At 45.9% G+C, this 286,154-nt stretch overlaps 2 protein-coding genes and 2 long non-coding RNA genes across 16 annotated transcripts, besides 25 other annotated features; 2 read left to right on the top strand and 2 right to left on the bottom strand.

Moving 5' to 3' along the window:
• Positions 85,625–86,824: an enhancer, noted in NCBI's record as "BRD4-independent group 4 enhancer chr20:4306716-4307915 (GRCh37/hg19 assembly coordinates)". NCBI's record gives its function as "activates an origin of replication core promoter dependent on BRD2, P300/CBP, MED14 and CDK7 cofactors, and independent of BRD4, by STARR-seq in HCT116 cells {active_cell/tissue: HCT116}" and the evidence as "EXISTENCE:reporter gene assay evidence [ECO:0000049][PMID:35650434]".
• Positions 148,180–148,695: an enhancer, noted in NCBI's record as "OCT4-NANOG hESC enhancer chr20:4244845-4245360 (GRCh37/hg19 assembly coordinates)". NCBI's record gives its function as "activates a minimal SCP1, AML or CMV promoter by ChIP-STARR-seq in naive H9 embryonic stem cells {active_cell/tissue: H9 hESC(naive)}" and the evidence as "EXISTENCE:reporter gene assay evidence [ECO:0000049][PMID:30033119]".
• ADRA1D (adrenoceptor alpha 1D) lies at positions 163,606–192,263 on the top strand. Its single transcript, NM_000678.4, has 2 exons — positions 163,606–165,046; positions 190,763–192,263. The coding sequence occupies exons 1-2, from the start codon at positions 163,936–163,938 to the stop codon at positions 191,368–191,370; spliced, it is 1,719 nt and encodes a 572-aa protein (NP_000669.1). The 5' UTR covers positions 163,606–163,935; the 3' UTR covers positions 191,371–192,263.
• Positions 170,237–170,531: a silencer, noted in NCBI's record as "tiled region #5115; HepG2 Repressive non-DNase unmatched - State 10:DNaseD". NCBI's record gives its function as "represses a minimal TATA promoter and a strong SV40 promoter by Sharpr-MPRA in HepG2 cells {active_cell/tissue: HepG2}" and the evidence as "EXISTENCE:reporter gene assay evidence [ECO:0000049][PMID:27701403]".
• Positions 180,083–180,583: an enhancer, noted in NCBI's record as "H3K4me1 hESC enhancer chr20:4212957-4213457 (GRCh37/hg19 assembly coordinates)". NCBI's record gives its function as "activates a minimal SCP1, AML or CMV promoter by ChIP-STARR-seq in naive H9 embryonic stem cells {active_cell/tissue: H9 hESC(naive)}" and the evidence as "EXISTENCE:reporter gene assay evidence [ECO:0000049][PMID:30033119]".
• Positions 190,573–191,073: an enhancer, noted in NCBI's record as "H3K27ac hESC enhancer chr20:4202467-4202967 (GRCh37/hg19 assembly coordinates)". NCBI's record gives its function as "activates a minimal SCP1, AML or CMV promoter by ChIP-STARR-seq in naive H9 embryonic stem cells {active_cell/tissue: H9 hESC(naive)}" and the evidence as "EXISTENCE:reporter gene assay evidence [ECO:0000049][PMID:30033119]".
• Positions 191,372–191,481: an enhancer, noted in NCBI's record as "active region_17493". NCBI's record gives its function as "activates an Ori minimal core promoter by ATAC-STARR-seq in GM12878 lymphoblastoid cells {active_cell/tissue: GM12878}" and the evidence as "EXISTENCE:reporter gene assay evidence [ECO:0000049][PMID:35858748]".
• Positions 195,362–196,099: an enhancer, noted in NCBI's record as "H3K27ac-H3K4me1 hESC enhancer chr20:4197441-4198178 (GRCh37/hg19 assembly coordinates)". NCBI's record gives its function as "activates a minimal SCP1, AML or CMV promoter by ChIP-STARR-seq in primed H9 embryonic stem cells {active_cell/tissue: H9 hESC(primed)}" and the evidence as "EXISTENCE:reporter gene assay evidence [ECO:0000049][PMID:30033119]".
• Positions 210,614–210,814: a silencer, noted in NCBI's record as "peak4129 fragment used in MPRA reporter construct". NCBI's record gives its function as "represses an SCP1 promoter by STARR-seq MPRAs in K562 erythroleukemia cells {active_cell/tissue: K562}" and the evidence as "EXISTENCE:reporter gene assay evidence [ECO:0000049][PMID:32103011]".
• On the bottom strand, positions 216,940–219,803 carry LINC01433 (long intergenic non-protein coding RNA 1433). The gene is made up of 3 exons (NR_033917.1): positions 219,647–219,803; positions 217,515–217,611; positions 216,940–217,367 (listed from the first exon to the last, which is right to left on the bottom strand). It is a non-coding gene; the product is annotated as a long intergenic non-protein coding RNA 1433 (long non-coding RNA).
• Positions 217,476–217,657: a silencer, noted in NCBI's record as "fragment chr20:4175883-4176064 (GRCh37/hg19 assembly coordinates)". NCBI's record gives its function as "represses an EF-1alpha promoter that drives an FKBP-Casp9 reporter gene in an ReSE screen in HepG2 liver carcinoma cells {active_cell/tissue: HepG2}" and the evidence as "EXISTENCE:reporter gene assay evidence [ECO:0000049][PMID:32094911]".
• Positions 219,804–225,165: 5,362 nt separating the features above from the next.
• SMOX (spermine oxidase) lies at positions 225,166–264,065 on the bottom strand. Of its 13 annotated transcripts, NM_175842.3 has the most exons (9): positions 263,916–264,065; positions 237,630–237,863; positions 235,316–235,542; positions 230,917–231,090; positions 230,570–230,804; positions 230,045–230,410; positions 229,239–229,399; positions 226,061–226,150; positions 225,166–225,623 (listed from the first exon to the last, which is right to left on the bottom strand). In NM_175842.3, exons 2-9 carry the CDS (start codon positions 237,835–237,837, stop codon positions 225,486–225,488), a joined length of 1,599 nt encoding a protein of 532 aa, NP_787036.1. In that variant the 5' UTR covers positions 237,838–237,863; positions 263,916–264,065; the 3' UTR covers positions 225,166–225,485. The 13 variants fall into 13 exon arrangements, with proteins under 13 accessions (NP_787036.1, NP_001257620.1, NP_787034.1 ...); NM_001270691.2 differs by having other exon boundaries at positions 230,045–230,804; NM_175840.3 differs by lacking the exon at positions 226,061–226,150.
• Positions 240,153–240,222: a silencer, noted in NCBI's record as "silent region_12641". NCBI's record gives its function as "represses an Ori minimal core promoter by ATAC-STARR-seq in GM12878 lymphoblastoid cells {active_cell/tissue: GM12878}" and the evidence as "EXISTENCE:reporter gene assay evidence [ECO:0000049][PMID:35858748]".
• Positions 240,353–240,472: a silencer, noted in NCBI's record as "silent region_12640". NCBI's record gives its function as "represses an Ori minimal core promoter by ATAC-STARR-seq in GM12878 lymphoblastoid cells {active_cell/tissue: GM12878}" and the evidence as "EXISTENCE:reporter gene assay evidence [ECO:0000049][PMID:35858748]".
• LOC124904861 (uncharacterized) lies at positions 240,373–254,330 on the top strand. The gene is made up of 2 exons (XR_007067504.1): positions 240,373–241,256; positions 249,695–254,330. It is a non-coding gene; the product is annotated as an uncharacterized LOC124904861 (long non-coding RNA).
• Positions 240,503–240,662: a silencer, noted in NCBI's record as "silent region_12639". NCBI's record gives its function as "represses an Ori minimal core promoter by ATAC-STARR-seq in GM12878 lymphoblastoid cells {active_cell/tissue: GM12878}" and the evidence as "EXISTENCE:reporter gene assay evidence [ECO:0000049][PMID:35858748]".
• Positions 244,670–245,371: an enhancer, noted in NCBI's record as "H3K27ac-H3K4me1 hESC enhancer chr20:4148169-4148870 (GRCh37/hg19 assembly coordinates)". NCBI's record gives its function as "activates a minimal SCP1, AML or CMV promoter by ChIP-STARR-seq in naive H9 embryonic stem cells {active_cell/tissue: H9 hESC(naive)}" and the evidence as "EXISTENCE:reporter gene assay evidence [ECO:0000049][PMID:30033119]".
• Positions 251,196–252,129: an enhancer, noted in NCBI's record as "H3K27ac-H3K4me1 hESC enhancer chr20:4141411-4142344 (GRCh37/hg19 assembly coordinates)". NCBI's record gives its function as "activates a minimal SCP1, AML or CMV promoter by ChIP-STARR-seq in naive H9 embryonic stem cells {active_cell/tissue: H9 hESC(naive)}" and the evidence as "EXISTENCE:reporter gene assay evidence [ECO:0000049][PMID:30033119]".
• Positions 254,756–255,256: an enhancer, noted in NCBI's record as "H3K4me1 hESC enhancer chr20:4138284-4138784 (GRCh37/hg19 assembly coordinates)". NCBI's record gives its function as "activates a minimal SCP1, AML or CMV promoter by ChIP-STARR-seq in primed H9 embryonic stem cells {active_cell/tissue: H9 hESC(primed)}" and the evidence as "EXISTENCE:reporter gene assay evidence [ECO:0000049][PMID:30033119]".
• Positions 256,785–256,954: an enhancer, noted in NCBI's record as "experimental_60212 CRE fragment used in MPRA reporter constructs". NCBI's record gives its function as "activates a minimal promoter by MPRAs in K562 erythroleukemia cells, with activity observed for both the introgressed and non-introgressed 20:4136671 or rs6076623 variant alleles {active_cell/tissue: K562}" and the evidence as "EXISTENCE:reporter gene assay evidence [ECO:0000049][PMID:34662402]".
• Position 256,869: a transcriptional cis regulatory region, noted in NCBI's record as "Neanderthal adaptively introgressed variant 20:4136671 (GRCh37/hg19 assembly coordinates) or rs6076623 in the experimental_60212 CRE". NCBI's record gives its function as "modulates activity of the experimental_60212 enhancer by MPRAs in K562 erythroleukemia cells {active_cell/tissue: K562}" and the evidence as "EXISTENCE:reporter gene assay evidence [ECO:0000049][PMID:34662402]".
• Positions 260,729–260,818: a silencer, noted in NCBI's record as "silent region_12638". NCBI's record gives its function as "represses an Ori minimal core promoter by ATAC-STARR-seq in GM12878 lymphoblastoid cells {active_cell/tissue: GM12878}" and the evidence as "EXISTENCE:reporter gene assay evidence [ECO:0000049][PMID:35858748]".
• Positions 262,450–263,391: an enhancer, noted in NCBI's record as "H3K27ac-H3K4me1 hESC enhancer chr20:4130149-4131090 (GRCh37/hg19 assembly coordinates)". NCBI's record gives its function as "activates a minimal SCP1, AML or CMV promoter by ChIP-STARR-seq in naive H9 embryonic stem cells {active_cell/tissue: H9 hESC(naive)}" and the evidence as "EXISTENCE:reporter gene assay evidence [ECO:0000049][PMID:30033119]".
• Positions 263,392–264,333: an enhancer, noted in NCBI's record as "H3K27ac-H3K4me1 hESC enhancer chr20:4129207-4130148 (GRCh37/hg19 assembly coordinates)". NCBI's record gives its function as "activates a minimal SCP1, AML or CMV promoter by ChIP-STARR-seq in naive H9 embryonic stem cells {active_cell/tissue: H9 hESC(naive)}" and the evidence as "EXISTENCE:reporter gene assay evidence [ECO:0000049][PMID:30033119]".
• Positions 263,392–264,344: a biological region, named in NCBI's record as "H3K27ac-H3K4me1 hESC enhancer GRCh37_chr20:4129207-4130148".
• Positions 263,925–264,344: a silencer, noted in NCBI's record as "silent region_12637". NCBI's record gives its function as "represses an Ori minimal core promoter by ATAC-STARR-seq in GM12878 lymphoblastoid cells {active_cell/tissue: GM12878}" and the evidence as "EXISTENCE:reporter gene assay evidence [ECO:0000049][PMID:35858748]".
• Positions 276,672–277,871: an enhancer, noted in NCBI's record as "P300/CBP strongly-dependent group 1 enhancer chr20:4115669-4116868 (GRCh37/hg19 assembly coordinates)". NCBI's record gives its function as "activates an origin of replication core promoter dependent on BRD2, BRD4, P300/CBP, MED14 and CDK7 cofactors, with strong dependence on P300/CBP, by STARR-seq in HCT116 cells {active_cell/tissue: HCT116}" and the evidence as "EXISTENCE:reporter gene assay evidence [ECO:0000049][PMID:35650434]".
• Positions 276,672–277,979: a biological region, named in NCBI's record as "P300/CBP strongly-dependent group 1 enhancer GRCh37_chr20:4115669-4116868".
• Positions 277,180–277,979: an enhancer, noted in NCBI's record as "H3K27ac-H3K4me1 hESC enhancer chr20:4115561-4116360 (GRCh37/hg19 assembly coordinates)". NCBI's record gives its function as "activates a minimal SCP1, AML or CMV promoter by ChIP-STARR-seq in naive H9 embryonic stem cells {active_cell/tissue: H9 hESC(naive)}" and the evidence as "EXISTENCE:reporter gene assay evidence [ECO:0000049][PMID:30033119]".

The raw sequence follows: 286,154 nt of genomic DNA, 5'->3' as shown, positions 1-286,154 counted from the left end.
TGAAACCTTGAGAAATGGGTACAAGGACAAGTATTTGGGGCCAAAGAGACAGGCTTTGGGCTCAGCCCAAGACCAAACCTAACAATCCTTTAGACTTTGGCAGGTGCAGGAGCAGCCTATATTGTGGCTGCGTGCTCCAGTTGTACACCTGCTCTTAGCTCACTGTGGCCTCTTGAAGAGGAAACTATCTTTTTTTTCTTCCTATATCAGGAAGGTTGAGACCCCAAGAAATCTAACAGAGGAAAAACATAGTTTCAGGGAGTTCAGTGGTATAACTTTCCCAGAGGGGGCCCAGATTCAAGAAACAATTGAGGAGCCTCAGCTTTTTAAAGTAGCAGATAGAGAATCTTTACTAAACTACATGGGAAGTAGCCCTTTCTCAGTGCTTAGAGATGGTATGGACAGATTTGGAAGGTCCCTAGCAAGAATGCATGGAACACATCACTAGGTGAGCCTCAGGGCATGTGCCCTTGGAAATATGCCTGGAATATTTAGGGAATCAGGACACAAAGGAAGGCAAAGGGGAGGCGAGACATGCCCAGGGGAGCCAGGCTGAGCAATAGTAGTAAAATGTTGATCATATAGATGGGCTTATCTAATTCATGGGGGAGAATATAGACAAGACTTACTTGAACAATTTACTTTATATCTCTGTGGTAGTTTGTACTGGGTCAACTTGGTTAAACGGGGAGCTTTGTCTCCCATAATACCCTCCCTTTACGGTTCTAGTTGAGAGGATGCCAGAAAAAACTCTGCATACAATTAGACAGTGGCAGTTAGCAATGGCCATTGCTCTCTGAAGGTCCTGGTCACATGGTGGCAACTAGACATAGAGGTGCCAGAGGATCCAGATTGTTCTCACCCTCCCCACTCAGCTTCCAGCTATTTGGTCTAATTACTGGTTCTGCTGACCAACAGCCCCCTCGGGCTCACCCCAGATGCTTGTGTACCACAGAGGTGGGGGCTTCCCAGAGACCTCCCACGAGCTTCCTCTTCACAGTTCTGCTTCACAAGCTAGACGTGCTTGGCTTCTCAAATTGGCTGGCTAGGGACTCCCTCTCTGATTCTTCAACTTCCCTCTGGATCTTTGATTCTCATAATTATTTAAGATTTAATTCTTACACATACACGCACACACATATACACACACACACAACTATATTCCCTAACCATAACCGCCATTAATGACTCTGCTCCTCTCTCTCATGATGGGAGACTCTGCCAGACAGAATCCTGAGGTGTACTTAGGTAAATCTGGGTCTCAGAGAAACAGGCTGGGAGGAAATAAGAGGAAAAAGGCATTTATGCCCATCGAACATTGGTGACCCTATATGTAGAGTAAAAGGACAGGGGATCCACTTAAGAAACAGGTCAAAATGCTAAAAACATACCCAAAACTCCCTGATAAAAGACAGGGAAATGAACACTGGAGGTTCACATGACACAGAGAGTGCTGCAGAGAACCAAGTGGCAGCAGAAAGATTCGTAGCTGCCACCCAAGTGGCACACATTCCAGGCTCTGGGGAAAAGGCAAATGATAGAGTGATGGTCCTCACCAGGTCCCTGGCACCTCAGGATTTAATGAGCTTCATGAGCTTGAGAAAATCAATATGAATACTCACGAGAGGTGTTGGAGGCTCTGCTTAAACTCAGTTTATCTCTGGGTTCAAGGAGCATAAAATTCAGACCGGAAGCGGTGGCTCATGCCTGTAATCCCAGCACATTGAGAGGCCAAGGCAGGCGGATCACTTGAGGTCAGGAGTTCGAGACCAGCCTGACCAACATGGTGAAACCCCATCTCCACTAAAAATACAAAAATTACCCAGGTGCAGCAGTGTGCGCCTGTAGTCCCAGCTACTCAGAAGGCTGAGGCACAAGAATCACTTGAACCCAGATGGCAGAGGTTGCAGTGAACTGAGGTCCTGCCACTGCACTCCAGACTGGGCAACAGAGTGAGACTCAGTCTCAGGGAAAAAAAAAAAATCGAGAGGGAATTTGGAAAAGAAGTTTTATACCCACAAGGTATTAAAGAGGAACACCTCAGTCAACACTTGGTAACTGGCTATGTCAATACTATATATTTAAAACTTCAGCTGAAAAATCAAAGTATCTAAAAAGCCACTCTATGAGAGAGAAAAGAGGGTGTAGCATGGATTTTTTCCCACAGGTATGGGGTTTCAAGTCAGAGTCCTCCAGATGTTGAACCTGAGACAAAGATTTTGGTGGAGGAAGATTATTTGGGAGATAGTCCAAAGAAGCACTAACAGTAGAGTGAGGAAGTGGGGCAGGAAAGGAAGGAAAGTCAACAAAGGGCATTGCATGGGCAACTGAGACCCAGTCCTGTTGGAGACCCTCTGAGAGACTGTGGTGCAATGCACCTTGGATTTGTGCCACTTAAGCAGCGAGGAAGCTGGGGTGCTTATCCAGCACTCCTCCTGTCCATCATTTCATAGAGGGGGCTGCTCCTGGGTCCTTAACTCATGAGCACTTCTGGCCAGTCCTACACCTCTTCCCACACTCAGGGAAAGCCTTCAGCTGGAGAGTCTCGAGTGTTCGCAGGAGGAAGCCATCAACGTCACAGGCAGAGTGAGGGCCGAGAGCATGCCGAGAGGGTGCCAACAGCATCAACCACATTTGGAAAACAAGTCCTCTAGTTAGCCTCTTGATGGGAAATTTCTCCTACTTGAGTTTTGTTCTCATGACACTGGACAACTAGCATAGCTTGAGGCTGGCATCACAATGAAGCTGAAACCAATATGAGCTTTTTACCCTCTCTCAGACCATGCTACATCTCAGCAATGGTCATATACGTTTGGTTTAATGCAAATAACAACTTTTTCTTGGAATAGTTGCTTTGCAGCCTTTTTCTTTTTCTTGTATTTCTGAATTCCATGGGTGTGCATCAGAGCTGTGAAAGTCTTATGTGTCCTCTTAACTCTCTTCTCTGTAAAACATGAGGCACTAGACTTTGGGTTAGATGAATTCAGCTTGGATGTTCTGAAGTAACAACACCCTAACTGTGGCTGCCGAAGGGATGTAGACTCTCTCCTTATATTCTTAGGCATATGAATGACATCTCTTTGTTGTGACAGTAGAGTTAACATTGACAAGAGTGATTTGGAGATTTTAATTTTCATGGAGTTCTTAACAATTTTTATTTTCTGTATCTTGGACTAGATTTACAAGCAGGTATTTGAATATTTGATAGTGGGAGGCTAAATGCTATTTTTCAAGTTTGGGACAGTTTTATATCACCACTATTATGATAATAGAGTTATTAAAATCTATCACTGGAGCTCATTACATGCCCTAAGCTGAGCCATTTTGTGCAACAGGCCATCATTGGAGATGGGAACAGAACAGAGTGAATTGTCAGCACAGGATGTAAGTCTCAGAGTTGGTTTAGTTAATGTACAGTGCTGATCTATTTCAGAGCTTTCAGGGAAAGAGCTAGATGGCCCACCCTGTGTTTTATAAGATTTGAGGGTTCTTCTGCTGACGAGACACAATACAACGAAACTTGCCCAGATGAATGGCAAAACTCTGGTAACGCACAGCTCCAAATAAGAGAACGCTGCCAGTCACAGCCACACACAGGGGGTTGTGCCCGGGGAGCAAGGTAACAGCAATCTAAAGATGTAGGGGCTGCCTGTATATAAGTGAGGGTGAGGTTAGCTAGAGTTTGCAGGCTCTCTGTGGGTTGGCTTATTTGAACAATTTTGTGGGCTCTGGGGCATACAGGTTCTCCCTAGTTGTCTGGTACCTGGCCCTGACTTGGTCAAGACAGCTTTATAAAAAGAATTTTTTAAAAGAAAACTAGATTATACCCTTGATCTCAGAATGATGAAATAGTTGATTGGTCTTGGGGTGAGGCTACATTACTATGCCAGTGAGTGCCCCCTAAGAATTACAGATCTCTTCCCCTTAGGAGGTGATTACACCCTTGGCTGACCATAGTTGAGACCTGGTATGTAAGTGGACAGACTCCAGTGTATTCGAGAGCACCATCTTCCCCTGCTGTTCTGCCTTCACACCAAGTCAGGTTCTTAAGATGTGGAAAGACCAGCACATTCTTGGGAAGCAGTCTTCTGCTCTCCTCTTCATCCCTACTCCTTTCTTCCATGGGATCAGGAAGGACTGAGTGGGTTGTGAGGCTAGAAGGATGAATGAACTCAGGTGGCTCGCACCTACCCTCTGCCCCTAGTGTCTGCCCTGCTCCATCCTCCTTTGTTGGGTGAACTCTCCCAGGAAGGCTCTGCCCCTAAGGCTAGGAAGGTCTGAGGTTGTACATTTAAACAAGTGAGTAAATCCAACTCAGGGTCAAAGAAGAAGGACGCTCGCTGTTGCCTAAAACAAGTTTATGTTAAGCCCATTGTTGCCTAAACCAATTTAGCTTTACTTCCAACAAAACTTGTTCTGTACCTCGATCTTCATTTGTCTGACTCCTGCAATACTCCCCCCTTACACAGAACTCTGATATGGAGAGTCAAGGTAGTATCAATGTGCATGCAAGGCCACCAAACATTTTCCCACGGACATGAGTGCTACTCCTCCTATCCAGAGGTGGACCTTTCCCTTTGAATCTGGACTGCTCTTGTGACTTGCTCTGACCAGAAGACACATTTGTCATAAATGAAAATTTGAGATTCCTAAGTCCAGCCCTGAAGGTGTCTTGTAACTCCTGATTTTGCTCAGAGGAAAATTCACCATGTGCAGAGTCCACACTGTACTGTTGGAGAGAGAGGTCAAGTGGAGAGAGGTCTTGATAGATGAGACAACACATGGAAACAGAGGACATGTGGAGGAGAACTAGGGCCCAGATACAGGAGGGAGCCCATGAGAAGAAAAGAAGCCCAACAACCCCAGCCAAGCCCCAGGTGATGGAGCCTCCCCAGCTGAGGTGCCAGACATGTGAATGACACCATCTTGGACTCTCCAGCCCCAGTTGAATAGTGCCAGTCAATATCATGAGTAGCAGACACAAGCCATCCCTACTGAGCTGTTCACATTGTTGAGCAACAAAATGGTTGTTGTTTAAGTCATTAAATTTTGGAGTGGTGTGTCACCCAGGTACGGATAGCCACAGCAGCCTGTACCCTCGACAGTGAGATATTAGGGTTGCCTGGGTGCAAATGAGAATATCATAATTAAAAAGAGGGCTAAAGATGCAGAATAGAGTGGGTGTGGAGTCTAGAGTACATGAAGGGGCATGGCCTGAGACGGTGCAAGCACTGAGAAGATGGTTAGAGATTCTGGTAAGATTGTAGATTTGGTGGTGTGAAGACTAGGCAGTTTCATGCTAACGGTGTGGGTTTTCTTGGTGACATTTGAGATGAGATTATAAGCCGAATGGGAATTGGTGGATGTATTTTGAGGACTGAGAAGGAGCTAGAAAGTGGTCATCTTGTATCATGGGAAGGTAGCCCTTGGAGTAACATGGTTCGACTCCCGAGCAGTGTTGAATGTTCATTTGTGGTAGGTAAGCATGAAATTGACTTGAAGCTGGCCTGTTAAGCAATGCTTAGCTGCTAGGATGCAGGACTGAGATGATGGAGAGAGGGCAGGACACTGTGGTTCTCCACCCTGTCTTAACATGGGAATCACCTGGGAAGCTTTTAAGTATCCCCTAAGTGACTCCTTTCAAACAAACAAACAAAAACAAAACTGATACCTACATTTTATCTTCCCATTCCTGGAATTCTTGATTTAATTGGTATAAGGTAAAGTCTGGACATCAAATCCAGTGGTGTCTTCCAACCAGCCTTGTGGCCAGGTCTGACATTTACAGCCATATTGGCCACATGCTGCACAATTCCAGAAGGCTTCATTCACATAATCTATATTGGAAATAGTTTGTTCTAAATTTGTGCTGTACACAACCTTCAAAACTGTATACGGTTGGCTGATCTATCCAGCCTTATTCTGTTTGCAAAATTCCTTTTTAGCTTTCTCAACACCACTCTCTCCCTCTTCCCTTGCTACCACTTTGACTACTCTTTCTCATGTTCTTTCAACTTGCACTCTCTCCTTGAGGAAATTAATCAGCTCCCAATCTCCAGCCACCTCTTTCCGCACTCATGAGTCACAGCTCCAAAGCTCGTAAGCCTTGCCACCCACGCAACCTTCAGGCATTTCAAACCCATATTAACCTTGCCCCTCTTCTTTCCACATTCTCTTTCCTAGTTAAAGACAGTGCTTCCTATTAAGGCACCCAACTTAGAAAACTAAGTCTCCTCTGGCTGTGTCCTCCCCATGCTGTACTGTTGTCCACCCCTCAGAGCCTTGCTGTCTCTGTCTTAGACACTTTACAGCTGTCCCCAAACCGATGTCATTTTCTCTAATGCATACTCCACATTACATGAAGGGTGTCTTCAAAAACAAACATTGAATGCTCTTTCTCCCCCAGTTAAAACTCTTCAGTGATTCCAAATGTTCACTGGATAAAGTCCTAAGTCCTTACATTGGCATGTCAGGTCCTAGAACACCAGACCCAAACCTACCCTGCTAGAATTGCATGCCACCTACTCACTCCTCATCCACCTTATGCGCAAACACACATCATATCCATGCTCCTTTCTTCCTGCCTTTTCCCGAGTGCTAGGGACTGAATGTTTGTGTCCCCCCAAAATTCATATGTTGAAACCCTAATCCCCAGTGTGACAGTGTTTGGAGGTGGGACCTTTGACAGGTAATTAGGTCATAAAAGTGGAGCCCTCATGATGAGATTAGTGCCATTATAAAAAAGAGACAGGAGAGAGCTTACTTTCTCTCTCTTTCTCTCCTTTCATTCTCTCTCATTCTCTCCCCCTCTCTCTCTGCATGTGTGTGTGCACGCCATGGGAGGATACAAGAGGGCAGCCTTCTGCAAACCAAAAAGCAGGTGCTCACCAGACACCAGATTTTCCAGTGCCTTGGTCTTGGACTTCCCAGCCTCCAGAACTATGAGAAATAACTTGTTGTTTAGCCACCAGTCTATGATATTTTTGTTACAGCAGCACAAACTAAGCCACCATGAAATTCCCTTTGTCTGAATGCTCATTCTGTCTCTATCACACCCATTTCTATGCAACTTCAAAGCTTAGTTTGTTATCCAACCCTCCCTTTATGCCCCCTCTGCAGTACTAGAAAGTCTTTTCTCTCTGTGCCCTTACTCTTAACCACACCATACATTTCTACCCAACTGTAGACCTCATAGATCTTTAAGAGAAGAATGTTGTTCGTATTTTCCTTGTGTCTCCAGGGCCTGGTATAGTGTACGATCCCTATTAGGTACTCAATAAATAAGGAATGGATACTCTGCCGGTAAGAAGTGGCAAAGGGTGAACTTGGACTCACAGGTGCTAGCTAGATGCATTTACTCGTACACCCAATGCAATTACAGGTCTTGGGTGATTTAAAAGCTGTTTCTGCAGGGGCCGATAAATCTTTTACAAAGGCTTTGCCATCCAACATACTTATTCAGCTTGTCTTTGGCTGTTTATATGCACTGGATAATACCACCTGGGACTCTGAGAGTCCTACCAACAAGCCTGCACGGCAGGAGACAATCAGACTTGTTTCTGTTTGTTCTCTGGTACCTTTGCCACCACCAGGAGAATGAGATTCCTGGGTTGGGCCACTGCTCCCAGGAAGATGATGAAAGAGAGCTCGAATATTAAGCACTTATTGTGGAATACCAGTGAGGTTTTAGGGTTCTTGTTATATAGTGTTATTTTGGCTCTATATGGCTTATTTGATGGCCATTGCCCAGATTAATCAGAAACGCAAAGAGGACAAAGGGCAAAGGCAGAATGATGTCAAATAGGATTGACAAATGCCATCATCAGAGAAGCAACATGCACACTCAGGACAGGTGGACTGGGGGTTGAGAGATCAAGCGCAAATGAGTGGACTACCCTCCAAGCTGGAGGCAGGTGAGGCAGAGGGAGAACTCTAAGGAATTTTCCCATAAGTGGCTTGGGCTGTCTGTCTGGAGCTTGTTCTCATTGGTGCCTGCATGTAGATGGCTCAGCATCACTGCATCACTCTCCCAGCAGGTAGAACATTCAAGGTTGAGGTGGCTGCTTGCTGGGAAACAGGAGAGCTGGGTCCTAGTTGAAGATTTTCTGCACAGTCTCTCAGTGAGCCAAGGCTGGCCACTGCTCCTAAGTCTCAGGTTCCTCCTTAATAAAGGAAGGTTTTGCACAAATTCCTGTATCATTCAGGATGGGCTTAGGATGGGCTTAGGTTATATAGCAATAGCAATCCCCCATCCCCAAATTTCCGTTGCTTTAAAAACAAACCAAAAAAAAACTTTTATTTAAGGCTTATTGATGTTGTCCTCAATGAGGACTCAGGGTGACAAAGCAGTCACTTTCTAAGCCATTGCCAGTCACCAAGGCAGAGGGTAAAGAGAGAGGCTCAAGGCCTGTACTGACTCAGCTCCTGCCTGGAAGGAACCCTCCACTCACTTTCACAGGCCAAGGCTTATCAATGACCACATCAAACTTCAGACATATAGGGAAATGCAATTTTGCCCTGTGCTTGGAAGGAGAAAGACATGGAACATTTGCAAACAGCCCCAATGAATACTATACTCCCTCATACTCTAGATATTTTTAATATTAAAAAATTAAATGTTTCCTCTTTCCAGCTGCAATCACCAATTCTGCCTCTCTGTCTATTTCTTCCATGATGTGATTTCTCAACCGCGTGTATGGAACTCAGATATTGACTGAAGTCATTCTGTCTTTGAGATTTAAGTAAAACTGGCTTGAATCAGCATCTCTCCTCCTGCAGAAAGTCCAATGCCCTTCTTCTATGAGCATTCTGCAATTCCCTGGCATTGCTTCCCGGGTCACCTCCACCAAGTCCTGACCTCACTTGTGTGCCACTTGCAATGGCTTTTTTCTTCTCTCCACTCCAGTCTGACATGAAATCCAGCCTCTTTTTCTTGATTTCCCCTAATTTGCCCACACAAAACATCAATGTCAAGAGCACACTTTGCTGAAGGTTTGGATGGGGCTATTTATGTCACGGCAACACAAACGACTTAAAAATGAATATCAGACATTCTTGTTCTCCTGAGTGTTTGGGTCACCCTGCCACTGAGAATTTCTCTCTGTGCTTTTCTCTGCAGGTGAAACCCCTCATCATTGGCTATTTCCTCTCTTGCCAGCTCTTACCCATTCTTCATTATGAACAGTAACAACTCCCCACCTTCTACTTGGCTCCAAACATATGTTTTCACATACAGATGTTCAAAGTGTCCTCTAAACAAAGAGCCATCCGCTGCAGGTCCTGAGCCACTCAGAAGACCTGACAGAGACTTGAAATTCCAGCTGTTCCTCCCCCACCCACATCCCTGGACCCTCCATGAGTACAAGAGAGCAGTGTAGAAATTTATGTGTCCACCAGTGCAGGTATTTCTGCCTTCCCCTGCCTCTTCCCTTAAAAGGCTAAAGCTAGTTTTAGCTTTAAATAACTCTTTCCCTCTGTTAAATACAGACGTTTCATGAAGCAGTCATACAAATGCCAAGCACTGTGCCCCACCACAAACCCATGGGGATGGTACTATGTTTATCCACATTTTACTAATGAGAAAACAGGCTTGGGGAGGAAAGTAGTTTGCCCAGGGTCTCCTGCACAGCTCTGAAACCCAGGTCTGTAGGACAGCCAGCTCCTCTTCTCTCTGTTTCAAAAGTGCATCACTCTGACCTCGTGCACTTTACAGGTAAGGCCTTCTGCCCAAAATGGTTCAAGAAAAGCTAGCAAGATTACATGAAAGTGGCTTTACAGCCATTCCTTGACCTTTACCTTGATTTTGAAATCCAGTTGTAAGTCAGCAAAGGGGATGGTCCCCTCCACGTGCCAGGCTATGCTGACTGCACTGAGGAGGAGAAAAGAGGAGATGGAGAAGGACTTGCATTCAAACCCGCTGAGCTTACAGCTAAGTCAGAAGAAGCAGGACTTTCTGGCATGAAGGGGCTAGTGGAGGTCCCCACCCCCCTCTGAAGTGTCGAGGGAGAGAGCTCCAGGAGGATTGGGTGGGCTGTGGAGGGAGCTGTTCAGGACTGCTTCAAGAAGATCTTGCCAAGCCTTGTCTATATGGGGCAGTTAATAAACATTCTCTTATACTTTCCCCTCTTCTGAAAAAGAAACTTCTGTCCCATCCTGCTCCAAAGCTCAATGGCTTTTGAGTCCAGGCATGCTAAGGGTGATCACAGTTTTTCTGTCTCCCAGGCTTTGCACAGAACCCTAGAGTATATCTCTGGCAAACCCTCTTCCCTCTTTGACTTCCTGGCTACAGCCATTACCATTTTGCAGTGCAATGGGAAAAGCTCTAACAATCTGGGTTCAAATCCCACCTCTACTACTAATTGCTGAGGGATCTGGGACTCTGCTCACCCTCTTTGAGGCTCAGCTTCCTATCTATACAATCAAGACAATGGAACCAGGGCCAGGAGCAGAGGAGAAAATGTGGGTTCATTGTAATACTGGGGACATTTAATCATATATCTACTATTTCTGAGCACTGGTCTCTAGAGTGGGCAGCTGTCATTTCCACTGCACAGAGTTCATCCGAACTCCTTTTCCACTACAGGTTCATCCAAGGAAGAGTGGGAGGTAGCCCAACTTTTGGCTATGGAAATTGGGGAGATATTTCTTTTTCCATGCCTCCTGGCAACTAAATATGGGTTCACAACATAAACATGGCCAATCAGACATTCACACCCAGGATTTTGAACATAAAAGGAATGACACAAAGGACTATGATCTGTTGAAGGTTTCTCAGTGTGACTGGAGTGGAATAGAGGATGCCAGGCAGGGTATGGTGGAGATGCCTGCTGTGGAAGGAACAGAGTGTTTCAGGTGACTGGGTCCTCATGGTCAGACAGTGCCTGTGGCTGCACCTTTCACTCTCTGGATCCCCCATGTCTTCTGTAAACTGCCCAAAACCCTTCTGATAAATCCCACTCAGACTTAAGTTAATCAGAAGCAGTTTTTGTTGCTTCCAGCCAACAGTTCTTACTCATACAGTCTCTCAAATGCTATCGTCTGTAGATGAAGCAAACCTAATACTTAAAATATGAACTGTTTCTTAAGTGTAGGCCAATAAGAGATGGGCAGTTTGGTTCTTCACAGGCTGACCTGGCCGTGATTCCTAGGTCTATTTTTCCAAGGCTATCACTCAGGATGTGAGTTACTCATGGCTACTTCCTACCAAGTGGTCCGCATTCATCCATAATCAACACACATTTGTTGAGCTCCTAAGGTATGCAAGAGATTCAAGTCAAAGGGCACACAGGTAAAACAGGGTTTTCTTTCATTAAGGAGCTTTCCAGTCACCCTAAAATTCAGTTCCTAAAGGAAAGACAGTATAACTGTTTGATTCTTCCCCTTTAATTACCATTTTCCAAATAGCTGTTTCAAATGGTGATGAATTAGGTTTATTTTTTCCTGTTCTCTCTGTCTCTCTCTCTGTGTGTCTTTTCTCTTTCTCTTTCGTGTTCTCTCTCTCTCTTTTTGGAAGATAAACCAAGTGACATTGTTGGATCATTTGGGAAAGCTTGCATATGGTCTGAATATTGGTCGGATGATATAAAAGTATACTATAGCAGAAAGATGCAGATTGTGAATTGAAAAAAAGCACATTAAAATCACCACGATCTCATTTACTACATATATGTATAAAAGTATACACACAGAGAAAGATCTGGAAGGATATGCACCAATGTGTTGCGAAATGGGGTCCCCTGGGAAGTGGGAACATCTTAATAATGTAAATGCTTGATTATACATATTTATAATTTTGTACAATTTACATGTCCTGCTTTGGTACTAATAAAAAGCTTTCCTTTTTAAAAAGAGAAGTGAAATAAACCACTTAGTACAATACCTGGCATATACTAAGAACTCCAGAAATAGAAGTTATTTTTAAAAGTCTCCTTACTAAAACAACTACATATAAATATTTGGTAGTTACTAATTACTTTGAAAAAGATGATACACCATTTAGAGCAATTTTGGAGACAGTTAATATTTGGATACAATCAGATACCTTAACTGTTTCAACCACTGCTTAGTCTAGCTTTGTTTTGCTACTTCTGATTTATAACCAGCAACATTTTTTCATAATTTTCATGGCCATATTTATATTTCAATAAATGGAAATATACAGGCTCATCTTGAATACACAAAAAGCTTCCCACTCTATGAAGGTACCAACAGTTCTTTCAAGGTTTTTCAACCTCGGAACTGTTGACATTTAGGACTGGATAATTTTTTGTTGAAGGAGGCTGTCCTGTGTATTGTAGGATGTTTCACAGCATCCCTGACCTTTACCCATAAGATGCCTGTAGCACTCCCTTCACCCCAGTTGTGGCAACCAAAAATGTCTCCAGACACTGCTGAATGCCTCCTGAGGGGAAAAATCACACACACACTCACATCTGACAACCACTGCTTTGTCATTTCCCTACAGATGGATACTTAAGTTGCTATGCATTCTCCCTATCACAAACAATTCCATGATATAAACTACCTTATGTGTGTATATATATATGTGTGTGCTTGTATGTGTGTGTGTGTGTGTGTATACACACACACATACATACACATCTTTGTCCATTTGTCTGATCATTTTCTTAGAATATATTCCTAGCATTAGAACATCTGGATCAAATATTCTGGACACATTTTTAAGGATTTTGATACATCACGTCAAATTTCCCTCCCTCTAGGTTATCCTTACGTTCCTTTCCCATCTACAGATATGTAGTAGGTACCACACCCAAGTCACCTCTGGGTGTTTTCATTCTGGTTAATATTTGCTAATCCAACTGTATAAAAATGGTATATATACACATTATTTTCCATATAAAAGATGGTATATTGGTGAGTATACTAGTTATTTTTCTTCTTTTTTGGAATCTGAGTATTTATATATTAATGATGTTAATCCTTTGTTTACCACCCATATTGAAAGTATTTCTAGTTGCTAATTGTCTCTTGAGCTTATGATTGCTGTTGCTGTACTGAAAATGTTATTTTTAACTCATAAAATCTTATCACTTTTTGGTTTCTGGACTTGGTGTCTGCTTAGAAAAGTTTTTTCCTACCCCAAGATTATCAAATGGTCAGCCATTTGTGCAAACACAATATTTTGTCTATTGATTCAAAATGCCAACTTTATTATATACTACATTCTGTGTCTGGATTTCCTAATCTTTTCCACTGATCTGTCCATTTTGTTCTATGCCAACATCATATTCTTATTAACTTGGCTTTAAAATATCTTTTAATATCTGGTGGTAAAATCTCTTTATATTACTTTTGTTTTTAAAATTGTCTTGGATAGTCTCACATAGTAGCCATCATTACATTCTTTCAGAATAACATTTCTCTAGTGTTTTGCATTTTTCTAGAAAAAGTGGTACATGTTTTTAAGAGTTCAAATAATAACAGAAATATTCAGGAGATGGCAGATTGAGAAGCTGTGCTAGCCTCACTTTCCTTTGCAAGATCCTTAGAAATGACAGAAAAGATACTTTTGAAAGAACAAATGTGGTCAGGCACGGTGGCTCATGCCTATAATCCCAGCACTTTGGGAGACCAAGGTGAGAGGGTCACTTGAGTCCCGCCTGGGCAACATGAGGAGACCCTGTCTCCACAAAAATAAAACAATTAGCCAAGCACAGTGGGGCATGCCTGTAGTCTCAGCTACTCAGGAGGCTCAGGTGGGAGAACTGCTTGAGCCTGGGAGGTTGAGGTTGCAGTAAGCCATGATCGCATGCGACTGTATTCCAGCCTGGACAACAGAGCAAGACCCTGTCTAAAAAAAAATACAAAAACAAAGAATAACTCCATGGAAATATCAGCAAACAAGGAGTGCACTGGTGGTCCTAGGTGGACCATAAATTATAAGACATACCTGAATTAAGAAAAGTAGATGGAATTGGATTGAAGGAGGAAACCACAACCCAAAAGATGTTCAGAGAAACTTGCTGCAAAAGTTAGGAGAGACTCTAGAAATGCTCCAAGCTCAGAGTCAATGAATATATGAAGTGAGTGGCATCCGAGACATACCAATAGGAAAATTAGTTAGGGATAAACTCTGTCTCCTCCCTGTCCCTATCCCTCTCCCTATGGTAGCACTGGGTGCCAGTGCTTTATCATAAAGGCTAGTGGTTTCCAAAAGGGGCAGGCAGCCATCAAGCCCAGATAATATCTTACACAATTGGCATCATATCCATCCCTGCTCCTACTGGAGATAGGCTGCAGGTAACAAATGCAGGCTTCAAATAGAGAAATACACACACACACACACACACACACACACACACACACACGGCTAATCAAAGTCTTGAGGGAAACTAACACCATTCACAAACAGAATCCCAACTCAACAAAGAAGAAAAACCAACACCTGGGACAAGGAGAAACATAAATATCTATCAAATAAGAACATGCTGTCTGACAAAAGAGCCAACTAGGAATCTTGGAAATAAAAAATGTGATGTAATTTGTATGTCTTATTTTGAGAAATGTCTGTTCATGTCGTTTGCCCACTTTTTAATCAGGTTTTGTTGTTGTTGTTGTTGTTGTTTGTTTGTTTTGCTGTTGAGTTGTTTGAGTTCCTTATAGATTTTGGATATTAGCCCTTTATCAGATGTATGGTTTGCAAATATGTTCTACCAATCCATAAGTTGTCTCCTCACTGTTGTTTCCTTTGCAGTGCAGAAGCTTTTTAGTTTGATGTTATCCCATTTGTCTATTTTTGCTTCTGTTGTCTGTGTTTATGGAGTTCTATCCAAAAAATTATTGCCCAGACCAATGTTGTAGAGATTTTCCCCTATGTTTTCTTCTAGATATTTTAAAACTTCAGTTCTTACATTTAACTATTTTATCTGTTTTGAGTTTATTTTTGTATATGGTGTGAGATAAGAGTCCAATTTCATTCTTCCGCATGTGGCTATCCAGTTTTCCCAACACCGTTTATTGAAGAGACTGTTCTTTCCCCATTGCATCTTCTTGGCAACTTTGTTAAAGATCAATTGACTGCAAATACTTGGGTTTATTTCTTGGCTTCCTAAACTGTTCCATCAGTCAATGTGTCTGTTTTAATGCCGATACCATGCTGTTTTGATTACAATAGCTTTATAATGCATTTTGAAATCAGGGAGTATGATGCCTCCAGCTGTGTTCTTTTGCTCATGATTTCTTGGTTATTTAGAGTCTCTTGTGGTTCTATACAATTTTAGGATTTTTTTTTCTATTTCTGTGAAAAATGACATTGGAATTTTGATAGGAATTGCATTGAATCTGTAGATCACTTTGGATAGTATCAACATTTTAACAATATTAATTATTTCAATACATGAACATGGTATATCTTTTCATTTGTGCTTCTTCAATTCTTCCATCAATGTTTTATAGTTTTTAGAGTGCAGATCTTTCAACTCCTTAAGTTTACCCTAAATATTTTATGCTACTATAAATGCAATTGCTTTCTTAATTTCTTTTTCAGATAGTTCACTGTTGATGTACAGAAACACTACTGATTTTGTAACCTGTAACTTCAATGAATTTATCAGTTCTAACACCTTTTTTTTTTTGGTGGAGTCTTCAGCGTTTTCTATATATAAAATTATGGCATCAGTAAACAGAGACAATTTCACCTTTTCCTTTTCTCTGTGGATACCTTTAATTTCTTTTTCTTGTCTAATTGATCTGGTTAGGACTTCCAGTATTATACTGAATAGAAGTGGAGAGTGGAAATTCTTATCTTGTTGAATATGCAAGATACATCATTGAGTATGATGTTAGCTGTAGGCTTGTCATAAATGGCCTTTATTGTGGTGAGGTACATTCCTCCATACCTTCTTTGTTGAGAGTTTTTATCATAAAGAGATGTTGAATTTTGTCAAATGTTTTTTCTGCAACTACTGAAATGATCATGTGGTTTTCAATCTTCATTTTGTTAATATGGTGTATTGCATTTATTGATTTATGTATGTTAAACCATCCTTGCATCCCTGGAATAAATCCTATTTGATCATAGTTAATAATCTTTTTAATGAGCTATTGAATTTGCTTTGCTAGTATTTTGTTGAGATTTTTTTTGTACCTATGCTTATCAGGGGTATTAGCCTGTAGTTTTCTTCTTTTGTAGTGTACTTCTCTGACTTTGGGTATCATACAAGTGGCCAACAGATATATTTTTAAAATGTTCATCAGGGAAATACAAATTAAAGCCACAATGAAATATGGCCTCACACCTGCTAGAATGACTATTATCAAAAGGCAAATGATAACAAGTTGGCAAGGATATGGAGAAAAGACAATTAATGCAGGCATTTTGGAAAATAGTTTGGCAGTTCTTCAATATAAATATAGAACTACCATATGATCCAGTAATCCCACTTCTGGTTATATATATAAAGGAATTGAAATTGGTACATCAAGGAGATATCTGCACTCCCATGTTCATTTCAGCATTATTCACAATAGCCAAGATATGGAAGCAACCTAAGTGCCCATCAGTGAATGAATGGATAAAGCAAATGTATATATACACAATGGAACACTATACAGCCTTTAAAAAGAAAGACATTATGTCACTTAAGACAACATGGAGGCCAGGAGCAGTGGCTCACGCCTGTAATCCCAGCACTTTGGGAGGCCGAGGTGGGTGGATCACAAGGTCAGGAGATCGAGACCATCCTGGCTAACATGGTGAAACCCCGTCTCTACTAAAAATACAAAAAAATTAGGTAGGCATGGTGGCAGGCGCCTGTAGTCCCAGCTACTTGAGAGGCTGAGGCAGGAGAATGGCGTGAACCAAGGAGGTGGAGCTTGCAGTGAGCCAAGGTCGTGCCACTGCACTCCAGCCTGGGCAACAGAGCGAGACTCCGTCTCAAAAAACAAAAAAGAAAAAAATTGATAAAACTGAAGAACATCATGCTTAGTGAAATAAGCCAGGCACAGAAAGACAAAAAGAAAAAAAAAACCGTATTATCTCACTTACATGTAGAATCTAAAAAATTTGATCTCATAGAAACAGAGAGTAAAGGGGTGGTCACTAGAGGCTGGGGGCAGGAAAAAGGAAGGGATGAGGAAAAGGAAGATGTTGAACAAAGATTACAAACTTTCAGTTAGACTGGAGAAGTATGTTTCAGTAATCTATTTCACTGCATAGTGACCACAGTTAATAATAATGTATTGTATATTTCAAAATTGCTACAATGTTTTTAGTGTTTTTACCATAAAAAAATAAGTTGGTGAGGTGATACATATGTTAATTAGCTTGATTTAATTTTTCTCAATGAATACATAGATCAAAACATCACATCGTGCCCCATAAACATACATAATTATTATCAATTTAAATAAGTGGGAAAAAAGAAAAGAAAAAGTTGATGAAATAAAAACTCAAGACATTGGATAATACGAAGGTCATAGCTAAAGAGCACATTGGTGAACTGGGAGAAAGAGCCAACGTACCTTCTGGTAAAGATGTCAAACTGACTATAGGCAAGAGTCACCTGTGCTACTGCAATAAGCAGACATACATGGATAAAATGTGATGTTTACACATACATTGTTAAGCTGAAAGGTAAAAATAGAAAAACATTCCGGGTGTCAAAAATGAAAAGGAAACCTACGTTTAAAGCAATGAGCACATCTGATCCACGAAGTCCCTGGGTGAACTGAGGATGGGGAGGGAGAAATGTAGACCAAATACATGTACGAGGGAATGGGGACTTATGATCACACAGGCCTGGGATGTAAGGTCTCAAGTTTTGTGCATCACAGGGAACCAGAAAATAATGTTCTATCTATGAATGAGGGTAGAAAAATCTCTACTTGTTGATCCCTTCTAAGCCATATGAGAAAATAGAAATAGAGTCACTTATGAGTGATTGGAACATGAATTCGTGCCAAGCTTGGGCATAAGGCAGGGATTCCCATGTCTCTGGCAGTACAGAAAAAAAGAAGAGGAAGAAAAGCAAAACAAATGATTGATATTTACTCATTCAAAGACACAATTCTAAATAACATTTCTTAGCAAAAAAGTCAGCATGAAAAATTATAAAACATTTAAGAGTGAATGACAAGGAAAGAAAGGAAAACTTGTGGTGTACAGAAAACATGCTTGAAGGGAAATGTATCTGTTAGATGCTGGAACTCCTAAATTGATTCTCTGTTATGATTATCTGTTCTCTTTATCAAAGGGTAAAAAGATATGTCTTTCTCCTCTTCCATTTTGGGAAATTTATTTGACATCAACTTCTAGGTCATCCATTGTGGGCGGCAAGCCACCCAGGCGCCGAGGCAAGAGACAGAGGACACGAGCTGTTCCAGTAAAATCAAACATAAAACAAGAATAGTTATACCAGATAAAGATCTTAGATATGATTATATATGAATATCATTAATCATTAGTTTGTAGCAATTACTTTTTATTCCAATATTATAATAATCTTCGCTCTACAATCATAACCTAGAAAAAGCCAGGCCATACAAAGATAGGAGCTGAGGGGACATAGTGAGGTGTGACCAGAAGAAAAGAGTGCGAGCCTTCTGTTATGCCCAGACAGGGCCACCAGAAGGGCTCCTTGGTCTAGCGGTAATGCCAGCGTCTGGGAAGACGCCCGTTGCCGAGCGGACAGTGGTCTAGCGGTAGCCTCAGTGTCAAGGAAAAACACCGGCTACTTAGCAGACCGGGAAAGGGAGTTTAGAGAAGACTCTGCTCCTCCACCTCTTGTGGAGGGCCTGACATCAGTCAGACTGGCCCGCAGTTATCTGGAGGCCTAACCGTCTCCCTGTGATGCTGTGCTTCAGTGGTCACGCTCCTAGTCCACCTTCTTGTTCCATCCTGTACACCTGGTTCTGCCTTCTAGATAGCAGTAGTAAATTAGTAAAAGTACTAATAGTCCCTGATATGCAGAAATAATGGTGTAAGCTGTCTTTCTCTCTGTCTCCTCTCCCTCAGCTGCCAGGCAGGGAAGGGCCCCCTGTCCAGTGGACACGTGACCCACGTGACCTTACCTATCAATGGAGATGACTAACACTCTCTACCCTGCCCCTTTCGCCTTGTATCCAATAAATAACAGTGCAGCCAGACATTCGGGGCCACTACCGGTCTCCGCACATTGGTGGTAGTGGTCCCCCGGGCCCAGCTGCCTTTTCTTTTATCTCTTTGTCTTGTGTCTTTATTTCTACACTCTCTGGTCGTCGCACACAGGGAGAGACCCACTGACCCTGTGGGGCTGGTCCCTACAATCCATTGAATTTTTTATTTTGCCAATTACATATTTAATTTCCAAGAAACTCTTTCTTATTCTCTGTTCCATTTTATCACAAGCTATACTTACCTTATGGATGTCATATCTTGTCAATTATATTTGTTAATTTTAGGGATGCTTTATAGATCATTTTGTTCACTTACTTATTTGTGTCCTCAGGAGTCCATTGGCAATGAAATCTATTGCTCAGTGATCTGCTATTTGCCAGTCACTCTCCTGGGCACTCCAGGGAACAAAATAGAGTCCTTGCCCCTATGGAGCTTATGTTCTACTTGGGAAAGAAAGAAAATAAACCCACAAACAAACACATGAAATAACATTAGATATTGAGAACTGCTATGAGAGCTGAGAAATAAAGGTAGAAACTCACCGAGATGGGTACCATATGTGTGGGGGACAGTCTGTGCCATTTTATTACATGTGTAGATTTGTGAAACCACCACTACATTCAAGATTCAGAACTATTTTTTGTCTCTGATCCAGGAGTCTTAAGGGAAAAAAAGATTCAGAACTATTCTATCCCCAGAAATACCTCTCTTACGCTATACCCAAAGATTTCATGCTATAACTATAGAGCTTCAAACATCAAAAAAGAATTTAAGCTCCTAGAAATTCAAAAGACAGGTCACATACAAAGAAGCTGACTTCTCACTATCAGCTATAGATGCCAGAGAAGAAAGGAACAATATGTTTAAGGTGCAAAGAGAAAAGAATGCTATACCCAGCTAAGCCTTCCATTCAAGAGCGAGGGCAAGTTAAATATACTTTCAGACATACAAAGGTTGAAAAGAGTTACTAAAAACATACTTCATCAAGAATAAACATAAGCCCCAAGAGAAGAAATGAGATCCAAGAAATGTTAAATAAAAGGGAGTAAACTGGTTTTTTAAAGTTCATAAATCTAAAAAGAAAATTTAATGTATATAAATAATAATTGTCATGTTTAAAAACCAAGTGAAACCAAATTATACCCCAGAAATAACATACAGGATGTAGAGGGGATAGGAGAATTCTAAGATAATTGCCTTATTTAAAGGGAGAAGAGAGACTGACTTGGCTTTAGATTGTGTGAGAACCATGTAAAGTTAAGTAAATGCGGTAAAGTTTTTAGTTTAACCACCAAAAGAATGTAATTAAAAATGGTCTTCCAAACAGTGGAGAGGCCAAAGGGCATAGCAAACACTATCAAGATTATAAAATGCAAGAAAGAAGGTCACAGAAAGATGAAGAAAAAGGGCACAGTAAGTGGAAAAAATAACAATAAATACAAATACAAATGTATCAGGAATCATGATAAATGTAAATGATTAAACTCACTTAGTGAGGGACTGAAAAATCTCAGGTTGGATTTTTTTCTAATCCTTATTTTGAAATAACTATAGATTCACAAGAAGTTACAAAGACAGTACAGAAAGGCCCTATGTAAACTTCATTTAGTTTTTTTCAATGATTACATCTTACATAATTATAGTACAACATCAAAACCAGACAATTGACATGGGTACAACTTGTTACAGTTCTATGTTATCACATGTGTACATTTGTGTGGATACAACCATCATCACAAAGATATCTATTCTATCACCACAAAGATCTCACTCATGCCATACCCATTCTCCCTACTATACCTACTATACCTACTATCCCTAGCAACCACTAATCAGTTCTCCATCTCTACAGTTGGGTCATTTTGAGAATGTTATATAAATGGAATCATACAGTCTGTGACCTTTTGAGATTGGTTTTTTCCCATTCACATAATGCCCTTGAGATCCATCCAAGTTGTTGTTTGTATCAATAGTCCCTTCTTTTCACTGCTGCATGGTACTCCATGGAATACATTTACTATACCTTGCTTATTCATTTGCCCATTAAAGGACTTTTGCATTGTTTCCAGTTTTGCACTACTTCAAATTAAGCTGCTATGAGCAATCCCATATGCGTTTTTTTTTTTTTGTTTGTTTGTCTGTTTTTTGAGACAGAGTTTTGCTCTGTTGCCCAGGCTAGAGTGCATTGGCGCGATCTCGGCTCACTGCAAGCTCCACCTCCCAGGTTCACGCCATTCTCCTGCCTCAGCCTCCCGAGTAGCTGGGACTACAGGCGCCCGCCACCACGCGCTGCTAATTTTTTGCATTTTTAGTAGAGACGGGGTTTCACAGTGTTAGCCAGGATGGTCTTCATCTCCTGACCTTGTGATCCACCCACCTCGGCCTCCCAAAGTGCTGGGATTACAGGCGTAAGCCACCGCACCTGGCCCCATACGCGTTTTTATGCACACATAAGTTTGCATTTTTTCTGGGATAAATGTCCAAGAGTATAACTGCTGATTTATATGATAAGTGTAACTTTAATTTCTTAAGAAACTGCCAAACCATTTTTCAGAATGGCTATACATTTTACATTCCCACCAGCAACGTATGAGAGATCCAGCTTCTATGCATCCTTGCCAGAATTTGGTGGTGTTACTGTTTTTTTATTGGGCCTGTGTTAATAGGTGTGAGTGATATCTTATTATGGTCTTAGTTTGCATTTCCCTAATGGTTAGTGACATTGAACATCTTCTTGTGTGCTTATGACATGCAATGTCACCTTTGGTGAAATGTGTGTTCATGTCTCTTATACATTTTCTAATAGGATTTTTTGGTTTTTGTACTGTTGAGTTTTGAAAGTTCTTTATGTATTCTAGATAAGAGTTTTTTGTCAGCTACGTGGTTCATAAATATTTTCTCTGTCTATAATTTGTATTACATTCTCCAAACGCAATCTTTTGCAGAGCAGAAGATTTTAATTTTAATTTTAATTAAGTCCACTTTATAGATTTTTTTCTTTTATGGATTATGCTTTTGGTGCAATGTCTAAGAACTCTTCGCCAAGCTCTAGGTCCTGAAGATTTTTATTCTAAAAGTTTATAAATGTATGCTTTACACTTAAATCTATGATCCATTTGAGTTCATTTTTATACAGTTTGAGGTTTAGGTCAAGGCTCATTTTTATACCTATGGATATAGAGTTGCTCCAGCATCATTTGTTGAAAAAATGGTCTTTCCTCCCTTGAATTGTTTTTGCTTCTTTGTCAAAAATCAGTTGGACATACTTATGTGGGGTTATTTCTGGGTTCTGTATAAAATCTTATTGACTTTTGTGCCTATCTCTGCCAATTCCAAACAGTTTTGATTGCTGTAGCTATATGCTATAATAAGTCTTGAAATCAAGTAAAGTGATTCCTCCTGACTTACTTCCTATTTAAGAATTAGGTATTTTCTTCTTTTGCTTTTCTATATAAGTTTTAGAATAAGCTTATCTATATATACAAAAAAATTACTAGGATTTTGATAGAAATTGCTTAAAACTTGTTTATCAATTTGAGAAGAATTTACATCTTTACTATGTTGATTCTTCTAATCCAAGACCACAAAATATCTCTCTACTTATCTCTCTACTTATTTAGATCTACTTATTTAGATCTTTGGTTTAGATTTTTTTAAAATAAAAGAGCTAAATAAGTAGATCATGAAAACGTTAGTGTTTTATAGTTTTTAGCATAAACATCCTATATATGTTTTGTCTGATTTACTAATTATTTCATTTTTGAGCAACTATAAATATTAACATATTTGTAATTTTATCTTCCACATATTCATTGCTAGTATACAAACATAAAATTGACTTTTGTATGTTGATCTTGTACCTTGTGATCTTGTTGAATTCACTTATTAGGAGGTTTTATAAATTCCTTGGGATTGTCTACATAGACTGTGATGTCATCTGCAAAGAAAGACAGTTGTGTTTCTTGCTTTCTTATTTGTATGCCTTTTACTTATTTTTCTGGCTTTACTGCAGTGGCTAGAACTTCCAGTACTATGTAGAATAACAATGGCTTTTCCTAATTGAATACCTTTTATTTCCTTCTCCTGCCTGATTGCCCTGGCCAGAGCTTCCAACACTATGTTGAATAGGAGTGGTGAGAGAGGGCATCCCTGTCTTGTGCCAGTTTTCAAAGGGAATGCTTCCAGTTTTTGCCCATTCAGTATGATATTGGCTGTGGGTTTGTCATAGATAGCTCTTATTATTTTGAAATACGTCCCATCAATACCTAATTTATTGAGAGTTTTTAGCATGAAGAGTTGTTGAATTTTGTCAAAGGCTTTTTCTGCATCTATTGAGATAATCATGTGGTTTTTGTCTTTGGCTCTGTTTATATGCTGGATTACATTTATTGATTTGCGTATATTGAACCAGCCTTGCATCCCAGGGATGAAGCCCACTTGATCATGGTGGATAAGCTTTTTGATGTGCTGCTGGATTCGTTTTGCCAGAGGATTTTTGCATCAATGTTCATCAAGGATATTGGTCTAAAATTCTCTTTTTTGGTTGTGTCTCTGCCAGGCTTTGGTATCAGAATGATGCTGGCCTCATAAAATGAGTTAGGGAGGATTCCCTCTTTTTCTATTGATTGGAATAGTTTCAGAAGGAATGGTACCAGTTCCTCCTTGTACCTCTGGTAGAATTCGGCTGTGAATCCATCTGGTCCTGGACTCTTTTTGGTTGGTAAACTATTGATTATTGCCACAATTTCAGCTCCTGTTATTGGTCTATTCAGAGATTCAACTTCTTCCTGGTTTAGTCTTGGGAGAGTGTATGTGTCGAGGAATGTATCCATTTCTTCTAGATTTTCTAGTTTATTTGTGTAGAGGTGTTTGTAGTATTCTCTGATGGTAGTTTGTATTTCTGTGGGATCGGTGGTGATATCCCCTTTATCATTTTTTATTGTGTCTATTTGATTCTTCTCTCTTTTTTTCTTTATTAGTCTTGCTAGCGGTCTATCAATTTTGTTGATCCTTTCAAAAAACCAGCTCCTGGATTCATTGATTTTTTGAAGGGTTTTTTGTGTCTCTATTTCCTTCAGTTCTGCTCTGATTTTAGTTATTTCTTGCCTTCTGCTAGCTTTTGAATGTGTTTGCTCTTGCTTTTCTAGTTCTTTTACTTGTGATGTTAGGGTGTCAATTTTGGATCTTTCCTGCTTTCTGTTGTGGGCATTTAGTGCTATAAATTTCCCTCTACACACTGCTTTGAATGCGTCCCAGAGATTCTGGTATGTTGTGTCTCTGTTGTAATTGTCCCTGTTTGCAGACGACATGATTGTTTATCTAGAAAACCCCATCGTCTCAGCCCAAAATCTCCTTAAGCTGATAAGCAACTTCAGCAAAGTCTCAGGATACAAAATCAATGTACAAAAATCACAAGCATTCTTATACACCAACAACAGACAAACAGAGAGCCAAATCATGAGTGAACTCCCATTCACAATTGCTTCAAAGAGAATAAAATACCTAGGAATCCAACTTACAAGGGATGTGAAGGACCTCTTCGAGGAGGACTACAAACCACTGCTCAAGGAAATAAAAGAGGATACAAACAAATGGAAGAACATTCCATGCTCATGGGTAGGAAGAATCAATATCGTGAAAATGGCCATACTGCCCAAGGTAATTTACAGATTCAATGCCATCCCCATCAAGCTACCAATGACTTTCTTCACAGAATTGGAAAAAACTACTTTAAAGTTCATATGGAACCAAAAAAGAGCCCGCATCGCCAAGTCAATCCTAAGCCAAAAGAACAAAGCTGGAGGCATCACACTACCTGACTTCAAACTATACTACAAGGCTACAGTCACCAAAACAGCATGGTACTGGTACCAAAACAGAGATATAGATCAATGGAACAGAACAGAGCCCTCACAAATAACGCCGCATACCTACAACTATCTGATCTTTGACAAACCTGAGAAAAACAAGCAATGGGGAAAGGATTCCCTATTTAATAAATGGTGCTGGGAAAACTGGCTAGCCATATGGAGAAAGCTGAAACTGGATCCCTTCCTTACACCTTACACAAAAATCAATTCAAGATGGATTAAAGATTTAAACGTTAGACCTAAAACCATAAAAACCCTAGAAGAAAACCTAGGCATTACCATTCAGGACATAGGCGTGGGCAAGGACTTCATGTCCAAAACACCAAAAGCAATGGCAACAAAAGCCAAAATTGACAAATGGGATCTAATTAAACTAAAGAGCTTCTGCACAGCAAAAGAAACTACCATCAGAGTGAACAGGCAACCTACAACATGGGAGAAAATTTTCGCAACCTACTCATCTGACAAAGGGCTAATATCCAGAATCTACAATGAACTCAAACAAATTCACAAGAAAAAAACAAACAACCCCATCAAAAAGTGGGCGAAGGACATGAACAGACACTTCTCAAAAGAAGACATTTATGCAGCCAAAAAACACATGAAAAAATGCTCATCATCACTGGCCATCAGAGAAATGAAATCAAAACCACTATGAGATATCATCTCACACCAGTTAGAATGGCTATCATTAAAAAGTCAGGAAACAACAGGTGCTGGAGAGGATGTGGAGAAATAGGAACACTTTTACACTGTTGGTGGGACTGTAAACTAGTTCAACCATTGTGGAAGTCAGTGCGGCGATTCCTCAGGGATCTAGAACTAGAAATACCATTTGACCCAGCCATCCCATTACTGGGTATATACCCAAAGGACTATAAATCATGCTGCTATAAAGACACATGCACACGTATGTTTATTGCGGCATTATTCACAATAGCAAAGACTTGGAACCAACCCAAATGTCCAACAATGATAGACTGGATTAAGAAAATGTGGCACATATACACCATGGAATACTATGCAGCCATAAAAAATGATGAGTTCATGTCCTTTGTAGGGACATGGATGAAACTGGAAACCATCATTCTCAGTAAACTATCGCAAGAACAAAAAACCAAACACCGCATATTCTCACTCATAGGTGGGAATTGAACAATGAGATCACATGGACACAGGAAGGGGAGTATCACACTCTGGGGACTGTGGTGGGGTGGGGGGAGGGGGGAGGGATAGCATTGGGAGATATACCTAATGCTAGATGATGAGTTAGTGGGTGCAGCACACCAGCATGGCACATGTATACATATGTAACTAACCTGCACAATGTGCACATGTACCCTAAAACTTAAAGTATAATAATAAAAAAAAAAGAATAACAATGGCTTATATCTTTTGCAAAATTTAGAATTTTTCAGCTATTACTTCTTTGAATACTTTTCCAGTCCTACTCTATTTCTCTTCTCTGCACAAATTTATAAACTTTTTTATGTTCCTGCATATTCCTGAAGCGCTGTTCATTTTCTATTTGCTCTCTGTTGTTCATAACGAGTAATTTCTATGGTTCTAGCTTCAGTTTCACCAATTCTTTGCACTGCCCTCTTCATTCTGCTGTTGAGCCCATCCTTGAGTTTTTTTATTTCAGTTATTGTAAATTTTAGTGCTGAAATTTTCATTTTGTTCTTCTTTATGTTTTCTATTTCTTCGCTGACATGTACTTTTTCTTTGCTGAAACTTTTTTTATTTGTTTCAAGCATGTTCATAATTGCTCACTGAAGTATTTTATGACGTCAAATACCACATAATTCTAACATCTGTGTCACTTCAGTGTTGGGATATGTTGATTGACTTTTCTCATTCAGTTTGAGATATTTGTGGTTCCTAATACAATGAGCGTTTGTTTGTTTGTTTGTTTTGTTTTGTTTTTGAGACAGAGTTTTGCTCTTGTTGCCCAGGCTGGAGTGCAGCGGCTTGATCTCGGCTCACTGCAACCTCTGCCTCCCAGGTTCAAGCGATTCTCCTGCCTCAGCCTCCCAAATAGCTGGGATTACAGGTACCCACCACCACGCTTATGCCCAGCTATTTTTTTGTATTTTAGTAGAGACGGGTCTTTGCCATGTTGGCCAGGCTGGTCTCAAACTCCTGACCTCAGGTGATCCACCCACCTCGGCCTCCCGAAGTGTTGGGATTACCGGCATGAGCCACCGCACCTGGCGGTGAGTGATTTTTTAAAATTGATCCTAGACATTTGTGGTACTTTCTTTTGAGGCTCTAGATCTTATTTAAATCTTGTGTTTTAGCCGATCTCTGCTGACACCACTCTGGTAGATGAACACAATGCCACCTCCGTACTCCCAGACGGGGTTGGAAGGCCAGGCTCTTCACTCAGCCTCCAATGACACCTGGGTGGAGAGGCAGGCCCCATTAACATCAGGTTGAGGTGGTGTTAGGCTCTCCACATGGTCTCCACTGACACTGTGGGAGTGGGCAGTATCATTACTACTAAGCAGAGGTAAAAGTCCTGAATTCCTAAGAGGTGTCTTCTGATACCATATTAGTGGGGAGGGACAGAGATGCTTTGATATTGCCAGGTACAAGTGGCTTTCCGCATGATATCCACTGACAACGTAGAGGAGAGGAGCTGTTAACATCCATATGGTATCTCGTGAAACATGATAACACCAAAATGGCTGGAGCATCTCACAACAGCCCTGGGAGGGTGGAAGTGTAGGCTCCCCACTGGAACCTTTCTGGCAGTGGTAGGAACGGGATGCAGATTTTTTGTTAGTTTGTTTTTCCTGTGGTTTGGGCAGGAGTAGGACTGCTGCTGCCTAAAAGTTTTCTGTCTTTCTAGGCTGCCTCTTTCCTGGGCTTTGGCTGGGTAGAGTAAGCCTTCCTGGAGGCTTTATTTATCTGTTTGTTGGTATTTCCAGGTGTTAGCTTCTTCAGTGTGTAGCCCGGGATATACAGGGCAAAATGAAAACAAAGGAAACTCATTACCATGTTTTTCCCCAGGTCCTGAGCTCCCTAGCCAATCTGCCTCCTTCTCACTACTTTTCAAAGCCTCATGTTTGTTTTATATATAATGTTCAGAGATTTTAGTTAGTGGGAATTACAGAAAAAAAACATATATTCTCCATCTTCCCAGAAGTACAAGTCCCAGACTGAATTTTAACAAGCAAAATCATGCTATTAATATATGCTATTTAAAGGATATACCTAAAAAGTATAATAGTCATACAAATGCAAACACCAAATGACACTGACTTGAAAAATAAAGAAAAAAATTGGCAAAATTTCAATGCAAAAATTGACAAATCCACATCCAGAGATGGTACTTATAAACACCTTGCTCTCAAAAACTAATTGATCAAGCAGACAAAAATATTGTAGGGATTTAGAAAAGTGATCCACACAATTATAGCACTTGGTAAGTGGGTATACAGAATGCAGCATCCAACCTTAGTGCATATACCTTCCATTTAATCATGCTAAGAACAGGCACTCAAGAAGCATTCATTGTCCACAGGCTCAGAAATCTCAACCAATTCTAAAGAGTGAGTAGCAGATACATAAATTTATCTGATCAAAATACAATTAAAATAATGATAAACAAAAACAAATCATTCAAAACAAGAAAGAAGCTCGTTATGTTTAGACACTAAGAGGCACGGTTCTAAAGGATTTGTTGCTTAAGAGGAAAGAACCACAAAAATCATGACAACAGAAGAAAGCAAATGTGAATAATGCAACAAAACTCCGGAACTGATTGATTCTCTCTGGGGCTTAGCCATTCTTTTTATCAGAGGGTGAGTCAATATGTCTTTTTTGTCTTTATTCTGGGAAACTTCCCGATCTTATCTTCAAGTTCAACTATTAAATATTTGTTTTTATTTTGCAAATCACAAATTTAACTTCCAGAAATTATTTTGTTGTTGTCGTTGTTCCTTGATTGTTCCATTCAAGTAGCAACTTGCTGTTATGTACATTAAAGCTACAACATCTTGTTAAATCTATCTGTTAATTTTAATTTGAGTGTTGTAGAGATGTGGTATTTTGCAGATCATTTTGTAAACTGAATTGTTTGTTTTCTCAGACATCTGTTACATCTGCTTTCCTGAGTTTTAATTTTCCTCTTGCTAGTTTTCTTCACATTGTCTTAGTTTAGGTACCCCTAGAAGAAGCATTTAAGACAAAGATGTGAGTGCAAAACTAGGTCATTTGTTAACTATTCACCTGTTGAAAAACATCTGGGCTGATTGCTGTGTAAACATAAGTTTTCATTCTCTGGGATACATTCCCAAGAATACAATTGCTGGGTTGTATGGTAATGGCATGTTTAATTCTTTAAGAAATTGCCACACAGTTTTCCTATGTGGCTAAACATTCTACATTCCCACCAGCAATATATGAGTGCTCTACTTTCCCTGCCTCCTTTCCAGAATTTGGTAGTGTTGGTATTTTTAATTTTAGCCATTCTGAGAGGTTTGTAATCATACCTTATTGTGATTTTAATTTGCTTTTCCCTTGTAGCTAATGTTAAACATCTTTTCATATGCTTATTTGCCATCTGTATATACTCTTTGGTGAATTTCTTTACTTCTGTTGCCCACCTAATTGAATTTTTTTTACTGTTAAGTTTTGAAAAATTTTTAAAATTCTTAATGCTGTACTAGTTCTTTGTTGGACAGGTGATTTGCAAGTATTTTTCTCCCAGTCTCTAACTTCTTTTTTTATCCTCTTTACATGGGTTTTCACGGAGCAAAGGTTCTTGACAACTATATATTTAGTACTTTTATCTTTCTAAACTCTGTGTAATCTTTTGAGAGTTAACTTTTTTCACTTAATATTTCCAAGATTCATCAAATTGTAGCCATACTACCTTTATGTTGACAGCTGTATATTTCATTGTGTGAATATGCTCCAGTTTATTCATCTAATTCCCAATTGTGGGCATTTGTGTTGTTTCTAGGCTCTTGTTTCTATGAACAATGTTACATTCTTATTTGTACTTTCTTCTGTACAGACATAATGTTTCCTATTGGCAGTGACTAGGAGTAGAATAGCTCATTCAAAGGGTGTGTGAATTTTAAACTTTTGAAGGTAATGCCAAAGTATATTCCAAATTGGTTACATTAATTTACACTCTCACCATCTGTGGAGCTATATCCATTCTGATATTTTATACCATCAGACTTTGTAATTATTACCAATTAAATAATGCCTCATTTTGGCCTTGTGGCTCTCGTAGAGTCATCACAAGGCTAAGCAACTCGTCATATACTTGTTGGGTTCATTTGAGTCCTCTCCATGCATGCCTGTTCCTATCTCTTTAATACCTTTCTGTTGAATTTATGCTCTTCTTCCTGATCTGCAGAAGTTCTTTATATATTTTTGATAACGGTCCTTCACCATATAATGTGCATTGCAAATATCCGCTTCCAGTTTGTGTCTTGGCTTTCAGTTTCTTGAAAACATCTTTTAGTGAGCAAACATTCTTATTTTTAGTATTATAGAATTTATCAATTTTATAATAGATTCTTTTTGTATCTTATTTAAGAATCTTTCCTTACCAAGGACTTAAATATATTTACTAGATTTTCTACTAAGACTTAAACATTTTTGGGTTTGACAGTTAAGTTCTTTATTCACCTGGAGTTGAATTTTGCATATGATATGAGGTAAAGATCCAATTTCACATTTTTCCAAGTGAATAAAAATGTTCTACCATACTTCACAGCACAGGACAATTTCCTCCAGCCCGAGTAGCTGGGGAGACTGGATCCTTCCCCCAAACCAACGGTGGAATTGCCACAAATGAGAGGAAATTGGGGGTAGTGAGAAATTATTAACTGGGGAGACACAGGTATTAGAAGAAAGCCAAAAAGGGCCTGGCACCATAGATGGGAAAACAGGCTGAGAATGGAGTTTTTAAAGCTATGTTCTTGCCTTTTCCCACAACGTTCTAGATAAACCATTATCTGCTCCATTTTCCGTAAGGAAGAAAAATGTCAGAAACAGCCCAGTGTGGGTACCAGGAAGTATTATTATAGCACCATTCAAGCCTGGCTGAAGGAGAGAACAGACTACAACCAGCATAAACATAGAAGGGGTCATTTTTTCGGGAAGATACCCTTTACCAGCCCTGTTCACCCTCGTTTCCAAACTCCACCATGCCCCAAAGGTAGAATGACTGTGATCTACACATAACATTCTTGGAAAAGGTAAGTTCTTGTGAATGACATGGAGGGAGGTAGCTGAGTTGGTGGCAAACAGAAAAATCTCATTTCAGATAGATAGTAGCCCCAGTGGCTCTCTACTCTGAAGGAGGTTCCCACTTCTAACTCCCTCTCACTTCACTCCCAGGGCTTGGACTTTAGCCCCTTTCTCCATGAACACTTTAGTAGCCAAACCAGCTGATACTGGAAGCTGAAGTGTTTCTTAATCTTAGCTGCAGAAAAGAATCACCTGGAGAGATTTTTTTTAAAAAAAACCTGGATGTCCAAGTCACACTCAGAACAATTAAATCAAATGTATGAGGATGGGATCCAGGTATCAGTATTTTTTTAAAACTCCCATGTGATTTCGATGTACAGACAAGGTTAGGAACCCTCAGTGAGGATTATATGCCCACAAAGAAAAATACCATGCTAGCTGAGGACTGCTACTACCTCTATAAGAGAATACACACTAAACAACCCATAAAAAGCAAAGCAAACCAAAGTACTGCAACTATAAATCTAAAAGAAGAATCAGTAGAAATGCCAAGTATGAAAAAAATGTAATAACTGAAATAAAGAACTCAATAATGGGTTGAACAGCAGAATGAAAACAATGGTGTAATGGATTAATGTGCTCCAAGGTCAGGATGAAGAACAAGTCAAAACACATGGAGAGTCGGGAGCAATGTAAAAATACACATAAAAAGGTAAGAAATATAGCACATAGAGGTGTAGAATGAGTTCTAGAAAGAGAGAGAAAAATAAAGAAATGTGATTGTTAAAAAATAATGATCAAGAAGTTCCCAGAATTAAAGATCCCTTTCAGGTTGAAAGGGATCATAGAGTGCAAAATAGAAGATATAATAATAATAATAAACACTTAGAAGCATTATTGTCAAATTTAAAAACCCCAGAGACAAAGGGAGTAACATAAAACCTTCTAGAGAGCAATGGCAGCCCATCCACGTAAGAAAAATTATCAGATTGATATCACTAGCAATGCTAGGTGCAAGAAAACAACAGAGTAATCATTTCTTCCAATTTGGGATGTGTTAACTTTGTTCAGTTTATAAAGAACATCTTCCAAAAAGCCACATCACAATTAGTGGAGAAAATTTACATGCACTCCCTTTAGAGTGAGAAAAAGACAGGGATGGCTACTATTACTACTGCTTTCAACACAGTACTGGAGCTGCAGGCTTCCACAATAACAAAGGAAAAGGAATCAAAGTGTAAGGATTGGAAGATACAAGACAAAATTTTCATTGTTTACAGATGATATGGAAACCTAAAATATTCAACAAACTAGAGCTCAGGAAAGTTACTGGACACAACTTTCTAAGTTTCAGCTTACAAATACCAGTGAGTTCCTCTACACCAGCAAAATCCAACGAGGTCCTACAATCACGTTTCAGAAGCACAATACCATTGAAACTACCAAGAGACACTGTACTATACCTAAGATTTAACCTAATGAAAAGAGCGCATGAGATCTTTGTGCACAAATTATTGTAACTGTATTAAAAATATAAAAGAATATTTCATAAACTGAGAAGGTAATATTCACTATTTGGAAGCCATAATATTAAAGAGATAATTAATTTATAAGTTTGGTCGCTTTTTTTTTAATTCCTGCAGAGATTTTTTGAAGATCTTGATAAAATCATTCTTGAATTTATATAGAAAAATAAACGCTCACGAAAAGCTAAGTCAATTTTAAAGAAGAAAAGCGAAAGGACTTATTTTACCAATATTAAGACAGGTTAAAGTTTAGTATTAAGAACAACAACAATAACTGCAAAGTACTGGTCTAAGACCAGACAAAATAATCAACAGATCAGAAATGAAGTTCAAAACCAAATGCATCTATATATGGAAACTTAAAACGTGATAAAGATAGCATCAGAAATCAGTGGAGAAAAATGAATTCTTTAGTGCAGTGGTTCTCAAACTGCAGGTGAACCAGTCTTTCCTAGTGGGGTGGGGGCAGGGGCGGGGTCGTGGGGTGTTAAATGCAGTTGCTGGGCCCCATCCTGAGAATTTATAATTTGGCAGGAATGGGGTGGAATGCAAGAATTTGCAAGTTCCCAAGTGATGGCCCATGCTGTTGATCCAGTTAACACTTGAGTAGACAATATCAGGAAATCTGTCTCACTATATAAAGAAAGTAAATCCCATGCCTTACACAAGGGTGAAATTTAGTTGGATGACAGATGTAAAAATGAAAGGAAAAAGGACAAAACTAATAGAAGAAAATGCAGGTGGTGTTGACTGAATTCTGCCTGCTAAAATGATAGGTTGAATTCCTAAGCCTTGGTTCTTGTGAATGTGACTTTATTTGGAAATAAGATCTTTGCAGATATAATTAAGCCAAAACGAGGTCTAACTTGATTAGAATGAGCCCTACCCCAATAGAACAGGTGTCCTTATAAGAGTAAAAACAGAGAGAAAGACACAGACACATGAGGAGGGCACACCATGGCACCGGAGGCAAAGACTGAAGTGATGCGTCTACAACAAAAAACACTCAGATTGCTCACAACATCGGAACCCAAGAGGAGGGCTTGGAACTGAGTCTCCCCTAAAATCTTCAGAGAGAGCAAGTCCCCACCAACACCTTGACTTCTAGCTTCTAGAACTATGAAAGAATGAAATTCTATTGTTTAAGCCACCCAGTTTATTATAGCAGCCCTAGAAAAACTAATACGGTGGGAGAATATTTTTGTGGGCACGGTGGTGTGCACCTGTGGTCCCAGCTATTCAAGAAACCAAGGCGGGAGGATAAAAATCTCAGAAACCACTACTAAAGAACTTATTCATGTAACCAAATGCCACCTGTTCCCCAAAAACCTATTGAAATAAATAAATGGAAAGAGGGTAAGGTGGAAAGATAACCTGAGCCTGGGTAGCTGAGGCTGCAGTGAGCCATGATCTTGCCATTGCTCTCCAGTCTGGGTGACAGAACAAAACCCTGTCTCAAAAAAAAAAGAAAAAAAAATGTAAGGGCTTTTGCACACACAAAAAAGCTATGATAAGAAAAGTTAAATGATGAGTGACATTCTGAGTGTTTATAAATGTGCAAAGTCTAAATCTAGTTGAGGATCACTGCCTAGGCTGTATACTGAACACCTGAAAAACATCGAAGGGTCTGGAAATATAAGAAGCTAAAAGTAAGGAAAAAGTACTGGAGACAGAATATGCATTCCCACAGGTTTCAAAAATAATCAATGAATTTTCTTTATATTCATCATCCCTTTATTGCTTTATGCAGAGATTCAGAACTTGTGAGTTTCTCGTCCTATAGAAATAGTTCCCTAAAGCAGTGGTTCCCAAAGTGTGGCTCCCAGGCAGGGCAAGAGTATCAGATCATCTGCAAATTTGTTAGAAAAGCAGTTTCTGGGGCCCACCTCGGACCCAGCAATCTGAATCAGCAAACTGCGAGGCCCCGGAATCTGTGCTTTGACAAGCCTTCCAGGGATTCTGTTGGATGCTCCAGTTGGAAGACCACATAATGCTATCAAGTACAATTAATTCAAGTATTCTGAGGGTCCCCTGCAACATACACCTTTTATCTAGATACCAAAGTGATCACTTCTCAGCTTAGTATCTGTCACAGTAAGTACTCTTTAAATGGGTACCTTTAGAAATATTTCAAAATAGGACATGTATAAACAACAACATTTTAAAGAAAACCAAAAGTAAGGTAAAATTTTTCATTTGGTCATAATGACAAAATTTCTAATTGTTTATCCTCTTTTCTCTTTAGATCTTCCAGAACAAAACCCCATCACTCTTGGCACTGAAACTCTTCAGCTCACAAGTGGTGGTGTAGGCCTTTTTTCTGGCTTTTTCCAAAGCCTTTCTATTCTTTTGTACCCCTCTGCTACTGCCACTTTTATCTCCTCTATTTTTCCATTATTTATTTATTTTTCAAATTGAGTCAGGGTCTCGTTCTTCACCCAGGCTGGAGTGCAGTGGCACAATCTCGGCTCACTGCAACCTCCTCCTGCCTCAGCCTCCCAAGTAGCTGGGACTATAGGCACACACCACCATGCCCAGCTAATTTTCGTATTTTTAGTAGAGATGGGGTTTCCATGTTGGTCAGGCTGGTCTCAAACTCCTGCCCTCAAGTGATCCGCCCACCTCGGCCTCCCAAAGTGCTGGGATTACAGGCGTGAGCCACCATGCCTGGCTATTTTTCCATTGTTTTTTAATTCCATACTTGTAAAAGTTTAAAAGACATTTGGGAGATTAGGTGATAAAAGATGATAAAATGCCTGTTATCTCCTGTTGCTATCATTTAATAAAAGAAACAAAAAATTAGGAAGGCTCTAACCTTAGCATGAACAGTCCTTCACAAGGAAAGACAACTGGCACCTACACTCACATTTAAAAATGAAAATATTTCAGTTATTTGAAAAAGAAGTTATACAACATTTTCTCATTTTGTACTATTTGGATATAATTGTTTCTTTAATACAAGTCAGTTACAGTAATATACTGGGTAGTGAATTACACAGTAGTTCTTTAAGAATTGCTTTAAGAAGTAATGTCCTACTTCTTTAGGTCAATTGTTTAGTTTTGACCTAAAGAAGTAGGAAATTCACCCGGGCATGGTGGCTCACGCCTATAATCCTAGCACTTTGGGAGGCCAAGATGGGTGGATCACGAGGTCAGGAGTTCGAGACCAGCCTAACCAACATGGCGAAACCCCGTCTCTACTAAAAATACAAAAATTAGCCAGGCATGGTGGCATGCACCTGGAGTCCCACCTACTCAGGAGGCTGAGGCAGGAGAATCTCTTGAACCCAGGAGGCGGAGGTTGCAGTGAGCCGAGATTGTGCCACTGCACTCCAGCCTGGGCGACAGAGTGAGAATCTATCTAAAAAATAAAAAAAGAAGTAGGAAATTCTTTTAGCCATTGTCAAAACTGAGTTTCAAATAGAAATAAATGTTGATGATGGTCTGGGCGTGGCTCATGCCTGTAATCCCAACACTCAGGGAGGCCGAGGCAGGAAGATCGCTTGAGCCCAGGAGTTTGAGACCAGCTTGGGCAACAAAGTAAGACCCTATCTCTACAAAAAGAAAAAAAATTTAAGTTAGCCAGGTGTGGTGGTGCATGCCTGTAGTCCCAGCTACTTGGGAGGCTGAGGTGGGAGGATCACTTGAGCCCAGGAGGTTGATGAAAAAGATGGAATCAGTGCTTGAAAGCCATCTTAAAGGCATCTCACACAATTTGGAATATTTTGGATGTCCCCAGAGAACTGGGAACAATAGCCCAGTGGTCCTTCTGCCTTTTCCGAATATGACTGAGAACAGAGAGTGCAGGGGCAAGCCTGATAACCCATTTGAGCAGCTTCTGAAACAGATCTTCAGGGTTCTCCTACCCTCCTACTGCCCAAGGCAGCTGTGTGTCTTGGGGGCTTCTTTGCAGGAGGCAGAGTGCTCAGTATTGCCTCTGGGAGGGAAGCTGCAGGTCTCCAGCAAGCCTAAGGACATTTGGAAACCACTCTTCCATTCAATGAAGGCTGCTTTATGTGGCTGCCTCCAAATAAATCAGGGGTTAGAACATAAGCTTCCTCCTGTCATGACTTGACTTAAATACACATCCGTAAGTAGACACATACTTCTGTCTTCCTCCTCTTCCCACCCACCCACAGCTGAGACAGCCCTGGGCAAAACTCCAGCACGCCTGCCTTTCACATACCGCTTCCTATGCTATATTTCCAGAAACTATTTTCTCAAAGAACCTGAAGCATTTCACCCCAGAACAGTCTAAGCACGGTTTAGACTGCAAGTTTCTGAACGAAGCTTTAAAGTGGGTTTGTAGCAACATTACAGAATGATCTCCCAAACTGCCTTATAATTGTCATTTTGATCAAAGGGAAACCAGAGAGACATTAGCCAGGAACACAGAGAGTGGGCGAAACGAAGAGAATCTTTAAGGCCTAATTTCCATTGCCCAGTTTTGAGTTTGAAACACCTGACCCAGCTGTATTATTTTAGACCAGCTCAGTTCACACCTTTTTAAACAGTTTGTACTTCCCTCAGTGTAACAAACAACCCAATCTTCTTCACAGAGAGCCCTTGAAACACAAAGCTTCTCAGTTCTCCCTCGGAGGACAGTCATTTTCTATTCAGTTTTTGCCATGTAGGGAAAAATGATCACAACCCTAGAAATTACCATTGTTGAGTGCCAGTGTCATGCTGGGTGTTAATTGGGGCCTGGGGACAATGGCTACACCTGGACCATGGCAGGTGGGCAAGGAGAGCTGATCTCAGAGCCCAGCTCACAGGTCCCACCCTGCTGCAAAGAGCAGCTCCAAGGAGCTTGGCTCCAGGAGGCTGTGGGGAGTGCGTTCCCAATCTCCAGGGTAGTTTTAGTTTTATTTATTTAATTTTTTTTATTTATTTACTTTGAGACGGAGTCTCACTCTGTCACCCAGGCTGGAGCACAGTGGTGCGATCTCAACTCACTGCAACCTCCACCTCCTGGGTTCAAGCAATTCTCCTGCCTCAGCCTCCTGAGTAAATGGGATTACAGGTGCCCGCCACCATGTCAGGCTAATTTTTTTTATTTTTAGTAGAGACGGGGTTTCACCATCTTGGCCAGGCTGATCTCGAACTCCTGACCTCATGATCCACCCACTTCGGCTTCCCAAAGTGCTGGGATTACAGGCATGAGGCAGCATGCCCGGCCATGATAGTTTTATTTTTAAATCATTAGGCACACAAGACACTTGTGTGTTTCCCGGCATACTCCTAAAACACTTAGGGCAACCTAAGTATAAAGGAGTAAGTTTCTCCTTACTTACAAGAAGACACAATGAGCTGTTAAAAGCTAATTTTATGACTATTAAAAAATACATGACTTTAACAATGAATGCAGAGTCACAGATTCCAGCACCTCTGTGGTCCAGACAGATGCTGGAACTATGTGGCAGAGCCAGGTGTAAGACAATGGGTCAGTCCCACACCCTGATATGTGACCAGTAAGCCAACATCAGTTGTCACTTAGGGCTAGTACTTTGGGATTTGAGCATTTCAAGTCCTAAAATAGCCCCCACCTCCACCATGGTTACACCCACCCCCATTTCTGGAACCTCTGCTGCTTTCATTATATCTTTTGAGCACTCTCTTCAAAAGGAAAGAGGGAAAGGAGTAAGAAAAGGTTGGAGGTAGACGGCATACTGAGATAGTTATAATGGTTGCATTTTATCAGAGACAGAATGGCAACTGTAAGGGCAGAAAGGGCATGATCCCTTTCCTCCCCATCGTAAGGGTCACAGCCAACACCCCTATCACAAAGATGGGATAACAAGAGAAAATCATAACAAATTTATTTGATCATAATTTTACATGACACAAGAACCTTCAGAATAAAGACCCAGAGATACAGGGGAAGCTATTCATTTTTATGCTTAGGTTCAATGAAGAATGGACAGGCCAGCTGTGTAGATTGAACAAAAAGGGTGTGGTCTAATGCTTCCAGACTGAGTGGGAAAAACCAGCAAGGCCTGCCTGTTCAGATTCTTCTTGGCCTCTCTGCATAGCATTCTTTCCTCCTGGGGATGGGGCAGGACCCTCTCTGGAATGAGGGTCTTATGACCTACAATCAAACAAGGCAAATCAGAGAATTTCTTTATGGCCAGTTCTTACACAGAAAGGTGTGGAAAGGTTAAAGTGACATTTTCAGGTTTTATGGCTGGCTTTGGGGAAAAGGGATTCTGGGTTGTTGTGGTTTTTTTTTTTCTGCACTTTAAAAATGTATTTTTAATTGACAAATAATTATATATATTTATGGGATATGAGGTAATGTTTTGATATATATACATGGTGGAATGAGTATATCAAGCTAATTAACATATCCATCACCTCAGATACTTATCATTTTATCTAGTGAGAATGTTTAACATCTATTCCTTTAGCAACTCTGAAATGTACAATACATTATTGTTAATACAGTCACCATGCTATGCAACAGATCTTGAAACTTCTCCTGTCTAACTGAAACTTTGTACCTTTGACTAATGTCTTCCATTTCCCCATACACCTCCACACACACACTTCAGCCTCTGCTAATCACCATTCTTCTCTTTACTTCTGTAAGTCCAACTTTGTATAAGGTCCACATATAAGTAAGATCATGTGGTATTTGTCTTCTGTGCCTGGCTTCTTTCACTTAGCATAATGTCCTTCACGTTCATCTGTGTTGTTGCAAATGACAGAATTTCCTTCTTTATAAAGGCTGAATAGTATTCCACTGTGAATATATACCATATTTTTATCCACTTATACACTGCTGGACACTTAGGATGATTCCATATCCTGGCTACTAGAAAATGTGTCCCATATTTAAGAACTTGGGAAGGGAAGGCTTGGGAGAGCCAGCGCTCTAAAACATGAAAGGATTTCCTTATGGACTGAAGAGAACGCTTATTCTAATTCTTACACAGGTGGACATGGGCTTTCGGGCTGCAGTGAACATAGCAGTTCAGAGATCCCTTTGACATACTGATTTCATTTCTTTTGGATCTATATCCAGATGTGGGATTACTGGATTCTATGGTAATTCTATTTTTAGGTTTTTTTTTTTTTTTGAGGAATCACCATACTGTTCTTCATAACGGCCATAATAATTTTTATTCCCACCAAGAGTGTGCAAGTGTTCCCTTTTCTCCACATCATTACCAATACTTTTATCTTTCATCTTGTTGATAATAAACCTCACATTCTAACAAGTATGAGGTGATATCTCATTGTGATTTTAATTTGTATTACTCTGGTCATTAATGATGTAAATTAATAATCACAAACCTGTTGATCTTTTGTATGTCTTCTTTTAAGAAATATCTATTCAAGTCCTATGACCTGCCATGGGGAAGAGAGGGTCTGGTTTCTGTGGCTTTCCTTGAGGGCTGAGGGGGCTGGAGAATGAGGGGTGAGAGACAGGAGGGCAGAAGATCAGAAAGAAACTTTGCTTTTGAGGCTGCATTTGAAGCCTTCACTTTGGGATATCATTTGCTGAACCCAATACAACCCAAAGCTTTGCTCTAATGGAGGGATTTTAGGCATAGATAGCAGATGCCAGGGGAGTGGGTGACTTCTCTTGGGAGGGGAGGGCATATTTATTTGCTCCCCTAAATTCTCTGTATAATCACCAGCCACCTATTCTGCTTAAAATACTTAACTTCCAAAGTGTGGTTTTCCAGTGCTTCTCAACTTTAAGCATGCACAAAAATCACCTGGAGGGCTTTTGAACACAAAAATTACAGATCTCCTGTGATTCTGCAGGAATGGGGTAGGGCCTATGATTTGCATCTCTAACAGATTTGTCAAGGAGGATTGCTGGTCCATGGACCACATTTTGAAGAGCCCCTGATTAGGGGAGTTGGAAATTGCTTACAACTAGATGATTGGGACCATCTCTTTAATGGACTCATCTTGCACTCTCTCTCTCTCTCTACTCCTCCTTCTGCCCTTCCTTGGCTAGAATCTCACATGTTTGATTCCAGACAATTGAAAAAGGGGGCAGGCGGAAGCAGACAGCATCACATTCTGTTCTGGAATGCTGCAGCTCATCAGCAACTTTCACTGGACAGGGAGATGGTGGCCCAGCTGAGACCTATCAACAAAACAACTAAGGTCAGGGAGCATTTCTTGTGGGAAGCTTGCTACTACCAGTGGCTTCTTCCAGAAAGACTGGGCTCTATATATATCTTCAAAAATATTTTAAGCCTTCTTTCAAAAAATCAAAACTGTGGGCAGGCCAGAGAAAAGGCATAATGTCTTCTTGTTTCTAAGAAGTCATCATGTTCTCATATTGACCAGAGAGCTGGGAAAGAGGAAGTATGTTTCTAGGAAACTCCTTCAAACAACAAAATAATGAACTGAATAAAGGACTATAGTGTCCCAGGCCTGAGCAGTGGGGAGGCACCGTTCCTGCCCTGGAAAGTGGCTGTCAGTCAGGACAGAAAACTCTTGTCAAATAAAAAGGGGGTATATGTGTTCCCCTCATTGACTTCCCAAGGCACAGGAACCTTGTTTTCCATATCTTCAGGATACTTCACAATGCCTATGCAGTCTGGGCCATTTGCCATTAGCTGACATATTCAGGGCTGAATGACCTCCTAAGAAAGATGTATATCTGAGGCCACCTGATACGAGCCCCTCCAAGGGCATTCCTGAGGGGGGGTCACTGAGCCTTTGTTTGAAAGCCCCCAGAGATGAAGATCTTACAACTTCACAATCAGGGCCACCTCTTAGAACATTCTTGGATATGTTAAACTGAAAGCCCATGTCCACTTGTGCAAGAATTAGAATAAGTGTTCTCTTTAGTCCATAGGAAATCCTTTCATGTTTTAGAGGGTTGGCCCTCCCCAAGCCCTCCCTGCCCCAGTTCCTAAATATGGGACACATTTTCTAGTTCTCTCTCCTTACTGTTTCCCTGTTTTGATTCCCCTTCTCAACCATGCGGCCCTAAAGGTGAACACCAAGGGCTCACAGAATCACAGAACATCAGAGCAATACAGGTCCAGCCAGTTGTTTTGCAGTCAAGAAACACACAAGCGTACTGGAATATCCAGCCCATGGTCCTAGGCCTATGGCAAGGCTGGCTCCTAGCTCCAGGCCCAACAGAAACCCAAATCCTGCCCTTCTGCAAGGGGCCCTGCCTGACTCATGCACTGCAAGGGAGTTGCCTACAGTCTGGTTCTGGATACCAGCTTTTCATAACAGGGCTCTGAAAGGCATTAAACTTCTAAAGGCCTCATTCTCCTGTTGACTCAATTGACCCTCCCAACACCAAACCTCCTAAGATATTTTCCATGTGAACTATTTTGCACAGTTGATTTCTGTAGCATATAATTACCTCCATTCAATTTTGTCCATTTGTCCAGCCTATCAAAATCATTTTAATTCCTCAATCTGCCATCCAGGCCGGGTGTGGTGGCTCACGCCTGTAATCCCAGCACTTTGAGAGGCCAAGGCGGACAGATCACCTGAGGTCAGGAGTTTGAGACCAGCCTGGCCAACACAGCAAAACCCTGTCTCTACTAAAATACAAAAATTAGCCAGGCATGGTGGTGCATGCCTGTAATCCCAGCTACTTGGGAGGCTGAGGCAGAAGAATCATTTGAACCCAGGAGGCAGAGGTTGCAGTGAGCTGAGATTGCACCATTGCACTCTAGCCTGGGTGACAGAGCAAGAGTCTGTTTCAAAAAAAAAAAAAATCTGCCATCCAGTGATACACTATGACTTTGGCTTCAGAAGAAGGGGAGAGAAATCGTAAGTGTCTACATTGCAGGAGCTGAATTATAAGAAATCTGGAAATGCCAATGAGTTTTCTCTCTCTGAAACAATGGTGGAAAGAGCTAAGAATGGACTCCATCTCTTTTGATCCAGCAAGCATATATTCTTTGAGGGAGCCCCTCTCCCTCTCCCAGATAGTTCCAGTGGGCTGCAAATCACAGAACTCTACTCTGAACAAAAGAGTTGGTTCTGCTCAGGCTAGATTGACTGCAGCCACCCTCCCAGGAACATGGAATTTGAACGTGGAATCTGACACACATGACAGAAAGTGGCTGGAACTGAATCATGCCTGGAGCTAACCCCAAGTTCCTGCTACTGAGACCCATCTGTCATGGGCTTGGCCACATCGTTTTTCCTCTGATTCTGCAACCTTCCCTATATGTTTTCAGGTTAAAATGGATTAAAAAGAATTTGTACTAGATCTGAAAAGCGGAAGTGACTCAGCATCCGTTATTTTCCGCAGTTCCTTTCGGGTAACAGCAGCAAGAGATACGTGCTGAACTGCCAGCAGGTTCAGGCTCATCTCTCTACTCTGCTTAGGTTAGGTTTCCCCTGACTGCCAGGTCTGTAGACCAACAGCAAGTCCACCTCCAGACAAAGTCACTGACTTTGTGACTAGTTAGTGGCAGTAATCCTCCTTAGACTTCTTCCCCAGCTCCTCTTCATGGTTCCCATCTAGCACTAGCTGTAACTGGCTCCCTGATGATCCTGTAAGCTTCAACGTGTCCACCCACATCAGTGCTTCAAGAGGCCTGGTTAATGACTTTTCTCTGAACCTCTTACTCCTCTTGCTGAACCTCTCTTCCTTAGCTCCTCCTACAACTTTGTGAGGTCAAATTCCTACTACATCTCTTATTCCATAATAATCATTACAACTTTCTCCCTTCATTGAACCCTAACTGACACACTACCCAATGTCTTCCCAACATATTTCTTTTTCTTGCTAACTTTTGTCACAATTGTTTTCTGTTGCTTGCAACCAGATAACCCTGGTTGAGGACTGTTAACACTATAATTCAGGTAACCATGGCTAACATGAGCCATAGTGGACTGGCCTGGGCTGGGCATGTTGCCAACAATGATTTAGTAGAGAAATGGATTCCAAGTTCTAGAGAACAAATAAGACTGTGGACTGCCTGTGTAAGCCCCAAGGAACCTGAGTATGGAGTTTATAATTAAAGTTCAGAAGCAGTATTTCTAATTCTTTCTCACAGTGTTTTAATTATGGTCTCATTGCACGGGAGAAGTGTAGAATGAAAAAGAACTGTAGGCGAAGGATTTGCTCCTGGGGAGGTAGAGAGGGTCTTTTGTGACATTCCTCCAGAAAGTTATTCCCTGCTTCTAAATGGTGTACTTTCCCACATAGTATAGTCTCTTAATAGTCAAGACTCAGTCAGGAACAATCTGCAGGTTCAATTGGACCCCAACAGAAGATTTCACTCAAGTAAAAGTCACACGCTCGCCCTTGAGGGAGAGAGGAAGGGTGTTCCTCAATTAGCAGCTCTGATCTGGATGGTTACACCTGGAATGACCATCAACAGGCGAGGACCAGCCCTTGGTGTAAGTGGAGTAGATGCCACAAATGCAATATTACTTAAGGGGCACCCACAAGACACCCCAATAACCTGCCAATACCCTGGAAATGCCTTCAAAAGACTCACTCATTCAGACTGAATGTTGGGATCATGATGTCAAGAGTATTTTTCCCAGGAGTTAGAATGATGCCATAGGAGCCACAGTCTGCTAGGAGTTACTTCATGCTAACCTGGTGAAAGAAAACCATTTTCCTTCACCATGGTAACATTTTTTCTCAAGGATGCCTCTCCTTCACTTTTGCACTACCTCTTCCAGAGGCTTTGATAGTTTAACAAAAAATGATGCTGCCTCCAAGGCCAAGCTCTTCTGACAGAGACTTCAGGCACTGAGAGCAGCCGAAGCGAGCATTTTAGTAGTACCCTTTGCTGGCTCCCATAGCTATTCCTGCAAAACTTATTTTCCTACAGGGCCCTGATGGTTGGGGAGTTCTGGCCTTTCTTCACAAAGATACCAAAGGTCTTGGCTTTTCTCTGTCCTCTATGCACAGTCATTTATAAGGGAGGGGAACCCAACTAAAGCCACATCAAGGAAAATGCAACTTATGAATTAATGGAACTCAAAAGTCCAGAGGTACGTCTGAATTCCAGTCTAGCTAGATCCAGGTTTCAAGGAGATTCCAGTATCTGCTCCTTTCTCCCCATCTTTCTGCCCTGTTTCTCTTTGGGGTGAATTTCTTTTCATGCACTCTTTCTGGCAAAGATGAGTCTAGGAGCTCCTTTGGAGGTCGTAATTTACAGAGCATCTCAGAGAAGTGAGAGGCCCTTTGTCTCCCACAAACTACATCAACCCCAGAAAAGGTCTGATTGGCTGGGTTACACGGTCAATGTTCTGATTAGCCAGCTTGAAATTATGTTTCAGGGTGACAAGCCCCTCCAGCAGCACAGGGCACAGGGGAGAAGCAGGAACCAAAAGGAAGGACCTGAACTGTCAGAGTAAGAATAGATGAGCCCTTGTGACCAGAGAGACTGGCCTGATTTAGAACAACAGTGTCATTATCTTTTTTTCCTAATTAGCTGTGGAGTTTGGGATTAGTCAATCAATGTACCCTAGAGGCTCCAGACATTTGTTTTGTGTCAAAGCTATGGGCATTTGAAGATTTCCAGTGAAACAGCTTGGCTTTCAGCCTTCCTGGCTTTGACCATAATTGAAAACTGACAAGCAGAAGCCTTTTTAAACAACTTGCATTCATTATGGAATTACTCTACATAAGAGGATTACACAGTACAAAATTGTGTAATCTATCTAGGCTAAACATGCTTATCAATATCCATCCCATCCCCGCCCCCAACCGTACCTCCCTCGCCAAAACATTTCTTTGGGGTAGGGATAGGAGACCACTGTACTTCAGCCTCTGTGATGATCCAATAGTTACCTTGAGAGTGTGGACACTCGATCACTTCCTGGCAGCAACCTAGGCATCATAGACTGAATTCTTCCCAGGACTCTCACTGGAGTGAAGTCCAGAATCTGCAGCCCACAACTCGACTTTCACATGTTCAGAGAGCAGAGGGACAGCAGTCACCACTGAAGTGGAAGCAAATGCCACGAAACTATGAAACCTCCAGGTTTATACTAATCTAGTGGGAAGCTTTCTCTCTGGGATTGGTTCCCCTAGGGATGTTTCTGTCCCCACCCTTGCTCTATGAAAATCAGTGAACCCAAAGTTGTTGGTTCTAGAACTGATTCATGTATATGCTGGCCCTGCTACCTCAACCATTTGCCTATAGGTTGTATGGATTAGGCAGCCCTATGCTGCTGATTCTTATCAGATGTGGTGGTCCTCATATGGACAGTGGTAACTTTGAGTGCTGATGTTGATAAGATGCCGTGGCCAGAATTGGAGCTAAGATCATTGTCCATATACTCTCAAACTATGACTTGCTTTCTGTGATGTTAAGCTCTGGGTAAATTCAGCTTCCAAACTGACAAACTCAGGATATAGAGGACACTGAAAATACTCTGCATGATACTATAATGATGAATGCATCTCATTATACATTTGTCCAAACCCAGAGTGTACAACACCAAGAGTGAACCCGAACGTGAACCATGGACTTTGGGTGATCATGATGTATTGATGTAGGTTTATCTATTGTAACAAATGTACCACTCTGGTAGGGGATGTGGATAATGGAGGAAGCTATGTGGATAATGGGGGAGGGGCAGGAGACATAGGGGAAATCTCTGTACCTTCTGCTTAATTTTGCTTTGAACCTAAAACTGCTCTAAAAAAATAGAGTCTTCAAAACAAAATCTTAGTAGCTTAAAACAACCATTTATTACTGCTTACCACTCTCTGGGCTAGCTAGGTGGTTCTGCTGATCGGAGCTAGGTCAGCTGATCATGCATTTGCCATCCACTGTGGGCTGGGAATGGCTTTGCTGATCTTGGCTGGGCTTTCTCACCTGCCTGGGGCCTGGCCCCATTCTCTGTTCTCTCATTCTCCAGCTATCTGTCCTGGCTTGTTCATAGGGTGGTGGCAAGCTTCCAAAAGTGAGACTGCAGGCTCATAAGGCTTCTTGAGGCTTAGGCTGGGCCTGGCATGCCATCCCTTTCACTGCATTCAATTAGCCAAAGCAATCCAGGCCAGCCCAGATTCAAGGGCAGGGAAAAGAGATTCTATGTCTTGAAGGATGAAGTGCCAAGTTACATTGCAAATGGTGTAGCAGAGAACCATTTCTACAAGCAACATCCAATAAAAGTTTAGGATGTTTAGAATGTTATTGAAGACACACTTTGTTAAAAGAGGGCAGAGTCATTGTAAGGAACAGGCCTGTCTTTCACAGTCTTTCTCTCTCCAGTTTGTTGGCCACAGGCCTGAGGCTGGCTGGGTAACAGTACTTGTTTCTTTGTTTTTCTCTTTCTAGGTAAGTTCCAAGGTCTAGATTTGGGAAGAGAGAAGGCTCTACTTTGACCTCAAATTTCATCCAACTTCTTTAATTTGCCTGATACCAGAGAGTTCTGAATTTGGTGGCCTATTGGGTCTTTCCTAGCCATTGATAATGCGAATACTTTGGATTTCATTTGTTTCATTGCCCCCCATCTTGAGAGTCCAAATGAGAGAATGGATGATTCTTGGGCCCTTACCCCCAAATGTTATTAAAATTGTTTATCATCTGTCTTATCTCATCTGTAAGGACAGGAACCACATCTGCCTTTATTACCGCTATATCCCCAGCACCTAGCATACAGTGATTGCTCAATAAATATATGCTAACTAATAAACAAACTTGGCCAAAAATGCATGCTCCGATTTTGTTTTCCCTCTCAACGGTGACACGTTGACAAACATTAGAGGCAAAGTGGAAATCAAAGCCATACCTTGCTTCTGCCAAAAATATTTTGCAAAGCTTCCCTTGCCAGAGAACCCCATGTGGGAGTTTTCTCACAAAGCAATAAATAACAATTTACACCCAGCCTCCGCAGGCACATTTCATTTTACTGGCTAAATATAAATGGGTAACCACAGACTTCTTCAAGGAGAACCATGCTGTGCCTTTCCATCTTCCCTGAGCTGGGCTCTGCCCCCTGCTCTTCCTGCCTCCTCCTTCCCCAGAAACAGCCACCACGGGACCAACCACCCAGAGTCCTGGGGCTGAGGAAGGAGTAGTTCTGTCAACTGTTAATATGCTGTTGCTTTATCGCATCTTGAGGATAACATCATTTCTTAAGAGAAGGGTTATGTCTCAGAGGATCCCTCCGGGATGCCTGAAATTCTGAGTCCCCAGAAATTATGCAGAGCAGAAGATTAGCATTGCCCATGAGACACCATTGCTACATAGTGAAGAGAAAACTTCTGTTGCAGCTTTGGTGACTACTCCTCTCCTGTCACCTCCTGAAAGCATCTCCTTTGTCTTTCAAATTTTAGCTTTGGAGATTTCTCTTTAGGGAAGTTCCCCATGACCACCCCTTTCCCCATGTGGGGAAGCATCATGTGCACCCCTTTGCCCACGACCTTGACACATGACTCTTAGAATTTGTGGTGGGGTGGGCCGGGCGCAGTGGCTCACGCCTGTAATCCCACCACTTTGGGAGGCCGAGGAGGGCAGATCACGAGGTCAGGAGATCAAGACCATCCTGGCTGAGACAGTGAAACCCCGTCTCCACTAAAAATACAAAAAATTAGCCGGGCGTGGTGGCAGGCACCTGTAGTCCCAGCTACTCGGGAGGCTGAGGCAGGAGAATGGGGTGAATCCGGGTGGCGGAGATTGCAGTGAGCCGAGATCATGCCACTGCACTCCAGCCTGGGCGACAGAGTGAGACTCCATCTCAAAAAAAAAAAAGAAAGGAATTTGTGGTGGGGTGTTTGTGTCCCCCACCAGGCTTTGAGAACATCATGGGAAGTCATGTGTTATTTACCTTTGGACTCCCAGAGCCTAACACATAGCAGACCCTCTGCAAACTGTTCTGAATTAATGAATGAATGCACAAATGAATGAATACCCTACCTCATGTTCTTTGTCCCCATCATGTTGTTTAGTTATCACTGCAAGTCTACAAATAGGAATGGTTACCCCCATGTATAGAAAACAACTGGGATCAAAGATAGCAGTTCAAGTTCACCCAGCAAGTCATTGGCAAGGCTGGAATTTGAGCCCTGAGTAGTCTCACTTTGAAACCCATCCTTCTTCCCATCCCTCAAGAGATCTTCAAGCCAATTAAAAGTGTTATGGCCCCAAATCACACCCAGTAGACAGTTTTATGGCCCCAAATCCCACCCAGTAGACAGTATTGGTCTGCTATGGTGTTGCCTGAAAATCTGTTGGAAAAACTGGAAAGAAGAGAAGTGAAGAAGATGGGGAGGGATTATAGATAGGTGAGGACTAAGTTCTCTCGCTACTTGTAAGTTTATGTTAAAATGCAAATCTTGATTGGGCCTAAAAGGAAAGCTAATTATTAAAGCACAGCCAGCCACAGTGACTGATCTTATTCCCACAGACTCCTTCCACATAGTCTGCAAGCACCATGACGTCTCAAGAGCATGAGCCAAAATTCTGAGGAATAATAGCAAAACCTAGTGTAGACCAAGTAGACCCCTGCCACTTCTCCCTCCCTTGCCTGTGGCAGACATCTGTAATTGATGACAGCACTGACCGTGGATGAGGCCTCAGAACCCTTCTCAGTACAGTGCTTTAAGCAGACTCTGCTCATCTGCTAGAATATCATGCCAGACAAAATCTTCCTGCCACTCCTGCTGTGAAACACACATTGTCTTAAGAATTCAGGTGTCTGACCTAAGTGTCTATCAATGGATGATTGAATAAAGATAATGTGGTATATATACACAATGCAATACTATTCAGCCATAAAAAGAGACTGAAATTGACCAGGCAGAGTGGCTCACACTGTAATCCCAGCACTCTGGGAGGCCAAGGTGGGAGGATCACTTGAACCCAGGAGTTCAAGACCAGCCTGGGAAACATAGTGAGACCTAATCTCTACAAAATTACCCAGATATGATGGTATGCACCTGTAGTCCCAGCTACTTGAGAGGCTGACGTGGGAGGATCAATTGAGCCCAGGGGGTTGAGGCTGCAGTGAGTCAAAGTCACAACACTGCATTCCATCCTGGGTGACAGAACAAGACCCTGTCTCAAAAATTTTAAAAAAAAATGAAATTATATATTTTCCAGCAACATGGATGAAAACTGGATGTCATTATCTTAAGTAAAATAAGCCAGAACCAGAAAGTCACATATCACATGTTCTGACTCATAAGTGAGTACTAAAAAACAAATGTGTATGCATGGACAGACAGAGTGGAATGATAGCAAATGGAGACTTGGAAGGGTGAGGGGTTAAGGGAAGAGATATTGAGAAATTACCTAACGGGTGTTTTTCAGGTGATGGATACCCTAAGCGCCCTGACTTGACCACTATGCAATCTATGCCTGCAACAAAATTGCACTGTATCCTCATAAATTTATACAAAATTTTTAAGAATTGAGGTGTCTCCTGTCCCATGACTGCATAATCAGAGACAAGTAACTTACCCTATCTGGCATCATTGTTTTCATACATAAAATGGAGTTTATAATGTCTGTGCCAAAATTGATTCAGGGAAGTAGATGGCCTCAAACTGCAAAAAATGACCATGTATGCAAGGTTGAATGAGTCTATAGTATTCTGGAAAATGAGACTGACATCATTTGCATAAAACATTGACTAGAAAGTTGATAATGGTATCAAATCTACAAAGAAAAAAGATGGGAAGAAATATCAAAAACACAAGCAGGGGAAAAACTGCTAGAGAAGTAGAAGTTCTAGGGACCGCCAGGCTGAGATTAACAGACAAAAGGAGTGAGTGAGGGTTCTGAGGGTCCGGAAGAATTTGCCAGTTATTGGGGGGCAGGTCATATTTGGGGGACAGGTCGTATTTGGGGGACAGGTCGTATTTGGGGGACAGGTCGTATTTGGGGGATGGGTCATATTTGGCAGGGAAGGCGAATTTGCTTGCTAGTGCTGCTGTAACAATGTAGCATAACCTGGGGGGGCTTAAACCACAGAAATTTTTCATCTCTCAGTTCTGGAAGCTAGAGGTTCAAGATCAAAGTATCAGCAGGGTTGGTTCCATCTGAGGGCTGTGAGGAAGAATCTGTTCCATGTTTCTCCCCTGGCTTCTGGTGTTTTGCCAGCAACCTTTGGCCCTCCTTGGCTTGTAAAAGCATTGCCCACATCTTTATCTTCACTTGGTATTCTCCATGTGTGTATCTATATCCAAATTTCCCCTTTCTATAAGGACATCAGACATATTGCATTAGGGCCAACCCTAATGACCTCGTCATAATTTGATTGTATCTGCAAAGACCCTATTTCCAAATCAGGTGATATTCCAAGGTACCGAAGGTTAGGATTTCAACATATGAATTAGGGAGTGTATTAATCAGGGTTCTCTGTGGAATAGGACTGCTAGGATAGAGGTATATATGAAGGGGAGTTTATTAAGAGAATTGACTCACACGATCACAAGGTAAAGTCCCACAATAGGCCATCTGCAAGCTGAGGTGCAAGGAAGCCAGTTTGAGTCCTAAAACCTCAAAAGTAGGGAAGCCAACAGTGCAGCCTTCAGTCTGTGGCCGAAGGCCCAAGAGCCCCTGGCAAACCACTGGCATAAGTCCCAGAGTCCAAAAGCTGAAGAAGTTGGAGTCTGATGTTTGAGGGCAGGAAGCATCCAGCACAGGAGAGGGATGAAGGCTGGAAGACTCAGTAAGTCCGTTTTTCCCACCTCTTCTGCTTGCTTTATTCTAGCCATGCTGGTGGTTGATTAGACGGTGCCCACCTACACTGAGTGAGAGTGGGTCTGCCTCTTCCAGTCCACTGACTCAAACGTTAATCTCCTCTGGAAACACCCTCAGACACACCCAGAAACAATACTTTGCATCCTTCAATCCAATCAAGTTGACAGTCAATATTAACCATCATGGGGGGAACACAGTTCAACCCATATCAGGGGACTGTAGACAGAACCACTTAGCATTTGGACCCTCCTTTTCCCCTGTCTGTGCCAAGTACCAGGAAAAGGCAACTACACCTGAACCAAAGCAGGAAATTGCACACGAGAGCCAGAGAAACACAAAGGCCCAGGTGGCTACTGACTCCTCAGAGGAAGGGGAGAGGCCCACTCTCATGAAACAAACTTTGGCAGATTCCACACAGAAATGAGTCCAATCTGCCTTAACCCACAATCACCAGTGGAAGCCTATTAATCACAGGAACCATTTTAGAAAATTAAAACCAGCCATTTAATGTTAATAATTGATTCAGATAAGCAGGGATTACTCCAGGCATGCAATGATGTTTCAACGGTTGGAAATCTATTAATGTAATTATATAATATACTAAGAGTAGGAGAGAATATCTATAGATATCTCAGTAGATGCACGTGATCAATTGCTTTCTTCCCAGTTTTTCATTCTCACCCCTTCCACCCTTTTTGCTACATCCTTTGAGTTTCTTCCAACAGAAGCAGAGTAACCTCCCCCAATTTCACTGCTGTTGGGCTTAGCCATGGAACTTGCTTTAGCCTGTGGAAATTGGAACTAAGAGTGTCAGTGTGCCAGTTCCAAGCCTTGGCTTCGTGGGATATCGTTTGCTTCCACTTGTTCCCTCTTGTACTTCTGCTATCACACCCCATCTCGACCACTGGTCCAAGGAAGATGAGACATTTGAAACAGCCCTAGATTCAACCTAAACTTAGAATCAAGCTAGATTAGCCAAACCTAGCCACACTACAAAAGTATGAGTGAGAAAAATAATTATTGTATCAAACCTGAATGTAGGCGATATGGTTTGCATCTGTGTCCCTGCCCAAATATCATGTCGAATTGTAATCCCCAGTGTTGAAGGTGGGGCCTGGTGGGAGGTGATTGGATCATGGGCTTGGTTTCTAATGCTGTTCCCCATAATGCTGTTCTCCTGATAGAGTTCTCATGAGTTCTGGTTGTTTTCAAGTGTGTGGTACCTCCCCATCGCTCTCCCTCCTGGTCTGGCCATGTGAAGTGACTCACTCCCACTTCACCTTCCACCATGATTGTAAGTTCTCTGAGGCCTCCACAGAAGCCTAGTAGACCCTGCCATGCTTTCTGTACCCAATTAAGCCTCTTTTCTTGATAAATTACCCAGTCTCCACTATTTTATAGTAATGTGAGAATGGACAAGTACAGAAGTGGTCATTACACAATATTACAGTGGCAATAGTTGATGCAATGAAAACACATTTGGTAAAATTCAACGCCTGCATGGCTTAAAACACTGTCATATAACTACTGGCAAACTGTGGTAAGCTAATAGTAGGAAAATGCTTCCTTAATTTAAAAAAGAAAAAAGTTTCTACAAGAAACCTGAAGCAAGCATCATACTGAAAGGTAAAACATTAGAATTAGTCACATAAAAGTCAGGAACAAGACCAAGATGCCAACTTCCAGGGATATATTTTTCAAAAATTAGTCCTAGGCAATGAATAAAATAAGAAAAAATAAGACGTATGAATATTGGAAGAAAAGAGACAAAAACGTTCTGATTTACAGGCATAGAGTTGTCCATCTAAAAAATACAACTCAACCAAAAAAGCAGAGCCTGAACAAGCTTGGGTGCAGGTGGTTTATTTTGGAGGGGATCCCAGGAAGCAGGACTTGGGAAGAAGGAGGATGGGTTTGGGAAGAAAGAAAAGCCACATAAATTTGTGTCCTAGTGTTGAGGTTGATCTTGAGGGAATGAGACTCCCTCCCACCAGGACCCTGACACACATGCAGAAATCTCCCAGACTGTCCGCCCAAAGGACAGGAGGTAGGAGCACTACGCTTTCAGTTTCTGATCCCTGCTGGTCAAGGGTTACTCTGGGGAACCCTGACTCCCCTGAACATCCGGGTTGCTGTTGCCCATGGGATAAGGGGTTTCCAAGGTTCTGTCAAAAGTCAGCATGGATGAATGTTTTAGGAAATGTTCCTGAGGGGCTGCAACACAGCCCGGAGAAGTTTGCACAGGGCCTGGGAACAGGAATTAAGGCAGTGAGAGCATGCACAGGAGCCTAGGCCACAGGGAGACCCTGGGGAGCAGGGCTCAGGCAGCTGGGGAAACAGTGAAGAAAGAGGATGTTTGGGAGAATGGAGCAGGGAGAAGGGCAAGCCCCCAGAAACAAGAAAGGCCACAAAGACTGCCTCTGGCATCTTCTTCTTCTGTCCACTCTGGTCCTCCGGCCCTCCCGCCCCACCCCCACCGCCTGCTGAGGCTCAGGCATTTGGCCAAAATTCCCACCCTCTCCCCTTCTGGCTCCCACTTCACCTCACATTCCAACAAGAGCTCGGTCTGGTACAGAAATGCAATCCTCACTTTTGGGCACAGGTATCGCAAAATCAGAGGCCTCCTCTAAAATCCTCAAATTTGTGTTTTGATTTGTTGACAAAGATAACTGGAGTTCCTTGCAGCCAACATAAACTAACGGCAAGCCCTCCTGGAGGGAAGTCCTTCCCTAATCCCCTAAGCCCAGTCTCAGCGGTTCTCATGCAGCCTTCCCGGAGAAAGGTCTTGGGCGGAGAGTCTTGGGTTCTAGCCCCAGCTGCAAACGGCCACTTGGCTTGGTGACCCAGGGATAGTTACTTATCCTCCCTTGGCCACCATTTCCCAGCTGTGAAGTGAGAATAAGAATAAGACAAAGCAGGCCAGCTCCTTCCTGTACCACAGGGCTTGTGCAAAAGTACACAGTCCTGGAGTTTGAAAGCAAAGTACTCAATGGGAAACCACAGCTTATTTCAAATCACCTTTTTCAATTCAAAAACATTGACTGGTGCCTACCTTATGTTAGGTTATGTGCTAAGCATTGTGGGAGATTCTCACCCAGCCAGGAGTCTGTCAACTCCCCTCTTTTCACCTGAACAGTTACCTTCATCCTCACTCAACCTCCACCTACCCCCATCCTTGCTACTAGCTCTAACCTGCATCCTTGACTGCATTCTGCCCCACCCGCCACCAGAAACTCACCCTGCCTTTCTTTCCATCAGCGTCTCCCTCTGTACCAGCTCTTACCTTTTACCCCTCAATACTCTCATATTTTTCTCATTCTGGAGAAAAAGACACCTTTTTCTTTCTCAAGTGTCTCCCCAGCATTGTCAACCAAGCCACACTTTCAGCTCTCAACTTGACATGAACAATGAGACTTTTTCTGTAAGGGGTCAGATAGTAAATACTTGAGGCTTTGCAGGCCATATGTTCTCTGCCACAACTACTCAACTCTGTCATTGCAGTGTGTATTAGTAAGGGTTCTCTAGAGGGACAGAACTAACAGGATAGATGTATATATAAAGGGGAGTTTATTAAGGAGTATTGACTCACATGATCACAAGGCGTGAGGTTCCACAGTAGGCCGTCTGCAAGCTGAGGAGCAAGGAAGCCAATATGAGTCCCAACACCTCAAAAGTAGGGAAGCCGACAGTGCGGCCTTCAGTCTGTGGTCAAAGGTCCCAGAGTCCCAAAGCCGAAGAACTTGGAGCCCGATGTTCGAGGGCAGTAAGCAACCAGCACGGGAGAAAGACGGAGGCCAGAAGACTCAGCCAGTCTAGTCTTTCCACGTTCTTCTGTCTGCTTTTTATTCTGGTCACTCCAGCAGCTGATTAGATGGTGCCCACCCAAAATTGAGGGTGGGTCTGCCTCTCCCAGTCCACTGACTCAAATGTTAATCTTCTTTGGCAACATCCTCACAGACACACCCAGGAACAATACTTCGCATCCTTCAGTCCAATCAAATTCACACTCAATATTAACCACTACATAGTGCAAACACAGCCACTGACAATTCATAAACACATAAACATGCTGTGTTCCAACAAAGCTTTACAAACACAGCCTGGATTTGGCCCACAGGCTGTAGTTTGCAGATCTCTGATCTAGGAAGTGCCTCTGAAACATTAATGTACACACAACTCACCTGGGGATCTTGTTAAACAGCAGTCTCTGATTCAATAGGTCTGGAGTAGCACCTATAATCTGCATTTCTAAAAAGCTCCAGGTGATGCTTGTGCCAGTGGTTTAAGGAGCAAGAAATCTTGATGACTTCTGTGATAGGCACATCTAACTCAGCTGCCAACCCAAACCTCTCCTCCCCTGCTGTCTTCCAATATAGAGGGTGTAAATGCCAAATAAGGGCTCTCTCATCTTCCATTGCAGCCAAGTGGCCAGGTAAACCCGTTCTCATCAATATAATGAAAGCAAAATACTAAAGGTCTCTCAAGAGGTTCACCATTGCACGCTTCTCCCCTTCCTGACTTCTCAATGATTTGGGAATTAAGAAAAAGGAGTGGCATTTGGGGGCCTAAATTTCACCCTTCTTATTATAAAGGCTAAATTAATGGAGAGCATAGTTTATTATGAAATAGGCCTGTTAATTGAATCACAAGAGAAGGCAGATTTACCCATTCCAGGTTGACTGGGACAGTTCTCCCCATCTGGATAGAGAGATGGGGTAAGACTTATGGCCCAAAATGGCAGAGGAGAACTGACACCTGCAAGTAGGCTATCTCCTAGAGGAAAACTCAAGTTGCTGAGCTTGGCAGGTTCAGTTTATTCTTCCCAAATTTAGCAGCCAGCTACATCATTCCACCTCACCTGAGACAGAGTAAATAAAGGAGCAGAACAAAACTGGAGGTGAAGCAGAAGGAAGGGACCCATCATAAGTGGGACAGCCATATCACTACCCCACAAAGACCTCTAGCTTTTAGTTTCTTAACATATTGACTTAAATTATCAAACTTCTGGTCAAGAGGAGGTTTGTAGTCTGATAAAGAAGTCTCACACTCATGTTCATGAGACTGCAATACTACATTTTTGCCTTTTGTATCTTCCTGGGAACACAAGTGAGCAATTTTCATTTTCCCCAACAAGAGTCTGAAAGGTGTCAGAAGAGTACATTAATTAAGCCTCAAGATTATTCTGAACCCAAGGCCTGAAATTCATTCATCTATATTATTTATTTCCCAAATTACATCCAGCATGCTGTCCACATAACTAATCAGAGGATGTGAATGAATGATTAATTTGTTCAACAAATATTTAATGAGCATCTACTTTGTTCCAGGTATTGTTCTGAATGCTAAAGATGCAACAGTGAACCAAAAACACGAACATTTCTGCCCTCATGCAGCTCATATTCCAATGGGGACAGGTAGACAAGAAACAATCATCATAATAAACAAGTCGTAGTTTTGAAGGTGATAAGCATCATGGAAAAGAGAAAAAGTAGAGCAGGAAGGTGGGATAAGGAGCACTGGGAGGAAGGGGGCATGTTGCACTTATAAAGGGGGGTGAGGATAGATCTCTTCAGGAAGGGTGCCTTAAGCAATGACTTGGAGTGAAGAGTTATCAGCGTAGATAATTGGAGAAATGTATCCCATGCACAGGGCACAATCATTGCAAAAGCCCTGAGTTACAGGTGGGCTTGGTCTGTTTAATGAAGAATAGATTGGCTGGAGTGGAGTGAAAAAAAACGGTAGGGAGCTCAGGTAGGTAATGCAGGGCCAGTTAAAAAGGGGACTGTAACAGGCTACTCTTGCATTGCTATAAAGAAATACCTGAGACTGGGTAATTTATAAGAAAAGAGGTTTAATTGGCTCCCATCTCCGTAGGCTGTACAGGAAGCATAGGACCAGCATCTGCTTTTGGGGAAGCCTCAGGAAGCTTTTACTCATGGCAGAATATGAAGTGGGAGCAGGCACATCACATGGCTAGAGCAGGAGCAAGGGGTTGGGGAGGTGCCACACACTTTTAAATGATCAGATCTCATGAGAACTCACTCACTATTGCAAAGACAACACCACGCCATGAAAGATCTGACCATATGACCCAAACACCTCCCACCAGACCCCACCTCCAGCACTGGGGATTACAATTCAATTTGGGCAGGGACAAATATCCAAACTACATCAGGGACCGTCTAGAGGAATGGATTTACGACTTGTGCTTTTATAGGATCACTGTGTGGCTGCTGTGTCAAGAACAGAAAGCAGGAGAGAAAGGGTGGAAACAAGAATACCAAGGAAGAGGCTCTTGCAAGTGAGAGGAGATAGTGGCTCTGACCAGGTGACAGCAGTGGAGCAGGTGAGAAGGGGTTGAATACTAGACAAATTTCCAACGTAGCACTAACAGGATTTCTTGGACAGTTGGATACAAAAAAGAAAAAGAGTCAAGTATTTCATGGTCGTTCTTGCATTGAGATTAAATGATAATAAGACACTTGATCTTGGGGACCTCAAGAATATGAAAGTGAATAGGTTGGCATATTCTTTCCACAGAAAAACAAGAATTTAAGTGGCAAAAATGATGTTTTGAAAACATCACTTATAGTCTCTAGAATTGTTCTAAGGGCATACACAAGATGGAGAAATACTCATTCAAGAAAGTCTACTAAATTTCAGCAAGGATGGCAAGAGTCTGTGGTATTTCGGCCATGAAGACAGAGGCTTCGTTTTCCCCCAGTTTCCAGCCTAGGGCTACACTTTCACCCTTGAGAGGGGCAGGGCTCCAGTGTTTCTCATGCCCTTCCAGCCCTATGTTGCAGAAGCTCTATTCTGAGTAGGTATGGATAAAAGGTCTGAGGACCCCTGCGCCTACTGAACCCCTATCATATGGTGGAAGCCCTAGCCTAGATGTAGCAGGCTGAGCATACTGAGGCTCCAATCATCTCGGCCCCAGCTCATTCATCAAATAGAGGTTTCATGCTTGTAGAGAAAGGCTGAGAAGAGGTTACCACTCCTTCCAATACTTGCTTGCAGAGGAAGGGAGAAACAGTCCACTGCCCCAACTCCAGGTCCTGTGCAGTTGTGCAGATATTCTTCCCAGGGGAAGTGATAGGTCATAAGGATGAAGAACTCTACAACATTGTCTGACGAAACTGACTCTTTTTGGAACTGAATGTGGAAAAGTCCATGCCTAAGGGTGTTATTGAAAACAAGGAGATGTTGGTGAAGGGTAATCGAGAGGGTGCTGGTATCTCTATGATTATGGTAGCAACAGTATCAGTGAAATGGCAGAATGTCCAGAAGTTTGACAGAAACAAACAGCATGAAAGATAGCCCAGAAGAACCCTCTTGGGATCATAGCAATCCCTGAGGATCAAGAAGATTGTGCACATGCACTATGCACGCTTAGGAGCAATCAAACTGGAGATGGGCCAGACTTGTAAGCATTCCCCACGCAAAACACAGATTTATCAACAAAGAACATAGGCCTCATACACACAAGGAGTTTAAACACAACCTCTGATAAAACACTGGCTAAACAATAAGCTACTATAACCCAGGGGAACTCTTAGAAAACTGGGCTTAAAAATAAATCCACACAGGTCCCTGGAAAAATGCATGTAAGTCTGGAAAAATGCATGTAAGCCCAGGACTACGCCCTTTCAGGAGTGATTGGAAAAGGAACCTCCAAGCTAGTCCCTGGCTGAATGTGGGGCCAAAACATAAACTCCCGGGACTGTAATAGCAACCTCTAAGCCCCCAACACACAGCCCCCACAAAAGGGAGAGGAGGTAAGCATCTATCAGGCTAAAGTAACGTAAACACAACATCTGACCAATAAGTACCACCTGTGGATTCAAGGGTGATTCCTAGGTAGCCAGACTAAAAAATAAAAACAAGAAATGCAAATCAGAACAGAAACATGAGAGGCTGCACAATGCAAGGAAAATAGACTTAACAAAGTTAGCTTAGCAAAGTTACCAAACAAAGAAACAAATTGCCAAGCAAGCAACAACGGTAACATCAACCCCAGGGCAAGGAGAAAAGGAAATCAGTATCCAGAGCTGCTACAACATATTTTCTAAAATGTTCATTTTTCAACAAAAAATTATGAGCTATGCCAAGAAACAGGAAAGCATGACCTTAACCTTATACCTAGGGAAGAAAGCAGCAAAAAATAGAAATTACCTTTTAAAAAACCCAGATGATGAACATAGCAAACAAAGACTTCAAAGTAGCTATTATAAACATGTTCAAACAACTAAAGAAAGCTATATTTAAAGAACTAAGGAAATTATGATTGAAAAAATTCTCATTAAATAGAAAACATCAATTAAAATCAGAATTTTTTTTTTTTAACAGAGTCTGGCTCTGTCACCAGGCTGGAGTGCAATGGCGTGATCTCAGCTCACTGCAACCTCCACCTCCTGGGTTCAAGCAATTCTCCTGCCTCAGCCTCCCAAGTAGCTGGGATTACAGGTGCCCATCACCATGCCCGGCTAATTTTTGTATTTTTAGTAGAGACGGGGTTTCACCATGTTGGCCAGGAGAGTCTCGATCTCCTGACCTTGTGATCTACCCACCTCCACCTCCCAAGGTGCTGGGGTTACAGGCATGAGCCACCGTGCCTGGCCCAGAAATTTTTAAAGAACCAAATGGAAATTCTAGAGGTGAAAATGGCCAAAATGAAAAATTCACTAGAGGGACTCAACAGTAGATTTGAGCTGACAAAATAAAGAATCAGTGAACTTGAAGGTAGATCAATAGACACTATGCAATCTGGAGAAGAGAGGAAAAAGAATGAAAAGTGAACAGAGACTCAGAAAAATGTAGTACACCATTAAGTACCCCCACATATGTGTAACAGGAGTAATGAAGTACCAGAAGGGGAGTAATGGAGTACCAGACGGAGAGTAAAAAGAAAAGAGAAGAAAAAAATGTTCAGAGAAATAATGGCTGAATACTTCCCAAATTTGGTGAAAGACATTAATCTACACATCCAAAATGAACTACATGTAGGATAAACAGAGAGAGATCCATACTCAGATACATCATAGTCAAAATATTGAAAACCAAATACAAAAGAAAAACTCAAAAACACTAAAAGAAAACCAATTCATCACATACAAAGGACTTTCAATGAGATTAACAGCTTATTTCTCATTAGAAACAATGAAGGCAAGAAGGCAGTAAGATGACATATTGAAACTCCTGGAAAAAAAAAAAACCTGTCAACTAATAATTTTATATCTAGCAAAAATATGTTTCAAAAACAAAAGTAAAAGAAAGACATTCCCAGATAAACAAAAGCTGAAAGAGTTCATGGATAGCAGACCTGCATTATTAGAAATAATAGGCCAGGCACGGTGGCTCAAGCCTGTAATCCCAGCACTTTGGGAGGCCGAGGTGGGCAGATCACGAGGTCAGGAAATCGAGACCATCCTGGCTAACATGGTGAAACCTCATCTCTACTAAAAATACAAAAAAAAATTAGCCAGGCATGATGGTGGGCACCTGTAGTCCCAGCAACTCAGGAGGCTGAGGCAGGAGAATGGCATGAACCCAGGAGGCAGAGCTTGCAGTGAGCCGAGATCGTGCCACTGCACTCCAGCCTGGGTGACAGAGCGAGACTCTATCTCAAAAAAAAAAAAATTTTTTTTCAATAAAGTTAAAAAGATTAAAATCATCCAAAATATGTTCTCTAACTATAATGAAATAATATTAGAAAGCCATAACAGAAGAACATTTGGGAAATTTGCTAATGTGAAAATTAAACAGCACACTCTTAAATAAACAATGGGTCAAAGAAGAAATCACAAAGAAAATCAGAAAATACTTCAAGATGAACAAAAATGAAACTATGACATACCAAAACTTATAAGATGCAGGTAAAGTAGTGCTCAGAGAAAAATTTGTAGCAATAAATGCCACTACTAAAACTCATCTCAAATAAATATCCTAGTCTTTCATTATAAGAAACACAAAATTAAGAGAAAATAAAACCCAAAGCAAGCAGAAGGAAAAAATAATGAAGTTTATAGTGAAAATAAGTGGGAGAGATTACAGAAAAACAGAGAAAATCAAAGCAACAAAAAGGTGGTTCCTTGAAAGAGAACAAAATTGGCAAATCTCTAGCTAAATCGACCAAAAAAAAACAAAAAAACAAAAAGAAAGAAACTCAAATTACAAAAATCAGAATGAAAGAGGACACATTGTAACCGACCTCACAGAAATGAAAAAGATTATAAGAGAAAATTAGGAACAACTGTTTATATCCAAAAATTCCACAACCTTGATGAAATAGCTATTTCCTAGAAAGATACAAACTGCTAAAAAACAACTTAAGAAATAAAAAATCTGATAATTCAGGTGATTAAATTAATAATTTAAAACATTCCACAAAGTAAATCTCAAAGCACATGACTTCAGTGATGAATTCTACCAAATATTTAGGAAATAATTAATATAAAAATTGGAAAGGATTCAAGGTTGGGGAAGATCAGTTGAGGTCAGGAGTTCAAGACCAGCCTGGGCAACATAGCAAGACCCTGCCTCTACAAAAATAATTTTTTTGTAATTAGCCAGGCATAGCATTGCATGCCTGTGATCCTAGCTATTTGGGTGGCTGAGCAGGAGGATCTCTTGAGCCCCAGAGTTTGAGGTTACAGTGATCTATGATCACACCACTGTACTCCAGCCTGGGTGACAGAGAAAGACCCATCTCTATAAAATAATAAAATAAAGTACATTTTAAAAATAAAAACTAAAGCAGAGGAAATATTTTCAAATTCATCCTACAAGGCCAGTTTTACTCTGATACCAAAATCATCACAAGAAAACTATAGACCAATATCCATTATGAATATTGATGCAAAAATCCTCAACAAAATGCAAACAAATCACATCCAGCAACATATAAAAAGAATTATAAGCCATAGCAGAGTGAAATGTATCTCAGGAAGACAAGGTTGGCTTGACATCTAAAAATCAATTAATGCAACATTGTATTAATAGGATGAAGAACAAAACCACATGATTATCCTTATAGACAGAGACAAAGCATTGAGAAAGCCCAACACTTTTCATAATAAAAAGAAAACACTCAACAAACTAGAAATAGAAAGGAAACTTCCTCAACCTACTAAGTCACATCTACAAGAAACTCACAGCTAACATCATATTTAAAGATGAAAGACTGAATGCTTTCTCCCTAAGGGAAGATCAGGAACAGAATACGAACAGCTACTTTCATAACTTCTGTTCAACATTGTTGTATAAATTCTAGCCAGGACAATTTGGCAAGAAAAAGAAATAAAGACATCCAGATTGAACAGGGAAAAGTAAAACTATACAGATGGTCTTGTATATTGAAAATGCTAAGTAACACACAGACACACACACACACAGACACACACACACACACACACACACACACACACCCCATGAATTAGAACTAATAAATGAGTTCAGCAAAGTGAAAAAATGTAAGACCAATATACCAAAATCAATGGTATGGGCTTCCAATTTCTGGTCTGGCCTGTAAGAAACTTGGAAGTAACCACTCTCCCCTAACAATAAGTTAAAAACTAAACAAACTAAAAAAATCAACAACTTTTCTTAGACTTCTTTAACAGAAGTGAGGTCACAGGGCAAATTGCTTCCCCCAAAATTGAAAAGACAGACAGGGAAAAACAAAGAATCACAACTTACCAGAGCAGAAAACCATAAGCAAAAACCACCAAAGGAACCAGTGCCAAGATAAAAATGCCTGAACTGGTTGCTTAATGTGGACAAGTCTGAGAGTTTAAAATCCCAGGGGGCACCAAGCAGTGGGGTGGCGGGGGGGGGCACACTTTTGCGACCAATAGCTTGACCTGATTCTCAAAGTGAATATTAGAGAAAATTTCTCTCCCACTTTCAGAAAGGTGAGGGGAAAATGAACCATTTTTAAACATGCCAGAATATTCTCTTCTTAGATGTGTTCTCAGGAGAAACTATTAACCAGAGTCTAATCTTTTGGGGTTTGATTAGACCCTAACTGACTTATGGGAAGAGAAATACTCAACTCCAGCAACTCTAACCTTTGATATGGAAGATGAAAAATGCCCAGCTCAAGCCTACTCTAGCAATTCTGTGCCATTTAAGAGGGAGAGAGAGGAATTGAGAGGTATTTGTCAAGTCCAGAGGCCCAGGCAATAAAGATTGAGACCTATTATAGGACTATAGAATGCTTCCCTTCTCCACAACTTACCATATTAACAAAGGCCTATATACAGAAGTTCCCTATATATACCACACCACATCTAGCTATCAAGAGAAAATTACAAGGCATATTAAAAGACAACACAGTTTGAAGAGACAGAACCACACTCGAGTATGGCAAGGATGTTGAAATGATCAGACTGGGAATCTAAAACAAATACAGTTAATATTCTAAGGGCTCTAATTAGTGAAGTAGACAGCATACAAGAACAGATGGGCAATGTGAACAGACTGATGAAAATTCTAAGAAAAAGCAATAAAGAAATGCTAGATATCAAAAACACTGTGACAGATATAGAGCGCCTTTGATGGGCTTATTAGTAGACAGGATACAGATGAGGAAAGATGCTCTGAGCCTGAGAATAGCACAATAAAAATCTCCCAAACTGAAAAGCATGGAGAAAAAATACAAAAAAAAAAAAAAATAGAATGGAACGATGTGACAACTACAAAAGGTGTAAATACACATAGTGGGAATATAGGAAGGAGGAGTAAGAAAGGAACAGAAGAAATATTTAAAACAAGAATAATTGATAACTTTCCCCAAAATTAAAGTCAGATAACAAACCACAGATCCAGAAAACTCAAAGAATACCAAGCAGGATAAATGCCAAAAAAAAAAAAAAAAAAAAAAAACACCTAGGCATATCATATTCAAACTACAGACAATCAAAGACAAAGAATAAATTCTAAAAGAAGCCAAAGTGGGGTGGGGGGCAGGAGGCACCTTTATTAGGTGGCGTTGAGAGAAAGAACCTAGAATTCTGTACCTGATGAAATTATCTTTCAAAAGTGAAAGAAAAATAAAGACTTTATCCAGGCCAGGTATGGTGGCTCATGCCTATAATCCCAGCACTTTGGGAGGCCAAGGCAGGCAGATCATTTGAGGCCAGGAGTTCAAGACCAGCCTGGGCCATATGGCAAAACCCCCTCTTTACTGAAAGTACAAAAATTAGCCAGGCATGGTGACGCATGCCTGTAATCCCAGCTACTCGAGTGACTGAGGCATGAGAATCGCTTGAACCCAGGAGGCAGAGGTTGCAGTGAGCTGAGATTGTGCCACTGCATTCCAGCCTGGGTGACACAGCAAGACTTTGTCTCAAAAAAAAAAAAAAATTTCATGATTTTATGATGGAGATACAAAACCTGAAAAGCAATTTAAAAATGGAGGGACTCTATTGTCAGTAGACCTGCCTTACAAGAAATGTTTAAAGAAGTTCTTTAAAGAGAAGGACAATAATATAATTCGGAAATTTGGATCTACATAAAGAAAGGAAGAATATTAGAGAGGAAATAAGTAAAAGCAAAACAAAACTTTTATTTTTCTTAGTCTTAATTGATCGAACAGATAACAGTTTGCTCTAAATAATAACAGTAATAATGGATTTGATTATGTATAAGTGAAACAAATGACAGCAATGTCACAAGGAATGGGAGGAAGGAATTGGGATAATTTTGTTATAAAGTATTTGTAATTCTCATAAAGTGGTATCATGACATTTGAAAGAGAATTGGATTAGTTGTAAATGTATATGGAAAACTCTAGGATAACAACTTAAAAATGTAAAAGAAGAAATAAGTTTAAAAAAAGAAGTATAACATATTCTTTTTTTTTCCATAGGTTATTCGTGTTTGGTTACATGAGTAAGTCCTTTAGTGGTGATTTGTGAGATTTTGGTGCACCCGTCACCCAAGCACTATACACTGCACCCTATTTGTAGACTTTTATCCCTCACCCCCCTCCCACTCTTTCCCCCAAGTCCACAAAGTCAATTGTCTGACATTGTTTTAAAAAGAAAGAAAACAGAATTATAAAATGTTCAATTAAAACCACAAAAAGAAGGAAAAGAGTGGAAGACAAATATAGGAACAAAGAATAATGGCAATAAACGGAAAACAGTAACAAATATGGTAGATATTAACCCAACTATATCAATAATCACATCAAACATTAATGGTCTGAATATATCAATTAAAAGACAGAGATTATCAGAGTGAGAAAAACAAGACTCAACTATAAGTTATGTACAAGAAACTCTTTTTAAGTATAAAGACACATATAGATTAAAACTAAAGGGATGGAAAAACATACACCATGCTAACATCAATCAAAAGAAGGTGGGAGTAGCTAAATTAATTTCAGACAGAGCAGACTCCAGAGCAAGGAAAGTTATCAGAGATGAAGAAGAGACATTACAAAATGATAAAGGAGTCAACTCTCTAAGAAATTATAACAATCCTTAACGTCACTGCACCTAACAAAAGGGCATCAAAGGCCAGGCGCGGTGGCTCACACCCGTAATCCCAGCACTTTGGGAGGCTGAGGCAGGCAGGTCACAAGTTCAGAAGATCGAGACCATCCTGGCTAACGTGGTGAAACCCGATCTCTACTAAAAATACAAAAAACTAGCCGGACGTGGTGGCAGGTGCCTGTAGTCCCAGCTACCAGGGAGGCTGAGGCAGGAGAATGGTGTGAACCTGGGAGGCGGAGCTTGCAGTGAGCCGAGATCATGCCACTGTACTCCAGCCTGGGCGACAGAGTGAGACTCTGTCAAAAAAAAAAAAAGAGCATCAAAATACGTGAGGCAAAAACTGATAGAGCTGCAAGGAGAAATAGATAAATTTACTTTTATAGTTGAAGACTTCAACACCTCTCTAGTAGAAATGGACATATCCAGCAGGCAAAAAAATCAGTAAGGACATTGTTTAATTCACACTACCACCAATCAATTAGACATAATGTACATCTATAGACTACTTCAGACAACAACAACAAAACACTAATTCTTCTCAAATTCATAGGGAACATTCACCAAGATAGACCACATTCTGGGCCACAAAACACCCCTTAACGAATTTAAGAGAATAAAAATCATACCATGTCTGCTTTCATTCCATACCAAATGGAATTAAAGTAGAAATCAATAAAAGAAGGATAGCTAGGAAATCTCAAAACAATTAAAGATTAAACAACACACTTCCAAATAACACATAGGTCAAAAAAGAAGTCTCAAGAGAAATTTAAAAGTACTTTGAACAAAATGAAAATGAAAACACCACTTATCAAAATTTGTAAGATGTGGTAAAAGAAGTGCTTAGTTAGTAATTTATAGCACTGAATACATACATTAGAAAAGAATAAAAATCTGAAATCCATAATCTAAGCTTCCACCTTAGAAAAAAGAAAAACACAGCAAATTAAACCCAAAGTAGGCAAAAGAAAAGAAATAATAAAATCAAAGCAGAAATCAATGAAACTGAGAACAGAACATCAATAAGGAAAATCAATGAAACCAAAAGCTGTTTATTTTTAAATATCAATAAAATTCTTTAGCCCTTAGAATAAGAACAAACAAAGAGGACACAAATTTATAATATCAGAAATGAAAGATGAAACATCACTGCAGATCCCTTAGACATTAAAATAAGAAAATCTGACTGAAACTAATCCTTGACAAAAGAGTAAAGGCAACACAATGAAGAAAAGAGTGTTTTCAACAAATGGTGCTAACACAACTGGCCATTCATTTAAAAAAAAAAAAACAAACATGAAGCTAGAGACAGACCTTATACCTGTCACAAAAATTAACTCAGAATTGATCACAGACCTAAATGTAAAATGCAAAACTATAAAACTCCTAGAAGATAACACAGGAGAAAATCTAGATGATGTCTGATGATGACTTTTTGATAAACACCAAAGGCACAATCTGTTGAAAAAAAGAATTGATATGCTAAATTTTATTAAAATTAAAAATTTGTACACTGTGAAAGACACTTCCCAGTTGAAAGATTGGTAAGAGATTTGAAAGACATTTCTCCAAAGAAGATATGCAAATGAACAATACGTATATACAAAAGATGCTCAACATCATTAGTCATTAGAGAAATGAAAAATTAAAACTATAATGAGATACCATTCATGCCCACTAGGCTAGCTATAATCAAAGAGATTGGTAATAACAAGTGTTGGCAAAGATGTGGAGAAATTGGAACGCTTTTGTACTGTTGGGGGGAATGTAAAATGGTGCAGCCACTGTGGAAACAGTTTGACAATTCCCCAAAATGCTAAGCATAGAGTAACCATATCCCCCAGCAATTTTACTCCAAGTATATACCCAAGAGAAATAAAAATATACATCCCTGCCAAAATTTGTTCATGAATGATTATAGCAGCATTATTCATAATATCCAAAAACTAGAAACAGGCCAAATGTCCATTAACTGATGAACAGATTAAACAATATACAGTTTACCCATACAATAAAACATTATTTGGCAATAAATAGGAATTAAGTACAATCCACACTAAGCGAAAGAAAACATACTTGAAAACCGTGTACATCCTTGAAAACATGCCAAGTGAAAGAAGCCAGTCACAAAATACTGCATAATGTATGATTCTATTTAAATGAAATGTGCAGAATAGGCAAATCTATAAACACAAAAAGATTTGTGGTTGCCTTAGACTGGGGAGAGGTTGTAGGGGAATGAGGAGTGACTGTTAATGGGCATGAAGTTTTTTTGGGGGGTGATGAATATGTTCTAAGCTTACATTGCATTGATGGTTGCACAACCTTGTGAATATACTGAAAATCACTCAATTGTACACTTTCAGTGGGTGAAATTTATGATACGTGTATTGCATTTCAGAAAAGAGGTTTTCAAATGTTTGTGTTAAGATACTCCAATAATGAAATGCATAGACAGTCCAGCAGTAAAATGCTAACATACCCCAAATTTGAAAATAAGCCTACTTTCTTCAAATATTACTTATATCCATCCCTGACCCCTTCCCAAATCCCAGCTTACATTTTCTACTCCCTATGGAGCCCCCCACCTGGATTTCCTGTTGGCCCCTATGCTCACAAATTGCCCTCAATCTGAGCCTTCTCTTAGGTGCCTCTTGCTGATGGTAGCCCCATCGTTTTTGCAATCTAGATCAAAAAACTCAGGACCATCTCTAAATCCTACATCTCCTTTGTTCATAAACCCAGGTGACTCTACCTCTAACCAAGTTTACTCATTCCTCTCTTCCCCTCCATGCCCACTGCTGCTGCTGCTCCCTCAGTCCAGACCATCGGTTTTCTTCCTGAATTAATGACATCCTCTAGCTTCCCCCATCAACCTGCACCCACACCAGATTAACAGTCCCTGGAAAAGCACAGGTTACATCACACCAAAGCTCAACAACTGTAGGTGGCTGCCTGTGCTTATTGAATAAAGTCCAAGTTCTTTCATCTGGAAATTCAGGACTTCTATGATTTTGTTTTATTTTTTTTTTTAATTTCCAAACTATCTGCCACCCAATGATTCCCTTTACAAATGCTTTATATTGAAAACCATCTATTGGCCGGGTGCGGTGGCTCACACCTGTAATCCCAGCACTTTGGAAGGCCAAGGTGGGTGGATCACCTGAGGTCAGGACTTTGAAACCAGCCTGGCCAACATGGTGAAACCTCGTCTCTACTAAAAATACAAAAATTCGTGGGGCATGGTGGCGGGTGCCTGTAATCCCAGCTACTCAGGAGGCTGAGGCAGGTGAATCGCTTGGACCCGGGAGGCAGAGGTTGCGGTGAGCTGAGGTCATGCCATTGCACTCCAGCCTGGGTGACAAGAGTGAAACTCCATGTCAAAAAAAGAAAACTAACAAACAAAAAAACCATCTATTGTTCCCTTTGAGTTTCACTAAACTCCCAATTCCTTGCTGTCTTCCCCCTAATACATCATTTCTCCTTGTCTATGAATGTCCAAATGAATCTGAAGCAATACCCCCTTCTTTTAAGGTATCTTATACCAGTGATGACACAGAGCACTGTCCAGATATTTTAACTTTATGCACATTTATACATTTTATTGCTATCTCTAACCCGAGTTCTTTAGTCTTCATTCTGTCCCCTCTCTTCAATATGCATCCAAAATATAAAAATAAATAAATAAACATTTTTTAAAGGAAAAATTTTTTTTCCTAAGAGGGGGCCAAAAATATTTTTTAAAAAAGAAAAAACATTGCATCCAATCTTTGCTATGGGTTTCTTGAGAATCTAAACTGTGCTTGATTTGTAATTCTCAGAGTCTCTTGCACAGTGCCAGGCACTCAGTAGGTATTTAATAAAGGTCCATTAAAAACAAAGGAGGGAAGAAAAACAGAAGATACGCTTCCTGGCCTTGAGGAACATATAAACTCATGTGGAAGCTGGGTGGAACTTATTCAGATGCAAACAGAATAAGGGAAGTATAACAATAAACGTGTCTCCAAGTGCTACGTAGCACAACGGTGACATTTAATACAACTGTGGGGAACTGGAAGAGGCTACTGATTTGGGTGGGATTTTAATAGATAGATTTGGGGTGAAGAACATTACAGGTTAAGAGACTAACATCAACAAAAACCCAGATAGAAAAGTGTCAAACATATTTGCAAGAAGTGAACCGTGGGATATGATTGATGAGTAGGCTCATGCTTGGGTGAAGGGAGACAGGGTTCTGTAAGTAGAGATAAGCCCTGCAAAGCATGTTGGAGACAGATCACAGAAAAGGTTGAATCCCAGGATGGAAAGTTTGGACTTTATTCTGTGGGCAGTGAGGATCCCTGAAGATATTTAGCTGAGCAACGAAAGAGCCCAAAAGTCAAAGGAGCCTGAAGGACAGTTTCCTGTAAAGCAAAGAAAGCTGTGTTTTAGTGAATACTCAGCTGCTGATTTACCTGATTGGGTATTCAGCTGTGAGTGCCTCAAGAAATGGGGGTGGGGGAAGGTAATAGCGATTAAGTTTTGAAGGGACTTCAAAGAGTTCAGCTTACTTTTTTTTTTTTAAATTCTGAAAACCTCTGTTTTCTTAAAGTACACATAAGTTAACCAAAGATTCCAGGATAAGTTTCTGTTTGGATAATGTTTATTTTGGTACCTTGAAAGCTTGGCAGTTGCTTAGAAATTCAATTACAACTTGCCTTTAAACAAAACCACCCTTGGGAATGGTGGGTTTGAGCTGATCTCAATATATTAACTTGACATTATGAGGCAGTTATGCTGCAGGTTCAGAGGGTTGATTAAATCTTAAAGTGAATACAGAACAGGCGCCGAAAGCACACATTTTGTTTAATTGGCTCCTTTAGTAGAAGAGACAAAGGGAAAGAAACAGCAACATAAATGGAGGCTATTTTTATTGTCGTTTAAAGGGAGGCCTCCTCTGTGTCAAATGGGAAAACCTAGCGCCAGTGCCCAGGGCTTTTCTTCAAGACTGTGGATACACAGAGAAAACCACAGATTGACGGGGCTAGAAGGACACGGAGGCTCCAAGCCACAAATAAGCCTGTGGGGGAAGAGAGGAATGTTAAATGCTGACAAAGTGCTCAATCAAAACTTCAGCATGCTGTAGCAATTAGTCATTGTATACAACTCTTTAAATGAATTCAAGTATTAACCCCAATAAGTGGCAGAGACATTTATTTCCCACTTGTAATAATAAAATGCTTTTCCACATTTTCCAGGCTGTCTGGTAGTTAGGTAGAAACCATGGGACTAGTTCTGGCCAAGGGACTAAGAGCAGAAATGAGGGATGTCAGTCGTAAGCATTTAGAAGTCAGCATTTAGGAGTTGGTGTTCTGCCTCATGTCCTCCTCTCTTCCCCTCTTAACAGCTGTCTTGAAGGCCCCATGTTCCAGCAATCAGCAGAGGGATGGTGAAGCACCTGTCAACTGAGGTTCCTGAGTGAGAAATAAACCTTAGTTGGGTCAAGACACTGAGATATTAGGGTTTATATGGACCACAGCATAGCCTAATCTATTATTACTAATTCATCCCCCAAATCCACTTTCTCCACTGTGTTAGATCCCCTAAGTTTTGGCTGGACACACGGCTACCCAGAATAAAGACTGTATTTTCCCAACCTGCCTAGTGGCTGAGAGAAGGAATATGTTTAAAATCCAGCCAATGGGACATAAGTGGAAATATTGCCCCTTCCTTAAAGGAGCAGCAGTAATATATCTTTTGCTGTTCTTTCTCTCTCTCTCTTTTTTTTTAACACAGAGTCTCACTCTGTCACCCAGGCTGGAGTGCAGTGGTGTGATTTTGGCTCACTGCAACCTCCACCTCCTGGGCTCAAGTGATCCTCCCATCTCAGCCTCCCAAGTAGCTGGGACTACACCAGCTAATTTTTATATTTTTTGTAGAAATAGGGTTTTGCCATGTTGCCTAGGCTGGTCTCAAACTCCTGGGCACAAGCAATCCACCCGCCTCAGCCTCCCAAAGTGCTGGGATAACAGGCGTGAGCCTCTGCGCCCAGCCTCTCTTCTTCTTTATCCTGCAACCTGGAAGGTAGATGCTGCCATCTTTGACTAGCAGCCCAGGTCACAAATGGAAGGAGCAACAAGGTAGAAGAAACCAGAGACCCTGATACCACAGAGCACCATCACCACTGTGGGCAGCCTGCTCAAAGTTTTATGTGAACAAGAAATAAATTTCTACCTTGTCTAAGTCATTGCTGTTTAGAATTTTCCACATATTCAGACGTCTACCTAGTAGACTGCCTGGCTTTTTCACATCTTCTGCAAATATCTTGGGATGAGTGCCAAACAAGGTCAGAATCAACACTAGGACTACCCAGTAGAGTGGATAGTTTAGATGGATCACCAAGACTTCCGATGACCCCTTAACAACTCTTCAAGGAAAAGGAACCTGGAAGAAGCAGAGGACGTTTGAGGATGCATGTACAGTTAGCAATAGAGGAGAATCTCTGACCGGCTTAGAAAATCAGTCCTACCTAGGAGGAAGAGACTGTAATTGTTCATTAAAATTTGAAATCTATTTCTCTTTCTCTTCTTGGCCCTTAGATAAACTCCTGGCAAGAAAAAAGCCACTTCCTCCCCCTGATTTGACTTCATTTTTACAGTTTTATGTTTCCCTCTTGGTAGATGGAATTCTTTCCCCATTTTGAATGAAACTCATTGCTACTTATTTCCCAGGCTGTCATTCATTCCTTATGTTTTCTCTTCACAGTAAATAGTTCTTTCCAGAGAATAAAGGCTCAGTGAGTGTGACCTTTCCTGATTCTTTGTGTCACTTTTGCTCTCATAATCCATGGTTTGGTGCCAAGAACCCTCTTCTGCTACGGAACGAGATGATCCCTATATCTAGTGAATGACCACTAGAAGAAAAGCTCTATGAAGGCAGAGATTTCTATCGATGTGTCTCTAGTACCTATAAAAGCACCTTGCATACAGTAGGAAATATATATATAATTTGCTGAATTTAATTGAGTTAAATCTATAATAGCCTTCCCTACTTAATCTCACCAACATCCCACCACTTACCCTTGAGTCACCTCAGTTTGTGTGTGTCCAATGTACAGTAATATCTCAAGTGGCCAACAGCCAGAATCTGGAAAAAATAAATATTAAACTTAAATAAACTAATAGCCATCTCTTTTTTAAAGCAAACTTCTTATGCAGAATTTTAAGCAATGGGTAAATTAAGTTTATTACTAACCATAAAGCCTTGAAAATATGACGCTTCTTGTATACTAGTCAGCTCTATCTACAATCATGCTGCAATAAAAACCATCTCCCAAATTCAGTGGCATAGAATAACAAGCACTGATTCTCCGGCTAACACATGTGCAAGTTGGCTGGCTTGCCTAATCTAATCCAGGCTCAGCTGGACTTGGTTCCAAGGTATAGGCCAGACCCAGATCTGCTCTTTTTGTCTCCATATTTTCCTTGTCCAGCAGTTACCCAGGGTATATTCTCGTGGCAAAAAGCAAGAGCACAAGAAGATAAATCCAACACACAAGTATATTTCAAGCCTCGGTTTATGTCCTATCTGCTAACATCTCATTGGCCAAAGAAGGTCACATAATTGGGCTCAAAGTCAAGGGATTAGGGAATACAATCTACCCAACATAACACCATAACAAAGGAATGAATGTGCAGAACAGGAAGGGGAGAATTGAGACCAATGATTCACTTTATCACACTAGGTTTGAAAAATGTCAGATATAAAATCAGGTCATTTTCTGTTATCAGTACAACTCTATTAAACATTGTCAACTTCATAAGAAAAAGAAATGGGGTATAAAGTCCCCAAAACTTAATAGTCCTTAAGTCTGGAATATATTCCTCTGTTTTTGAATGAACAATACATGCTGGGTAAAGGTGGTGAAGATGTGCCTTAGGTTCACATCCTCTCCCAACATGGTAGCACGTTCTAGACTTCAGTTCTAACTTCGTCCTTACCCAAAGCTTTTAATTCTGCCCCTTGGTAAACCCTCCCAATAGAACAGTTCTCTGGGATAATAGTAGCAAATGGCAGGAAAAACAACTTGAGGCTATTTTATTTAAAACCTTCTTCCTGCAAAGGACACGAACTCATTCTTTTTATGGCTGCATAGTATTCCACAGTGTGTATTGCCACATTTCCTTTATCCAGTCTCTCATTGATTTGAGTTGGTTCCAAGTCTTTGCTATGGATGAAGCTGGAAACCATCATTCTCAGCAAACTAACACTGGAACAGAAAACCAAATACCACATGTTCTCACTCGTAAGTGGGAGTTGAACAATGAGAACACATGGACCCAGGGAGGGGAACATCACACACCAGGGCCTGTCAGGGGGTGAGGGGCAAGGGGAGGGATAGCATTAGGAGAAATACCTAATGTAGATGATGGGTTGATGGGTGCAGCAAACCACCATGGCACATGTATACACATGTAACAAAGCTGCACATTCTGCACAGGTATCCCCGAACTTAAAGTATAATAATAAAAAAAGAAAAACAAAAAAACAAAAAACAGAAAGCTTCTTCCTGGTTGGGATGACGGTTTCGTGTCAGATTAAAATGAAAGTTCCTTGAATGCCAGAGGAAGGAGTATAAAGTTATGGAGGGTTGGGGAATGTTAGAGACTCCCCACCCCGCCACCCATGGCATGAGCCCTTTGACATCTGACCCCATAAGTGGTCCTCAGCCTTGTTGGCTGCCAACTCCCTGCTATAGTCACTCCAGGGATCTTTATGCTGGTATCCTCAGGCTGAATGTAGATAGAATTTAGGGAATCTTTGAACCTGGTGAGAAAAAGTTAACTAACATTTAACTAAACTAATATTTAGTTAACTAATGTGAACCAACACTTAGCACCTCCTTCAGTTATGTAATGTAAGTAACAAACCACAGTGGTGTTAGCAATACCTGAAGCTTTGTTACATATAGAAATCACACTTTTTTTCACATTTCATGACACTCATAGATATCTTCCGTAGGTGTCATTTGTGTTCAGCACGACTTTGAAAATGCAAGAGTTATTTGATACACTGCTAGATCTGATTCTTTAATGGGTCATTAAAGAAACACATAGAGTACTACATCACAAATTTAGTTTTCTAATATATCTATATATCTATAATTGTAATCTAAGTATTTTGTTTCATGCGTTGTTTCAATGAGGGAAGAGCAAGGCTCAGTACACTCCATGCAATGTGAAAAACTCAGAAGAGCCATCCCAGCACCAGAGCTCCATTTAGGGAGAACTGAGGCCTTTATTGGGATTCCATTGCAGCCCAGTTTCTCCCAGTGCCCCAGGATTTGATCCCCAGATCTCCAATAGATCCACATGCTAAACCTCATCTCAGATTCCACTTCTAGGGGACCCCAACCTGTAACACCCCCTCGCTCCATTCCAGGGCCCTAAGCTACCAGACCTTAAACGCAGCACTCTCTAATCTCCTGTTGACTGCCATATTTCAGCACCTACCACAGGGCCTGGCACAGAGGAGAAATTTAATAAATGTTTAATAAATGGAATTGAATCTGCGAATCTGACCAGCCTGCCAGCAGTACCCTTCTCCAAGTCTCTAATAAGAATCTTAGCAGTCTGTAGGCTGTTTTCCAATGAGTTGAGCTAAAGAACTTGCTACCTGTTAGGAACAAAAGCCACCTGGGGATGCTTTCTGAGAGCAGTTAAAGGTCTTGGCAAGGATCTCAAGACACACACTCAAGTACCAGATGGCCAATGCCAAGAGCTTTCTGCCCTGGGGATCGTGTCACCCCCAAATCCCAAGCCTCAGCGAGACCCAGTTGGAAGGATCTTGCCCTCATAGGCACTCAGGCCAGGACACTGTTCTCATCAATGCACAGAGGGCTGCCCAAGGGACTTCTTCCTGAGGCTAATTCTTAGCATTTAACCTTATTTTGCTTTATCATTAAATCTTCTAGTTTTTCATCATTTTGTTATTTTGCAGGTGCATGAAATTGCCATTTCGTTAGGTCATATGAGATCAAATATTGGCTATTTCTTATATTCAACCTAAGAGTATATGGTAGCTTAATTTTTAATCATAAACATTCATCTTATTGTATCAAATATGTCCTATTTGCTTTTTCATTATATCAAGTTATACCACTTTATTTTACCATTTTATCACTTTATTCTTTAAAATTTTTTTCTTTTTAGCTTATTGAAGATATCCAGAACTTTATCCTTTTAATCTTTTTATTTTAGCTCAATTTGCCATTTTATTAATTAATTAAAAGGATTAGCATATTCTTTTAATTTACTATCATTTGCTATCAGCACAGCAATCCTAAAGCTGGGCTTCTACCCGGTTCTCCCCAGAGCCCTTGAGGGCTGCTTGGAATGTGACAATTGGTGTCCCCCTTAGGAAGGGGTTGTGCTTTCCTCCTGTCCACCTCTGTGCAGGCTCAAGTACTCCAAATAGGAAAAGATCAGATATTAATATATGAGCTTGATGCTCTGTTTTAGAACAGTGATTCTTAACTTCAGCTATATACTCAAAACACCTGAAAATTTTATAAAATACCAATGCCCAGCCATTCTCAATTACATGAGACTCTTGGGGTAAGTCCAGACATCGATATCTTTTAAGCTCCCCAGGTTATTCCAATAGCAGTCAACTTTCAAATCCCTTGGTCTATAACTTTGCTATTCTAAATTGGTCTGTGGGCCAGTGACACCTGGGAACTTGTGAAAGCTATAGAATCTCAGGATTCACTACAGTTTTGTTGAATCAGAGCCTACATTTAGCAAGATCCTCAGGGGATTTGTGTGCATGTTGAACTTTGAGAAGCATTGGTTTGAAACACATTTTGATAGGCTTTGCATGTTAACCCTTCTTTTTTTTTCTTTGATGATTTGAGGATTCTGCATCTCAGATATTTGTAAAGTTAATCATTTCTATTCTTTTTAAATCTCCTATCAATAGGAAGGGATGATTTGGCTAATTCATGATAAAATATCTCTTTCCCAGGTAGGCTGAATTGTCTCTAGTGTAGGAGGTGGAGAGAGTTGAATTTACCAGAAGTCCTCCAGGTGAACATTATGTTTGTTTAGGTTTGCCTGAAGAAGCCTGCTGGGCCAGAACAGAGCCTCATGGGCAGAGTGACAGCAAATGCCAAGACTGGAGAGGAGGAAAAGCACTTCACTAAAACAAGGAAAGGAATTATTGGCTACTGAGAGGGGGCAGGAAAAAGAGAGAGAGACGGGAGTGGGAGAGAGAGAGGTAGGGGAAGGAGGGACACTTTCAAAATTAGTTGAAGATGGTGCATGATCCCTCAAACCTTCCATAAGAGTAATAAACTTTATGGGATGCATGTTGTGATGCATTTTGGGGAAAAAAAACAGTGAAAGGTCTGCATGTGTCCAGGTTTTTAACATACGGACAAGATAGACATTTGGTGTTTGGATGCAGAAACCAGGACCAAGAGCACCATGAGGAAAACAGCCGTCAATAATCCACAGAAGTCACTTAGAAGATGCTTCATCAGAGGCCGTGAAACTGGGAGTTAAGTCCAGTTTATTTTGATGTATAGGGGCAGGGACGCCTCAGCCAACAAGTGAGATAAATGTCCTACTTAATCCAGATTGCTGGAGATGAGAGAGGTCCCCACTACTGCCAAAGGCCAAAGGCTGCCTAGAAATTGCAGGCTGGCTTCACTTGGGTTTGTTTTGGAAAAACAGGCAATTCCCGGCTTCTCCCAGAAACTCTTATCTCCAAATAATATTTCCAACCATGTTTCTAATTCCCAGAGGTCCCTGAGGACAGTGAGGGCTCTGCTCCATCTGACCTCCAGCTCCCTAAAAGCAGGCGCCATGCTTGCTGTTAAGGCCTTGGCTGAGAAGGGCCAGGGCTTCCACCCATCAGTGGAATGCTGTACCTGGGGAGGAGTGTGTGTCTTCCTCTGAAGGGGAAAACTCAAGGCGAGGACTTGTTTCCCCTCACTGGGAGGAAGTTGGACACTGTCTCCAACTTCTGAACCTCCTCCTGGCTTTGTCACTCAAACAAACTGATCATGCCTTTGCTGCAAGATGTGGTAGCAAGAAAGCCTTCTTCCTCCTCCTCTGCTCAGGGCTAGCCTGACCTTCATAACAGTGCGCTTCTCTTCAGACTGCTCATGCCCAGCCAAAAACCATCAGCAGCAAGCTCACCGCTCTGGAGCCAGAGGTGGGTGTTTATAAAAATTGTCCAGATGCTTAATTCTCTTCTTCCAGAAAAGTCCTTCTGTCTGATCCAGGTTATGAATTTGTTTCAGAATGCTGGTCTTGAAAATCTTTAAAGAATACTTATCAATATCACCCAGAAGTTTTCCCCTTACTCACCCACTCTCCAAACCCTCAACAATTATGCTATTCCGGGTAGGTTTTAGGGTGAGTTTGTAATAATACATAGATATTTTCTTTTATATTTTTTCATTTCTTAATTGTGGTAACAATACACATTCCATACAATTTGACGTTTTTAAGTGTAAGTTCAGTGGCATTAATGTTCTGGGCTGTGATTTGGAGTATTCTGTGTCCTATTTCCAGCAACTGCCTGCTTTGTTGCATTCCTCTAATTTCCAATCTTATTTTTGCTTATAAGACAATGACCAGAATGATACTTTTTTTTTTTTTTTTGAGACAGAGATTGCCCAGGCTGGAGTGCAGTGGTGTGACCTCAGCTCACCGCAACTTCCACCTCCCGGGTTCAAGCAATTCTCCTGCCTCAGCCTCCCAAATAGCTAGGATTACAGGCACGCACCACCACACCCAGCTAATTTTTTGTGTTTTTAGTAGAGACGGGGTTTCACCATGTTGGCCAGGCTGGTTCCGAACTCCTGACCTCAGGTGATCCACCCACCTCGGCCTCCCAAAGTGCTGGGATTACAGGTGTGAGCCACCATGCCCAGCCCAGAATGGTTCTTTCTAATGAAAAGTTTACCTTCTAATCTGACTTAGGCTCAATATCTTCTCTGCTGTCTTCGTGTATCCACCCCTGACAGGGAAATATGTGCATCTCAGAGAATGCTCAATTATCTTTGGCTCTCTCTCTCTTTCTCTGTGTCTCTCTTGAAACAGGACCTGAGAGCTCAGCACTGACTCCTGCAATTTGATTCCTAGTCTGAATAGTTCTCTAAAGCATGTAGTATCTGCTTAAGTACAGAAGGAAAGAAAGGTATTCCTGGCAGGCACATCATGAGGCAGAACACAGTGTCAGCTAACTACAAATTTAGTGCTTGAGGCACGCTGTCTGGAATGGGACATAAAAGAGCTCTGAAACACAAATCTAAAGAGGGAAATTGGGATTAAAAATGAAGGTGCCAGAATAAGAGAACTAAGTGTTATCTTGAAGAAAATGGGGAGCCATGAGAGGTATAAGATCAGTCTAAATCAGTCTGAATAGAGAACAGTGTGTTCATAAAGACTTGCTGCAGTCTGAGTTTGAGAACCCTTGGGTCTAGGCTATCAGAGGTTACAGCAGGAGAGGAGGGACCCAGGGAGATTGTGGGTAAAACCCAGTGAAAGATCAATCTAAGGAAGATGACTAGTGACTGCGTATGGAGGAGAAGCAAGGACTTTAAGGAAATCAAGGTCCAGACACAGAGAGACTGAGAGAATGGCAGGGAGCAAGTCACACAAAGGGATATCCAGCTGAAGAATTGGCTTGGACAATGGAGCAGATATTTGCCAGTGCCTGTCCATCTCTCCACACCAAATGCTGCTCCTTAAAAGCCCCTGTGGCTCACTGCCTGGAGGCTTTCCTGAGTCAGGGAGCCCACTCAGCCTACATATAGGGCAAACTTAGAGTGCCTGAGAGTTAACATTCCCAGCCGCACCCGTCGAACCATCATGGACAGGGAATGGTGGATAAATACCCCACTCCTTCCCCACTCACATGGGAAAACTCTAAGGTGTGTGTCCTATACTGGCTCCCAGAGTTCTCCAGCAGCCTCAAGCCCCAGTTGCCCACATGGGAACTGACTTAATAGCACATTCTTCATTAGCTATCTTCCTTTCTCTGTCTACTGGAGTTTCCTCCATCTCCCAATTTAACCACTTACACCCTAATCCTTGTCTCTGGCCTGTTTCTGGGAACCCAACCCAAGGGCAGGCTTGGTTGAGAACATAATCATCCTGTACTACCCACCCCTCCCCCAACAATCTTCCAGAGTCTCTTGGCTTCCCCTCAGGGTGTAATCAGAGCCACTGGGCATCCGCTAGAGGTGTCCAACACCAGGCTCCTAGGCCCTTCTCTTTCCCACTCCCAAGTTACTCTTCCTAGTCTGGTTAGCCAGCCAGAACCAAAAAAAGATGCTACAGATTTGGGCACTGAAGGGCTCCCACTGGGGGAGGCAGATGGCATTCTCTTATTAACTTGTCATGATGCCAAGATTGATTCATTTCTCTTCATCGGACTGGAGTCTTTGAGGGTGGTCTGTTCACCACCACAGCAGCACTCCCCACTTCCCAACTCTAATGCATCGAAGAAGAATATATTGTTTTGATTAGAGGAAAACGGGAGTGATGTTGGTGCTGCTGGTGACAGTGCTGTGGCCTCCAGCTCCCCAGCCAGAATCACAGAGATGAATGGCCAGGGTTTGTTCATTAACTTAATTTGTTGCTGAGAAAAATAACACGTGGGCTATTTGGCTCCTCTCTAAATCAACCATTGAGGGGAATTAATGCTGACTCCAGGGGCTTATGGGAAATTAGTAAGGTGAAGAGAGGTTGGCATGAATGCAAAGAAGAGATGCCAGACCAGTGGGACATGGTAACTAAGCTCAATCTCAGTCACTCCCAGGCTGAGCCAGGCCCTGAAGTTGGAGGTGCTACCACAGGGAAGCTGTCTTAGCTGTTGAAGGGGGTGGGTTGCAGGCTCTTGGATGAGGTTCAACCATTCACTCAATCTGGCCCCTGACTTTGGGCTACCCATTCCTCAGCTTCTGTCAGGGATGATGACAGAACGTGCCCTTGCTTGGCATCATGGTGACTCCCCAGCTGGCATGCTGCCTCTCAGTCCCTTCCCTGCCCCTCTCTAGGGACCACAGGCATATTCCCGGTTCTCCTCTAAGCCGTACAGAGTCCACAAGAGGCTAGAATAGGGCTGGGCAGAGATATCTCAGGGCCTCTCAGCATAACCATACCTCAACACTACTTCTACTCCATCATGATCTTTCCCTGATTATACAGGCCACTCTAGAGTCCTCTGCCAGGTGGGCAACAGGGCACTCCCCTCTGCTCAGGAGTTTCCAGGTGTCTCCATCAGCCGCACACATCTACAACCATCTGGACTTTTATCTAGAGGGCAGCCAGGGAGCAGGTCTCAATGCCCCAGTTCCCTCTTCCCCAGCCCATAGATCCTTACCGAGCCCAGAAAGAGTTTCCACATCCCCATCCCCTCCAGGTGACACATAGTCCATCCCACCCTAAGCCATGACTTAGAATGGGATGCCATGGAACCTTCCCAATAAGTATAGAGAAGCTTTGGGGAATTTAGAAAGCCATTTTATAGCCCAACAATGCTTAGCTCTGGCAAGCACAAATCCTTGCCTTCCACTATTGCCCTGAAAAGGGCTTTCTAGATAGCTTATATTGAGTGTGGAAGGCTAAACTCTAAGTCTTCTGTCCTCCCTGGGTTCTGGTTTCACCTGTGAATCATAGAACGGAGGCTTAGGAACAGCTAGAACTATCAGTGACAAGGATTACATCCGTGTGTGGAAGGGTTAGCATCATGTCTGGGCTGATGTAGGCTTGGGAATGACCTTGACCTTTCTCTTCTTATTGCCCTGTTTCTGCAGAGCTACAGGATAAATATAAAATCTTGAGTTGGCATTCAGGCCCTAGGCCTCACTGACTCAAGCAGTGTAGAAAGATGGCAGAAAGCAAAGGCTGTGGTTTCTCTGTGTCAAGGTGACCCAAAAGTGCTGGGGCTACTTGAGGCCTACGAGGCTGTGCAGTTGGGTAACTGCTGGCCTTGCTGAGGAGAACATGACGTTGAGCTCCCTGTATCCCCTTTTCTGTATCCTTCTGTAAAGCTAAGTAACTGCCATGACTTAAATATCCCCTCTAAAACTCATGCTGAAACTTAATCCCCAATGTGGCAGTATTGGGAAGTAGGACCTTTAAGAAGCTCTGCTCTTAGCTAGGCGTGGTGGCTCACGCCTGTAATCCCCAGCACTTTGGGAGGCCGAGGTGGGCAGATCACAGGGTCAGGAGATCGAGACCATCCTGGCTAACACAGTGAAACCCTGTCTCTACTAAAAATATAAAAAATTAGCCGGGCGTGGTGGTGGGCGCCTGTAGTCCCAGCTACTCAGGAGGCTGAGGCAGGAGAATGGCATGAACCCGGGAGGTGGAGCTTGCAGTGAGCCGAGATCGCGCCACCGCACTCCAGCCTGGGGGACAGAGCGAGACTCCATCTCAAAAAAAAAAAAAAAAAAAAAGAAGCTCTGCTTTCATGAATGGATCAATCCATTTATAAATTAATGGATTAATGGGTCATCGTAGGAGGGGAACTGGTGGCTTTATAAGAAGGAGGAGAGAAACCTGAGCTAGCACGCTCAACCCCTCACCATGTGACGCTCTGCAAAGAGAGTCCCCACCAGCAAGAAGGCTCTCACCAGATATGGCCCCCAACTCTGGACTTCTCAGTCCCCATAACTGTAAGAAATAAATTCGTTTTCTTTATAAATTACGCCAGTTTCAGGTGTTCTGTTATAAAAATCAGAAAATGAACTAAAACAGTAACTACAGTAAACACAAGCCAATTGCATCTTGCGAGTCTCATTGCCAACTTGAATCATAACCATAATCACAGCCAATAGCATCACCATCTGAACACAATCAGGGCCGGTTCTCTAAGTGCTAAGCTGCTCCAAGGGAGGCACCATAGTCCAAGAAGAGGTTGTTTCTTCCCCACCTGACCACTGGCATCTACAGCCCTGCCTGCAGCTATACAGGGAGACTTTTCCCAGCTTTTTTCCCGGAGGGGAGTTCCCTGGAGTGAGTCCCATGACTCTTGTTTTCCTTGCAGACTATACAGAGCCAAGCCTGGGAATGGGCACCCAGCCTCTCGCTGACTGCCAAAGAGACACCCCTGGCTGATTTGGTCTTAGGAAGTGTTCTGCAGAAGGTACAACCTCCACTCACCGAGAAGACAGCAAACCTGTTGTGGTCTTCAAAATGAACATCTTCTCTTACATATGCTCAGCGCTTCACAGTTTGCAAAGCACTTTTACATTCATCATCAATGGGATCCATCCTAAATAATGTGAGGCATCTTTGTTCTGGTCTCTCTTGCTGCCTTAGGCAGCCAAGGAGGGAGTTTTCCAGGCCTCTCTTGCTGGTTGCTCTAAGTCACTGCACTTGCTCAAGCTGGCATGACACGTAGGAGGTCATGGTGAGGTTTGGAGGCTTCCTGGTCTCCAACCTCAAAAACGTTCCAGGCTGCCAGCTTGATCTTGAGAGGAGAGAGGCAAACCAAGCCCCAGCGTCAATAAGCTGACATCTGAAAGGGCAGGATGGCTACGATAGTTTACAGCCTTGAGAAATGAACTTAGCTCATGTTGTTATCAAGAAATGCCACAAGGGGACCCTGGAAATTTCGGCAGTAGTTCAGCCTCTCAGCTGGCAAGACAGCATCTAGGGAGCCTGGACCTCCATCTGCTGAGCGCCATCAGAGCCAAAAAGCAATGGGAGTAGCACAGACACAACTGTGATTGTGTGTGTTTGTGCATGTGTGCATACACAAACATGCACACAATTATGTGTGTTTATGTTTATAAGTGAGCCTGAGTGTGTATATAAGCATGTATGTACGCAAGTTTGTGTGTGAATATATGTGTAAGCATGTGTGAGGTGTGTGTATGCATGCGCACGTGTGTGTGTGTGTAGGAGTCTCCAAAGGCCAACTTCAAACACACCTGAGACTTGAAAATCCAGTTGGTATTAGTGATAAGGAAAGTAAGAGACGGTCTCTCCCACCTTTAAAGGAGCAGACGAGGACCTTGGTGAGATCCTCAGCCCATGCCAAGATCAAGCCTGCAGCCCTTGCTCTTGGAGACCATCAACCCTGTGGGGGAGGTGGATACACCAAATAACTCAGATCTTAGGACTTCATGGGGACTGTTTCAGTTCAGAAACTGAGTCAGGGTGATGGAAGAACTTCCACAGGCGAGACTGTCCATGTGGCTGTCGGCCTGAGCCAGAGCTAATAGAATGTGGGAGAAGTCATCCTGCTTGCCAGGGACCTCTGACTGCTACTGAGTCAGCCCATGAGATAGCAAACAGGACAGAGATCAGGAGCATGAAAGGGTCCAAGCCAGGTTCTATGTGAGAGAGAATAAGAATAAGGCTCGGTGAGGGCTAGGAAGGCAGGGACATGCTGGCGGGAGGACTGGCAAGAAACTCCCAACTCCTGTGGACTCAGCCCCTCCAAGAGGTAGCGTGCCGAGGCTGGTAGGTCTGCTGTCTGTGGGCAGCAGTGACTACAGAGCCGGGGTTCTCAGCCTCCACCTCCCTGCTTTCCATCAGTCACAGCCTGGCAGGAAAAACCATAAACCCTGAGGCAAAATCGTCTCTAACATTGTTGGGTGGTAATACGAGAGTTCAGGGCCTCCTCCTGGACTTGCAGCCCACCCTCTTCTCGCACAAGGCTCCACCCACACCATAAAGGGGTTTCACACGCACACATGCTGACCACTGAGCCTTCAAGTCCAAGCTCTGTTCACAACCCCTCCTTCCTGGGAACACTTACCAGTGGCTCACTTTGAGAGGACAACCCCAGAGGAGATGCCCACACAGGACATGGAAGTGGGCTGAGGCCTTTAAACAGGGAATTCCCGAGTCCTGCATATCCTGAGCATGGCTGGGGTGGGGAATGGAGGCGGCAGGGTGGCCTGAACTCCTGGTGGGCAGTTCTCCTTGGCACAGTGCAGGAGGGAGAAGGGAGGTCCCTCTAAAGCAGAGCTGCTCAAATGGGATCCACAAAGCAGCGCCAGTCCAAGAGCTGTTTGTTATGGGCTGTAAAAGGAGAGGGGTCTCACTGTTATCTAAGACTCCTTCCAACTATCAAGTTCATAATTTGAGGTTCTTTGTGCTTCTGGTCTGAGATACTGTTTTAGGACTAAGCCTGCAGATTTAGTATACCAAGAAATGCAGTGAAACTTTCAGATAACACGGGAGGCCTCACAGAATGCCGCCCACCCCAACCTACTTGCAGCAAATTGCATTTGCTCTTGTGGGCCACCCCACATGTTAATTTTCCATCATTCTGAACAACTTTACTGTCTTTGTTAGGTCTGAGCCATCCACGTTTATTTGTATTTCCAATGCCCTTGGGAAGGATAGTATATTAAGTATGTGATGGCTCCATGACTTAAAAAAAAAAAAAAGTGGAAATCAATAGGCTTGTCTATGAACAAAGGGTCCTGGGAACCACAGAGAGAGAATCAAACAGGGATGGACATGCTCTTGACAGGGAGGCCCAGGCTGAGAGGAGGAGACAGCGGGGTCCAGGACGGGGGGCAAATAAGAGTCATGGAATATTCTCAGCACTGTTCACACTACATTGCACCAGCAGTGCTGCTCTGCTGGGCCCAGGCATTCCTCTGACCTCTGCTTCTTTGCTTTCAATCCTTTTCCCTGCACCAAAACTTATCTCCCCAGTGTCCCATCTCTCAGCCACTCAAGGTTCTCTCTCTCTGCCACTGACTGACGGTGAAGGATGCAAATGGCCTAACCCAAGATAATGTATGATCAGCAGTGTAGGGCAATGACAGAGCACTGGGCACGGCACTTGGAGGACACAGCAGAGCTCTATTCCCTCCCCTCCAATGGCCTGGTGGGCCACTGTACTGTTTGTAACAGTGGTAGATTGCAAAAAGGACCAAAAGTTGTTCCCCTCCTTGTATCAACACCCTTGCAAAGTCACTTTGCTGCTCTATCAAGAGGTAAAGTCTTCCTCCACCTGTTGAATCTGAGCTTAGCTGTGTGACTTGCTTGACTAACAGAACAGTAATAAATGTGATGCAAGAAGTGACATGAAAAGTGTTCATGCATTAGAATTTTCTTTCTTGCTGGTCTTGGGAAACCCACAGCTACCACTCTGTGAATAAGCCTAGGCTAGCCCTCTAGAGGATAAGAAATCATGTAGTTCAGCCACGCCCATCACACCAGACAACAGCCAGCCAATCACATCATGTGAGTGAGGCCATCAAATATTAGTGACAAATGAGTGACTGAAGACATAGGAATGTGCCCAGGTGAGAGTAGAATAAGAATTACTCAGCTAAGCCTGGTTAATTATCAACTCATAGAAATTATGAACTAAGTAAATAGTTGTTGTTTTAATCCACTAAGTTCTGGGGAAGTTTGTTATGTGGCCATAGCTAACTGCTACAGTGACAAAGTTGCACTATCAATTGGAAAAGCAGAGAAGCATAGGGGCAGAGTCCTTGGATTGAACTTTCCATTACTCATGTGGATGATTCACTAACCCCTCAACCCACTCCCCTCACACTTTAATTTCCTCATCTGTAAAATGGAGGCAGAGTAACTGACTTTCTCAGATTGTGTTGCCTGTTCTTATGTGACCTCAGGGCGTTGTCTGTCCTCAATCCTTCAGGTTTCCTGTCTTGCAGCAGAAACCCCCTTGCCCCTACCGCCACTTGATCCCATGGGACTCCAAGAGGATGTGTGATTTCATCACAGCCCAAGCACCCCGGCTCCATGGCCATTCTGGAGAAGGGGGGATCAGAGGAGCTTGGTATTTAGTGGGTGTGAGTGTGGGAACAGTTTACATAAATTTAGAAAAAGCAAAACACAAACTTCTCCCCTGGGAAAGAGTAAGAAGGCAACACTCAGCTCCACTTGAAAGAAAAGTTTTTGAAGCAGGAACGTTTATTTAGAGAATAACTAAGCCCCTGAATCAACAAATTGGGAGCCTTATCTCTGAGTGTGTGGGTCATTCCGACTCTCCCTGCTCTGCTGGCCACCCTTGGCCAGGCTGGACCTCAGGGCAGAGGCCTCGGGCCAAAGGTGGCGGAGGAGGCTGGAGAACAAGGCCCTAGGGACCGAGCTGTGGGTCCTGCATGTGCTGAGAGTCACGGGTGAAGAGGAGAGGTGCCAGGGAGAGGGATGCTGCTGCTGCCCCACTGGCTTTTATTTTTAAAACTCCTTATCATTTCTCTGGAGCTTATTTTTCAAAAACAAAAAGAAAAGAGAAGAAAATGCCTGGGGTTGAGTGATGAAGCAGGCCTAGGCTGTGAGCCACTTTCATCCTTCTTTGCCTCCTGGGACCTCTGCCCCCACACGTCATTGCTCTGTACAGGCAAAAGACAGCATATTTTCTACTCTAGTTTACAGATTTTTGGGGCCTGGCCAAATGCAGGTAGGAGTCGTTGAAGTAAACCTTATATTGTAGAAGTTAGATTAACTCAAATGGTAAACACAGGGTAATTACACCATTTTCTGAAGAATTTATTGTTTGACCAAGGGACCAGATATTCTCCCTCTTTAATGGGATGACAAGAGCACCACATTAGACACTGAAGATTTTACTAAGATGAATCTACTTTTTGGAGCCTATCTTGGGGACCCAAAGCAAGAGTGTCAGCTGGCAGCAGCACACAGGGACAACAGCTAAGAGGCACTAGGGGTCTATAAGACCCATCTCCAGGGAAAAGTTTAGTGGGCTCTGGCAAGAACCCTCTGTCTATAAATCCCTTCCCAACCTGCTTCCTAAACCACCCTCTGAGAGACTTGCCATCCTACTTACAGGGAAAGACCTCTGTCTTATTTAGGCTCCACCAAAAGCAAACCCCAAGACAAGGATTTTAGAGCAAGTTATTTATTGAAAGTTATTCTGGTAAATACTGATAGGGAAGTGGGGAAGTGAAACGGGGAATAGAAGAGAAAGTAGTCAACACAGTGTGCTAACCAGAAAGTTATTGCTATTGGGCAACTGGAGCCCAAATACACTGGGGAACTCTGAGGATAATGTAGAACATGACAGAGAGCTCTCCCACCCAAGCGGCTAGGAAGCTGGGGTATTTATACACCAACTTCCACTTGCCATTGTTGAGAATTACTCTGGTAGGGTGGGAGTTAATTCTCCAGTACTTCCAGCTGCAGGGGATGAATGTACCTCAGCTTCCAAAGAAAGCCCTTAGGCAGAAAGATTCAGGAGCTGGCAGCTAAAAGTTGTAGGGCCTGCATGTACCTCAATGGTATGACCCACGATCATGGACAGCGCACCAGCAGTGTCTGTCGCATCCCACTTCCTTAGAGAATTCAAGGGAGAAAGAGAGACAAGGATGGGAGAACATAAAGAGCCCAAAAGTGAGGTGGCTAAAGATGAGTGTTGGCCCCTTCCCAGTGTTCTTGTAATGCCTGTCCAAAGCTGAATCTATGGGACACAAAATCACTAAAAGATTTTTCTGTGCCATCAGCAGTAAGATATTAAAATATAAGTAAAGTATTCAAAGCCATAGACCAACCCCACCCACCCCACCTACTGAAGGGAGAGATTTATTTCAGAGAATTGTTACTGAACACCAGGGCTTCAGTCTAGGTCCCATTGTTTGCCACACAGAAAGCCAATCACTGAGACAATGCTATTGTCAGGAAAGAAGGGATTATTATATCACAGGTGATGTCAGACAGGAGCCAAACCTCAAATCCATCCCTCCTCCCTGACTCAACTTAAAGGTTTATACAGCCAGAAAGGAAAACAGAAGGGCAAGGAAGAGGAGTTGGCCAACAGGGAGCAGGAGTTTTCATTGTTCAAATGTAAGTTTCTCAAGCTGCAGTTCTATAGGCTTTAGTTCTATGGGTTTCAGCTCTGTGGCTGGTTGGAAAATTGGGCCAGTTTCAGAATAAGGCAGGGAAGGATGAGGACACTGAAAACAGAAATGTCACTTTGGTGCAGGAGGAAGGGCACTAGACTAAAAGGCAAAGGCCCTGGGTTCCAGTTCTGACCCTTTTTTTACCTTACTTTGTTCTGTTTCTGCACCTCAGCATCCTCATCTGTGAAATGAACCCATTAGATGAGTCAGTTGATCCTTCAATTCTGCAAACACTGTATAGTCAGAGATCAATTGCAGAAAATGGGAGCTACTTGAACTGCATTAAGTGAAAATGGATCTAATCCAAGAAACTAAGAAAACTTTTGGAAAGGTTGAAAGAGCCATGACACCAAAAACAAGACTCAGCAACAACGCCCAAAACAACTCCGCAAGACAGTTGCTTCCTATGCCACAAACACAGGGACGCATCACCTTACTGGTGTCAGGGTCAGAAGTTTCCTGTGCAACCACCTGTTTAGAGCAAGGTCACACTCTGTAGACATCGACCAAAAAAAACATGGAACGTGGTTGTCCTGAGCCCTGCCTCTCAGCACCTATGAAACCAATGACCACCTACTAGAATGCACTACAGGAAACTCAGTGTTTCCATGGGCATTGCCTGCTTATCAGCAGAACCAATGAAAGCAACAGAAAGTTAGCCTTAATCCCCTTCAGAACCCTGGCTTCAGGGGCATCTGGCACATATGGATTTTTATTTTCCAGCCCCTTCATATTAAAAGGTCACTAGAAGGAAATTGGAATGGATGGTGAGTCCAGTGCACTGTGTCTACCCCAGGTGCTTTGTGCCAGGCACTGTACAGGGCACCAGAGATTCAAAGAAGCCCTAGACTCCAAGGAGCTTAGGGCCTAACTGTGTAGTCTAGAAGTGCAACACATTGGTGCTATTGAGAGTTAAAAGTCAGAACTCATGATGGAGCCTCAGTCATGAAAGAGCCCAAGGCAGGCAGTTGCCCCCAGAATGATAAGACAACGTAAAGAGAGAAAAAGTAGCTTGAAGCTATTCTTGAAAAGTCAGTCAGGGAGAGAAGCAATCTAAAGGGAAAGAAGAGTAGGAATAAAGGTATAGAGGAATCTGTAGTAATTTGAGAAACAGAGCAGAGCTGCATGATGTGCAGGGCCAAGACAGGGGTGCATGGGACGGGGAGTTACGAGCTGCAGAGGGGAGAGGTAAATTAAGCACGGTTTTTGCAAGCTATGCTGAAGATCTTAGAAGGGCCAACGGACAACAGTGAAAGATTTTAAGCAGGAAAGAAACATGGACACCATCAGACTGGTGTCAGAAACCCTGTAAAGAGAAACTAGAATTCCAGAAATCCAAAGACAAAGCCAGGAGATTCTAAAGATAGAGAGAGTAAGAAGAACAAGGAGAAGTGGGCAGAGCCATAGTGAACTAGGGCCACACACGACACTTCAGTGAAAGGGTGGAGGTTCACCAAGCACAGCTCCTCTTAGTGGTTCATGTAGCTGAGTCAGAGTGAGAAGCTACTGGTCAAAAGTCAGTGCCCAGTGCAGCATCACTGAGCAAGAACAGCCTCATAACAGCTCCCTTCATGGAACCCCTGCCTCACCTAAAATGAATGGAAAGTTCTAGAGGTGAGGAGCAAATCTGGGAAGAGAGGATGGAGAAAGGGGACAAGAAAAATGGGGGAAAGGCAAAAATTGGTGACTCTGTGTTTTCCCAAACCACACTGACTTGCATCAAAACACAGTCTCAACTCAGACCCCAGTCCACATCCCTACTATGAAAACTGGCCATGGTCCCTCAAATCATGAGTGGTTTTCCATGATCCCCTTGGACTTGCATGGAGACCCATGTAGACTTTCAGGCTACCCCTTGCCCTCAGTCTTTGGGAAGTTTATTTCCACCATTGAAAAAAAAACTGCCTCCTTTTTCCACCTCCCCCATCCCACTGTGCAGGAACCTTGTCCTTCCTTAGCAAAACATTTCCCCAAGCCCGCAAAAGAAAGGGCAGGCACCCTGGAAGCAGAGTCTGAGACAGATTTGGATGCACTTAATTTATTGGAAGAGGGATATCAGGAGAAAGGAAGTGAGAAGAGCAGACAGGGCAGAGGAAGGGCCTGATCAAGGATTTGGCTCAGCTGGAACCTAGCAGGGAGTTCTGAGTGTGAATTGACCCATCCTGAGAAAAGAGCACCAGTCTTTTGTACCACCATGTCAGTCATTGGCTGAAGGCTGCTCTTCTTCAGCAAGAACACATAACCTCCCAGAGAAGGTGGCTCCCCCTCAACTAATGGCAATTTTGAGGAGAAGAAGCCCCCTCTAGCAGCCAACACGCAGAGCAGATGGATAAATGGTGCTGCTTCCTGGGAAACGGCATCTGGGAAGGGCACCAACAGCATCTAGGGCAGGGGAAATGCTCATTTCATCAAGCTTGTTGCACTGGATCAGTTTTTCCTCTCTATGCCTGTTTTCCAGAAGACTCTCTGCAAGAGCTGAAGGAGCCCTGACCTTGGGGTGAATAAGTGAAGAGCAGAATTGGTCCCACTCATCTCTTTCACATGGCCATGGGTATGCCATGAATCCAAGCAGGTCTTCTGGGACACAACTTCTCCAAGCAATGAGCTCACCACTCCCTGAGCCTCCACTCTCTGGCTGAGCCCAGGGATCCATGCTCTGGCTGAGTCCAGGCCCCATGAACCTGCACCCCCCACAGCTTCTTCTCCACAGCAGAGTCCAGTGGCCCCACTGATATTTGTCTTGGCTGCCCCAAGGACTAGCAGAGACGTTCCTCCCAAGTTGATAGGGCCCTTTTAGACAACTTTGCATAAGCACAGTTCTTCTAGCTGAGCTGCAAGCAACCATATGAACTGCTTCTCTAGCTCAAGATATGACATGAGCGTCTTCTTTCATATTGTTTTTAACTGATCATTCATGTCCTGCTATGGGAAGTTTAGCATCTCTCTCAAGGATGCTCCTCCTCACCAATTTTCTAAGAACTGCAGAGTCTGAATCAGTTTACGGGGGCATCACTGCCACTTCCAAATGCAAATAAAAGGGAGAATTGGAGTGCCACCAATTTCTGAGGCTACAACTTTTCATTTTTGTCAGTGTCAAAGACTGGGCCAATACATCTTTGTCCCCTGCTAATGAATGTTCTTGGCCCAGATGCAGTGACGGCCCTGTGTTTGAGATACCAGGTTGCAGCTATCTTGGTTTACAAGGCCGCACGCACTCATCACATCCCAAAGACTACTGTGATAGAGGGCTCCCAGCCACACACATGTCAGACCAGAGCAAGTTCTCCCTCACCAAGGTCCCTAGGTCTTCATGCTTAACCCCATCCTCGGCCTAGTTCATTCCAACCCTGGAACCTCATTGTCCTTCCCAACCCCTGGGCTTGGTTCACACCAACAGATTTCCCTAACTCTGAATATCCAGGAACAGCAGTTGGAATCTTTATGCCTTCTCTCTCAGAGGATCCTGAGGCCCATATGCAAATAAATTCTTCCACCCACCCAAAGATCTGTATACCAAGAGGAAGCTTCCCCTCAGTCTCGAAAAACAAAAGACTTATGACAGACACTTTATGGTTGTCTTCTATGCTGTTCATGAAATATTTCTGGTTCTTCCTTCTTTCTGGTACAAATAGAATTGCACTTCTCTGCCCATTTGTGGTTGGGATGTGGCAATGTGACGAGGTCTGGTCAATGAGGTGGAAGTACAAGTGACACATATGACTAGGCTGGCTATATAATTTACAGAGCCAGCTGGCGCAATGGCTCACACTTGTAATCCCAGCATTTTAGGAAGCTGAGGCGGATGGATCACTTGAGCCCGAGAGTTCAAGACCAGCCTGGGAAACATGGCAAAACCCCATCTCTCCAAAAAATTGTTTAAAGATTAGCCAGGCATGGTGGTGCGTATAGTCCCAGCTACTCAAAAGGCTGAGGTGGGAGGATCGCTGGAACTCAGGAGGCAGAGGTTGCAATGATTCGTGATCACATCACTGTACTCCAGTCTGGGCAACAGAGCAAGACCTTGTCTCAAAAAAAAAAAAAAAAAAAAAAAAAAAAAAAAAAAAAATAGATATTTCTGATCAAGAAAGTAGGACACAAGTGAAAAACAACAACAAATTACTTTTTCAATATAACCCACAGGTGCACAGAAAAAAAAACTTAAAAAATAAATTTACAGAGTCAAGTGCAAAATGAAAGTAAGAATCTTCTTGTTCAAAAATGTATTAATAATTTTGAGATGGCAACAGCAGAGCATTAAAACAAGCTTCTGGGCCAGGCGCGGTGGCTCACGCCTGTAATCCCAGCACTTTGGGAGGCTGAGGCGGGCAGGTCACGAGGTCAGGAGATCGAGACTATCCTGGCTAACATGGTGAAAACCCATCTCTGCTAAACATACAAAAAATTAGCCGGGCGTGGTGGCGGGCACCTATAGTCCCAGCTACTCGGGAGGCTGAGGCAGGAGAATGGCGTGAACCCAGGAGGCGGAGCTTGCAGTGAGCCGAGATTGCACCACTGCACTCCAGCCTGGGCGACAGAGCGAGACTCCATCTCAAAAAAAAAAAAAAAAAAAAACAAGCTTCTGAGAATGGAGCCCTGTGTGACTACCCAAGAGTTGCATGCCCATGAAGCTGGCTCTGCATATCACTTCTGGGGTGGTGCATTTCATTACCTGCATAACACAGTTCTGAGATTTTCCCTTTCCTTTGGCAAGGAAACCAGCAACATTTGAGATTGTGGCTTCTCCGTCAACCAAAGTCCGTGAGAGATGCAATGAGCAGAGCCCACCTACTCGCCCACCCATGATGGACATGTAGTGTAGCACGAAATAAACCTTTGTTGTTGGAGTTGTTTGTTATTGCAGCATAAAGTTACCCATCCTGATTGATGCATGCCCTAACCCAGGACAAGAAGCTCCTCTTTGCCACATGTTTACCCAACAAAACAACCACTCACACACACTTTCCAAGACCAAAAAGACAAGGTCTATCCCTTCCTGTCAATCTGATGAGCAACTAGTTCCATCTCTGCATAAAAATCTGGACTTGATTATGAACCACTTGTATAACTTTGGTGTTCCACAGAGTGTCTGACCCAGAAAAATTGGAATTCTAGACATTCTAAGTATTTTGAAGTTTGCCATTAAAAAATCCATGGACTTTTATTACACCCTACATGAGAAATCCCAACACAAATAGTCCTAAATAAAAAGGAAATGTGTTAACTCATAACTGGAAAGACAGAGGTAGGGTAAGCTGTGACTTCATTTCTTGGAGATTCCTTAGGCTCTGCCTCCTCTGTGAAGACTTTTTTCTTATGCTCCTGAGGGTGGCAAGATGGCGCCCAGCAGCAAGTGGGGTAGTGTCCTTTGTTCAAAGTCTGGAGGACACAGAGAACCTTTCATCTGACAATTAAAGTCCTTCCCTTCAGCCTTATTGGACCAAACTAGGTCATATCTCTACTCTCAGACAAATAACAGTTGCTAGGGGAATGCCAAGGGCTGATTGCTCCATTCATCAACATTTAGTGAGCATTTATTGAGTAGGAGATGTTATTCTAAGCTCTGTGATGGCAGGAACTTAAATATGTGTTCTGCAGACATATATTGAGAAAGAAAGGATAGGTTTTCTGTGAGTGGCTTAGACTAGTCAGAACCACCCCACTCCCTTCCTGTCCCCAGCTAAGTCTGGGATGTGCGTCCTTTACTTACTTACATGGACTGAGTGGAGGAGGAAGGGAGGATACCAGCACAGTGTTGGGGTTCTGCCAGGAAATGGAAAGGGTGGTGGATATTGGGTGGACAATCAACACTGCCTACTCTATTCCTCTTTCTAACAAGACATCTTTCAAAACAGTGAAATCTAATTTTTCTCAAATCTGCTAACAAGTTGCCATAGCTCTCTCCTCGATCAAACCAGCTCCTCTCCTTAATAGACTGTCACCTTTCACTGTTCTGCCACTCCCACCTGCACCAGCCAAGCCCTTGAGACCTGTGTACTCCTTCTTCCTAACTCTCTGCCTTGACCCAAAACAACCTCTTCGGACCTACCTCTTTCAAGGTTTGGCCATAACACCAGGCTCAAGCATGGAAGGCCCTCTGCCCTCCACTTCCAATTACTGATTTTAATAATTATTTAACTGTAAAGCTAATACCCACTCATTATAGAAAATCTGAAAAGACAGAGCAGTTAAATTACTAAAAATAATTATTCTCACCCAATAAATCTTTAGCCTATATTCTTCCAATCTCATTTCTATGTATTTTTACAAAGTCAAGATCGTGATGCATATATAATCTTTAGCTTGACTTTTGCTATTCATACAGTATTTATAGAATATAGTGTTTCCCCATATTACAAATATATATAAATATTTTATAGATTAACTCTCATCTATTCTCAGATAGTTTATAATTTTATTCAATCTTTCTTTTTCTGTTGAACATTTAATTTATTTCCAGTTTCTTGCTATTATGATAATGACAAACATTTTTACACGAGGGCTGCTTTCATTACATTAAATTGTCTCCTTAAAATAGATTCCCAGATATGGAATCACTAAATCATTAGATATGAAATTTCCATAGCTTTTCGTACATATTATAAAAATGTTGCAGAAGATGTTGCATTGTTGACACTCCCATTTGCAATGTATGAGAAAGGTTGTTTTACTGCATGTATTAGTTTCCAATTGCTGCTGTAACAAATTACCACAAATTCAGGGGCTTAAAAATTACACAGATTTATTCTTTTATGGCTTCTAGAAGCAAGAAATTCAAAATCAGTTTCACTGGGATAAAGTCAAGGTGTCACAGGGGTGGTTCCTTCTGAAAGTTCTGAGGAAGAATCTATTTCCTTGCCTTTTGTAAATTCTGGAGGCCATTTGCATTCCTTGGCTGGTGACCCCTTGCTTGCATTACTCCAACATCTTGCTTCCATCATCACATCTCCTGCCATTCTTCTGTAGACAAATCTCTCTCTGCCTCCCTCTTATAAGGACACTGTAATTACATTGAGGACCTGCCTAGATAATCCAGGATATCTCCCCATCCCTGAATCCTTAACTTAATCACGTCTGCAGCATCCCTTTTGTCTTATAAAATACCTGCTGTGGTTTGAATGTGTCCCCCCAAAACTCATGTGTTGGAAACTTTATTCCTAATAAAACAGCGCTGAGAGGTAGACCTTTAAGAGGTAATTAGGTCATGAGGGCTCTGACTTCATGACTGGATTAATGCTTTCATATTAGAATAAATTAGTTATTGCAGGAGTGGGTTTCTGATAAAAGGATGAGTTCGGCCCCTTTCCCCTCCCTCTTTCACACTCTCTTCCCTTTCTTCCTTCCACCATGGGATGACACAGCAAGAAAGCTACAAGATAATGCAGCAAGAAGACCAGATGCTGGTACCTTCATATACCAGCCTCCAGAACTTTCAAAGCATAAATTTATTTTCTTTATAAGTTACCCAGTCTGTGGTATTCATTTATAGCAATATAAAACGAACTAAGACAGAAATTTTCATAGCTTCCAGACATTAGGACATGAATATCTTTGGAGGCCATTAGCCTACTGCAGTACACCCTCATCTACATCAGGAAATATCATTATTCTTTTATTTTGGACTCATTTGATGGGAGGGACATAAAACACCAATGACAAGAGAATTTGCATTTTATTATTTTAGACAACTAAATGTTCTCTTTTGTGACTTGTCTACTCATCTATATGCCTGTTGGGATATTAATATCATGCTTGCCAAATCAAGCATCAGTTTTATGTATCAAGAGCATCAACCTTTAGTTTGTTGTGCATATTTCGAATACTTTTCTCCCAGTTGATTGATTGGTATTTTAACGTTCATGTGTTTTCAGCGGCTATGTTTCTTTTATATCCTTTTTGTGATTTATTTTTTAGCTTATGTAAAGTTTTTACTTTTACAGTTCTATGAGTTTTGACAAATGCATAGAGTTAATAGAACTATTCTGTCTTCCAATTGTGGTAGTGTTTATACTCTTTCATAACTATTTTGATTTTTGTTGAGTAGACACAGGAAGAGCTACAGACAGAAATTTTAAATGTTATTTAATAAAATTTGTAACTTTTCTTTTACGATTTTGTTCAACTCTTTTAACCTTACCAAGTATTCCCCAGTAGAGTTTTTTTGTGCTTTTATAGTCTTTTTTATATCATTTTGGTTCTTTAGTCCATTAAAATTTATTTTAGTGTGCAGTAAGATGAGACTTGAAATTGATTTTTTTTCCAAATTGCTAAACTATCTTTCCAGCACCATTTATTGAATAATGCATTTCTTCCCCACTGTTCTATGATTCTTCCCCTGGGAGACATTTAAAGGTACAATTTCAGAAGGCTAAATAAACTCTCATAGTTTTTTAAACACTAAATTTTCTTGTTCTAAAGTATAAAAAAATTAACAAGTTAGAGTCTTTATTATTAATTTTTAACATAACCTGAAACCTTGTGCCAAAAATAAATTAGAAGCATTTGCTTTTCTTTCTTTTTTTTTTTTTTTTTTTTTTTGAGATGGAGTCTTGCTCTGTTGCCCAGGCTGGAGTGCAGTGGCACAATCTCAGCTCACTGCAAGCTCTGCCTCCCAGGTTCATGCCATTCTCCTGCCTCAGCTTCCCGAGTAGCTGGGACTACAGGCGCCTGCCACCACACCTGGCTAATTTTTTGTATTTTTAGTAGAGACGGGATGTCACCGTGTTAGCCAGGATGGTCTCGATCTCCTGACCTCGTGATCTGCCCGCCTTGGCCTCCCAAAATGCTGGGATCACAGGCATGAGCCACTGCGCCCAGTTGCATTTGCTCTTTTTTAATGTCATCGTTTTCTTTTTCTAGCTCTATAGTGGAGCTAAGTGAAAAGTAACAAGTTTAGTTAATCATCTAGTGGTTTTCCGTGGGACTTCAGATACCTTCTGTGCCAAATCTTTTAATTGGTGATGAATGGTGTGTGTGTGCACATGCATGTGTGTGTGGTGTTTGTTCAGGCCCTTGCTTCTCAAAGTGTGGTCCACCAACCCAGCAGCATCAGCCTCAGGTGGGAGCTTTTAGAAACTGGAATCTCAAGCCCCACCCCAATTTACTGAATTGGAAGGTGCATTTTAACAAGATCCCCAAGTGAACTGTATGCACATTCAAATCCCAGAAGCACTGGCTTAAGAATGGCCTTACTGATTGATTTGGCTAGCGATCCCATATTGGTAAATTTCCTATGCAAAGCAAGTTCTTTTAATCATAGCAAAGGGACAGAGATCCATTCAAAAGGACTGAGAGGCAGCTTCAGGAACTGAGTTGTATGGTGATCCCCTCAACACAAAGAGTTCTCCACCATTGATATAACTCAGTCTCTCATTTGGTCTCTGCTTCTCTCATTCCTTTTATCTTCTTATTTTTTCCCTTACTATTTATTGGCTGTTTTTTTCTCTGACTTCCTGGTGACATTCTATGGAGAGATTGTCAGATTGTCCTAATTATTCACCTCATTTCATTAAGCAGAGCCTCATGCACACATTTTCTCATGACCAGCCTGTACATTGTCTACCCTTGGGTCTGTTGGGGGTCCACAGCTGATGCCTGTATCTCTTATCACCGACGGTGATACAATCTCCCTTAAAAGGGCCCACGGGCATGGAAGACCTGATCGTTTTATGCATACTCTTCTCATACTTAAAGAAGATATCATAATAATTCATCACAGCATGAGATCCAAGCTCTGTCCCCAGAAATGGAACTGAATTTGCTGAACCACTTACAACCTCTATCAAATGTACTTTTGTGTGTGATTGGTAAAGACTTGACTGTACTTAGAAATAAGAGGTCACTGAGTACTCAGGAAGCACAATAAATGTACTACCCCACTCATAAATCAAACCCAGTCTAGTCCACAATAGTTCATCAGTTGCCCAATAAAACCAACAAGCTAGGCTGGGTGCAGTGGCCCACGCCTGTAATCCCAGCACTCTGGAAGGCCAAAGCAGGTGGATCACGAGGTCAGGAGATCGAGACCATCCTGGCTATCATTATGATCTCTACTAAAAATACAAAAAATTAGCCGGGCGTGGTGGGACACCCCTGTAGTCCCAGCTACTCCAGAGGCTGAGGCAGGAGAATCTCTTGAACCCAGGAGGCAGAGGTTGCAGTGAGCCGAGATTGAGCCACTGCACTCCAGCCTAGATGACAGAGCGAGACTGCATCTCAAAAAAAAAAAAAACAACGAAGCTAAACTTTTGCCTATTTTCTCTTCTGGCCCTGTGTGTTTGATTCTTAAGCTGGTCCCTGGACTCTCCTGCCTTCACCCCACTTGTATGTTAGCATATCACCACTGCAAGCTGCTTCCATATCAAAGACACAAGCACAAGATTTTGAGGTGGCTGGGGTGGAAGCTGTCCCCACAGTCCAACTCCCAATAGCTCATCTCAGGCCTGCCCTCTGCTCTCTCCGCACCAGCATTCAGAAGTCATTTTGGCCAAATAGGACACACAGTAGTTGGTGACCATTTATTCAGCATCTGACAAGCTGAGGATGAGATAGGAGGAGATCTAGTCTCCTTGGAAATCCCGCCACATGCTAAGAAGATAACAAACCCACAGTATGAGAAAAGCAGATATAGGCTACAAGGGACTTTTACCTAGAGGTGGTAAGAGGAGAGATCAGGAAGTCTGGCCAGAGAAAGTGTTTACCTTAATATTACAAAGCTGACAAGTAAACTGGCAAATTTCTATCCATCAGCTTGCTCATTTGTTTGTTCATTCATTCATTCAACAAACATTGAGCACTCAGTGTCATTTAAGCATCATGATATTGAACAGCAGATATTAATTTTCCCATTTTGCAGATGAAGAAATGAAGCCTAGAAAGACAAAATTACTTCCTGAGATAAGACACACACAAATAAAGAACAGACTCTCAGGGATGTGTGGAACTAAAACAAAAGATTTAGGATTGATGTCATCAGTGTCCCACTAGGCAAGCAGAAAGTGGGTAGGATTTACAAAGTGTTCAAAGAAATAATGGCTGAAAATATCCTGAATTTGGCAAACAACATAAACATACAGATTCAAGAAGATAAGAGAACACCAAACAGGACAAATCCAAAGAAATCCACAGCATGATGCATAATATTCAAACTTCTGAAAACTAAAGACAAAGAAAAAAATCTTGAAAGCAGCCAGACAGAAGTCATTCATTGCTTACAGGGGAAAAACAATTCACATGACAGTAGATTTCCTATCAGAAACCATGAAGGCCAGAAGGAAGGTACACAACATTTTCCAAGTGCTGAAGAAAAGAATTGTCAACCCAGAATTCTATAATCAGTGATAGTTCCTTCAAGAATGAAGGAGAAATCAGGACATTTTCAGATGAAAGAAAACTAAGAGAATTTTTTGCCAGTGGATCTACCCTAAAAGAATAGCTAAAGGAAGTTCTCTAAACAGAAAGGAACTGATAAATCAAGAAATTTTGGAATATCAGGAATGAATAAAGGACATAAGAGCAAAAATTTGGGTAAATACAATAGACTTTTCTTCTCAGGTTTTCTAAAGTATCTTTGATAGTTGAAGTGAAAATTATAACTGTTCAATATGATTCTCAAAGAATGTAGAGGAAATATTTAAGACGATTATAAGTGGGAGAGGGTAATGGGAAATATAGGAGGTAAGACTGCTGTACTCATTCAAGCTGGTAAAATGTTGACAGTGGGAAACTGTTATAATCAGGTATATATAATGTAATACCTGTAAGAATTAAAGAAGAAGGAAAGAAACACGAAAGGTGGATTGCCAGTTAAGACAGGTTTATTTTAGAGAAAACAAACCTGAGAGAGGCATTTGGCTGAGTTAGGTCAGAGGCACACTTTTTTACAGACTAAGAGTTTTTAAGGATTTGGGGTGGGAGAGTTTATTAGATGCTTGGCCTGCTTCTGTGTTTCTTTGTTGTGCTTATTTGGGAGGGAGAGTTGTGTGTCTGTTCCCATACATCTTTCTGCAGCTGCAGGCATATCCCCTGAGTCTCTTAGCTTCCCTAGCTTAGTGCACCTGAAGGGAAAGGAATGTACTTATTAAGGCCCACTGTTTTACTGGGGCCCATTGTATGAGGGTGAAGTTTGGCAGTTACCCAAGAGACTTTTCCCCCACCTCTTTCTGTGTCCAAGCTGTCTTATCTGTGTTTTACTGTCTGCTCTTTCTGGCTGCTTGTTGTTAGAAGAGAAGTGATTTCCTTGAAATGCATGAGGCTAGTAAGGGAGCTGGAACTTAAAGTGGCAGTGTTTGTCTGAGATGATGGTGCTCCTTCTCTGTCAATACCTAGAGCAAGAACTAAGATCTACACAAAAAGATACACTCAACAGTATAGATAAAACAAATTGGATTCTTTAAAAATGTTCGAATACCTTAAAGGAAGGCAAGAAAAAAAAACACAAGCAAAAAGCCAAGAGAACAAACAGAAAACAAAAAAATAAAATGGCAGACATAAGCCATAACATATCAAAAATTACATTAAATGTAAATGGTCTAAATATACCAGTTAAAACACAGACAATAACAGAATGCATTTTTAAATGACCTAACTCTATGACATCTATATGAAATTCACTTCAAATATAATAAAGTATTTCAAAATAAAAATACCCCTCAAATTACCTCCTTCTCAGGATCCTTCTGGGATTTAATGAGGTAATGGGTGAATGTGTGGTTAGCACAGTGTCTGCCATCTAGCAAGTGCTCAATAAATGGTAGGAGGGAGTACGGAGGAGCATAGCAGGCAGAACTGTGTGTTTATCTGTAAGGAAAGCAGCCATTTAAAAGCAGCCACTTTCTTCTTTCCTAAATGGAGCAGATATTTGGGAAGAATTCCTCACATGGCCTCTCTTGGTTATGTAAATATCAGAAAAATCACCACCATTTCCTCAAGAAAAAGGGAACCGCAAGAGAGTTTGGTGGCCTGACAAAGGCTCTTCCTTACAAAACCCTCGAGGATGTAGAGCTATTGCTTGGTGGTAGGACCAAGGGGATCTAGGGACCAACCCAAGCCTAGACCCCTAGAAACAGCAGGCATAATTTGGAAACATGCAAGTCTCAACTGTAACCTATAATATCAGGACCCGAAATGGAGGAAACTCATCCATGCCCAAGACTGAGGAAGCAACACAACTTTTCCTCATTGGGACTCCAGACCCATGATGACATGGGGACACCAGAGCTGAGTGTAACACCAACAAGAGAGGCCCCAGTTCTTCTGATTCCACAGCCTGTAGCCTTGCAGTGATGGTCAAAGGGACCTTGGACTGTCAGAGGCGTTTCAACAACAGCAACTCCATCTTGAGTAGGGACTAGGTAAAATGACGCTGAGACCTGCTGGGTTGCATTCTCAGGAGGTTAAGGCATTCTTAGTCACAGGATGAGATAGGAGGTCAGCACAAGATACAGGTCATAAAGACCTTGCTGATAAAACAGGTTGCAGTAAAGAAGCCGGCCAAAAAACACCAAAACCAAGATGGCAACAAAAGTGACCTCTGGTCGTCCTCACTGCTACACTTCCACAAGCATCATGACAGTTTACAAATGCCATGGCAATGTCAGAAAGTTACCCTATATAGTCTAAAAAGGGGAGGCATGAATAATCCACTCCTTGTCTAGCATATAATCTAGAAATAACCATAAATATGGGCAACCAGCAGCCCTTAGGGCTGCTCTGTCTATGGAGTAGCCCTGCTTTTATTACTTTACTTTCTTAAAAAATTTGCTTTCGCTTTGCACTGTGGGCTCACCTTGAATTCTTTCTCACTCAAGATCCAAGAACCCTCTCTTGGGGTCTAAATTGGGACCCCTTTCCCATAACAGGACCATGTCAGGCTACCTCTTTTCAATGGCACCATCTGTGTGGCAGCTGTAGGATCAAGGGCATTGGGATACAGAAGTCTGCTAGTGACTAATCAGATCCTCTGTTCTCTCTGTAGGGGTTCTGGAAGCAGGACAGACTCCACTGGACTGAGTAAATCCCTGGTGCTCAGTCATAATTCAGCACAAAGAGAAATACTAGATCATCATTAGTCTGGGTAGGTTAGGGCTAAAGATTAAATGCTAAAGAGACATAGCCTCACTTGTGTCTCCAGGTCAAGTAATGGGCCTTACCATCATCATCACTATTATAATTTTTTTTTTAATCTCTGCAGATCAAGGCTCAGGAGCAGCCCTGGGAGGCCCACACTTTCTCAAAGTTGAAATTCACTTACTTACTCATTCAGCAAATATTTCTATAACGTCTGCTATGTGTTTGGCACCAGAGTTACAATATTAGAAGAGAAAAAAACAAAAAGTCCTTGATCTCAAGAAGTTTATATGCTGGTAGGGGGAGACAATAATGGTAGATGCCAGGAGGGAGTCGTGTGTGTGTGTGTGTGTGTGTGTGCGCGCGCGCGCGTGTGTGTGAGATACTAGGTGGAGGAATAAAGCAGAGTAAAATATCAGAGAGTGAGAGTGGAAAGTGCATCTTACATGAATGGCCAAGGAATGTGTTTCTGAGCAGGGATCCCAAGTAAGTGGGAAGTCATATTGACATCTAAGGAAAAGCATTTTAGGCAGAGGGAACACCAGGTGCAACATCCCCCAAGTGTAAGCTTGCTTGGCAGTTTCAAAAATAATAAGAGGGCCAAGCACTATGGCTCACACCTGCAATCCCAGCACTCTGGGAGGCCAAGGCAGGTGGATTGTTTGAGGCCAGGAGTTCAAGACCAGCCTGGCCAACATGGTGAAACCCTGTTTCTACTAAAAATACAAAAAAATTAGCCAGGCATAGTGGCGCACATCTGTAGTCCCAGGTACTTGGGAGGCTGAGGCATGAGAATCACTTGAACCCAGGAAGCAGAGGTTGCAGTAAGCCAAGATCACGTCACTGTGCCCCAGCCTGGGCGACAGAGCAGGACTCTAACTCAGAACAAATACAAACAAACAATAATAGGGGATTGTGGCTGGATCAGAGTGAGCAAAAGGAAAAACAGTAGAAGCTAAAGTCAAAGTGGTGGTGGAGGCCAACCATGGTCTTGCCTACCATGAAAAGGCTCCGTATTTCACTCCGAATAAGATGGGAATTTCTGGAGGGCTTTGAAGCAAAGAAGAGTTCACATACTGGAGTGACATACAATTTTAGAAAGATAAATGTGCCTCCTGTGTGGAAAATGATGTTGGCGACAGACACCCGCCAGGAGACTATTGCACTAAACAAGACAAGAGGTGACTGTGGCTCAAACCAGAGTGTGGCAGTGGAGAAGGTGAGAGGTGCTCAGATTTGGGATGTATTGTGAAAGTTGAGCCAGTAAGTTTTGCTGCCATATTGGAGAGAGAGGAGTCAAGGATAAAGTCAAGGTCAAGCTAGATTTCAGTTTTTAAGAAAAGAACATTTTTGTTCACTCCAATTTCCAAAGGTCCCTGGAGAAGGTTGGCCAGCCTGGCAGGCCTCTCACCAAGGGAGAAGCAATCAGGACCAAACTGGAGTCAAGGGCTTGAGGGTATCACACAATGAGAAGGATCAAAGGAAGGATTGATTCACTAACTCAAAGAGGCATGGCCTCAGTAGTATGGGAGATGGCTGGGAGGTGAGTGATGTGATTACTTCCACAGTTTTCCAAACCTTCCCTCAAATTGCCAAGCTTTCCAAATGCTGTGTGTGATCAAATTTCCGTGGATGTGGACTTTGTGCCCAGTTTGTTGTTGGGAATTTGAAGAGATCAATAGGAAGTCTCTGGATTCTGAGGAGCCATAAAACTGGGGATTGTGGCCACATTTAGCCAGATATCCCCAGAGCAGGGCCCCTGCCTGCCAACATCAGAGTTCTAAGATATATTTACTCTCATATTTTATCTAGCTCTCTGATGCAGTTTGGATATTGGCCCCCCAAAATCTCATGTTGAAATGTAATCCCCAATGTTGGAGGTGGGGCCTGGTGGGAGGTGATTGGATCATGGAGGCGGAGTTCTCATGAACAGTTTAGTGCCATCCCCTTGGTGCTGTCCTCACCATCGTGAGTGAGTTCATGCAATATCTCGCTGTTTAAAAGTGAGTAGCACCTCCCTCCTCTCTCTTGCTCCTGCTTTCACCATGTGAGATGCTTGCTCCTGCTTCACCTTCTGCCATGAGTAAAAGCTCCTTGAGGTCTTCCCAGAAGCAGAGCAGGTGTTGGCGCCATGCTTCCTGTACAGCCTGCAGAATCATGAACTAATGAAATCTTTTTCTTTATAAATTATAAATTACCCAGCACTCGTAATGACTATGTGAATTTCATTCATTTCTTTACAAATTACCCAGACTCAGGTATTTCTTTATAGTAATGCAAGAATGGCCTAACACTGTCTCCTCACCAAACTGGTAGGCCTCTTGAGGACAGAGAAGGCTTTATACTTTTTTAGACCCTCAAGGACTTATACAATCTCCATACAGAGCCCTCCACCTGAACCTGATTGGATTAGATTAACTTGGATTTTATAACGTTTGTGGAAATTTTAGTTTGTAGTCCAGTTCCTTCATTAGGAGTTTCTCATTAGTTTGAAGTTTCCTAGAAGCAGATCCTGAGACAAGAATTAACATGCAAGTAGTTTATTTGGGAGATGATCTCAGAAAGCACAGGAAGGGTGTGGGAAAGGGAGACAGTACAGGGGCATGCGTGAGCACGGTGCCGCTTCAGACAATTGGAAGCTGAGTTCTGGGGGCAGTTGTCCCATAGGAGGGAGAGGAAGCTAGAGCATGTACACATGGATTCTCACCTGTCATTAGTTCTGGGATACTCCCTAGACTCTTAAGTCCAGGAACTCCAGCTTGGCCTGTACATGGGCCAAGAAAATTCAAAGAACGTCCTCAAACAGAGTCACAGGTGCTTGTAGGAGTGAGGGAATAGTGTACCAAGGGAATGGTGTATCAGGGCATCAAGAGCAACTGCTAAACGAATTTTCTTCCCCTCTTGTTTTTAAGTGATAAAGAAAATGCTGGCCCTACAGAATAACTAAAAGGAAGGTTGCATCAATTATTATTCTCTGTTTTTTTCCTTTTCCTTCTCCTTCTCCTCCTCCTCTTCCTCTTCCTTTTCCTCTTCCTCTTCTTCTTCTCTCTTGCCCTATACCATGCATCCCCCCTCCACTTTCCTTGGTGTTTGCCTTATGTCTGAGCAGCTTTTCATGTCTTCACGGATCAATGGCAACAAGGCCACCAATGCAATTTCAGCCTTACATCGTCTTCATCTTCAGCAATCCCAGAAGAAAGAGCTCTGCTTTCCCGAAAGCTTCAACAAATGTCTCATTGAACCAGCCTAAAATACTCACCTATGCCTGGTAGGGGCCATGGAGATGAAATAAGCTGATTTGAAAGTCTGGGAATATGTGCCCACCCCAGAGCCTCGGAGCTTGGAGTTAACTCCACAGTAACAACATAGGTAAGGCCAACAACAAAGAAAATTTAATAAAAAAAATCATACATCACAGTAATGCAAGAACTGCAACTACTAAACCAAGGCCCAACAAGAAGGGTTTTAACCAATGAATTCCTCAGCACACCTTCAGATTCCCCTTTAGCCAGTCCCAAGCAAAGCTTAATTGCTTCCATATTTCAGTCTATTAGAGATTGGAGTTGCATGGTCTCTCATTCTTACTAGTGCGTGAAGGCAGCTTCCCAGTTGGACCTAGATCATTTCTCTAGCATCTCCTTCTGTCTTCCCTGCTCTAGTTGGGAGGTGGCTGCCAAGAACCCAGCCTCCATTTTCACCAGCTCTTTCTCTTCTGGGAGTACCTTGGGCCAAATGTTCTTTGAGTCTTTGGCCTGTCTTACTGAACTCTTTCCAACTCCTGTTTAATTCCTTCAATGGGTAAAAGTGTTCCAGATTCAGGATGAACAGATGGATGCTTAAGAAATGAAATTCACATAGTCATTATGGGCACTTGATACTCATCGCAAGGTCAGTTTACAGAATCAGGCTTTAGGAGACCCCCTGCCCTACACAAGATTTGGGGGATCATGGCCCTCAGGGCTCCAGCTATGGGTAGGCTGCTCCTAGGGACCCACTTTCTCATTGCTGGTCTCCTTGAGGCAATGGCATCTGTTTCTGGAACATTTGACATTAGACGAATAGGTTAATCTAATGGCCAGAGTGGTAAAATAAGTCTATGACCAGAGTGAGGTGCCCCTGAGACCAGGAGGTCAGTCTAAGATGCTGTCAGAGTTCCATCCATGGCCCCAAGGGATGGGGAAAGATTTGGTTCATAACCAACAATCTAATTTCTCTCACTGGGAAGCAGATCAAGTACTGCAGCAGGACAGAAGTATGCAGATGTGGGTTTTGGCTGGTGGCAGTGGTACTTTTTCCCAATAGCCAAACCACTTTGTAGTAAACTTTCAAATCAAGGCACATCTTTTGGCAATGGTCAGTGCCTAACTAGTTTCAGGGTCTCTCCAAGTTCATTTCAGTCGCTCTCCTCTTTAGCCAAAGAGCTCTCCAGGCCCACTTGTCCCTTCCCTTGGCCTCAGGCCTACCTCCAAGTCCAGGACCTCAGGTGCACTTGGCCCTCTACATTCACTGGCTCCCAGCCCTCGTTATGGGCACTGTGAGCCCGAACCATCTCACCGTGCTCTGGAACCCTAAGCCCACTGGCTCTCATGTCAGGGTCATCCAGATTCATACACCAAAACAAAGACTTGAGTGCAATTTTAACTGGGGGCTAGAGGATAATGATAGCAGAAAACATCATGAGAGTATTGGAAATTGAAAAGGAAAGAGAAGGAGGCCAACAAAGAGGTGGGTTATCAAGCAAGTTACCACTGCAGGCAGCTGGAGCTTAACCCTCGCAGAGTACACTTCGGAGTTGCCTCGCCCGAGGGTGAGGAAGCTCATCCTTCACTGTCAGGTCTGTTTCCTTCTCAGTAGGTCTCAGCACTTGATTGCTCTGCACACAGGGCATACCAGCTCCCCAGCCAGAAAAGGGGCCCCCAGGCAGAGAATCACAATCGTTCATTGTAATCAGCTTTGGGTGCAGAGATGAATGCTGCAGAGATGTGGGCAGAGCACTCACAGCATCTGCTACAGTCCTCATGATCAATATCACCAACACCCATTATGCACTGAGGACTGATCAAGGACTCGGCCCCTATAAAGGGCTGTGCCATGGGGACAGGAATAAGACTCCGGCCCCAGTCTGGAGCAATTTGCTCCCATGAAGGATAGACAAAGCTCACACATGCAGCAAGAGTGAGACTCTATTGGATGACCAACAGTGCCTGGCCTAACAAGCGGCCCTTACAGACATTGGCTATAAGAGACCAAGGACGGGAAGGAAATCCAGTGGAGGTGCAACCACAACTGGGCCTTGAGTAATTTGCAGGAATTGGACAAGCTGCAGGAAAACAGTGGAACAGAGGCGCACTCTGCAAGAGTGAGGGGTGAGCAATGCCAAGGAGTGGGTTGAGCAGGCCGAGCCAGCGTACAGCTAGCTGAATGTAGGGCTGGCAAGACAAGTCTAAAACAATTTATTCCACAGCCAAATGTCATTAGCTCCCACTCCACACAGTGCTGAAAGCTTGGGTGTTGGTTTGATTAATTATGCATTCTGTTATAGTTGTAATTATTTACAGATTAGAGGGTAAAGAAGTATCAGGCAGTGATGGAATGGCAGGGATTCAGGAAGTTAGATCTGATGAAATAAGTGATGGGGAGCCAATGAAGCTTGTTGAGCAGGAGAGTGGCATGATGAAAGAGATTGTGATTTTGCCCCTGCCAGGAGGAAATAAAATATCTTCCAATGCCCTTTTATTCCTAGCAAGGCATCTCCTTCTTTCCCCCAGTGAGCACTCACAGTTGGTTCCCTCACCCCACCTCTGCATCTCTACCTGAGGCCAATATCTGACCATGAGGGACCTCCCCCAGCACAGGGCAGGCTGGAAGTGCCAGAAATTAACTCCTCGGTAGCAGCTCCCACCCAGAGAGGGCAGGAGCTGGTGGAAATGCCCCAGCTTCCTCACCCCTCCAGGGGTAGTCCTAAGGCCTGATCCATACATTCACTCCGAGGGCCCCAGCAGGACTGAGCCCTGGTTGCCCAGCTGCCCATTAATGCCATCTTCACCAGTTTTGCCTCCCTTCCCTGTACCACCTCCCCACTCCTTACAGGGACTCCTGGGCTTACCTCCCAAGGAAACTCCTTGGATCTAAACTGTTCTCTGCGTCAAGTAACTACGTAGTGTGCTATACAAAGATAACATGTGCATGAAGTCCAAATATGAGAACTGCCTGGGAGCAGAAATATTCAATAACCTCTCTTCTGGATCCAGGGAGGCTAGTTGGAGGGTTATTAGAGCAGGTTGATGGGGGCTGAAGACAGAACACTAAGAGAGGGAGTCGAATGTTTTCTCTTTTCTTTGATGCAGCAACACTGGTAAAAACAACTCAAATCCATTCATAAATCACTGTGTTAAGGGAAGAGTGTCTTAAAGTAGAACTTGTCCTGGGCACCAAACCAGTGTTAATTGAGGCAGAGCAAAAATTGCCAGACAGAGATGTAGCACCTGCCTCTTTTTTGTCTATGCTCAGACTCTGATCCTCCGTCCTGGCACCCATCACGGTTTCTGCAACCTGAGCAGTTCTCACACTATCTGCAGCCATGCTCCACTGTGCCCCACAGGCAATCAACATTTACCACCGTCTCCCCATGAATCCACACATGATGTTCTTGCGAGAGAAGGCCTGGAAGACAGGTCATCCTGGTCTGACCCGCTGCAACACCTTTGAAACAGAGGCTGACGGTGCCTGTCCACACTCTTATCTTGCCATTCCAACATCCCCATTGCTAGCTGCCAGTTGCCAGCACCCACCTCTCTGGCCACCAGAATCTGCTTTGCTGCCTGCAATATACGTTACAAGTGCCATATGCCCTGGGATCTACTCTCAACTAATGACTGCTAAGAATCGGTGGATAAATATGCAGCTCCCTCTTTGTTCAGATGGGATAGCTTTGAGGCATGTGCTCCACACCGTGTCCCAGGGTGTCCCCATCACACTGAGCCCGTGTTGCCCACATAGGAGTTGGACTGACATGTCCTTTGTAGACTGAATTCCTTTCCCTGCCTCACTTTCCCACTCCCCAGCCAGTGTGTCCTGGAATCACCTCTTAAGTAAAGTACTCGCACTCACACCCTGGCCTCAGTAACTGCTTCTTTAGGAGCCTAAGACAAGAGTGCTCAGGTCCCCTCTCTTCTCAAAGCTTCTAGTTCAGCGTATAATATCGCCTGTGCTCTCAAATGAAGGTGCACGAGACAAGATGAGGTTCAAATTCCTTAATGTGACATTCGCACTTGTATATTAGGAAAACAATCAAGATTGATTTGATGATGATAAGGGTAATACCATGTTCTGAAAGTTAAAAAGTCAATACATGTGGGAACATCATAGCTATTATTTCTGAAGAGTTTTGTACAGATCAGGAGTTTATTATTCTGATTTGATCTGTGTGCCTCCCCAATGGGACAGGATTTATCCCAACTGAAAGATGAGGATTCTGAGGTTGAAAGAGTTTAAGGAATTTGCATGAGGTCACCAAGAAAGTAATTGATGGAGCCAGGATTTAAATCCCATAGACCCCAAATTCTGTTCTCATATTCCTATGCACACTGCCTTTCTAAAAAAAATTTTTAAAGTATCATTTTTATGTCAGAGGATGGTTGTATCCTGAATTTGGAGAGAGTTGCCTTTTTCTACTTTCCTACCTTAAGAACACCTACTCACCTTCCACACTCAGCTCAGATTTCAATTCATCATGGAAGCATTCTCTGTCCCCCTCCTGGACCCCAGGCTGGGCTAAAATGCTCAGGGACCCCACTGGGAGCCACACATGTGCCCCAAACCAAACCCTACTGTGATTCCCCTTTACTTAGCTGCCTACCCCTCACCTCCCCAACCAACCCTGTGTCCCTAACCCTGGAGCAGAGCCTGCCTGACACATAGGACACAGAGTAACTCTCTCACAAAGGCTTCGGGGAGGTTCCCAGCCATATCTGCCAAAGGCCTGGGATGCCTCCAGACACCACATAGCAAGAGTAATAATAAAAATGTCTCAATAAACCAAGAACAAACTACCATGAACACACAGTGTCACCTTGCACATCTCAGTCAGGAGAAAAAGAGTAACAATCAGCCACAAGCCCCTTCTCTTTTCTGGGTCACAGTTTCTTCACCTGGTAGAAATGAGGGCATTGGTCTCAATGACTTCCAAAGCCCCCCACCTCTGGCAAGGAGTGATTCTAGGGATGTCCCAGCACCTCTGGACATCTCAGAGGGAGAAAATAGAGTGTAAGCTGTCTTTTTTACCCTCTAGGGACTTACACTGAAATTGGGACAGCAAGGCTCACAGACATGACCCAAAACAACAGTATAAGCCCAGCTGATTCCAACTAGAGGAAGTCAGAAAAAAAGAATAAAGCAGAGCCTTATCCCCCTTGAGATGGGGATTCCTGTGAATGTCATTTATTAGCAATGTTCCCAGAGTGGGGAAATGTAGGGGAGTAGGAAGGAAAGAAGGCCAGGCAAGGGTGTGAGATCAACCAAAGGGCCAGGAAGGGTAACTTTGAATCAGTACTGCAGGAGGTCTCATCCCAGATTCATCCTGATTAGGGACAGGGAAGCTGGGGTATTTATACCCTGACACTTGTCAGTCATTAGTTAAGAGCTGCCCCCAGGGTATAGATTCCTACATACTGTAATCTTTGTGCCCAAAGTGGGTTCCAACACAAAGGAGTCTGGGAAATGTGGATCTCTGTGGAGAGAAAAGGACAAGAAATGGATCTGTGAGCAAACCCATGACAGGCATGCCTAGTGCCTTAGGAGACTCAGTCTTACAGTCATAATGCTTGAGATATGCTTTCCAATTTCCACTTCATGTTTTTAGAAGGTAACTCAGGGTTATTCAAGGAGTACCCAGAATCTCCTGAATTTAGCTTGCATGTGTCTCCTGAATTGGCTGCATGTGGTTATGAGGCTCCAACATGGATGCCACCCTCTGAACAGGACAGCTGGCTCAGTCAGGTGGCGTCTGCCCAGAAACTGAGGCCCTGGAATTTTCCATTTGCTGAAGTCTCCAAGGCCTGGCATCTTATCACTGGAAAGGGGAACAAGATGATGCATTGCAAATAGAGGTGCAGCAAAAGAGCATGTTTGACTATTGAAGAAAAACCAAGTTAGGCTTCCCTTGTGGTGGCAGGAAAGTGAGCCTTGAGAAAACTTTTCTAAAAATTGTTAAAATCAAAGAAATACCTGGGTTTCCTCTAAGCTGTTTTGGAACATCAGTCTCCTGGATGCAAATCACTGTGGTGTCTCCACACTGGCAGCATCTGGGGGCAGAAGGGCTGGGGATGGGAGACAGGGAGCTGGAAGAGCCTCAGCAAACCCAGGACTGGTTGGAGACCATACAGGGAGCAAGGAAGAAGGGCCTTACTCACCTGCCATGCTGGCTGCCCTGAGCGGCCACATCTGCCGCAAATTGTATCTTGGAATTAAGCCCCACCTGCTAAGGAGTTAGCTGCAGAGAGTGGCAGCAGGGCACAAGTGAGGGGCAGGGAGTCCAAGCATGGCCACAGGGTCCCTGCTGGTGCCTTCAAGCAAATTTGGACCCCTTTTTTCACTCCCAGCTCTGGCTTGACCAAGGTTCTGGGCCACCTTTGGGGCATTTCTCCCACCTTCCATCACCTGAAGATCCTACCCTCAAGCCTGGGAGGCCCCAAAGCTGCCAACTCTTCTGCTACACATCCTCATCCAACCCAGCTCATTGGGAATTGGCCCAGACTTTAAGCAGCTCCTCCCTCATCCCCACCATTAAAATACAGTGGCTCAAGAGGCAGTAAGTTGTAAATTCTGTTACATTGGGATGTTAGGGAGTAATAATGTCTTTATATGTTCTTCTATCCTTGCTTGAGGATACAAGATCTAAATCAAGGAAAGAAGGTGTTAATGGCAAGACTTCAAGCATGTGACAGGCCAATGGAAGAGATATTTGGGAGTGAAGAGACCCCTCCGGAGTTATCAGTTAGCAGACCCAGTGGTTCTAGAACTCGAAGAGTATAGGAAGCACAGCTCCCATTTAAATCTACAAACTCTCTGGACACAGCACAGATGCTCCCCTGGGACTCAAGCCCATCAGGCTCTAGCTGCTGAATCAGACAACTCTACAATAGGAGGAGGCAGGATGAGTACCAGATGTTCAACATCTGTGCCAGCTGATTAACTGGTAATTAGTGTGAAAATTCCCTTTCCTCAGTTCTTAGTGAATTTTTATTGAGATTAAAATCAAGTCAAGGCCAGTTGCAAGAATCTCTCTTTATAAACACAGAGAAGGCAAGTGCCTCTAAGTGCACAGCCAGAAAAAATTATCTTCATATTCTGCTTGCAAGAGCCAAATGAATGCCTGCATTCTGCGTGCTTCTTTATTCAGAAGAAAAGGGCAGAGATAAGCTATATTTTGACTCCTAAGCCATGACTTTAAAAGAGGACCGGAAATCAGGCAATGAAGCCCTATGGACTAGTTCAGGATGACTGATATCACTGCCTGGTCTCTATAACCAACAGAGTCACCAAGGTGAGGGACCTCCCTCAGCCCACCACCACATCCTGATAATGGTGGTCTCCCTGTTCATCATTACCACCCCTGTGAGTTTTACCATCTTCTTTCTCTTCATAATGACCATCATGATCATCATCATCATCATCATCATCATCATCACCAAAGACATCAGTCATCTCCCTCATTCCACTCAACATTGAAGTTTGGCTCAATGTCAACTCTACTGGGGAACTTTCCCAGCCCATCTTTTCAGGCAAGGTTGGTTGCTCCAAAATGGCATGCTCCTGGAGGGGCTATTTGTGGGTATGTTTCTCCCACCAGGCTGTGAGCTTCTCAAGCACGAAAACTTATTTTCAATCTTTGTCTCCCTAGCACCCAGAAAGTGCCTAGAATATGGTAGGTTTACAATATCTACTTACAGAATAAAAGATTGAGTGAGAAGACATGTCAATAGCTTGGATCTCAGTTCTGCCTCTGAATCCCATTTGCCCCAACTACACAGCTCTAAACAAACCCATTCCTTCCTCCCCATGAGCTCAACTACACCTGCGGTCTTCAGACAAACCATTGTGTCTATGTTCTCTCTCTGGAAGTGGACAGTCGAAGGTATGGTGTGTCTGGATTATTGGAGGAGAAAGCGAATCTGTGGGAGATATTTGAGAATAAACACCAATAAGGCTTGGTAGCAGACTGGATAGAGAAAATAAAGATGAGGGAGGAGCCAGGTGACCAGAAGGCTGCTGCTGACAAAGACAGGTGCACAGTCAAAAGGAGACCCAAAGACAGAGCAGGGAGTTCAGTTGAGAGAAAAATTGACTTTGGGAGGTCAGCAGTGCTCAAGGGGAGAGTTCCAACAGGTCAGTGAAAATACAAGACTTCTGAAAAGAGAGGGTTGGGAAGGAAATGATGGTAGTCACCCAAGTCCTGGGGAGTCACACCAGAGTGGCTGTGCATTGTCACCAAGAGGGCACTGATCAAAGGGACTGTGACAATGATTCTGCAAGACAAGGGTGGGAGAGAGGACTGAGTCAGAGAGGGGCTGGGCTCCAGCCCCTCAGAACTCCAGGACACAAGTGGTACGTCCAGAGCTGGGCATGTGGAATTTGTAGTCACCCACAAATTGATAAAAATTGAGAGCATGAAATATTATCCATGTGAGAGTTCTAAGGACAAAAGGGTGGGCGGAGGAGAGCAGCTGGCCTACAGTGGGCTTTGGGAGCACCACCATACATTGGGGGAAGATGCATGGAGGTAAGGATCCCAAGAATAAGTCGATAGAGCAGTGCCATGTTAGAGCCTGAGGCAGAAGGAAAAAATTACTATGCTGATCCTGTCTTAAATTTTTAATATTTTACTTATGAATTTCTGTATTGATTTTGATTTTTTAAAATATTCTATTAAAATATTATTTATCTTGAGAGACAAGATAGAATACAACAGTTGAGCAATATCCTTCTCAAGAAAAGGAGACAGAGGCAGCTGAACCAACAGACCCAGTCCAAGCACTGGGTCCAAACATCTCAGATTCAAATCCTGGCTCTGGCACCTTTCAGATGTGCAATCTTAGGCCAGTCACTTCCCTTCCCGAACCGTGGTGTCCTCACCTGAAAATGAACACCTTCCTGGCAAAGTTGTCACAATGCCTGCTCAATATAGGTGATTCCTAAAGATCTGCCCCGACCCCTGAGTCCTGAAGGCAGCAAGGAAGAAAACTGAAAAAACTGAACAAGGAGAAAAAGTCAGGAGAGGGAAGTGAGGCAGATACAGCCAGGAAACCAGGCTCCTCTCCACATGGGACAGACGGATAGATCCGAACAGGACTGGGGTGCTCCCTCCGCTGTCCGCATTTTACATATTACACTACACTCTATTTTTTTAACATCTGTGACTTCCTTCCGTTTGTGTAGGGGATGGGGAAATCTAAACCTTTGTTTCCCACAAGGCGGGAAAAGCCTCGTGATCAGAGGAGGCTGGAGCCCAGTCCCTCTCTGACTCAGCCCTTTCTCCCACCCTTGTATTGTAGAATCATTGTCACAGTCCCTTTGATCAGCGCCCCTTGGTGACAACGCACAGCCACTCTGGCAACTGGGGAGAAGCCAGTGGGGGAGGGTGACTGCCATCACTTCCTTCCCACCCCCCTCTTTCTAGAAGCCTGGAACTCAGCAGCATGTTTTCCCTGGTGGAAAATGTCCATGTTTGGTGTCTGCCCAAAGGAGAATCTCTATGGAAAGTTTGAGAAAGATTCCCTCTGGCTGGGAATGTGAAAAAAGTCTGTGCCTTTCCCAATTGGAAAAAGAGGAGAGAACATACTTGAGACGTGGTTATTTTTGTCTCAGATTCAAAAGGAGCTGACTTGGACAGTGCTCACTTGGCCTCGATTCCCATCGTCTTGCTTGTAAAGGCGATGGAATGAGGCGCACAGAGGTGACGCTGACCCCAAAATGCTTACGTCTCTTCTCAAGAATTTTTTGTTACACTTTCATTAGGTATATCTTACAAACAATAAAATGCAAAAATCTCAAGAATTTTGTGTGTGCAGCTTGATGCATTTTTACATAGGTGCATAACCATATAATTCCCACCCAAATCAAGACATAAAACATTTCCAGTACCCCAGAAGGCTCCCCTGTGCCCCTTCCCAGTCAATACTCATCCCCCAAGGCTAACGAAATTAGCTTTGCCAGCTCTTAAATGTCATATAAATGGAATCCTGCAGTATGTGTGTGTGTGTTTTTGGTTTGTGTTTGTTTGTTTGTTTGTTTGTTTTTGTTTTGAGATGGAGTCTCACTCTATCATCCAGGTTGGAGTGCAGTGGCATGATCTCTGCTTACTGCAACCTCCGCCTCCCGGGTTCCAGTGATTCTCCTCCCTCAGCCTCCCAAGTAGCTGTGATTATAGGTGTGCACCACCACACCAAGCTAATTTTCGTATTTTTAGTAGAGACGGGTTTTCACCATGTTGGCCAGGATGGTCTTGAACCCCTGACCTCAGGTGATCCACCTGCCTCAACCTCCCAAAGTGCTGGGATTCTTTTCACTCTACATAGTGTCTACGAGATTCATCCATATTGCTGCATATTATATTTGTTTGTTCAGGCTGCCATAACAAAGCACCATAGACGGGGTGGCTTAAACAACAGAAATTTATTTCCCCACAGTTCTGGAGACCAAAGCTCTGAACTTTTGGTAGATTGCATTTCTTCTGGGGCCTCTTTCTTTGGCTTGTAGATGGCCGCCTTCTCCCTGTATCTTCACATGGTCTTCCCTTTGTGTGTCTGTGCCCTAAGCACTTCTTCTTAGCAGGATACCAGTCATACTGGATTAGTGCCTGCCCTAATGACCTCATGTAATTTAATTACATATTTAAAGACCCTATCTCCAAATACAGTTGTATTCTGACATACTAGCAGTTAGGGCTTTAACGTATGAATTTGGAAGAGGGACACGATTCAGCCCATAACATGATAATACTAGTTTGTTCTTTTCTTACTACTGAATTGTATTCCACTGTATGACCCTACAACAAGTTATTTATTTGTTCTCTTATCAATATGCATTCAATCATTTACAGTTTGGGACTATTGCATATATTGCTGCTATCAACATCTCTAGAACATGTTTTTATTGAACATACATATTCATGTCCTGGGCATGTACTCCCAGGAGTGGAGTTGCTGCATCATGAGGTAGGGGTCTGTGTAGTTTTTGTAGACACTGCCAGTTTTCCTGTGTAGTTTTCCAACGTAGCTGTATGCTCCTATGAGCTACATATGAGAGGTCTGGTTGCTCCACACCTTTGCTAACACTAGTATTTTCACTGTCTTTTATTTTAGCCTCTCAAATAATCTTAAAGATGGTTTTAAAGCAAGTCCATCTGCAAAATCTACACTCCTCATACAGCATTTGCTATATACATCCATGGATAACCCCAATTTCCTTTGTGCCAAGAACTCTGGCATCTCCCTCCAACCCACTCCTGATCAGGGAGGAAAATCCCTATCTTGGGATTTTTAGTGGGAAGGCTCTGCGGGTGGGACAGGCACAGCATGAGGACCTGGGGAAGCCCAGGGCCAGGAAGGAAGTAACTGACTGAGGAGCTAGGAGGACAGGAGAGAGCCAGGTCAGGATGCAGTTGAAAGAGTCGTTGCTGGACACCTGGGGAAGGAAGGCCACAATTGAACCTGTCATAAAGAGCTTTACAGGAGCCCCTGGAAGTTGTCTGATGATTCCTTTCTGACAGTTCTGGCCAGCCTTTGACGAGAAGGAAATCCTCGGAGTCCCTGGTGTCTGGGCACCGACAATCAGTTTTCAGAGCAGACTCTTCAAAACATCATCATCCTGAAGGTCATGGATTTAGAACAGACCCTCTACTCCCCAATTTCCTCTCCTACCGTGCCTGCCCTAGTGCTGGAAACCCCACACACACTGTCATTCCCCCAGGTTATGACATTTTCTGGTATCTTCAAATCTCCAAAGAGTGTCTGTGTCTAACAGGAACAGGAAGATGATCATGACTTATCCAGGCCCCCAGGTGCAAATCCAGTTTCTCAGAGCCAGCAGCAGAGGGGCCTATTTGGAAAAAAATATAAAGTAAATCTTATCTTACTCCTTACACAAGATAAAATCAATTAGAAGCAAATGTTTAAGTGGAATTTAAAAACCATAAAAGTATGAGAAGGGAAGAATTGGTAAATGTATTTGTAATCCTGGAGGGCAAAGTCCTTTCTAAGATAAAAAACCCAGAAGCCATAAGGAAATAATTGATACCTACAACCACATAAAAATTAAGTCCTTTTAGAGGAGCTGGTACCATTCCTTCTGAAACTATTCCAATCAATAGAAAAAGAGGGAATCCTCCCTAACTCATTTTATGAGGCCAGCATCATCCTGATACCAAAGCCTGGCAGAGACACAACCAAAAAAGAGGATTTTAGACCAATATCCTTGATAAGCATCGATGCAAAAATCCTCAATAAAATACTGGCAAACCGAATCCAGCAACACAGTAAAAAGCTTATCCACCATAATCAAGTGGGCTTCATCCCTGGGATACAAGGCTGGTTCAACATATGCAAATCAATAAACGTAATCCAGCATATAAACAGAACCAAAGACAAAAACCACATGATTATCTCAATAGATGCAGAAAAGGCCTTTGATAAAATTCAACAGCCCTTCATGCTAAAAACTCTCAATAAATTAGGTATTGATGGGATGTATCTCAAAATAATAAGAGCTATCTATGACAAACCCACAGCCAATATCATACTGAATGGGCAAAAACTGGAAGCATTCCCTTTGAAAACTGGCACAAGACAGGGATGCCCTCTCTCACCACTCCTATTCAACATAGTGTTGGAAGTTCTGGCCAGGGCAATTAGGCAGGAGAAGGAAATAAAGGGTATTCAATTAGGAAAAGAGGAAGTCACATTGTCCCTGTTTGCAGACGACATGATTGTATATTTAGAAAACCCCATCGTCTCAGCCCAAAATCTCCTTAAGCTGATAAGCAACTTCAGCAAACTCTCAGGATACAAAATCAATGTACAAAAATCACAAGCATTCTTATACACCAATAACAGACAAACAGAGAGCCAAATTATGAGTGAACTCCCATTCACAATTGATTCAAAGAGAATAAAATACCTAGGAATCCAACTTACAAGGGATGTGAAGGACTTCTTCAAGGAGAACAACAAACCACTGCTCAAGGAAATAAAAGAGGATACAAACAAATGGAAGAACATTCCATGCTCATGAGTAGGAAGAATCAATATCGTGAAAATGGCCATACTGCCCAAGGTAATTTATAGATTCAATGCCATCCCCATCAAGCTACCAATGACTTTCTTCATAGAATTGGAAAAAACTACTTTAAAGTTCATATGGAACCAAAAAAGAGCCTGCATTGCCAAGTCAACCCTAAGCCAAAAGAACAAATCTGGAGGCATCACACTACCTGACTTCAAACTATACTACAATGCTACAGCAACCAAAACAGCATGGTACTGGTACCAAAACAGAGATATAGACCAATGGAACAGAACAGAGCCCTCAGAAATAATGCCACACATCTACAACTATCTGATCTTTGACAAATCTGACAAAAACAAGAAATGAGGAAAGGATTCCCTATTTAATAAATGGTGCTGGGAAAACTGGCTAGCCATATGTAGAAAGCTGAAACTGGATCCCTTCCTTACACCTTATACAAAAATTAATTCAAGATGGATTAAAGACTTAAATGTTAGACCTAAAACCATAAAAACCCTAGAAGAAAACCTAGGCAATACCATTCAGGACATAGGCGTGGGCAAGGACTTCATGTCTAAAACACCAGAAGCAATGGCAACAAAAGCCAAAATTGACCGATGGGATCTAATTAAACTAAAGAGCTTCTGCACAGCAAAAGAAACTACCATCAGAGTGGACAGGCAACCTACAGAATGGGAGAAAATTTTTGCAATCTACTCATCTGACAAAGGGCTAATATCCAGAATCTACAATGAACTCAAACAAATTTACAAGAAAAAAAACAAATGATCCCATCAAAAAGTGGACAAAGGATATGAACAGACACTTCTCAAAAGAAGACATTTATGCAGCCAACAGACACATGAAAAAATGTTCATCATCACTGGCCATCAGAGAAATGCAAATCAAAACCACAATGAGATACCATCTCACACCAGTTAGAATGGCTATCATTAAAAAGTCAGGAAACAACAGGTGCTGGAGAGGATGTGGAGAAATAGGAACACTTTTACACTGTTGGTGGGACTGTACTAGTTCAACCCTTGTGGAAGTCAGTGTGGCGATTCCTCAGGGATCTAGAACTAGAAATACCATTTGACCCAGCCATCCCATTACTGGGTATATACCCAAAGGATTATAAATCATGCTGCTATAAAGACACATGCACACGTATGTTTATAGCCGCACTATTCACAATAGCAAAGACTTGGAACCAACCCAAATGTCCAACAATGATAGACTGGATTAAGAAAATGTGGCACATATACACCATGGAATACTATGCAGCCATAAAAAATGATGAGTTCATGTCCTTTGTAGGGACATGGATGAGGCTGGAAATCATCATTCTCAGCAAACTATCGCAAGGACAAAAAACCAAGCACCGCATGTTCTCACTCATAGGTGGGAATTGAACAATGAGAACACATGGACACAGGAAGGAGAATATCACACACTGGGGCCTGTTGTGGGGTGGGGGGAGGGGGGAAGGATAGCATTAGGAGATATACCTAATGTAAATGACGAGTTAATGGGTGCAGCACACCAACATGGCACATGTATACATATGTAATAAACCTGCACGTTGTGCACATGAACCCTAAAACTTAAAGTATAATAAAAAAATTAAGTCCTTTTGAGGGATGAGAAATACTACTAAGAAAGCCAAAAGATGAACAGGAAACAGGGGTGGTAAAATTTGCAACACATATGTCAAAGGATTAACCTTCCAAATTCACAAAAAAAACCTGCACAAAGCTGAAGGAGACTACCAATTCTATGGGGGAAAAAATGGAGAAGAGGGTAAGAACAGAAGGTTATAATGCAAATGTCCTGTATACATAAGACCTCCTTAATAATAAATAAATCAATGCAAATTAAAACAAGAAGATACCTTTCCAAAAACTAATTGTACTATCAGGAATATAAATAGTTAATAGGAGCCATTGCAACGACAGTCTAGGGAAATAGGCATCTGTGCACTATTAGTGAATATATATATATTGATAGAATCCTTCTGGAAGATAATTTGGCAACACCACTAAGTTTTATAATTTATACAGCATTAGATCCAGCAGTTCCACAGTTAGCAATTTAACCTCCACACATACTGACAAGAAGTATCTGATATATATGTTCAAAATGTTGATGACAGCTCTGCTTTGTGGTAGCAAAAAAAAAACAGAAGCAATTCAAATTTTAACTAATAAGGAAGTGGGCAATAAATTGTGGTACATGTATTGTAACGGAATACTATATGCCTGCAAAAAAGAAAAGAATTAGGCAGACTTCTAAGTAATGATATAAATAAATCTCCAAGATATATTAAAGAATACAATTCACTGAAAAATGAGTGAGACTTCATATAAATAAAAACCCCAAGAGTATAACAGAAATCGTTTTATCTACAAACACTCAAGACACCTCAGTAACAGTGGCTTAAACAATAAAGATATTTAATCATCTCTCATAACAAGAAACTTAGAGATTGGGAACATTGGTAACGAAATCATCAAGGACCTATCTTTCTGCTCATGATCGTCTTCCGGTTCCTTTTAGACACAGACACTCTTTGGAGGTTCAAAGATACCAAAAAATGTCATAACCCGGGGCAATGACAGTCTGTGGGAGGTTTCCAGCATTAGGGCAGGCAGGGTAGGGGAGGAACTAGAGGAGTAGAGGGTCTGTTCTAAATCCACGACCTGCTCAGAGGATCACATGCTCTTATAAGATGGCTGCCTCTACTGCAGGCACCATATCCATATTCAAGGAAAGAAAAAGGTGGGGCCGGGCACGGTGGCTCATGCCTGTAGTCCCAGCACTTTGGGAGGCCGAGGCAGGTGGATCACGAGGTCAGCAGATCGAGACCATCCTGGATAACACAGTGAAACCCCATCTCTACTAAAAATACAAAAAATTAGCTGGGCGAGGTGGCAGGCGCCTGTAGTCCCAGCTACTCAGGAGGCTGAGGCAGGAGAATGGCGTGAATCCAGGAGGTGGAGCTTGCAGTGAGCCGAGATCATGCCACTGCACTCCAGCCTGGGCGACAGAGTGAGACTCCGTCTCAAAAAAAAAAAAAAAAGGTGGAAGATCTAATACCAATGACCACTCTTCACATGCCCATCTCTTTCATTTCATTGGTCAGAACTGTGTTCTTGACCACCCCCACCGCCATCTAGCTGCAAGAGTTTCTGGGAAAGTATTAGGAAAAAAAAAAAAAGGAATCCATTACCATGATTGGCTTAACCAATCATGATTTGTCTTCAGAGCCTGGGCACTTTGCCACTCTAAACAAACTCCTCAACAGGGTTTATCTGGGTGCTAGCCCATGTTTTGTTAGAATTACAATAAATTAATTTAAGCCTAATTGTAAAAATATTTCAAATGAATGGGCGAATGAACTGTCAACACACTAGGGGTTTGGCCATCTAGTTGGCTTTACTGAGAGCCAAGGATAGATAATAACTTATGTTAGTGACCTCAGGTGGGGCAACTTAGAAGTTCTGCCACCAGAGAAGATGGAAAAGCAATTCTCTGGTCTGCTTTAAGCTCCTATATCACTTCCAAAGGACTACCAAGTGGACCCAAAATTTAACAATAGCCCTGTCTTTTTTGAGTACATAAGTACATCAAGACCTGGGTCCAGGTCTCCTCCTTCTGGAGGCTGGGGCTTCCACTAGGGCCCAGGTGGGTTGCCCTGTGCGTGGTGCTGACCGCCTCAGGTGATTTTTTTTTTTTTTTAACTTAGCCCCAGCTACTGACTGGCGTCCCCTGCTGGAGAAAGAAGTGATCTCACAAAACGCGCTGAACGGGCAGGATCTGGGGCTCTTGCTGGGCTCCCACTCTTTCTAGCAAGTCTCTTCACTTTAATGGAACTCTGCTCCCTCATTTGTAAAGTGAGTCAGGGGATCCATAAACTGAAAGGCCCTTTCCAGGTCTCCAAGAAAGTACTTCCGAGGGAGGGCAGCCAAGATGGCCAAATAGGAACAGCTCCGGTCTACAGCTCCCAGCGTGAGCGACGCAGAAGACGGGTGATTTCTGCATTTCCATCTGAGGTACCGGGTTCATCTCACTAGGGGGTGCCAGACAGTGGGCACAGGACAGTGGGTGCAGCGCACCGTGCACGAGCCGAAGCAGGGTGAGGCATTGCCTCACTCGGGAAGCACAAGGGGTCAGGGAGTTCCCTTTCCTAGTCAAAGAAAGGGGTGACAGACAGCACTTGGAAAATCGGGTCACTCCCACCCTAATACTGCACTTTTCCCACGGGCTTAAAAAACAGCACACCAGGAGATTATATCCCGCACATGGCTTGGAGGGTCCTACGCCCACGGAGTCTCGCTGATTGCTAGCACAGCAGTCTGAGATCAAACTGCAAGGCGGCAGTGAGGCTGGGGGAGGGGTGCCCGCCATTGCCCAGGCTTGCTTAGGTAAACAAAGCAGCCAGGAAGCTCGAACTGGGTGGAGCCCACCACAGCTCAAGGAGGCCTGCCTGCCTCTGTAGGCTCCACCTCTGGGGGCAGGGCACAGACAAACAAAAAGACAGCAGTAACCTCTGCAGACTTAAATGTCCCTGTCTGACAGCTTGGAAGAGAGCAGTGGTTCTCCCAGCACGCAGCTGGAGATCTGAGAACGGGCAGACTGCCTCCTCAAGTGGGTCCCTGACCCCTGACCCCCGAGCAGCCTAACTGGGAGGCACCCCCCAGTAGGGGCAGACTGACACCTCACATGGCCGGGTACTCCTCTGAGACAAAACTTCCAGAGGAATGATCAGACAGCAACATTCGTGGTTCACGAAAATCCACTGTTCTGCAGCCACCGCTGCTGTTACCCAGGTAAACGGTCAGGAGTGGACCTCTAGCAAACTCCAACAGACCTGCAGCTGAGGGTCCTGTCTGTTAGAAGGAAAACTAACAAACAGAAAGGACATCCACACCAAAAACTCATCTGTACATCACCATCATCAAAGACCAAAAGTAGATAAAACCACAAAGATGGGGAAAAAACAGAGCAGAAAAACTGGAAACTCTAAAAAGCAGAGCGCCTCTCCTCCTCCAAAGGAATGCAGTTCCTCACCAGCAACGGAACAAAGCTGGATGGAGAATGACTTTGACGAGTTGAGAGGAGGCTTCAGACGCTCAAACGACTCTGAGCTACAGGAGGAAATTCAAACCAAAGGCAAAGAAGTTAAAAACTTTGAAAAAAATTTAGATGAATGTATAACTAGAATAACCAATACACAGAAGTGCTTAAAGGAGCTGATGGAGCTGAAAGCCAAGGCTCAAGAACTATGTGAAGAATGCAGAAGCCTCATCAGGAGCCGATGTGATCAACTGGAAGAAAGGGTATCAGTGATGGAAGATGAAATGAATGAAATGAAGTGAGAAGGGAAGTTTAGAGAAAAAATAATAAAAAGAAAAGAACAAAGCCTCCAAGAAATATGGGACTATGTGAAAAGACCAAATCTACGTCTGATTGGTGTACCTGAAAGTGACGGGGAGAATGGAACCAAGTTGGCAAACACTCTGCAGGATATTATCCAGGAGAACTTCCCCAATCTGGCAAGGCAGGCCAACATTCAGATTCAGGAAATACAGAGAATGCCATAAAGATACTCCTCAAGAAGAGCAACTCCAAGACACATAATTGTCAGATTCACTACAGTTGAAATGAAGGAAAAAATGTTAAGGGCAGCCAGAGAGAAAGGTTGGGTTACCCACAAAGGGAAGCCCATCAGACTAACAGCGTATCTCTTGGCAGAAACTCTACAAGCCAGAAGAGAGTGGGGGCCAATATTCAACATTCTTAAAGAAAAGAATTGTCAACCCAGAATTTCATATCCAGCCAAACTAAGTTTCGTAAGTGAAGGAGAAATAAAATACTTTACAGACAAGCAAATGCTGAGAGATTTTGTCACCACCAGGCCTGCCCTAAAAGAGCTCCTGAAGGAAGCACTAAACATGGAAAGGAACAACCGGTACCAGCCACTGCAAAATCATGCCAAATTGTAAAGACCATCGAGGCTAGGAAGAAACTGCATCAACTAACGAGCAAAATAACCAGCTAACATCATAATGACAGGATCAAATTCACACATAACAATATTAACTTTAAATGTAAATGGACTAAATGCTCCAATTAAAAGACACAGACTGGTAAATTGGATAAAAAGTCAAGAACCATCAGTGTGCTGTATTCAGGAAACCCATCTCACATGCAGAGACACACATAGGCTCAAAATAAAAGGATGGAGGAAGATCTACCAAGCAAATGGAAAACAAAAAAAGGCAGGGGTGGCAATCCTAGTCTCTGATAAAACAGACTTTAAACCAACAAAGATCAAGAGACAAAGAGGCCATTACATAATGGGAAAGGGATCAATTCAACAAGAAGAGCTAACTATCCTAAATATATATGCACCCAATACAGGAGCACCCAGATTCATAAAGCAAGTCCTGAGTGACCTACAAAGAGATTTAGACTCCCACACAATAATAATGGGAGACTTTAACACCCCACTGTCAACATTAGACAGATCAACGAGACAGAAAGTTAACAAGGATACCCAGGAATTGAACTCAGCTCTGCACCAAGCAGACCTAATAGACATCTACAGAACTCTCTACCCCAAATCAACAGAATATACATTTTTTTCAGCACCATACCACACATATTCCAAAATTGACCACATAGTTGGAAGTAAAGCTCTCCTCAGCAAATGTAAAAGAACAGAAATTATAACAAACTGTCTCTCAGACCACAGTGCAATCAAACTAGAACTCAGGATTAAGAAACTCACTCAAAACCACTCAACTACATGGAAACTGAACAACCTGCTCCTGAATGACTACTGGGTACATAACGAAATGAAGGCAGAAATAAAGATGTTCTTTGAAACCAACGAGAACAAAGACACAACATACCAGAATCTCTGGGACACATTCAAAGCAGTGTGTAGAGGGAAATTTATAGCACTAAATGCCCACAAGAGAAAGCAGGAAAGATCCAAAATTGACACCCTAACATCACAATTAAAAGAACTAGAAAAGCAAGAGCAAACACATTCAAAAGCTAGCAGAAGGCAAGAAATAACTAAAATCAGGGCAGAACTGAAGGAAATAGAGACACAAAAAAGCCTTCAAAAAATTAATGAATCCAGGAGCTGGTTTTTTGAAAGGATCAACAAAATAGATAGACCGCTAGCAAGACTAATAAAGAAGAAAAGAGAGAAGAATCAAATAGACACAATAAAAAATGATAAAGGGGATATCACCACCAATCCCACAGAAGTACAAACTACCATCAGAGAATACTACAAACACCTCTATGCAAATAAAATAGAAAATCTAGAAGAAATGGATAAATTCCTCGACACATACACCCTCCCAAGACTAAACCAGGAAGAAGTTGAATCTCTGAATAGACCAATAACAGGCTCTGACATTGTGGCAATAATCAATAGCTTACCAACCAAAAAGAGTCCAGGACCAGCTGGATTCACAGCCGAATTCTACCAGAGGTACAAGGAGGAACTGGTACCATTCCTTCTGAAACTATTCCAATCAATAGAAAAAGAGAGAATCCTCCCTAACTCATTTTATGAGGCCAGCATCATCCTGATACCAAAGCCGGGCAGAGACACAACCAAAAAAGAGAATTTTAGACCAATATCCTTGATGAACATCGATGCAAAAATCCTCAATAAAATACTGGCAAACCGAATCCGGCAGCACATCAAAAAGCTTATCCACCATGATCAAGTGGGCCTCATCCCTGGGATGCAAGGCTGATTCAATATATGCAAATCAATTAATGTAATCCAGCATATAAACAGAACCAAAGACAAAAACCACATGATTATCTCAATAGATGCAGAAAAGGCCTTTGATAAAATTCAACAACACTTCATGCTAAAAACTCTCAATAAATTAGGTATTGATGGGATGTATCTCAAAATAAAAAGAGCTATCTATGACAAACCCACAGCCAATATCATACTGAATGGGCAAAAACTGGACGCATTCCCTTTGAAAACTGGCACAAGACAGGGATGCCCTCTCTCACCACTCCTATTCAACATGGTGTTGGAAGTTCTGGCCAGGGAAATTAGGCAGGAGAAGGAAATAAAGGGTATTCAATTAGGAAAAGAGGAAGTCACATTGTCCCTGTTTGCAGATGACATAATTGTATATCTAGAAAACCCCATCGTCTCAGCCCAAAATCTCCTTAAGCTGATAAGCAACTTCAGCAAAGTCTCAGGATACAAAATCAATGTACAAAAATCACAAGCATTCTTATACACCAATAACAGACAAACAGAGTGCCAAATCATGAGTGAACTCCCATTCACAATTGCTTCAAAGAGAATAAAATACCTAGGAATCCAACTTACAAGGGACGTGAAGGACCTCTTCAAGGAGAACTACAAACCACTGCTCAAGGAAATAAAAGAGGATACAAACAAATGGAAGAACATTCCATGCTCCTAGGTAGGAAGAATCAATATCATGAAAATGGCCATACTGCCCAAGGTAATTTATAGATTCAATGCCATCCCCATCAAGCTACCAATGACTTTCTTCATAGAATTGGAAAAAAGTATTTTAAAGTTCATATGGAACCAAAAAAGAGCCTGCATCGCCAAGTCAATCCTAAGCCAAAAGAACAAAGCTGGAGGCATCACGCTACCTGACTTCAAACTATACTACAAGGCTACAGTGACCAAAACAGCATGGTACTGGTACCAAAACAGAGATATAGATCAATGGAACAGAACAGAGCCCTCACAAATAACACCACATATCTACAACTATCTGATCTTTGACAAACCTGAGAAAAACAAGCAATGGGGAAAGGATTCCCTATTTAATAAATGGTGCTGGGAAAACTGGCTAGCCATATGGAGAAAGCTGAAACTGGATCCCTTCCTTACACCTTACACAAAAATTAATTCAAGATGGATTAAAGACTTAAACGTTAGACCTAAAACCATAAAAACCCTAGAAGAAAACCTAGGCATTACCATTCAGGACATAGGCATGGGCAAGGACTTCATGTCTAAAACACCAAAAGCAATGGCAACAAAAGCCAAAATTGACAAATGGGATATAATTAAACTAAAGCACTTCCGCACAGCAAAAGAAACTACTATCAGAGTGAACAGACACCCTACAAAATGGGAGAAAATTTTCGCAACCTACTCATCTGACAAAGGGCTAATATCCAGAATCTACAAAGAACTCAAACAAATTTACAAGAAAAAAACAAACAACCCCATCAAAAAGTGGGCAAAGGACATAAACAGACACTTCTCAAAAGAAGACACTTATGCAGCCAAAAAACACATGAAAAAATGCTCACCATCACTGGCCATCAGAGAAATGCAAATCAAAACCACAATGAGATACCATCTCACACCAGTTAGAATGGCAATCATTAAAAAGTCAGGAAAAAACAGGTGCTGGAGAGGATGTGGAGAAATAGGAACACTTTTACACTGTTGGTGGGACTGTAAACTAGTTCAACCCTTGTGGAAGTCAGTGTGGCGATTCCTCAGGGATCTAGAACTAGAAATACCATTTGACCCAGCCATCCCATTACTGGGTATATACCCAAAGGATTATAAATCATGCTGCTATAAAGACACGTGCACACGTATGTTTATAGCGGCACTATTCACAATAGCAAAGACTTGGAACCAACCCAAATGTCCAACAATGATAGACTGGATTAAGAAAATGTGGCACATATACACCATGGAATACTATGCAGCCATAAGAAATGATGAGTTCATGTCCTTTGTAGGGACATGGATGAAATTGGAAATCATCATTCTCAGTAAACTATCGCATGGACAAAAAACCAAGCACCGCATGTTCTCACTCATAGGTGGGAATTGAACAGTGAGAACACATGGACACAGGAAGGGGAACATCACACTCTGGGGACTGGGGGAGGGGGGAGGGATAGCATTAGGAGATATACCTAATGCTAAATGACGAGTTAATGGGTGCAGCACACCAGCATGGCACATGTATACATATGTAACTAACCTGCACATTGTGCACATGTACCTAAAACTTAAAGTGTAATAATAATAAAATAAAATAAAATAAAGTAGTTCCAAACATTCTCCCTCCATCACAGCCTCTGTGGGATTCACTTTCAGAGTATCTGGGGGTCCGACACACCTGGATTCAAATTCCGCCTCCTCCATTACAAGCTCTGTGACCTTGAGCAGTTATTTAACCCCTCTGGATTCATTTACCCATTTAAATAACAGAAAAAAATAATACTTCTCAGGAGAAGAGGTTCACTTGGTTTCTACTCCAACACCGAGTCCCAAGTGGCCTCCACATTGCCAAACCCAGTGGGCACTCCTTTCTCCTCATCTTACCTCTTTGCACATCTGCCAGAGTCCCTCACATCCTCTTCTTGTCTTTGAAGCTCCTTCATCCCCTTCTTTGTCATTCTCTCATTTTCTCCTTCCCTCTCCTGGAATTTTTTCTGCAATTACCCTTTAAATGCCAATGTTTTTAATCATATGAAAAGATGCTCAACCTCACTCAAAATAGTGGAATGCAAATTAAAACAATGTGAAATCATTTTTCACCCAATGGATTAGCAAACCATGAAGAGTTTGGCAGCAGTCTGTAGGCAGTGATGTAGGGAAACAGACATATTCATGCACTGTAGAGATGCCCTGGCACAACCCCTTTAGATGACAATTTGGCACAGTCAAAATTTTAAATGTCTGAGAGTATTTAATCCAGCAATTCCATTTATAAAAATTTGTACTAGAGATAAAATCTACTAGACATCTACCGAGTGTCCATTCTCTCCTTTACAACAAAACCTGATTTTGTTGGCAAAAACCATGAACCCAACTAAAAGGCATCTCCAAGCCTCCCTTGAGATAGGAACAGTTGCTTGACACAGGTCTGGTCAATGAGATGCAAGCAAAAATTATTTGGAAAGCTTCCAGAAAATCTTAAAAGGATATAACAGACTTAGCTTGTGATGAACTCTTCTCCCTCTTACTGTCTTCCCTCCCATCTCCTGCCTGGAATATGGATGTGATGGCTGGAGCTTCAGCAACCATCTTGTAACCATGGAAAAGAGGCATGAGAACTCACTGTGACACTACTGAGCCACTAAACCATGTCAGTTTTGCCTAAGCTAGATTTCTTATTATATGAGGGAGAAAAAAACCAAATATTTTCTGTTGTTTGATTTTTCTGTTACATGCAGCCAAAATCAATCCCTAAATGTTTGTATGCACACGAATATTTTTATGGTGTTGTCTATATAGCAAAAGCCTGAAAACAGACTGAATTCCTACCTGTAGAGAACTGGTTAATTAAATTATGGGGCATGTATATCATGTGACATTATGTTAATATTACCCAGCTATATAAAAGAATGAGGTGGATTTTTAGTACTAATAAGGAATGATCACCAAGATATTTAGCGAAATTTTAGAAGAAAGACATAGAAAGGTAAATGAAGTGTGCTAACATATATATATTGCTTCATAGACATAGAATATCTCTAAAAGAACACATAAGAAACTGATGTATCTCTGGGGATGGGGTTTGTAGGGATTGGGAGGGAGAGGGGAACTCACTGTTCACTGTATACTCTTTTGTATTGTGTGAATATTAATTATGTGCATCTTTTATCATCCCAAGTTTGTTAATTAGGCTTGTACTGCTTTATCAAAGAGAGAAAGAGAGAAATAGGTTGAGGGGCGGGGGGAAGTAAGAAAGGTCAGCCATTTCCAGGACTCATTCGTTTCACTGGACAGCCCTATCCCATGACCTCAACTCCCACAGATATATTAAAGGATCCAAACCTGAATATGCAGCCATGAGTCCTCTGATGAACACCACATTTATCTATCTGGCAACCCACCACTCACTGGACATCAGCACATAGTCTCCCAGGAACCTGACTCAGCATGTCCAAACCTGCAACCCAACTCCTCCACTGTCTGAGTAAAGTGCTTCAGCCTTCAGTCAGCAATGCCCACTCAGCGACCCTGCCAACTGTGAAAGAATAGCTCCAAGTCCTGCTTTTCTCCCCCTGTCTCAAACCTCCCTCCTATCTGGGTTCTTTGGTGTCCCTAGAGACCCTGCACTAGTTAGAACCTTCCAAGAACTTAGCCAGATGCCCTAACCCACCTTAGGGGCCTCTTCCTCACCACTCAGTACCATACACCACACTTGTCACTTTTAGTTCACGTCTTCCCTCCTAGGCTGGAATCTCATGGGAAGAGGGCTCACTTTTGTGTCTTTCTCTGCTACAGGTTCCTCATATCAGTAGCAGGATCTGAGAGCAAGGGTCCTGTACCAATTGCACAAGCTAAAAAATGTGGCCATTGCATCACTCTGACATTGATCATGTCATCTCCATTCAACTTCCTGACTAGCCCTGGGACCATTCACTTCTCTCCACCTCTGAAGCCGCTGTCCTAATTCAGACCTGACACAATGCCAGGTACATAAACGTCCAACAAATTTACTTTTATTCCTTCCTTCCACTCTCCCATGATCCAATTTCCCCAGGTCTTTCCAGCCTTTCTGGTGGTACAAGTAGGGTCACCTTGGCGGTAAGAATGTGCATATTGCTGGTGCTGCTCACGAAAGACACCTCCTCTTTGCTTGCTCAGTGATTCTGAGAGTTCCCAGAGGGTCTCAGAAGATAACCCATCAGCTACCTTTGCCACATCACATCCAGCTTGTTTTTCCTCTTCTGCCCCAGCCTCACCTTCAGGACCCACTAAACCACTGTCTGCAGGGCTGACAGGATGGTGCAGGTGGCCCTGCCCACAGCACTATCATGATGCTGCTTAACATCATACCTGCAGCATCTCCTTCCACCAGGTTTGACACGTGCCTGAAGTAGGGCCAGCATGTGAGGGGTGCCCCTGACCACGCTGGCCTCTCCCTCCTGCCCTCTCTGCTCTCCCCTGAGTGGGCTCTTCCCCTCACATCCACTATGGGACTCCCAAGAAGACAGCCCCTTTCCCTCCTTCCTCTCCCAGCCTGGGAGCTCACTCAGAGCTCTCCAAGTACATTTCTGTCTCTCTGGCCTAGCAGGAGCTGGATCCCTACAGCCGCCAAGAGGCCAGAGTGGTCACAGTTTATTCCCATCACTGCTTCCCTCTAAATCTGAACTGTGACCAAGGGAAAAAAAAAACAGGAGAGAGAGAGAGAGAGAGAGAGAGACAAAAAACCATAGGAACAGGACGTCCTTTTCAGTTGCCTCTCCAGTTCTGTCAGGGGCTTGGTCCAAAAGAGGCTTTAATTGGTCAAACTATGTGTTTTTCACTGAAAGAAAATGCCATAAAATGAAATATGATTCACATTTGTACAGAAGGGTGAAGGGAGGGGGACCCTGCCTTTGTCAGGCCCTTCAAAGGGAAATTGGAGTAGGATGGGGTGGGGAGGGCCTAGAACTCCCATGATCCCCAGAGGGACAAGGACACATCCCCAAGCACACTGGAGCTTGTGCTCTGAGTTGGATTATGGTGGCCAGCGATGTCCATCCTCAGCTTCCTAACTGGGCACCCAGTGCTGACCTCACAGCAGCCGCCTGTGCCACCCTGAGTGTGTGGAAGACAGGAAGGGCATCTGTAGCCTAGGATCATGGGGGCCACCATGGGAGGAAACCAGGAGGGGCCCCCACCCCCAAACAGAGGAGACATCTAGGGGATATGTCTCCTCCAGGCCCCTGGAGGAAGCCTGTGCAGGGAGCTTGAGCGGGAGCAGCAGCCGCTCCTCTGCCCATGTCTGCTCCCTTCTCCCATCTCCCACCTCACTCAACAGCACCCCATTTAGATATTCCTTCCAAGATGAGAAATATGCTCCATGTCCACTGGAAGATGAGAGCTGAAAACAAGATATGTCAAAATGACAGAAAGGTAGTCAATTCAGTGCCACATGTCACAAACCCGAACCCCCCATTTATAAATTTCAGGAGCTCCCAGATGAACTCACAACCTCACCCAAACCTGCCCCAGCTGATGCCTGGAGCTCCATCACTAGTGCTGCACTTCATGACTCCAGATTGAAAAGACCCAGAGGAAGAGGCGTATCAGTTCCCACAACATTTTAGTGAGAGGCATGGGGAGTAACCTTGAGGACACTGGAAATCCACTGTGTGTGTATGACAGAGCCAGAAGAGAGGGAGAAGGAAACCAGGAAGGTGGGTGGAGAAGAGGTGGAGAAAGGGACACTCCAAAAAAGTAGAAGGGAACTAGATGCTGGGGAGACCAGACGCTTCTGGTGGCAGGAATCCCTACCTTTGTGTGATATTCTCCTACAGCCTAGCAATGCAGGTGCAGGAGTGGAGTGGGTGGTTGGGTTGATTTGATGTTAGACATTTTGAGGATAATATTGGTGAAGAGACAATGGGGACAAGAATTTTGAGACCCCTCAACAGGGAAAGTGACCAGAAATATGTGCTTTCTAATGATGAGGAGAGACAGCAGGTGGCATGTATCACAAGGAAAGAATTTTTTTCAAGGGTGTTATAAAGTGATGGTATAAAACTGATACTTGGAACCCAACACAGCTCTATGTTTGATGAAAAGTGACATTTTATTCAAGGCAAGAAAGTCAAGGGAACTTTCCAGGAAAAACCCAACGCTGTAAGAATATTTGTTTGCCTAGAAACTAGGCTAGAAAAGGCAGAGTGAAAAGGTGAAGATGGCAGTCAGCTAAGGATGGAAGGGTGTGTAGGAGTTGAAGGGAATGGGCAGAGAGACTCTGGAGAGACCTTCTCCTGGAACAGAACTCCTGGTCAGTGGACTGACATACAAAGCAGCAGCTACAAGAAGAATTAACTAATGATCTTTTGCAATTATACTGGGAAAGATGGTCATTTGGTTGCTTAAATAAGTATGATCTCTCATTAAGTGAAAATATTTAAGCTTCTTATTGGAATATAATGAAGGACCTCACATTTGTTAAAATGAAGGAGGGAGGAAGGGAGGAAGTCAAGCATAGTGTTTTCTTTTTCACAGGCCATAAGTGCAAACAAAGAAACCACTACTACTTCTTAAAGGAGGAAGAAGAGGAGGGGGAAGGAGGAGGATTAATATAAAGAAGAAGCAGGGGACCACAACCCCATCAATCCAGCTTCTCAGTAGGTCATAAAAGCCCAAGATCAGCGTGGACCAGAGCAATCAACAAAGACTTCCTGGAGGAAGCAGGATTTGAGCAAGTCCTCCAAGGAAAGGTCAATGGGAAGTGCACATCTCAGGATGACAGCTTGGGCCAAGCTGAGAGGCAGTACCATCCTGATAAGGCTCCTGTAAAAACAGATGGATTTTACCCAGGGGCCTGGGGAGATGTTCTCTGGCAAGCAGCTTGTTACATCCACAAGCAAAGAGAGCTGGATCCCAGGAAGAGGGAGATGGGACAGGGAGCTCCCCTGGGGATAAGGCAGATGGAAACAGTGGGCCAGAGCAAGGGAGCCTGGGGCCAAGGATGAGCAGGAGATGTGCCTGGGGCCAATGGAGCTGGTAGAAAGGCCAGCCCACTAGAGCAGGGAGCCCAGAAGGGGGACTGGAGATGAAATGTGCCCACCTCACAGCTATGCCTGACACTAGCCCTAGGAGATGACGAGGTAAGGTGCCCTGCAGACCTTTTCACATGTGGTGCTCTGCAAGCCCTAATGCCAGCTCACACATCTCATCAGGGTCTTGGTGGCAGGCTGGTGTCCAGTGCCTGCTGCTTGCTTTCCTCTTCAGAACCTGATTCCCTGAACCCTGCTGACCCTACCCAAGCTAACATTCTGAAGAGTCTCTGCCCCAGCCTCCTGCCCTGCAGGCCCCACTAGATATCCTCTCTCTCACTCTCTCCCAGTGTGGAAAGAGCCCTGGATGAGGAGTCTAGTTCTGATCAGGGCCAGGAAAAGCCAGCACCCATCTCTGGTCCTCTCTGTCCCCCACAGGCACAATGGGCGCCGTAATACCAATTCTGTCTATGTCGCAGAGCGCTTTAGGATGGAACGAGGTAAATGTGCAGGAAAGCACTTTGGAAACTTTCAAATGTTTTGAAGGTTTATTATGATTATTATTCATGTCTGATTTCGCCGCCTCTGTGGAGCCCCAGCTCGAGTTTGTGCCTACGCGATGCCAAAACAACCAGTCAAATCCATCAAAAAGTCACTCAATTGAGTGGGAAAAAATGCAGACAGCTCTGTTGTGTATTATCAAAAAAATTAAGCTGCAGGCAGATCACTAGTGTTTTTGAGAACGTGCAGTGGGTTGTTCTAGGCACTGTTTTGAGTTTTTCTATCTAAGGCTTTCACCTCCCATGAACCAATTTTTTTAAAAAGATGACAATAGAAAAATCAAGGCCCTCAGTTGTTTCCCAGGAGTGAATATGGCTTCAAGATGTCAAGCTTAAGAGAGAAGAAGACAGATATTCTTGCAGAGGAGGGCCTGTCTCTCTCTTGACCCCTCACTCACAGCAGGTCTCAGGCCAGTGGGCTATCTTTCGTTGGGAAGGTCAGCTAAGAAGCAATTTTGAAAGCTCCCCACATGGGTTGGCATGGGGGCGGTGGGCAGTGGGGTGGGAATGAAATACCTGAACAGCCTGCCAAACCCACAAAGGCTTCAGGAGCCCTGGCCTTGACTGCAAGGGGCAAGCACCCAGGAGCTGAGGACCAGTGGTATGAGGGGTTGGCAACAGGGGATAGAGAAGATTTTGAGATAAGAATATGTTTTTAAAACATAAATGTCCCAAGAGGGTTGCTCCAGAGTGGCAGAGGAGAAACTCAAGCCAGTTGATTTTCCTCCATGTGAGCAGTTCCACTGAACATTTTGCTGGGGGGAAAGATGGAATCTAATTTTTAAGAAGAGGTTTGGCTATCATTCATGACTTTTATTTATGCAGGCCTCCTTGACACATTATTCTCATCAGGAGGTATCTGGCTCAAAAATGAAATTGCTGGATGGAAATGGGAATATATATGAGTGAAAACTCATGTTGCATCCTAAATTTAATTCTCTAGGTTAACAAGTCCTTCCTGAGCATCTGTGTGTTCCCAATCCCTTGCTAGGTGGGAGGTGGGAGAGGGGCAGGAGACAGTGTCAAAGAGGACAAGACTAACAAGTATGAGAAGGGCTAAACGAGGCCATGCCACTGGGTCATAGGAGTTTAGACTTGAATGTGGGCTGGAGCCGTTCCTATGGACAAGGTAGGTTTTGAGACAGTATTTGGAAAGGAGATTTGGGGAAACACTAAAGCAAGCACCTCTATCCAAATACTATTTTGATTATGATAATTAGTATGCTGAAATGGAACTTGAAGGATAGTTACAGTAGTAGATACTGTCAGTGCTCTACCTGTATCCCATCAGAACCAACAATTTCCATGACTTCCAACTGCGTGCACCTGCAGCTCCTTTCCTAGGGGCTCCCCTTTGGCTGCTGGAGCTCTCCCTGCATGAGCTGGAGGAAGGCTAGGAGCAACAGAGAATTAACACCCACCCCCAGCAGCCCACATCAATGACTGATGGGAATGGATGTGTAGATACCCCACCTCCCTGACCCCACTATGGGGATAACTCTAAGGTGTGCATTCTATGCTAGGTCCCAGAGTTCTGCAGTGGACAGAGCCCTAGGTGCCCACAGTGGTAACTGCTTGAGAGCACACCTTTGTTGACTGCCTTCTCTTCTCTGTCTCCCTTCCCCACTCCCAACCAGTGTTTCCTCGGATCATCTCCCAGATAAACTACCTGTACTTGAAACTCTTATCTCATTGTCCGCTTCTTGGGGAACTCTAATTGAAATAATACATGTCTTATCCCTTTGAGTGTAATTTCATATCTTTTATCCTATTTAATCCTTCAGCAGTCTAAGGAAGCAGGAATTATTCTCATTGTTAGGGGTTGGAATTGATATCCAAAAAGTTAAGATAACCAGCTGAAATCACGTGACTAGTGGCCATGGATTTTGCATTGTGTTTAACATCCGATTTGCTGATTCCTAGCCTAGTACTCTCTCCACCACACCCTACTACCTCTGGTCATTCCCATCTCTAAAGAACCCTGCATGCTAATTCAGCCCTAGAGCTCATGTTGGCAGCAACCTTAAAGGAGGGGTGCACAGAATTATACATTGTCTAAAACTTTGCATATCTTGGCTATAACTAAATATAAATATACAAAGTCCTGTTACCTTTACATATGAACAACTTAGTGGAGCCAAGAATTTTTGGGTCACAATCCTGGAACTCTGCTGCTGAATAATTCCCAAAGTAGCAGTTTCTGAGACACTTTTATATGGACATTAATAAAAGTATAAAATTTTTTCTTGGAAGGGCATGCACCACTGTTCATGCCTATAATCTCAGCACTTTGGGACCCTGAGGTGGGAGGATCTCTTGAGCCCAGGTTTGAGACCAGCCTGGGTAACATAGTGAGACCCCATCTCTGCATAAAATAAAATTAAAATTAAAAAACTTTATTTGAAAATATGGATAAACAAAGATAAATCATTTTTTACTGAGTTAACAAGCTCTGTAAATTTCCAAAGGAAGCCTATAGCATTTCCCAAGCATGTTTGATTGATTAAGATATCTTCCTTTAGGCAGGGCTCGGTGACTCACACCTGTAATCCCAGCACTTTGGGAGGCCGAGGCAGGCAGATCACAAGGTCAGGGGATCGAGACCATCCTGGATAACACAGTGAAACCCCGTCTCTACTGAAAATACAAAAAATTAGCTGGGCGTGGTTGCAGGCACCTGTAGTCCCAGCTACTCGGGAGGCTGAGGCAGGAGAATGGCGTGAACCCAGGCGGCGGAGCTTGCAGTGAGCCGAGGTTGCGAGACTGCACTCCAGCCTGGGTGACAGAGTGAGACTCTGTCTCAAAAAAAAAAAAAAAAAGATATCTTCCTTTCAGAGCATACCTCTCGGTCTCCCAAAACAATGATGGGCATAAAATCTACTTAAGAATTGATGCTGTAGTATTCACCCAATTTTCTTGATAAAGGAGAGATCCAAGTTCAGACTGAATTTCTTTTCCCATTTACCCAAAACATAAAATCTTCACCAGGATGCATTGAAATATCAGACTCTGTTAATATTTTTTATATTTTTCAATATGTTTTGTTGAAACACAGTTCAGCTCTTTTGATCATCCTTTCTCATCTCAGAAAAATATTAGTTTATGCCTTCGATTGTTACTTCCTTTCCATTTTTAAGGTGGCTTCCTGGTTTGTTCTTCAGGAATTGTCATCCTTCCTTTTTATTAATTCCATCTCTTTGGCCTGTTGCATGGCATCCTAGAAGCTTTTCCTGCGTTCACTCCCTCCATCGCTGATTTTATTTTCCACAATGTCAGGTTCCTAACCACTTTCAACACATATTGAAACACATAGGCAAACAGTGAAAAGTATGTCTGTCTTCCAAATTTGCCCCTGTAGGTAAGAATTGTTACCAGTCTCTTAGAATCTTTCTAGAGATAATATATACACAAATGTGTGCACACACAGGCACACATCTACATATTTATCTCTTTATATGTGTTTAGTGGCAAATCCCTCTGTTGTTGGGGATGGCAATATGTCTGAAGATATATGTACATTTTCCAAACTCCTCCAGCCTCATGGTGTCAGTTATGACACTTATGGATCCAAATAACAGAAAGTCCAACTCAAAATAGTGTATAAGGACATGTATTCTTTTCCATGACAAAAATGGCAGCTCCAGGGCTGCCATTGATTAAGCACTTCAACACAATCATCAAGAACCCAGAATCCTTCCATCTTTTTATTCTGCCAGCCCCGGCATGTTAACCTGTCAATCTGGGTTGCCTCATGGTCCCAAGATGGCTGCAGGTGTTCCAAGCATTACATCAGAAACAATCATTTCTAGAAGTAGAAAACTTACTATTTTTTCCTTGTGACTTTTTTGAAGAATGATAAAAAATTCCCAGAAGCCCCCAACAGACATGGGGGTGGTTTCCCCCATGCTGTTCTCATGATAGTGAGTGAGTTCTCATGAGATCTGATGATCTCTTCCCCACTTCACTCGGCACTTCTTGGCACCATGTGAAGACGGATGTGTTTGCTTCCCCTTCTGCCATGATTGTAAGTTTCCTGAGGCCTCCTCAGCCATGCTGAACTGTGAGTCAATTAAACCTCTTTCCTTTATAAATTACCCAGTCTCAGGTATGTCTTTATTAGCAGCATGAGAACTGACTAATACAAGAGGTGACATCAGCAAAAATGGGAGCATAAGGACCTCTGAAAATTCTCTCCTCCATAAAAGCAATGAGAAAACTGGCCGAAAAAAATGGTCAGAATCAACTTTTTTAGAACTCTGAAATTTAATCAGAGTTCATTATTAACAGAGCACTTATTCAAGAAAAATGACTGAATCTCATTAAAAACAGCAAGCTTTGTGGCATTTTAACTTGCCCCTTCCTATTTTCCACTCCCTCGCTCCTTAATTGCCTTAAAAAAGAACAGCCTAAAAGGAAAAAAAAAAAAAAAAAAAAAAAGAACATCCTAGGCCAGGCACGGTGGCTCATAACTGTAATCCCAGAACTTTGGGATGCCAAGGCGGGTGGATCACTTGAGGTCAGGAGTTCAAGACCAGCCTGGCAAACATGGTGAAACCCCATCTCTACTAAAAATACAAAAATTAGCTGGGCATGGTGGCACATGCCCAGCTACTCAGGAGGCTGAGGCAGAAAAATCACTTGAACATGGGAAGCAGAAGTTGCAGTGAGCCGAGATCATGCCACTGCATTCCAGCCTGTGTGACAGAGCAAGACTCCACCTCAAAAGAAAAAGAACAGCCTATACTTACAGTGCAAAGTAGCATCCTGGCAGCCACCGGACAGAGCAAAACAGGGCTGGAACACTTTCAAAGTCTCAATCCTAAAGAATTGTCATTATTTGACATGTCTGGTAATTCCCTGGAAGATCCCACTTGCAAGACTCTCTTTATTTTAATTTTTTTTAACCTGACTCAGTACTTTCTCAGGGTGAAAAGGCTTTTTCCCCTTGGGGACATTGAAAACAATTAAAGACAAATGTTTAACTTCACACTACGTAAGGTGGTGGATAACAGTTGGAGCAAACATTAGACTAACCAAAAAGGAGGAGCTGGGGAATGGGATGTCCATGGGGGCTTTGAAAATCTCTGACATATTTCCAGGAACCTAAAAGGTCACATGCATGCTCAGGGCTGTGCACATGTTCAGGAAAGGCCTGAGGAGGCCCTCAGCTCTCACCTCTGGCTGAATTTGAGGACCTGTACAAGCAAGTGAAGGCTGAGAAAGGCATGTCACTTGCCTGGCTGAGTGTTGAAAGTGTTTCCCAACACTCACATGGAGGCCCCTTGGCAAAGACTGGGAGACTTACTGTTTTCAGACGCATAAGGAATCTCTGTCCAGTCATCATCTGACCACTAAACTCACCAAGCAGAGACTTCAGTGACCACACATGACACAGAATACAGACTACAATATTAGTCCAGAAAAGTCATTAAACAGACAGCAACAAGATCTACACCATAAGCAACAACAACAAACAAGTGATTTTTAAAAACACAGCTAGTAAACTAGTAGTATAAGGTAATTTCCTTAAGCTAATCAGTAACCTGATTTCTGAAGTTGCCACACTATATTATTTTATACATATAGATTTAAACAAAAAAGGAAACATGCAAATAAATAAGAAAATATGATCCATACACAGGGAATAAAGCAATCAATAGAAACAGTTCCTAAGGAAATCCAGATGGCAAACTTACTAGACAAAGACTTCAACTCAGCAATTTTATTTTGTTTGTTTGTCTGTTTTAGAGATAGGGGTCTCACTATGTTGCCCAGGCTAGTCTCAAACTCCTGGGCAATCCTCCTGCCTCAGTCTCCCAAAGTGCTGGAATTATAGGCATAAGCCATCATGCCCAGTCAAATCAGCTATTTTAAATGGAATGGAATAATATTCAGCCATACAAAGAATGAAGTGACGATACATGCTAAACCATGAATGAACTTTGAAAACATTATGCTAAGTGAAAAAAGCTAGTCACAAAAGATCATATTATTCTATTTATATAAAATATCCAAAATAGGCAAATTTATAGAGATAAAAAATAGATTCATGATTGCCTAGAATGAGGGAAAATGGCTGTGGAAGGATGGGGAGTGACTGCTAATGGGTAGAAGGTTTTATAAAGGAATTATAAAAATGACTTTAATGATGGTTACACATATCTGTGAATTTACTAAAAACCACTGAAGTGTATACTTTAAATGGGTGAATTGTGTGGTATATGAACTATACCAACAAAGTTGTCATTTTATTTTATTTTATTTTATTTTTGAGATGGAGTCTTGCTCTGTTGCCCATGCTGGAGTGCAGTGGCGCGATCTCGGCTCACTGCAAGCTCCACCTCCCAGGTTCATGCCATTCTCCTGCCTCAGCCTCCCAAGTAGCTGGGACTACAGGCGCGTGCCACCACACCCAGCTAATTTTTTTGTATTTTTAGTAAAGACAGGGTTTCACCATGTTAGCCAGGATGGTCTCGAACTCCTGACCTCGTGATCCACCCGCCTTGGCCTCCCAAAGTGCTGGGATTACAGGCGTGAGCCACCGTGCCCGGCCAAAGCTGTCATTTTTAAATAAATAAATAAAACTAGGTCTAAGCAAAGAAGAGCAGCCAAAGAATGACTGTACAAAAAAGAATCATTCCTTTGCCAAATGCTGCCTACCTGGCTTCTTCACACTCAAAGTGACTCTTCAAGAATTTGTAATTATAAGCCTATGTCTACTTTAACTTTGTTTTTGAAGAAATTGATTGCAGGTGGCCATAACAACTCCCTGCTCCCATTCAGAGTCAGCCTTCATGCCTCTGATGGAGGTCCACTGAGAGGGGGTCGCTCGCTGGTTCAAGTTTCAACATGGAACTAAAACGAAAACCAGCCAGTATTCCTTTATTAATTACTTGAATAAATATTTGCTGGACACTTGCAATTGAGAAGGTCCAGATGCCCCTGGAAGTCTCCAATGGGAAAGGAGCGAGAAAATATTCTGTTTCTTGATTTGGGCGATGGTTACACAGGTATGTTTACTTTACGAAAATTCAGCAAGCTGTTTGCCTGTGATATGTGCATGTTTCTCTATGTATGTTATACTTTAATAAAAAGTTTACTTTAAAAATATTCCAGCCAGGTGTGGTGATACATGCTTGTAGTCACAGATAATTGAAAGGCTGAGGCAGGAGAATTGCTTGAGCCCAGGAATTAGAGGCTGCAGTGCACTATGATCCCCTATGAATAGTCACTGTACTCTAGCCTGGGCAACATAGCAAGACTCTGTCTCTGAAGAAAAAAATTTATATTCCATTGCAAGGAATATTTGAAGAGGGTGGAGGGATGGAACTGGTAGGAATGGGGTGTTTACAGGAAATGATGACAGTGAATATGGACCACCCTTTTTATTTAATTGTAAACTGTACAAAAATATACCCAAAAATGTGAAAGCATATATGTACAGGTTTCAAATGATCATAAAGTACCCATGTGTTTGCTCAAGGAAAAAATATAGGACATCATCAAGTGTTTACAGATGAATTGATATTCACAGATTTTCATTAAAATACTCTGGCAAAAGAGGGTGGTGGGCAGTATAAATGAAATTTTCAGATAAGCTTAGAGAATAATTTCTCTTCTTTTTTATTAAATTAGATTCTAGTTCTCTGGTGAAATTTTCCATCTTATCACTTATATTCTTAAACATGCTAACCATGATTATTTAAAACTCATACATCCAGCATCTAGATTTCCCGTGGGCTTTTTTTATTCCTTTGATTTCAAGTCAATTGCTTTGACCTCTTGATATCCCTGGTAATTTCTGATTGAATATCAGACATTGTTTAAGAAAAAGTACAGACGGTTTAGGATTATGTTATAACCCTTTGTTTATGGCAGACAGTAGAGAAAATTGCCTTAATCCAACCAGGGATTGAGATGCTTTGAGGTCTCTGTACCCGTATCTCCACAGGTCTTACCTGCAAGTCTGGATGTTCACTGATGTCCCTCCATGTTGGAAGGCTTTGAAAATTTATTTTTGCCTCCTCAGCACCACAAGACTTCCAAAAGCTCTACTTCGTTTCAGAGTTGGATTCTCAATAGATGAAAAAAAAGCATTTGATAAAACTCAACACCCATTTATGATTTTTAAAAACACAGTTAGCAAACTAATAGTATAATTTCCTTAAGCTAAAAAAATAATATCAACAAAAGCCCTACATAAAATAAAAAGCTGAAGCTGGGCACGGTGGCTCATGCCTGTAATCCCAGCACTTTGGGAGGCCAAGGCGGGTGGATCACAAGGTCAGGAGTTCAATACCAGCCTGGCCAAGATGGTGAAACCTCATCTGTAGTAAAAAACTTCAAAAATTAGCCAAGTGCGGTAGCAGGCACCTGTAATCCCAGCTACTTGGGAGACTGAGGCAGGAGAATCGCTTGAACCCAGGCAGCAGAAGTTGCAGTGAGCCAAGATCGCATCGCTGCACTCCAACCTGGGTGACAGAGAGAGACTCTGTCTCAAAAAAACAAAACAAAACAAAAAGATGGAGAGAGACTCCATCTCAAAAAAAAAAAAAAGAAAAAGAAAAAAGAAAAAAAAGAAAAAGAATAAGAAAAAACAAGAAACTGACCAATTTAAACCTTTCTACCATAGACTGAGTGTTGTATCCCCTTCAAATTCATGTTTTAAAACCTAATCCCCTACGTCATGGCATTAGGAGGTGGAGCCTTTGGGAGGTAATTAGGCCATCAAGGTGGAGCCTTCACAGATGAAATTGGTACCTTTATGGAAAAAAAATAAAAGGACCCCAGAGAGATCCTTGGCCTCAGAAAGATCCTTGGCCTCTTTTGCCATGTGAGAACACAGTGAAAAGATGGCTGTCTATGAACCAGGAGGGGAGCACTCACCAGACACTGAGTCTGCTGGTGCCTTGATCTTGAACTTCCCAGCCTCCAGAACTGTGAGAAATAAATTTTTGTTGCTTAAGGACCCCAGTCTATGGTATGTTGATATGGCAGTCCAAACTGACTAAGACATGTTCCTCCTGAGATCAGAAATGAGACAAAGTTCCGACTGCTGGTTATCACTTTAGCTTTCTTCAGTGTGAGTTTTCTCTGTGCCTCTAACTGTAGTGAACACACAGCAAACCTCCCCAGAAGGCTTGCTAATTGCTATGGACTGACTTTTTGTGTCCCTCCAAAATGCATATGTTGAAGCCTTAATCCCCAACGTGATAGTATTTTGAGATGGGGCTTTGGGAGGTAATTAGTCCAAAGGGTAGAGCCCTCATTATGGGATTTAGCACCCTAATAAGAAGAGACATGAGCTTGGCATGGTGGCTTGCCCCTGTGATCCCAGCACTGTGGGAGGCCAAGGCAGGAGGATCATTTGAGCCCAGGAGTTCAAGACCAGTGTGGGCAACATGGTGAAACCCCATCTCTATCAAAAATACAAAAATTAGCCGGGCATGGTGGCATGTGCCTGTGGTCCCAGCTACTTAGGAGGCTGAGTTGGAAGGACCACTTGAGCCCAGGAGGTTGAGGCTGCAGTCAGCTATGATTGCACCACTGCACTCCAGCCTGGGTGACAGAGTGAGACCCTGTCTCAAAAAATAAATAAATAAAATATTATAAAAAATAAGAAGAGATGAGAGATGATCTCTGTCCTCATCATGTGAAGATATAGTGAGAAGGTGGCTGTCTACAAGTCAGGAGGCAGGTTCTCAGGAGGCACTCAATCAGCCAGAACCTTGACCTTGAACTTCCCAGCCTCCATTACTGTGAGAAATAGGTTTTTGTTGTTTAAGCCACCCAGTCTATGGTACTTGTTACAGCAGCATGAGCTGACCAAGTCACAAACCTTGAAGTGAGGAGGCCACATCCTGCACCCCTCTGCACCTGGCATCCATGGTGAGGCCTCACCACAGAGCAGTGACACATTCCAGAGGAATCCCCTCACCCAGTCCTCTCTTCTTCACTGTCTGGCCCTTCTTGTCTCCTTGCTGTGATTCTGGGGCCCAAGAGTCACAGCCTTGGGGACCATTTCTTTTTTAAACTCTACTTACAGAGATCTGCCTCTGGGATGCCTCATCCATGTCACTGGGAGTCCCAGTCAAAACTTCAGTTTTAACGCCTACCATAAGACATTTTGATGGTTGCCCAATGAGATGGGTAAGAAATGGTGTCTCATTGTTGCCTCCCTTGCATTTTTTTAATTAGTGGTTGCACTGTGCATCTTTTCATATATGTGTTGGCTCTTCAAGCTTCCTCTTCTGCCTGCATGTTCCTTCTTCAATCCACTTCAACCTGGCTCCTCCTCCAACATGACACCAGAGATGTTCTTGTCAAGGTCCCCAGGGACTTCCATGTTACCAGACCAATAGATAATTTCCTCTTCTCAGCATCATTCAGTATCTTTGACCACATTTTCCCTTTTAAAGCTTCGTTCCCTCCTGACTATCATGTCGCCACCCTCCAGGTTTCCACTAACCTCCCTAGCAGTTCTTCCTCTTCTCCACTGCCCGCTTTTCCTCCTTTATCTGTACCTCCAGAGGCATTTTTTTCCTCTCTACCTGCATTATTTCCCCAGGTGACTTTAGCCATTTCCAAGGCTATCTGTGTGCCCTCCACTCCCAGATTAACTTCCCTCAGAACTATCCTCAGGGCTCTAATCTAGATATCAAAATGCCTCCTGAGGGCCAGGTGCAGTGGCTCACACCTGTAATCTCAGCACTTTGGGAGGCTGAAGGGAGAGGCTCACTTGAGCCCAGGAGTTTGAGACAAGCCTGGGCAACATAGGGAGAACTCATCTCTACCAAAAAAAAAAAAAAAAAAAAAAAAAAAATTAGCCAATTGTGGTCACGCACACCTGAGGTTCCAGCTACTCAGGAGACTGAGGAAGAAGGATCACTTAAGCCTAGGGGGTCGAGGCTGCAGTGAGCTGCGATCACTCACTGGCCTGGGCAACAGAGTAAGACCCTGTCTCAAAAAAAAAAAAAAAAAAAATGCTTCCATACCTCCACCTGGCTGTCTCACAGCATCTCAAATTTAATTTGTCCCAACATTAACTCTCAATGTTCACTAAAAATGTCCTTCTTCCCCCTCTCCATTCTTCCCCACGTCAGCAAATAGTACCTCCCACCATTCAGCCAGTTATGTAAGTCAGAAATCTGGGAGTCGTCCCTGACACCTTCCATTCCCTCAGTCCCCCTCCACATCCAGTTCACCAGGAGTCGGTTCACCTCCAAAATACATCTCAACTCTGACTCCTCTCCCTCTTAGAGCCACCATCAGCTCCTGCCTCATGGTGTACAAAGTTCCGAATGAATTTCTGTAGCTTCCCATCATATCTGAAATAAAGCCCACGCAATTCATTACCACCCACAAAACCCACCATAGCTCGGCCCCCACACTCGTTCGCCCACAGCCTTGGCTTCTTCTCCTGGCTCCTTGTCACTCATATCACAGCTCAGATGTCACCCCTCCAAAGAGAGGTCCTCTCATTAGGAATCTCAAGACACTGCCTCTATGTTGTGTTAGCCTGTTTGGCTGTCTGCATAACACTAATCACCAGCTGCATCCAACTTGTTTCTTTCCTTGTACCTCCCCAAGAATGCAAGAACCTGCTTGGCTGTGTTCACCACATCCCACAGCTGAGAATAGTGTGTGACACAGAGTAGGTGCTTCACAGGTATTTGTTTAATCAATAAATGACTAATGAACGAGTTCCCACTCCTATTCTTGCCATTCATAGCCTGGCACCCAAAAGACTGGGTGAAAAATAGTCACCACGGTGAATCATTGCTCCTCTTAGGTTACTTTTCCCTATTTTGTGAAATGTTTATAATGCACATGGTCATTTTTATGAAAACAACAATCATGACTTTGTTTTATAGATGAGACTATTCATTTATTTATTTATTTTAAGACAGGGTCTCACTCTGTTGCCCAGTCTGGAATACAGTGGTGCAATCATGGCTCATGGCAGCCCCAACCTCTGGGCTCAAGAGATCCTCCCTCATGAGGCTGAGGCAGGAGAATTGCTTGAACCCAGGAGGCAGAGGTTGCAGTGAGCCAAGATTTTGCCACTGCACTCCAGCCTGGGTAACAGAGCAAGACTACGTGTCAAAAAAATTAAAAATTAAAAAAAACAAGAGATCCTCCCTCCTCAGCCTCCCAAAAAGCAGGAACTACAGGTGTGCACCACCAAGCCCACACCACCAGAGTGCAGCCAATGTTTGTATTTTTGTAGAGATGGGGTTTCACCATGTTGCCCAGGCTGGTCTTGAACTCCTGGCCTTAAATGATCCACCTGCCTGAATCTCCCAAAGTGCTGGGACTACAGGCATGAGCCACTGTGCCCAGCCATAAAATGAAACTATTATAAAGCCTAAATCCAATCATATTGTAACACTCCTACCTAAACTCCCTCTGTGGCCTCCTCTTATATTTGCATCTTTCTGCATCTCCAAGTGACCTCCAGCTTCCTCTCCAGCTGCACCTCATGCCCTCAATCTCATCCTCTGTGCTCTACACTCACCAGCCTTCATTTGGTGCCAGGAATGCCAAGACTTTTCTGTTGCAGGAAGTCAGGGACCCCAAACAGAGGGACCGGCTGAAGCCATGGCAGAAGAACGTGGATTGTGAAGATTTCATGGACATGTATTAGTTCCCCAAATTAATACTTTTGTGATTTCTTATGCCTGTCTTTACTGCAATCTCTAAACATAAATTGTAAAGATTTCATGGACACTTATCACTTCCCCAATCAATACCCTTGTGATTTCCTATGCCTGTCTTTATTTTAATCTCTTAATCCTGTCAGCTGAGGAGGATGTATGTCGCCTCAGGACCCTGTAATAATTGCATTAACTGCACAAATTGTACAGCATGTTTGTTTGAGCAATATGAAATGTGGGCACCTTGAAAAAAGAACAGGATAACAGCAATTGTTCAGGGAATAAGAGAGATAACCTTAAACTCTGACCGCCAGTGAGCTGGGTGGGATAGAGTCATATTTCTCTTCTTTCAAAAGCAAATGGGAGAAATATCACTGAATTCTTTTCCTCAGCATGGAACATCCCTGAGAAAGAGAATGCACACCTGGGGGTGGGTCTCTGAACTGGCACCCCTGGGCGTGGTCATCTCTTATGGTCGAGACTGCAGAGGTGAAATAGACTCCAGTCTCCCATAGCGCTCCCCGGCTTATTAGGAAGAGGAAATTCCTGCCTAATAAATTTTGGTCAGACCGGTTGATCTCAAAACCCTGTCTCCTGATAAGATGTTATCAATGACAATGGTGCCTGAAACTTCATTAGCAATTTTAATTTCGCCTCGGTCCTGTGGTCCTGTGATCTCCCCCTGCCTCCACTTGCCTTGTGATATTCTATTACCTTGTAAAGTACTTGATGTCTGTGACCCACACCTATTCGCACACTCCCTCCCCTTTTGAAACTCCCTAATAAAAACTTGCTGGTTTTTGCGGCTTGTGAGGCATCACGGAACCTACTGACATGTGATGTCTCCCCCGGATGCCCAGCTTTAAAATTTCTCTCTTTTGTACTCTGTCCCTTTATTTCTCAAGCTGGCCGATGCTTAAGGAAAATAGAAAAGAACCTACATGAATATCAGGGCAGGTCCCCCAATACTTTTCCACATGTTTTTCTTCTGCTTGAGGCGCATTCATCTGCTCTTCATGAACCTGGCATTTCCTCAAAATCCAATCTCACTTGATGTCCCACCCTCAGAGAGGCCTGCCCTCTCCCCTCCACCTAAGTAACCTATCCCCTCCATTATCCTGCCATGGTACCCTGTAAGTGTTCCTCATTGCACTTTTGTTCTTATCATCTGTTTCCTATAATAGACTATGAGATCCATGAAAGTCAAGGCTTTGTCCTACTCAATATTTTATCCCCAGTAACCAGCAAAGTGCTTGATACATAGTTTACACCTGTAATAAATATGTGTGACATGAACAAATGAGAAAGCAATGTTGGCCAGGTGTGGTGGCTCACACCTGTAATCCCATACTTTGGGAGGCCAAGGTGGGTAGATCACTTGAGGTCAGGAGTTCGAGACCAGCCTGGCCAACATGGCAAAACCCAGTCTCTACTAAAAATACAAAAATAAATAAATAAATAAATAAATAAATAATAAATAGCCAGCATGGTGGCACATGCCTGTAATCTCAGCTACTCAGGAGGCTGAGGCACAAAAACAAAAACCAAAAAGAAAGCAATGTTCAGCCTGAAAGAGTAGAGCAATAATGTAGCCTTTTAGGCACTGTGATAAGACAGTAAGTGAGGTTACCCCTCAATTCAATCACCCTAGATAGGCAATGACTGAAAATTATGAATGATAGTTACTCCTACAGCCAACGTTTCATGGAGAAGGAAATGCATTAAACAGCACAATGAAAGGAACAAAGCCCCCTTTCATTCCCACCATCTCCTCACACCCCTATCAACCTGAGAGATCTGCAGGTTGCAGCATCTCAATTCTTAACACAATGGCACGGGGGCAGTTCCGGCTTGTCAGAGGAGGGGAGTCTAAGAGCACCTTCCTGTGCAGGTGGGTTTATGCTTTCATCACACAGCAGGGAGAGAGTGCAAGCTGCAATTTCACCCTTGTCCCCTATTATCAAAGCCATGCCACTTCCTCCCCAACCTTAGACTATGCCTAAAAGAACTCCCCCAAGGGACCAGGTGCAGCTGGAGGAAGTTTCTTCATGCCAAAGGAAATGTTTGGAAAGTAGGAAGAGCATGACCTTAAATCAGAGCTGGTCAAAGACAGGGCTAACTGGGCCAGGGTCACTGAGTCAGTCCTACATTGGTGACCTACCCTCTGAAAGAAGCTTCTGGCCAACCCCTTTGCCCTACTCTGACCACTCACCTATACACAGCCCAACTCCTCACCTGAATACAGCCCAGCCCTCCCTCTACCTGCACCCTGACCCTCAGCCTGGCCTCATGCAGATGCCTGATCCCAGAAACAGACAATCTTGATTTTGAATGTACATCTCATTTTCTTACCCAGATTGGGAACTTTTTGGAACAATGCAACAATACCTCCTCAAGGACTTAACATACAAATCCACAATGGCCAGACTGTATACAACAATAGAGTCTGCAGCAACCAGCCCAGGAAGCCAAACCCCAGCAGTAATCAACCCGGAATCCTAGGCAGGAATTGGTCAATGACTTTCTTTTTCTTTTTCTTTTTTTTTTTTCTTGAGACAGGGTTTCCCTCTGTCACTCAGGCTGGACTGTAGTGGCACAATCTCAGCTCACTGCAACCTCTGCCTCCCAGGCTCAAGCAATCCTCCCACTTCAGCCTCCTAAGTAGCTGGAACTAGAGGCATGCACCACCACGCCCAGCTAATTTTTGTATTTTTCATAGAGATGGGGTTTCGCCACATTGCCCGGGCTGGTCTCGAAGCAATCCACTGGCCTCAGGCTCCCAGAGTGCTGGGATTACAGGCATGAGCCACTGCACCTGGCCAGGAATTGGTCAATGACTTCCAGCTTCCCTATTTTTCGCCCCTGCTTCCAACTCAAGACCAATCAGAAAAAGTCAAATATGCTCCCCAGTCAACCACATAAGATGCCCTTCTTCCAGTTCGCCCACCTCTGTTGTCCCCATGCCAACAACCTCCAATCACAGCATACCTGAAGCCTTCCCTTTTTTATTCCACTGTGAAGTTTCCCAGTCTCTGCCTGTTTTTGAGTCCCTTCCAAATGCAAATGATGGCTGATTCCTTTGCAAGTTCTGAGTAAATAGCTTCTGTCTGTTCTCATGTGGGTGGTCTTCATTTATTTCCACAGATTTCCTGGCGGTCCTGCTGAGATACAGTCTGCACTGCCCATCACCACGGACCTCAGCCTCTGTCCATGTGCGTGCGGTACTTGTAGAGGTTTCTTGTGCCTTGCCACCTGTGGCTTGTCAAATCCACACCAGTGTGGGAACTCAGCACTAGGTCTGAACTCCACTGTCTTTGCGGTGAGTTCTCAGCTATTTATTATTAGTTTTGCCCCTGATTTTTATTATTCTTCCCATTTGTTTGCGTCTTTGGTACAATCAGACCATTCTTTTTCTTTTCTTTTGTTCTTCCATTTTCTGCTGTGCTGTCAAAATTATTGTTTGTCACAGAACAAGAATCACAGGGTAGAACACAGGCATATATCCCACAGGACTGTTGATCAAGTCAACCTCCTAGACTGGTGAGTTTGTGGTTCTTTCAGACAAACTTTGCTGTGAGTCACCAATAAACTTGGGTAAGGTTTGTCTGCCATCTTTTGTCCAGAGAGAATGTTCTCTCTGGTTTTCTGCAAGAAGTGCAAACTGTCCGGTCTCCCTTTGGAGACCATTAACCATCAGGCTGGGGACCCAGGACACAGGGTACCCAAGGGCTCTCATGGGGTCATCTGAATAAAAATCCTCTCCTCTTCCAGGAAAAAGTCCTGATTCTTACACAGACCTTCATTAGAATTCTAATTATTGTGCCTCATCTCTCTGTAAATAGCCTAACTCCATCAAGAATCATTTGGATCTCCAGTGGCCACTGTGGAGAATGTGTGACTTGAACAAAATTGTTCATTTGAGAGGCACCTTAAAAAACACAGAGAATAAGATACTTTGATCAGCATGCAGAGGCCTGCAGATACAATTCTGATTTTAAAATTGCTTCACTGAAAGGTTCTCTGACCAAAGGTAATGAGCAAGTTGAAAAACTCAACAGCAGACTAGACACATTTTCCTAGTCAATCTCCAGCTCCTTGTCCCCAAGTTCCTTCCCTGGATCCAGTCCTCCCTCTCCCCCGCTTATCCTTTTAATTGCTCTCCCTCTGCACTTCTGCTGACTCCTCCCTCCTCTTCCCTTATCCAGTTCCCAATCCTTTGTCAATAATTCCTAAGACCCTTAAATGCCAGGTGCCTCAAAGATATAACCGCTCCCATGAGCCAGACAGGCAAGCAACTGTAGAATTTAAACCTTGGGCCAGAATTGAATTAATAACCATAAGTACAGATTTTCCTAAACCCAGACAAGACCAGCAACTATTCACAGATAAATTTAGAATTATTTGGGGTGCATGTGACCCAGGGTTACCAGACCTCTATCAATTTTACACACGTTGGTCAGAACCTCAGATGCTAAATCCTACTAAAGGTGATTGGACCGACCTGGATCCCTCTTTCCACAATAAACCTCAAGATAAAAAACAGGCCCAAAAAGTAGGGCAAAATCTCCTAAAAGCCCTACCTGAAATATTTCCAATAAAAATCTATTGGACTATAATCTCATCATGCAAAAAAAGAAAACCTAGGCTTTGATACCCCATTGTTTGCTCAAACACTAGCCTAGATGTTGCTGTGAAGGTATTTTGTATTAATAGATGTGATTGACATCTCTAATCAGCTGACCTTAAGTAAAAGAGATTACCCTCCATTATGTGAGTGGGCCTCATCCAATCAGCTTAAGAGGCCCTACGAGCACATACTGAGATTTTCCAGAGAGGAAGGAATTCTGCCTCAAAACTGGAACGGAAATTCTGCCTGAGTTTCCAGCCTGCAGCCTGCCCTACAGATTTCAGACTTGGCAGCCCCCACAATTGAGTGAGTCAATTCCTTAAAATACAGAAAAATAAAGAAAAAAATATTTTATAAATATATATATATATATATATATATATATATATATATATATATATATATATACAGAGAAACAGACCCAGACCCAACAGGTATATATATATATACACACACACATATATATCCTGTTGGTTCTGTTCCGCCAGGAGAGGGACAATGGGAGAATCCAACTGTTACAGCCCTGCAGATCAAAGAGCTATAGATGGCTCACTTCCAAACTGGTCACCTGTACTAATGAGGATATATTTAGATATCATGAACAGAAGGGACACTGGAAAAATCATCCCATTTGAAAAAAAAAAAAGTATCTCAATTTAGATGAATGAGGGTTCTCTAAGGAAAGAAAAAGTACTCAATAGCCTGCCTTACCCTTAAACATCTAAGGCAAATTAACTATTATAAATATAGATGGTCAACCTCATTGACTCCTGGTAGATATGGGTGCTACTCTTTCTGCAATGAATGCTGCCACCTTCGTTCAACCTCTTCCTTAAACACACCACACCGGTGGCAGATATGTCAAACAGCCCACAAAATTTCCCTATGTCTTAGCCCTTAAATGTAACCCTTGGGCCCTTCTTAAATGATGGCCCTGAATTAATGACTGCCAAGTGGGGGTGGAAATCTCTTAATTTCTTAATCTCTTAATTTAAGACATCTCTTAAATCTCTTAATTAAGAGATTAAGAAATCTCTTAATTTCTTGGTTCCCATATCCAGGTTGCTGAATCTTGTTAGAAAGCATCACAATTTCCTGGTCTCCAACCTCTCAGCTGGACTTTTGAAACTGTTTAGCAATCATATTTGCCCCTGGACAATCTTACTGGCCCCTTTCTCATTTCCCACAATGGTTATTACAAAATCTTATTATTCTTTTTAATTCCCATAACTCCCCAACACCCACATCAGGCAGGACCCTTCTGGATTTCTGAACCCAACAACCTACAAACATCTTCATCTTCCTACCCTCTGTTCTAGTTTTCTCTCTGAAGCAAACTGCTGCAACTGGGCTTAGAATACCACGCCCTGCTACCTATCGAACATCTTACTCCATCCCTCTGCACCTCCTCCTGAACCTTCAACTTCTACCTCCTTATTGAATCTTTTCTCAAAGCTTATAAACACACTCAAACCTCTTCCATCAGAAAGAGTCCACTCCCATTTGTTCTTTCATCTCTTTTTGCATCCGCAACAACTTCCTGCCTCTACTTTCTCACTCCCATTCCCTCCTTGGCCTTCTGTGCTGTACTGGAGGACATCTGAGTTATTTCCAGGTTAAGTATTATGGCCGAAGCTGCTATGAATATTTTTATACATGTCTATGGGGGGGACATAAGCTGAATGTCCCCCCCATAGACATTTCTAGATCACAGGCTATATGTATATTAAGCTTTAGTAACTGCTGCCTTGCAAATTTAAAGGCAGTAAATAATTTCCTCAACTGTCAGTGTCAAAAAGCCTGAAATTTAAAAAACTCATTTTGCCTTGTATCAATCAGCTTTTGCTACATAACAAACTCCGTTGATATCTCAGTGACATGCAGCTAGAAACATTTATTTCTCGTTCATATGTCTGCAGATTGCTTGGCATAGCTTCACTGCAGATGTCTCATTTTGGTGTCTGACATGAAGATGCAATGGCAACCTGAAATATGGTATTTTTGTGGTGATGGCAGAAGCACAAGAACACGAACCCAATCACACAAGCAAATTCAAGCTCCTGCTTTTGTCACATCTGCCAACATCCCCTTGGCCAAAGCAAGTCATATGGCCAAGCTCAATGTCAAGGGGCAAAGACAATTATTGTTCCCACCATGAGGCTATGGAAGGGGTATGGATGTATAATATTACTACAGAGGAGTGAAATGTGGTCACCAATTATGCCGTCTTCATGCACTTATAGACCAATCTTTGCCTCCGCCACAGTTGCTTTGGGGAAAAAAATCCACCTACATAGTATGCGGCAGCATCTTCCTTGAGGTGAAAATCCAGTGTGCTAGGCTCCAAACTCTCTGCTAAATCCCAAGCCTGATGAGACATGAGCCTATTAACTGAGCCCCATGCTTAAGCAGATTTATTCACCCACTACCAGGCAACGCTATTCCTACACAGGTCCATCTACATGGAGGTAGGGACCACCCCTAAGGAAGGGATTCCTAGGTAGGGCTCATGGCATACATTGGAGATAAGTTCTATTCCATGGGCCAGTCACCCCCACGCTGACAGCAGGGGCACGTACTCCTCTGATCCAGCTCCGTGTTCGTGCCTCTCAAAGCGTTCCTCCTAGGAGAAAGGGCCCCACCCCTGCCCTAGACAGACTATGCTCCTTGGGATGAATGAAAGCCCTCTCCAATCATCTCTTGCAGAAGGGCTGACACCTTGGGACACAGACATATACTGTAACCCTCAGTGACACTCAGAGGTGCACAGTCCTTCAGGCATTCATTTGCTTACTCATTTGTTGATGCATGTTTTCATCCACTAACTCAACATTCACTGAACCACTTCAAGAAGCGAGCACTGCGCTGGCTGCTGAGCATAAAAAGACAAATATGTTACAGTCACTGAAAAACCCAAGAAGTTCACTATCTCCAGATAGGAATAAGACCGGTAAGCAACTAAATTACCAAACACTACTCTACAGAGGAATAAATCAAAGACAATAGGGACACAAAGGAGAAGATGAATGGGAGCTTCACAGACACTCAATCCCCAAAGGGGGCAGGGTTATTATCACCATTTTACAAATGGGAAAATGTAAGATCAGAAAGATTAAGTGACTAACTCACAGAGAAGAGAGGAAGGGAGAGTTGTAGGAGCCCAAATGGTCAGGCATGGAGAACTCCAAAGTAGAGAAGGCCAGCCTCACTTCCTAATATTTTTCCTGGGACAGTTGGAATTTTTTGCTTTCTCCATCCTTCCATTTCTCCAGGGAATCATCATCAAGGGAAGTCCTCCTTCACTGTCTTCTCCAGAGATTGAATCTTGGCCCAGGAGAAAGGAAATGGAAAATGGCTCTGGGCCATCTTATTCATGAGCTGGAGGGTTGACATCCCAGCAGGAGTTGTCTCAGCCTCCCTAATTGGGATTGGAGTCATGCAACACTGCCTGGCCTCTAAAGTTGATTACAGGTCACTTCCTCTGAATGGACTGGCCTATTTTAATTCTGCGTTAGGAAATCTCTCTCATTAGCACGCGCTGCTCCATTTGGCAGCCAGAGCACTTGTCAGGTTAGCAAAGTTTATCCCTGGAACTTTCTCACCTTTCTTTCCATCACCACCGAGTATCCCCACTGGATGACTCCCCTACTCCTCCTAGTTCACCATCCCACAATGGCTAAGCAGATCTAAGGGGCTGGAGGAGATAGTGACCTTGTACGTCACCTCTACTAGGAGATGAATTTAATATAATGAGAAACACACTGGTTCTTGGAGTTAGCAGACCCAGATTATAGGGGTGGAATTTCAGGCACTGATAAAGGAAGGTAAGAGATTCCCATTGGCATGAGGTAGATTCTATAGGGAGGGATTGCTTACTCTCTATGAAGGTTAGAACAGTGTTAGCTGAGCCCCTGATACCCACCTTAATTTTCCTATTGCATTCCCAGAGCTGAGTGAGTTGGAATTGTCACCAACTGTCACCAGCACATTCCCAAATGGCATTCCCAATTCTAGCCCTTTTTTAGCTAAGCCATGGTGGAAATGTTCATGTTGGGCCTGGTCTGGAAGAAAGAGCAAACATGAAAAGTCATGGAAGCATCCGCTGGGCCTGGGTACAGTTCTAGTGGGGGGTTCAGGGCAGACAATCTCTCTGCTCTTTTCACAATGCATCTATAAGGCATTTCCTAGCCAAGACCCAAATTGAGTATTCCTAGGTCTCTTGCTGTCCTGCAGTATAGACAGGCTGGACAGTTGCCAAACCCATTCCCTATTCCTAGGCACCTGGCTAAGCCACATTTCCCCCTTGCAAGTAAGTGAGGGTATGGGACTAATGGGCTTAGACACAACTGTTGTGCTTGATTTCTAAAATATCCATGTAATTCTCCACACTCTCCCTTTCTTCTTTGGATATCTTTTATAGACAATCCAGAAGAGATCTCCAGGACTCTGGAGCTTCCCAAGTCTCTAGAAAACAATGAATTCACACATCAAAAGGAGCCTAGATCCCTGAGTTGTCCCATAGAGAAGATCTGCCCAGGACAGCTGTTCAATCAGGTACTTTCACGTTGGCCTTTGAGTAAATGAGAAATGAAGTTTTATTGTGTTAAGTCACTGAAATGTGGGGGTTGCTCATTACAGGTTTTAACATATCCTGACAAATCTCTGCCCTGAGAGTTTTCCACTCCAGTGTGTCTTCCAACTTTGTTCACTATCCTGCTTCCCAGCTTATCTCCTCTCCTGAAGAAAGTAAAAAGAAACAAAAGAATATATCTTAGAAGCAGAAGCAAATACAGCTGCAAAGCAAAGAGCCACCCCAAGGGTCCCCAGAACAGTGGGCTGCTAGCCAGGTTCTGAGTGGGAATTTCATTTCATTGCTACCCGCTACCATTTCTATTAATTTCCAACTCTATTAATTTTAGGCAAATATTAGCACAAATCATCAAATCATAACTGGCTCAAGTTCCCTCCAGCCTCTGCTGACATAGAGATGGAGCTGAGAGGATGGACTACTCAGAAACTCCTTCCTGCAGAAACCACATTCTTTCTCCAGATACTCCCTGACCCATGACCGGTCCTGAGCACCAAACTTCGCTGTCCTGAAGGTATGGGAGGGTAGCACTGAGACCTTACCCTTTCACTCAGTGCCTTTGCTGACCACAGCATGGATCTAGGGAAGAATGGTCTAATTAAGGAAATCAGGAAGGTTTTGAGTCAGTCAGTATTATGGGTTAGGATGTAGCCAGGCTTAGGATCAGGCCATGGTAAGGTAAAAGGTCAGACCAGGGCTAGAGATCAATTCGCAACTGAAGAATGGAATGGATGTCCATATTCTTCATAGGAGTTGATCCCAGGAAGTGGCAGCTTTAACAAAGTCTTCCAATGACATGCATGAATTTGCACCCTTTGGTCTGGCAGTCAGCTCCCACTGCTATTCTAGGACGGGGAGGTACTGGAAAAGGGTTCTTTTAGATTTGGATTTTCTTTGGCGATTTCATTGCAAAGAATCTTCAAGACCCAAATATCAAACTCAGATAAAACTTTTGTCCATGGCAATGCGAAACTCTCCTCCTAACTCTTCCGGGTAGCACTCTCTGCCATTTGAATGCAAGCCCCAGGATGGCAGGGAATTTGCTTTATTTATCATGAGCTGAGCACAGTGGCTTATACCTGTAAAACCAGCACTTTGGAAGGCTGAGGCAGGAGGATAGCTTGAGCTCAGGAGTTGGAGACCAGCCTGGGCAACATAGCAAGGCCCTGTCTCTACAAAAAAAAAAAAAAAATTTTAATTATCCTAGCATGGTGGCGCATGCCTGTTGTCCCAGCTACTCAGGAGGCTGAGGCAAGAGGATGGCTTGAGCCTGGGAGGTTGAGTTCAGAGTGAGCTGTGATCATGCCACTGCACTCCAGCCTAGGTAAACAGAGTGGGACCCTATCTCTCTCAAACAAACAAAAAAAAAGTATATATATATATGTATATATATCTCCCCAGTGCCCAGAATAGTTCCTTGGCATATAGCTGGTGCTTAGTTAACTTGTGTTGAATGAATGAATAAAGGCTGCCCAGGCTTGATGGGGTGGGAGGAAACTGGGGGTTGACCAGCTGGTTCCCGCAAACAGGATACATCTGTCATGAATTTCTTCCCCACCACCGTTGTCTCCCATTCGGCATCCTGACTCTGACAGTGCCAATCAATCTGTATCATCTTCACAAGCAAGGAGGCGGTCCAGAACTCCTCAATGCCTTCATGACCCCTTGCAGGGTTCCATCAAGCCTCCTCTTTAGGGGCTAGAGTCCAGGGTTTGTCAGCATAGGAGTTAACTTCTCAGTTGTAAGACAAACCGCTCCTTTTTCCTTGCTGTCACTCTAAAGAGGTCTCATAAGGGAGAAGAGATAAATGCAGGTGCTTAGTCTTCCATCTAAACTGGGCGCCATACTGCCAAATCACAAAGAACCCCCAGACCAACAGGGTCTCCAGGGCTCACTGGGCCAGCAATTTGCCCACAAGGCTCCTGGACTCACAAGGCCATGAGAATGCCTCAGGGAATGGGATGCAGCATGAGAGGGAGGCCTCGAGGGTCTCAGGACTTTGCCTATGATCCAACCAAAGTTTCTCCACAAATATCTGCTTGTTTATATTGGGCTTCTTTTTTTTTTTTTTTTTTTTTTTTTTTTGAGACAGGGTCTCGCTCTGTCACCCAGGCTGAGTTCAGTGCTGCCATCGCGGCTCACTGCAGCCTCAACCTCCCAAGCTCAAGCGATCCTCCCACCTCAGCCTCCAGAGGAGTTGGGACTTCAGCTGCACACCACCACAGCCAGCTTTTTTTTTTTTCTTTTTCTTTTTTTCTGGTAGGGACAAGGTCTCACTATATTGCCTGGGCTGGTCTTAAACTCCTGGGCTCAAGAAATCCTCCTGCCTTGGCCTCCCGAAGTGCTGAGATTACAGATGTGAGCTACCATCTCCAGCCTACATTGGGTTTCTATGAAGACTTCACTTAAAGAATTACCTTGCTTTGATCTCTGATCTAGTTCAATCCCATTTGCCACATTTTATAAAGGAGACAACTAGGTCCAAATATTTGCCAAAGACCATATAGGGAGGAAGCACAGAGCCAGGACACCAATGTTTGACTCTTAGGTAAGAGTTCCTACCAAAACTGCTGATGACTTCCCTGCTGCCCCAGGAAAGGCTCTGCATTTAGAAAACATACGGCCTGCTAGGGACTTGACTCTAATAGGGACAGCTGAGAGGATAGTTGATGGAGTAAGGGAGAGGAGTTCACATCATATCACAATATCACAATTGATGCTACCACCAGGCCCAACCATTCTTCCTCTACCACCTGTGGCAAATATTTTACCCAAAGGAATAAACCCAACAGTATCCTTCAGCTGAGAACATTGACAGATCATACACATGGCAGTTTCAGAAAGCCCTCCAACGTTTCTTTTTTTTTTTTTTTTTTTGAGAGAGTCTCACTCTGTTGCCAGGCTGGAGTGGAGTGGCGCCATCTCAGCTCACTGCAACCTCTGCCTCCCGGGTTCAAGTAATTCTCCTGCCTCCGCCTGCCAAGTAGCTGGGACTACAGGCACACGCCTCCACGCCCAGCTAATTTTTGTATTTTTAGTAGAGATGGGGTTTCACCGTGTTGGCCAGATGGTCTTGATCTCTTTACCTCGTGATCCGCCTACCTCAGCCTCCCAAAGTGCTGGGATTACAGACGTGAGCCACCGTGCCCAGCCCCAACATTTCTTTAGAGAAAGATGGTCCCACTTTCACAGGCCAGCCAAAGTAAGGAATGATGAAGGATGGAAGATAACTCTTGACCCAAAGGGTATTTAAGCTCTCCCTGAAATTCGCTTCCTCCAGGAAGCCCTTAAGGATGACTGGAGGGGACAGGCTCCACACCAAAATGCTTTGGAGGCCGGGCACCATGGTGGCTCATGCCTGTAATACCAGCACTTTGGGAGGTCAAGGTGGGAGGATCGCTTGAGCCCAGGAGTTTGAGACCAGCCTGGGCAACATAACAAGATCCTGTCACTACAAAAACTAAATAAATAAATAAATAAATAAATAGACAAACAAACAAAATGCTGTAGATATGTGCCTGAGAGTCTCAGTTTCTGGACCTTGAGTTCAGATAGGAAAGTTCTAGCCATTTTTCCAGAGGATGTCCCTCTGGACAGCATTCTATTCATGTATGAGATGCTAGAACACAAATCTCATGTAAGAATCATTTCGGGAACAAAAGCCTCTGACTCACATTCATTCATTATAATCCAAATAAATCCCAGGGTCCCATGTGGCCCAGTTTCAAAGCAGCATCCATTTTAAAGAAACAACCACCTCATCATGCTTCCTGCAAGTCACCTTCCAAACAACTTACTTTGCGCATTCCCCCACAAAAAAAAAAAAAGGTAAGAAAAAGGAAAGAGTCCAGTCCCACAAGACTAAGTGTGCTATGAACTTAAAAGCACTGGTGAGTTATCAAAGAAATATTTTTAAAAGAGTAAAATGGTCATATTTAGGAAGGCCCATATAGCAACAGACTAGGAGGCATTATTGGAGTACGAATGAAAATCAGAGTGAGGCGTGATCAGGGCCTGACCTTAGGCAGAGACCTTGGAGAGAAGGGGATGCGTTCACAAAGTCAAGTAGGCAAACACAATCAACACCACTCTAGGACTGGCTAGATTTGGGGCGGAGAGTAAAACAGAAAGAGGAGTTTAGGTTTCTAACTGCAGCAATTGCATAGATGCTGGTTCCATTTTCATAAGTGAATACAGTAAGTTGAAGATTTTAGTGTCAGAGATGGTGAGTTTAACTTAGGAACATGCTTAATTTGAGGTCCTCATGAGGCATCCAAGCAAAGATCTGGGTGTGAATGGTGTGCTTGGGATGATATTGAGCTTTATCCCAGCCCTCCACTGCTAAAACCTCCCTTCAGAGAGAGATAGCTCTTTCTCTTGTTGCCCCTGCCACCAGCACGTTGTCCCCACCCCTTCCCGGATTTCAGCCTCTGATAAGCAGGTACAGGAAACTCACAACGATCTCACAACCGCTGTCCTTCCATATTCATTCCCCAAGAGCTTCAGAACCTCTGGAATCATCTTGCAGACCTTATGACGACCACCAAGACCTGAAATGGGGAAAGACTTCCCCGTCTTCTTCCAGGCATTCTATCCCACAAGTCTTCCTACACTGCTGGCAAGGACACCTCCAGCCAGCCTTCTGCTGGCTCTCCACACCAGAATCAGGCACAGATCTCTATGTGACACCAGTCAAGTAGCCCCCAGCACCCCAGCCCCAGCCCTAGGTTTAACTTTGTCTCCTCTTCCCAGTCTTTGAAAACTGGCCAATCCCAGAATCAAATGGATTCCACCAGGGTTGCCCCTATCCCACACTATGTGATAGCAGCCAACCATGGACACTGACTTGCCATTTAACACCCTCCAGAGAGGAGCTCCTTGCCTCCCCTTTCAGTTCCCACTGTCCCTCCCCTCTCAGAAAGGAAGCCCAAACCCAAGATTTTACTTTTGGTCAGCTGCTAGCTAATCCCTAGAAGCCACGTTGCTTTCGTTTCAACTCACTATAGTAAGTTTCCAAAAACCAAAATAAAAGAAGATTTAATGGGGAAGGCCTTGGAAGAGCTGTTTCCAAGCTATGATTATAAAAGCCTTATCTTCCTGGACTGGGCAATGGGGAGGAGGGAGGCCACCCATCTCTAAACATTTCTGCAGTTTTTTACTTTTTCTCCAAAGCAGCTTCTCATCTAGAACTCAGACATCCTGCCCCTGTGTCAACCATAACCAGTGAACACTAGGGCTATGGGTTCTCCGTCCCCTCCCAGACACTTCTGCAAACAGGCCTTCATCTCCCTGGTAGGGCTCAAGCCCTCCTCATTCTGCAACTATGAGACGGCATTACCCTCCTTACAGTTAGTGTATCCAGCATGGTGCCTGCCACGTGCCAGCAGCCGGTATTTTTATGTTGGCTAACTGTATGATTTCCTTGTGCCTCTCCCTACCCAGTCCTGCTATTGCTCAAGAAGCTTCTCACACCCTCTCCCACATCTGCACCCGGGGTCCATACCAGCCCCACACCTCCTCGCCTTCCATCCTCCCTGTTAAAAGCCTGCCCTGAAGAAGCCCTACTCCGCTGACATGCCCAGGCACTGCTCTGGGGCCCTCACTCATATTTACTCAGTTAACCCTCAGGCCAGGAGGTAGACATCACTTCTTATTCTCATTTGACAGTTGAGGAACTGAGGCACAAAGAGGTTCCGCTGTTAATATGGGGCGGAGCCTGGATTCAGATGCGGAGCCAGACTGTCTCACACCCGCCCCGCTTAACCATCCTGCCAAGTGCCCTTTCCCACCCTCTGGCACTTAAACCCTCCCTCTTAAAAAGGCCAGAACAAGAACAAGGCCCCTTATTTAGGGTAGCTATAGAAAGGTTTATTCCCGCATCTGATACAGGGAAAAGTAACAGTGGGAAAGTTGGCGTATGTAGACCAGCGTGTCTTGGGCAGGGTCCGAGGGCTGTAGCCACAGCCTGCTGCTCCTGAGCCCATCGTACCCAGCCTCTGCCCAGCACAGGCTTCCGACCCTTCCTGGGCTCTCTTCACGCCATCGCACTGGACAGAGGCGTCTGAAACCCTGCCCTGGCCAGTGGCGTGAGAAAAAGGAGGTGCGGCAGATCCATGCGGGCAGTCCCAGGAGGCAACCCGCAGCGGCACTGCGCCGTCCGGTCCGCAGTCCGCAGATCCCAGGCGCTTGCTGCTCTCTGGCGGCCAAAGCCGGGATCCCGAAGACCCGGGACTCACGCCTTCAACGCACCGCGCGCCCAAGGGCACCAGCGAGTGACCGAGAGACTCGGGGGAGAGGGCGGGAGGAAGAGGGACGCCGCTGAGGGCCAAGGGGGAGGGGGTCCGGGAGAGGAGCGGGAAGGAACGCAAAGGGCACCGCTAGGGGAGAGCGCGGGCTTGGGCACCTGCGGAGAGGCGTGGGTGGCTGCTGCGGGACCCGAGCGCGCGCCAGCGCCGCAGCCCCCCGGACCCCGACACAATCGCTTGTCCTGAGCGAAGGGTCCCTTCTACCCTGGAGTGTGGCGCCCGTCTCTCGGCCCGGGTCGCCCCCTCCTCCTTCCTGGCGCTGCCCCTCCTCGGTCCCGCCCCCCGCGCCGAGTTGGGAGCGCCGCAGTGGCCGCTGCCTGCACCGCCCGGCCCCGGAGCCGCCGCTTTGCCCGCTTGCCGGGCACGCTCAGAGCGCCGCGCGCGTAGCGGGCCCCGGCTCTTCGGTGCTACTCCACGGCCGGCCTCGGGGAGCCCGGCCGCCGCCCGGGCCAGGCAGCTCCGCTCTCGGACAGCCGCGCTCCGCGTCACAGGAACTTGGGCAGGACCCCGACGGGACCCGTGCGCGGAGCTGCATCTGGAGCCCCGCGGCTATGCCCTGTGCTCCCCTCCCTGCCGGCCGCTCGTTCTGTGCCCCGGCCCGGCCACCGACGGCCGCGCGTTGAGATGACTTTCCGCGATCTCCTGAGCGTCAGTTTCGAGGGACCCCGCCCGGACAGCAGCGCAGGGGGCTCCAGCGCGGGCGGCGGCGGGGGCAGCGCGGGCGGCGCGGCCCCCTCGGAGGGCCCGGCGGTGGGCGGCGTGCCGGGGGGCGCGGGCGGCGGCGGCGGCGTGGTGGGCGCAGGCAGCGGCGAGGACAACCGGAGCTCCGCGGGGGAGCCGGGGAGCGCGGGCGCGGGCGGCGACGTGAATGGCACGGCGGCCGTCGGGGGACTGGTGGTGAGCGCGCAGGGCGTGGGCGTGGGCGTCTTCCTGGCAGCCTTCATCCTTATGGCCGTGGCAGGTAACCTGCTTGTCATCCTCTCAGTGGCCTGCAACCGCCACCTGCAGACCGTCACCAACTATTTCATCGTGAACCTGGCCGTGGCCGACCTGCTGCTGAGCGCCACCGTACTGCCCTTCTCGGCCACCATGGAGGTTCTGGGCTTCTGGGCCTTTGGCCGCGCCTTCTGCGACGTATGGGCCGCCGTGGACGTGCTGTGCTGCACGGCCTCCATCCTCAGCCTCTGCACCATCTCCGTGGACCGGTACGTGGGCGTGCGCCACTCACTCAAGTACCCAGCCATCATGACCGAGCGCAAGGCGGCCGCCATCCTGGCCCTGCTCTGGGTCGTAGCCCTGGTGGTGTCCGTAGGGCCCCTGCTGGGCTGGAAGGAGCCCGTGCCCCCTGACGAGCGCTTCTGCGGTATCACCGAGGAGGCGGGCTACGCTGTCTTCTCCTCCGTGTGCTCCTTCTACCTGCCCATGGCGGTCATCGTGGTCATGTACTGCCGCGTGTACGTGGTCGCGCGCAGCACCACGCGCAGCCTCGAGGCGGGCGTCAAGCGCGAGCGAGGCAAGGCCTCCGAGGTGGTGCTGCGCATCCACTGTCGCGGCGCGGCCACGGGCGCCGACGGGGCGCACGGCATGCGCAGCGCCAAGGGCCACACCTTCCGCAGCTCGCTCTCCGTGCGCCTGCTCAAGTTCTCCCGTGAGAAGAAAGCGGCCAAGACTCTGGCCATCGTCGTGGGTGTCTTCGTGCTCTGCTGGTTCCCTTTCTTCTTTGTCCTGCCGCTCGGTGAGTGACCCCTCTCCCACCGGCCCCTCCTGTTCTCCCTGAGCCTATGGCGGTGCCCTCCTGGCACCCAGACTTGGGCGACCCCCACCTGAACCTAGAAGGTTGACTTAGCAAGTCCTGAGTCTCCTAAGAGGCAGGTGTGCATGCACCATTTTGTGGAGTGCCAAGGAACGGTTCTTCATCCTCGCCAGGTTCGTTTCACAGGCTTCTAACTTTTCTGTCCTTCCCTTCTTCTTTTCCAAGCCTTGGGCTTATGCTGCTGGCCCCTCTAAAAATAAAACGTCTGTGAAAATCTGGGCGGGCATCTGCCCATATGTGGTCGGCAGTGTATGTGTCCCCCTACAGATCCCCCTCCCGGGAGGTGGGTGCACAGAGTGGGTGGGCCTACATGTGTTCATTCATGGGTAGCAAGCCCTGGCCAGTCAGCAGGTACATCAGCAGATGCCAGAAGCCACCCGCTTTTCCCCAGCACTCATTCAGTTTGGAAGCTGGCCCCATTTGGGACCCTCCCCAGCTGGTGTTTCTGAGTGCCCCGAGTTCTCATTTCTGAGATCCCCTCTTGGAAAGGAAGGAGGCTGAGTGGCAATGAGAAGCACAGGGATGGGGATAAATTATCAAATGGAAAGTTCATATTGTTAATCGTTATTTCTTGAGCTTACTGAGTCCTTGAGCTCTTCCGAGGAACTTTCCTGCTTCTTTCACAAGCTGTGCTGCAGTCCTGGGAGGTAGGCAGCTGTCTTCAGAGGCCGCCTCCTACCCCTTGAGGCCTGTCTTGGAAGCCCTGGGTCTGGGACTGGAGGCTGGACCAGTGCAAGGAGTAGTGGGGGAACAGCATCTCTGGGGATGAATTTGCCCGGGGTCAGATCCACCCATGGCTGCAACCTCCGCAGGCCCAAGCCGGGCCTTCTCTGCCTCTCCCAGGCCTGGACCCTTCCACACTGCCAGGCTGAGTCAGGAAAGAGACAATGGCCTCCTTCCTGTGCCCCCGGAAGCCCTTTCCACACTGCAGCCACAGTGAACTTTATATATTATAAATTAGATGTGTCACTCTCCTATTAAAAGCCCTCAATGCTTTCCCACTGTCCTGAGAACAAAATCCAAACTCTCTATCATCACCTATGAGAGGGTGACCTTCAAATATATTATTGTCCGAACCAAAATAGGACACTATGAATATTTACACTGGGACCACAGGCTGGAACTGGGGCCATGCAGACATGTGGTCCCCCTTCCTACAATGGAGATCTCAAATGAGAGCCATCTCCCTCTCTGCCCTCCCCCTCTCTGCCGTCACGGTCTTGCCGCTTCCCTCTGCTCTGGGCTCCTCCCCTCTGACCCTTTCTGGTTTCTTGCTGGAGCCCCTGCCTGTCCTCAGGCCTTTGCACTTGCTATTCTCTCCGACTTCGCTGTCCTTCCCAATCTCTCCTGGCCAACTCTATCCTTTAGGTCTTGGCTTAAATGTTCCCTCTTCAGAGGGACCTTCTTGGACCCATGACCCTCAGTGGTGTCCTTGTTTTCTCCCTTGAAGCACAAGGTTCGCTTCCTTCACTAGATCATTGGTTGTAATTACATCTGTGTGCTGCTTGTTTTGTTTCTGGGACTGGCCCAGAAGCTGTGTGAGGGCAGGGCTGTGTCACCTGGGTCATCACTGAGTCCACGGCACTCAGCATGGGCCTGGTATGTGGGGAGCAAAAGAGAGCACTGCAGTGAGGATCACAGGCTCTGGCGCCAATCCCAGCTCTGCCTCCCTCCCGCTAGCTGCGTAACCGTGGGCAAATCCCTTAACCCCTCTCTGCTGGCTTTTTTATCTATAAAATAGAGATGGGGTGATGGTAATCATGCCTATCTATAGGGCCATCGTGGAACTGTAGCTTTTGTAGTGGATACTCAATATAGGGTAAGGAATGAATAAGTAACCCTTGAAAATCATCCAGCCAAAGGTTGTTGCAGGGATGGGGCAAGCAACGGACCCTAAGCAACACACTAGGAGAAGCAGGCAAGTAAGCAGGGAAGAGAAAGTTGGTGCCCGCCCCTTTAGACATCCAAGCCCATCCCCCAGGCCCATCGCCCCAGCCCCTGCTCCAGCCTTGCCCAGCTGTGCTGGGCTCCTGGGTGCCCTCATTCAACCCCTGCCCCTCGGTTCACACTGGGCCCCTGTAGGGAACGCCCAACCTGTGTAGAATGCCAGCTCCCTGTTTTTTTTTCCTTTTAACTTCCTTTAAAATTTTAGCTTAATGCACAAATAAGGAGAAAACAATAAAACAAGCACCCACATGCCTGTAATCACCTATACTGAACAGATGTTAACATTTTGCCATATTTGCCTCAGACCCCTTCCTCTCTCTTTTCAAATAAATAGAACAAGCCATAACTAGATCCCCTCCTCCTGTCCCTTCCTCTTTCTCTCCCTGCCTCGCCAGAGATAAATCTGGAGTATATCACTCTTATACAGATGTTCATACTCTTACTACAAACATCTGTATCCATAATAATATACTGTTTTGTTTGTCTTTGAGATTTATATGAATGGCACCTTGCCATGCGTATCACCGTTCTTCAATTTGCCATTTCACCCAACATTATGTGGCTGAGATTTATCCATGCTGGGCCATTTTCACAGCAGTACATTTGAGAGTATTCCACAGTGCGTTGATCCTGCTGAATGTTAGGTTTTTCTAACTCTTCCTTGTTCCAATCAACACTGCAAAAGGCCACTGCTTTCTTTGAGGTCCACGTCACGTGACTCCCTCTTCCAGGAAGTCATCCCTTAATTTCCATGACCTTTGCTCCTTGCTGGCACGCACAGCTCTTTCTCAATCCTTACATTTCTGCTGCGCCTCACATGTGGTGTAGGGAATTGGGGGGTGGAGGAGGCCCTAAATCCTCCTTCCTAATGGTCTGTGCTGCACCAGGCTTCTCAGGGCACCTTTCCGAGTGCCTCAGAGCAGAGCCCAGGGACACTGGTGGAGCTGAATTGAGTTGAATCTGGCAATGATGAGCAAACAGGACAGAGGCCAAACAAGGAAACAAAATATTCCGATCTGCCCCAGTATGGCTTGGAGGGCAGAAGCAGCAGAGAGGGAGGGCAGAGCCCATTTGGAGCAGGAGGGGTCTGGAGGCTGTGCAGGAAGGAGAGGGGGCCAGGAGGTCCTGACACCCCCAGCATGAGGCCCAGGCCTGGGAGGAGGGAGATACCTTTGAAGGAACAGGGAACACTGAGCAGCAACTTTTGGGGGGAATGTGGACCCCCAGGGGCTGGTATATGTTGGTGTGGAGGTACCAGGTGTGTGGTAGGGGATAGAGAACATTGGAAACTTGGATGCAGGGATCAAAGATGGGGATGGTTGCAGGAGCATGGAGTGCAGTCTCCCAGAAAGAGGAGGAGAGAGAAAAGAGGATCTCAGGACAGAGCTTTGGGGAGCATTGACGTTGAAAGACCCAAAGGAGGCAGAAAAAGAGGCAGCCAGGAGGAGCAGGATGGCTGTTGAGGTGGCACCTGCCTCCTCCCAGGTCCTGGTCACCACACTAGCTGTGACGAGCACCAGAGACGGAGAGATTGAGAAACAATGTATATGCCAGCAAGGAATGGGCCCACATAGGCCCTGGAAGTAAAGGCACCCAGTAGGGCCACAGCAGACCTGGGGTGCCCTCACTCACACTTCCGCACACAAAGCCAGGTGGTAGCAGCAGCCACAGCGGCCTGGAGGGCATCAAGAGTCTCAGGGAAGGGCCCGGAGTTCCAGAGGAACATTGGCACTGTGAGCCATGGGCTGTCACCTGTAAACCTGGAATGCTGTGGTCAGGCCAGAGGGGCAGCACCACAGGAGGGCTGTCCTGAACTGTGGGGGCATCTAAGGACCCAAGTCACTGGCTGGGAGACACTGGGACACAGATGTGGGCACCTAAAATCCAGAGAATCCCAGAGAGTAGCTGGGGATCATCCCCTACACTTCCAGCTGCCCCGCTTTCCCTGTGAGGAACAACTGCAGAGCATGTCCCCAAGGCAGGCAGAGGGTCAACCAGCTCATTAGACCGCAAGTGCCCCGATGCTGCGATTTCAGGGAGCAAGGCTGGGGAGGGCAGCACCAGCTCCTCTGGGACCCCCAGGAAGCTGCTGGTGCCAGAGGTGCGGAGGTGCGTGTAGAACGCCCCTCACCGAGAGAGAGGGGAGGGCACCCTCCTGCCCACGTTCCGTGGTGATGCCCAGTTGAGCTGCCTGCTCCGTGCATAGTGACCCAGGACAGTCCCGTTCCTTGCCTGTGACCGGTGGGATAGCTAGTAGTGCTCCCCTTTCAGTCAGAGATGCTCCACTTTGGAGATAGAACGTAGTGACACCAATCCCTGGGGCCTGTGAAGGAAGTGCTCTTGGCAGCCCCGCCCATGCCAGGTACAATCCCCTACCCTCACCGCAGCAAGCTGGTGCGGGCTGGGTGCCACGGAAAATCACAGGGAATTGTCTAAATCTGCCCTCCTCATCGGGATCCTTCAGCCGGATGCCCCGAGGAGCCCAGACTTGTAGAGTGAGTGTGGGAGGGGCCGCAGTGAGAGCCTGCTGCCTGCGGACTTCCAGAGAGGACCCAGAGAGAGGGGGCGTGGCTGCGGCGGGGCTGCGTCGTTGGGACAGTTGGGTAGGTTGGAAAAGTCCCTGATAAAAGCCTCTGAAGCCTCTGCGCTGAGAAGCTTCGTGCAAGAATCCCCTGACCCTAGAGGTCTAGGCCAATTGTGTAGAATGCAGATCATCCTCCCTGCGGGTGTGAGGGGTACCGGAGGGGCTGGGGAAACCCTGCCCCAGGCAAGCACCCAACTGCAGAGAAGCTTCCTCCTCTCCCGGGAGCCTCCAGAGGCCCGTGTCCCTCCTGCGTGTTTTCATGGCGGCAGCATCTCACTGCGTTTGGGTTTGGGCTGCCTGGTAAGTGTCCCCCAGCCACGCCCAGAGGTGGACTGTCTGCCGAGACCTACATACACACACAAACACACACACACACACAACAGCCCCACCCCTGTCACTCCTAGTGACCACTCACAGCTCCCAGGCTTTCGATCCCAGCTCTCTCTTGTTGGGCAGATCACCGAGCATCACTGACCTCCACCTTCCAAATGCCATCCACTCAAAGCAGCCCGGAGACTCAGAGCCCAGGGCCCCCCTCAAATGCACCTCAAGGCATACAAGCTGGGCAGAGGCTCTGATATCAGAAGTCCCAGGACAGCCCAGCCAATGTCCCACTCCAGCCATCTGTGAGCCACACCTGAGCCTCTCTCCTATCTTGTGAGTCTGTGCTCTGTGATAGTGCCTGTGTCGCTGACCACCCCCAGACTTAGATGTCCCATGTGCTTCTGAAACACTCTGCATGTACTTTTATCACGATGCACTGTAACTGTCAATATTCAGATATGCATCATGAAGTGTGAGGGCAAAGGGAACTACACACACGTAGGCACAGGAGTAGCAGTATTGCTGGGTTGCTCTGTGGTTTGGGAGACGTAAAACGTGTAGCCTATGAGAAGAGGGGTCAAGAGATGAGGCCAGATGCCATCTGCAGGAGAATGGATAAATAAACCATGTATCCATAGACTGGACCACGGTACAAGGAAAAATAGCAAACTACTGATGCACACATGGATGAATTTCATGGATGTTATACTGCGCAAAATAAGCCAGGTCTGAAACTCAAGGTGTACACACCTTTTGATTCTGTGTAGATGAAGTTCAAAAACAGGGGAAACTTATCAATGGTGATAAAATCCAGGATAGCGGTTACCCATCTGTGTGTGTGCAGTGAGTGTACTAACTGGAAGAGAATGCTAGAAAACTTTCTGAAGGGCTGGGACAGTTCCATACCTTGACCTGGGTAGTGATGACATTGGTGCATGCATATGCAGAGCCATCAGGCTGTGCTGTGTGCTTCAGATACACACGCTTTCTAAATTTGACTGTCTACATGTTATGCCTTTGTTACAGTGAGAGAGAAGGCAGGAGGAGGCAGGGGGGAGGCTGTGAGCCCTGCTTAGTAATTGGTGTCCAGGCTGGAAGGCATACTTTGGTGGCCCCGTGCGGAGAGTGGATTATGCATATGTCTGAGAGTCGGCCAGGTGCTAAAGGACTCATCTCCACAGGCTGCCTGAGGTTGTGCAGGGGTCTGTGGATGAAGGGGAGAGGCAAGGGATGCTTTGTGCTAGGTCTTCAGTAATGGCATCATTGTCTCCCGGCCCAAAAGCCTGAAGAAAGGGCTGGCATTACATCTCCTACCTGTGCTTTGTGGCACCTGGAACATAATAGGTGCTCAGTAAATGTGTGCAGAAGAAGGAAACGGTAGAACCCATGTTCTATTCCCATCCTGCCACACCAAGGGTCTGGGTGGCAAAGCACAGCCCTCCATTTATTTATTATTTTAATTTTCTTTTATTGTGGCAAGAGCATATAGCATGAGCTCTACCCTCTTAACACACTTTTAAGTGTAAATATCATATCATTAACTACATATCATTAACTATGGATACATATCATGTGATACTGTTGCACATCAGACCCCTAGAACTCATCTATCTTGCCAAACTGAAACTTTATGCCCATTGATTAGCAATTCCCAATTTCCTAGCGCCCTTTCTCCCTGGAAACCACCATCCCACTCTTTGAGTCTACGCATTTGAGTATTTTAGAGACCCCCATGTAAGTGGAATCATGCAGTATTTCTCCTTCTGTGACTGGCTTATTTCGCTTAGCATAACAGCCCTCTATTTAAAGTCAACTCTCTTTACTTGTTGTGGGTTGGGGGTGAGTCCCCATTTTTGTGGCCTAAAAAAAAAATCTTTAACAGGACAGTTAATATTTATTGAGTAATTACTATGAATAAGCAATGAGCTAGGGTTGGGTTTTTTTCATGTTTTTAACATGGAAAGTTTCAAACACATACATTGATAGAGAGAACCCTGTTAGTATAATGAACCCCTGTGTACCTGTGACCCAGCTTCACCCCAAAGCTAACCTAGATTCTTTCCATCCTCACCCACTGTCCCATCACTGTAGATTCTTTTGGATTTTTGTTTGTTTGTTTTTTGAGATGGAGTCTCTCTGTCTCCCAGTCTGGAGTGCAGTGGCGCAATCTCAGCTTACCGCAACCTCCACCTCCCGGGTTCAAGTGATTCTCGTGCCTCAACCTCCCAAGAAGCTGGGATTATAGGTGTGCACCACCATGCCCAGCTAATTTTTGTATTTTTAGTAGAGACGGGGTTTCACCATGTTGGTCAGGCTGATATCAAACTCCTGACCTCAGGTGATCCACCCACCTCGGCCTCCCAAAGTGCTGGGATTACAGGCATGAACCACTGCACCCGGCCACTGTAGATTATTTTGAAGAACATCCAGATACAGTATCCCTTCATCTGTAAATCCTTCAATATATAGTTCTAGAAGATAATAACTGTAAAAAAAAAAAAAAAAAGCCCACAATCCATTATAACACATAAAATCATTTAATATCATCAAATATCTACTTAGTGTTGAAATGTTGCTGGCTGCCTCGTAAATTTTTGGTTGGTTTGTTTGAAGCAGAATCCACAGAAGGAGCACACGTTGCATATGGTCGATTTGCCTATTAGGTTTCTTTACTCGGTAAGCCTCCACTGCTTTTTTTTCTTTCCATTTATTTAGTGAAGACACCAGATTGTCCCCAGGTGTATCCTGTAGTTTGGAGTTTGCATCTCCACAGTGCCATTTAATGTGTCCCTCTGTTCCCTGTACTTCCTGGGTGCAGATTTGGCCTGGAAAGAATTCTTCTTTTCTGTGGTGTCAAGATTGACCAGAATTCATGTGCTGTCAGCCTGCTCTGTCCATTACAAAGTGACCCATCGGCCTTTCACCTGCTGGTTTTGGCAGCCATTGACCATGGCCTGGACCCATTATATCACTGGGGCTTGAAGTGGGGATATTCTAATCCTATCATACCTCCTTCATTTATTCACTAGCATTCTAAAATGATTTCACCACTAGCTGTTTGGTTAAATAGAATCTGTACAGCAAAGGCAGGGAAGATGTTCAATATTCCTCTTTATTTATCAGAGGAAGAGTCAGTTCTCTAGCATTCTTTCCAGACGTGACCACTGAGGCTGTTTGAGTACCATGGTAATGTCATTATTTTTAGACATCCTTGCTGTTCCAACACATCACAGACATCATTGTTTTGGGCTTGGCCAGTGGGTACTCCTTCCAGTTGGCTTCTGAGATCTTTGGCAGAACCTGGAGCATCTTGAGCTCTTCTTTGCTTTCTGATCTGATAAGATGCTTCAGGCTCAGCTTGCATTTTTTCTGCCCTAGACCTGGAATTAGCCATTTCCCTAAAGAGCCCTAGTCTGTTTCAATGGAAGATGACTGAGCTGTTCATTGATACTGAGTTGGTCACTGATTCAATGGACAGATCTAGGAAGTACATTTTATTTTCAGTAGAAGAAAAACACAACACTGATGGGGACTTCTGTCCTTGGACATATATTCCTCCTTCCCCTCCCCTGAAGATCTTGTCCTCTGCCCAGCTCCTGCTGATATGTTTGTCCCAAACATCTGAGGAACTGTTGATCACCCTGCTCCATTCATTAAAGATCTGGGCATCAGAATCACACTGTTTTTTCCTCACTCCCACCCCTACCCTGGTCATCAGTGTGACTCCACTGTACTGAGGCTGACCCATGATGACACTCTGGCCTTGAGACTACAATGACCTTCCCCTCCTCCCCTCCTCCAAGGCCTATGCCCTGGTCCATGTGCCCATTTTACTCTCCCTCCCCCAGAATCCTCAGTGAAGCTCTTCCTCCTGAGTCCATCTGCTCCTGTCCTCCCTGCTTGGTTCCCATTACACCTGCTCATCAACCCCAGCCTTGACCAAGCCTTCACCTCCCTGCCCTCACCTTGTCTCCCAGTCGATTACACATCCCTTCCTTAGTCAGCTAGTCCCAGAGGATGATCTGTTGCTTCATCCTCTCTTGCCGTCTTTAATTCCCTCACTTCCTCCTATTTCTGTGAGCCCCAGATCCTGAATTAGACCATTCCTCCCTATGATGTCCTGGTAAATGTTACACAATTGGCTCTGGGATGGAGGCTGATTTATAGCATCTGCCTATTTTCATGGTGTAAATATTCCAAAGAGAGCTCACAGCATTTCTGAAATTGTAGCAAGCTAGTGCAAACCAGGGTCTAGCTGAGCACTTGCTGTAGAAAAGTCACACTTTCCATAGTCAGGCTGCTGCCTCGAGGCAGCCCTCAGGGTCTCCCCATAAGTCCTGCAGATCCTCTGTAAGCTCTGACTCTCTCTCAACCCTTTTTCCTTTCTAAGGAGCCTTACTCTTTCAGTTACTCCTCAACCCTCTTTGTCTCCTACCTCTCTTCTGTCCACACATATAGCACATCGACATGTCCAGAGCTTTCTTAAAGATTCTCCCTCAATCCCATGGACCCTTTTGTCCTCAGCCTTCCCCCACTTAGCACTGTAGTCTTTTCCTCCCTTTCACCTACTTGTAAGCATATTCTTTGCTACTTACCCTCTTAACTCTTTTTTTTAAAGATTAGTAGCTGCTTTATTTTATTTTATTTGTTTTTTATTTTTTGAGACAGGGTCTTGCTCTGTCACCCAGGTTGGAGTGCAGTGGCATGATCTCCGCTCACTGCAACCTCTGCCTCCCAGGTTCAAGTGATTCTCCTACCTCAGCCTCCCAAGTAGCTGGGACTACAGGCACCCACCACCACGCCCGGCTAATTTTTTTTATTTTTAGTAGAGACGGGGGGGGTTTCACCATGTTGGCCAGGCTGGTCTCAAACTCCTGACCTCAAGTGATCCGCCCGCCTCGGCCTCCCAAAGTGCTGGGATTACAGGTTTGAGCCACTGCACCCAGCCGACCCTCTTAACTCTTAAAAGAATATCCTCTCAGGCTGGGCACGGTGGCTTGGGTCAGGATTTCGAGACCAGCCTAGCCAACATGGTGAAACCCCGTCTCTACTAAATAAATAAATAAATAAATAAATACAAAAATTAGCCAGGAATGGTGGCATGTGCCTGTAGTCCCAGCTATTTGGGAGGCTGAGGCAGGAGAATCGCTTGAACCTGGGAGGCAGAGGTTGCAGTGCAGTGAGCCGAGATGGAGCCATTGCACTCCAACCTGGGTGACACAGCAAGACTCCATCTCAAAAAAAAAAAAAAAAAAATCCTGACATTAGTCTTGATTAGGACACCTTTTCCCACCTGCCACATGCATCAGCCCTACTCAGGGTAGCTCCTGCCATTCTCACACCTGCCCCAGGGCTAAGGGCACACACTTCCCTGGATCTGCCTTGGCACTGTCACCGGAGGCTGCCAGATCCTCACATTCAGAGGGCTCTTTTTCTTTCTTTTTTTTTTTTTTTCAAGAGATGGAGTCTCTCAGAGCAGAATAATGGAGTGAAAATTTTGTTTTAATTGTTTTTAAAGAAAGAGACAGGGTCTTACTCTGTTGCCCAGGCTGGGGTGCAGTCGTGTGATCACAGCTCACTGCAGCCTCCAACTCCTGGGCTCAAGCAATTCCCCACATCTCAGCCTCCCCAGTAGCTGAGACCACATCTAGCTAGGGGTCTCAAAATTTTAAGTCCTTTCATTCACTCCTATATGTCAGTTTGTCCCTCTCCCCTTTCTTCTTATGACCCTTAATATCTCTCTCCCATCTCCCTCCTGGTCCTCTGGCTGCTCCTTCTCAGCCTTCCTCGGAGACCCCTCTCCCCTTCAGATCCACATTTCCAGACAAACCCTCTTCAGCTCCAGCCCCAAGTCCAGCTGCTAAGGTCCCAGCAGCCCCTCAGACAGCCTGTATTCATTTCCTGTTCCTGCTATAACAAATTACCATAAACTGAGTGACTTCAAAGAATATATTACCTCCCAGTTCTGAAGGCCAGAAGTCCTAACATCCAAGCCTCAGCAAGCCGCATTTCCTCTGGAGGCTCAGGGAGAATTCTCTCCCCGGCCCCTTCCACCTTCTAGAGGCCACTGGATGTCTTGGCTCATGGCCCTGCCTCCATCTATCCGCAGAATGGTCCGACTGCCGCTTCTGTTGCCACGTCTCCCTCTCTGGCTCTGAGCCTCCTGCCTCCCTCCTTCCTGTCTGAGGAGTCTTGTCATTACTTTGTGCCCACCTGGATTCTCCAGAGCAATCTGCCCATCTCAGGACCCCTGTGCAGGTGACATTCACAGGTCTGGACATCTTGGGGGCATTATTCCATCTACCACACTTCCACGCCCCAGCCACAGGGGCTCGGTCCTCTCCTAGGCCCACCTTTCTGCTTCTGCCCTCGAGCCTGCCACTTCCCCCAAATTCTTCATCTTGGCAAGTGGCATCTCTGTCTGTCCTCTGGAGTCCAAGCCAGGAACCTGAGCATCAGTCTCAGTTCCTCCTCATGCCCCACTCAGACACTCCAACCTCCCAAACATCCCTCAGTCTGTTCTGTTTTCCCATTCCCACTCTCCCACCTTAATTAACTAATTAATCACAAACCCATATATCCTGTGTGCCAGGTGCTGTTCAAATCATTTTATCCCCCTAACAGTCCTATGAGGTAGATGCTATTAGCAGCCCCATTTACAGAGGAGAAAACTGAGGCACCAGAGAGGTTGAGTAATATGACCAAAGTCCCCCCAGTTTATAAGTGTCAGAGCCGACATTGGAACCCAACGACTTTGGTCCCAGAGTCCATGTTATTTCTTGCCTGGGTCAGAGGTCGGCCTGGGGCCAGGGTTAAGGGCCATAGTTGGAAGCCATGTTTTCAGCTTTCCATCCCACCGAAGCCCTCAGCCCCTACACACATCCCCCAGGCTCACTTCCATGTCTTGGATACCGGCCAAGAGGGGATCTTGAGGACTGCCATGGGACATGGCCCCTTCCTGCATGGCTTGATCCTCTCCCAGACCCTGGCAGACCCCCAGAGTCCCTGAGGAAGTCTCTGAGTCCCTAAGCCCATCTCTGCCCCCGCCTGAGCCCAGGCCTGCCGTGCACCCCCCAGCCCCACCGTGCACCCTGAGCACGCTGGAGGGTAGGACTTCCCTCACTTTGCAAGTGGTCACCTAGGAGAACAGGGTCTTGAGTCTCTGAAAGCCAGTGTGGAGGCCAGTGGGCAAAGCCCAGGCGGCTCAGTGCTGGGACTCCCGGACAGCATGGTCACTGCCTGGGAACCTTCTCTCCCCGGGTATTAGTGCTGCTCTGCTCACACCCAGGAGCCATTTGTCAGTGTGGCCCCAGAGCCGAGAGGCTCATGCTTGGATCAGGGGCCAGCCTGGCCGTGGGGCAGAACTGCAGCCGTGGTCACTCAGAGCTTGGGGTGTGGCCATTCCAAGACCACAAATCAGGAAATAAGTGAGTTAAGAAGTGACAACAAAGAGGAGAAAGAAGGGGGAGGAAGAGGGAATGTGGGAAGAGAGAAGGGAGAAGAGGAGGGAAAAAAAGAGTCAAAGAGAAATGGGTGGGGCCTGGTGGAGACCTAGAGGATGCAAGAGGATGCGGGACAGGCCTATGGCTCATCTCCCTGAACTTGGGCTCCACCAGGCAGCCTCCGTTGCTCTAGGAGCTGCCCTCCCTTCACCTGCCCCTCAGCTACAGAAGGGAGTCTGGGGCCAGCCCCAGGTAGTTCAAGGATCCTGAAGCAAACACGAGGGCACAGAAGGACTTCTGACCTACACCCGGCGCATCTCAAGTGAAAGGACCCTGTCAGTTACCTCTCACCACAGAAAATTGGTGATGCAAGGAATGTGAGAGGCTCGGCTTGGTATAGCAGGCCCACGGTGCCCTCGACTCACCCCTTCGAGTCTTCACAATCCATTTGAGATCTGGACCATATCCAGGTCACCTCTTCCTGACAGGCTTCCATGACTGTGTCCCCTTCAAAATGGCCTTATCTCTTACCACTCTCCTCCTCCCCTTCTCCACTTTGGCGGTCCTAACTTCCCGGGTGTCTCTCCAACTTGTCAGGTACCCTGCTGCCTCAGGGCCTTTGCACATGCTCTTCCCTCTGCCTGGAATTTTCTTTCCTCAAATACATGCATGGCTCACTCCCTCACAGGGTCTTCAGGTCTTGGCTCAAGTGTACTGTATTAGAGAGGCTCGCTGACCCTTTATAATGTAGCGAAGAGGCCTGTGAGGGGCAGAGGTCCCAGCCTCTCCTGGGGAAGGCTGCTACTGAGCTCCAAGGTTAGGGCCGTTGCGTGAGCAGCTGAGCAAACTGGGGGAGAGGAAGGGAGTCTGGGGCTGGGAATTCCTTCTCTCCTAGCCCTGCTGGCAGGGTGGGAGGAGACTGAATATCTAGAAGGATGGGGTATTTTTACTCCTGTGTATCTCTGTGGACAGGGGAATGGCTTACTATGGATAGAAAAGTCCCAGTGGAGGACAGGGTAGGAAGATGGGGGAGGCTGGGGTGCAGCCTGATATTTCATGGTCATCTACAAGTTATGAGCAAGGCTGGCTGTGAATTCTGACAATCTGCCAAGAACAAGTTCCTTCTGGTGATGCCAAAAGAGTGCTATTAATCACACAGTCCGCCCCTTGACTTCAGCGCCGTCTGTCCTCAGCAAGGCTTGGCCAGTCAGTTGCTCAGCTCCAGCCATGTCCCTCCCTGCCTTAGCAGCGTCCCAGCAGCTCCTGCAGGCCTGGCCATTCCTGTTCCTTAGGAAAATGGACTGGCTTATGATAATCTGGGCTGTAAACAAACCCCCTGCTTCAGTTTCCCCAACAATATGTGGGCCAGGCTGGCCCAGCCAACAAGCCAGAGAGTGGCTTTTCTTGCTGACACAGGAGAGGCCTCACCTCTTCTGACCAGAGGATGCCCAGTCCCCCAAACGTTAGGTTAGACTCCTGACACGGGCACCCCAATACAGGGAATGGGGAAGGCAGGCTGGAGCAGCCCAGCCAGCTGGATGGCGACTCAGCACATGGGAGAACAAGAACAAGAAACAGAGAGGAGCGGGCAGGAGTTCTGTTTTTGGTCATCTCCTCCCTGCGTCCTTACTGGGTCTCCTCAGAGGTGGGTTCATGCAGCCACACTCACCCCCCCACCCCACTGCAAGCCTCCTGTTGAATGGGGAGAAATGAACACAAACGTGCACACTCAGGCCCCACCTTTCCCAGCAGGGGGCAGAAGAGTGATGATGGCCACTAAGGGCTAATCCCTGGTCCCAAGGTTTTGGGGACCACGAAAAGCACTTGAAGACGTGACACTGCACTGACAAAGAATGTCTTGGGTCGGGTTCCCTAGAAGCAGCGTTTGAGATAGGGGTTCTTCTTGAAGGATTTTTTTTTCTAACAGATCTCATGGTGCTAGGTGATCTGTTCTCTTGTTGAGACAGGGTCTCAAAAAAAAGGCAGGTACATGCAGCCACCATGCAAGTGGCTGCATGTACCCACCTCTGTTGCCCAGACTAGAGTGCAGTGATGCAATCATAGCTCATTGCAGCCTCAACCTCCCACGTTCAAGTGATCCTCCCACCTCAGTCTCCCAAGTAGCTGGGGCTACAGGTGTGCACCACCACACCTGGCTAATTTTTATATTTTTTATAGAGATGGAGTTTTACTATGTTACCCAGGCTAGTCTGGAACTCCTGGGCTCAAGAGATTCACCTACTTCGGCTTCCCAAAGTGCTGGGATTTATATGCGTGAGCCACCACACCCAGCCTGGATGATTTTTTTAAAAATAAATATTTTATTTTATTTTTTAGAGTCAGGGTTTCCCTAAATTGCCCAGGCTGGGTTTGAACTCCTGGGCTTAAGCAGTCCTCTCGCCTCAGCCTCCCAAGTAGCTAGGACGGCAGACATGCATCACTGTGCCCAGTTAGGAATTTTTTGAAAGAGGAATTTCAGGAGACACCTGTGAGGGAGGGCGGGAAGCCAGAGGGGAAGAGCTAAAGCCAGGGTGTGGTTGAGGCAAAGCTTGGCCTTAGCCCGACCCCACAGGGATCCCTGGGGCAAGAAAGGCAGAACTGGACTGTGCTGAGGCAAGGGGGCCGGCCTTCTCTATCACCACATCAGTCTGTCATTGGCTGCAGGCTGTCCCCTTGGGAAGCAGGTGTCATGGACCCAGTTGAAGCAGCTCCCATTGACTGAGGGCAGTTGTCCAGAGAAGGGGCAACAGCTAGCCTCTGACTGCCAACACAGCACCTGGGGACCCCTGGGCAGGGCACCAACATCATCTGACTTCAAGCCTGAAAGGGACTTTGTGAGCAAAGACTTGAAGGAGTTGAAAGAGATGGCCAAGCAGCTCTTTAGGGTTTCTCCCAGGAGTTTGGGGTCATTCTGATACTCTCTCCAGCTAGCAAGCCCCACCCCAGCCCTTCTGAGCAGTCTGGATGGATGGACGTGGAGCTGAACCTGATGTGGCATGCCCTGCAAGGCGCCCTTGAGGACATACAGGCCAGCAAATGCCACACGGCCTGGTGTAAGCAGAATGAAGCATGCTCCGAGCACGCACACTCCAGAAGCCGCTATCACCCCTCAAACCCCAGTGGAGCAGGCAATCACAGGAACACCCTTGGAGAAGGTTCTAGGCTGAGTTGAGGCTGAGCTCCAGGGGAAATGCCCCCTATGGAGAGAGGAGGAGGACTAGCCTCCTCGCCAGACCAGCCTTGTGAAAACCCAGAGGCTGCCGGGCGCAGTGGCGAATGCCTGTAATCCCAGCATTTTAGGAAGCCGAGGCGGGTGGATCACCTGAGGTCAGGAGTTTAAGACCAACCTGGCCAACATGGCGAAGCCCCGTCTCTACTAAAAATACAGAAAATTAGCCAGGCGTGGTTGTGGGCGCCTGTATTCCCAGCTACTTGGGAGGCTGAGGCAGGAGAATTGCTTGAACCTGGGAGGCAGAGGTTGCAGTGAGCCAGGATCACGCCATTGCACTCCAGCCTGGGCAAGAGAGCGATACTCTGTCTCAAAAAAAAGAAAAAAGAAAAAGAAAACCCAGAGGTGGGATGGGCTCACTGCTGGTGGGGCAGCTGCCAGGAAGAACAAAGGGAGTGGCTGTGCCTCCTGAACCCAGCGCCCCTAGAAGCCCAAGGGGAGTTCTGTTTCTCTGTTTAAGTGATGTCAGGAGAGGACCAGGAGCTTTGGGACTAGACCAACTCAGATGCATGTCCTGACCCTAAGGGCTACTTGCTCTCTGGGTAACTAGAATCATTCTGCAAAGCGGGATGCCATGAGGATTCATCGAGAACTACATAAAAGGCCCAGCATGGTGCCTAGAAGGTACTGAACACTCGGAAAGCGTCAGCTCCCTTTTCCTTCCTCTGCACATTAGAGGCCACCTATTCAAGTGCCATTTACTTGTTCATTCAAGATATTTCAGAGTCCCTGCTTCGTTCGAGTCAGGCACTTGTGCTAGAGGCTGGGATAAAAAGAAAAACATATTGGACAGTGCAAAAACATGCCTTTTAGAAAATTTCTCAGGCCAGACATGGTATCTTACTCCTGGAATCCCAGCACTTTGGGAGGCTGAGGCAGGAGGATCATTTGAGGCCAGGGGTTCAAGACCAGCCTAGGAAACAGAGCAAGACCCTGTCTTTACAAAAATAATAATAATAATAATAATAATAATAACAATTAGCCAGGTGTAGTGGCACATGCCTGTAGTCCCAACTAATTGGGAGGCTGAGGCAAGAGGCTCACTTGAGCCCAGGAGTTCGGTGAGCCATGATTGCACCACTGCACTCCAACCTGGGTGACAGCAAGACCCAGTCTCTAAAAACAGAAAGAGAGAAAGAAAGAAAGAAAAGAAAAGAAAAGAGAGAGAGAGAGAGAGAAAGAAAGAAAGAAAGAAAGAAAGAAAAAGAAAGAAAGAGAAAGAGAAAAGAAAGCAAAGAAGGAAAGAAAGAGTCCCATACCTGCCTTCAAGAAACCAAGAGTCACATAGAGTAGATGGAGCAATAGCAAATTGTATGAACCTGTAGTTGCACGGGAAAGGACAGCTGAGCCAGGCTGGGTGGGGAGACACCTGACCTGGGGCTGCAGGGACTGGGGGAGGAGGCTCCTGGGAGCAGCAAGTCCTGGCAGAAAGGCAGAAGAAGCCCAGCTATGTGGGAGGATCTGCTTGAGGCTTAACGTGGCTGAATTTGGAGGAAGGCAGGACAAAGACAGCACTGGCCCTAGAAACGTTGTGTTTCCTTGTGAGCAGCACCATGTTTCGATTGATTCCTCTGAGCCACAGGAAGCCACTGACAGTTTTCAGAAGGGAAAGGAGAGAAACCAAGTTTTAAGGAAAAGTCTCCCAGCAGCTGTGTGCAGAGTGGAGAGGATATGGGTTGAGGCCAGGGGCTGTGAGGCCAGGGGCTGTCAGGGGCTGCTGCCGCCACCTAAGCAAAATGAAATGACAGAGCAAGCCAAGGCTTAACAAACACAGTGAAGTGCAGGGGACCTGCTAAAAAGGACATCTACCGCACAGGACGTGGTGACCAGTTGGATGTGTAGGATACAGAGGAGGGATTCATTCAGCAAACTCAGCAAGTGTTATGCACCTGCTGTGTGCTTGATATGCCTGTGAGGTCTTCTTGGCAATGGGAATGCAGCACCAAGCAAAACAGACCCTGGCCCCACCCCAGGGATGTTCATTGCAGGGAGATAGATGATAGACAAATGCATCATGACTCAAATAGGACAGAAGGTGACAAGTACCATGAGGCATAACAGAGCAAGCTGAGCCAGACAGGGAGCACAGGGTTAGGGGATATTGCAATTGTGAATACGAAGTCAGTGTGATCTCATCACAAAGGTGAGGGTGTGAGCCACATGGATATTGGAGGAAGAAAATTCTGGGGAAAAAGTGCAAAGGGCCAAGGTGGGTGTGCATCTGGCATGTCCAAAAAGCAACAGGGAAGGCAATGTGGCTGGAACAGAGTAGGCGAGGGAAGGAGAGGAGAGGAGAGATTTGGGGGGACATGTTGAGCTGTGTAGGTCATAGGCTCTTGCTAGGAGGAGGCAGAGGAGCTGTTGGAGGGTTCTGAGCAGAGGAGTGACGTGACCAGTCTTTTCAGTCTTTCTAGCTGCCAGGGTGAGAAAAGATTCAGGGGGCAGGGGCACAAGCAGTGAGGGGGCTGCTGGATTCATCAAGGCAAGTGATGATGGTGTCTCAGACAGGGTGGGAGGGCGCATTGAGGGTGGGTGGTTGAGTTCCAACCTCGTCTCCTTCCTCTCTGCCCTCAATCACTGCATTCTGTCCACACCAACCTCGTCATCGTTCTACAAACATACCGGAGCCACCTCAGGGCCTTTGCACTTGCCGTTTCCTCTGCTGGAATGTTCCTCCCCAGATCTCCACACACCTCATTCACTCACTTCATTCAGCTCTTTACTCAAATGTCACATTCTCATCAGGACTTTCCTGGCCACCTTATCCAGAATTTATACCACCACCCCTAGCCACATATCACAAGCACACTCGCCCCCATCTTCCTTCCTGCTTCATTTTTTTCTCCTTAGTATACCTTTACTCTTTGATACCTTTACATTTTCCTTGTTTATCCTGTTTATTTCCTGTCTTCCCCAGTGAAATGTAAGCTTCATGAGGACAGGATAAGTGTGAGATCCACTAGACTCCCAAGTGGAGATGTCTAGGAGGCAGCTGGATCTATGAGTCTGGAATTAAGGAGAGAGGTCTGAGCTGTAAAGTCAATATTTAACACCATGAGCCTAGATGACACTGATAGGAGAATGCAAAGACAGGAAACTGCAAGACTAAATGAGGCGCTCCTACATTTAGCAGTGAGGATGTGAGGAAGGAGCAGCAAGGAAACTGACAAGGAGTAGGAAAAACCAAGAGACTGTCATCCGGGAAGCCACAGATGAGATGAGTGGCACCCAGGAGGATGAGGGCAGTGTCTACAGGTTGAGGGCCTGGGAGGGGTGGAACATGTGGGGCAAAGCAGCAGAGCAGAGTGAGGTCAGGTGGGGACAAGGAGACTGTAGGTGAGGGCTGGAGACGTGGAGAGAAGAAGGTGGTGGCCAGGGAGCCAGCAAAGGGGCAGCAGCTGTAACCAAGGCAGGCTTGTGGGTGGCTTAAGGATCGAGGGCTCCACCATACAAGTAGGGACACTAACCTTGGGTAGGAGGAGCGATCCCTTCCTTACCAAAGAAGATGAGAGGTGCAGAAGGCTGGGCGAGTGCCTAGTTTCTGTGGCCTCTGCTTTCCCTGTGAAACAGGAGGTAAGATCAACTGCTCTGGAGAAGAAGGGGCAGGCTGCAAGGCTTGGAAAGAGGGGTAAAGATTTGGTATAGGAAAGGTTACACTGTAGGTAACTATATGTTCCCTCTCTATTTCACCATTTAAGGCTAAACTCCTCACACCGTGCTTGGCACGTAGTAGGTGCCTCATACATTCTTGGACTCTTTGTATCACACCTTGCACCTCATCCATTACCAACTCCTTTAGGCTGCCAAATCCCCCCAACTTTGCACTACCTCCTTAATGCCACCTTGATCAACACTTCCATCATTGTCTACCTGCGATGCAGTAAAGAGCCGGTAAAGGAAAAGGGAGAGAGCTGGCAGAGGACAGGAGCCTAGATCACTGGAAATATGGGACATAGAGCTGAGGTCAAAGACCCCAAGCGTGTTCAAGGAGCGACTAAATTGCTCCAGAGTCAGGATCTGGCTGGATGAGTCTCCCTACATCCAGAAGGATGAGGGGGTTGGTGGAAAAGAGAACAGTTAAGGTGCTGGTGAGTAGGAGTCTCAGCTAAGCAGAGAAGGAGGAATCCAAGGAGCTGGCAGGAGGTCAAAGTACAGATAAGGAAGAGAGAGAAAAGACAGGAAGTTGCACTCAGTGGCTAATGGATTTTAAGTGAAGAAATGAAATGCTCAGGCTTATATTTTAAAAGGATCCCCAGCTGTGTACAGAGAGCAAGCTTCGGAGCCGGGGGCGGGCACAAGGCAGGAGCAGGAAGGCCGCTTAGAAAGGCACTGCAGGGGCCAGGAGCAGTGGCTCACGCCTGTAATCCCAGCACTTTGGGAGGCCAAGGCAGGCGGATCACCTGAGGTCAGGAGTTCAAGACCAGCCTGGCCAACATGGTGAAACCCCCATGTCAAAAAAAAAGAAAGAAAGAGAAGAAAGAGAGAGAGAGAAGAAGGAAGGAAGGAAGGAAGGAAGGAAGGAAGGAAGGAAGGAAGGAGGGAGGGAGGGAGGGAGAGAGGGAAGGAAGGAAGGAAGGAGGGAAGGAAGGAAAGAAAGGCACTGCAGGTAGACAACGATGGTAGCCTGGACCAAGGTAGTAACATGAAGGTGATACAAAGAAAGTCGAGGGGACTTAGGGGCCAACAGGAGTTGGTGATGGATGAGCTGCAAGGTGCGATACACAGAAAAGAGTCCAAGAATGTATCAGGTACCTACTAGATGCCAAGTGGTAGGAAGAGCTTAGCCTTTAAAGGTGAAATAGACAGGAAACTGATCGTTACCTATAGTGCTTTAGGCACTTAAAAGGGAGAGTGATGTGCTGCGGGTGGGAGGAGAGTAAAATAGCTCAGCTGGGTCAGGAGCGAGTGGTGTAAGAGAGACTTCAGAAGGAGATGCCACTGGAGCTAGCACTACCAGATATAGAGGAAGGGCATTCCAGGATAATCATGTGCAAGAGCCCAGAGGCAAGACTGGGGAGCCCCTTGTGGCCAGAGTGCAAAGTGAGTCAGCCTGGCCACTTGGCTGTTGCACATGAAGACAGAGGACTGCAGAGAGACATTGGAGCCACAAAAGAACAAGGCCTGTGAGCCAAGTGCCCATGCTCAGGGGTCTTGGGGCAGTTCCCCATTTCACACTCATGGTATGCCACGGAGAGGAAAATGCCCAGTTGTCTTTCTGACTTCCAGAGATCCCTGCATGAGGCTGTGGGCCCATGAGAGAATGCTGAGGGGTGCAGTCAAGAGAGTGGGCAAGTGCAGGGCGGTGTAGGTGGTGGATTGGAGCACTGTGGGCAGAGGCAGGTGTGAAATTCAAACCGGCATCTGTGAGCGGAACAGGAGAAGTCTCTTGAGAGCCGCTGCCTGCGGAATCTGGAGCCCAATGCACAGATTGTTTGTATTTCCAGGCAACATGTCTGCATGCAGTGGGCAGAGAACACATAAAACAAAGTTGTGGCAGATGCCACTGGTTCCCCACCCATCTCCCCCAGAGCTTTAGTGCATGAGGGCCAAATTCTGTTAGAGCACTTGCCTGCATTTCTTTGCCCAGGGACTTTCTCTGCACACTCATGTGGCAGAAAGGAAGTGTGGAAAATTAACACCCAGAGGGAGCAGCCCAAACAATGACTGATGGGAATGGGCGTATAAATACCCCACCTCCCTCACTCTACTGGTGTGAGAACACTGAGGTTTGTGCTCTTCATAGCCATCCAGAGCTCCCCCATTGCCCACAGTGATCCGTAACTTGATAACACACTTTATTGGCTTCCTTCTTTTCCCTGATTCTTCTTCCCACTCACTCAAGCTGTTTCATTTACCTCCCAAATTAAAAACTTGTATTTCTACTCTTGTCAGTCTGCTCTGGGAGAGCCCAAAGTAAGACAAAACCTCAACAGGATACAGTGGGAAAACCTTGGGGCTGAAAGGCTGAGTTTGTATTACAGCTCCTTCTCGTGTAAGGACTTCCCAGCTCACAGCAGACTTCAGGTTGGTTGAGCATAAATTACCATATTAATGTTTACAACATGACCTGGCCATACTACAATATGCCATGTTGCCCACCAGTCTGAATAAAAACCATGCAATAACAATGCCCTTTGGCCAGCTTCAGGCTCACCACTGAAAAGCATAGTCCACTGATTTGTCATCCTGGGCTAAATATAAAAGAATTGTAGCTTGAGTCAGAAGGCTATTTTCAGCACTCTGTCTTAGTTCGCGGCCATTGAGCGATGCTGTTCTTGAGGGCCACTTTCCTGGAGGCTGAGGTCAACACTAGTGGCCCCCACATTCCAGGGATGGCCCAACCTCTCTCCCGGGGAAAATAATCTCTTTCACACATCCTGACTAATGCGCCAGTGGCCCCTAAAACCCACTAGGTCTCAGCTGCTGTTTCTGGCCACTCTCCAGAGCTAGAAACTGGGTCCCTTCCCAGATGTGAGTTCTCTTCACTCAAAAGCCACAGAAATGGAGGTAAGTAATAGATACTAATAAACCAGGCACGGTGGCTCACACCTGTAATCCCAGCACTTTGGGAGGCTGAGGCAGGCGGATCACTTGAGGTCAGTAGTTCAAGACCAGCCTGGCCAACATGGCAAGACACTACTACAAATACAAAAAGTAGCCGAATATGATGGTGCACCCCTGTAGTCCCAGCTACTCAGGAGGCAAGGGGATCACTTGAGCCCAGGAGGTGGAGGTTGTAGTGAGCCAAGAGCGTGCCACTGAAGTCCAGCCTGGGTGATGGGAGAGAAACCCTGTCTCAAAAAAAAAAAAAAAAGAAAGAAAAAAAAAAGTAATAGCTACCAATACTTTTTAAGAGCCTGCTAAGTGCTGGGACCTAAAATATATGAATCTTCACAAAATTCCTTCTAGAAAAATAATATTAAAAGGAAAGTAAGACTTAGATGGGCCAGGCACGGTAGCTCACGCTTGTAATCCCAGCACTTTGGGAGGCTGAGGCAGGCAGATCACGAGGTCAGGAGTTGAGACCAGCCTGATCAACATGGTGAAACCCCGTCTCTACTAAAAATACAAAAATTAGCTGGGCATGGTGGTGCGTGCCTGTAGTCCCAGCTACTCAGGAGGCTGAGGCAGGAGAATTGCTTGAACCCAGGAGGAAGAGGTTGCAGTGAGCCGAGATCGCACCATTGCACTCCAGCCTGGGTGACAGAGCGAGACTCCATCTATTTAAAAAAAAAAAAAAAAAAAAAAACTTAGATGGCCACATAACCTGCTTAGGGCCACATGACCAAGGTTTGAGAAGCCTGTGCCATATGATGCTATGGGACCCTCCTCTTCCCCTGCGGTGTCTCTTAGCACCAGAAACTGTCTCTGTATGGTGGGAGGAGGGGTGATAAGCAAAGCCGATATTCCCCAGGTCAAAGAGAGGGGAATGGTGCCTCTGCCTCCTCAGTAGGGATCCCTGCTCTTTTTTTTTTGAAGGCAAGAGGAAGAGAGAGAAGGTCCCATAATTTGTTAAGGACCCCCCCCTACCCCTGGCCTGCTTGGTCTCACAGGCACCTGCAGCCTCTATCCAGGATGGAACACCCCTGGCCCGCTTGGTCTCACAGGCACCTGCAGCCTCTATCCAGGATGGAACACCCCTGGCCCGCTTGGTCTCACAGGCACCTGCAGCCTCTATCCAGGATGGAACACCCCTGGCCCCCTGCTTTCTTGCCCCTACTGCTGCTGAGGGTGAGTGAGGTTGAAAGAGTGGCCTCTGCTGCCTGGATTGTGCCTTTGCATTTGGTCATGTGCCTTTCTGGAAAAATGACCTTTTCTGGGTCCATGGTATGGATGTCAGGGGAGATGTTTGTGGAAAGGAGGGTCTTCCTGGCACAGCTCAGATCCTAGTGCCCCTGCCCCATCCTCCCTGGCACTCTCCTTTTTCAAAGCCATCCCAGAAGCCTTTCCTGACCACTTCCACTGGAACAGCCCCATTGCCCTGCATTTCAACAGCCCATGAGCAGTGTGTTTATGGAGGCTTAATTCCAGGCTCTATCTCTCACCTGCTTAAAAATATTCGCGGCCCCTAAGCATCCACAAAATAAAAGCTGAACTTCACAGCATGTAAGCCCCTTCACTATTTGTCCCAAAAGAGATTTTCTGAGTTTATCCTATAGGATATTCCCAGGACCCAAACTTGGTATTTTCTTGCCCGCCTGTCCTTCCCACCTGTAATACCCTCTGCCCTGCCTCATCCTGGCTGACCCCCCTAAGCTGTCTCTGAGCCTGTGGCTGCCACCCTACATGCACACACAGCTGCAGTGGGGAGCTACAGTGGGAATTATGTCCTGTTAAACCTGTTGTAAATTGAAAATATCATAGGTCAAAATGCATTTAATACATATAACCTACTGAACATCATAGCTTACCCTGGTCTACCTTAAACATGCTCAGAACACTTACATTCACCTACAGTTGGGTAAAATCATCTAGCACAAGGCCTATTTTATAATAAAGTGTTGCATATCTCATGTAATTTATTAACTACTATATTGAAAGTGAAAAACAGGATGGTTCTTTGGGTACTTGAAGTATGGTTTCTACTGAACGCGTATCACTTTTGCACCATTGTAAAGTCAAAAAATTAAGTCGAACCATCAAAGTCAGGGACTGTCTACACTGAGCACCACCATCATCACCCCACCTGCATCTCAAAGATATTTATTCACATTCTAGCTGGGAAATAAGGGCCATGTGTAATGCCTCCTCGTGTGTGTGAGCCCAGCACAGCACCTGGCAGGGAGCAAACCTTGGCCAACATTTAATTCGAGGGTCCTTACCCCTTTTTGTTACAGACTCCTTAGGCACCTGGGGAAGCGTATGGGTCCCTTCTCAGAGTCACGCTTTCAAAAGCATAAAACAAAATACAAAAGATTACAAATGAAACTGATTTTATTGGAAAAGCCATCAAAATATTTTTACAGGAAATGCGTGACTTGCTAATGAATATGCTTCTGCATTAAGGTATTACATAACAAGATCTAGTTCAATTGTTCTAGGACCATTTGCTGAAAAGACAAATGAAAAGACTACCCTTTCTCTATTGAATTATCTTTGTACCTTTATCAAAAATAAATTGACTCTGTGGGTCTAAAAAAAAAAAAACAAGATCTAGTGGTGCATTCTAATGACTGTCATTTCCCAAAAGTGAGGAGCATAGAGAATATTTCAAAACATCTGCAACAACTGAAAGTGATAGGAAAATATCCGTGGGGACGGCTAATGTTCGTTTGAATCATATTATCAATTAAAGAAAAAAAAGCTTTTAAAAAATTAACATTAGTTTTATTTAGAAGTCTTATTGAGGACTATAGACTAAGCCCTGTAGCCCAGCCCTTCAGAGAGGTTATATTAGACTGCTCCAGCACAGTAGTTTAATCTACTGTTTATATATAGGTAGCGCGGGTTCCATATGTACAAAATTTTATTGAACTTGCTCAGCAATTCTATTAAAGCAGAATTATATTGAGTTTTGGGTGTAAGAGTATATCTGTTCATAGCAGCATAATTACTAGCCTGGTCAGACGTTATCTTCTGTGTAGGAAGAGGCAAGGACTAGGGTCATTTATCATTTCAGGAAAACAGTGACTCAGACAGGAGATGTGGCAGGGAGGCGGGGGCGTATGTTCTATCCTATTTTATCTTCAAAGCATCTTTCCAGAGAGCCGTACTTTGTCACAGAGTCGGGGACTTTGTGAAATTATGCTGGCACGCAGAAATGAGCAAACATGGCTATGTTTGCTACTTTGTCTCATAATACGAAACTGCCAATATTGCACCGGTTTTGAGCTACAAAAACAGCAATTGCACGTGGTTTTGTCTAACTCTACTCTGGTTTGTTGCCTACATTCATTGAAGGTAATCCTCAATATCAGGTAGAGGTGAGTGAAAACAATTATTATTTTTCTCTATCCAAGTTCATGGACCTCCTGATTTACAGCACGGATCCCTTGAGAACTCCTAGTCAATGACTCAGCCAAGGCTACTGAAGGGTCTCCCCTTTGCGCCCAGAGCCGCCTGGCCTCCCCCTCCCCAAGCAGCTAAATAGTATCGGTCTCTGCTCCCTACAGGCTCCTTGTTCCCGCAGCTGAAGCCATCGGAGGGCGTCTTCAAGGTCATCTTCTGGCTCGGCTACTTCAACAGCTGCGTGAACCCGCTCATCTACCCCTGTTCCAGCCGCGAGTTCAAGCGCGCCTTCCTCCGTCTCCTGCGCTGCCAGTGCCGTCGTCGCCGGCGCCGCCGCCCTCTCTGGCGTGTCTACGGCCACCACTGGCGGGCCTCCACCAGCGGCCTGCGCCAGGACTGCGCCCCGAGTTCGGGCGACGCGCCCCCCGGAGCGCCGCTGGCCCTCACCGCGCTCCCCGACCCCGACCCCGAACCCCCAGGCACGCCCGAGATGCAGGCTCCGGTCGCCAGCCGTCGAAAGCCACCCAGCGCCTTCCGCGAGTGGAGGCTGCTGGGGCCGTTCCGGAGACCCACGACCCAGCTGCGCGCCAAAGTCTCCAGCCTGTCGCACAAGATCCGCGCCGGGGGCGCGCAGCGCGCAGAGGCAGCGTGCGCCCAGCGCTCAGAGGTGGAGGCTGTGTCCCTAGGCGTCCCACACGAGGTGGCCGAGGGCGCCACCTGCCAGGCCTACGAATTGGCCGACTACAGCAACCTACGGGAGACCGATATTTAAGGACCCCAGAGCTAGGCCGCGGAGTGTGCTGGGCTTGGGGGTAAGGGGGACCAGAGAGGCGGGCTGGTGTTCTAAGAGCCCCCGTGCAAATCGGAGACCCGGAAACTGATCAGGGCAGCTGCTCTGTGACATCCCTGAGGAACTGGGCAGAGCTTGAGGCTGGAGCCCTTGAAAGGTGAAAAGTAGTGGGGCCCCCTGCTGGACTCAGGTGCCCAGAACTCTTTTCTTAGAAGGGAGAGGCTGCGGGCTCCGTGGGGCCTTTTGCTCCCAATCCCTATTTGAGAAACACTGCCCCATCCTCCATGCCCTGAACCCTGAGTAGACAGCCCCAAGCATGGCCAGGAAGGCCTGCCCCTCCTCTTCTGGGAAATAGGCACAGAAGCTTTGGCCGGCTACCCCAGTGCCTCCCTTAGGGAAAAAGTCAGTGGGACCAGGGCTCCTCAGTGGACAAATTTCTCCTTCTTACTGCCAACTGGAGGAACCCAGTGGACCTACCACCACCCACAAGCTTTGGTGGCAGATTGTATAGCCGTCATACAAGCCTGCTGTATTTATCCATGGGCCCGCTGTCCGCCACCCAGGCTCCTCCGTGCACACCCCATCACCTGGCCCCTACCCCTTATTACTTCCCCTCAAGGGCCTTACTGTTTACACTCTGTACATAGCTCATCGTGCCTGTGCCCATCACTTCTTGCTGGGATTCCAAGCCACCAATTGGAGAGCTTTATTTGTCATTTTGAGACATATTTATTGGTAAGAGTACTTCTATTTTGTCCAAGCTGTGCAAACTGTCCCTCTTTAGCCCATAACCCATTAAAAAAAAAATACTTTTTCCCCTAAAGTCTGTCAAGAACTAAAGGCCCGCAACAGAATAGATTGGGTCTACATTTGCCTTTCTAGTTTCAACTTAACTGACTCTTTAACTGATGGCTGCTGTCTGTTGGGAGTTTTAGCATGACCAAAGGACCTGGGGGGGGGTTGTTAGGTTTTAAAACTCACATGATCGGTCTTGTGAACCAAATAGTGATCCTAAGCACAAATTGTCCCTTTGTCAGTCTCCCCAGATGCTTATGTAATGCTCTGAGGGCCTCAGTGAGGAAGGCGGCCATCAGGTAAATGGGTGAAACATAAGTTTACATGAAAAGATATACAAGCCCGAGTAGATAGCTGTACATGGCTAGGAAAAGAACCCATACCTAGGAACCATGCTTGTTAGCTTTGAGTAAAATGTCATATTCCTACTTGTCATATTCCCATGAGATTGCAAGCATTTCAGTCTTCAGCTGGATAGTATCAACCACATACTTCCAACCAGCATGGGGGTGATGTCTGCGGTCCAGTGGACCCTTGGGAGGACAGTGGGTTAGACAATACACTGGGGTGTCTGGGGGTGCTCTGAACTGGATGACCCAGCTGCTGGGGCCACATAGACCAGTATTTTGAGCCCAAAGTTTCCATTCTTTACTAGGCAGGTAGTCTATCTAAAAGGTCACCCACAATTTCAGGCATCTCACCCAAGTTTTACAGAGTTAAAAAGGCAGCCAGTATCAGGGCTTGGAGCAGACATTTCACACGGTGAGTCTACAGCAGGTTCTGGGCTTTCAGGCCTGGCCTCCCTGGAGGCACAGGAAGGAAAGTTTATGGGTGGGAGTATGTTGGGTGCTGACAGAATGTTGCATACTCCAAAGAGGGCTCCACTTTGCAGCACATTGGCTGCCCCAAAGCTGGGGACACCAGCGGACAGCCCTCACTGTCTTCTGGCAGAGGTAGGGGCCATCTGTCAAATCAGTGGTCAGTAAGGGGGCAGACCGCAGTGTCAAAGAATTGAACATTGGCGTCTGGGACAGGACCTGTTTCAACAGCAGCCTTGGGTTTGCAGAGGGTCTCTAAGCAGAGTGAAAGTTGTTCCTGTTACCAGAAAAGGGGTCCCTATCGAGACCCCAAGAGAGGGTTCTTGGGTCTTGCGCAAGAAAGAATTCAGGGCAAGTCCATACAGTAAAGTGAAGGCAAGTTTATTACGAAAGTAAAGGAATAGGCTGGGCACAGTGGCTCATACCTGTAATCCCAGCACTTTGAGAGGCCGAGGCGGGTGAATCACCTGAGGTCAGGAGTTCGAGACCAGCCTAGCCAACGTGGTGAAACCCCATCTCTACTAAAAATATAAAAAATTAGCCGGGTGTGGTGGCAGGTGCCTGTGATCCCAGCTACTCAGGAGGCTGAGGCAGAAGAATCGCTTGAACCCGGGAGGCAGAGGTTGCAGTGAGCCAAGATCATGCCATTGCACTCCAGCCTGGGCAACTCCATCTCAAAAAAAAAAAAAAAAAAAAGTAAAGGAATAAAAGTGGCTACTCCATAGGCAGAGCAGAAGCATGGGCTGCTCAGCTGCTCATACTTATTTTTACTTCTTGATTATATGCTAAACAAGTGGTGGACTATTCATGAGTTTTCCAGGAAAGAGGTGGGTAATTCCCAGAACTGATGGTTCCTCCCCTTTATAGACCGTATAGGGTAACTTCCTTGGGTTGCCATGGCATTTATAAACTGTCATGGTGCTGGTGGGAGTGTATTTTAACCGGCTAATACCTTATAATTAGCATGTAATGAGCAGTGAGGACAATCAGAGGTCACTTTCTTCCCCATCGTGGTTTTGGTAAGTTTTGGTCGGATTCTTTCCTGCAACCTGTTTTATCAGCAAGGTCTTTATGGCTTGTATTTTGTGTCGACCTCCTGTCTCATCCTGTGACTAAGAATGCCTGATCTCCTGGGAATGCAGCCCAGTAGGTCTCAGCCTCATTTTACCCAGCCCCTATTTAAGATGGAGTCACTCTGGTTCCAGTACCTCTGACAGTCCCACATGCCAGGGCAGCTGATCCCACAGAAAGTCAACAGTGGGGACAAAAGGGGAGGGTGGGAAGGGAGCCTTCATCAGGAGGATTTGTGGGCCTCCCTGCCCCGGTTAACCCAGTGGGAGTGGAGGCAGGAAGGCCAGTGGCTTGCCCTATACTTGCTCTAGGCATGGTAATCAATCTGGAAAATATGTCTGATGTTTGAGCCTCAGCCTGTCTCTGGGACACAGGGGCCCCCTGCACACAGCTACCTCCTCCTCCGGTATCCCTGCACCAGGTTGTGAGCCTACAGGAGGTGCAGGAGGGCTTCAGAGCCCCTAGATAGATCATGCCACAGCAAGGGCATCCAGGTACCTTGTTCTAATCATCAGTAAAGCACTGTGCTGCTGACCTTGGTTCTGGGACATGGCAAAGGGTCATAGAATGGCCAAGAGGATGGGAGAAAACAGCAACAGACCTTCTGGAGGAGGCAGCCTCTTGCTAGTGATTTGGAGACCATCTGAAAGAAGTGCATTCACTGTACCATTTCCTGGGTCCTCAGGTGCTCAGATCCCCAGCCCAGCCCACACATCTGATTAGAGAGACTGTCCCTGAGATGCATGTAAAAAAAAAAAAAAAAAATGGGGCCATTGTCTCCAGCGAGTAGGAATTTCTTTACATGATCCTCAAGGGATGGGGTGAGGCCTGAGGGAGTTTGTGAATGAGAAAGGGATGGTCCTGTGAGATGTGACAGGGACAGAAGCAAGCCTCCGAGGACACTAGCATTCACCCAAGTGCCCACTCCCCATCCTTAAAGAGCTTCATTCCTGCTTCCCACTCAAGGACCCCATCTCCAGTCTGCCCTCCCTCTCCAGCTGGGCTCTCACTGCCCACCTTGCTTTCTTCCCACACTCTTCCCGGGACCTCTGTCCCCAGCATCCCCAGGGCTGCTTTTGCAAGTCACCTGGGACCTTCCATTTCCCTGGTCTCCTCCCCGCCTTCTCTGCTCCAGTCCACACTGGTGGCCACTCCCTGATTCCTGGAATGTTCCCTCCCTGCCTCTGAGCCGCGCCTCTGGGATCTCTTCTGACCTGCTGACCCTACTCTCTCTCTGCCTCCTCCACAGCCTTCTCTCTCCACTCTTAAATGCTCCCTAGGGTTTTATTCCTCTTTTTCTCAACTCTTCACACAGTTTTATCCACTCCATGTCATCTCAATGACCACTTGTACAGAAATGACTCCCAAGAGGCTGTCTCTAGCTCCAGATGTTAGTGTTCACCCTTCCAGATGTTAGTGTTCACACCCCAAATACAAGCCCCAAGGCCACTCGCCTACTGCAGTATCTCCTATCTCCTCTACTCTCTTTGGGCATGATGACGCCCCTGACCCTGCTGGCCCTCTCCACTCCCTGTCTTCCAGAGTCTTCATCTTCCTCCTGCCATACACAGATCCTTTGCCAAGCCCTGCACTTTTTGCAGCCTCCCTCATAGCTCACACCCAGTCATCCTGGGTTACGATAGAATCTGCACCTGCATCCACCACAGGGGAGAGGGCTCTGTCCCCAGGGCTGCTTGGGGCTGGGCTTAAGTGTTTACTAAATACTGGATCTTGGGAGTTGGCCCACTGACCCTTCTCTGGGACACAGCCCTGCTGCCGTCTGGCAGCTGGCTCACCATCACCAACCTTGCAAGGCCCTCACCCCCGCTGGTCCCACCAGTCCTCTGGGGGCTAGAGGCTGCAAGGAACCAGCTGCGCCCTCCATGGCGCCCTCCAGGTCACCTAACCCTCCCATCTGGAGCCCCACCCTGCCCCCAAAGGCTCCTGACTGTCATGCTGCAAGCCAGCCCCTTAATCCCTCCTCCAACGGGTGCCAACAGGTCCTGGAGAAAGTTTTGGGACCTCAGTCACCCTCCCTCAGTGACCTGTCAGAGCTTTAACTCCTCAGAGCACCCCTCACCCTGTTTCTATTCCCATCCTACTACACCCCCAGGGGTTGCATGTTCACCGTCCACTTGGAAAAACTTTCCTTTTTTTTTTTTTTTTTTTTTTGTGGCTTCAGGAAAGCATAAAACCAGATGCTTGTAAAGGATAAACTGGTCCCGCAGCCTCTCTGCTCAGAATGGCTTTCGGGAGCCCAGTGGACCCGTGCTCCCTCGGCCCAAGTGGTGCCGGGGCCTTTGGGCAGGGGGGCATTGCACTGCTGTCAAGGGTCTGGCCAGGACTTTCTTCCCTTCCCCAATCCCCAGCCCTTTTGGGAAGCAGTGAAACAAAGGGAATGCTGAGCAGGATGCCGGCCTACATTCTAAAATTGCTGTGGTCTGGGGAGGAATAAGTGGAACTTGCAAGATATGCTTGGAATCAAGAAGAAATCCAGGAGCTAGGGCCACAACAGGCTGAGATTTCAGAGCCAGGAGTCGGAGGTAAGGATGCATCAGAAGCATTTGCAGACACCTCAGCCACGACATCTGTGGATGTTTCTTCCAGGATTCACCACTCACGTGACTCCACCATATTGTTTTGGTCCACCTCCTTCTGTCCTGCCAGAACCCGAAAAAGGAATCTCAGTTCCTTTTCCTGAGAGAGGGAATCAGCTTGTTCCCATTCATGCACTGAGCCAAGCCACAAAGGCCAGCTTATGGATTGGCTAACTTTGGGTCAGGTCTGAACAGTGAGGGCGGGCACATGGGAGTGAGCGAGATGGATCATGTGGGGCAAAACACAGCCATCTGGGCACCAGCATCTGAGGGTGGGGGCGGGGCAGATAATGATGACATCCCTAGCACACCGGATCAGCTAAGAGCACAGCTGCAGGCAATAAGGAAGTGGATCAATAGCTGCATAAACCTGGGGCATTATTTTTCTCACTTGGCAAGTTATAGAACAGGTGGTTGCTGGTATTGCCAGTCAAGAACCCAAGCTCGCTCTTTTTTTTTTTTTTTTTTTTTTTTTTGAGACAGAGTCTCGCTCTGTTGCCCAGGCTGGAGTGCAGTGGCGCCATCTCAGCTCACTGCAACCTTTGCCTCCCGGATTCAAGTGATTCTCTTGCCTCAGCCTTCAGCCTTCCAAGTAGCTGGGATTACAGGCATGAACCACCACGCCTGGCTAATTTTTTCTTTTTTTTTTTTTTTTTCTGAGACGGAGTCTCGCTCTGTCGCCCAGGCTGGAGTGCAGTGGTGCAATCTTGGCTCACTGCAAGCTCCGCCTCTTGGTTTCACGCCATTCTCCTGCCTCAGCGGCGTCCCAAGTAGCTGGGACTACAGGCGCCTGCCACCAAGCCTGGCTAATTTTTTGTATTTTTAGTAGAGATGGGGTTTCACCCTGTTAGCCAGGATGGTCTCGATCTCCTGACCTTGTGATCTGCCCTCCTCGGCCTCCCAAAGTGCTGGGATTACAGGCTTGAACCACTGCGCCCGGCTAGTTTTGTATTTTTAGTAGAGATGGGGTTTCACCATGTTGGCCAGGCTGGTCTCGAACTCCTGACCTCAAGTGATCCACCTGCCTCAGCCTCCCAAAGCGCTGGGATTACAGGCATAAGCCACTGCGCCTGGCCTGAATTTTACATTTTTAAATGATTGGAGGGGAAAGTCAAAAGAATAATATTTCATGACACACTAAAATTGTATGAACATTACTACATAATATTCTCAAATTTGCCTCTTGGCTCACAAAGCCTAAATTTTACTCTCTTGCCCTTCACAGAAAAAGTTTGTCAACCCTCGCTTTAGGATGATTGAGGATCATTGCCAAAATCAGGATTCTGGCAGCAAGAAGAAACAGAGAATAGATTTCAGGTGGGCATTCCTGGTGTCTGCTACACATTCCGTCAACACATTTCAAGCCTGTATCCAGTTATCTAATTTGCAAGCAACATAAGCTAAGAAGTCCCCCTCTCACCAAGAACCTAGCAAAAACAAGTTATCTCAGAAGCCATCTTCTTCAAGGATATCTTCCCAGATTGACCAGATGTTTAGGTTTTTGGGTTTTGGTTTTTGTTTTCTTTTTTTGAGACGGAGTCTCGCTCTCCCAGACTGAAGTGCAGTGGCCCAATCTCGGCTCACTGCAACCTCCCCCTCTAGGGTTCAAGAAATTCTCCTGCCTCAGCCTCCCAGGTAGCTGGGCCTATAGGCACATGCCACCATACCTGGCTAATTTTGTATTTTTAATAGAGACAGGGTTTCGCCATGTTGGCCAGGCTGGTCTCAAACTCCTGACCTCAGGTGATCCACCTGCCTCGTCCTCCCAAAGTGCTGAGATTACAGGCATGAGCCACAGCCCTGGCCAAATGTTTAGGATTTTGAAAGACAGCTAGCCAGGCGCAGTGGCTCACGCCTGTAATCCCAGCACTTTGGGAGGCCGAGGCGGGTGGATCACAAGGTCAAGAGATCAAGAGCATCCTGGCTAACATGGTGAAACCTCGTCTCTACTAAAAATAAAAAAAATCAGCCAGGTGTGGTGGCATGCGCCTATAGTCCCAGCTACTCAGGAGGGCGAGACAGGAGAATCGCTTGAACCCAGGAGGTGGAGGTTGCAGTGAGCAGAGATCGTGGCACTGCACTCCAGCTTGGGCAACAGAGCGAGACTCAGTCTCAAAAAAAAAAAAAAAAAAAGAAAGAAAGAAAAAGAAAGAAAGACAGCTGTGAAAAGGAAAGGGGGACACCAGGAAATCCCTGGCTAGCCGCATCCCAGAAGACTGCAGTATTATTTGCTCAGTGAACTTGCCCCCAGCCAGTCATTTATCTATTCTTCAGTATTACAGGTCCAGAAAGCGGATCTGGTGACCAGTCTCATATAAGCTGATATGGACTTCCTAACTCACTAGGAAGTAAAGTTTGTAAGCCCAAGGCCAATATGCTAATTTTTAGTGGGATATATAACTTAACCATCAACAAGCCAATGTATTTATGACAATAAATGAGCTTGATGGGAAGTCAGTCCATGGTCTGAAAGCTGCTTCATGAGCTCACAGGCAAAGCTGAGGAGTTAGTGAACAGTTATTTATTTAGTGTACCAAGCACAGGACTTGATCCCTGGGCCAGGGTTCCACCTCCTGGTGCCTCCTGCCTCTGTTTCCAATACATCCCCTCTCCATCCTCCCATCTGACTCATGCTTCATTCACAGCCTTTAATTTTGCTCTGTGCCTTTAAGTTCACATTGCTTGTCTCTAATCTCCTCCATTGCGGGTCCATTTCAGAGTAGAACTCTCAGAAGACAATCTTAAGAACTTTTCTTTCCAAGCTCTTAAGGGGCATCTTACAGTCACCCTAGTGGACAAGCCTACAATGCCTACCACATGGGCTTCATACAGGTTAGGTAGTCGGTGTCCCCCTGACTCCAGCTATGAACTGCACCTTCACACGTGGGGCATAGGGGCCCTCTGACACCCTTCAACCAGCCAGTACTCTCCAACCATCAACAAATGGCCAGGTGAGGTCATCAAATGCATGCATTTGGTAGTATTTACTGAACACCTACTATCTGCGCAGTAGATGGGGATACAGCAGTGTGTAAAAGAAAAGAAACCTGCCACCATGGAGTTCTTGTTCTAGAACAGGGTGATAGGTAATAAACAACATATATGGCAGGTGAGATGGTGATAAGCAAAAGAAATATAACAGGAAATGTTGGGGATGGGGAAATTGCACTTTTAGACCCAACACTCAGGGAAGTTCTCAGCTAGGTGATGTGTGAAGACGGTAAGGGAGTGAGCCACACAGATCCCTGAGGAGAGCATCCAAGGCAGAGGAGACAGCAAGTGCAAAAGTCCTGCCATAAGAGGATAACTGGCAGTGTCAAAAATTAGCAAGGATGCCATTTACTGTGGCAACTGCAACAGTCCACGCAAGAGATGATGGCGGCTTTGCCAGAGGAATGGGGGTGGGAGTGAAGAGAACAGGTGGAGAGATTCTGGAGATGAAGATTTTGGAGCTACGCTAGCATTCCCACGCACTCAACCCATACTTAGCATCCCCTTCCCAAGCTACCCTCTAGAACTGCCTGCCTTATTAGGAGCCCTCAGGACATTTCTTTTTTTTTTTTTTTTTTTTCTGAGACGGAGTTTCGCTCTTGTTACCCAGGCTGGAGTGCAATGGCATGATCTCGCCACAACCTCCGCCTCCTGGGTTCAAGCGATTCCCCTGCCTCAGGCTCCCAGGTAGCTGGGATTACAAGTGCCTGCCACCACGCTCAGCTAATTTTTTTGTATTTTTAGTAGAAACGGGGTTTCTACATGTTGGTCAGGCTGGTCTCAAACTCCCAAACTCAGGTGATCCACCTGCCTAGGCCTCCCAAAGTACTGGGATTACAGGCGTGAGGCACTGCACCCAGCCAATTTTTTTTTAATCAAACACAGACACGACCAACTCAACTTGGTATTGAAGTCCTTTATAAGACCTCTCCCCTTAAAATACCAATGAAGAGCTGAAAAGAGGATAAAAATTCAAAGCAGGTCTTTAAAAATGAGGATATCAGCCAGCCATCTGCAAACAGTTGGGACTCCAGAGTTAACAAAGCTGAATTAAAAGACTCAGAGCTCTTGCCAGAGTGTTACCCTGTGCATCAAAGGCACCCCTGGCCAGAGGTGGGGAAGGAAAAGGCTCAGCCCTCTCCAATGCATATACCCCACCCTTAACTCCAAGAAGAGTCCATCCAATCATCAAACCTCCAGCCACTGTCCTGCTGCCCACACATTGCTTTCTGAGTAGCTGAGGACACAGTCGTGATCCTCCATTCTCCTGATCCCCTTCAGGAACTTTCTTTTTTGTTGTTTATTTGTTTGTGGGAGATAGGGTCTTGCTCTGTTGCCCAAGCTAGAGTGCAGTGGTGTGATCATAGCTCACAGCAGCCTTGAACTCCTGGGCTCAAGCGATTCTCTCACCTCAGGCTCCCCAGTAGCTGGGACTACAGGTGCATGCCACCATGCCCTGCTCATTTTTAAATTTTTGTAGAGACAGGGCCTCACTATGTTTCCCAGGCTGGTCTTGAACTCCTGGCCTCAAGTGATCCTCTCATCTCAGCCTCCCAAGGTGCTGGGATAGCAGGTGTGAGCCACCAAACCCAGCCCCTTTCAGGAACTTTCTACATCCAGTGAACACTTCATGCCCACTGGACTGTACCAGTTTGTGGGTTGGGAATCAGAAGGGATCTTGAGAGCAGGGTAAGACACCACAGTTTTTCAGGTCTTCATCTGATGGAAGAGAAGTAGCCAGCAGCTCTGAATTATTTTTAATTTTTTTATGTATCTATTTTTTTAGAGACAGTGTCTCACTATGTTGCCAGGCTGGACTCCTGGGTTCAAGCCATCCTCTTGCTTCAGCCTCCTGAGTAGCTGGGACTACAGGTGCGTGCTACCGCTCCCAGCTAGCTCTGAATATTTAGAATAAAATTCTTCCTCATCAGCCAAGAATTGGGCAGTGGGAACAGAAGATCTTTCCTCAATCTCATAGATTAGAACTAAAAGAATGCCCACTGGCTTCTATTCCCTACAGCCCCTTGGGCTGGAATCAAGCCATGAAATGCATCCTCCCCAGGGCCCTGAAGCCCTTGACCTATTCCTGCCAGGCCCCTTTGCTGGACCTGAGTCGCAGTAAGGGTAGCTTCCCATTCTGTGGATCCACGGCACATATCATCACCAGTGCCCAGAAAGCTCCCTCTTGGCCTGGATGACTCCCCTAAAGAAAGGTGTATTAGTCAGCTATAGCCACAGTAATGCTACAAAACAAGCCACCCCTTAATTCACAGGTTACAATAGCAAGCATTTATTTTTCTTGCTTAGGTCTCTGTCTGCAGATTCTAGTGTTGGTTCTAGGCTTTTATGGCTCAAATCCATTCCCCTTTTCTCTGTATTCTCCTTGAACCATCCGCTGTCTGGGGCATATTCTTCCCATGATTAATGACAAATACGTGAAGCTTTAGAGCTTCTGTTCCTAACACATCATCTATCCACATTTCACTGGCCAAAGCAAGTCATATGGCCAAGCCCAAAGCCAATGGGGCAGGGAAATATACTCTGCTCCAAGGAGAGGAAAGTGACTGAATATTTGCCAAAAATTTTCCAGTGCATCACAAGAGGACTGGCTCTTCTGGCAAAATTTCCTTCTACCCTTCTCTAGCCACCAACCAGGAGACCCCAGGGTGCAACTCATGACCAGCCCAGGAATATCCTAAGGGACCTGGACTCTACAACTGATGAGTGTTGGCCTCCTTTCAGCCAGCAAGGGTTCCTAAATTAAGGTGGACCACAGGCAGGGACAGTTGATATAATATCTGGGATAACTTCCCCATGTAGATAAGCAAGGTATAACTGGGAGGGCAGGATTCATATTCTGAGGGTGGATACACTTCTGGCAGGCAGTCTGGACATCACATTTCTGAGTCTCTGAATCTCTTTTTTTTTTTTTTTTTTGACATGGAGTCTCGTTCTGTCACCCAGGCTGGAGTGCAGAGGCACGATCTCGGCTCACTGCAACCTCCGCCTCCTGGGTTCAAGCGATTCTCCTGCCTCAGTCTCCCAAGTAGCTGGGACTACAGGTGCACGCCACCACACCCAGCTATTTTGTCGTATTTCTAGTAGTGACGGTGTTTCACCATGTTGGCCAGGCTGGTCTCGAACTCCTGACCTCGTGATCCGCCCGCCTTGGCCTCCCGAAGTGCTGGGATTTCAGGTGTGAGCCACAGCACCCGGCCAAAAAAACAACGGTTTTTTATTACACTGAGGAATGGCAAAGTTGTACAGATGCCGGTGCTCTCATACCCTAGCGGTGGGCATGTAAATAGGTAAACCTCTTCCCAAGGTAATTTGAGAGTGTCACCATGCGTCTTAGGTGGCTCACACTGATTTTAGGTTGTGTCTTACATCCCTGAGGAGTTTACATCTATAATAGGGTTACAAAAAATGTTTATTAAATGAAAGACAATAGTATAATTGCTGGAAAATGCAAGTTTTTTAAAATTAATATTTACTGACACAAATAGGCTTAAAAACATTCCTTGGGGGAAAAACAGAAACTTTAAGGCTGGGCATGGTGGCTCACGCCTATAATCCCAGCACTTTCAGAGGACGAGGCAGGCGGATCACTTGAGGTCAGCAGTTTGAGACCAGCCTGGCCTACATGGCCAAACCTTATCTCCACTAAAAATACAAAAATTAGCCAGGTGTGGCGGCACACACTTGTAATCCCAGCTGCTTGGGAGGCTGAAGCAGGAGAATCGCTTGAACCTGGGAGGCAGAGGTTCGTTGTGTGACCATACTTCATATAAGTATCCACTGAGTATAGTATGGAAAGGAAGGAAAAAAGAATAACTTTACAGGGGAGAAACCTGATAAACACTACTTTAGCCAGTTGATCAAGTTCAACATCAACAGTCATGAATCACATCAATAGTATGCATCCTTGATATAAGATGAAAATGGCACTTTACCTCTGTGACCTTCCTTCCAAAAAACCTCATTACCCAAGTCTAATTATGAGAAAAACACAGAAAAGGTGGGGCACAGTGGCTCACACCTGTAATGCCAGCACTTTGGGAGGCCAAGGTGAGTGGATCACCTGAGGTCAAGAGTTCAAGACCAGCCTGGCCAACGTGGTGAAACCTCATCTCTACTAAAAATACAAAATTATCCAGGCATGGTGGCGCATGCCTGTAATCTCAGCTATTTGGGAGGCTGAAGCAGGAGAATTGTTTGAACCTGGGAGGCGGAGGTTGCAATGAGCCGAGATCGTGCCATTGCACTCCAGCCTGGGCAAGAAGAGTGAAACTCCGTCTCAAAAAAAAAAAAAAAAAAAAATCAGAAAAAAATCCAGTAGAGGGAGATCCTATAGTATACCTGACTACTACTCCTTAAAAATTTCAAGGTCATCAAAAACAAGGAAAGCCTTAAAAAGGTCATAGCCAAGAAAAACAAAAACAGTTTGTTTTTTCTCTCTACTCACATTCAACACTTCTGTGATCAGATATGGTGGGCTTCCCTCCACATCAAGCAATTCTTCAGCAGACACCAACTGGTGTCTGTAATTCAGTTCCACTCTGGCACTACCTACCTGAGATGGTGTCAGATCCTACAGGTCAAGGGCTCAGTCCCGCAAGATGCCTCCACTTCAGACGCCAATTGCAAGTCCCAGGCTGAGACCCATGTTTCTGACTGACTGGCTATAAATCAGGGTTCCCACAACCTCATGCCTCAGGTTCAATACTTTTTTTTTTTTTTTTTTTTTTGAGATGGAATCTCGCTCTGTCGCCCAGGCAAGAATGCAGTGGTGCCATCTCGGCTCACTGCAACCTCTGCCTCCCAGGTTCAAGCGATTCTCCTGACTCAGCCTTCAGAGTAGCTGAGACTACAGGCATGTGCCACCACACCCAGCTAATTTTTGTATTTTTAGTAGAGACAGGGTTTCACCATGTTGACCAGGCTGGTCTTAAACTCCTGACCTCAGGTGATCCGCCCGCCTCAGCCTCCCAAAGTGCTGGGATTACAGGTGTGAGCCACCGCACCTAGCCTCAATAATTTCTTAAAATGGCACACAGGACTCAGGGAAACACTTTACTTAAGTTTATCAGTTTATTATAAAGGATACAGATGAACAGCCAGATAAAGAGATGGATGGACAGGGCAAGGTGTGGGTGGACGCGGAGCTTCCACGCCTCCTCTGGGTGTGCCACTCTCCCAGCACCTCCACATGTTCAGCAACCCAGAAGCTCATGAGAGCTTGTTGTTCAAGAGGGGGTTTTTTGGTTTTTGTTTTGAGACCATGGTCTAACTCCGTCACCCAGGTTGGAGTATAATGGCACCAACATGGCTCACTGCATCCTCGACCTCCCAGGCTCAGTGATCCTCCCACCTCAGCTTCAGCCTCCTGGGTAGCAGGGACTACAGGCACATACCACTATGCCCAGCTAATTTTTTATAAACATGGGGGTCTTGTTATATTGCCCAGGCTGGCCTCAAACTCTTGGATTCAAGCAGTCCTCTAACCTGAGCCTGCCAAAGTGCTGGGATTACAGACGCAAGCCACCATGCCCAACCCAAGAGTTGTAATAGAGCTTAATCTCTAGCCACCCTGCTTCCCAAAAATTCGTGGGGGGGGATAAAAATTCCAACCCTCTAATGCTCTAATTACTTGGCCTTTCTGGTGACTGTCCCCATTCTGAGGTTATCTAGGGGACCAACCCTAAGTCACCTCATTAGCATTAACTCAGGTATGATCAAAAGGGGCTTATGATGAATAACACAGGACACTGCAATCATTCAGGAAATCCCAAGCGTTTTAGGAGCTCTGTGACAGGAACCAGGGACAAAGACAAAATACTGTGTATATTTCCTATTATACCACAGAACCTAAGGAGACAAGACAACTAAATATAATGTGGTATTCTAGAAGAGAAAAAGGACATTAGGGAAAATATGAGGAAAGCTGCATAAATGATGGAGTTTAGTTAATAATAAGGTATCAGTATTGGTTCATTAATTATGACAAATGTATTATACTAATGTAAAATGTGCATAATAAGGGAAATTGGGGGGATGGGAGACTATCTTCTTGCTTCTTTAAGTTTAAAACTGTTTTAAAAATAAAGTTTATTAATATAAGAAACAGAACCGAAAGACAAAAATAAACAAATACACAGTTAGAGCTGGAGACTTCAACACTATTCTCTCAACAACTGATAGAACTAAACTGAAAATCAGCAAGGATATAGAAGAATTCAACACCATCATCAGTCAACAGTATCTAATCAACATCTATAAAACACTCCACCCAGCAAAAACAGAAGACATATTATTCTTTTCAAGCACCTGTGGCTTGTGTACCAAGATCACGTAAACCAAAAAGTTGCTGAGGCAGGCATCGATCAATTTAGAAGTTTATTTTGCCAAGGTTAAGGACATGCCCAGAAGAAGTAAACTCAGAATCACAGAAACAGTCTGTGGTCTGTGCCTTTCTCTAAAGATGAATTTAAGGGCATCAGTATTTAAAGGGGAAAAGTGGGCTGGAGAGGAACAGTCCTCCACATGTTGCAAGAGAAAAGGAGCAAGTAGAGAAAGAGTCAAGACGTATTCGTCTCAGGCTCAGCAAATCGTTAAGGTAAGGGGAACACGGAGTAGCTACCTTTGGAGATAATTTAACCTGTTATCTGTAGCTGTCTGCTTAGGAACAAAATGAAAGGCAGCTTCTTGCGTGATTCGGCTCTCAGCTTAATTTTTTTCTTTTGGCCTGGTGAATTGGGGTCCCGAGTTTTTATTTTCCTTTCATAATCATATACCATATCCTGGGCCATAAAACAAACCTGAACGAATTTAAAGGAATTGAAATCATGCCAAGTGTGTTCCCCAACCCCTGTGGAATCGAACTAGAAATCAATCAGAAAGGTCACGAGAAAATCTCCAAAAACTAGGAAACTAAAAAACACACTTCTAAATAATCCTTGAGTCGCAGAGAAGTCTCAAGAGAAATCAAAACATTTATTCAACTGAGTGAAAATGAAAACACATCTAAATTTGTGGGATGCAGCTTAAACAGTGGTGAGAGGGAAATTTAGGACACTAAATGCTTACATCAGAAAAGAAGAAATGTCCCAAATCAATAATCTGACCTCACATCTGTGAAACTGATATAGGAGTTTAAAAAGGAATTAATTTAGCAGATAGTAAAGGTAAGGAAGTCCTCGGTAAGGTTTCCCTTTTAATACAAAGCAGCCCCCAAATCATTCCTTTTTTTTCTTGAAACGGAGTTTCACTCTTGTTGCCCAGGCTGGAGTGCAATGGCGCGATCTCGGCTCACTGCAACCTCTGCCTCCCAGATTCAAGCGATTCTCCTGCCTCACCCTCCCAAGTAGCTGGAATTACAGGCGCCCACCACCACGCCAGGCTAATTTTATATTTTTAATACAGACAGAGTTTCGTCATGTTGGTCAGGCTAGTCTCGAACTCCTGACCTCAGGTGATGCACCAGCCTCGGCCTCCCAAAGTGCTGGGATTACAGTTGTGAGCCACCGCACCCGGTCAATCATTCTCTTTTCTAACAAATAACAGCCTGTAAAGTCGAGCTGCAGACATAAAAATGTGCACGAGTGCATGCTGGCAGCTGTGCCAATAGGAAAGGGGCTACCTGGGGGCTAGGCATGTTCAACATGGCGGCTCCATCTTCCTTTTCTTTGCCAACCACGTGTACAGTGAGGAGAAGACAACATGGCACCGGCCAAGTAACAACTCCATTTGCATAATAGAAGATTAGGATGGGGTCGCCAGCTTCCTCGCATGCTATGTAGACGTCAAACCTGGTCCAACCAATCTTTGACCCCTATAAATCAGACAGCGCCTCCTCAAGCCAGCCTATAAAATCCAGAGCACTTTGCTGCAGGCTGGAAGTCCCACTCAGGAGCCCCTCTCTCTGGCAGGAGAGAGTGCTATTCTAGTCTCCTTTCTCTTTCTTTTGCCTATTAAACCTCAGCTCCTAAACCCACTTCCTGTGTGTCCACATACTCAATTTTCCTTGTTGTGAGACAACAAACCTCAGGTATTTACCCAGACAACGACACTGCTTCAAAACTAGAAAATAGAAGAGCAAATTAAACTCAAAGCAAACAGAAGGCAGGAAATACTAAAGATAATAGTAGAAATCAATGACATGGAAAACAGGAAAACTGGAGAAAAGTAAGTGAAACAAAAAGCTGGTTCTTTGAAAAAAAAAATCATAAAAGTAATGAACCTCTAGTAAGGTGAACAAAAGGAAAGAGAAGGCCCAAATTACCAATATCAAGACTGAAACAGGACATCACTACAGATTCTGCAGACATTAAAACTTATGAGAGGAAGTCAAGGCCATGATTAAAGGAAAATTCATAGCTTTAAAGGCACATGTTAGAAAGGAGGAAAGCCAAAATTAAGAAGCACCCACCTCAGAAAGAAAAAGAACAGTACATTAAGCCTAAACAAAGTAGAAAAAAGAAAATAATAAAGATAAGAACAGAAGTTAATAAAATTAAGAATATACTTACAAAAGAGAGGATCATGAAGCCAAAAGTTGTTTCCTGTGAAACAGGAAAAAAAAAAGAAAGAAAAGAAAATATGAATAATCCTATAATAAATAAATTAAATCTGCAACTTAAAAAATCTTCCAAGACTAAATGGCTTTACCTGTGAATGCCATACACACATCTAAGGATGCAAGAACACCAATTTTATTTTATTTTATTTTATTTTTATTTTTATTTTTATTTATTTGAGACGGAGTTTTGCTCTTCTCACCCAGGCTGGAGTGCAATGGCGTGATCTCAGCTCACTGCAACCTCTGCCTCCCGGGAGGAACACCAATTTTAAACAAACTCTTACAAAGACTAAAAAAAGAGCAAACACTTCCAAATTCATTTTATGAGGCCAGAAAAACCTTGATACTAAAATCAGACAAGGACATTCCAAGAAAGGATGGGGAACAACTGGAAGTCTCATACCTGCTCCATGTGCCCCAGGCAGCTTTCCTGAGCCTTGGATGACCAGCTCACAATTCTTATATCCCAGGTAAGTTTTACATCCCAGAGCCACATGACTCACTGGACTAATGTATTGAAGGACATCCTGTTTCTGAAGGGGACTAGAACAGAGTCCAGACAGTTTTATACCTGCTGGAGGGTATGTCCATTGGTACAACCACTTTGGGAAGCTGGTTCATATTATCACCTGAAGTTGATGTGACTTTATGAGCCATCAGTTCCACCTCCAGGCACATACCAATCAAAATGTGTTCACATGTGCACCATGTGACAAGCATGCTCATTGCAATATTTATTCATAATAGCCACAAACTAGAAACAACCCAAATGTCGCGGTGGCTCATGCCTGTAATCCCAGCACTTTGGGAGGCCAAGGTGGGTGGATCACCTAAGATCAGGAGTTCAAGACCAGCCTGGCCAACATGGCGAAACCCCATCTCTACTAAAAATACAAAAATTAGCTGGGCATGGTGGTGTGTGCCTATAATCCCAGCTACTCGGGAGGCTGAGGCAGGAGAATTGCATGAAACCAGGAGGCGGAGATTGCAGTGAGCCAAGATCGCGCAAATTCACAGCAGCCTGGGAGAAAGAGCGAAACTCCGTCTCAAAAAAAAACAACAAGAATAACAACACCCCAAATGTCCATCAAAAAAAGAGCAAATAAGGCTGGGCATGGTGGCTCATGCTTGTAATCCCAGCACTTTGGAAGGCCGAGGCGGGCGGATCACTTGAGGCCAGGAGCTCAAGACCAGCCTGGCCAACATGGGGAAACCCTGTCTCTACTCAAAATACAAAAAAATTAGCCGGGCATGGTGGCAGGTGCCTGTATTCCCAGCTACTCAGGAGGCTGAGGCAGGAGAATCGCGTGAAACCAGGAGGCAGAGGTTGCAGTAAGCCAAGATCAGGCCGTTGCAATCCAGCCTTGGCAACAAGAGCGAAACTCCGTCTCAAAAAAAAAAAAAAAAAAAATTAAAATTAAAATTAAAAAAAAGATCAGATAAGAAAAATGTATTATATATAAAAATGCATGAGCTACTACCTCACACAACGACATAATGCATCTCATGAATATAATGCTTCACAAAAGAAGCCAAGCTTCAAAGAACACATTCTGTGAGATTCCAAATATGGAAAGTTCGTGATAGGCAAACAAATTAAAAATGATAGTGTTAGAAGTCAAGTCCTTTTGAAAGTGGGAGGAACTTATGTTTCATGAAAGGGGCTTTGGTAGTGCTGGCCATGTCTCATTTCTTTACCTGCCTCATGGCACAAAGCTGTTCACTCTGATAATTCATCACACATTTATATTTTGAGTAATTATCTCCATGAAGCAGGTTCACTGTGCACTTAGTTACCAACTTGTCTGAGTCCAGTGAGACAAAACACCCACATATGCAACAAGTTACATGAAGAGGATCTATTACTTACAGATAGGCACCAAGGGATAACAGAAGCCTAGGGTTCATTGTGAGCTGGTCACCTAAGGCTCAGGAAAGCAGCCTGGGGCAGATGGAGTCTCAACTGTGCATGCCCCACTTGCACTGCAGCTGAGGGCTCCCAAGAAGCAGCCCACCTGGGCTTTATACCCCGGAGATACATGATTCACTGGACTAAAGTGTTGAAGGACATCCTGTTTCTTTTTTTTTTTTTTTTCTTGAGACGGAGTCTCGTTCTGTGGTCAAGACTGGAGTGCAGTGGCACGATCTCGGATCACTGCAACCTCCGCCTCCCAGGTTCAAGCGATTTCCCTGCCTGGCCTCCCAAGTAGCTGGGATTACAGGCGTCCAACATCACACCAGGCTAATTTTTTGTATTTTAGTAGAGACGGGGTTTCACCATGTTGGCCAGGTTGGTCTTGAACTCCTGACCTCAGGTGATCCACCCACCTCAGCCTCCCAAAGTGCTGGGATTACAGGCGTGAGCCACCGAGCCCAGACAGGACATCCTGTTTCTGACAAGGACTGGAACAGAGCGCAGGCAGTTGCAGCCAATCCCTCCTTATCACAGGATGTTACATTCCCAGCACATTCTACAGTTATTTTGAGAACTACAAGCAAGAAAGGGGGAAGAGCTGGGTTGGTCCAAGGCCACCAGGAGAACTGTCCTGCACTCTGTATGCTATGTTTCAGTATACAAAGTTGAAGAAAGGCCAGGTGCAGTGTCTCATGCCTGTAATCCTAACACTTTGGGAGGCCAAGTCAGGAGGACTGCTTGAGCCCAGGAGTTCAAAGTGGAAGCCTGGGCAACACAGTGAGACCTTCACTCTAGAAATAATTTTAAAAATTAGCTAGGTGTGGTGGTGCATGCCTGTGGCCCCAGCTACTCAGGAGGCTGAGGTGGGAGGATGGCTTGAGCCCAGAAGATTGAGGCTGCAGTGAGCCATGATCACACCACTGCACTCCAGACTGGGGGACAGAGCAACAGCCTGTCTGGGAAAAAAAAAAAAAGTTGAAGTAAAAATGAGAAAGAATCATAGACCAAAGAGATTTAGGATATAGCAATGGTTCCTAATCAAATCTGTCTATGATGATTCAGGCTGGGCACACCTATAATCCCATCACTTTGGGAGGCAGAGGGGGGTGGACAACTTGAGGTCAGGAGTTCCAGACCAGCCTGGCCAACATGATGAAACCCTATCCCTACTAAAAATAAAAAAAAAAAAAAAAAAAAAAGCCAGGCATAGTGCAGCGTGCCTGTAATCCCAGCTGCTCCCAGAGGCTAAGGCAGGAGAATCACTTGAACCCGGGAGGCGGAGGTTGCAGTGAGCCAAGATAGGCCACTGCACTCCAGCTTGGGTGACAGAGTGAGACTCCATTTCAAAAAAAAGAAAGAAAAAAACATCTCTCTTTGATGATTCAGAAGGTAATCTTCATGCCTCACAGGCATTGCTAAGCTTTTTTATTGAATCCTGGAAGTGTGAAAATTTGATGGTGGAGAATATATTGTAACATAATAACTGTGCAAGGACATAAAATGGCAAGTTTAAGGAAATAGACGTGCGGACAAATTGTCCAAAAAGTTATTCCTAAAATATGGCATACCCCGTGAAATTGATTAATCTGGGTAAGTTCACTGTCCCAGAACCTCTTGAATAAAAGGAAGGCTGGGTACACTTGCCCCACATGCTTTGTTTTGTAAACATCTTCGTTCTACAAAAGTATCTGTGTGATTGTTCACTAGGTAGGAAAAAAAACCTTTCAGAGATTAAAAAACACTGATCACAGTGGGGGCCATGTAGCTAGTAAGTTAATGGAGCTTTGACCGAAGGCTGTCTTGCAGTAGCCCAAGAAATCTGAACCCCTGCAGGGTTAGTTCCCCAGTTCCTGCCTGAAGAGCAAAGGCAGATATCGTTCGCAACAGTCAAGCTCATCTCTTTGGCCCCCTGACTTGTGAAATGAAAGCCATTATGGTAGGAAAAGGTGGCCCCTGATGGAATTAGAGGCAGGAGTTGCTGCCTACATTGAAGAACACAGGGGAAAGACCAATTCAAACCAGTTCTAGGGGTGGCCCTGGGCATCCATGGCTTTTCTTTTTTTTTTTTTTTTTTTTTTTTTGCTCTTATCGCCCAAGCTGGTAGTGCAATGGCGCGATCTTGGCTCACTGCAACCTCCACCTCCTGGGTTCAAGTGGTTCTCCTGCCTCAGCCTCCTGAGTAGCTGGGATTACAGGCATGCGCCACCACACCCAGCTAATTTTTTTTTCTTTTTTTTGAGATGGAGTTTCGCGCTTGTTGCCCAGGCTGGAGTGCAATGGCGCAGCCTCGGCTCACTGCAACCTCCACCCCACGGGTTCAAGCGATCATCCTCCCTCAGTCTCCTGAGTAGCTGGGATTACAGGCTCCCACTACCACGCCCAGCTAATTTGTTGTATTTTTTTTAGTAGAGACGGGGTTTCACCATGTTGGCCAGGCTGGTCTTGAACTCCAAACCTCAGAAGATCCACCCACTTGGGCCTCCCAAAGTGCTGGGATTACAGGCGTGAGCCACTGTGCCTGGCCTAATTTTTGCATTTTTAGTAGAGACGGGGGTTTCACCATGTTGGCCAGGCTAGTCTCGAACTCCTGACCTCAGGTGGTTTGTCCACCTCAGCCTCCCAAAGTGCTGGGATTACAGGCATGAGCCACTGCGCCTGGTCACCCATGGCTTTTAAAGCTCCCAGGTGATTCAATGTGCAGTCAAGGGCAGGAACCACAACTCTAAGTTAAGCCAGGAACACTGAGTTGTTGGTTTCTTAAATCTCCCCAAATGATCCTTATGCCAAGATGAGGAACCAGTGGTGTAAACAGCACATCTCAGACTTTACTGTGCAATCAACTCACCTGGAGCTCGTGTTGGAAAAAAACTCAGGTTCTGATTGAGGTAGGAGGTGGGACTTGACTCCACAGGTGGGGCTAGGACACCACACCAAATTGAGAACTAGCTGAAACAGGAAGAGACAAAAGCATCCCTCCGTAAGACATGTCCATCAGTGTGCCATGTCAGTTTACCATTGCCATGGCAACACCTGAAAGTTACCACCCCTTTCCATGGCAACCACCCAATGATCCAGAAGTTATCACCTTTTTCCTAAAAATGTCTGCAAAATCCACCCCCTTAATTTGCATGTAGTTAAAAGTAGGTATAAATATGACTGCAGGCTGGGCGCGGTGGCTCACGCTTGTAATCCCAGCACTTTGGGAGGCCGAGGCGGGCGGATCACGAGGTCAGGAGATCGAGACCATCCTGGCTAACATGTTGAAACCCCGTCTCTACTGAAAATACAAAAAATTAGCCGGGCGTGGTGGTGGGCGCCTGTAGTCCCAGCGACTCGGGAGGCTGAGGCAGGAGAATGGCGTGACCCGGTAGGCGGAGCTTGCAGTGAGCCGAGATTGTGCCATTGCACTCCAGCCTGGGCGACAGAGCAAGATTCCGTCTCAAAAAAAAAAAAAAAAATGACTGCAGAACTGCCTCTGAGCTGCTCCTCTGGGCACACTGCCTGTGGGGTAGCCCTGCCCCACAAGGAACTGTGCCTTTGCTACTGCTGTGCACTGCCACTTCAGTAAAAGTCGCTGTCTAACACCACCAGCTCACCCTTGAATTCTTTCCTGGGCAAAGCCAAAAACTCATAATGCAGGGCAGCTAAGCCCCAGTTTGGGAGCTCACCTGCCCTGCTTTATGATCCGGCAGGTCTGAGGATGGAGCCTGGGATTCTGATGCTCTAAAAGGCTCCCAGGTGAGGCCAATGCTGCTGATCCACTGAACACACTTAGAAGAGCAAGGCTCTAGACAGGCAAAAGAAATGGAAGGCCACCGCAGCACTGGAACACTCACAGGCCGTGGGGAAGCCCTAACACCTGCCTGCAAAATAACTTAAAGATGGGCAAACTCTCCCTGGGAGGTGAGCTCTAGAAATGTATGACAAGGGGCATGAGGGAGGGAGGGATGTAAGGAGATTATTAACCCCTGCTGTGTGAAAAGCATGAGGCACAGCTGAGCCTCACTATGAGTGCGGTATTATAGTTAGCACAGATCGACCCAAATGTGCACACAAATCACCTGGAGACCTTGTTAAAATGCAGATTCTGATTCAGGTCAGAAGAGGAGTCTGATATTCTGCATTTCTACTGAGTTCCCGGGAGATGCTGATGCTGCTGTTCAGGGGACCACACTTGGAAAAACAACAGTGTAGACAAAAAGCAAGGAGGACCAGACTGGAGGACGGAAAGTCAACTTAACCCAACTGGGAATGGACAGGGCCTGGCAGCCAGCCCTGGAATAGCCCAGGGCCTCTGCTCACTGAGCCTTGGCAACTGAGACTTGTGCTGGCTGCCTGGTATCTGTGGTGGCCCCAAGAACCTTCCAAAGATGCTTTGATAGAAATGAGGGCTGCAGAACCCCCAGAGGCCAGCTGTGGTGAGATTAACTAGAAGGAGGCTCAGGTGAATTTTCTCAGGGAGAAGAGAACTAAGATGCATAATGACTCAGTGTCAATAGCCTTGGAGGAGAACCAGGGAGAAATCTACACTTCCTGCTAGTGTGGAATGTGGGAGCTTGGAGCCATTATACCTTGAACTCCCAAAGCTAAACCACTCCTACTCTGTGACCCGTCCGTTCTTCTCCTAGGTATAGATCCAATAGAAATGCATATATAGGCCGGGCACGGTGGCTCACGCCTGTAATCCCAGCACTTTGAGAGGCCGAGGCAGGCATATCACTTGAGGTCAGGAGTTCGAGACTAGCCTGGCCATCATGGTGAAACCCAGTCTCTACTAAAAATACAAAAATTAGCTGGGCATGGTGGTGGGCACCCATTATCCCAGCTGCTCGGGAGGCTGTGGCAGGAGAATTGCTTGAACCCGGGAGGCAGAGGTTGCAGTGAGCCAAGATTGCACCACTGCAGTCCAGCCTGGGCGACAGAGCAAGACTCCATCTCAAAAAAGAAAAGAAAAAAAAAAAAAGAAATGCACATATATATACACATATACGTATATTCACCAGAAGACTAATACTAGAATGTTGGTAGCTGCACTGTTTTTTGTTTTGTTTTGTTTTTTGTTTTTTTAGACAGAGTCTCCCTCTGTCGCGCAGACTGGAGTGCAGTGGCGTGATCTCTGCTTACTGCGATCTCCGCCTCCAGGGTTCAAGCAATTACTCTGCCTCAGCCTCCTGAGTAGCTGGGACTACAAGCACATGCCACCACACCCAGCTAATTTCTGTATTTTTAGTAGAGACAGGGTTTCACCATATTGGCCAGGCTGGTCTTGAACTCCTGACCTCGTGATCGGCCCACCTCAGCCTCCCAAAGTGCTGGGATTACAGGCATGAGCCACCGCACTCAGCTAGCTACACTGCTTTTAATAGCCAAAAACTTGAAACAATTCCAGTGTCCATCACCAGGAGAAACGATACACAAATCATGGCATATCACACAATGGAATATGATCAAGCAGTAAGCGTGAACAAATGCTTGCTACATGAAACAACATGGATGGACCTCACAGACACAAGCTAAAGAAACCAAATAAAGAAACCAGGTAAGATAAAGAAACCAAATGGGTCATGTTTACATGAAGTACAAAAATGGGCACAAGTTAAACTAAAGCATTAGAAGTCAACATAATGGTAGCCCTTGGGAGGAGAGGGCCTGTGGCAGGAGGAACAAAGGGATACTTCTGTTTCCTGATCTGGGTGCCAGTTACATAGGTAGGTTCAAAATTTATAAAGCTGTACACTCGTGATCCATGTATTTTTATTTATTTATTATTTATTTTTGACACGGAATGGCACAACCTCGGCTCACCGCAACCTCTGCCTCTCGGATTCAATCCATTCTCCTGCCTCAGCCTCCCAAGTAGCTGGGATTACAGGCATGCGCCACCGTGCCTGGCTAATTATTTTTCTATTTAGTAGAGATGGGGTTTTACCATGGGTCAGTCTGTTCTCAAACTCCTGACCTCAGGTGATCCACTCGCCTCCACCTCCCAAAGTGCTGGGATTACAGGCATGAACCACCACACCCAGCCTCGTGATCAGTGTATTATTGTACACAATTATACTTCCAATAAATATGTTTACTAATTTTTTAAATAAGACCTTATTTTGTTCCCATTAGGAAGCCAGATTTAACAGGACACATAAGATATATCCACACCTGTGACTTATTCCTCACACCCACATTACTTAATCCACACACACAACTATTACAAATACAACCCGTAAGTCCAGCTTTCCTTAGGGAACAAACTAAGCACACATTTCTTATTTATTTACTGAACTTGTGTCTTAAAGCATAGTGAAGCTTTTCTTTTTTTAAGCACGTAGCCTGGCATACAAAAGGAAATCATTAAAAGTCTGATAGATGAACAAAAGAATGAACAATTGAACAAAAGTAAATATCTCATCTCGGGGGCCACCAGCCCTCTTTTTTTTTTTTTTTTTTTTTTTTTTTTTTTTTTTTTTTTTGAGGCAGAGTTTCGCTCTTTTTGCCCAGGCTGGAGTGCAATGGCACAATCTCGGCTCACTGCAACCTCCACCTCCCGGGTTCGAGTGATTCTCCTGCCTCTGCCTCCCGAGTAGCTGGGATTACAGGCATGCGCCACCATGCCCGGCTAATTTTGTATTTTTAGTAGAGACGAGGGTTTCCCCATCTTGGTTAGGCTGGCCTCGAACTCCTCAGGTGATCTGCCCGCCTCAGCCTCCCAAAGGGCTGGGATTACAGGCGTGAGCCACCGCGCCCAGCCAACAAGCCCTCTTTATAATGTTAAGAATGAAAAATAAATGATACTGTAGAATATTATAATCTTATTTTATTCACTTATTCAACAGTAATTAAAGGCACTCCCATGATTTTATGTTGTTTGTTTTAATTCAGAAAAGCTCACGGAGAATCCAGGACACACATTTTCTCGGTGCAGCAAGAGGGCTGTGTCCCCATCTGGGCGGCAGATGGCACCAGAGGATGTGGATCAGCCCTTGAGGTTGTCCTTGCTTCCAGAGATCCTGGAAGCCGGGGTACCCCCTACCCTGCCCAGCCACAGTGAGAAGGGGAGCCAGTCCAGCCCTTCCCATGTCTCCATCTGCAGCCTGAAGAACCTCACCAACAACCGCTAGTGCATGACAGTGAGGATGCCGCCAGAGCAAGTGTAGAAAATGCTGCTGTGCAGCTTGACTGAAGGAGAGGCCCAGGAAGGTGGTTCCCGAGGAAGGTGGCTGATGGGAAAGACATGAGCATAGTGAAATGTGGGTAGAAAGGATGAAGTAGAATGATAGGGGACGGAAAGGACGAGGCGACGTCCCTGCACTTGAGGCATGGGAAGCACAGGTGGAGGGTCAGCCTAGGAGAGGCAGAAGCCTTACCTGCCACTGTCTGCAGGGAAGCTCCAAAGGACAGGCATGAAGGCTGGTGAGCTTGTCGATGGGTGAGGAAGTTGCCTCCAGGTGGCTTCTATTTTGTCTATGAAGCAAGAGACCAAATTGCCTATTGACAAATGATGGTGGAGAGGGGTGTCCTCCGGATTTCCACCATTTATCTTGGCTTCTTCAATCCCTTGCTTATTCATTCTGCAAATATTTATTGATAACCTATTATGCTAGGCACTATTTTGGACTCATTGGACGTGCAGAAGTGAACATAGAACTTACATTCGGGGTTGAGGGAAAATAAATAAACACATAAACATCAAAACCAAAAACATCGGGGAAAGAGAAGGACTATGAAGAAACAGGCAGGATGAGAGAGCAGAGAGTGCGGGAGGCTGTGGAAACAAGGTGCTCAAGGAAGTCTTTTGCTCAGGAAGTCTTCCCAAAGAAGTGACATCTGAGTAGAGATCTGAAGGCAGCAGCAAAGAGCCTTGCAAATATCTGGGGTACGGGGGCATTTCAGTTAAGGAGGACAGCCAGGGTAAAGGGAAGGAGAGGGTGGAGAGGAGGTGCGACCCAGGGAGACAGATCACATAGGATGTTGGAAATCACCTTTGATCGTTAGCATGATGGTTGTTACTAAGAACCAGGGAAGTGGCGTGGCTGGATTTATATTTTGAAAGGATCATGCTGCTGCTGTGTAGAGGACAGGCTAAAAGGGACAGTCGTGGAAAAAGGAACCCCACTTAGGAGGCTGTTGCAGCCATACACAGCAGAGATGTGAGGAGCGGTGAAGGAGGCTCAAAGTCATCAGACTCAGGATGTGTTTTGTAGGGAGAGCCAACAAGATTTGCTGATTGCAAATCTGATGATCAGATGTGGAATATGAAAGAAAAAGGAGTTGATGATGGCCCAGGTGTTTGCCCTGGGCCAAATGGTGGTACCACTTACTCAAATGTGGAAGACCAAGGGTAGATTAGATTTAGGAAGAAGCAGAATTTCTGCTTTAAATATGTTAAGTCCCTGGAAAGATTCTGCAGGCAGTGTTGTTATTTGCTTTGCTTCGGCCAGCAGGTGTGGCTCTGTTTTTTTCCAGCAGCAACTGATGGTGGCCCAGCCGTAGCTGTAGACTGAATGCTGATTGGAATTGTGTCAATTGGCTTTAACAAAACAGGGGGTAAGAGAGTTGAGGGTATTAGAAAGAGACCCAGTGAAATGACAGACCAAATGTAAAACTCCAGTCCTGGAACCAATTTTAATTAGTTTGAACTGATCAGAAGTGACAGAAGCCTAACCCAAACTAATTTGAGCAAAAGAGGAGGAACCAATGGCTCAAGTAACAGAAAGCACACCCAAGTAGCTCATAGAAGAGAAGAAAGAGCTTCAAGGCATAATAAAGTGGCCACATGACCTTGAACTGGGGATGAAAGACAGCTGTGTAACCCCATGTGCCCCATGTATGGGAGTGGGATGGTAGCAGATCTAAGACAAAAGGGAGTAGCTGGGACTACAGTGAAATGGAGAGGGAATACCCAATCCAACGCATTGAAATTGCACAAACACAGAGTTTGCAGAAATAAAATGTGCCTAACACTTTGCATTCTCTGAGAGAGATCCAGGCTTTGAACGTTCTGGCAAAATCGGTGTTAAACAATCACCGCTAGAATCATGGGAAGTGAGAAGACTTTTGTACCTACCAGTCTCAAGCTGAACAGTATGAAACAGGGCAGTGAACGACCCCCTTTTTTAATATTAAATACATAACACAAGATTAGATGTCCTGGCTGCCACCTTAGTAGAGCAACAACTCTGCCTGCGTGTTGATGGCTTGATTGTCCTACACAAATAAGGAGTCTCAACAAACAGCCCAGCCAGTCATTATAAAGAATACAGCCTTCTGTAACTCTACCATTAAGTTTGGCAGACCACTAATTAGACAGGCAATTCTCAAGAACTGAACCAGCAGCCTAACTCACTCTGCACCTTGGAGTTACCCTTGAGCTCACCCCCAACAGGACCTAGTAAGTTAAGGTGACTCAAACTAGAGGTGCTTCACTCCTACATTTGTTTGCAGGAGGGGCAGACACTCCAGGCAGCTCCCAAGAAATAGGATATAACATATTACTCACCTGTCATACAGCAGCAAAGGCAGCAAGAGACAGCGCCTGCCAAATACCCCAGGCCCTTGGAGGACACAGTTCTGAGGTTTGCACAAAGCCACAGCTAAATACCTTCACCTGAAGTCCCTGATGCCCACAGCACGAGAAACCATGCAACCAATTCTCCATAGAACCTGGTGCAGGAAAGAACTTTCCTCTCCTGTGAACTTCTACCAGGCAATGGGAATTTTATAGGAATCATTGGCATGGGTGTTGGCCTGAGCGTGCCACATTTGCCACTTCTGATAGAGCCCTTTGGGTTTCAATCTATGCCAAGTCTATTGTGAAACTTCATCACAGCATGAAACATATCCTGTGTTCCTTGTACGTCATACCTCCTCACTTCTGAATGGCTCTTGCTCTTCCTTGCTCATCTGTAGTGAGTGAGTTTGGTTTTTGGAACTGTCAATCATAAATGGTATCCACATTATGCAATTATTGATGTGGAGGCAGCACACTGCAGGAGGTGCCCCCTCTGGCGCCTGTCCCTGCCTGTGTGTCCAAAGGCTCCCCCTCGGCTTCCTCCCCGGGTTGCTCCCTTCCCCACGAGGTCATGTCCTCTCCAAGCCGAGTAGCCTTGCATGGCCTCCCCGAGGTCCTTCCGAGAACCTCCATTTCCTCTGCTGTGGAACAATCCCAACCCCTCTTTCGTGGTTGCAGATGCAGAGAGGATAAGGGGATACAGGCAATGGAGCTGGTAAACAGTGACATCCTATATTAATTTGAGGTCACTGCTTATCACCAGGCAGCCAGTGGGGCCTAAGAGGGCCCCTCCTCCCTTTATCTGCTCTCAGATGTGTCATCTCTGCTGCAAGGAGGAAATTAGCTGGGCCAATATGACCATGTTTTGGAATGGGAGAATGGAGGGAGGCATTCTCAGACTCTTGAAACTTTCTTCCATGTATAACTTGATGCATTTTTACCAACGTGTATGCCCATGCAACCGCCACCCAGATCAAGATGTGGAACACTTCCGTTACCCCAGGAAGTGCCCCCATCCCACTCCTGCCCAGCCGCCACCCCCAGCCCCTCATTTCCAACACAGTAGATTAGTTTTGCAAGTTCTTGAACGTTACATAAAAGAAATCATATAGTACATAGCCTTTTGTCCGGCTTCTTTAACTCAACATAATGTTTTGAGGGTTTTTGTTGTGTTGTTGTTGTTGCTGTTGCTGTTTTGAGATGGAATCTTGCTCTGTTGCTCAGGCTGGAGTGCAGTGGCATGATCACAGCTCACTGCGGACTCAACCTTCTGGGTTCAAGCATTTCTCCCACCTCAGCCTCCCCAGTAGCTGAGACTATAGGCACGCACCACCATGCCCAGCTAATTTCTGTATTTTTTGTGGAGACGGGGTTTCGCCTTGTTGCCCAGGCTGGTCTTGAACTCCTGAGCTCAAGCAATCCACCTGCCTTGGCCTCTCAAAGTGCTGGGGGTACATGAGCCATCATACCCTGCCAACATAACATTTTTGAGGTTAATCCATGTTGTTGCAAATATCCATTCCTTTTATTTATTGCTATATAGTATTCCATTGTGTGAGTGCACTGGAATTCATTCTACTGTTGATGGACATCTGGGCAGCTTCCAGTTTTTTAGCTGTTAGGGTCCATGTTACTGTGGACACATTGGTATATATGTTTGGTGAGCACCTGCACGCCTTTCTCTTGGGTGTATACCCAGGGGTGGGAACGCTGGCAAGCACATGGCCAGTTTTAGCTGACTCCGCCACAGTCCCCCAGTGTGGTCGTACCACACCCACTCTCTCCAGCAATGGCCTTAAGCTTTTTTGGTGGCACCAGCCTCTTCTTTTCATCATACAATAGAACGAGCCTACACCACGCAGTCAGACAGACTTCAGCTCATGTCTCGGCACCTCTGAGCAACCCTGGGCAAGTTACTTAACTTCTCTGAGGTTTCACTTGCCCACAGGAATAAATAAAGCCTGAGTTGGCATCACTGTCAAATCAGTATCACATTCACATGGCATAGTGCCAGGCAATTGGCACTAAGTGAATATTCTCTCCCTCCCTCTTACCCACCCATGAAGCTCCCTGAAGTGCAGTCACCAAGTAAACATTTCCAGACCTTTCACCCCACCATGGAGTCCTTTAAAATTCCTCTGCCTATACACTGAGAACCTATTTATCACTTTCTTCCCCGATACTTATGTGATGGGGCTGCTTGTCTCCATCCCACTGCAGTGGATGGGGAAATCCAACAACTGAGGAGTCAGAAGCAGACAGCAGACTATGAGTCATGGAAGGTAACAGGTAATAGAAGGTGGCTTCCATAAAGTGACCCTGGGCCAGGGAGGAGACAGACATGCTTTGACCAAAGTAAGGTCCAAATTTACATTGTCTGCTTATGTACCATTACAGAAAGATGTCCAAGACATATTGTGGGTTTTTTTGATTTTTTATTTGTTTTTCTGTTTGTTTTTGAGACAGAGTTTCACTCTTGTTGCCCAGGCTGGAGTTCAATGGCGCGATCTCGGCTCGCTGCAACCTCCACCTCCTGGGTTCAAGCAATTCTCCTGCCTCAGCCTCCCGAGTAGCTGGGATTACAGGTATGCATCACCACACCCGGCTTATTTTTTGTACTTTTAGTAGAGACAGGGTTTCACCATGTTGGCCAGGCTTGTCTTGAACTCCTGACCTCAGGTGATCCACCCGCCTTGGCCTCTCAAGGTGCTGGGACTACAGGTGTGAGCCACCGCGCCCAGCCTACAGGACATATTGTTAACTAAAACAAGCAAAATCAGGACAAGATGAATACTTTGGTGCTTTTGTATAAAAAGGAGGGAGAAGAGTGTTTTTATATTGACTTACATCTAGGAATGGATACCCCTAGGGCTGTGGGAGAGGCAACAGTGACTGGGGACACTGTGAGAGGGAACATTTCAGTGTATTGTATCCACGTGGACAGCTTTTGGGCTTAAACTACATGAACAGATCATCTATTCAGACAATTTTTCATATATAGGCTGGGCATAGTGGCTACGCCTGTAATCCCAACACCTTGGGAGTCCGAGGCGGGTGGATCACCTGAGGTCAGGAGTTTGAGACCAGTCTGGCCAATATAGCAAAACCCCAACTCTATTTAAAATAGAAAAATTAGCTGGGCATGGTGGTTCGTGCCTTAATCCCAGCTACTCGGGAAGCTGAGGCAGGAGAATCGCTTGAGCCTGGGAGGTGGAGGTTGCAGTGAGCCGGGATCATGCCACTGCACTCCAGCCTAAGCAACTGAGTGAAACTCCGTCTCAAAAAAAAAAAAAATTCATATATATATTTAGACATTTTTCAGTTATGCCAGCAGGTGGGTATGAATCCCTTGATATAAGCTCCATGAAGATTTCTGGCAGATCAACCCTGGCAAAGCAAAATGTCTGTGAGGTTTGTGCATGTAGGTGTGTGTGCGTAAGTGGATGCAGGTAAGCATGTGTGTACGTGTGTCTGTGTGTTAGACATCTCCATCACAACCTACCAGCCTGGGCAATATAATGAGACACTCTCTCTACAAAAAAATAAAAATAAAAATTAGCCAGGCATGGTGGCACATGCCTGTAGTCCCAGCCACTCCTGAGTAAGGAGGATCATTTAAGCCCAGGAGTCTGAGGCTGCAGTGAGCCATGATCGCACCGCTGTCTCCAGCCTGGGCAACAGAGTGAGATGCTATTTCAATCAATCAATCAATCACCTGGGAGGAGGAAGGGGCTGTCATGTCCTGTCAAGGGCAGGGCCCTAAATGTCCATGAAGGGGACCTGACCTAAGCTCTTCATAACTTCTCCCCATCACCCCACCCTTCAACTCTGTAGAATTCAAATTTCATCACTAGAAATCTAGGATAACAAAATGACTAACTGTTCTTTAAGATGACTGGGGACAGTGTGAATGGGGACATTTTAGTGTATTCTTATATAGCTTTTGGGCTTAAACCACATGGACAGAGCCATGTGGATCTGAATTCAAATTTCATCACTAGAAATGTGGAGTAACAAAATGACTGTTCTTTAAGGTTCTGTGTGTGTGTGTATGTAGGTAGGTATATGTGTAGGGTAGAGAGGTGAGTGTATGTAGGTGTGTGTACCTGTATATGTCATGTGGGTTATGTGTAAGGTGTAGTGGTGAGTATATGTAGGTATGTGTACCTATATATGTGGGTGAGTATATATAAGGGGGTAGATGTGTCTTTTTACTCAGCAAAAAGAGAAGAAAAAGAAGTTTTTCTTTTTTAAAAGACATCTGTAGAGATGGGGTCTCACTGTGTTGCCCAGGCTGGTTTCAAGTTCCCAGGCTCAAGCAATCCTCCTGCCTCAGCCTCCCAAATTGGTGGGATTACAGGCATAAGCCACCATGTCCAGCCTAGGACCCTTTTCTAGATGCCTAGTATGTAAAGGAAAGTATTGATTGCTTTATATTTGGTGTGTGAATTATTCCTTAATACTGAGAAGCTTGACAGCTTACATGTAAAGGATTACAAATAACACCTTCTTTTATTTTTCTGAGACAGGGTCTCACTCTGTCACCCAAGCTGGAGTGCAGTGGTGCAATCATGGCTCACTGCAGCCTCAGACTCCTGGGCTCAAGTGATCCTGCCACCTTAGCCTCCCAAAGTGTTGGGAGCACTGAACCCAGCTGACGAGAAGAAAAATCTATTCCCCAATAAATGGCAGGCCTTAGGATATTCCCCCTGTCAAAAAATAAAGCCCAGAATGACCATCTGCCCAGAGGTTCAAAAGAAGGCCACCCCAGGGGCCAGACCCACAGCCCAGTGGACAGGTGACGCTAATTAACAATGAACAAGCCAGGTGCGGTGGCTCACCCCTGTAATCCCAGCACTTTGGGAGGCCAAGGCGGGTAGATCACCTGAGGTCAGGAGTTCAAGACCAGCCTGGCCAAGATGGTGAAACTACAAAAATACTAAAAATACAAAAATTATCCAGGCGTGGTGGCGGGCGCCTGTAATCCCAGCTACTCAGGAGGCTGAGGCAGAGAACTGCTTGAACCCAGGAGGCAGAGGTTGCAGTGAGCCGAGATTGCGCCATTGCACTCCAGCCTGGGCGACAGAGCGAGACTCCGTCTCAAAAAAAAAAAAAAAAAAAAAAAAAAACAATGAACATACCTAGGCTTGGCATGGAGCCACCACCACTGGGGGTCCCCCCCACAGAACTCCTTCACTCCAGGCAGTGTGTCACTCAGTTAAACTCAGAGAAGTCCAGCAAAAAAAAGGGCCAGCAAGCAGACTCAGGCCAGACCTGAAGGAGCAGGTGTACACTGAGAGGCCCGTATTCCTGAGGGGCCTTACTGGCAGGAAGGTAAACACCCCAACAGATGGGGGGAGGGGACATCCCTTCCAGTAAAAGCAGCACCTTCCCTCTGGGGACACAGCCAGGCCAGGGCTCCCCAACCTTCTCCCTCTCACTCAAAGGCGGTGTGACAGAAATAAACACACACACATACACAGAGGCTGAGAAAACCAGAGAGAAGCTGAGGGGCAGGGGAGGGAGCCTTTTTTATTATCCCAAAATGCAAAGTATTGAAGGCACTTACAATAACAAGGCAGGACAGAGGGTAGGCAAGTGGGGGCACGGGATCCAGCACAGAGGTAACTCAACGGCCCACCTGCTCACGGCCCAGCCTGGAGAAAAAGAAAAGCTACAGGGCCAGGTCTGAAGGCAGTCAGGGCGGCTAGCTCTACAGAAGATAAAAATCCTTTCTACAGAGGATCAGGAAGGCAGGAGCACACGGCAGCAAGGGGCAGGCTGGAGGTCACGAGTTAGTGGCTCTTCTCAGCAGCGAGGACAGCCCTCAGGTCCCCTGCTGGAAGAGGTCTCGGTACATCTCAATGAGGCGGGCAGCCTCACGCTGGCCGGACAGCAGAGCACCGTGGGTGGTGGAATAGTACTTGCGGTGGGTGGCCTCACCGGAAAACAGCACCTGCATGGGCTGCGGGGCGGGGATGGGGAGGTCAGGGTGGAGGAGCAGCAAAGGCCAGAAGGCCACAAGGCCACCCCTCTCCACCAGAACCTCCCATCCCAATGACAAATTAGAGAGGCTCTGAGACGCAGGTGCTGCTGCTTCCACAGGATGAAGAGCTGCCCATCCTATCTGGCCACTTTCCCCTGCTTCTTCCCTTGGCTCTTTCTGTCTTGAGGCCATTAGGAGTCCCGGCTCTGTGGTCTCAAAGGCTCTTTGTGCCTCTTACTTGTCAACTTGAGGCAGGTGGTTTAACCTCCCTAAGCCTTGCTTTTCTCATCTTCCAAATGGGTTTATACCACCTACTTCGGAGGGTGGTTGTAAGGATTAAGGGAAATCATGTATCTAAAGCACTTAGAACCTGGAAGAACAAAGCACTCAATAAAGTCGGTGGTAATTTGACAAACCTTTACGGCGCCCCTGTTAGCATCCAGGGGCTGTTCTGGGCACTTGGAAGAGAAAAGGTGACCAGGCTGCTGCTTTGTGGAGCTTCCATGCTGGTGAGGAAGCCAGACATGAAACCCAATTACTAAACAGCGTCATATGTGATGGAATGGGTGTTTGCACAAGGCGCCGAAAGCCCAGAAAAGAGGCCCAGTGTCAGGGGATCCCACAAAGCTTCCCAGAGGACAGGACCTTTGAACTGGTTCTCGGAAGATGCTGAGTGAACGGACAGGCAAAGGACATTTCAGACAGAGGGAAAGGTGGGGGCAAAAATGTACCAAAGCAGGCCTTGCTCGGGGGACAGTGAGAATTTTGGTACAGCCAGGGCTCGGCCTTGAGAAAGCAGGCTGTCTAGGTGAGGTCTAGGCAAGGTACAAGTTCTTGCACCCCAAGTTTGCATTTGGACTTTATCCTAGTTCCTCTCAAATTCAAGGTGCAAGGCACCAGCTGTGGATCCTGATAAAATGCAGTTTTTATTTATTATTTTTGAGACAGTGTCTCACTCTATTGCCCCAGTTGGAGTGCAGTAACATGATCACAGCTCCACTGCAGCCTCAACTTCCTGGGCTCAAGCAATCCTCCCATCTAAGCCTCCTAAGTAGTTGGGACTACAGGCACACACCACCACACCTGGCTAATTTTTTTTTAAATTTTTTGTTGAGATGGAGGTCTTACTTTGTTGCCCAGGCTGGTCTTGAACTCCTGAGCTCAAGCCATCCTCCCACTTCGGCCTCCCATAGTGCTGGGATTATGGGCAGGAGCCTGCATCCCTGGCCAGAATGCAGTTTTTAATCCAGCAGGTCTGGGGTGGGCTGAGAGTCTGCATTTCTTTTTATTTATTTATTTATTTGTGTGTGTGTGTGTTTAGGGCGCCAGGGGTTGTTGTTTTTTGGTTTTTGTTTTGAGACAGGGTCTCGCTCTGTCACCCAGGCTGGAGTGCAATGGCATGATCTCAACTCACTGCAACCTCCGCCTCCCAGCTTCAAGCAATTCTCATGCCTCAGCCTCCCAAGTAGCTAGAACTACAGGTGTGCACCACCATGCCTGGCTAATTTTGTATTTTTAGTAGAGACAGGGTTTCGCCATGTTGGCCAGGCTGAGAATCTGCATTTCTTTTTATTTATTTATTTATTTGTGTGTGTGTGTGTTTAGGGCGCCAGGGGTTGTTGTTTTTTGGTTTTTGTTTTGAGACAGGGTCTCGCTCTGTCACCCAGGCTGGAGTGCAATGGCATGATCTCAACTCACTGCAACCTCCGCCTCCCAGCTTCAAGCAATTCTCATGCCTCAGCCTCCCAAGTAGCTAGAACTACAGGTGTGCACCACCATGCCTGGCTAATTTTGTATTTTTAGTAGAGACAGGGTTTCGCCATGTTGGCCAGGCTGAGAATCTGCATTTCTAACTAGCTCCCAGGTGAGGCTGGTACTGATCTACCTACCCTGAGTAGTGAGGCTGTAATCCCACCACCAAGGAGCCCACAGAGGCTGTTACACTGAAAGGGGTGTTGTATACTGTGTCAGCCTTGACCTCCTGGGCTCAAGTGATCCTCCCACCTCAGCCTCCCAAGTAGCTGGGACCACTCCCACATCCAACCATTCTCCTCTTTCTCCTCAATAACAAAGTCCTGATTTTTAACTGGGTCCATTGCCATCCAGAATAAAAATGATACTGCCCAGCCTCTGTAGCAGCTAGGTGCAGTCATGTGTCTATGTTCTGGCCAATAAGCATTAAAGTGCACTGTTGCTTAGAGACACAGCTGACTCAGCTCCAAGGGTTCCCTTCTTGCCATCTGCCTTTCCTCTTCCTTCTAGCCTAAGATGCAGATGTGAGAACTGGAGCTTCTGCAGCCCTCTTGGACCACAAGATGGTCTTGAAGATGAGAGCCAGGTGCTAATGATACGGGATCCTGCTGCCTGCCTCCAGATTTCCTTTTGATTTTCCTTGTTTAAGTCACAGTTGTGTTTGCTTTGCTTTGCTTTTTGCTACATGCACTAGTCCTAACTGATGCAAGTGAAAAGAGAAGATTTGCTTTTTAGGAGGATGGCTGTGGCAGCAGAAAGGGCCTTTCTGAGGACCTCTCTCTCTTTAAACACCAGCCCTTTTCTCTCTCCATCTGAGCACCGTTGGGCAGGCATAGTAGATGCTGGTTGACTGAACTCTTCTTCACCAATTATACCAAATAATTGTTTTAAATATAACTGTTGAGTTTTAACATTTACTGTGTGTGTCTACTTGATGGGGGAAACTCAAAATCCACTTTATGGGAGCATAAATATATATTTCAGATTTTTTTTTTTTAGTGTACAGTTGGCATATTGTGGAGCATCAGTAATCTAAACTTTATTTTCTGAAATATATTGGGAAAACATTTCCATTGAATCAGTGCTGTCCAATAGGACATTCCTATCGCTATGTACTTTACTATGGTAACCTCTAGCCACATGTGGCTGTTGAACTTGAAATGTGACTAGTGCAACCAAGGAACAAAAACTTTACTGTATTGGCCAAGTGTGGTGGCTCATTCCTATAATCCTAGCACTTCAGGAGGTTGAGGCGGGAGGACAGCTTGAGCCCAAGAGTTCAAGACCAGCCTAGCAGTATGATGAAACCCCATCTCTACCAAAAAAAAAAAAAAAGTACAAAAATTAGCTGGACATGGTGGCGTGCCGGCATGCCTGTGGTCCCAGCTAGTTGGGAGGCTGAGGTGGGAGGATCACTTGAGCCCAGGAGGTCAAGGCTGCAGTGAGCTGTGATCACACCACTATACCCCAGCCTGAAGTGTAGACAGAGCAAGACCCTGTCTCAAAAAAGAAAAAAAAAATACTGTATTAATTTAAATTTTTAATAAATTAATTTAAATTGAAAGTGGCTGATAGCTACCGTATTGGCCAGCACAGCATGGAATAGCTCAGTTTTCATAACATCAAGAAAACATTTTAAGTTTCAATTTGATTCCATTTTTTCTTCCAGATATTAAGTGCACACTTTTTTCCTTGTGTTCTCTCTCATTACAGAAGCTACTCCATCCCTGCCTCACCTGAGCACCCCTTAGTGAACACTACCCTAGCCCTCCTCACCCTGGACCGGACACACATACAAAATACACCCACAACTCCCCTCCTCACCCCAAACGCCCCGCTTACCGCTGTCTTTGAGCTCTCTGTGTACGGCAGGGGCTTGGCCAGCTTCTCCACATCCGCCCCGCTGGAGCCCACCTGCGTGTATGAATAGGAGCCGCGGAAGTAAGGGTTGCTGCCCCAGGCCGAGCGCAAGATTCGCCGAGGTTTTGGAATGTTGGGGTTCCCTGATGGAGAGTCAGAAAAGCCAAGAGGAGGGAGGATAAGAAATGGCTGCATATGGAAGATGACCCCAAAGGGACAACCCCCCACCCCACCTCCAGGGCTCCGGGAGGACCAGACTGCCAGGGGTAGGCACGGAGGATAGAAGAGGAAGGAGGGAGGCTGGGGCTCGAGCTGTGTACCCACTCAGCGCCTCCTGTGACCCCCGGCAAAACGCTCCACCTTACTTTTCCTATCTATCTGAAAACACATGACACATAATCATGTTTCCCCGCCTAATATCGGGGGTTCTCGTGAGGTCCTCCTGGAATAGTGGGTGAAAAATGTTGAGCTGAAAGACTCAGAGAGTAAAAGGCAAATCCAGCTCTTAGCAACAGAGCACAATGGGCGGTGATCTCTGAGTGTTTTACCATCAGCCTTTAGAAAGGGGGAAGAGACACAGCGCCCATAATTCTGAGTGTGTCAAGTTCTAAACTGTCAGCAACTGAAGAGCCTTTGGCTGAATGTGGCACCCTGCAGTGGCTCTCCCGTGGGGCACAGCATCCGAGCTTCACGGTCTGGGGAGGAGAGAGCTGCCATGGGTCCACCAGAGGAGGGCAGGTGAGGAAGAAGCAGGGTGGGGGAAGCGGGTCGTGGGGCACGTGGCGCACCTGTGAACTGACGCAGCATCTCCGTGCAGATCTCGGCCACTGCCTCGTCATCACACTTCTCCATGACGAGGGCCTCCTCCCCGCAGATCCAGCCGCTCAGCACATGGCCGTAGCGCTCAGGCGGGTAGAGGACATCAAAGCCGCAGATCTTGCGGTACCAGAGCTCAGGTGGGTAGGTGAGGGTGTGGCTCTCTGCTTCGTCCTCCCACACAAACTGTAGGCTGTTGCACTCAGGGCCCCAGAAGGGCTCCTCGAATTCCAGAAAGATCTTGTCGGTGGTGCCAATGCCCAGGCGGTGGATGGCAGCCACCTTCTCTGTGGGCAGGCCTGGCCGGAAGAAACTGGTGTACTGCCTCTTTAGCACACCTAGCGACACGGTCACAATCACATGGTCCGCCGGGATCAGCTCACAGTCCTCGCACTCCACCACCACCGACCACTGCTCATCCTCATCCCACCTGCCCCCCCGGGGCTCCTCTCCACCCTGGCCACCCTCCCCAGTGTCGTGATTGTGGTCGCCCTCACCCCGGGGCTCAATCTCAGGGCCTCTGGGGCGGGCTGAGGCCTGGTCCCAGTGAATGCAGCGGACAGGTTTCCCTAGCTGGATGACGTGGGCAGGGATGCCCTCCGCCAGCAGCTCCACAACCCGCATGAAGCCCGAGGGGATGATGTGGTGAGCGCCGGGGATCTCGGTCCACTCCCCGAAGGCGCTCAGGGACACCTCGTCCATGCTGTGTGAGCTGCTCTCACAGCTCTCCACCTGCGGGAAGACCCAAGGAGAAGCCAGGTGACCGCCGGGGTTGGGCAGGGGTAGGAGCAGCGTAGCCCTCCTCAGACCCAGACGCCCCCAGAATCCGTCTTCCTCAAGATACCTTCAGGTACTGCTGGATCATGGCGAGCTTCAGGCGCTTGGTAGCCTCTGGGTCGTCAGGGTCATTCCTGATGCGGTTACGCACCTCCTCTCGGGTGAACACCCCCACGCTATTTTGACTTTCAGCATTGACTGGTTTATCGTGCCGGAAGAACTCCTGGGTCAAGTTATAGACCTGCCAGAGAGACCCCATGAGACTGAAAACACCTCATCACACCTCCATCTCAAACAGAAGGCCCCCAACCCAAACCCACCAGTTCCCAGGTGTCCCCTGGATGCACTGAGCCCCTGGTCTCTGTCCCTTAGGGATCCGATGTTGCACTCAATGCTGCACCAAAAGCCAAGGCCCCGGGCAGCCACCTCCTCGCCTCCGGCCTGTCGGGGAGGTGGGATAAGCCCCGGAGGTTTTCTTGCTGGGCCCTCACTTAGGACAATGTGAAACATTTGGTGCCCATACAGTCTGTGGGAAAGAAGCCACCCCTCATGGACTCTGCATGGGCCTCCATGGGCTCCACCTCCCACTGGAGGATGGGCATTTGCACACATTTACCTGTTCCAAGAACGATACGTGCACTTTCCCTGCCACCCCTGCCCAAGTGTGTCTGCTTTGCCCGCTCCCAAGAGGGCAGTCTGGAGCTGTGGCCTGGCCAGCAGAAGGGCCCCTGACGACTGGAGACACCTCCCTGGGCCTGTGCAGCTCCGTACAAAGCACCCCCTTTGCTTCAGGCCTCAGCCACGAGTAAGGAAGCTGAGACGCAGTGGGGAAGACAGGAACACAAAAGCCAGGGTCTCAGGAGGCCCCAGTGTGCCAAGGAAGGGAGATGCATTTCACGGGCACGTTTCAGCAAGAACTCCAGCCCACACCTCATCAACAGATAACGACGATCAGTCACTTGAAAAGGGGTCTGACTGCCCGCCCGACCCTCGTGCCTGTCTCATATACAGTCCCCACTAAGCACTGGGCAGAGCTCCCTGAAGGAAGTAAGCCAGTCCAGGGATCCCCAGAAGCAACATTTACTCAACATTTACCGGGCTCTGTGCAGGACACAGCTTGTAATGTGGGCGAAACAGTCCCTGCCCCTCCCCTCACTCCAGCTGGGGAGACAGTCCACGATTGGGCTGCCGTGATAGGAAAGAACCCGGGGCTGTGAGGTCAACGCAGACAACCCTGGGCAGCTGAGAGACAGCCAGGGTGGAGAGGAAAGGGAGAAGAAAAGCATTTCAGGCAGAGGGAACAGCAACCTCAAAGATGGAGAAGCAGTCAGGAATCCTGAAGGGGTTTGGTTTTGCTGGAGGGGGCAGCAAGGAGAGAGGATCTGAGAGCCGACTTTGGAAGGGCAGGCAGGGTCCAGGGCATAAAGGACTGAGAGTTATTCCAAGGACTCTGGACTTGATCCAAGGCCCTGGCATCGCTGGAGGGCCGTGAGCAAGAAGGCGGCAGGATCACATGCCCACAGCTGTCATTCCCAGGACACCAGCTAATGGAGGCTCCTTGGTCGAGCCCCTGTGGCTGAGCTGATGAATGGTTTGTTTCCCTTCCTAAAGTGAGTGTGGTCAGCACACATGTCTGGGAATGGTGTCTGCCCTGTCCCCCAGCCCTGGGCTAGGCCCTGGGGCCACAGGGTGAAGGAAGATGGCAAAGCACAGTGATGTCCACCACCCGCCACCACCACCATCTCACTCAAGGGGAAGGCCTCCACCTGAGACACAGACATGAATTAAACTTATCTCTGGAGACTAAATTATAAAGAAGAAAGTGAGGGAAATTGTTTCATCTTGCCTCCCTGCAATCAGGAGATGCTGAGTGGTGAGCCTTAGCTGGAGTCCTCAGCAAATTCTTCACCCAGGACCACTGCCAAGGGTCAGGCTTTCAATTTGCCTCCTCCCTGGGTTTTTCCCTTGGGCGATAAGCAACCTGGTAGCCAGTCCTTAGCTTATGTTAACTAGAGGCCAAAATGCCCAGCTGAGGAGTAATGAATTTAGTCCATCGACATGACTCTTTGCATCAGCCACCAACGAGGGCAGCCTTCACCGAACATGGGTGTATCACATGGCACAGTCTCCTCTCCTGGGTTATTCGACACCTTCCCAATGTGACCCAAGGAAAATCGGACAGGTCTGTGACAGCTAATAATACTCACCCCAATTCTCATTAAGCACTTATCATTGGTTCTCATTCAATCCTCATAATACTATGAGGTAAGTACCACCATGCCCATTTTACAGAAGAGGAAAGTAAGGCTCAGAGAGGCTCAATAACCTGCTCAAGATTCCACAGCTAATAAATGGTAGAACTGGTATTTGGTCAAGGCAGTCTTACTCCAGAAACTAAGCTCTAGATGATACTATTGCACAAACTCATGTATTTGTTAATAAATAAAATACATTCAGATGAGTGGCTCTTCAACGTCATCATCTTTGGGGGCTGCATACTTATTATGAAGCCACACTGAGGCAAGGTTTCACGTGCTTAGAGCACCCCTCCTCAGAATGGCCTCTAGGATTGGTTAAAAGCCACACAAAGAAATCTTGACATCAGGGTTACGCCTTATCCTTTTGACTCAAAACATCACCACCCAGATAATCCACCATATCCACTCCATATCCACAACGCACTCTCTTGACTTTCAAAAATCAAACCCACCAGCAGAATTTGATGATGATCTACTTTTAACGACATTTAAAAGAACAAACCACGGGCCCCGAAAGTCATTTTCAAGAGGCATCCATGTTTGAATCACTCACAATAACCTGGGAATCAGGCTGGGGCTGATTTCCAGCAGAAAAGAAAGGTCTGTTTTGAAGAATACTAGTTCTTATTTGACCCATTAACAATTCAGTCTCTTTGCACATGAGTGAGAATGCACAACACAACGTACCTTGTTGGTGCACACACATGACACCAAGTGTGCCTGTCCTCCATAGAGCAGGGACCACCCCAAAGCAAGGGTCATGTCTCCTTTCTCATGCCCAAGAGATTAGAAAATGCACAATAGGCTGGGCGAGGTGGCTCACGCTTGTAATCCCAGCACTTTGGGAGACCAAGGTGGGCGGATCACCTGAGGTCAGGAGTTCGAGACCAGCCTGACCAACGTGGTAAAACCCCATTTCTACTAAAAATACAAAATTAGCTGGGCATGGTGGTACATGCCTGTAATCCCAGCTACTCAGGAGACTGAGGCAGGAGAATCGCTTGAACCTGGGAGGCGGAGGTTGCGGTGAGCTGAGATCGTGCCATCGTACTCTAGCCTGGACAACAAGAGCGAAACTCCGTCTCAAAAAAAAAAAAGAAAGAAAGAAAGAAAGAAAAGAAAATGCACAATAGGTGTTTGCTGGCCAAATTACTGACCTGGAGTGAAGGATCATTCATTACACTACAAATGACAAGCTATCAGATGACAGGGCCTACACATTACTTTGCTTGTTCGGTGCAGTTCACACAGCTAAAGAATACTAACAATATTAATAATTTTTTAAAAATCTGAATAAAACAAGGATGTGTGCCATTGCCACTTCTGTCCAACACTGCACTGAGATACTAACCAGTGCAATAAGGCAAGAAAAAAATAAAACTGTCTACAGCTGTGCTATCCAACACAGTAGCTACTAGACACCTGTAGCAATTTAAAATTAAGAAATTAGGCCGGGTGCAGTGGCTCACGCCTATAATCCCAGCACTTTGGGAGGCCAAGGTAGGCCGATCATGAAGTCAGGAGTTCGAGACCAACCTGAACAACATGGTGAAACCCCATCTCTACTAAAAATACAAAAATTAGCTGGGCATGCCACGTGCCTGTAATCCCAGCTACTCAGGAGGCTGAGGCAGGAGAATCGCTTGAACCAGAGAGGTAGAGGTTACAGTGAGCTGAGATCGCGCCACTGCACTCCAGCCTGGACGACAGAGCGAGACTCCATCTCAAAAACAAACAACAACAACAAAAAATTAAATATTCAGTTCCTCGGTTTTACTTGCATCATTTCAAGTGCTCAAGAGCCAAATGTGGCTAGTGACTACCACACTGCAGAGCGAAGGTCTAAAACATCACCATCACTGTGGAAAGTTCTATTGGATAAATGCTGGTCTAATGACTAGAAAGGAAAAAAAGACAAAATTCTCATTTTTTGTGTAGAGTTATATACATAAATTCCAAAATATTATTAGAATATAAATTAATACAATTAACATAATAGATGTATTATTAGAATTAAAAATAATTTAGCAAGCTAACAAATCAATATATAAAAATCAGTTCTATCCCACTGAATATTTTCATTTTACCCTCACATTATCCTGGTTTTCCAAATGCAAGGCCCAGGGAGTGTGCAGAGACACGACCAGAATCACAGACCTCCCAGGTCTCCCCATGCCCTTACGCCCAGCTACTCTGCTCACACCTTACCTCGTTGTATAAATCGCTGAATTCCTCAACCACGTCCTTGGGGATCCTGCGGCCGTGGTTGGTAAGGTAGCAGGCCACGCCATTCTTGGAATAGAGGCTGATGCGGCCCACGCTGCGTTCCCCATCGGTTGTCTCTTCCAGGAGGCCGTTGGCTTCTGCTAGATGATAGATAGGGTTCCCATGGGAGCCATGGATCCAGGTGGCTCCCAGCTCAAAGGTGGCGTGTCCTGAGGGTGACAACAGCAGGCCCTTAGAGGCTTAGGGACTTCTCCAGAGAGGGCCAGCACTGCTTCCCCCTCCTTCCTCCAAGAGGGTCTTTCCACCCTACAACAGGGCAGGAAAGAGCTTGAACTTCCACTGCTGGCAACCAACGAAGGTCCTCAGTGAAAAGTTCCCACTGAAAACCACCTTATAGCTAAGATAACTGCCACCTTGGATGACTCTGTGATTTGTCCCAGAGTGGCCTTACTGGACCAGTTAGAAGGCTCTTCTTTTTCCGTCCCACCTTTTTCTCAGGTAACACCAGATATCAGACCCCACTTCCTCACTGGTGCCTCCTCACCGGGGAGAAGCACTGTGGGTACCTGAGGGTCCCCACCTGGCCTTTTTCAATTCTTCAACATCCCCAGTGGCTCCAAGATCTAAAGCATTTCCCAGACAGAAAATGGCTCCCTCCAAATTCAGCATAGGGCAGGAGAGAAGTCCAAACATCCCAGTTTGCAAGATTCCCCCAAAAAGCAATCTAAAGCACATTTCCAGGGAAAGTGAAGCCCTCTACATCCTTTGACACAGTACAAAAAACCCTGAGAGCCGGACTGGGGCAGGGGACATCTCGTGGGTCCAAGTTGGGATGGCCTGGGAACTAGGTCTACTACCCCATCCCCAGCCAAGGCATCATATACTCTGAGGCAAGTTGCCTCTGTGCCTGGGCCTCAGTTTCTTCTTCTGATGCTGCAGAAACTGTCTCCTTCTCCCATTCCTCCCCATCCCTACCTAGCTCCCAGGGAAGCCGAAACAATGAAAGGAAAATAGAAATTTTGGGGGGTGTTTCGTTTTGTTTTTGCAGGCCTGCTTCAAGATATATGTGGCACACTTTTTGCCAAGATAGTCACAATGATTCCTCCTATCTTTGTACACACACCCCTTTGCAACGTGACTTTGCCATTCCTCCCATGAGAAGGTGGAGTCTGTTTCCCTGCAGACACTCTTGTGTGTGCTGGGGAAAAGGGACAACTTTAGGTATGCCTTGCAGGAAATGCTGTAGGGGAAGACACTTAAGGTGATCAAAGTTTCTACAAGAGGCCCAGGCAGGTGGATCACCTGAGGTCAGGAGTTCAAGACCAGCCTGGCCAACATGGTGAAACGTTTGTCTCTACTAAAAATATAAAAATTAGCCAGACATGGTGGCACACACCTGTAATCCCAGCTACTTCGGAGGCTGAGGCGGGAGAATCTCTTGAATCCCAGAAGCAGAGGTTGCAGTGAACCAAGATCATGCCACTGCACTCCAGCCTGGGTGACAGAGTGAGACTCTGTCTCAAAAAAAAAAAAAAAAAAACTCCTCTAGAGGATCAATGTAGCCACACATTCCAGGCCATGTGTGGTCTCACTGGGTCATTTTCATGGTTTCTACCCACCCAACCCCTCAATGGTCAGAAACCATCCCCCCCCCACCCCCTCCCCCGCCAGTTGGGAAGCCCTGACCTAGGGATTTCAGGCAATTTTCCCATTCTCTGAGATCCCTGGCAAAGTCTGCCCACCCCTAGGGCAAGTCTCTTACCTGGCTGCTTTCTCCAGGGTCCTCATTGCTCTGCAACCTAGACAGATCCACTTCCCAGATAATCCCAAGACCTGCCCATCACACACATGGAGGCCCAAAATCCCCTTTCATCTCTGCTAACCCAGGATCCTACTGCTCCAGGGCTAGCTCTCAGTCATGTTATACTAATTCACAATTAGTATTCACAAAAAGTTAACAACTACTAGGACCTTGCAGAAGAATTTCACTTCTTGTGAAATAGAAACTTGCCCACTCAGTACCAAGAGAGCTTGGGTGTCCACTCCCTCCTAAACACTGTGAGCACTAGGTCAGAAGCAAGCCAGCATTCTCCACAAGTGAAAGTCAGGGCCCTACCATGCCCGCCTCAGAGGGCTGCCACGAGGAGCGAAGGAAGCTTCTGGAAAATGCCCAGGCAGGATGCATGATGGAACATTTATCCCAGAAGTTAAAATAATGAGATTTCAGGCAGAGCCGGGAATTAGGAGACTAAAGGTGACCTGGGGAGGTGGCTGGGCTGGACTGGGTGGCACTTACCAAGTTTCACACTCTGCACACGGCCTCCGATGTGGCTGGAAGCCTCAAGCACAGTGACATCCGTGAAACCCTGCTCAAGAAGTGCTTTGGCTGCAGCCAGGCCAGCCAAGCCGGCGCCGATCACCACCACACGAGGCTGTCCCCTTCTCCGTAGGCCGCGACTGAGAGGGTCATCCGCACTGTCACCACTGGATTCACAACTTTGCATACCGTCCGCGCTCACCTTCTAGGAACCTGCAGGGGGAGGAGGTGTCACAGCTTAGTGGCTCTGCCTTCACTTCCCACCTGCCCCAAGGGACACTCAGGGCTTTCATCACACTCTGCCCTCTGTTGTGGGTGGGGGGACCTGGAGTCCTCTCCCTCCCTCTCTGAGGACCTGGACAAGAAGAGCCACCTCCAAAGGGGCAGGGAGGGATGGAAGAATAAATAAGGGAAGGTGGCAGGAAGGGAGGAGAAAAGGAAGAAAGGGAAGGGAAGGAGAAAGTAAGGGAGGGATGCATTTTGGGTCCCCGCCAGCAGGCAGGAGACCTGGGAGCCCATCTTAAGCCCCTGAAATTCTCAATCCCACCCCCAAACTTGTTAGGCCCTGCTTCTTCCCTGACCACAGGCCCCAAAGTGGAGATGAGAGGCAGCCAGTGAGGAGATGACCAAGAAGGCCACAGTCAGGAGAGACTGGAGCTTGGGGCTGCTGATTCTGGACCAGCTCAGCATGGCATAACTGCTGTGGTCCACCTGGTGCCAATACCAGGAGGCTCACACAGACCCCGGATACTTGCCTGGACCCCAAGATACTCACACAGACCCCCCAGGATACTCACACAGACCCCAGGACACTTGCCTGGACCCCAAGATACTTGCATGGACCCCGGATACTTGCCTGGACCCGAAGATACTTGCATGGACCCCAAGATATTCACACAAACCTCAGGATACTCAACACAGATCCCAGGATACTTGCACACACAACCCTGGACCCTCTGCTCTCCCTCCTTTGCCTGGCTTTTCCCTGGCACTCTCTCTCTCTTTCCCTTGCCCCTTCTCTTGTCTCTGGCTTTCTGTTGGTCTTTCACAGCCTCACCGAAGTGGCAATTTGGTGGGCAGGACATAGTCCCGCCCTCCCCCAAGAAAGTGCCACGAGGCCTGCATCCAACAAGCCTGCTATTCCGGGTAGGTTGTTTTCCCAGCCACCCAGTCCCTCAGCCACCACAAAGCAGCAAGGAGCCCAGGAAACAGTGGACCAAGAGGACCCATGGCACCAGAGGCCAGACATGAAATTGACAGTTACACTAAGCCAGTTTGCTCAGAGACGCCAGACTAGGGGAGCTGATGGCTGGGAGGCCAAGGGGGTCCCCAAATCTGGCCCCAGGGCTAGGAGAGGCTGCTTTTCTCTTCCCAGAATGACCCGGAGGGTTTGGAGATATCTGGGGGCCACCCTGAGGAACCACTCAGCTCAGATGCTGTCCCTGTTCCTTCCCTGATTCAAGCAATTTAGATTCCAGTTGTCTTTGCTGGGGTTTAAGTGGCAAAAGTTGCAGAATCTAACAGTATCCAGGATCTAACAGGGAACAAATGTGGGCGGAAGGTGGCTGCCGGACAGCAAACAAGGGGCACTGTCACCCGTACCTAATAAAGCTGCGCATAACTGTTCCCATGACATAGCAATCCCACTCTTAAGAATACACCCAACAGAAAGAGGGCACATTCCACCAAAGACACAAGTTAAAGAGTGTGCACAGCACCTATATTCGTAACAGCCTGAAAATAAAAACACCCCACGGGTCTATCAGCAGGAGAACAGAGACATATGCGGTGCTGTACCTAGCATATCCATACCACGGACTATTCTTCAGCAGTAGACAGAACCCAAGTACTGACACTCCCAACCACACAGATGCACCTCAATCACGCACTGAGCAAAAGAAGCCAGAGACAAGGGCACGGACTGTATGACTTCATTCACACGAAGCTCAGGAAGAGGCAAACCCAATCTATGAAGCCAGAGGTCAGAAGAGAGGTTAGAAGGCAGGGAGATGACTGAAGGGGGCAGGAGGGGCCTTTCTGGGGTAGACGGAATAAATATCTTAATCTGAAGGGTGGGTACCCAGTGCACGTATGAAGATTCGCTGAGCTGCACAGTTGAGATATGTGTAATTCACTGTATGTATCTACATAGACCTCACTAACAAGATAGTCATTCCTGCCCTCCAATCAATCCGTCAAAGGCTGCCACACTGACTTTCTTCTCCATGCATTTCAGGGTCTGACCACTGAGGTTTCTATCCCACTTGGAACCGCAGCGTCCTTAACATCCCTTAAGTGACATGGGTGAACAAAGGAGGCTTTTTCCGAAATACGCTTAGGCTGAGAAGCTGCTCTTTGTGCCTCCCCCGCCCATTGCACCTGCCCCCGCGATGCCTGGGCCTGGACGGGAATCCTCCCTCCACCACCCCCCCTCCCACCCACCCACCCTCCAGCCCCTAAAATCCCTCCAAGTCCCCCTGAGACCCAGGCCCGCCAACTCCGTGCAGAATCGGTTCCCAAAAGGGCCGGTAGGTGGCGCCCGAGACCCGGAGCCACATCCGGGCAGCGTCCAGTTCGGAGGCAAGGGCTCCCGCTCCCCTTCCCAGACAGCGGGTGTCGCGCTTTCGCTGGGGATGAGGCCACGCCGGGAGCAGGGCGGCTCCGGCCCTTTCCTCCTCCCCGCCTCTGTCCTCTGACTCCCGTCCCTCTCCTCCCTCGCCCCAGAGATGCTAGGTCCTGCCTCCCTCCCGAGAGGACACGGATCAGGGCTGGCTCCAGTCCTCCCCCACCCTACCCCAGGTTCTCCTTCCTGCAAACTAAATTTAGAGGTGAGGATGTGGCCGCCTGCACGGGGCGGGCGGGGAGGGTCAGCGGCGATGCCGCCGGATGTCTGCCAGCCGGGCCGGGACGCTGCGTCAGGTCGGTAAACACGCGGCGTGCTCCGGAGGGGCCGCGCCAGCTGCGACGGGGACGCCGCCACCCTGGGCACCCTGGACTGACGTGGCGCCGCAACCCGCCCGGCGGGTCTGCCCCAGGCCACCCCACACACAGTCTCCTATCCACTACGGAAAGGGATGGCTGCAGTGGCTCTCACGCCTTACTGGTGGAACCCCTTCTTAAAAAGCTGCTATGGGGGTCAGGGTGTAGCAGGTATTAAACTGGGGGTCCCCCTCACCCCAGGCTCCCTGGAGCACCACCTCTGAAAACCAGGGGACCAGATAAGCTCCAGCGTTGGGAAGCCAGGATAGGGGAACAGCGCTCGGTGCCAGCAGGGCCGTCCCAGCCAGCTACCTGCCTTCCCTGCTCCCAGAGCCATGCATGGCCCGCTTGTCCTCACCGCTCCTTTGTGACCGTCAAATAAGGCCCTCCATGGATGTCACAAGACTGTCAACATTTTCAAGGGCCTCGTGCATGAAAATAATTTGTCAAGTGCAGAAGCTACATCATGAGCAGACTGTCTTTGGAACAAGCTGTGGAATGGACCGTGGAATGAATGCAGGCAGCCACTCTGCCTCCAAGATCAGCACAGAAAGAACCCCCAGCTCCCTGCACCTGGTCTCAGAGACTTTGAACTCAAACAGACATCGCACATGGAATGACACGCAAGTAAGCAGGGGCCACGTGAGTCCCCTGCATTCTGACCCTCACAGCTAATCCCACGGTCCTGTCCCTCCTCAGGCCCTGTCCCAGATAAGCCTGTCAATCCCCAATGCCTCCAGGAAGCCAGAGGAGCCCCCTACACAGCCCACAGAGGGCAGAGAAATGAGTCCGTCCTGTGGCCCTGATATCATCCCATGGAGCCAGCACACCCTGTGGTCCAACTGAAAGGGAGAGAGAGAACATAGCCAGGACACCTACTGTGTGCTAAATGCCTGCTGGGGAGTGGGGGCACTAAGGGGCAACTTGTTTTCTGTTGGTTTGTGTCATCGTTTCCTTTCCCTTCTGGGTTTTGTTTTGTTTTGTTTTAATGTATGAGAAACTGCCTTACTGAGGAAGGAGAATCACTTAAATGGTACTCGGTGCCTGCCCTGTCCTTCTCTCGCCTTGGGGAAAGAAAGAAAGAAATAACATCCGCTCCTTGATCTGTATGCACAGGAGAAACAGAACACCCTGTACTTTCTGAGCAGATAAAGGAGAGAAGAAAAAAGTGCTGGCTCAGCCAGGCAGGGAAGAGGAGGAGGGCGGGCAACAGACACTTGCCTTCTTGCTCCTGCTTCCATGGCAAAGTGGGGGTGTGAGCCTCTTGCCCAGCGCCTGCACCCACGCCTTGAGGTTATTCTCCATGTCCCCAAGCAGGCAATGCCTAGGAGTGCCAAGAAATCAGGCCAGCCAGGGCATGAGTGCACCCCCCGGTCCCCTGGCAATTTCATCCAAGATACCACGCAGCCAGTTCTCCAGCCTGCAGGCCACCGCCTCCCCCAGCTGTCCAGAGCCACCACCACCCTGACTGAAGTGTCCCAAGAGGCCACATTGGACACAGGAAGGCAGCAGGGTATGGAGAGAGGAAAAGAGGGAGGAAAAACCCCGTCCTGTGGCAGGGTTGCCAAAGACGGATGAATAGAATAAAGACTCAGAGGTCAGGTGACCAGAGTGGGCACGAGCCACCAAAGTTTGTGTGAACTGCCACTTCTTCATCCCATCCCTGGAACATCCTCCCCAATTTCATTTTGACACCCTCAGAAATTTACGCTCTAGTTGCAGTGAGCTGAGATGGCACCATGGTGCTCCAGCCTGGGCAACAGAGTGAGACCCTGTCTCAGAAAAAAAAAAGTGAAGAAATTTACACTCCAGCAAGTACCTTCTAATGGCCAAATACTAGAGAGACACGCGTTAGTCCTGGTCTCCAACGTCTGACCCTGCCAAGCCCCGCCTGGAAATGCCCAGAACTAAACAGGAGGCACCACCCAACTCCTGGCACTTTCCTCATTGAGGGCAAATTACAGGACCACCAAGCAGTCCCTAGGCTCAAATCTGGAGTCACCCTTAGTGGGAGACCCTCCTCATACATCGGGTCAAGCCATGGCAACTCCACAGCCTGAATCATGTCACCTCCACCCCCAACTGCGCCAGAAGCACCCCCCCACCCCGCCTCCTCTATGTGAGCCTCACCCATGCGGGTCTCAATCTCCCAGCCCCACCCTCCAAGGATAAGCACAGCTGGGCATCTCGCTGGCCAGGGAATATAATTTAGCAATTCACTGAGCACCTACTATGTAGCAGGCCTGGGGAAGATCTCTGCATGTCAGCCTTGCCCTCTGGACCCAGCTGGCCTTTCTAGCTTCAGTTCTCAATCACAACTCCCCGCCAAAACATACACACAGACCCCCAACTTCACCAAAAGTCTGGAGCCTCCCCAGCCCCGCCCACCTGAAGGCCTGCAGGAAACAGCCTCCCGCATACACATCAGAGAAGCTGGTTCTGGGTTCTCTTAGTATGCACGGCCTTGTGTGATTTCGGGGTGGGTGTTGCTCGAACCACCAGCAAGGCCTGCTCCGTTACTGTTTCCTGAAGCAACAGACACCCTTGAAATGTGAGTCCCTCGTACTGGTTCTGCACTGTCACCTGACCCCCAGCCTACCCCCAAAGCACAGGCATCTCACCCCAGGAAATTCTGTTGTCTGTTATCTCAAGAATGAGGCTGAAGCCCCACAGCCACAGGGCAGGGCTGAGGTCCCAGGCTAGACTGGCGAGCCCCTGCCCAAGGTGAGCGCGGCCAAACCCTGTGAGTGAACCACAGTGGAATCAATCACCCAGCTGGGTGTGCAGTGCCCTTTCTTTAACATTGAAGCCCACCTCAGCATCACCCAAAAATCAGCACATCACTCCCTCTCCAAGAGTGGCTACTGAAACAAAACAGTGCCAGGAGAGGCCAGCCTCCCGTACCCCACACCCTTCCAAGACGCCCCTCACAAGAGATAAAAATCTGGCCAGGTGTGGCCAGAGCTATTACAGGTGGTTCATGCCTGTAATCGCGGCACTTTGGGAGGCAAGGTGGGAGGATCACTTGAGCTCAGGAGTTAAGAGACCAGCCTGGACAACATAGTGAGACCTAGTTTCTACTAAAAATTAAAAATTGCAAACATATTCAGACTGTCTGAAACATAAACAAAAAAATAAAAATTAAAAAATTAGCCAGTTGTGGTGAAATGTACCTGTAGCCCCAGCTACACTGGAGACCGAGGAAGAAGGATGGCTTGAGCCTGGGAGTTCAAGGTTGCAATGAGCTATGATAGCACCACAGCACTCTAGTCTGGGCGACAGAGCAAGACCCTGTCTCTAAAATAAAATAACATAAAATAAAATAAAATAAAATAAAATAAAATAAAATAAAATAAAATAAAATAAAATAAAATAAAATAGAGCATTAATTTTAAAAAGAGAGAGAGAGCCAGGCATGGTGCCTCAAGCCTGTAATCCCAGCACTTGGGGAGGCCGAGGCGGGCGGATCACTTGAGGCCAGGAGCTCAAGACCAGCCTGGCCAACATGGTGAAACCCTGTCTCTACTAAAAATACAAAAATTAGCCAAGCGTGGTGGCGGGTGCCTGTAATCCCAGCTACTCGGGAGGCTGAGGCAGGAGAATCGCTTGAACCCAGGAGGCAGAGGGTGCAGTGAGTCGAGATCGCGCCACTGCACTCCAGCCTGGGTGACAGAGCGAGACTCCGTCTCAAAAAAAAAAAAAAGAGAGAGAGAGAGACAAAACTCCTACCCATCTCTGGCCCCCTCCGAACACAGGCTATTCCCAAGTGTGCCTGAGCCCTGCCTTTTTCTCAAGGTCACCCGGGGATGAATTTCCTAATCCGCTTCCCAGAGAAGAAGAGTGAGGCTCCCAGGAAATTGGCCCACCTGGCTCACTTTGCCTGGCTCCCCTTGGGGCCCAGGACTCCACCAGCTGAAGTGCCCCAAAACAGACCCAGCCTTCCACCAGCCTCCTCCCTCCTCCAACCGCACATCTGCTCATGAGACCTGTTCAGGGCTGTGGTGCCCTCGGCAGCAGGGGACAGCTCACTTGCCCCCGACCAGCCTTGGGGACTTTAAACCTCTCTTCCCAATGGAGACTTCTGGTCCCTGAGGGCAGCAGCCCCACCTCAGTTCCCCATGCCCCCTCCCCACCCCCCCACCCCTACCCCGCTCTTTCTCAGGTTTCTAACAGGAGGAGAGGGAGTGGGAGGGAAGCTGGGGAGCTGCTCCAGGGGCACATCTTTGGACTGCCTGGAAGTCTGGGGAGGGATTTGGATTCTTGAGGCCCCCCAGACAATGCAATTATTCTTCAAATGTAAAAACGCCCAGAAATCCCAGACCAGCTGCTTTGCACAACGGCCCAGACAAAGGGGCTCTGTGTCTGCGGTGAGGCTCCTCCCACCCCTCAACCAGGGAGGGGCTGGGCCCCAACTCCTCCCAGCCAGACCCTCCCCAGCCTCCTCACTCAGGCTGGCCAGGAAGTAAAAGGACTGCTGGGCCAGGCTGGGCTGCCACGGTGGGAGAATCGGGGTACAGGTGTGGGGAACAGAGCAGGGGCAGCTCATGAACCCAGGAGACAGAAGAGGAGGGAGAGAACACTGGCCCAGACCTGGGAATCAGGCCCCAGCTCAATCTCTACCTTGCCAGGTGACCCCTGGGCCAGTGTCTTCCCTTCTCCAGGCCCCACTTGGCCAACACCTCTGAACTCACTCCAAGGACGCACCCTCTGTACCCCACTACCTGGGCACACTTGTCCAAGCCCTATCTGATATTTAAAGGCTCACTTTGGTCTTCAAGCTTTCCCATCCGTAAAATGGGGATAGGTACAGCCGACTTGTAGGAATATTAAATTAGCACAGGTAAAAGGTGTGGCCACTGCAAAGGTCATCTCGGAGAGGGCGGGAGAGGGAGGAAGATCCCCAAAGAGACCAGTACAGAAGTCACCTTTCCTAGGGCCCAGAGCTCTGTCTCACTTATAGAAGAACCCCAATCTTCATCTGAGCTCAGAACCCAGCCTTCACCTTGGCCCCAACCCTACTATCAGGCTGGACCTTGACACTGACATCATGCAGGCACCTCACATCTGTATCTGACTGACCCCAACCCAATACTGACTCGGCCTGAGCCCCTCAATCCTGACTCAGCCTGACCATCCTCCCCATTGTTGAGGGGAAGGGGCATCAGAGGTGGTGGCCATTAGCCAGCTCCAAGCTCATGAAAGGGAAAAGCTTGGGAGCCTCTTTCAGCAGAGCCCCCGCCCCCAGCAATGTCCCCTGGCCCTCACAGGCCAAAAACAGGGAAGGCCTCCATCATCCTGCCTGGCACCCAGACTTCTTTCCAATTACATTGTCATTGCTACCCACATTTCTTCCCTAAAATCATAAAGTCCCTAAAAGCACAACTTTAAAAAGGCTTTGTAAGCGAATTTCAGATGAGAAGAAGGGAGCCAGGGGGCCTTGGCAGGCATGTGTTGCAAGGAGAAGCAGCCATTGATTCAGTGCATGGAGGGACAGAGCCAAAGACACGGCCCCCACAGGCACTGGGAGGCAAGAGCGGGAGGCCCCCGGGAGAGGTGAGCACTCTGGGGCCATCTCTGTTTCCCTTGGTGTCCTGCATACCACCGAGGTTCATTGTTTCAGGACCCTTTTGCCTGGGAGGCATAAGGTGATTTTATAGCTCCCTGTAGGGGCAGACCCAGGAGACTACTCAACTAGAAACCTAACTGGGGGTGGAGGAGGGGAAGAAAGCTCAGAAAGAAGCCAGAGAGGCTGGGAGGGCACAGTGGCTCACACCTGTAATTCCAGCACTTTGGGAGGCCAAGGCAGGAGGATTGCTTCAGTCTAGGAAGTCGAGGCTACAGTGAACCATGATCACACCACTGCACTCCAGCCTGGGAGACAGAGCAAGACCTTGTCTCAAAAAAAAGAAGTCAGACAAAGGGCAGGGTCTTTCCGAAAGCTCACTGAGGGCCTTGATGACAGTATCAGAGAGAGACACAGGTAGAGATGGGCCAGAACAGAGCTTGGTACTGCAGTTACTTCCCCAGGCCACACCCCTGCAGCTTCATCCCAAGCCTCACCCTATAGGTCCCACCTTCAGCAAAAATTAGCAACTCGATCACACTCTGACAATAGATCACACTCTGACAATAGATCACACTCTGACAACAGATTAGATCAGGCGCTAGGCACAATTGCTCTGAACACCTCCTGTGAACTTTTCAAGCTCTGGGCCAGCCCCACCAGCTAAGTTTCCACCTCCAGGTTTCTCACACCCCATGCCTTGCTTCCCATCTTTGTGTATGTCTATCTGCAGATGTCCCTGGCTTGCCAGATAGATAGTCACCTCTCAGCAGGCAGAACCCACATTCTTCCCCTCAGATTCCAGATCTTGCAGAGGTAGGCAAGCTCCATGCCCCCTCAGCAACCAGAGATCTGCTGGGAGGACTATGCCACTCCAGATGTTCCTAGAGAAGATGAACTGCCCAGCAGCAGCCTCTGCCACTAACCAGTGTGGCCTTGGGAGAGTCTGTTAGCACTTGAACCTCATTTTCCCCATTTGTCAAATGGGGAAAATCACCCCTACCCTGAGAGAGGCCAGCCCTGACTCCTGAACCTATTCACCAGCCTCCTGTATCCCCAGCAAAGTCTACTGCAGCTCCCTTTAGTGGCCCTTAGGATAAGACCCCATGGTCTGGATTCCCTCCCTGTGAGCAGGACCTAACATCCCAACTCTGAATTCCCCTCCAGGAAGTCATCAACCACAAAGGTGTAAGAAAGACCAGGCCCAGAACAGTGGCTCATGCCTGTAATTCCAGTGCTTTAGGAAGCTGACGTGGGAGGATTGCTTGAGGTCAGGAGGTTGAGACCAGCCTGGGCAACATAGCAAGACCCTATCTCTCCAAAAATAAAAATGTAAAAGTTAGCTAGGGCCGGGTGCGGTGGCTCAGGCCTGTAATCCCAGCACTTTGGGAGGCCAAGGCGGGCGGATCATGAGGTCAGGAGTTCGAGACCAGCCTGGCCAACATGGTGAAAACCCGTCTCTACTAAAAATACAAAAATTAGCCAGGTGTGGTGGCACGTGCCTGTTAATCCCAGCTACTTAGGAGGCTGAGGCAGGAGAATCACTTGAACCTCGGAGGCGGAGGTTGCAGTGAGCCAAGATCACCCCACTGCACTCTAGCCTGGACAACAGAGCGAGACTCTGTCTCAAAAAAAAAAAAAAAAAAAAAAACAACTTAGCTAAGGCATGGTGATGCACAACTGGAGTCCCAGCTACTCCAAAGGCTAAGGTGGGAGGATCACCTGAGCCCAGGTGTGTAAGGCTGCAATGAGCCATGATCATGCCACTGTACTCCACTATGGGCGACCTTGTCTCTAAAGAAAAAAACACCACAGAGCCGGTCACTGCCCTGGTGAATACGTTGGTGCAAGACTGCCCTTGGTAACAGCAGACCAGGCCACTGGCAGGGGAGGGCCAACAGGCGATGGTGCTCACAGCTGCCCGCTTCCTTAGAAAAAAAGTCTCCTGACACAGCCGAAACCCAGAGAGGGAATACTAGCTTCAACACCAAGGTATCAGCCCTGTTTTGAGGCACCCAAGTCACCACAGCCTTCGGCGAACCCCAGGAAGAGACACTTCTCTTACACACACACACACACAAATCATGAAAGCATATTTCCTTATGTTTCATTTGACGACCCAACTTAATAAATAGTCCTATCCTTTGGGAACACCTTATAGTACCACAGCTTTCACACAGGTCCTGGGGTCTGACGCTGGCTTTGAATACCAGTCATTTGAATCCCCACCACTTATTAGATGAGTGATCTAAGCCTCAGTTTCCTCATCAGTAAAATGGGGATAAAGTGTGCCTGCCCCACAGAGGTGTGTGACAACGCATGCAGATGGCTTATCCCAGAGCCAGATGTGTAGCAGCAATAGTCCTTATGTTTTCCTACAGGCCCCAGTCTGCACACTAGTGGTAGTCACTGCAGGGAAGATCGGGCCGGGTGACAGGCAGGGGTGGGGATGAAGGAAGCCCAGCCAGTAGACAGATCACAGATCCCCCTGCAGAATGATTCCAGAGCAGGGCCCCAGGCCTCAGAGAGAGCCACCCTACCCCACAGAGACACTGTTATGGAATGACAATGGGAAGAACAGGGGATCAGGATAGAAGGGTCACCCCACTATCCTACTTGGTAGGGGTGCTTGGAGCTCCCAGGCTAGGGTTGTGAAGCTGCAGGTGCAACAACAGGACAATTTATGTGGCCACCAGCCTCTAAGATGCCCCTCAATGATCCCTACCTCCTGGGATTCGTGCCTTGGTGTAGTTCTCTCCCAAGCTGACCATTGCAGCTAACAGGATATTGCAGAAATGATGGAATGTTACTTCTGAAAGTAGACATAAAAGACACTGTGGCTTCCACCTTGCTCCCTTGGGCAGCTTACTCTGGGAGAAGCCAGTCACCATGTGGGGAGGACACTCAAGCAACCCTGGGGCAGCCCACAGGGCACGGAACTGAGCCCTCCCATCAACAGCCAAACCATCCTGCCAAGCATGTGAGCACACCATCTTGGAAGCAAATCCTCCTGCTCCCTTCAGATGACTGCAGCGCTGGCTGACACTGTGACTGCAACCTCACTAGAGACCCCGAGCCAGAACCACCCAACTAAACTGCTACCAAATTCCCAACCTACAGAAACTGTGAGCATAATAAATGCTGACTGCCATTTTAAGCTACCAGTTTTGGAGTCATTGGTTAGCCAACAATAGGTAACTAAGAGTCAGCATCTCTCTCTCCCCAGAGACTCCCCAGAGTGGAAGTCCCCAGGTAAACACTCCCCCAACCAACCCCTCTCAGGGCCTCAGACCCCGCTGTTCTGAAATGCAGAGCTAGGATGAAGTGGGCAGGGAGCCTGGCCCAGGCCCTACAGCTTATAAGGCCCAAGAGACAGGAACTTCTCCCAACCAGTACATTAGACTCACCTGGAGATTTTTACAAATAACCCCTACCTATACCAGGTCATCTAAATTAGACTCTCTGGGGTGGGGCCCAACCATGTATTTTTTTTTTTTTTTAGGGACCTACATGATGCCAATGTACAGCCAAGGCTCAGGTTCCAGTTGCAGCCTCCTGGCCAGCCCACAGCCACTGAGGTCTGACAGTGCCGGAGAGGAAGAGGCAGAGACAGCCACAAGGCCAGGCAGTGCCCAAGCTCCCTCCACCCTGGGCTTAGGCTTGGGTCTCCCTCCACCCCGCTGCTGCCCAGCTCCCAAAGCCCTCTGCTCTCCAGGCATACAAAGCACCTCAGGCCACACAGATGTCCTTGCCCAACCTTGCTCACACACCGACACACACAGCCGCATCCTCCCCGTCTTTCTCTCTGCATCTCAACACCCTCTGCAGGTCCAACCTCTGCGCTGGGACTGCTCCCTTGGAGGACAGGAGCCAGGAAGCAGGAATGGGGTCTAGCTCTGAGTGATCTTGGAAAGACCGTTTCCTCATCCGCAAAATGGGAATGACCATCACATCTGTTCTGCTCTCTGCTGGGTCCAAGCCTCCTCATCAGAAGTCCTTAGAGAGACCTATATTTGTATGTTTTGTCTCCCCCAAGATGCACCCTTGCCTGGCCCTGCATCAGCCCCTGGAGATTCCGCAGCAATGGATTCAAGAGACAGGGCCCCCTGCCCTGAGGCTCACAGCCAGTGAACTCAAAGGTACAGAAATAAGGATCATGAAGAATTCAAGAGACAATGGGAAGGAAGACCTAATGGAGGGTGGAAGAGGGGGTGGAAATTCCCAGGAGAGAGAAGTGAGCTCCACGCAGGGAAACTGCACGTGCAGAGGCTCAGAGGCACTGCTAACAGTATCATCTCTCAACGTGTGATTCCAACACTGTCCCTTTTCTCTCTCTCCGGGAACTCACCTGGACTGGCTTGGAATCCCCTGGTCCCACACTATGCACTCTCCTGAGCTTCCTCCCATGACTGTGGCAGCCGCCTCACCCCGCCCTGGGAGTTGGGAGTCGGGAGTGGGGAGTGGGGAAGCCTTCCAGCGTCAGGTGGGGAGAACACACCTCCCGCCTCCGCTCAGGGCCTGCCCCAGCCCCACCCGGGCCGCCCTGCGCTTCCTGGGCAAGTCAGCCATGCAGGTTGGCTCCCCGAGGCACCCTGGGGAAGGGCAGGAGGCACACCTGCCAGGAGGCACACGACCTGCCGCCCAAGGCACCAGGAAGGGGGCGGGGCAGGCACAGGCGCTGGAGACACACAGGCCCTGCCACCCGGTGGCTGCCGCCGTGAGTGGGAGTCTGGATGGGCACCGGGCAGGCGGGGGGCACGTTCCCGGCCTAGGGTGGGACCAGTGCTAAGGAGACTGGAGAAAAGCACAGACAGGGTTTGTGAGTGAGCCCTAAGGCAGGGACGGGAGTAGCAGGGGACAGATTTTTCGTTCATTCAAAAAGGTTTCTGGAGGGCTACCTGTGCCAGGCACTGTCCGAGGCACTGGGGATACTGCAACACCCAGACGCCTCCCCTTAAGGATCTGTCAGGTCAGGGAAAAGCAGGGCGGGGAGACAGGAAACTAACTGCTTGCACAGGGGCGTCAGGGAAGGCCTCCTGCCAAGGCAACTCTGCGGCAGAGGAGGTGCAGTGCTGTGTCAACCTCCTGGGGACTTGCTGAATGGCAGGATGTGGGGTGAGGGCAAGGGCCACATCAGCATGACCTGGGTGACCAGGCATGACACCGCTGGGACAAACCCAGACCAGTTCTAACTGTGTCAACTGGTCATCATCTTTGCCCTTCACAACAAGCTGATGGGGTCAGAAAAATGACAGAAGCCAAATACCTCAGTGCAGGACTGCAGAGGGGAGGTCAGCCCAGGGGTCTGATTATTAAGCCCAGTTCTCTCCTCCGGGCTATCAGCAGGGTTGGGAGAGCTTCTCCAAGCCGCCTGCCATCACAGGGCCAGGCACACCCCCAAACACAGCCCCCTGCATGAGGCATCACCTGCAGGCACGGCCCTGACGTGAGTCAGTGTCCCCAGCACCACCCAGCACAGAGATCCACCCATTCTGCAGCCTGGGCACTTGACACCTGGGAGGTGTGAGCTGGCAGCTGAGGGGGTGGCTTCCCGGTGGGGCTTCTCCCCTATCCCTGCCAGGAGCCGCAGCCTCACAATTCTGGGGTGAAGGAGAACAGCTCAGTCAGCACTTTCCGCTGACTCTTTCAAAACCACTTACAAGAACTGAGGCCTGTGAGCTCAGCCGGGCGCAGTTCCCCCTCAGCGGCCCCTCGTGACTCTGCACAAAGCCCAACTGTGCTTCAGCTCCAGCCCCGGGGAGGGGGTGGGGTCTCCGGCAAGCCCATCCTGCCTCCTGAGCCACAGGGTCCCACTCTGCCCAGCCTGGGACCTGTGCTTTCTGCCCACAAAGAGACACGACAGCCCCAGTGTCAGAGCTGTCTGAGCCGTGCTGGATCCAGGCAGCCTTCCTCCCTGAAGGTGGAGACGGGCCTTCCTCCACTGTAAACCCTTTTCCAGCACAAATACCTCTCTTATGGTGTCCACACAACGTAATTTATCATAGAGCCAAGGTGGCATGCATGATCACAAAACGAAAAAAGGAAAATATCCAAAGAAAAATCGAGTCACCAGATGAACCTCACAGCAAACCTCTATTTTGCCCCTCCTGTGCCAGGCCCTTTGCTGGGCACTTTCCATTCACTGCATCCTTTAATACTCATAAACTCTCTGCTGCCCATTTTACAGATGAGGAAACAGGCCCCAAGAGGTTCAGAGGCATGACAGACGCCACCTGGATGGAGTGAGGGGCAGGGCAGGGCAACACTGCTCAATCCCTGCTCCGACCTCAGGCCCCCCTACTCAGCCTCCCCAGGGGTGCGGCAGGCCCGAGGACTGCCCTGGCTCAACGATTCTCCCATCTTACTCCTCCCCACATACTGATATGCACACACTGTGCCAGGCACTTGGGGCTGGCAGGAGTCATCTCAAGGCCTGATGGTTCACTCCAGCTTCACTGCCAAAGCCTGGGGCTGCCACCGGGAAGCTACCTGCTTTCTGGCCTGGGCGCTTAGTGGGGTCCCTGCAGGTCACCCTGGTCTCCCTGCCCCATGCAGCTGGATTAGGCTTGCCAGGCACTAAACTAGCCAGGCCTCAGTCCTTCACCCTCGATCTCCTCCTCCATAAATAGGGCCAGGGACAAGTTCTAATTGCATTGGCCAGCACAAAAGAAAATTCAAAAAGCAAGTAACTCATAACTGCCTCTAGACGGTCCTCGATCACTGGCCCGAGACCTTCCCCTCCTGGTGACTTCAGGGTACATTAACTGTGCTCTCCTAAGAAGACCACAGGATTAACCAATAAAGCACTTTCCATAGAATTCAACCATGAAGCACAGTCCCCCACCCACGCGAGGGCTGGAACCAGGTCTCAAAAGCCACTGGGGTTCATTTCAGAATGCACACAGGGGCCATGCGCCCATGATTTCATCCATAAGACCCCTATGAAGTGGAGACGCTGAGTTTGGACATAAACATATTCTTTAGGCCCTTTTGTGGAGTTCAAAGAGAGAATAACTCACTAGCTTTTGAAGCATCAAGAAAGGTCTGTTCTTAAAATCCTATCATCATTGTTATCACTCTATTTTTAGCTGAATACACCTGAGATACAGAGTGCAGTGCCAAGCATTTTGTGTGGAATACCTCAATCCTCACATCAATACCCCCATAGTACAGAGGAGGCAACTGAGATTCAGAGAGGTTCCACAGCCTGCTATCAGCCTGCCTCTAAATTTTACTTAGTAATATATTAAGCCTCAGGCCTTGCTCTTTTTAAAATCTAATGAAGAAGCAGCTGGGCGCAGTGGCTCACACCTGTAATCTCAGCACTTTGGGAGGTCGAAGTGGGCGGATCACTTGAAGTCAGGAGTTTGAGACCAGCCTGGCCAACATAGTGAAACCCCGTCTCCACTAAAAATACCAAAATTAGCCGGGCGTGGTGGCAGGCACCTGTAATCCTAGCTACTTGGGAGGCTAAGGCAGGAGAATCGCTTGAACCCAGGGGGCAGAGGTTGCAGTGAGCCAAGATCGCGCCATTGCACTCCAAGAGTGAAACTCTGTCTCAAAAACAAAAAAAAATCTAATGAAGAAGTCAAGTTCATTATCTTTCCTTGAGTTACTTTTTAAACTCCAAACCTTTTCAGATTAACTCTCAAGGTTTTGCATTGTGTATGATTTTTTTTTTTTAATTTTCCAAAATAAGAGAGAGTAAAAGGTCCCTGTGTGTTTAACATTTAAAGGCATCATTTAAAAATATTTCCTAAGAATATATGCCCCTTGGTGGTGCTGGGTGTCTCCTGCTTGAGTCATCCTAAAATCTAGCCAACTCAGCCTGCAAGGAGTATCACCACCACCCGCCAGGATCAGAGGTGCGCTGGCTGAGCTGGGCTGTCCCGGAGATCTGGTTATGGGTGGGGAGCAGTTGAAGGTATGAGGACAGGCTCTGAGAGAGCCATGGGGTTGACGAAAGGGCATCGAGACAGATGTCCCAGAAACTGAGTGAGACCCATCATGCCTCACTCAGGCCCCCGGGGCTGCATGGGGAAGACAGGACCCATGTGTCTGCCAGGGCCTAGCACAGAGTTGGCAGGGGTGGCTAGATTCTTTGTTCTGTTTTCTAATAAATTGCAACTCACTTCCAAGTTCTTGTTCTTCTGACTTTAAGTCACACCTTCCTTAATGCCGTCCCTCAAGAAGCAGGTGGAGAAGAAGGGAATCTGGACTAAGGGGTGCTGCAATGCCCCCAGCTAGGCCACCATGCTCCACCTGAATCCAGATGCTTTTCCTCATCCTCCAACCTCCCAGCCCCAGATTTAGAGAGCACTGGGCTCCTACATGCTTGAGGAAGAAAGACAAAGGGGCAAAGGAGGACAAGAGAGGGGAGCTAGGGCTGGGTAGGAAAATCCACTGAGCATGCCCCACCAGGGCCTTCGGGTCAGGTCGGAGGGCCAATGTTGCCCCACGCACCACCGTAGCTCCTCCTGGGTATTTAAAATACCACACCCCGACCGGCGCTGTGGCTCACACCTGTCATCCCAGCACTTTGGGAGGCCAAGGCGGGCGGATCACGAGGTCAGGAGATCGAGACCATCCTGGCTAACAAGGTGAAACACCATCTCTACTAAAAATACAAAAAATTAGCCGGGCGTGGTGGCGGGCGCCTGTAGTCCCAGCTACTCGGGAGGCTGAGGCAGGAGAATGGCGTGAACCCGGGAGGCGGAGGTTGCAGTGAGCCGAGATCGCGCCGCTGCACTCCAGCCTGGGCGACAGAGCGAGACTCCAACTCAAAAAAAATAAAAAATAAAAAATACCACAGCCCATCTCCCCCACCTGAGCTGCTGAACAAAGAGCCTCACACCACAGAGGAAAGGAGGTGTGGCAGAGGCGAGGCAGGGTAGCCTCACTGACTGCCCTGAGAGTCTGAGAATGAGGGTCACGTCCGCAACTTGGCCCCTCCCCCAGCTTCATGTCCATGAAGGGGCACAGCACCGCCCCCTCCCACAGCCCACCATCACTCACACCCTGCCTCATGTCTCACTAATGCACTGCTCTGATCACATCACTGCCCTGCTCAAAACCTTCTGTGGGCTGCCACAGCCCAGTGAACGAAGGTAGTCCCTGATGCCTCCTCCCTGCCCGCAGGCCACTTGTCCCCTACACACACCCACCAGGATCCTCTGACTCTCAGACTCAAACCTGTGACTTCTCATTCTGTCCAGATCTCCCCACCTAACTGGCCATTCCTCCAGGAAGCCAGTCCTGCTAGCTACCCACACCCTCTTTCTTCTCCTCTGCAGGCTACTCTGGTCTAACCAGGACCCCAACCTAAGCCTTGTGCCGCTTTCTGCTGGCTCTTGCTTTCTTCCCTCATGTCCACGATGACAGGGCCCTCCCCAGGGTCCCTCCTCCAGCCATGTCAAATCCAGTAGTAAGAGCAGCCAACCGGTATTAGAGTGTCACAACAACCCAGCCACCCTAGGAGGGAGGTAATATTACCCTCATGGTACAAATGAGGGAACGGAGGCACAGAGAGGCTTAGCTTATTGTCCAGAGTTCACAACCCTGCTGTGTTAACCTCTGAGATGAAAGGCTGGGGAGAACTTGCAAAGCGAGGAAATGCCCGGGAGGTATAAGGAAAAGGCCCTCTCAGAATCCAGAAGATGGCCGGGCACAGCGGCTCACATCTGTAATCCTAGCACTTTGGGAGGCCAAGGTGAGCAGATCACCTGAGGCCAGGAGTTCCAGACCAGCCTGGGCAACACGGTGAAACCCCACCTCTACTAAAAACACAAAAATTAGCAGGGCGTGGTGGTGAGCGCCTGTAATCCCAGCTACTCGGGAGGCTGAGGCAAGAGAATTGCTTGAACCCAGGAGGTGGAGGTTGCAATGAGCTGAGATTGCGCCACTGCACTCCAGCCTGCGTGACAGAGTGAGGCTCCATCTCAAAAAAAAGAAAAAGAATCCAGAAGACCCAGGCCCAGCTACCTGGGGATCCCAGGCACCAGACAGGTCCTTCCAGATCCTTCCTCATTCACCCAGTGAGGCAGAGCCATTGCCACAAGAACCCAGGGCTGGCTCTCGGCCCAGAAATACCAGGGAGAAAAGGAAGGATGGCAGGGAGCTTCCTGGTAGAGGTGGGATGGGCACATCTGAGGGCCCTGGTCAGTTGAGGTCCCACCAGGCACTGGCAGGGGGGTAGCAGTTGCTACACCCAAAGGAAGGTGGGGAGGCAGACATGGGGGGCAAAGATTTACAGATGAAGAAACTGAGGCCTCAGAGGGGAGCCTGGCATCTCTCTCTCTGCAGTGCCCTCTTCTTCTACTGATTGTCCAAATGTGCCCATCCCACCAAGTCTACCTCTACCAGGAAGTCCACCTGTGCTACCATGTTCGTGGCCTTCCAGTGAGCAGCATCTTTCCACATCAGCTTTTCCCAGCAGGTGTTTTCCTGGTGGGTGGGACATTATTGGCAGTCATTTAAAAAAAAGATTTCCACGGTCAGATCAGGCTGGGAAACACTAAACAGTTTCTTTTCTACAGGACTTGTCAGGACCTTTAATTCTCTTAAATGTATTCTGAATCTCCCGTAGGGTAGTGGAGTGAATTTGCCAGTTTCTACCCTTATTTGTCCCCTGAACGCTTGAGATTGCGCAGAACAGTCTTTGAGAAATGTTATCCCCTCCCATCCCGCAGGACGGCCTGGCCCAGGGGCAGGGATCAAAGTGGGGTGTGATTGGCTTGGCCTTGCCCTCCTTTGAGGAGGTGTGTGTGGGATATCTGGGGAGCTCAGACTGAGAGCCAGTCAACCCCTACCCTGCCAGCCCCTCATGGCACTGCCCAGGGCAGTGGAACCTTTGCCCTTTGTGTCTGCCCTCTGTACCTTCTTTTGGGTGTAGTGACTGCTACCCCGCTTCCAGCAACTGGGGGGACTCAACCCACCAGTGTCCTCAGATACGCACCCCAGGCCATGTAGAGCCTGAGGTGCAAGGGGCCTTGGGAGACCCCCAAAACAACCCGGATGGTTTTTTCCAAGCAAATTGCTAATTCGACCCCATCATTAGCATGTGAGTTTTAATATTAACTTTAATATTTAATATTAAACTAAAATGTGTTAAGCTGACTCTCTGGGAAGAGGCAATGCCCCACCCAGCAAACCGTGTGATAACCCCCCTGGAGGGACCTGAACCCCTCAGTTTACAGATGAGGAGACTGACACCTCAGAGAGGAGCAGACACTTGCCTGTAGTGGCCCAGCCAGGGCAGAGCAGAGAGAAGCATCCAGGCCCCCCCCACTCCCACGTACGCCGCAGAGGTGGCCAGAGTGGGATAAGACCCCCGACAGCAGCTCATGTAACCATCAGTGACAGCAGCTCACGTAACCATCAGCGGCAGCAACAAGGACTTGGGCCAGGGTGACAGGCACTGCACACGCTGGGGTGATGGCCCGGCAGCTGGGGAGACTACCGTCTTCTATGAGGACACGTCACAGCTGGAGCTAGAGGGCCGGATCAGCTGTTTCCCCAATCTCTCGGCCCCGCCCTGGCTGGAGGAAGGGTGCTCACCCCAGATTGGTTGCCCACAGTGCCAGGCTCGGCTGTGGACAGAGATAAGGTGCCCTCCGTGCTGTCTGCATGTCACCCTGCCCCGGGATACAGTCACCCAAGATACCCCCTCGTGGTCTTGGGAGCTCCTTACAGTCAGAGGCCCTGGAAATCAGACCTATGTTCCTGGTCTATGACCCAAGCACCCAGAGGCCCTCACACAGCCCCAGCTCCCAGCAGAGTGGCCCCTGCATCTCACATCTTCTACAGTCCCCTCTGTCCTGCCCCCAGCCCACCTGCACCACCCCCACCCCCTACCCCGGCAGCTCCCTACACATCCCGCAACACAGGAGCCTCAGGAGCCAAGGTAGTTAGTTCCCTGTTCCACCCACCTGAACTGCACTCGTCCCTCAAGACTCCAGTCTAAATCCTTGCTATACAAAGCGTGCTCCATGGAGCAGCAGCATTGCACTGCCAAGGAGCTTATTAAAAATGCAGTCTCAGGCCAGGCACAGTGGTTCATGCCTGTAATCCCAACACTTTGGGAGGCTGAGGCAGGTGGGTCACTTGAAGCCAGGAGTTCGAGACCAGCCTGACCAATATGGTGAAACCCTGTCTCTACTAAAGATGGTGGTGGGCACCTGTAATCCCAGCTACTGCTACTCAGAAGGCTGAGGCAGGAGAATTGTTTAAATCCAGGAGGCGAAGGTTGCAGTGAGCCGAGATCCTGTCACTGCACTCCAGCTTGGACAACAGAGCAAGACTCCGTCTCAAAAAAAGAAAGAAAGAAAGAAAGAAATGCGGAGTCACAGGCCTCACCCCAGACCTGGTGAATCAGACAGGACAGACATGCATTTTAACAAGCTGCCTAGGTGATCTATGTGCATTCAAGTTTGAAAAGCACTTTTATAGACCACTGCCCTAATCAAGTAATTGCCCCCATGCCCTATAACCTTCAAAGGCTCCCCAGGGTCTACTGAATCAAGGCCAGACTCAGCAGCTTGGCAGCCAAGGCCTTTCCCAACCTGGCTTCAACCCACTTCTCCTCCTCCACCTTAGGAAGGCCATCCTCTCCTCTGTCGGCCAAAGCCGCCCAAGATTTCAGAACCCTCCCAAAGCACCACCTCCTCTGGGAGGAGGACCTCATTATATCACACCTGGCATGGCTCACGTTTATTTCCTGGAGAGCAGGAACCGTGTCCTGTGTTCCCAAAGGCTCTGAACACCAGGCTGGGGCACAGGAGATGCCAGGTGCTGACCACAGCTAACAAGGCCCAGTGTCTACTTGTCAGGAAGTCCACCTCAGCTCTAGCCTGCCCGCCTCAGGCTTGGCCACAGCCTTCACTTCGACTCAGCAGACAAGGACTTGGGCACCGTGGACAGGCCTCCCCCATGCTCCCCTGCCAGAGAAGGGAGCCCTTCCTGACAACCATGAAGGCTGGTGAGCTTCCAACAGCAATGTTTTCCCTGTGCCTCAGTTTCCACTAACCCTGCCTCCCTCTCTTCCTAGGAGGCTGGCAGGATCTGTCCAGATAGATGAGCAGATCCCCTCAACTCTGGGGCTCAGAATTCAGAGAAAACAGACCCCATCCCTGTGTGGTCAGCAAACCGTTCCTCAGCCAGCCAGCCAGGTCCCTGGGAGGCCAGGTCACCTGCCTAGAGTCATCCTCGTGCCAAACAGGAAAGCCTCCCAGGGCAGAGCTGACACACCCTCCTCCCTCCTTCCTGGCCCAGTTCCTCAGCCTGGCATCCCAGGGGAAGCCTTTCCTCCTTTCAGAGTCTACAAGGAGAAGGCACTCAAGCATGTGACCTCCAGGGAGCAAAGAAAAAAAGTCCCTCTAATCCCATTTTACAGGCAGATGACGAGGGCAATGCTAAACCCAGAAGGGTGACATTCTAATGATGGCATCTCAGGCAGAAAGCGGTAGCTGAACCAGAAGCAGCAGACCTTCCCAGCACCCCAAAATCACAGTGTACGTGATGCCCAACCCATTGGCCTGGGTCCGGAGCCCCTCCTGGAAGAAAAAGTGGGGCATGAAGCAGAAAAATTCGGTCACCCACTCCAAGCGAGGACCCCTTCTACCTTCTTTCCCACCTCCCCAGCCCCTAAGGCCAGGCACCTCTGGGAGGCAGGAAAAGCCTCTTCTTAGGAAGCCCTCGGCTGACACATAACTGAGAGGCATGAGAGAAGTGGCAGAGTGGACCGATTTCAAGCATGGATTCTGGAGCCAAGTTGTTTGGATTCAATCCTTACTCTGTTATTATTTAGTTGTATGACTATGACTCAGTCCTCCCGTCTGTAAAATGTTTGGATTCAATCCTCATTCTGTCACTATTTAGCTGTATGACTGTGCCTCAGTCTTCCCAGCTGTAAAATGGGAATAAGACCTACCTTATAGAGCTGTTAAGAGCATTAAAGGAGTTAACATTTGCAAAGTGCTTAGAACAATGCAGGGCATGCAGTGAATATACCAGGGCCCTGCCCTGCCTCTTGGCCTCTGCTTGATTCCTCCCACCCAGGATGCCCTCCTCATCCCTACCTATCCCAGCTCAAGGTCTTTCCTAGGCATGCCAGCCCCATCCCAGATCTGGACCACTGCCCCTAGTTCTAGCACCCACGTCGCGGTGTTACCTCAGTCCACCCCTGTCCCCCTGTCCAGGGGTCAGCTCCCCTCCCTCCCAGATCTGAGGTCCCCTGGCTCTCAGCCTTCCATTCTGAGAGTACCAGCCACACAATTTAACACTCAACTGGCTCCTCTGTGCAAACAGGAGAGCTGTGGGTAGAAAGGCAAGAGTCTAGAGATAGAGAGAGACCACCCCAGGGCTGGGTACCCAGCAGTCACCCAAGAGAGTGGGCTGAAATCAATCCCTGGCTGCCCAGGCTGCCCACATCTTGTGAGCTAGAGAATCTCCCTCCCACCCAACATGCACACATATCCCTCTGCTGACCCAGCTTGCATTTCTACCAAAGAAAGCAAAGGAAATCATTTACCCCAACCACAGTGACACACACACAGACTCACATCCCACCGGCTGCCCTCGGCATACAGCCCTGCCCTCCAGCCACGCATACCTTCTCCACTTCCCTTTTTCACATCCCATTGGCGCCCTTAGATTCTTGCAGCAATCTGCACAGTTGCTTTTGTGGAAAGAAAATAAAAATCCTCAGGGTCACTTGAAGTTTAAAGAGGACTCCTGTGCTCACTGCAATACCCACCTCTCTGCCCAATCCAGCCCCAACCTGCCACCTGGCTGAAGATTTCCTGGGCATCAGCTACATGCCAGGCACTGTGCTAGATGCTCCAGATACAGCACTGGTCCATTCAGTCAAGGTTCCGGCCCTTAAGAAGCCAGATAAGTCAAGTATACAAACAATTGTAACAAATGGTTGTGAACTGTGATAAATATAATATAGAAAATAAGTCAGGTGCTACGATTAATTACGGGGGACTTCCCAAGACTGGGAAGGCATTTGAGGAAGGTATAATTAAGTGAAGACCTTAAAAATAAGAAGGAGAAAAGCCAGGCCAGTAAAGGGCACTGGAAAACACTCCTGGCAGAAAAGATAGCACAAGCAAAGGCCGTGGGGCAGGAGAAAGCTTAGGTTGTCCAAAGGGCAGAAATGATTCAGATGTGTCTGTCAGGGAGAATGCAAAGGGGACAGTGGTCCAGATAAGGCTGGGGAGGTCAGCTGTGGCCAGACTGGGAAGGGTCTGGTAGGCTGAGGGAAAGCTTTGAGATTTTAATCAAGTGTGATAGAGAGCTATCACGAATTTTAGAGAAATGAGATGGTCCTATCAAAAGTTTCTATAACATTCTCGCTGCTCTACTAAAATAGATCAGAGAAGGGCAAGTGTAGACCTGGGGAGAGGGTTACGCGGCTTGGCTTGGCTTGGGGCAGGTAGCCTGGGGCCTTAACAGTGGAGTCAGAGCACAGAGGGCAGGCTTGAGATCAACGTTGTGAAAAGAACCAAAAGGACTTGCTCTTGGTGGAGTTGTGCTCCTGGTTTCCCATCTTTAAAAGTGAGTAGATGGGCCTGGCGCAGTGGTTCACGCCTGTAATCCCAGCACTTTGGGAGGCCAAGATGGGTGGATCACCTGAGATCAGGAGTTCGAGACCAGCCTGGGCAACATGGTGAAACCCCATCTCTACTAAAAATACAAAAATTAGCCGGGCGTGGTGGCGCATGCCTGTAATCTCAGCTACTTGGGAGGCTGAGGCAGGAGAATCACTTGAACGCAGGAGGTGGAGGTTGCGGTGAGCCAAGATCACGTCATTGCACTCCAGCCTGGGCGAAAAGAGCGAAACTCCGTCTCAAAGAAAAAAAAAAAAAAAAAAAAGTGAGTAGATGATGGGCGATTCACTGAGATGGGAAGGCCTGGGGAGTGCCATCAGGGTTCTGTTTCATCCATATTAAGTTTTTTGTCATCCAGGACATCATAAATCATCAGATGGGGGGTTAGGTAGAGAGGCTGGGGCTGGAGGTAAAATCTGCTATTTAAAACCATGAGAATGATGTACATTTAAGATCTGTATGTTTGCAAATTGATGCTTGATTTTTAAAATCATAAGAAAGAATGAAACGGGGAAGGGTTTGTAAATAGACCAGAGAGAGAAGCGGCTACGGACAAAGCCCTGGGGCCCTCCAACATTTGGAGCTGAGTGAAGGAGCTGTCTGAAAAGAAGTCTAAGAAAAAGGGCAGCCAAGGAGGGAAGAAAACCAGAAGCCAAGGGAGGATACTGGTTCTTGAAGGAGAGTGTTCAAGGAGACCAGGAGAGGTGGAAGAAGACTTGCTTTTGGGGGCGTGGAGCTCACTGGAGAGCTTGGCTGAGGCTGTTTCAGTGAAGGGGTGGGACCGAAGTCAGGGCAAGCCAGCAAAAGAACGGAAGAGCTGTGCTCTGAAGGAGCGAGTGCAGAAGGCTCTCCAGAGAAGTTTTGCTGTGAAGGGAAGAAGGTCCGAAGCTGGAGGGAATGAGGGATTAAGGCGAAAAGGGGGCTACAAAATTGGAGAGACAGGGTGCCAAGGCATATTTCTTATAATGCTGTGGACGATCCAGGGGAATAGAAGCCACTTCTAACACTGGAGAGAGAGGAGGTAACTGAAGAAAGGGGGACAGGGAGAGGACCTTGGAGTCCAAGCGGAGGCAGGGCCAGCGGCAGGAATTGGGATGCCCTCTCCGCCTAACAAGAGGCCAGGGGGCAGTGGTGGCCGAATGCAAATGTGGGGGCTTCACTGCACACACTTTCGGATGCATGGCACCCCGGCCCGCGTCGCTCCCGGTAACCCCAGGGCACCTACTGCTGGCTCCAATCACGGCCAAGTTGCCCCCACAGACTGGTACGTGATGTGCCACCAACAGCAGGTTCTGCAAACAACCTGTGGGCACCTCTCACTATACGTGCCGGGCACCGAGCGTATCTCATCGGGCCAAGTCCCCCTGGCGCAAGCTCCGCGGGCCCCTCAACTGCTCTAAAGGAGCCCTCGCCCCTACCCCAGGGCAGTGGCTTCCCTCAGCCCCTCCCACAAAGTGAGCCCTCCAACACACCCGAACCCTTTGCGAGCCCGGCTCCCGCCAAGCCCGGGACAACCCGTGAGCCCCTAGTTGGCCCTTAAGAGAAAGCTGCTCCTCACCCTGCCCGGGGCCCCAAGGGGACCACCCGGACGCCCGGAGCCCAGAGGGGGAAGTCAGCACAGCCTCTCCTGGCGTTCGGGCCATCACCCGGGAGCCTTCTGTCCTCTCCCCGGTGCCCACCCTCCCGGCAGCCCGAGTCGTCGCGGGGCGTCCGCGCCCGGCTTTGTCTGCGCCCACGGAGCGCGCCTGCAGGGCGCCCGGGACGCTCCCCTCCCGCACGTAGCCCGGGGGTCCGTCCGGCCCTCTACCCCCGGCGCCCGGCCCGGGCCGAGCAGCCCTGGCGCCGGGATCGCCGCCACCCCGGCCCACACCACTGCTTACCCCGGCGGAAGCCAGGGGGGCGCGGCGCCCCCTGCTCCCCGCGAGCCTCCCGGAACGCCCCGCACCCCCGCCCGAGCGCCCGAGCGCCGCGCTGGCCGCCCAAGCCCCGGGCCGGCCGAGCCCTCGGGGACCGCTCCGGGCCCCTCACCCTCTCGCGGCGGCCGCAGCCCCTGCCTGCGCCCGGGGGAGGCTGAGAGCCGGGGCCCGGGGCCGGAGAGCGGGCGCACCGTACCTTTCCCTGCTGAGCCGGGGAAGTAAGTCTGCGGCGAGCGGCGCTCCGGTCTCGGCCTCCTCCGTCTCTCCTCCTCCGCCAGCCGCCTGGCTTCCTCCTCCAGCCGCCGCCGGGACCGTAGGGGCCCGAGCCAGCCGCCGCGGCCTGTGTGGGGCCCCGCTCCGCCTCGCGTCCCCTACCCACCCCGCTCCGGCCCGGCCCTCCGCTCCGCCTCTGGGCGGGGACCCGCCGAGCTCCTCCCCGGGCCCGCCCCGCCGGGAGCCGGGAAGCTAGAAGCCCCTGAAGCCGGAGACTGCTGGATCCCTGCCTCGGAAACCCGGGTCCCACGCCCACATCTGGGCCCGCACCCCCTCCCTCCCTAGCAGGGGCCCCCCTCCCGCAGGGGACCCACAGCGGGACAGGCCCCGGCGTGTAGCACAGGGCGGCGGCAGAGGTCCAGAAGCCAGGAGGGTAGAGGTGGCCCTGGAGAAATGGGGTTTGATGCTCCCCTCCAAGAGGGAACCGCTTGGGGACAGGCTTCAGGACTGGGACAAGTGAATTTCAGGTGAGGTTTCCTCTCAGCAGAAAAAGCCTTGTCATTGCCCAAGCTATTCCATCCCCTGGAAGCCTCTTCTCCTCACCCCTCCCCACAAATCCCTATGCCCTCTTGGGGTTAAATGTTAGTCTACATGTCACAACCTCCTCTGTGAATCCTCCTGGGTCACCAAGGAGAGCAGAATATTTGTTAGCTCTCAGAATTATATCTCCTGGATTTGAATTCTGCCCCTAAGTAGCCTTAGGTAAGCTTAATCTCTTTGCTTCAGTTTCTTCATTTGTAAAACAGGGTTAATAAATAGTACCTACTCCAAAGAGTTTATTAAATAAGGCCGGGCGCGGTGGCTCATGCCTGTAATCCCCACACTTTGGGAGGCCGAGGCGGGTGGATCACCTGAGGTCAGGAGTTCAAGACCAGCCTGACCAATATGGTGAAACCCGTTTCTACTAAAAATACAGAAATTAGCTGGGCGTGGTGGCGGGCGCCTGTAGCCCCAGCTACTCGGGAGGCTGAAATAGGAGAATCGCTTGAACCCGGGAGGCGGAGGTTGCAGTGAGCCAAGATCACACCACTGCACTCTAGCCTGGGTGACAGAGCAAGACACCATCTCAAAAAAATTAAAAAAAAAAAAGTTTATTAAATAAAAATATTAATATGGACTTGATGGATTACAAATGATGGGAAACTATGCAAATTGGCTTGGTGTAAGCAGACAGGTAATTTATATGCTGACATAAAAGGTGGTCTGACTGATTCAGGTACCAAGAAGCACAAAATACATCAGGATTTGGTCTTCCTTCCCCTATCTTTCATCTCTGTTCTTTGCAGTAGGAAGTTGGCTTCCAGCAGCTCTAGGCTCCACCCTCACAGCCCAAGTCCTCATTTATTTCAGCAAAAAGCCAAGGTGACACCTAGTTGCCTTGGACTGGTTCACATATCATTCCAAACTAATCACTGAGGTTCTGATATTCAGATTAGTTGAGTCTGAGTCACACACCCATCCCTAGAGTCAATTCATCCTAATTCATGTGGTGGAGAGTGAGGAAAGGTGATTTCAGGGCCCTGTTTATCTTTAGAAGGTGAACGGACCCAGAGCTGTGTGCCAAGAACACATTAAGTTCCCAAAAAGTATTGGCCATGGTTGAAGACCTTCATTACATTTCAGGAGTGCCAGTACCTTTTGAACATCTTTCTATGTTAGGGGACCTTTCCATGTCATGAATCCCCAACCCCTCCCCACATGCCAAAGCCAGAAACACTCTTTCCCAGTCTCCTTTGCAGCTGAAGCGCTGGCAGCAGCCAGGCCCTGCCAACAAGATGCACCACTGAAAATTAGTGTATGGAAGTGAGCAATGCTGGGAACATCAAACAGAATGTATCTTTAAAAAATAAAAATAAAAAAGAAGAGAAGCAAGCCATGTGAGGAGGCAGGAGTCACCCAGAATCCACCGGGAGGAGGGTGGAAGGATGGCACTGGAGGCACTAAGGGCAACAGTGGCAGAGATGCTGGAGTACTTGCCCCACTGAACTGAAGATGCACGTCTCAGTTGCCCATTGCTACATAACAAGCTGCCCCAAATATAGTGGTTTAAAACAACGGTTTTTTTTTTTTTGAGTCAGAATCTTGCTCTGTTGCCCAGGCTGGAATACAGTGATGCGATCTCGGCTCACTGCAACCTCCGCCTCCTGGGTTCAAGTGATCCTCCTGCCTCAGCCTCCCAAGTAGCTGGGATTAAACCCAGCTAATTTTTTTGTATTTTTAGTAGAGACGGGGTTTCACCATGTTGGTCAGGCTGGTCTTGAACTCCCGACCTCAGGTGATCCGCCCGCCTCGGCCTCCCAGGCACGAACCACCGTGCCCAGCTGAATGATTTCTTATTTCTCACAATTTTGGGGGTTTGCTGGACTCAGCTGGACAGTTCTACTGCATGTGATGTTGACTGGGGACATTAGCTGGAAGCTTGGCTGAAGCTGGAACAATCAAAATGGCCTCTTTCTCCATGGGACCTCTCCAGCAGGATAGCCTAGACTTCCTTAGCATGTGGTGGCTTGGCTTCCCAGAGGGTGAATATGGAAGCAACCAAACATCTTAAGACCTAGACTCAGAACTGCCAAGCCATGATTTCTACCACATTCTATAGCTGAAGAAAGGCATAAGGCCAGCCCATATTCAAGGGAAGGATAAATCAACTCCACCTCTTGATGGAAAGAGTCTTGTACTCATTTGCTAGGGCTGCCATTACAAAATGCCACAGACTAGGGGGCTTGAACAACTGAAATTTAGTTTCTCACAGTTCTAGAGGCATTAATCCAGATCAAAGTGTAGGTGGGTTCCCTCTAGAAGGGAGAATCTGTTCCAGCCTCTCTCCTATCTTCTGGTAGTTTTCTGGCACTCTGGTGTTCACTGGCTTCATCACCTTCCCATGAGCTATCTCTCAAATCTCCTCTTGTTTTGTTTTGGGGTTTGTGTGTGTGTGTGTGTTGTTGTTGTTGTTGTTGTTGTCGTTGTTGAGACAGAGTCTCGCTTTGTCGCCCAGGCTGGAGTGCAGTGGTGCCATTTCGGCTCACTGCAAGCTCCGCCTTCCAGGTTCACGCCATTCTCCTGCCTCAGCCTCCCAAGCAGCTGGGACTACAGGCACCCACCGTCATGGCCCACTAATTTTTGTATTTTTAGTAGAGACGGGGTTTCACTGTGTTATCCAGGATGGTCTGGATCTCCTGACCTTGTGATCCGCCCGCCTCGGCCTCCCAAAGTGCTGGGATTACAGGCATGAGCCACCGCGCCCGGCCTGTTTTGGGTGTTTTGTTTCGTTTTGTTTTGTTTTGTTTTTGAGACGGAGTCTTGCTCTGTTGCCCAGGCTGGAGTGCAGTGGCAGGATGTCGGCTCACTCCAACCTCCACCTCCCAGGTTCAAGTGATTCTTCTGCCTCAGCCTCCCAAGTAGCTGGGATTATAGGTGTGTGCCACCACGCCTGGCTAATTTTTGTATTTTTAGTAGAGATGGAGTTTCACCATATTGGCCAGGCTGGTCTCGAACTCATGACCTTCTGTCTCAGCCTCCCAAAGTGCTGGGATTACAGGTGTGAGACACCACGCCCAGCTCAAATCTCCTCTTCTTATAAGGACACCAGTCACATTGTATTAGGGCCCACCCTAATGACCTCATTTAACTTGATTACCTCTGTAAAAACCCCAGGGGCTGAAAAACAAACTGTTTATCCTCTGCTGTCATGCCCCAACAATCAATACAGAACACTTCTGTGACCAAACATGGGAAATTGCTCCCCAATAAGTAAGCAAGCAAAGCAATTCTGCAATGGGCAATTTCTTTTTTTGTTTGTTTGTTTGTTTTTTTTGAGATGGAATTTCACTCTTGTTGCCCAGGTTGGAGTGCAGTGGTGCGATCTCAGCTCACTGCAACCTCTGCCTCCCGAGTTCAAGCAATTCTCCTGCCTCAGGCTTCTAAGTAGCTGAGATTACAGGCATGTGCCACCACACCCGGCTAATTTTGTATTTTTAGTAGAGACGGAGTGTCTCCATGTTGGTCAGGCTGGTCTCAAACTCCCAACCTCAGGTAATCCACCTGCCTCGGCCTCCCAAGGTGCTGGGATTACAGGCGTGAGCCAGCGCGCCCAGCCAGCTGGGCATCTTCTAATGCAACTCAATTCCGACGCTATCTATCTAGAGATAGTGGCAGATCCCCCAAGTTGAGGGCTCGGTCCCACAAGACTGCCCCAGCTTCAGATGCCTATTGCAAGCCGAGGCCTCTGGAACTTCTGACCAACCAGCTTCAAGTTAGTGTTCCCATGATCCCTTCTTTGGGCTTGATTAACTTGCTAGAGTGGCTCACAAAACTCCAGAAAACATGTTTACCAGTTTATTAGAAAGGATACTTTAGGTCGGGTGTGGTGGCTCACACCTGTAATCCCAGCACTTTGGGAGGCCAAGGCGGGTGGATCACCTGACGTCAGGAGTTCAAGACCAGTCTGGCCAATATGGTGAAACCCTGTCTCTACTACTAATAAAAAATTGGCCAGGCATGGTGGCACTTGCCTGTAATCCCAGCTACTTGGGAGGCTGACCAGGAGAATCGCTGGAACCTGGGAGGCAGAGGCTGCAGTGAGCCAAGATGGTATCACTGCTCTCCAGCCTGGGAAACAGAGTGACAGTCTCAAAAAAAAAAAAAAAGGATATTTTAAAGAATACAAATATTTCTGGCAGTGGAAGAAAAAAATAAATACGTTAGTGAAGTAATTAATTAATGTAATATCTTTATTTAAATAATACAAATAAATAGCCAGATGATGGGATTATACAGGCGAGGTCTGGAAGTATCCTGAGAACAGGAGCTTCCATTCTTATGAGTTGGGGTACAACACCCTCTGGGCACGTGGATGAGTTCTTGTTCATGTTCCTATGAGTTCAGCTGTCCAGAAACTCCCCAAACCCCTCCTCTTAGGCCTTTTATGGAGACTTCATCGGATAGACATGATTGGTATAAGGACAACTGTGTAGAAATGTGATTAGACAAAAAGGGTATAATCTAATACTAATAGACTGAGTGGGGAAACCCAGCAAGGCCTGTCTGTTCAGATTCTTCTTAGCCTCTCCGTGCAGCAGTCCTTCCTCCAGGGAATGGGGCAAGACCCCTCTGAAATGAGGATTTTATGACCTGCAATTAGATAAGTCAGAGAATTTCTTTATGGCTAGCTCCAAGACAGAAAGATGGGGGGAAATTAGAATATATCTTTCATTTCTACAGCCTGCCTTGGGGAGAAAAAGAAGCAGGTGAAAGGTAGATGAAGAAGGTCAGAGAGAGCAGTTCTGTCTTCTGAGGCCTAAAGTCCCCCAACATTATAACGAAAGACTGCCTTTCACCTTCATGGCTCTGAAGCTGTTCTGAAGCTACTTCAGGAACCAAAGACAAAAGGACAAATAATTTTAACAAAAGATATGTTTTGGTCATTTAGGAAATAATAAGGGCTATGGGAGTTATGAACTAAGAACCATGGACAAAAACATGTGTGTGTGTGTGTGTGTGTGTGTGTGTGTATACACATACACAATATAATCGTGTGTGTATGTGTGGGTGTATATGTACATACACAATATCGTGTGTGTGTGCGTATATATATACACAGTATATTGTGTGTGTAATATACACACACACACACAATATACGGTGTATATATATACATACACACATACACACAAACAATATATCATGCCTTATCTTCAACTAAGGTCATATCTTGTGGTACTCAGGGTTACGACCCCAGCATATTTAGGGGGACACAATTCAACCCATAACCACTGTGCATCAGGAATTGAAGGACTCCTTGGCAGCCATCTTTGCAAGTAATCTACCACCAAGCAGAAGCCCCCAGGAATACCTTGCTGTTGTCTTCAAGAACAGATTCCTAGGGCAGGCAGGTTCAACTAAAGCCTGGGAACTGCAAATTCTCCTTATAAGTCACACCAGCAGCACCAGCAGCCTTGGGTAGAATCTGTTTTTCTACCTCACCAAGGAGGCCTTTGGAGCCTGATTGGTGTAAAATGGAGTGGAGCTGAGAAGTCTCCTCATCGTTTCCTCACAGGACAACGAGGGGAAGGAGGTCGGGTGCGGGTATCTAATGGCCAGCTGTGAAGCCTTCGGCAAGTTTGGAGAACTCCATTTTGTCTTCTGTAAAATGGAGGTAATGATAAAAGTCTGCCTCTCGGGGATGTAGTAAGGATTAAAAAGAATAAAGGGTGTGAAAAGTGATGTCCAAGCCATCAGGTCCTCTCCAAATGTCAGTAATTATTAGCACCAGTCTCTGTCACATTAGTGCAGCTGACTTAGATTCCATTTTGTGTTGGAACATTAGTAAAGCATTGATCACAGTCAGATTTCACATGTGCGGAGCACTTCACACCCACCATCACAAGGCGCTGGGTTACCATGTATGATGAAAGGTGAGTAACAAAGAAGGGCTTTAAGAAATATGTTAGTTACAGTAATGCTGGCTAGTGGAACAGAGACCCAAGAATAAATGACTCCAACGTAATAGAAGTTTAGATCTTACGGACACAATAAAGGAATATTCCTGTTTCATAATGGCCTTCCTCCACATAGTGATTCAGGGATCTAGGCTCATTCCATCTTGTGCCTCCAACAACCGTTAAGGTCTTGTAGTAATCTGCATAAAACCAGCAGCAGAGGAAAGTCTTAGCTTGAAAAATGACATACTTCCACTCACATGCCATTTACCAAAACCAGTCACATAGTCACATCTAAGTACGAAGAAGGCTGGGAAATGTGTCCTAGCTGTATATCCAGGAAGGGTAGGAAAGTGATGTTTGGTGAACAGCCAGCACTCTTTGCCAAGAGGAATTTTATAAAGGAATGGGTCATGTATATCCACAGAAACGTAGTTTCCAGTTGGAAGATATAGTGGACTGACGTATTGGCCACGTTCCTCACTTCCTTACATAGTATTTTGCATCCACATTCTTGCCATGGACTCGGAAAAGAGGATTATATTTTCCTAACTACTGATATTGGGCTTGACAGTGTGGCTTTCCCTGGCCAATGAAATAGGGAAGAAGTGGTAGTGTGTCCCTACTGAGCCTTAGCTTTAAGAGTTCTCACGTGTTTCCACTTCCTTGTGCTTTTATCATCTCTATTAAAAGCCTTTTCCTAGACAGCCACTGCCCTTCAGCCTAGGGCCACAGAATGAACACAGAAGCAGACCAGAACTCAATCCAGCACCCAGAGGCAAACTCACCCAAAGAGTAACTTGAGGCAGAGCCGCCTATCTGATCCAAGCTTAGCTCAGCTTGTAACACCCAGCTAACTTATAGATACAGGAGATCAGTAGAGTCATCCCAGACACCCTACTCACATGAGAAATAAATAGGAATTGTTGTGTGCCAATTTCATGGTTGTTTCACAGCACTGTCATGGTGATAACTGGCTGACACAGAGGACAAATAAAGAACATCCCTCACTTGCCCAGTCTTTTCATAACTTGTGTCAGTGTCATATGATTGAAAAAAGAATTAGAAAACAAGAAGGTGCATGGCTTAAAACCAGGCCTGTATGGTCATGTAGTAAATGAATGTTGCATTCGAAGTCAAGGCCAAACTGTATGCCTTATCATCTCCTCTACACATATTCTGACTGGTTATCCTCGGGTTTCTCCTCCAAGACAGAAGTCCCTGATCTTCAGCCAACATTTTTGGTTACTGTATGGTTGTCCCAATGGAACAATGATGCATTGATGAAAAGACACTAATAGACCCAGGCAAAGGATGAATCCAAGTTCCATTCCTGTGGATAAAAGCTCCAATTTTGTACACCCATGGGTGGGAGATACTGCAGCAAGCTCTGATGGGAAGGCAAGCCTCCGTGGCCTTCAGGTTCCCACTGAAGAAGGCCAACTACTGCTGAGACCACCCGTCAAGATGAGACTCCTGACAGGTCACTAAGGCAGACTGCATACAAATCACCTGGGGACCTTGTTAAAATGCAGGTTCAGATTCAGCAGGTCTGGGATGGGGCCTGAGGTTCTGTATTTCTTTCTTTTTTTTTTTTTTTTTGAGATGGAGTCTCACTCTGTCACCCAGGCTGGAGTGCAGTGGCGCGATCTCAGCTCACTGCAACCTCTGCCTCCCAGGTTGAAGCAATTCTCTTGCCTCAGCCTCCTGAGTAGTTGGTACAGCAGTCGTGTGCCACCACGCCTGGCTAATTTTTTGTATTTTTTAGTAGAGATGGGGTTTCACCATATTGGCCAGGGTGGTCTCGAACTCCATCTAAAAAAAAGTGACCTTTTAATTTAATTTAATTTTATTTTAGCACCTGACCAACTTGTTACCCAGGCTAGGGTACAATGGTGAGATCTCAGCTCACTGCAACCTCCACCTCCCGGATTCAAGCGATTCTCCTGCCTCAGCCTTCTGAGTAGCTGGGATTACAGGCACTCGCCACCATGCCCGGCTAATTTTTGTATTTTTAGTAGAGACAGGGTTTCACCATGTTGGTCAGGCTGGTCTCAAACTCCTGAACTCAGGTGATCCACCCACCTCGGCCTCCCAAAGTGCTGGGATTACAGGCGTGAGCCATGGTGCCCGGCCGAAACACTTGCTTTTTAACCAGGACGATTTAATACCTGTTTTATATCAAAACAAGGATAGAAACATGGAGATGAGCTTGAAATTTATATGAGTTTTTAAGGTGAAATCCCAGGCTTCAAAGTAATTCCAGGTTTGCTGCTGATGGCCTCAAGTTGGGGCTAGGATCTGTCCTTTGGACGGTTCAGAGAGGTTTTCAGATTTGCAAGTGAAAATACAAGTTATCGCCCTCAGAAATAATACCACACATCTACAACCATCTGATCTTTGACAAACCTGACAAAAACCAGAAATGGGGAAAGAATTCTCTATTTAATAAATGGTGCTGGGAAAACTGGCTAGCCATATGTAGAAAGCTGAAACTGGATCCCTCCCTTACACCTTATGCAAAAATTAATTCAAGATGGATTAAAGACTTAAACGTGGCCGGGCGCGGTGGCTCACGCCTGTAATCCCAGCACTTTGGGAGGCCGAGGCGGGTGGATCATGAGGTCAGGAGATCGAGACCATCCTGGCTAACAAGGTGAAACCCCGTCTCTACTAAAAATACAAAAAATTAGCCGGGCGCGGTGGCGGGCGCCTGTAGTCCCAGCTACTCGGGAGGCTGAGGCAGGAGAATGGCGTGAACCCGGGAAGCGGAGCTTGCAGTGAGCCGAGATTGCGCCACTGCAGTCCGCAGTCCAGACTGGGCGACAGAGCGAGACTCCGTCTCAAAAAAAAAAAAAAAAAAAAAAAAAAAGACTTAAACATTAGACCTAAAACCACAAAAACCCTAGAAGAAAACCTAGGCAATACCATTCAGGACATAGGCATGGGCAAGGACTTCATGTCTAAAACATCAAAAGCAATGGCAACAAAAGCCAAAACTGACAAATAGGATCTAATTAAACTAAAGAGCTTCTGCACAGCAAAAGAAACTACCATCAGAGTGAACAGGCAACCTACAAAATGGGAGAAAATTTTTGCAATCTACTCATCTGACAAAGGGCTAATATCCAGGATCTACAAAGAACTCAAACAAATTTACAAGAAAAAAACAACCCCATCAAAAAGTGGGCGAAGGATATAAACAGACACTTCTCAAAAGAAGACATTTATGCAGCCAAGAGACACATGAAAAAATGCTCATCATCACTGGCCATCAGAGAAATGCAAATCAAAACCACAATGAGATACCATCTCACACCAGTTAGAATGGCGATCATTAAAAAGTCAGGAAACAACAGGTGCTGCAGAGGGTGTGGAGAAATAGGAACACTTTTACACTGTTGGTGGGACTGTAAACTAGTTCAACCATTGTGGAAGACAGTGTGGCGATTCCTTAAGAATCTAGAACTAGAAGTACCATTTGACCCAGCCATCCCATTACTGGGTATATACCCAGTGGATTATAAATCATGCTGCTATGAAGACACATGCACATGTATGTTTATTGTGGCACTATTCACAATAGCAAAGACTTGGAACCAACCCAAATGTCCATCAATGATAGACTGGATTAAGAAAATGTGGCACATATACACCATGGAATACTATGCAGCCATAAAAAAGGATGAGTTCATGTCCTTTGTAGGGACATGGATGAATCTGGAAACCATCATTCTCAGCAAACTATCGCAAGGACAAAAAACCAAACACTGCATGTACTCACTTATAGGTGGGAATTGAACAATAAGAACACATGGACACAGGAAGGGGAACATCACACACCGGGGCCTGTCATGGGGTGGGGGGAGGGGGGAGGGATAGCATTAGGAGATATACCTAATGTAAATGACGAGTTAATAGGTGCAGCACACCAACATGGCACATGTATACATATGTAACAAACCTGCACGTTGTGCACATGTACCCTAGAACTTAAAGTATAATAAAAAAAATAAAAAATAAAAAAATACAGTTTACCCAGTTACGTCTGAATTTCAGGCAGACAATGAATAATTTTTCAGTAGAAGCACTGGCCCAGCCACACAGCAATGAGTGGCAGATCTGGGTCCCCCGGACTATCTGGATTTTCACCATCATTCTTGGTGTGTAATCAGCCCAGGAGGCCAGATTCCTGGAGAGTTTCAGGTAACCTCAGTAATTCCACAAATCCCTTTAGAGCAGCCCAGGCCACACCTCTAGAATCGGCTTATGTGAGTTTTGTTTATTCCTTGATTTTTTCTTTGATAATCTTTGTATGCTTAGGCCCTTATCTCAGAGTTTAGGAGTCAGGTCATAGGCCAGTATCTTAAAATCAGAGCACCCATCTTTTTTTTCCTTTTTATTTTATTATCATTTTATTTATGTATTTATTTATTTTTTGAGACAGAGTTTCGCTCTTGTCTCCCAGGCTGGAGTGCAATGGTACTCTGCCTCTTGGGTTCAAGCAATTCTCCTGCAACCTCTGCCTCTTGGGTTCAAGTGATTCTCCTGCCTCAGCCTCCTGAGTAGCTGGAATTACAGGCACTCGCTACCACACCTGACTAATTTTTGTATTTTTGACAGAGACGGGGTTTCACCATGTTGGCTAGGCTGGTCTTGAACTCCTGATCTTAGGTGATCCACCCACCTCAGCCTTCCAAAGTGCTGGGATTACAGGTGTGAGCCACCACACCCGGCCTAATATTATTTTTTTAATCAGCTTCTTCAGATTTATTATTATTATTATTACTTTGAGACAGAGTTTCATTCTTGTTGCCCAGGCTAGAGTGCAATGGCACAATCTCGGCTCAGCACAACCTCCACCTCCTGGGTTCAAGCGATTCTTCTGCCTCAGCCTCCTGAGTAGCTGGGATTACAAGCATGCGCCACCATGCTCAGCTAATTTTTTTGTATTTTTAGTAGAGACAGGGTTTCTCCACGTTGGTCAGGCTGGTCTCAAACTCCTGACCTCAGGTGATCCTACTGCCTCAGCCTCCCCAAATGCTGGGATTACAGGCGTGAGTCACCGCGCGTGGCCAATTTTTTTATTTTTATAGAGATGGGGTCTTGCAATGTTGCTCAGGCTGGTCTCGAACTCCTGGCCTCAAGCTATCTTCCCGCCTTGGTCTCCCAAAGTGCTGGGGTTACAGGTGTGAGGCACCACACCTAGCCTTTCAAGCACTTTTTTTTTTGCCTCAGGTTCCTCCAACTTTCTACTTAAATGCCATCGCCTCCACCATCTGTCCTCTCACAGGCCTGCCCCCTTCCCCAGCCCATACCACCGGCCCCTGGAAACTTTGTCAGTTTCCAGCGTCACCCTGAACAGTAGCCACTGCACAGCATTTAGAGAAATCAAGAAAAGCAAAGGAGTGCATCTCAAATCACATGAATTAAGGAAGGGCCCGGTCAGGGGAGGTGGAACAGGGAGGCGGTGTGGTGAAGGGCACCCGTCCTGTAAGCCCTTTATCTTGTCTGGCTCTAACTCCTTCATGAGGAATCACAGCACCACCGGACAAGGTGCCTCCTAATGTCGCCCCTCCGGCATCTCCCTTTCTGCTTCTTACTCCTCCCCTGACCCTGTGAGCAGCTGCAGGCCGCGTGCTCAGCCTCAGTCAGATCTTTTCCGAGCCCTGAGCCATGCCAGGCAGGCTGGGGCATCCGTGTCAACAGCACAGGAGATGACCTCGGCCCAGCTGCCAATCCCACAGCATCCCAAACATCAACTCCAGTAGGGCAGCCTGACCTGGTCATGGCTATGTGTATGCCTGTGTGTGTGTCAGCGCCCTGGTTCCCACTCCACCCTGTGGGGGTCCTGGTGGATGGCCTCGCTGGCCACAACCCACTGGGTCAGCAACAAGTAAACAGGATGGACCGATGGCTGCTCCAAAAGCAGATGCCACTCACTATCTAAACAGGAAGGAAACGCTCAACCCATGGGAAGGCTGCCTCCATGCTCTCAGTGATGCAAGAGAGAGGGAAGGAGGAGAGAAAAGAGAAGGGGGAGGAGAGGAATGGAGAAGAGCAAAGGCAAAGAAGTAGTGAAGGAGTCAGGGAGAAGAAAGCAGGGCAAAATTGAGGACATCACAAAACCAAGGTCTTGGGCTACTGTTCCCACCAGGTGCCCTGCGCCCTCCAGGTCCTGCTCCTCGCCAAGCTTCCCTGCCTCCCACTTATCGCTCCGGCCCTGCCCCTGGCCAGCCCACCCCATATCTGACCTCCTGCCCCTCACCCCACCTTCCTCCACTCTCCTGCTATGCCCTGCCCCTGCTACAGCTTGTCCTAGAAATCCTCAAGGATAAACCCACCCCCAGGGTTCCCTTCCTTTTGCACAGAAAAGTTCCAGAGGGCTGGGCTTATCTTCTCTCCTTTGGGGCAGCTATGATATCAGAGGATACACAATTTCTCCATTTTCAAATAGGGACACTGAGCCCTCCATTGGTCCACCCAAGGCCGCCAGCAAATGAGGAACAAATCTAGCCTTTCAGCTTCTGTCCTCTTTCCTGATCCACTTATTGCTGATCTTTCTTGGTTTGCCTCCCCTGGTCTCGAAGGTAACTGTGCCTTGATGGGAGCATCCCAGAGCTGGTGACTCAGGTAGGGGGAGGCTGGGGCCGCCAACTTCCTGGGAGGAGCTGTTAGTTACCCATTAAATAGACCATCCTCTGAGTCACTGGAAGGACTGGGAAATCCTGGAGGTTGGGAGAGGCTGAGTCATCTTTGTCTTTATTTCAGCAGAGAAGAAAAAGGCCTCCCACAGAGAATGGCCAAGCCAGGTCACTGCTATTTCCCAACAGAAATGAAAACTGGAATTGAGCCATGTGGAAAGATGGACCAGGCCACAAGAAGGTCTTCGGGACAACCCTGAAAGAGGTGACCCAGGGAGACAGAGTCCAGGGTCCTTTCAAATCACTGCTGGCAGGAGCAAAGATCAAGATAGGTGAAACCTGATATTCAAATGCAGGCGTGGAAAAAGAATAGGTACATTGAAGTGTGTTGTTTGTCTTGATAAATAATCCTTCATTAGAAAGATTCAGAGTTCCTCTGAATGGCATTCCATGCTTGGAAATTTCCAGGGTTTACTTATAGTTCTGTCCCTGGCGAAGAGAGAAGACACCCCTGGAGCTCATACCACATGAACTTCTGCCTCCTCGAAGAACTGAAGCCATTCTCATCCAGACGTTTTGGGTCATCTGCATGCGCTGGGCTCCTTCGCCCTAGTTCAGTGCTTCTCAAACTTTCAGAATCACCTGGAGAGCTTGTGAAAAACAGATGGCTGAGCCCCGCCCGCGGAGTTTCGGATCCAGTAGGTTTGGGGTGGTGCCCCACGGTTTGCATTTCTTAGTTTCCTGGTGATGCCGATGCTGCTCGCCCATCAAGCTCACTTTGAGAATCACTGATGGAGTTAGACCCACCTACTACGCTCTCTGCACACACCCCAGAGAGCTCTCAGAGAGAGAGCGCTGCTGGGGAAATCACTCAACCCTGTCCTAGGGGCTGTCTGTCCCACCCTGCTGTCCCTTCTGAGACACGGGAGGCATCCTGCTCCTAGCAAAAGCCATTCACTCCACTGTGCCCCTCCTCCTTCAGTTCTCCCTCCTCTCCTGTTTCTTCCATCTCTCCCTGTCTCATGGACTGTTCCCATAAAAATACACACATTTTCCAGCCGCTCTCATCTAAACAAAACAAGGTTACCCTAACCTCCTTATCTGCCTCCAGCGACCACGCCCCTCCTCCGTGATATTCACAGCAAACCTTCTTCAAGGCTTGTGGGTCCTTCCCATCCCCAGCTCCTTCCTTCCCAGCCCACTGCAGGCCAGCTTCCTTTTCCAGCACCTCCCACGTGGCCAAATCCGATGGTCCCCACCTCGCTCAATCTCTCAGAAACATCCAGTCCACTGACCGCTGCCTCCCTCTGGGAAGGCTTTCTGCTGTAGACGTCTCGGACCCTACACTCTCCCGGTTTTCCTCCTGCCTCACGGGACAATGCTCCTCTGAATGTGGGAGGGCCCCTCTTGGTCCTGACTGCCTCCCCTTCCCCACACTCTCGCTAGCCCCATGGCTTCAACGTGGTGTCTGCTGAATCTACGTCTAGAGCCCTGGTCACTCGCTAGAGCTTGGATTTTTATCAAACTACCTCCTGAGCACCTCAAACTTAACATGGCCAAAATAAAATTCTTGATTTCTTCTGCCCAACATGTGTGTGTGTGCATGTAGTAAAAGATACAAAGCACAACATTTATCATTTTAATCTTTCGTGAGACAGGGTCTCGCTCTGTTGCCCAGGCTGGGGTGCACTGGCACAATCATAGCCATCCTCCTGCCTGGGCTCAAGCCATCCTCCTGTCTCAGCCTCCTGAATAGCTGGGACTACAGGTGTGTGCCACCATACCTGGCTTTATTTATTTATTTGTTTATTCATTTATTTATTTTTGTAGAGATAGGGTCTCCCCATATTGCCCAGGCTGGTCTCAAACTCTTGGCCTCAAGCTCCCTCCCAAAACACTGGGATTACAGGCATGAGCCACTGCGCCCAGCTCATGTTAACCATTTTTAAGTGTGTAGTTCAGTGGCATGCAGTGTATTCACAATTCGTGTGTCCATTACCACTATCCATTTCCAGAACTCTTTCACTAACCCAAGCTCAAATTCTGTGCTCTTTACACAATGACACCCCCCTGCCCCACCTCCAGCCCCTGGTGACCACTATTCTGCTTTCTGTCTCTATGAATCTATGGTGGGCACCTCACATACGCAGACTCACACGATATTTGTCCTTTGTGTCTGCCTGCCTGTCTTTTCCTCCCTCAAGTTCTATCATTCTTCAATTGCCTAAGAATACTCCCCAGCAAATAGAATTGGTGATTGGCAGGCTGCTCCAAGAAGGTTTCTGAGCTGTTGTTCTTCAGTATTATTATTATTTTTTCCTTTTTTAATGAGACAGGGTCTTGCTATGTTGCCCACACTGGTCTTGAACTCCTGGGCTCAAGCGATCCTCCTGCCTCCCAAAGTGCTAGGATTACAGGTGTGAGCCACCACACTCAGTCTCTTCAGTATTATTTTTTCAGGCATTTCTGTTTTGTTCCTTAAAATTTGTAAATACAGAAAATAAAATAAAAATAACCAAGAAAGACAAACACCATGCTCCTGCTTCTCAGATATGATTATTGTGAACATTATATGTCATTTGCCTTGTCATTCTTTTTTTGTAGACAGGCACAGTGGTTCATACCTGTAATCTCAGAGCTTTGGGAGGCCGAGGCAGGAGGATCGTTTGAGGCCAAGATTTCAAGGCTACAGTGAGCTATGATTGCACCACTGCACTCCAGCCTGGGTGACAGAGCAAGACTCGGTCTCAAAAAAAAAAAATCAATAAAATCAAAAAAGCAAATAAATACAAGAAATGAAACACTACAAGTCAAATTGTAGTCTCCTTTGGATCCCTACTGCCAGAGGCAACAACAGATAAATTAAGTATGTATCCATTTAATCGGCTTCTTTGGTTTAAACTTATATCATATTTCATCTAATTTGATCAATTTCATCAATTGTGAGACACACTTTTTTTTTTTTTTTTTAGATGGAGTCTTGCACTGTCGCCTGGCCTGGAGTGAAATGGTGCTATCTCGGCTCACTGCAACTTCTGCCTCCCGGGTTCAAGCGATTCTCCTGCCTCCACCTCCCGAGTAGCTGGGATTACAGGCGCCCGCCACTACACCTGGCTAACTTTTTGTATTTTTAGTAGAGATGGGGTTTCGCTATGTTGGCCAGGCTGGTCTTGAACTCCTGACCTCGTGATCCACCCACCTTGGCCTCCCAAAGTGCTGGGATTACAGGCATGAGCCACCACACCTAAGATGCACTATTATTTTAACCCCCACTTAAAAGGAAAAATATTGCCAATTAAATTCTGACACAATCCTTTATCATTCCGACACAATACTTTATAATCTTAGATTTTTATTTTATACTTATTGAAAGAAATCTTAAACATACATATTTTATCATACTTTTTTACCATACCATATTTTAGCAAATCTAAAATTCCATCTATTTTAAGATGCAATCTGATTTCAGAAAGATTTTTGGCCAGGTGCAGTGGCTCATACCTGTAATCCCAGCACTGTGGGAGACCCAGGCAGGCAGATACTTGAGCCAGGGAGTTCCAGACTAGCTTGGACAACATGACAAAACCCCATCTCTACAAAAAATAGAAAAATTAGCTGGGCGTGGTGGTGTGTGCCTGTAATCCCAACTACTCGAGAGGCTGAGGTGGGAGGATGGCCTGAGCCCAGAGAGGTCGAGGTTACAGTGAGCTGTGATTGTGCCATTGCACTCCAGCTTGGGCAACAAAGTGATACCCTGTCTCAGAAAAAAAGGAAGAAAGAATTTTTTTACTGTGTGTCTTAGAATCAATGAATTATGGCTTATCACTCTTGTGCATACATAAGAAGGAAATAAGCAAAATAAAATGGGTTAAGTATTCCTAAAACTTCACGTCTAAAGTTCAACCCTTCTATACCACTTTTTTTTAATTAGTAAATTTTTGTTTTAGCAGTTTTAGGTTTACAGAAAAAACTGAGTAAAAAGTACAGAGAGATGTCATATACTCCTTCACCTTCCTCCCAATCTTCCCTATTTTTAACATCTTGCATTAGTGTGGTACATTTGTTCCAGTTAATGAGCCCATATTGATGTATTATTATTAACTAAAGTCTCTACTGACATTAGGATTCACTCTTGGTATACATTGCATGAGTTTTTGACAAATGTATAATGATATGTATCCAACATTATGATATCGTACATATCATACAATTACATATCATATCATAATTACATATCATATCATAATTACATATCATAATTTCACTGCCCTAAAAACCTCCTATGTTCTACATATTCGTCCCTCCCTCCTCCAGAGCCCCTGGCAACCACTGATCTTTTTACCGTCTTCATAGAATATCCTAGGGTTGCAATCGTACAATAAGTAGCCTTTTCACATTGGCTTCTTCCACTTAACTGTAAATGGTTGAAGAGTCTTCAAATGGTCCTGAAATGTCAAAGTATGCCAGCGTCTGGTCATACTACCAAGTCACTATACTTTCTGGTGAGTTTATAGTACTTTTTAATAATTTTTAAAATTATTTTCCATACTAGAATGCAAACTTTTGGAGGTTCTTAGAGGTCATCTTGTATTTTCACATGAATAAGGAGAGGAAATTTGAGACAGAGGAGAGAAAGGTCAGATGTGTTCATCTGATCCAGTTCTTGGTAAAGTAGGTGGAAAAGTCGTCTGTTAAAAAGTCAGAGAGGGCTAGAGGAAGTGGTTCTGGAAATCTGACTCAACAACAAACAGCGTTTTTGGTGGGGGGAGGGGGTGTGGGTATGTGTTTGCAGGAGTGTGTAATAAACATCATTTACTTCCATGTTGAAGAGAGTGAGGTTATAAAATACCCTGAGGATGCCTCGATTTTTTTCTTCTTTTTTTAAAGGTATAATTTACATAGGGTAATGTTCACTCTTTCTAGTGTATACTTCTGCAAGTTTTGATGCATTCACGCAGTTATGTTATCACCACCAGAATCAATATATAAAAGAGTCGCATCACCCCCAAAATATTCCTCCATGCCCCTGTGTGATCACCTCTTCCCTTCCCCCAGCCTCTGAAAACAACTGACCTATTTTCCCTCCCTACAGTTTTGCCTCTTCCAAAATATACAGTATGTGTAGCCTTTTGAGTCTGGCTTCTTTCGCTTAGCTTAATGTATTTGAGATTCATTCATGCCAATGTGTATATTAGTTGTTCATATTTTATTGCTGAGTAGTATTCCTTTATATGGTTATACCACAGTTTATCCATTCACTAATTGAAGGACATTTGAGTTGTTTCCTCTTTGGAGAGATTATGACTGAAGCTGCCATATACATTTACATACAGATTTATGTGTGAACGTAAGTTTTGTTGTTTGTTTGTTTTTACAGATAGGGTCTTGCTGTCGCCCAGGTTAGAGTGCAGTGGCTATTCACAGATACAATCATAGTGCACTACAGCGTGTAACTCCTGGGCTCAAGCGATCCTCCTGCCTCAGCCTCCCAAGTAGCTAGAACTACAGGCATGCACCACTGCACCTGGCTCAGAACATAAGTTTTTATTTCACTTGGATAAATACTAGAATTTGGATTGCTGGGTCATATAGTAGGTGTATAGTAACATTTCATTGTAGTTTTAATTTACATTTCCATAAAAATTAATGATGTTGGACATTTTCTTTTTTGAAACAGAGTCTGGCTCTGTTGCCCAGGCCAGAGTGCAGTGGCACTATCTCAGCTTACTGCAACCTCTGCCTCCCAGGTTCGAGGGATTTTCCTGCCATAGCCTCCCAAGTAGCTGGGATTATAGGTGCACACTACCATGCCCAGCTAATTTTTGTATTTTTTTTTAGTAGAGACAAGGTTTCACCATGTTGGCCGGGCTGGTCTCAAACTCTTGATCTTAAGTGATCCACTGGCCTCGGCCTCCCAAAGTGCTGGGATTACAGGCAGGAGCCACCGTGCCCGGCCCAGCATTCTTTCATGTGCTTTATTGTCATCTGTATCTTTTTCAGTGAAGTGTCTGTTAAATCCTTTGCCCATTTTTATTGGGTTGTCTTCTTATCAGTGAATTTTGAGAGTTATTCTTATATTCCAGAGTTTTTAAAATAGAAGAACCTCAAAATGATTCTATCATGTGTTTCCTTTAAACCATATTTCTCTCTTAGGTTTCCATCACATATTTCAAAATAAAGGTAGTCATAGTCTTTCTGATGGCAGCAAATGTTTTAGCCTGAAATTACTGTTTTCTCAACCCCGCAAAGCATTTGGTGACAGTGGTTTTGTTTCCACTTCAGATGCTCCTTTCTGAAAATTGGGCAAGAGGCAGAGCCGTTAGAAAAGGCCGTGTCTAGGTCAGGCACGGTGACTCATCCCTGTAATCCAGCACTTTGGGAGGCCAAGGTGGGTGGATCACCTGAGGTCAGGAGTTCGAGACCCGCCTGACCAACATGGAGAAACCCCATCTCTACTAAAAATACAAAATTAGCTGGGCGTGGTGGTGCATGCCTATAATCCCAGCTACTCGGGATGCTGAGGCAAGAGAATCACTTGAACCTGGGAGGTGGAGGTTGCAGTGAGCTGAGATCGCGCCATTGCACTCCAGCCTGGGCAACAAAAGCAAAACTCCATCTCAAAAAAAAAAAAAAGAAGAAGAAGAAGTCGTGTCTGGTGCTACAAAGTAAATATGATGGAAAAACATATTTGCCTTTATTTTTTCTCTTTATCTCTTGTTTGCATCTGAGACTTTCTATCTGAGTTTATTTTATTTCTATCTAAAGGACTTGCTGAACAATCTTTTGTAACATTCTGCTGGGGGTAAACCCATATTTTAGATGTTTTGTTTTATGAACATGCCTTTTTTCACCTCTTTCTTAAAAGATGTTTTAGCTGGGCATAAAATTCTATGAATTTTTTTCCCAACACATTGAAAATATTATTCCCAGTTTCTCCTCATTTCCACTGCCATCTAACTAAAAGTAATCTGACATTTCTTCTCTAGGGGCTACTCCTAAGAATTGGTGAAATATAAGTCAAACAAAATTTGATGAAATTATAAGCAGAAATTGACAAATCCATTATCTTGGTGTAAATTTTTAGCACACTTCTTTCAATAACTGAGAACTAAGTAGATTAAATATTTTTAAGGAATACAGGTGATTTGAACAATTGTGTTAGTAAGCTTGATCTAAAAGGCATATATAGAACCTTGCACCCAGCAAAACAAACAAAAAAAAGCATTATTCTTCTCAAGTGCATACACAATATTTCCAAAAATTGACCACATAATAGACCATAGAGCAATCAATAGCTAACCAATAGCAAAGAATGAGTATCATAAATGTTCTCTTGGCTGGGCGCGGTGGCTCATGCCTATAATCTCAGCACTTTGGGAGGCAGAGGCGGACGGATCACAAGGTCAGGAGATTGAGACCATCCTGGCTAACACAGTGAAACCCCGTCTCTATTAAAAATACAAAAAATTAGCCAGGCGTGGTGGGACGTGCCTGTAATCCCAGCTACTCGGGAGGCTGAGGCAGGAGAATCGCTTGAACCTGGGAGGCGGAGGTTGCAGTGAGCCGAGATTGTGCCATTGCACTCCAGCCCAGGTGACAGAGCGAGACTCCGTCTCAAAAAATAAATAAATATAAATAAATAAGTAAATAAAAGTTCTCTTGATGCAAATAAATTGATTTATAAATCTCACAAAAAATTACTAAGAAACACATTTATAAATTACTTTCAAACACATTTCTAAGTGTTACAGATAAAATAATAAATCTATAATAAATAACGAAATAGTACAAATATGAAATTATAAAAATACTATATCTTTTTTTTCTTTGAGACATTATAGTATTATAGTATTATATAAATACTATATCTTTTTTCTTTCTTTTTTCTTTGTTGCCAAGGCTGGTGTCAAACTCCTGGGCTAGAGCAATCCTCCTGCCTCGACCTCCCAAAGTGCTCGGATTATAGTAGCTGTGAGCCACTGTAGTCAGCCAAAATACTATATCTTATTGGATGTAATAGCTGCTATTGGTGCCCCAACCATATCCCCTATAACAGGTCAATGTGCCCATCCTCTGGCTGCTGTGAGTGTTGCCTGCCAGTAGCTCCGTGACTGCTCTTTTCCATAGAATTGCCCTCAGTTGATGAGAGCCACTTCACCTGGACTTTATGTGCCAGCCACCACTTCCACAGTGGTCTGCAGCCAATCACTGACTCAAATAGGGATACAAAATCCAGCCCACTTGCCTCAAGGAAGGACCAGTTCCACGGCCATTCATACTCCAGAATCTTGGGCTCAAGCCAAGGCTAGACTCCAGCTGAACACACATCCTTGCTTAACTCCTTCCTCTTCTTCATCCATCTCCCCTCTGCTCCCTTATTCTGAGTGCCCTCCTTAAATACATCACACATACAAGAATACCTATAGCAGGTGCTGCCTCTAGGAAGGAGGATGTAAGACTGATGTATAACCATGCATGGTAATGTTAAAAAAAAAAGAAAGGCTGAAAATTATTGAGTGATGTAGCCAACATTAAATATGAAAGAATGAATAATAGAACAAATCCAAAGAAAGTAGAAAAAATAAAACAATAAGATTTAGATATTAAATACCTAAATTATTAAATAAAATGGCTGGGCAAGGTGGCTCGTGCCTGTAATCTCAGCACTTTGGGAGGCCAAGGCAGGAGGATCACTTGAGGTTCGAGACCAGCCTTGGCAACATGGAGAAACCTTGTCTCTACTAAAAATACAAATATTAGCCGGGTGTGGTGCACGCATCTACAATCTCAGCTACTTGGGAGCCTGAGGCAGGAGAATCCCTTGAACCCAGGAGGCGGAGGTTGCTGTGAGGTGAGATTGGGCCACTGCACTCCAGATTGAGTGACAGAGCGACATCTCTAAAATAAAGAAATATCTACGAAACATATAAGAAAGAAGGTACAACTTAACAATAAGGAAAGTGAAAAAGCAATGCATAATGGTGAAAAAAAACAGAAATTTAAACTATAAACCATTATAAATTACAAATAAATTTTTACCACTAAACTTAAAAACTTAGATGAAAATGGGTAACTCCCTGG

The sequence above is a fragment of the Homo sapiens genome, chromosome 20, assembly GCF_000001405.40.
Source record: "Homo sapiens chromosome 20, GRCh38.p14 Primary Assembly".
NCBI classification, from domain to species: domain Eukaryota; kingdom Metazoa; phylum Chordata; class Mammalia; order Primates; family Hominidae; genus Homo; species Homo sapiens.
Note: the sequence above shows the minus strand (reverse complement) of the source record. Positions and strands in the feature narration are given on the sequence as shown.

Excerpts from the sequence above, each read along its gene's own strand:
- ADRA1D (NM_000678.4), top strand. The coding sequence starts at position 163,936 with ATGACTTTCCGCGATCTCCTGAGCGTCAGTTTCGAGGGACCCCGCCCG. Across the intron at positions 165,047-190,762 it reads CTTCTTTGTCCTGCCGCTCG|GCTCCTTGTTCCCGCAGCTG; the intron begins GTGAGTGACCCC and ends TGCTCCCTACAG.
- SMOX (NM_001270691.2), bottom strand. The coding sequence starts at position 237,837 with ATGCAAAGTTGTGAATCCAGTGGTGACAGTGCGGATGACCCTCTCAGT. Across the intron at positions 231,091-235,315 it reads TCAGCGATTTATACAACGAG|GTCTATAACTTGACCCAGGA; the intron begins GTAAGGTGTGAG and ends TCTCTCTGGCAG. Across the intron at positions 230,805-230,916 it reads TGATCCAGCAGTACCTGAAG|GTGGAGAGCTGTGAGAGCAG; the intron begins GTATCTTGAGGA and ends GTCTTCCCGCAG.